General features: G+C 43.3%; 11 protein-coding genes and 1 long non-coding RNA gene across 21 annotated transcripts; 6 read left to right on the top strand and 6 right to left on the bottom strand.

Moving 5' to 3' along the window:
* Positions 1 to 26,943: 26,943 nt before the first annotated feature.
* On the bottom strand, positions 26,944 to 47,883 carry zdhhc21 (zinc finger DHHC-type palmitoyltransferase 21). Of its 4 annotated transcripts, none has more exons than XM_061252468.1 (9): positions 47,745 to 47,883; positions 46,841 to 46,873; positions 43,999 to 44,171; positions 43,349 to 43,447; positions 37,789 to 37,900; positions 36,312 to 36,450; positions 34,211 to 34,327; positions 32,991 to 33,034; positions 26,944 to 32,292 (listed from the first exon to the last, which is right to left on the bottom strand). In XM_061252468.1, exons 3-9 carry the CDS (start codon positions 44,150 to 44,152, stop codon positions 32,160 to 32,162), a joined length of 798 nt encoding a protein of 265 aa, XP_061108452.1. In that variant the 5' UTR covers positions 44,153 to 44,171; positions 46,841 to 46,873; positions 47,745 to 47,883; the 3' UTR covers positions 26,944 to 32,159. The 4 variants fall into 4 exon arrangements, with proteins under 4 accessions (XP_061108452.1, XP_061108450.1, XP_061108451.1 ...); XM_061252466.1 differs by having other exon boundaries at positions 46,812 to 46,873; XM_061252467.1 differs by lacking the exon at positions 47,745 to 47,883 and adding an exon at positions 47,610 to 47,651 and having other exon boundaries at positions 46,812 to 46,873.
* Positions 47,884 to 48,612: 729 nt separating this feature from the next.
* plaa (phospholipase A2-activating protein) lies at positions 48,613 to 60,523 on the top strand. The gene is made up of 14 exons (XM_061253269.1): positions 48,613 to 48,878; positions 49,370 to 49,563; positions 49,955 to 50,055; positions 50,187 to 50,307; positions 52,613 to 52,780; positions 53,313 to 53,448; positions 54,494 to 54,663; positions 56,425 to 56,576; positions 57,296 to 57,515; positions 58,125 to 58,190; positions 58,425 to 58,496; positions 58,595 to 58,702; positions 59,128 to 59,295; positions 59,826 to 60,523. Exons 1-14 carry the CDS (start codon positions 48,730 to 48,732, stop codon positions 60,392 to 60,394), a joined length of 2,394 nt encoding a protein of 797 aa, XP_061109253.1. The 5' UTR covers positions 48,613 to 48,729; the 3' UTR covers positions 60,395 to 60,523.
* Positions 60,524 to 61,497: 974 nt separating this feature from the next.
* Positions 61,498 to 79,368, bottom strand: LOC133135255 (tropomodulin-1-like). 2 transcript variants are annotated; one of them, XR_009709371.1, is made up of 12 exons: positions 79,208 to 79,368; positions 76,865 to 77,066; positions 76,165 to 76,321; positions 74,631 to 74,750; positions 71,161 to 71,250; positions 70,935 to 71,065; positions 69,911 to 70,018; positions 69,268 to 69,411; positions 67,850 to 67,994; positions 64,014 to 64,118; positions 63,079 to 63,256; positions 61,498 to 62,663 (listed from the first exon to the last, which is right to left on the bottom strand). XR_009709371.1 is itself a non-coding variant. In XM_061252126.1 (11 exons), the coding sequence occupies exons 2-10, from the start codon at positions 76,982 to 76,984 to the stop codon at positions 64,015 to 64,017; spliced, it is 1,119 nt and encodes a 372-aa protein (XP_061108110.1). In that variant the 5' UTR covers positions 76,985 to 77,066; positions 79,208 to 79,368; the 3' UTR covers positions 61,498 to 62,663; position 64,014. The 2 variants fall into 2 exon arrangements, 1 of the variants encoding a protein (XP_061108110.1); XM_061252126.1 differs by lacking the exon at positions 63,079 to 63,256.
* Positions 79,369 to 79,638: 270 nt separating this feature from the next.
* tdrd7b (tudor domain containing 7 b) lies at positions 79,639 to 105,144 on the bottom strand. 3 transcript variants are annotated; one of them, XM_061251743.1, is made up of 17 exons: positions 104,570 to 104,689; positions 102,806 to 103,013; positions 102,458 to 102,602; positions 95,665 to 95,875; positions 91,449 to 91,531; positions 90,877 to 91,103; positions 90,200 to 90,762; positions 89,324 to 89,513; positions 88,643 to 88,754; positions 87,845 to 88,047; positions 87,172 to 87,306; positions 86,094 to 86,177; positions 85,209 to 85,343; positions 84,732 to 84,842; positions 82,160 to 82,785; positions 81,400 to 81,560; positions 79,639 to 80,623 (listed from the first exon to the last, which is right to left on the bottom strand). In XM_061251743.1, the coding sequence occupies exons 2-17, from the start codon at positions 103,010 to 103,012 to the stop codon at positions 80,403 to 80,405; spliced, it is 3,414 nt and encodes a 1,137-aa protein (XP_061107727.1). In that variant the 5' UTR covers position 103,013; positions 104,570 to 104,689; the 3' UTR covers positions 79,639 to 80,402. The 3 variants fall into 3 exon arrangements, with proteins under 3 accessions (XP_061107727.1, XP_061107724.1, XP_061107726.1); XM_061251740.1 differs by lacking the exon at positions 104,570 to 104,689 and adding an exon at positions 105,007 to 105,144 and having other exon boundaries at positions 79,640 to 80,623; XM_061251742.1 differs by lacking the exon at positions 104,570 to 104,689 and adding an exon at positions 103,845 to 103,972 and having other exon boundaries at positions 79,640 to 80,623.
* Positions 105,145 to 105,519: 375 nt separating this feature from the next.
* LOC133135014 (stimulated by retinoic acid gene 6 protein-like) lies at positions 105,520 to 123,106 on the bottom strand. Of its 3 annotated transcripts, XM_061251744.1 has the most exons (19): positions 122,929 to 123,106; positions 122,681 to 122,821; positions 121,696 to 121,765; positions 121,469 to 121,569; positions 120,437 to 120,567; positions 119,747 to 119,867; positions 118,963 to 119,008; positions 118,501 to 118,629; positions 117,977 to 118,047; positions 117,175 to 117,286; positions 116,340 to 116,496; positions 115,819 to 115,894; positions 114,924 to 115,005; positions 114,471 to 114,519; positions 113,796 to 113,913; positions 113,063 to 113,194; positions 110,482 to 110,645; positions 107,310 to 107,456; positions 105,520 to 106,364 (listed from the first exon to the last, which is right to left on the bottom strand). In XM_061251744.1, the coding sequence occupies exons 2-19, from the start codon at positions 122,698 to 122,700 to the stop codon at positions 106,108 to 106,110; spliced, it is 1,983 nt and encodes a 660-aa protein (XP_061107728.1). In that variant the 5' UTR covers positions 122,701 to 122,821; positions 122,929 to 123,106; the 3' UTR covers positions 105,520 to 106,107. The 3 variants fall into 3 exon arrangements, with proteins under 3 accessions (XP_061107728.1, XP_061107729.1, XP_061107730.1); XM_061251745.1 differs by having other exon boundaries at positions 113,075 to 113,194; positions 122,681 to 123,106; XM_061251746.1 differs by lacking the exons at positions 122,681 to 122,821; positions 122,929 to 123,106 and having other exon boundaries at positions 120,437 to 121,359; positions 121,696 to 121,728.
* Positions 115,480 to 119,117, top strand: LOC133135015 (uncharacterized). The gene is made up of 3 exons (XR_009709360.1): positions 115,480 to 115,570; positions 118,033 to 118,150; positions 118,516 to 119,117. It is a non-coding gene; the product is annotated as an uncharacterized LOC133135015 (long non-coding RNA).
* A 315-nt stretch (positions 123,107 to 123,421) lies between the features above and the next one.
* LOC133134948 (cytochrome c oxidase assembly protein COX18, mitochondrial) lies at positions 123,422 to 129,763 on the top strand. Of its 2 annotated transcripts, XM_061251579.1 has the most exons (7): positions 123,422 to 123,593; positions 124,127 to 124,548; positions 126,120 to 126,220; positions 126,640 to 126,806; positions 127,862 to 127,977; positions 128,387 to 128,494; positions 128,879 to 129,763. In XM_061251579.1, exons 2-7 carry the CDS (start codon positions 124,138 to 124,140, stop codon positions 129,044 to 129,046), a joined length of 1,071 nt encoding a protein of 356 aa, XP_061107563.1. In that variant the 5' UTR covers positions 123,422 to 123,593; positions 124,127 to 124,137; the 3' UTR covers positions 129,047 to 129,763. The 2 variants fall into 2 exon arrangements, with proteins under 2 accessions (XP_061107563.1, XP_061107564.1); XM_061251580.1 differs by lacking the exon at positions 123,422 to 123,593 and having other exon boundaries at positions 124,419 to 124,548; positions 126,116 to 126,220.
* Positions 129,764 to 129,905: 142 nt separating this feature from the next.
* On the top strand, positions 129,906 to 141,030 carry igfbp7 (insulin-like growth factor binding protein 7). Its single transcript, XM_061251581.1, has 5 exons — positions 129,906 to 130,615; positions 135,468 to 135,577; positions 138,816 to 138,923; positions 139,129 to 139,255; positions 139,914 to 141,030. The coding sequence occupies exons 1-5, from the start codon at positions 130,183 to 130,185 to the stop codon at positions 139,940 to 139,942; spliced, it is 807 nt and encodes a 268-aa protein (XP_061107565.1). The 5' UTR covers positions 129,906 to 130,182; the 3' UTR covers positions 139,943 to 141,030.
* Positions 141,031 to 141,527: 497 nt separating this feature from the next.
* Positions 141,528 to 157,239, bottom strand: polr2b (RNA polymerase II subunit B). Its single transcript, XM_061253228.1, has 25 exons — positions 157,108 to 157,239; positions 156,553 to 156,625; positions 156,297 to 156,447; positions 155,727 to 155,839; positions 155,086 to 155,305; positions 154,840 to 154,998; positions 154,497 to 154,661; positions 153,960 to 154,156; positions 153,456 to 153,575; positions 152,661 to 152,847; positions 151,785 to 151,928; positions 151,145 to 151,284; positions 150,558 to 150,669; positions 150,149 to 150,303; positions 149,387 to 149,585; positions 148,667 to 148,835; positions 148,446 to 148,542; positions 148,192 to 148,286; positions 147,611 to 147,861; positions 145,972 to 146,061; positions 145,392 to 145,499; positions 144,562 to 144,675; positions 143,852 to 144,012; positions 143,125 to 143,320; positions 141,528 to 141,856 (listed from the first exon to the last, which is right to left on the bottom strand). The coding sequence occupies exons 1-25, from the start codon at positions 157,124 to 157,126 to the stop codon at positions 141,767 to 141,769; spliced, it is 3,525 nt and encodes a 1,174-aa protein (XP_061109212.1). The 5' UTR covers positions 157,127 to 157,239; the 3' UTR covers positions 141,528 to 141,766.
* Positions 157,240 to 157,450: 211 nt separating this feature from the next.
* noa1 (nitric oxide associated 1) lies at positions 157,451 to 163,970 on the top strand. The gene is made up of 7 exons (XM_061253229.1): positions 157,451 to 158,861; positions 159,129 to 159,293; positions 160,105 to 160,313; positions 161,673 to 161,804; positions 162,438 to 162,554; positions 163,023 to 163,140; positions 163,708 to 163,970. Exons 1-7 carry the CDS (start codon positions 157,595 to 157,597, stop codon positions 163,941 to 163,943), a joined length of 2,244 nt encoding a protein of 747 aa, XP_061109213.1. The 5' UTR covers positions 157,451 to 157,594; the 3' UTR covers positions 163,944 to 163,970.
* Positions 163,971 to 165,350: 1,380 nt separating this feature from the next.
* LOC133135891 (RE1-silencing transcription factor-like) lies at positions 165,351 to 176,384 on the bottom strand. The gene is made up of 4 exons (XM_061253227.1): positions 176,239 to 176,384; positions 171,428 to 172,414; positions 170,839 to 170,927; positions 165,351 to 170,287 (listed from the first exon to the last, which is right to left on the bottom strand). The coding sequence occupies exons 2-4, from the start codon at positions 172,401 to 172,403 to the stop codon at positions 167,570 to 167,572; spliced, it is 3,783 nt and encodes a 1,260-aa protein (XP_061109211.1). The 5' UTR covers positions 172,404 to 172,414; positions 176,239 to 176,384; the 3' UTR covers positions 165,351 to 167,569.
* A 6,172-nt stretch (positions 176,385 to 182,556) lies between these two features.
* On the top strand, positions 182,557 to 204,409 carry b4galt1l (DP-Gal:betaGlcNAc beta 1,4- galactosyltransferase, polypeptide 1, like). Its single transcript, XM_061252237.1, has 6 exons — positions 182,557 to 183,641; positions 184,784 to 185,019; positions 192,218 to 192,405; positions 196,759 to 196,881; positions 201,334 to 201,438; positions 201,963 to 204,409. The coding sequence occupies exons 1-6, from the start codon at positions 183,347 to 183,349 to the stop codon at positions 202,096 to 202,098; spliced, it is 1,083 nt and encodes a 360-aa protein (XP_061108221.1). The 5' UTR covers positions 182,557 to 183,346; the 3' UTR covers positions 202,099 to 204,409.
* The last annotated feature ends 31,125 nt before the right edge of the window (positions 204,410 to 235,534 follow it).

Below are 235,534 nucleotides of genomic sequence, written 5' to 3' on the forward strand. Positions count from 1 at the left end.
CAGACACACAATCAAAAGACTATCAAAAACCAACAATTAAGACTAGATACCGAAACCTCTTTATAGTTGCACTAAGGACACAATTTAACATAAAATGGAGGGCTATGCATATAATTTTCTGTAATGTCTACATGGTGAAACTAAAATATAGATAAAAATACCCTTTAACCCTTTCCACTTTGCCCCCCTAGAGGGCAATTTCCACCTATTTTACTAGTCCTATAAAAGTGTAAATATCTCAAAAAGATTTACTATGCATCAAAAACTATGCATGCGCAGGGTTAAATTAAAGAGGAGGCTTCTATTATTCAGGAATGCCAACAAATGTATGTTAGAGCATGTACATACAGTGCACGCACACTACAATACAAAATAATTACAAAACACCTTATGTTTTTATAGTTTCGCACTCGATATCTCAATTTGTAAGTCATGGACATACCCTGAACTACTTTATATTTGCGCACAAACTTGGTGTCAACTTGTGTACAAAATTTGGTAAAGATGTTGTCAGGCATTCAAATTAAGTTTTCCCAAAACTGCACCCAGATGTCCTCAATTGTCCCAAAATCTCTCCAAATACAAAACATCTGCATATCTTTCTGTCCAGACACATGAATGCTTATTATCTTTCTATTTAAAATGTAACTTTATTTCAAAATGAGATTACCTAGAGCCTTGTTAGCCCTGTCAGCCATTACAATTAATGTTACAGGTTTATCTATTGCTGTTTACACATATCTGTTTTATTCTGCTATGCGAACGCAGCAATATTCCTGAACTGTCCATTGCCTGAATACATTATACCTTGTTGGAAAGGATAGGAAAACTTGTTAAAGAAGCTTACCATGTTTTACATTGGTTTGGTACTGAATAGGCTGATAAGCATCTGAACTGCTGTTTTTGCTAGCCGAGAATCTTTTTAACAATCTGGCATTGCTGTTTTGTGGTTTTATTACATTAGTTTTTTGTATTCTATAAATATGAACGCAACGATAATTTGAGATGTCAATGACTCAACCACAAGGGGGCAAAGTGAATTTGCACTTGAAACACCTGAACTGTTTGATTACAAATCTAAAATTGTGGAGTGTGGAACCAGATTAAGAAAAAAAGATTGCCATAGCCCCAAACATTATAGAGCTCACTGTACGTATATAATTTGTGTGTGTGATAAACATTACAGTACATACTATGTAATTTCATTCTTTTTGTATCTGCATATTAGATAGCTGTACTATAAATGGACATCCCTAGATATTTGAGGTACTCATGAGGAAGAAATATGTCTGTTGAGAGCTTATGTCTGATGTTCACAAAACTCTGTTCTCAACTGCAGAAAGCACATAAAATTGTGGGCATGTCATTAGATGGAGTAGTACAGGATAAGAAGAGATATTTGGAGATGATTTTTGGTCTTGAGGGAAATGTGCTAATTCTGAAACCGAACAAGCACTTCAGTGGTAGCCTATTGCATGATATTGTGGGATAGTGTGGTGCATCACAATGTGGTCAGATCTAATGCTGAGTTTTTACACTGCCACTCTGTAATTTCATTATAACAGGGAAAAGGTTTACCTGCCTAATTTAATCAATTATTCTTCATTTTATGTTTTGAGATTGACTAATTTTCACATTTTATGCAGTTCAGGATCCACAGATTTCTTCAAATAAACATGAACCAAGAAGACCATTTAGCCAATAAAATACTCCACACAGTTTATGTGAATGCTTAAAGCTTTGACATGCAATAGCCTAACAGTGCAGTTCATAAACAACAAGGACCAATACCTTGAGGGTGTAATTAAAACACTACGGCAGTTTTGTACAATTTGTATAACAAAAACTAGTTCTAATAATTATTAACTGCTAATCAATATCATGTCACTGTCTGTGGGTTTTTTTCACGACTAATTGGAAGCTGGTTACCCTTGAGTGGAGATGTCACCATATTCCCAACTCCCCTCCCCCACCCCCCAAAAAAAAACTTGCACTCTAATCTTCCACAACTGTCATTCGTGCATATCATAAACACAGCTGGACCCCAATGTCTTCAATTTTTAAAAAAGGATTAATCCCTTCAATTACTGCCTTGCTTAATGCTAATGTTATTCACGATTAGTTTGCATTATGCTAATCTACGACCCAAATTTATTGAGATCTGGGCGGCACTGTCTAAGTAGCAGATTGCTGGGGGTTTCAGCGCAAACTGACATTACCTCCCTGGCTCTGTTCAGCGGCTGAGACGACGAAAAAACCCTGACAAAACAACAAAGGTTGCATTAGTTGTGTATCTTAATGAACAACTGTTGGCGGCAGGGATTAGAGACAAATGATGGTTTCCTGTCCGCGCCCGGGCAGCGCGGCATCTGCTGAGTAGGTTTCGGTTTCCCCCTCTGATACGGGTGGGACTGCTGGCCGCGCGAGCGGGAGGCTAATGTTTCAGCTAATTGAATACGTTCCCTCGGTTTCTTTAACCCTTTTGAGGGCTTTGGGGAGGTCAAGGTCAGATATCCAGACCAAAACAACCTCTCCTCGCGTGACCCCCACCGCTACAAACTAACAAGCTTCATATAATTTAGACTACCTCCACCCTGCGAAACAATGGGTCACTGTCATAACCGCCACCGGCTCCGTCAGCATTGTTTTTGGGTCGGACCGACATAACGCGTTAAAGACCACTCCAATGCGTTTTGCAAAGAGTTTTGCATTGCTGGATAGATAAATGAATTTACTAATTAATCGACAAATCGTGACTAGTCACGACAAACTGTTTACTAAGAATATTGAAGCTACTTTCTGAAGAACCACATTTATGAATCCTAGCATTTCATTATGCTAATAATAATAATAATAATAATAATAATAATAATAATAATGTTTAGTATTATTTTAATACTAGCAGAGTATATATGATCCCACAAAGAATTAAGAATAGGCTCATCGTAGTTGATCTAACACTAACCATTTTTCTGTGTTTGTGCTTTGTTACAGAAGCACACCCTTTAGTCTACTTCAAATACATGCATTTAAAACATTAGCGTGCATCTGTTTGATATGTGATATTGGCTGCGCTTTTTATGTTTTATACTTCCATGCAATGTTACCTAACCAAACTCCATTTTGATTGTAGCTCATTGATGCATTTAGATTCTGTCTAAATATTTGCTCAAAAAAAGACTGTATAATATAAATGACACCATTACTGAAATATATTGTCATTATTCACAAAGTCTTGTAATTTATTAATGATTCAATGGAATCAACGAAAATAACATATTTGCCAAAGTATACATTTATAAGAAGCACCTTAAGTACACATTTGGATTAGTACTTGCAGCCTGGAAGTTTGGAAACATTTGGAGGGATCTTAAACTAGTCTTCCACGTAGAACCTTGCAACATTCTTAATACTATCTTTTGGTCTGCCCTCTTCAATTCAGACCATAGCTTTTGGGGTATAGGGTGTAAATCTGGTGACTGATCAAAACATTGATTTTGTTTTCACAGAACCATTTCAGTTACTTTTTTCTTATGGTGATTGTCCTGTTGTCAAGACCGCGTTCAGCCAAGTCTCAGTTCCCTGACAGTGACAGACAGGTTTTTGAGACCACTGGCAGAAAAATACACTCACAGCAGCCTTCAATCAATGATCCACCACCACATTTGATTTTCTGATGGTGTGTGTTGCCAAAAGGTTTTGGCCTCATAAGATTTTTGTGGTATTTTAGTCATTCATTGCCCTTATCCCAGGCACATATCCATCAGGCTTACTGGACTTTTTTGCTTTATTTTCTGATATATTTTTATATGGTGCCTGATAATTTTTACATTTAATTACTATATTCTCAAGATTATGGTTGTGGTTGTTACCGACTACCTGAACCATATGAAATGTATAAACAGTTACTTTGCTATTTCTGTCTCCTAAGACCCAGTGGCACTATTTGTATGGGAACAATAAAATGAACTATGTTTTTTGTCTTGAATGACAATCTATGAAGTTGTAAATCATTAACAGTGGTTAATATAATAAAATAAAATAACAATAAATAAATAAACAAATAATTATTGGTGGAAAAATAAATTACATTTTTTGCTCTGATCTGAACTGGTGTCTACTGTACTACTCTGAACTGTGCTGCTCTCTGCTGCCATCTGCTGGACTGTTTCAAACTTCAGCAATGGCAAACATGCTCAAGAAAGATTTTTAGCCTTTGCATGGTTATATAAAAGTGATAAACCATTTTATATGTCATTATAGGTATAATATGACATTTCAGAGAAGAAGCTTTAAATGATCAATCTACATTATAAATATATGTTTTTACAATTTGCATATGTCACCCAAAATTAAGAGTATGGAGAGAAGATTTTGCAGGCCTTCAAACAATAGAGCATTTTTTTAATAAACTGAAATATCACATTTTTATTAAGATGCATTTCAGGTCAGATTGCCTTTGTAGTAAAACATGTTTGACAATCCTGTTTGATTTATTGTGTCATTAAATTATTAATTTTAGAAAACAATATTTGTGGTGGATTATTGATTATCTGTATAATAGCGTGAAAAATGTATTTCAAAGTTATTTGTCCTGTGTCAGATTAAACAAACGCATGTATGGAAGAAAATTCCAGACTTTTCTTCATAAATAATAATGAATAATGCGCACTAATATTTCAAAACCATTGGCTTGAAATCAAAAATTATTTCACAACATTTTGAGTATATTTTACGTGGGTGTATTTCCATAAAGCAGCATAAGTCTTTCTAATAACAACTTCCCTCCTTTGGGTCCTCAGTTTAAAAACAACCCAAACAAATCTTGATATCGTTACATAAGGTAATAGTGCAGATAATATGTATCAGATGCAAAGATTCACTTTTTAAAAAAAATTCTAATTTAAAATAAAATCTTCTTAAACACTTCTTAAAATTAAGATAGTTGATTGAATTGTTGACTAACATTAATTCAAATGGTAACCATCCTGTTGCCTGGTAACTGTGTTCAATATCTGAATTCAAATAACTTGCTCTTGGTGTTTGTGTGAAGCATCTTGTTCTTTTGATTTATACAACAAAAATACCCAAGGCAGAATCCAGGGGATCAATACTTTTCATTTCATGCACATCGGCATGCTTTGTTTCAGCCTGAAGATTAAGACGGAAACTAAGCTCTTCCGGCTACAAACTTGATCTTTTGACTTCAGTACTGCTGGACTCGCAATAATCTATTGTTTTCCAGGGATACACAAAAGGTCTTACAGTACATTTTTTTGGGGAAATACAATGCTCCCGGACCTCTGACTGAGTGTGGCATCTGGCATGCTAAAATTCCTCACACAGCTACAGTGACAAGCATCCCTGCGGCCCAGAGAAAATTTCTCACAACAAATTGAGGAGATAATCACATTAAAATGACCTAAACAATTATTATAAGTGTTTTCATACCATAACCATCCAAACAAACCCCTTCGGCGCATTTTATAGAAATGATTATAATGCTTAATTTTAGTCTCTTAAAGAATGCAGGGCAAATCATTTTAAAAGGTAAATAGTTGTTTCTTCAATATAAAAAAAAAGCATGGCAATCTCAAGTACAACAACAAAAGCAAAAAAAACTGAGAAACCTTTCATTATTGCACATGAAATGACAGGTGAAAAATAACTACAGAAATGCCTACCTGCACAAGATCCAAAATGCACATAACACAGAAAAAAACGAACACAAACACTTTATATTCAAGTACCACCTATGGAAATGCCTAAGAAGGCAAAACCTTCATTCAGAAAATGAAGACCACGGAATATATACCGAATATATAGGTATATGTTTTTATATCTTTGTGACAACACTTGACAAACATCGCTGGGGACCGTTCTCCCTCTCTCACAACACCAACAACGCATGGAGCAAAACCCAAACTGTAAAACTGTAACAGGATTCAGACATTAAGAAACATAAACACAGAAAAAAGCTGAGATGCATTCCTGTTACTCTGGCAAAAGTTCCTGTTGGTGAAGTAGCTTCTTCAGCGTCAAGTTGTGGAGGGTGTGTGTGTGTGTGTGCGTGTGTGTGTGTGTGTGTCAGTGGGGAGGGTAGAGGGGGGATGTCTGGAAAGACTTGAAACAAAGTTTTGTCATAAAACACAGCGCGGGGAGGCTGGCATGGGAGGCAAGCTTACAGCCCAGCCTGTCCGTACTCTCAGAATAAAGGAGCTATTGTCTAAAAACCTCATCTAAGCTCGCGGGGAGAAATCAGTCCTCCCCCCCCCACCACTCACCCCCCAGCAAGGAAACACAATGACCCAGACCACAGGACAGGAGACGGGGGCGCGAGGACAGCAGACCCCCCGCCGCTGAAGACAGAAGAAAGTCGGGATTCATAATTAGAAACGTCAGCCGACGGATGGACGGAGGGAGCCCTTGCTCTGCGTCAAGGCCGGACGCGAGGCGAGAGGCCGCGGCGGAACTCCGTCGCCGGGAGACAGACGTGTTTTTGCGCTTTTCTAGAGAGAGAGAGTGTTTCTGAGAGTTTCTCAGCTTCCTAGTCCTCTGAATGTGAGATGTTGGGGTGGGGTGGGGAATGGGGGGGGTTGAAGTATGCCCTGCAGTTCTGGCCTTTTTAAAAAACGCAGCGCTTGCCGTAAGCTTTTCATGGGGGGTTAAATGAGGGGGTTAAATGAAGGGGGTTCATGGGCAGCCCTGGGTGTTCGCTACACAAGGCAATGCAGTTGAATAATATTTTTACAAATAATTAACCGTTTTGTAGTCTTAACATTCTGTATAGTCCCCTTGTCCGAAGGGTAAAAAATGACCTGCCTTCACTAAACCCTGAAAATAAAGCAGCTTAATTGGATTTAAACCCCAAATCTATTTTGCATGAAGAAAGGACCTGTCACTCATCAAGTTGAATAAAGACCATTTAGGGGGTTAAGCATCTCTGCTGTTAAGCATAGTGGCGGGTCATTTTGGACCCTTAAGACAACACAAGGGTTAAGTACAGGACACTATCAGCTACTGCTTGACTTGCTGCACGAGCCCTACAGGGGGTGGGTTACGGAGGCGCTGAACTGAGGGGTTGAAGGGACAGGGGTGTGCTGATTAAGGAGCAACGACCCAACTGTCACAACACAGGAGCCTCCTCCTCACACTGGACCGGTCCGCTCCACGAAACCACCTCCTGCAGCCCCGATCGCAACCGGAGCTCCGCTACGGCAGAAGTGTTTCGGCTCAAACTCACAGACCATCAGCCAAAAAAGCAGAACGACTACAACCATCGCACCCCCCCCCCTCCAAACGGCGCTTCACTAATAAACTGCCCTCCCCCCCTCCCAAAAAATACACAAACCCTCTTACCCAGACCTATTCTCTTTAGCCACAGAGTGAAAAACCAGACTAATGCCAAGCCTTGGACAGGGGTGGGGTGGATTGGGGGAGAGGGAGAGGGAAGGGGGGGGGGCTGTAAAATTAGCATTTTGTTGATCAAAACGAAGTGGCACTGTACCCACAGTTCACAGCACCCAGGGTCTCTGTCCCATCGCCTCGGAAACAAAAGCCCATTCTGGTGCCAGATGAGGAAAACACAAAAAAGAACACAGAGGGAGTGAAGTTTCTCACAAAACAAGAATTCACACACGCACGCACACACACACACACACACACATTAGAGAAAAACAAAAAAAAACTAACCGCGCTCGTCGAAACTTTCTAACACGTGCGTTTCGGGGGGCAACGAAGGAGGAGTTGAGTTTGTGAAAAAAAAAGAAAGAGAAAAAAGCCTGACCAAAAAAAATGAAAGAGAGAAAGAGAGCGAAAAAGAAAAAAAAAAAACACGTCAACTTACCATCCACCACGTCCGGGCTGACATGTCATAACATAGCTGCCATTTTATGGAGCCGTCGGCTGTCGTCCCTGCCATTCCTCTGTCAGTGGCGCTCATCAGACGCAGCCCGACGGAAGATAAGACACCTAATCAGGGAGGCATCGGGCTCCGCCGCACGCTGAGCTACATGTAGGCCAATCCTTATCACGCTGCATCATGGGAAATAATCCCTCGCACTACCAATGACTCCAACCTCGCCGGTATAATGACAAGGATCAGCATCTGAACCCCCCCACCCCCCCCACCTCCCACTGCACACACACATACACACACACACACGCACACTACCCCCCCTTCATCCCACACAGACCCCCCTCTTTTGACCCAGCTTTATTTTTAAGGAACAGTTGAGAAACGCGGTGGCGAACGTGGCTGTATTGTGGAGCTGTGGAAAGTCTCCGGTGAGTGGGCGGGTTTGGACTGCCAGGGTGGAAGCAAGGCTGGCAAAAGTTTATTTGCATTCTTGTCTGTTGTATATTGTTCAACTCCCTAAAAAAACCCTCTTAACCCCCCCCCCCACACCCTTACCCCAAACGAAACTTCCATGCAGATGAGGAGAGGAATTAATATCTCCAAACAAAAGGCTTGCGGGTCTGATGGCTCTCGGTGGGCTCGGTTCAGATGTCACAGAGCGCGCACGCAGAGAGCGGAACACACAGGTAGCCGCGGCAACAGCCGGACCCCGCCACACAACCGTTGCCGGGGGCCACCTTCCAGCTCATATGGAATCAGTTTAGCCGGCCATCAGAAACGAGCTTTTAAAAACAAGAAATAATTACCAGAATAAATAAATAAATAAACAGAATAAATAAATGGGGAATTTTCTTGAAAATAAATATTCAGAACGACATCCACAGAGAAGCCAGAGGCGAGGAAGCGGGAGAGGTGAGGACCTGTGTTTACGTTTCAGAAGCGCAGTGGGGAACTTACAGTACAGCTCACGCGATGCTCTGTAAGACCTGAGTGCCGTGTGTTGCTGCTTAGTCATTGAAACGGCCGTGCTGAGAAACTTAAACTTGTATCAGTCCTCTGCCACTTTCTGCATTCTCAGGTAGGGATGTTTTTTGTTGTTGTTTTTCATTGTTTTCTAGGTTTATGGATTCATTTGTTTTTCAGTTGAATGCTCTGGTTTCTATCCATGAATGATATACAAAGGTCAACTTTTTGGATGTATAAGCCATTATTTATACAATTAAGGGTTGTACTTTTAAAAAAAAAGAAGCATTTTACAATAAAATTCTGTTAACTTTTTGTGGTCTCATTGAATTTGTTTGAATTGCAAAGTCTATGATACAATTTTACAAGTACATATGTAAAACATATTGGATGTTGATCAGAAAGATATGAAGCAATAATACTTTTGTTTACTCACAAATGAAATATGTCACATTCAAGAGGTATTTGTGAGTTTTGAAGTATTATGAAGGCTAGGTCTAGTTGCATACTGAACGATGATGTAGAAATGTGTAAGTTCCTTAAAGTTCCTGAGTACTTAAAATGGGCACGAGTGACAGCAATGAATATCATAATAAGATAAAAATAGGAGACACCTGTCTTTACCCAGAAATGGGTATGAATGCCTTCATGTAGGAATATTTTCATAGCTGATATGTTGCGCCTTATTTCAACCACAATGCACAATCTGGCCTTTAATTAAGTCCTAGCACAAGGACACTACCGGACCTTTATGCTGTGTTTGGTCCACACAGACAATGGCTGTTTTTGTTCAGTCTGTAGATGACTATGTGAAGACAAGCTAATGTGAGGAGGAGTAGCGAGTAGGGGGGAGGGGGGGGGGGGGGGGCAAGGAGGGGGGGTTTTAGACAGGGTGGCTTTCCTAAGGAGATAAAATCATAATAGAATTGATGTATATAGCATAATACATTGTGGTGTTTTCAAAAGCCTGTAACGTCTATGTTCACAAAGCAATACCTCTCCTATGTCAAGATGTCAGCACCTCAGTGTCCAAATGCATGCACGTTTATGTCATAACAGTGGGATGTATAACTTTTTTTACATCAGTTTTAGGTGAGTTTAAATAAATTGAGCAATGTATAGAGGTGTTTAAGACACCCGGTCACATTCGACACATGTTCGTTTTTTTGGCAGATGTGCTGTCCAGTGCTTTACGCCCCAGAGACATGATCCAAACACAGAGGACAGATTCCCATATTCTATAGACAGATCTACAAGCGTTCTTCACTCATCTACCATTCCCACTTACATTCTAGAGCCATTTAACAATTGTCAATAAAGAGTGTATGAGATGGTTTGTGAGAAAAAGTGCATGAAATGACATATAACATTCTGATATCCTAAGAACGCAGTCTTATTACTGTGAACAGGGAGATTCTAGTTCAATTTCCTTGAATAGTTTCATTACAGATTTCAATTTCAAAATAATGATAATAATAATAATATTATTATTATTATTATTGTTATTATTTACACATTAGCTTTAGACATCCTTGTTGCTAACTTTGTTTCTTATTTAAACAATGTATATTTCTGAATTGCATTAACCTAGGACACGTGTGAAATTGAAATTTTTTCATACCGTTTCGCTTGTACTTAAATTGGTCTGAGTCTGACAAATCTCTGTACAGAATAAGCGGTGTAGTGAAATATAATTTTGGAAATTGCCTGTGAAATAAGAAAGAAAATGCAGAATGTTTTTAATTTCTTTGCACATTCACATCATGAATTCAAATTCAAGTATTTTCCCATTTTTTAAAGGTGACAACATACTATTTCACAATATATGCTTTAAAGCTACAGTAAGTATTCAAAAGAGACTTTAGGCGAGCCAGAATGATAAAATATATACGGTATCCTGTTATATAAAATACAATACATTAAGCCAGGTGCAAGGACAAATACAAAGCAGCTGAAACTGGATCAAATAAACCAATACTCCCAGATGCACAATCAAGCATCCAAAACCTCAGCTTCAATATGCAATTCCAAAAGTGTTTGTTCCATTTAAATTATGACCTATAATAGCAATAAATTCAGAATATGTTGAAGAGTTAGTTTTAGAGACATGCACACACACACACACACACACACACACACATACACGCATACACACACAGCTTTAGTTTGAGTGATTTTAAGTATTTGCTGTTTGATAACATGCAGGTATAGGGGCATTCAGGGGTTTAGAATCTAGAAAATACACAAAGTCACTCAGAAGCATCTGGTAACATGAAATTATGTTTCCAGAGGCTGAACATATGATCATAACAATTGTATAAAATGTATTCACAATTATAAACATGAATATTGATTTCTGTATGTAATGCCAATACATATTTCCTTGAGTGCAGTGGTCTCTGGTTGCATACACCATAGGAAATGATTCCAATTAAAAATAATATTAATGTTGATCAAAAATATTATTATACTTTGCATACAGAATATAAATCTTCATACATATGTAAATCCACAGGAGGCATATAATTTCTGCACAAGCTGCATTTGAGCTTCTTGTAATATATTTTCTTGCCTTAAACCACAAACCCTCAAATGCCCTCTACCTGCCATTGTAAGGTCAGCAGGTCATCAGAAACTGGGAAAAAAAAATCCTTTCACACACAGACTGTCTGGGCCAGTCAAAAGCTTACAGTTAAACATAATATCAACAAAGCCCATGAAATGAACTTCAGTGCATAATGCATGCACAGCTGGTTGTCGAGTCTTTATAAATAAATAAACACGAATATGTTTACTGTTTAGATTATTTCACACTTCGAAGGATCTGTAAACAAAAGCTCGGATAAATCACAATTCGTCGCAGGGTAGGTGTTAATTATCACAAGGCATTTGTTTTTCTTTTCTATTTGAGTGAGTGCCACAGAGCAGCAGATTCAGCAGATGAACCTGGAGTGATATTTTAACGTTGGGACATGTGAAAGTACAGAATGTCCTTTTTTTGGCAGCCGTTCCACAGTCAGGTCTTTCTGGGAAACGGAGGGCTTCAGTCTCGCAGTCCTGAGGTGCCCAGGATCGCATTAACGGGCTATAACAGCAATTATAGCAATCTGGCAGAATCAGCTTTAAAATGTTCCACCAGCCATTTGAAGACAATAGTTTTTTAGGGCTGTGTTTTTGGATTGAGGTGAGAGGTTATTAAGGACTTTAATTGGCTAAAAGTGCTAAGGAAACAGCAAAACATTCCATCTTTATGAAGTTCACGTTAGACAGTTCTTGATGAAACTGTTTGCTCACAAGAGGCTAGCCAGTCTTGCTTTGCTACTGTATCTTTGGATCTTCAGACTTGAATTTTTTCCAGCCATGGGAAAAATGATTTCGATATTTTTTCTAATTCACATTACATGTGGAAATAGTTTAAAGGTTTTTTTTACATTTATTTTATTTCATGCCCATTGCAATGGATGTCAGGTCTGACTACCTTCCTATCCATCCACATGTCTATTAATTATTTAGATTATTTATATTCACAATAGATTGAATAGTGAAAATAAATAGATCATATGTATATTTGGTTCCACACATATGTTAAATGTTATCTCTCTTACTATATCTCTAACGTTTTACAATCAACAACTATCTTAATCCTGGCTGCCACGGGTGCACCTTCATCCTCATCTTCATCTGTACTATCCAACCTCAAGGACCTCTATTGCAGAATTATTTTTCTGACAAATATTAACTTTTTCTACTATGTCAATACAGTGTCATAACCAGTATAATGGACAACAATTACTTTTAGAAAAATCCTGTGTCTAAGCTATCAAACATATAATGTTTAAAATAATATTTTCAGTGTTCACATATTATGTTTAACACATCAAATGTAGAAATGAAGGTTTAAAAATATATACGTGTATAATGCTGTGATAAAAGTTCTTTGATTTGACAACTCTGAGGTAGTGCTGTCATGCTCCACTTTAGTATGAGGTAACCTTTTCAACTGTCAACCAGTTGGGCCATTCTTGCATCTGATTGATTAGTTAAGGTCTACTAAAAAGCTAAATCAGAAGACTTTGATATAAATCATACATTAACATAGGAAAAAAAACATCAAATTATGATGTTTCTTGCAGTGGACACAGGTCAGAATGAGTAGGAGCTGCCCCCAGTGGATGATGAGTTTTCTTCAGACTAACCATGCTCACATCACCTTAGTCACTATTCAGCAAAGAGTATTCACCCCCTAAGTGCCGACAAGACCATTTTCCAAAGGGACTTTTTTTACTAGGATAACCCCAAAACATTCTGCCTGTTCTGCACTCTACAATCATTAGACTCTCAATTAGATACCCTTGGAGTGTTGGAGACCAGGTGTGACACCATAGATATTCACCAAACCAAGGGTCTCCGGAGTGAGTGGTGTGACCTTCCCTGCCCTCAAATATCCACAAATTCACTTCAGCTCGGCACCGAGGGAGGTTGGAAATGAGACAGGGGGCAGTATTAGAGGACTGATAAACACACCACGCAAAACTGGGAAAGAGCGTGCCAGGCTAATACGGGTCTGCCATTGCTAGCAGAAGGTAGCGGCCATCCCCTCTGACACCTAAAATATTGAAACGATCACCCGGCATATGTCGGAGACCGAGCTCGCCTCCGCCAATGTCCAAATCTCCAGCGGACCTGGCCAGGAGAGGACGCCGCGGCAGGCGCTAGCGTAGCGCGCCAGCCTCTCGCTGGTCCGTGTGCACCGTAACGGCAGGCTGCTAAATCGCAGCGTCTTCCAAGCGTGAACCCTTTGTTCTGCCAACCGTAAGAGCGAAGTGCGATGTCTGGTGTCTCCATATGCATTCGTACAGTATGTGTAAGATTGGTACTGAGGAAGATAACAACCCGATTCATGCCTTTTCCACCAAAGACTGGATTCTTCTAATTTTGACTGTTGCAAAGCTGCAGAAATTTTATGTTGGACTGTAAATTCTAATTGAAAATGGGCCTCTTGGAAACTTTTTTTATTTTATTTCAAAAATAAAATATAATGTAGGGGATATCTTTAGTCTTTGATACTTGTACTATAGATTCAAAGGAAATAAGGAAATAAGGAATAAAGAAAGCATACCTCAATATCAAACATTCCAGTAGTAGCAGCCATATAGCATACACTCTGAATACAGTGCATGCTTTCTTTTTTGTTTTTCAGGAACAATAAAAGTCATGTTCTTGGCATTTACAAGTTTACAAATGAACCCGACTTCCTGACATGAATGTTGAAGCTGTGTAAGAAGGCAGCTTTGTCAATTGTTTTGCACATTCAGAACAAGTGGACACTTTTTTTACGCAACCTTTTATTTAAAAAAAGCAGAAAAGACCCCCTTTTCTACCATTCCACATTCCAGCCTTCCACCTCCTCAGATTACGTCCGTTTATGCAGCTGCACCCCGTCTCCCTCCCTCTCCCTCTCTCTCTTTCTCCCTCTCTCGTTCTCTCTCTTGTGAATTGTGGGATTGTGTGAGAACCCTTCTGCAGTAAATATGAAGAAGGCAGAGAGTCTGTGTGACTCGGGCCATTCAGCAGACATAGCAGAAGGTTCCAGAATAATGGCTGCAGTGTTTCCACCCCTTTGCCCTCACCCATTCATTTCCTCAATTCACTTCTCAACCATTTACACAAACTGTGTCATCTTAACTGAGCAAAGTGTGGATGACACGGTGACATGCGCCATAACACATTATTAACCCAAATTGTGCGGTTGCTTAACATTGTGCTTGTATTTCTTGCGGCTTGTCTCAGTCAGATCCTCTTTGGACATGTGACAGTATGATACAATATCATATTTTTACATTAAATATAATAATATCTTCAATGACAAAATATGTCGTAGTGAAAAACATATTATCCAAAATATGATACATTTTTAATAATATGATATGTATATACAGTGGGCTGCAGAATTATCGACACCCTTTAAAAATTTAGAAGAAAAGGCTGCATATGATAAACAACATGGAAAATGATCTATATTTTGTGCTCAAACATACAGAAAAACAACATAGTTTTATGTCAATCTATTTACTCTCATGTTTCAATGTTTTTTATTTCATAAAAAAATTCTGAAAACCACAGGTGACACTCCTAACAATTATTGTAAATAAAAAACAAAGAAAATGGCAATACAGTTTTACTTTCATTCTGTTCATCTCAGTCTAAAGGAACTATATTGTGTCATTCCATCACATCCTGTTTTACTAGAGTATAAAAAAGAGGTATCAAGCATGTAAGATCTCTTTGTCAACCGTCCTGTCCATTCGGAAGACACAGATTGTAATTGATCACAAGTCAGGTAATGGGTACAAAACGTACCGCTTAACACTGTAGGGGCAATAATAAGAAGCCATAAAACATATGGAATCATTGCAAACTTAGCAGGAATAGGACGCAAGTGCATATTATTCCCACAGATGGTAAGGAAGGGAAGGGAGGCTGTAAGTAACCCAATGATTGCAGTTTAAGAATTGCAGAGATTGGTTTTGTCTTGGGGTCACAACTAGTAAACTCTTTGGAAGGGTGGCACAAAGTCAGCCCTTTGTGAGCACAATGAACAATAAATACAAAGGATCTTATATTTGCCAAACGTCATTGGAATTATGACTGGAAAAGAGTGCTATGATCAGATTTTGAATGGTTTGTCCAAAATTGAATGTTTTGCCCATATGGAATGTATTCAAGAAGAAGCACTTAATACCGAATGGCAAAAATGGAGGCGGGTCATTAATGTTTTGCTGCCAGTGGTCCAGGGGCACTAATTAAGATAAATGGCACACAATGAATTCAACAAACTACCAGGAAATCTTGGTGGAAAATCTGGTTGCCTCTGCTAGGAAACTGAGACTTGGTCATAGGACAATGACTCCAAGCATGTTCCTGTCCACACATAAATTATTAGGTAAAAACAACAACCATGTTCTGCTATGGTCATCTTAGTTTTCAGATTTAAATCCCATGAAAAACCTGAACTGATGAGGGGATATCAATGATTCTGAAAAGTTCTATATGGAGAAATGGTCAAAAATCCCTCTGCATGTGTTCTCTCAGCTTATCACAAATTATAGGAAAGATAACAAACAAAGATAACATGGCTGTTATCTTTGCCAGGGGCATTTGCACAAAGTATTGATTCCATTGAATCTATAATAAAGCACACTGCTTTACACATGTTGGAAAATAAAACTTTTGTCAACAAATGTATTATTTAAATATAGCTTAAGTGTAGGTTTCAGCATGGTAGAACATGTGGTTTTTGAGATTCAGACCAGAGCCGCATATCCCCTACAGAGGACAAAAATGAATTGCCAGCTCTTAGGCAGATATTAGACAACATTAGATATTTGATGGATTTTTCAGTTCGGTCGAATCAGGAAATTGAATTCATGAACTGAAGTGAAAATCCTCCCAAGAACGTTATGTCATTTTGAATTGAATTGACAGAAGTAAAATTTGTTGACACCAACCCTGGTTGAAGTGGTGAAATATCTGCTCACTCTCCATGTTCCTTCTTTCCTTACTTTCTGGATGCTGTACCACTGATCTGAGGCCAGTGGAGGACCCCAGGGAGCCCCTTCCCATCTGTCTCTAGGAGCTTCGCAGGGCTCCTCACAAACCATACTGACTTTGAACCAAAAACCGGAAGTTTTTCATGAGAGGATTAGGATTAACTTTCCTCCCGTTTTAATTGGATTAATTTCTTTCCCTCCTTTGAGTTTCAGTGAGTGGTTGGGAACAATCAATGAGATGATCGATATTGGAAAGACCAGTAAGTTGGGTATCGAGTTGAACCCCGCAGACACCTGTCCTGGGAATGACATCAGGGGCAGATATACTAGAACACCTCTCTGCTTTAATCATCTGATGCTTCTTTATCATCATCATCACCACCACCACTATCTTCATCTGTACCTAAATACCTACTTCCGCAACCCCACTGGGCAAACCATTTAATGTTCACATGAATTCCTGTTGAAGGAATAAACACATTTGTTTCCATTATTTTAATATAATTTTGCTTCTGTGTTTTTTTCATGTAAAATGTATTTTATGAATATATGTATCTATGTAAATAAACTCAGTGACCACTTTATTAGGTAGATCTGTACACCAGCTTAATGCAAATATCTAATCAGCCAATCATGTGGCAGAAACTAAATGCATAAAAGCATGCAGATATGGTCAAGAGGTTCAGCTACTTTTCAGACCAAATGTTATTTTTGCATATAAATGCGAATAAATGCGTAAATGTCAATTGTCATATTGTTTCTCAGGAGATTTGGAGGGTTAATATTTTAGCATGTGCTGGAAATCTATTGTTGTTTCAGGTATTTTTTTAAATTAAAATAATATCATCTTCACTAATGCCTGCATTAACAGTAAAATTATCACATACATTTGCCATTTTAATATAATACAAATAGCATGATTAGATATTTCACCGGAAAGTCCTTCCCACAAAGCTGTTGGTTGCTTGCTTGGTTTGGTTATTGGTTTCACACATAACATGATACAACATTAAGAACATTTACATACCGTAGGCTTGGACCATATTAGACAACAAAGGAGAAAAATCAAAGCCCTTCCAACAAGAAAAAACCAAAAACATTCTCAATGTCATGATAAGCTATATGAGGTTTTTATTACCACACTAGGTGAGGTCTGAATTGGATTTGTATCCGATATAATACCCAGCATATAAAATCATAATTATAATAGGCATGCAGAACATGATTTAATTACTGATATTATGATCAGTTGTTTTTCTGCCAGTTCTTTCCCTCTCCCCTTTGTTTGGCCAGATGTCCCTTCAAATGGCAGGAAAACAGGTGGACATGTGTTAGTCTAATAATCTATTTTACAAAGCAAGACCGGGCATTTCTTTGTCATAAATGTAAATGTGTGACTAAGCTAATTGATCCTGAGTTGATTTATGGACACAGAGTATGGATGCATCTCTGCAGTGTTTGAAATGACATATGAGACCATTATACTGTACGAATGCAGCACATTCAGTTCAAACCTATTTTTATATTAATTCTGTGACGGGTTATGAAATCTATAGCCACAATCTGTACGATAGGCTAATTGAACTACAATTGATCACATGTCACTTTTTCGGCTAAAGACGAATATCTTTGTATGAACAATGGAGCAAATGAGAGGAAATTATACATTTCTGTGATATTTTACAGATCAGTTTTTTCAAAAAAATATTAGCATTACAGTATTTCATGCTTCATTAGATATAGAAATGCACTGTATTTTGAAATTTCAACATTTTATTTTCAGTACATGCACAACATTTGATGAATCGATGAACACAAATGATTGTCACTGTATTTGTTCAGCTTAAAAAACATTGATGGAATGCGATAATGCCATCGTAGATAATCTTGCTTCTTCAAAGTCGGTTTTATGATTTGTTTGAGATAGTAAAATCCTAGTAGCAGAAAGCAATGTCTTTCACATTCTTGAAATAAATTATAAGTAATGAACTCACAATACCACCTGGATTCAAGATAGTTTTTGTTTGGGACTCATTGCTCTCTTGGACAAAAACTAGGGACAGCAAATTCAGACAAATTACACTTGGTTGGGTCTAGCACCATGGCAACTGCACAAGTCTCATACAAAGAAGTGAACTTTCTGGTACGTATTTGTGCCAGATGCATGATTACAGTTCTTCAACAACTCACAGACTGACTCAGCTAAAAAGAGTCTTTTTTTGTGTGCCTTAATCAGCGAAATAAAGGACAGGGTCTTCTACACATTCTTGAGGCGGTCACTTAATATAGCGAGAGCTGTTTTCGTGTGAATCTGTATTTTCCAGCCGTTTACAGGAAAGGAAGCTGCGTGAAAGTAAATGAGTTAACGGTCCGCTTTGGCCTGTCTAAGAGAGGGTATGAAGTTCCTGTAACAAGACCTCCAGCAATGCTGAGGAAAACTGGGACCGAATCTTTGGAAAGTAATGGATGCAGGAATTCTGATGGGACCGAAGGGCAGCTTATTGGACCAGAGCCATGGAGCATGGTTACAGCTCATCTCGCTGTCACCATGACAACCACGGTCCCTCCATTCACACGCCCTTTGCTTCGTCCACCATTCTCGGCTTTCGCCTAACAGACATATTGTTTTGCGGCAAAACGGCAACACCTCAAATCAGAGAGTATCACATCAAATATAAGGCAGAATGCACACCCTTTTGTGATGGAAAACCAGAATCTAAAAAGCATTTGTTTTTATGTTTTTTTTGTGGGGTTGCACACAGTCATTGTGGTTGCATGCTCACATCCTAGATCAGGTACTGCTGCTATGCCCTTGAGCAAGGTACCTAATCCAAATGTAACACAAGCTGTAGTGCAGCTGAAGAAATGGATTGTGCAGTGTTTTAAAAACAAAACATTGTAAGCTGCTCCGGACAATTAAATCTTCTAAGCAAATAAGTGAATGCCATGTGCATTACATTACATAACATTACACTACATTACATGTGCTCTTATCCAGAGTGAGTGAATGTAAGACAAATATACGTAAGTGTATTCATCTGAATAATATGAGCAACAGAACCAATATAATAATGAGTCAATTAAGAGAAGATAGTTAGCATTGGGATTTGTCTAGGAGTTCGAATGTTAAGCCATGCCCTACTTGGGAGCGGAATGAGGGGGGAACATGCCAAAATGCCAAAAGGCATCCAACTGTCATGGAGAAGCTTTACTGGAATTAATGCAAGACCAAAACAGGTACTTAAGGATCACTGAATCCTATGCAAGGAGGAGTATATCAGTTGATTTTTTGGTTTTGCGATAATAATTTTTCTATTATATTTTGGATCGGGTTCACCTGTTTTATCACCATGGACAAAGATGTAAGACTAAATCAGTAAAGTGTCAAAAGTAGCGAACTATCCACGTTTAGCAGATGCTTGCAGACATCTTAAGAAGAGACCAAATAGATCCTCTGTTTTTTTGTGCATTATTTATTTTTCTGATGCACTGGTATGAAAGCTGGCTCACAGAAGGAACATCAGTCCACCGCCATCTGTCCAGCGTACAAGTACCGCATCCTTCGCTTCAAAAGGCACCTGTTTCAAAAAGCCAAAACCAGACATAGCGCCAGCTCCTGCACTAAGATCGCTGACCAAAAAAAAAAAAACCTGTTCAAAGCCCTGGCATCAGACTGCAGTCTTGATCCAGAGGTATATACCTTCTCCCAGACCCTGCCCGACAGGCTGAGTTTCAGCTTGTCGGCCACTCTCCGCTCTCCTTCCATAAACTGCTCTTTATCCCCCCCCACACCCCTCAATCCCCCCGCCATGGTCACAATGACATCTCCCAGCCACCATCATCGGAGCCTCAGTATCAGGCTCTCTAGCGAGGGCCGGGGCATAAGAGCCCTTTTGTTGCGTTGACTGGAGGGACATTGTGTAAAAGCAAAACACTGGGCTGCTCAGAGATGAAAGGCTAGCCTCTCCTCTCATCTAAGCTAAGTTTATCCTCCCTGAACTCTCTCTTTTATACTCCCCCTACAAAGGGATGGCTTTAAGATATAAATCGCAAACACTTATCAAAATGTCCATCACTGGAGAGGGATTTAGATTCTGTGATGTGAAAAGTCAGTTAACTCCCGAGATTCCGGAACGTTGGGGCGGTGTTCCCACACTTTCATCCCTGCTCTGAACCCCAAAAAACATTTTTAAAAGGTGAAAGGTGCGATAGGCATGGCAGACAGCTGGGGTAACCAGTACACCATTCTTTCTTTAAGGTCTCAGTGTGCGGTGGTCTCTAGCAGTTTTCTGGAATAGAAACTGTACTCTCCATTTCATAATTCTACTTCTCTCATCTCTCTCTCAATTTTTAGATATATATATATTTTTTTTTACCAAGAGTCGGCAGGTTCATTTCTGACAGGAACTTCCAGGGTGGCTTGAAATCCGATTCCGAACTGTCAAAAGCTATCGTGTGGTCTGTTCAGAACCCTGACTTCGGTGAAGGACCAATGGGATATCGAGCTGCTCAGGACTCAGGTAACACAGATGCAGGTGTAACAGGACAGCACAGGGACCGGTGAAGTGGAACTGCGGGTAGGAGGGTAGAAGTGCACCGGTGTTATGTGGAGGAACAGGTGAGTCTGACTGGTATACTAGTGTGCATACTGTACACACTGACCACACCAGGTGGTGGAGACTCAGAGGCCTTTCTCACCCTTTTGTCCGATAGGAAAGCAGCTGTCGAGGTGGAAAGTATCTGTCCTTGTGTGGAATTTAACACAGGTGAGTGCTGATTGGACCTTGGTCAAAAATGTACTCAAAATACGAAATTACTGCAGGTTTGCTGACAATCTTAAAATAAACCTTTGTATCATCGCATATTTTTGCCGGTTAAACATGTTCAGACTCCTCTCATGAATTTACCGTGGTGTTTTCAAACCAGCATCAAAAGAGCTACACTAATTTCAGAGTTGTATTTGACCCAGCTCTGGCAACAATGTGTGTGGACATAAAATGAGGCACTTACCACAATTAGGGTCAGGATCCTGCTGCCCAGACATAGGTAATACCTACAGGTTGAAACATAATTCTTCCAAATATTTCTTCCCAATTCCAATTGAACAGTTTAATTTTGCTTTGAAACAGTCAATGATAATAAAGATCTCAGTGGCTACAGTGTAACAACGGTTATCTGAGTAAAGAGTACAATGGGCGTAGTGGTTAAGGTAAATGACTGGGACAGGCAAGGTCGATGGTTCGAATCCCAGCGTAGCCACAATAAGATCCGCACAGCCGTTGGGCCCTTGAGCAAGGCCCTTAACCCTGCGTTGCTCCAGGGGAGGATTGTCTCCTGCTTAGTCTAATCAACTGTACGTCGCTCTGGATAAGAGCGTCTGCCAAATGCCAATACTGTAATGAAAATGTAATAATGAGTCTCTCTCCACCCTGCTACATATTCCATATGTACAGAGAAAGATCCCCCCAGTCATCAGACATGGATATGGGACCTACAGCACAATCGCTATCTCGCAAGGACCACATAAAATACGCACTAGCTCCTGGCTCACAACGAGTTGATGTCACACCTTCGTCAAGTATTCGGAAATATGTCTGCTTACTGAAGTGTTACGAGACCGATGTAGTCTGATAAAATAAATGAAATGCGGGAATCATTTATACCTAGTCCCCCATTTTAGGGGATCAAAATTTGGCGCACGGTAGAAGGCCGCAAAAAGAGGTGCTGACCACAATTGTTGGTGGAGCTTCCCAGGTAGAAGCTGCACATATACACTCACTGAGCACTTTATTAGGTAAACCTGGACACCAGCTTGTTCATGCAAATCATGTGCCAGGAACTAAATGCATAAAAGCATGCAAACATGGTCAAGAGGTTTTTCAGACCAAATATCAGAATGGGGAAGAAATGTGATCTAAGTGGTGCCAGACAGGGTGGTTGAATATCTCAGAAACTGCTCATCTCCTGGGATTTTCATGCACAACAGTCTCTAGAGTTTGCAGAGAATGTCCAGTGAGCTGCAGTTCTACGGGCAAAAATGAATTGTTAATGAGAGAGGTCAGAGGAGCCTGATCGAAGCTGACAGGAAGGTGGCACTAACGCAAATAACCACGCATTACAACAGTGGTATGCAGAAGAGCATTTCTGAACACACAACGTGTCAAACCTCTAAGTGGATAGGCTATAGCAGCAGACCAATAAGTCTCATTGAGTGTATAATAACATCAATCTACATACACAAAGTGGACCGTTGTCAGTTGAGGCTGTTCCAAACAAAGCACGTTTGTTTAAAAAATGTATTTTCACAAAGTAGACTATATAGTACTACATTGTCGGGCATGTGGGGGCATATAACTGTATAACCCATTAATGTTATTTAAGAAGGACATCAGAAGTGAAGAAATGGCAGGAGATCAGCGATGTCTTCGTGTCCCGGAGCAGCTGGCCGATGGAAACGCTCCCCTTTCCTCTTCTCTCTCCTGTTTACTCAGCTGGACGTCCGCGGGGCCCGACGTACTCCGTGCTGGCCCCAGCAGGCTCACGTAATTACTTTACCCTGAGATAACTGAACAGCCCGAAGCAATCTCCCGTCCGCGTAGACATCTTCCCCCTCTCGCCGCCCTTCTCCTCCTCTGCGCGAGAATAAAGTGTTGCGTGTTGCGCCACGGACACGTGAATCGACTTCCATTATCATTACGCACAACTAGACCGGTCGCGAGAATAAACGTCGAATGAAAACTCCACACAAGCTTATCTTTTCCTTGGATACTTAGCCACAGAAAACAAGGAATGGAAATGAAGTTGAGTTGTCATTATTAAACAGTAATTGCATTGTTCCCATCTTACTCCAAGGTACTGTGTATACGCATCGGAATTAAGAATGGTGTGGAATTATGCACGAATTGTGGACAGCAGATGTTTTTTAGGTTGGCAAAAATCTGAGTTTAACTGCAAGCGAAAGGAAAGTTACATAGACCTTTAATAAGCTGCAGCTGGTATTTATATTATACCACATATTCAGCATACTGCATGTTCTCCAGAGAAATTTGTGCTGCTTAAAAACACTTATGCACTCAGTAACCCTCAGTATCATAGCTGGTGGTTTGTTGTTTTAACCACCACAGTAAGTGAAGGAAAACACAGGTAAAATTGATGAAATATCATCAGAGCAGAACAAAGAACAGTGGAAAAAATCTAAATGTTGCACACATCCCTGCCAAGTTACCATTGTCTTAAATTACTTTGGAAATGTAGCTTTCTCTCATTTGTTTGCACCTTTTTCAAAGTATGGTTATCTTACTATAGAATTGGATGTGCGATGCCTCCACAATGTTGTACCACTTGGCAAAATGAAAGTGTCTATGTACGACTATGCCTTTGGCCAAATAGAAAAGGTGGCATGTGCTTTCATAAGGGTAAATGTCAAGGTTATGGCAAAGAGTAATGTTAGGCTTTCCAGCACTCCAGAGGCCATTTGTCCAATCTGTGTTCATCATGCGTGTCTTTTCCGTTGTGATTAAATAGACCTTTTGCATTCAGGGATGTTCTGTGAGCCCTGAAATCCAAGGCTGGCTGCATAGTCAGCAAGGCCACCATGGCCATCTTACCCTCATGGCAAACACACACGTGCGCGCACACACACAAACACACACACACACACATGCGCACACACACACACACATGCACAGAATGATCCCCATTGGTGTTGGCAGTGGAGAACTCGAGACACAGGTGCACAGCAAACATACCTGGGCACACAGAACACTACACCACCTTAGTATCCAGCACCAACCCTGAGCATAGGACTCAGGCCTGCCTGGCCTTCTCACTGTGGTACCACCATGCCAACTGGCACCCGCGACTAAAAACACACACACAAGTACCAATGTCAGAAGCAAACACCCCATACATACAGGCACAAACAAACACGCACACGTATGGACGTGCAGACACATACCAGTGTCGGGTACAAACACAACCCACACACACACACACACACACACATACATGCACACACACAGGGGTGAGACAAGTCAGCCTCGCCCATGGATGAAATGAGGTCTGGCAGGAGTTTGTGTCAATGACAGCCAGGGGATGGGCAGCACCGGAGGGGCTCTCCTTTGATCCAGACACACGCGCTCGGGGAGAGAGGTGTCAGCGTCGGAGGACAGCTAAACGCTTCCCAGCATGGCAAGGGAGCTGAAAAGATCAGATCTGGGGAAAGGGTTTTGGGGAAAGGGGGGTGGGGGTGCGAGATTTGGCCACCCGTGGGGCGGCGGGGGATGATGGTCGTGCCAGACTCCGTCTCTGAGGTCGCGGGTCGTTTCACACCCTTCTCTCGCCCTTTCCTCCGGTTACCCCACCCTGGGGAACCCGCACACCCCCTGCCCCCTCACCCCCAACCCCTCCCAGCACTCTGGAGGAATCCAGGCAGACAGTCCCCCGATCTGGACACCTGGTCACCTGGCCCCTCTGCTGGCGGCTACGCTCCCTTGTGCGACACCAGGCCCGGGGAGTTGGCCAGCTTTCGCCCCCCCCCCCCCTCCCCCCTCCCCCCTCCCACAGGTCCGGCTGCCCCCGGCCTGTCCGGTTCAGGCCCCTGCCCGGCCGGTCCCCCACAATGCCGAGCGGGAGATAGCGGGAAGCATTAGGAGCGAGCCGACCGTGAAGGACTAGCGGCTAGCTGGAGGGAGGGGGACAAGCGGAGCAGAACGGGCAGATGAGGCCTCGAAAGTTGCCGTGGAGATGGGAGGAGGCTTCCGGAGCTTTCCGCCAGGGTTCCCCTGTCCCTTCTTTAAGGGGATAAATGTGCGGCCCAGGGCGCATCTTCAGCACGCACATGGGCGCTGCGTGGGGCCCCCGCACGGCAAGGAGCACGCTTAATTAGCTTTGGGGGCAGGGGGGGTGGTAATTGGACCTTCACAGTCTGATTCACAGGCACTGTACTCACAGTGCCCTTCCCCCATCATAGAGGCCACAGAGACATGGAGGAACCCCACCAGGGACTGACGAAAGGATACTCAAACGGCTTGTTTGTTAGAAATGACAAAATACCCATGAAATAATGCATTTAGTTTTCAGTGTGACATCAACTCTTACAGTGTACATACAGTGGGCTCCAGAATTATTGGCACCCATGAAAAATACAGAAATAATTAAATAGAATACTGTAACCTAAAAAACAATGGTTATTGTCATAAACTTTACTTTCCAATGTATGAAGTGCATTTTATTAATGATTCAATGGAATCAACCAAGTCCCCAAAAAACAGGTTTCATGATTATTGGCACCCTAACCAATTTCACTTCATTATTTACAATAATTGTTTGGGGGCCAATTATATTGATGCCTATGGTTTTCCAATAAAATGAGAACACTTAATAAAAAACATTGTAAGATGAAATATGTATTGAATGTATGTATTGAAATAAAAGTATTGTTTCCCATGTTTGAAGAAAACATATAGATTATCTGTGTTGTTTATTATATGCAGCCTTTTGTCTTCATTCTGGAATTGAGTGTATAGCCACTGTTGGACTCTATTGTGCTCTGTTAGAGTTGAATTAACAGTGAACATTTTACTATGTATGAACCACAATGAAATTGGTGGAGATGTTGGCTGCAGCCCTAGGTCGAATACGTAATTGTTTTGGATTTAAATACTTTTCCATACTTTAGTGAGTTTGTCTGGTGTATTGAAACCTATGAAATACTCTCAATAAGTGTAAACTCTGCCTTCTGGTCCCCTTGGTTGGCTCAATTGCACCAGGCACGACCAAGTGAGGGAAGAAACGTATTTGAATCCAAAACAATTTCGCATTTGACCCAGGTCTGGTTGGTGGCTATGCAGGTGGCACAGAAGTATCAAACCAAAAAAAAAAGAAAAAAAATGAGGTGAGCAATTCTCAATGGTGGGGTCAGAAAGCAGAAGACCTGGAGGATGATTTGGGGTTGAATGGACTCTGAAAACTAAAAGAGGAGATGGGGCTTCCATACGAAATCAGATGACCATGGTGGGGGGAAAAAATAAACAAAGTGGAAAGAACGGCAACGGATTTGTTTGCGTAAGCTCTGTGCAAACACACCCTGGCGGAATGATTGACTGGTGCGGTTTCACCGCATGTGTAGACCATTAAGCCCAGCGAGGGAATCCATCCTTTATTAAAGAGAAATAAACCCTCTACCTTGGGGTCCTGGCTGGTTTTGGGAGCGTGTGACGCAGACGTGTGCTGAGACTCAGTTAGTGTGGAACAGGCTGAGAAAATGGCTGCCCCTCAAAAAGGCATTCTAGAAGCCTCCCCAGCTCAGCACGGAATTCTAGATTCCAGTCTCAATGACCAATCGCAAAGGACGGCACTGATCTCTTTAATAATCTCAATCTTTTATGATGGTTAAATAGTATAATAATCTGGACCCCATGAATCTAAATTATTGTTATTAATATGCCTATTATTACTTTTACACCCCACACATTGATGACATCATCTCAATCTTCTTCCTGCCCAGAAAAAAATAAAATAAAATAAAAAAATGAAGCTGAAGCAAGTCTAAAAGAAACACAAACAAATGGATGCTAACAAACTATTTATTTGAAAAATAAAAGAATAATAAATTAGTATTGGACATATAATCCCAGAATCACAATGTAAAGAAAACAATATAAACATAAATCCCTTGCAAACATAAATATAGAAAAAAGGCAAAACATCAAAATCTGTACAAAATGTGATTAAAACAGAATTTACACCTGGATAACAAACAGTTCTTCGTTTTGTGCACGGACAATGAATAACAACATGTAGTGGCATCTTCTATCATAGATAGTGAGTGAAAAGCAACCTGAAATCTTTCAAATCCAGACACCATCCATCAGAGTGAATGCCAGCTTATCCACAAATCCACTGCTTGCTCGTGAGAGCAATAGCAAATGTACCAAGAGCTCACTTTGGAAACCAAAACTGATTAATGGATTTGTTCTTTGGATATACTGAGAATATATTACTTGTCAAGTTAGGTTTCTGTACATTTCAGTTAAAGGTCCCATATTGTGCATTTAGGAGGGTCTTATTTAAAGTATTGATATCCGTAACAAGGTGTGGTTTTAAGTACCAAAAACTATCTCTATCAACTTTTAAATGTCCATTATCCATCACCTCGCATGAGCTTTGCAGTTTATTTTAGTGACTTTAAGGCTCATCGACATCAATGAGCCTCTTTTCTGATTGGCTCCAACTATTTGAACGCCATCGAAGCATATCGTTGTGATTCGCAGAATTCCAAACGGCTTGTTTAAATGCTCATTTTCTTCATACGGATTGTGTGGATTTATTTGGTGACTACGTTTGGACGCTTCCACAGTGTTTTTATAACACCGTCAACTCTGTTATAATCCACATTGCAAGGGACATGTAATTGTCCACAAGATGGGACCTTTAATCAGTAATTCATCCGTTTTTTTAAATGTATTTAAACCCAAAGACAAAATGCGCTTTGATGCACCTCGCCAGGCTGTATATATAAGCGACGCCAATATCCACCGTCTTTATTGCTTTACCGACACGCATGAGCGTAAACCCCTATGATATACCCTTACTGTTGTCTATAATCTTTTTTTAAGTGATAAACATCTGCCAATATATCTACAAAAGGTCCTACATTTTCTGAGGAAGAGGAACAGGCTATTCCTGCCCGTTTATCAGGCCAGCCGTTGACGTGTGCGACTGGCTAATTATTAGCAGCGATTATGACAATGATGAGCCCTGACCAGTGATGGTTCAGATGAGAACGTCAGTTCAAAAACAGAGAATTTCAACCCTATAGAGTTCAGTAAGCCTTCAAATCTCTTCACAATGATATAATCATATAGGCATTGTTACAGGTAAATCACTAACCAGGAAGAACACAGCAGTAAGAACACTACAAGTGTGTTTACTGTTATATCGATCATAAAAAAGCACTAAACAGTTCCAAGCAGGAACACAATCACAGGGTAAAGGACTTGAAAGGAAATGAGAGATTTACGCAAACACCGCTGATACATAATCTGTACATTTAATAAATGAGACAATGCTTCAATATATGTAGATGTAAACATTAAATAAAATCTGTGTCCTAATCATCCATATATTAATAAGAGCAGAAAGTGATTCATTTACAGTGCATTCTATACATATACCTGTCCCTACTAATTGCAAAATAGATGTTTACAGAATAAACGTTGCTGAAAGACTTTAAATGTCCTCCTTTCAAACAAATATCCAGCCCATATCCATCTCTCAAAATACATATAGCCTAGAAAAAAGAATCTAAATAAATCAAATTTATGTCTGTGGATAGCTTGCTTTGTGCAACCACACTGAAACTGCAAGTTTAATTTAGATGACACAATGGAAGCGATTTGTCATATTCCATAACCCTTTTAGCAAACTGCAGTGGGAAAATGGTGGGTTTGCTAGCATAAGCGATATTAAGTGTTTTAGCATTTTGGAAAATTCAAACACCTTATTCAGGAAAGATCTTAAAATTACAGCATAAAATCTCACAGGGTACAGTACTGCAGTGGCAATCCAATGCTCAGTGATCCCATGTACAAATGCATCCAGAAAGACACACCTGTACAATGTCCCCACAATGCTGCGCCGGTGTCATAGTGGTGTATAAATTACACACTGGCATTGTGGGGGCATTACCTAATACTTTTTCAAGGCATGTGAAAGCAGAATTAATGCAGAATCAGGTTAGGAATCGCACCTGCTGCAGTCCAATACACAGACTCTCCCGACGTAATGCAACGCGGTCTTTGGTTTGAGTGGCTGAAGGTTAGCTATGCTGCAACTACAGATTTCTGGAGGCACTTTATACTAATTTGTGATTATGATCATCTTTGAGCGACAATAAAGAACTAGGCAGGTAGGCATGAATATGAGATGATTTAGTTTCTTTCATGTTATGCTTTAGGGTTTGTCAGTAATATGCGTCCAATCAGGTGAAGTCGGGTTATCAGTAAGAACAAGGTCCGAAGCTTTTGAAGCAACCATGAAAGCACTTGGGTTTTAAAAGACTGCTCCGAACAGCTGCTCTATCTGAATCGCTTCATCTTTGCCTGTGAAAGAGGAAACGAGACCTATGAACAACACTGTCTCTTTCCCTCTCTATACGACAAAGTGGTCGGCTCCCCTAAAGCGATGGCAGTAAGTGCATTTCACCACTAGATGGCATTAATAAGGGGATCCACCAAATCAGCTGTCCCTGTTACAGAAGGACTTGTTAAATAAGAATGCCTAGACCAACAGGGGAAAAGATACTCATAAAAACAAGGAACAATGAAGGCAAATGTTTTGGAAAACCAACTGTTGCTGAACCCTGTCGTGACCCCGTTACCGGCGATATGCATGGCATTGAGGAGACTATGCACGTCAACCTTACAAGCTTTGAAGTAATACGCTTTAGCCTTTAAGCTCGATCATAATCTGTGATTTTCTACTGATCAAGGGCTGCTTTCTTCATTCACAACACAAATCCAACATCCCCATAACCACAAGGCAGGGCTGAAAAGACAGCAAAGTGCACCTGATTCTATATACAACATTCCACAGTAAACAGTAACATGATACAGGGATCAAGTTCTCAGACCATATCATGAATTCTATTGTAAACATATAAAACAATGATAAAAAAGATTAAATAAATCATTAAAAAACACATAATTCCATGGCCTGAATTGGCAAGTTTTTAAGGGCTATAAAGGTGAATTTGACACCCTGTTCGTGAACCTGAATTATACATAAAAGAATGTGTAGTATGCAACTTTTTACCAATCAAGTACTGTGACTTGGTAGGACTATTGTGGACTATGGCAAACCAGTCAGAAATGGGTAATGAGATTAGCTGGGGAAAAATTCAGCACGTCCTCTGAATTTACATTTTAAATTCAGCGATGCACTCGAAGCCTCTCGAATTGTGCAAGTGCTCTAATCAGTAATTCACAACGGATGACAGAACAATCCACCTGCTCCCATAGAACTACCCTGCCAGAACCGTGCAAAAGATAAGGAGGGAAGTTAGCCTAGGTACCTATCTAAATTATTTAGCTACCAACCAAGTTAGACATCCAAGGTAACCAGCTACCTAATTTAGTTACTTTGAAAATTTAGCGAGCCATGGTTACCTTATTTGGGTACTTGTAGCTGCAAACTTTACAAGCGAACATCAGGTCAGATAAACAATCTTTACACATGAGCTTTCCATTTCACTTCTTGAATAATAACTGACTGCAACTTCTCTGATTAAACTGAAACGTACACACATTGATATATGCGCAAACTTCTAAAACGTTTTTAAATAGCACGGTCCGTCTCACTTTCCTATTGTTGTATGAATGCAATAAATGCCTTATCTCAAGAGCAGAATTTTCATGGTTAGCAATGCTTACCATTGAAAGTCTAGACAACCGAAATAAATTATTTTGTTATAGGATTATATTAACTGTATTAACAGCTATTAGACTGTCACTTTGGTGATGCTATGTAGGAAATTGGAAGATTTCTTCTTTTTTTTATGAAAGATGATTTTAGTAAAGTGCTTAATATTGTGCTAGCATTGAAATGAGAAAATCCATCAGTTTCAATACCAAACCATGTTATTTACATCTCATGTATTGTCATGGAGATGGTCTGTTTTAACAGACTAGAAAGTCTAATGTTACCTGGATGGCAAAAAAATTATTTAACAGCAAAATAACTGATATATATATTTTCCAAATCTGCGGTCTACCGTCCCTTCTTTGTAACTTCAGGAAGATACAAGCGGTGAGTGTAACACAGTGTTCACACTGGATTTTGATGTTCACTTGAATGTTGAAGCAATTACCACCCATTGCCACTAGGGGGAGAACTTGCATACTGCACCTTTAAAATGCATAAGTGTGTAGTATGATGTCAGAGCCAAGGATTGGCGGGAAGTGCTGATGTCATACTGGAGAGAGGTGAGTGGGACATGCTTGAGAGAGCGAGGGAGGATGGGAGATGGAGGGGCAGAGGGATGGGGATGGAGGGGGGAGTTGGAAAGGCGCTGCATTTGGTGAAAGCTCCCTCTCCCCTGTGCTTGCCAAAGGTCACGGCCGAACTTCAGAGCCGTCAATCCGCTGCCTGGAGAGGCAGACAAAGAGTGCTGTCCGTGCTGACGGCCGCTGCTGCTGCCCCCGCCGCCCCCTTCAGGTCACATGGTACAACCTGGGGGGGGGGGGGGGGGGGGGGGGTGCCCTGCTGAGATCTAAACAAATGAGGGGTTACCCTGGAAACTCAGACACAAACACACAGAGCTCCCTTTGAATCCTTAAATGCTAAGACACTAGGGATGGCCGGGGAGGAGGGGCATTTAAAATGCGACACCATCAGAAATTGAGACTCTGTAATGGTGGTGGAGGCAGGAGGGGGGATCATTTAAAACGTGACACGCCATCACAACCAGTAAAACACTACGGAGAGAGGGCCGTTTAAAACGTGACACGCCGTCACAAGCGCTTGACCCGTACAGTGTGTACATCCATCCCATACCCTGTTAGCATGTCGTTGCTGGGGCGACCCACCTTCAGCGCGGTGGCACGCCCGCAGCGTTTAGCGTCCTGACGAGGGCGATGTTCTAAAAGCACAAGATGGTGGAGCGGACGAGGAAGGGGGACGCGGAGAGGGGGGGACGGGGTGCGGAGACGGGGCGCGGGCACGAGAGAAGCTCCCAAAAACACCGCAATGAAGGCGTCCTGCCCGTGCACGAGCGTCCATCTGTCCGTCTACACGCGGCTGGGGAGGAGATGGGAGCCGAGCAGGGCCTGCCTCCGCCTGAGAGGGAGGAACCACAGGATCTTCCAGCGCGTGCCAAAAACCTCCGCAAACGTCTGGTGCCACGGCTGCCTGGGCCGGTTTCTGAGACAGAAAGAGGGAGAGGAGGGAGCGAGATGACCGCACTGAGAGGCAACGACAAGAACTGTGCATTTACATACCTGCATGAACACTCACACCCCTAACACACATACACTCTCTCCCACACACACACACACACACACACTGTCTACCACACAAACACACACTGCCCCCCCCCACATACACACACTGTCTCCCACACACACACACACAAACTCTCTCTCTCTCCCACACACACTCTCTCCTACACACACACACACACACACACACACACACAAACAGACTCTCTCCCACACGCACGGATGCATGCACGCACACATACACACACAGACTCTCTCGCACACACACGTACACACAGCCCTCGTCAAAGCACACTTAGCATTAGCGCCACAGCAGGCCCGTCTAAGCACACTTAGCATGACAATGAGGCAGCCCTCTACCGCAACAATGCAGCAGTCCATAAAACAGCACATTTATACTCCTGCACATCAGCACATTATCACCTCCGACCGAGACCCCCGAGGCCAATAACGGAAGTGATTAAATGGCCTTTAATAGAGAGGCGGACGAAGGTGGGGACTCTCCGCCGCACATCAAAGCAGGGCACGCGAGAAGTGTCAGTCACACACACACGCACACGCAGCATGGCAGGCGCACACACACACACGCATTCACGTGAAAGGGAAGCAGGGGTAACTCACATTTCTTCCAGGAAGTGAGACATTTTCTCGATGGTGGTTGTGTCCTGTGTGGGAAAATATGGAGCAGAAAATATGTGTGAGAATAGCAAGAACACAGAGAGAGAGAGAGTGAGTGCACGCGTGTGTGTGAGAGCGTGTGTGCCTGTTTTTTGGATGTTTGTGTGAGCACATAAAGCTTTGTGAAAGAGGAAAATTGGAGATACACAGGAATAAACAGCTTAACAGCCACATTCTGCAAAGCTGTATGAGAATCTCTTTGAATGTTCCCACAATGTCCCGGTCCTCACAAGGGCCCATTTAAACAATGAGGAAACAGCAGCTGACACCAGAGACAATCCTGAACCCCCTTTACCGAGAGCCAGCTTGGCGCCCAGATAAGACAGCTGCTCGCGAACAATCGGATGCACGCTTAAGTGACGCAAATCCCTCCACACGTGAAATGAAGAAACCCAGGAGTCCGCTGCATGTAAATGACACAGGATTAGCCTGGTTGGAGAAATAACATGGAAGGTGCTAGAACGGAGCCGTGATTGATGCTGCGGCTGTTTTTACGGCTGTGGTGGTTGAGCATTGGACGAGGCTCAGCCAATGGTAGGCCGCGTTACGCCCACCTAAAATGACCTACACCCTAAATTTATTTAGCGAGAAATGCGTAGGCCAAGCCAGGGGCCATTCCTGATATCAGTGACTATCACCTGCTATGTGTGTGCCTGCAGCCCTCTATTCTGCATGTGATTTACTGTGCATGTTTGCGTACAACTGTGTGCGTGTTTATGTGCGTGTGGATGTGTTTGCTTATGACTGTGCGTGTCTGTGTGCGTGCCCGTGATTGAGTATACACTAGGTGAGCACTTTATTAGGTATTAATAACTTTTTTTTCTTCTTTTTTTTTTCCACTGCTGCAGCCTATCCAGTTAGAGTTATGATGCGTTGTGTGTTCAGAGATGCTCTAGTTGGTATTATTCGCGTTACTGTCAACTTCCTGTCTGCTTTGACCAGTCTGCCCATTCTCCTCTGACATCTCTCATTGTCATTATCTGCTATAATTGCGTGTGTACTTCTGCACACACTTAATGTGCATTTGTGTGTTCGTCCATGTCCTCGGCCACCTCAGCCAATCAGAGAAACGTACACAGTGCACAGATCGGATTGGACTGGGAAACAACTTCAGCAGTGAATCATGAGCTTTTCGGGAAAGGTATCAGATGATGTAAACTCACAGCGAGGATGCCGGTTATCTGAGTGTAGAACAGGCTGCCCATGCCCCCTAACATGAACAGGCCCATGAAAGTGGAGATACGCAGCAGGGCCAACTCATGGCGCCACAAAAACAGATCCTGAGAGAGGGAGGGAGAGAGGGTTGTCATGTCAATGGCAATGTAAGTACCCATGCCATGCCAATAAAGCTTATTTCAACTGAATTAAGAGACAGAGAGAGAGGGAGATGGGGAGAGATAGTGAGAGAGAGAAAGAGAGAGAGGGAGAGAGAGTGAGAGATAGAAGGAGATTCAGAGATAGAGATAGAGGAATAGAGAGTGAGAGAGAGGGAGATTGGGAGAGAGTGAGAGAGAGAAGGAGATTCAGAGAGATAGAGCTAGAGGGATAGAGAGAGAGAGACAGAGAAAGGGGTCAGTCTCAAACATGTCCGCCCCAGCTCCAGTGCCGGAGGGCTCAACAACATCACCGTTCACCGTTTCGCCATGGTGGCCCGCTCTGGTTCCAGCTCCCCCCCCCCACCCACCTCACCAGGGGCCTGTTTACGGGATATCACCACTCCACAGACTCCACCCCCCTTTCTTCTGCATCCAGGGCATTACACCCAGCTCCAGGAGCTAAGCCTTCCCCAGTGCGTACCACAGCCCGGAGATAACGCCATTATCTCCCGCAAACAGCCTTTCACACACGTCTTATTATTCCTACTTATTTACTTTAAATCACTCCCGTCCATATTCATTTCACAAATTAGGGAGAGAGGGGTATAAACAATACAACAGAGATTGTCAAAAAATAAGGAAGTATAGATTTTGTTGGTATTAGTACTGGGCATGGCATTGATGAAATCCTAAAATGAATCGATTTTCCGTTCATTTTTTTCAGGAACTGCTGAAATGTTTCTTTAATGGTGTTTATTGATAAGTGAGAACAAATAAATGGCTTATACATTACTCAGAAAGGCTATCGCGGATTATAGCAACACCGTTCTGAAGATTTGATCGGCTATGGATTAGTTCATGTTTACTGTATTCATTTTTTGCACCAGCTCAATTTTGTTCAGACTGTTTTGTTAGAGAACAGATATGGGAAATAATTATCTTGACAGATTAATGATAAGAAGCCTGGATTCAACATACTAGTTTTAACATTATGTTCCATTTGAAAAGTAGCTATGACAGCCAAGGTGACTAATAGGACATGTCACCCTATGGTAGAAAGACAAGAGAACTCGAATCACCTACAGTAAACAAATGTGGAGTGCAGTGCATCCTTGATCATTAGAGCCACACTGCACATGCTCAGTCCAGCTGCTATAAGAGTTGAGAGGAACCCTCTCCACCAACAGGGGGCAGTCGTATTTTTATTAGCCTGAAATGGCACTTCCTCTGCAGAATCAAGCAGCTCAATAAAGGAATTGACTTATATATGCTTTTTATAATTGAAAATCTACATAGCTTTTGTTTATGAAGTATCCAGTTCTATAGCTGGGTGTATACTAATGCAATTCATATTCAGACCTAGCACCGACTACTATTGTTTGTAGCAGGTTCTATATCTAGTGAAACAAGAGCATCCTACATTAGAATTGAATCTGCAACCTCTCGGTTTAAAGCCCAGTCTAAACCACGATACTAAACAGTACCTAAACAATTCCAAATACTATATATCGACAAGCGGAAAGCTGGAAAGCATTGGACAGGAAGAGAGACGGATCCTTTACAGACCTGGAAGATCATTTGTTTTGCAAATTCAAGTAACATTGAAAGACCATCACAAACAAATAGACAACCTATAACAACTACAGGGCTGCCCAACCCTGTTCCTGGAGATCTACCATCCAGTAGATTTTCACTCCAACCCTAACAAAGTACAGCGGCTATTTAGGAGAATTACGTGTGCCAAATCGGGGTGGAAATGAAAATCTACATGATGGTCGATCTCCCAGGAACAGCCAGGGTTGGGCAGCCCTGAACTAGAGTGTCTGCACAGTTGCACATATTTAATAGCAATATGTGGAGGACGTAGAAGTTACTGTAAAAGACGAGTGAAGGGGGCAAATGGGGGTAAATGAGGGAACGGAGGGGGAAGGGGGGGGTGCAGGCTCACCTGGTTGGTCTGGGTGAGGGCAGGGAAGTAGTAGTACTGACAGAAGTCCAGCGCCAGAGTGAAGAGGCTCAGCACCTGGGTGTAGAAGCACAACTGCAGGAAGAGCCAGTGGTTATCCTCCCCAACACAGTTATTGATCCTGTGGAGAGAGAAAGAGGAACTGCACACATACGCATATGTACAAATACACACGTACACACACACGCACCCACAGGCACATCTGCCCGTGCACGCGCACACACATACATACATACACAGGCACAAACCCACACAGGCATGCATGCAAGAACACACACGTGAAAACACACACACACACTCACACATGCATGCACGCATGCGTACATACGAGCACACACACACACACACACACACACACACACACACACACACACAGAAAGACAGACAGACAAACACACCCAAGATCACACATCATAAATACTGAATACTTGATGGAAATTGTAAAGGGCTGTTGTGTGTGGTTATAATGCAGAAGTGACTGTTTTCAGGTCTTCAATTCAGGCAGAACCCATACTGAGCACCACAGGTGAAAGCCTGGAGGCACACAGCTGTCAACTAACAACATCTTCATAACCAGCACATAGGTTATATACCCAGGTCAGCTGATAGAGTCACATAGGAAGTGTACAGAGAGAGAGAGAGAGAGAGATGAGAGGGACAGAGACAGAGCAACAGAAAGAGAGAGAGAGAGAGAGAGAGAGAGAGAGAGAGAGAGAGAGAGAGAGAGAGAGCGATAAAGAGAAAAAGATTGAGTTGTTATTTGTGCACAATGACTACACAGGACGCTACAATGTGCTGCAAAAGAACAAATCTGCACATCTGGGGTCAGAGGCAGGGAGGTACAGGCAGGGTCACGTTTCCCATAATTCCTTGCAGCTGGGGGTAGGGAGACACAGTCACAGGTCAGTGGATGCTATGTTCTCACTCTGTCCACCTCTCTGTCCAAACAAACTGAAGTCAGTCTGGAGCTCCTGTTGCAGGGGTTTATTTACACAGAGCTCACTTCCCTCCCATGTGGTCAGCCTGGATAGACCCTGCTCCAGAGAACACACATGCGCATGCAGAAAAATAAACTCACACACACATGAATGCACACAGAAACACATACACACACCAACGCAAATGCAGAAACACATGCACACACACATATACACACATCTCGCACACACGCATACACACATGCACACACGCACATACACACACACTGTCACACACATACCCACATACATACATACATACACACACTCATGCACACAGGCATGCACAAACACGTGAACAACCACACGCAGCAGAAACATAAGCAAAAATGATATACAGTATGAAAACACGGACATTTGCTGTCATAACATATTGCATTCACTTGTCCAGCCAATGTAACACATCAGTTGCTAGTGGTGCCCAAGTGGACCACCTATAAACAACACGTCTGCGTTACATAATCAGTGACCTTTGACCTCACCAGGGGCAGTGGTGATCCATCTTCCGTACACAGTGCCCACAGCGGCTGCAGTGGTGGGATCTCTTAGGCCTCATCAGGTTGCACTTATTGCAGAGCTCCCACTGCTCACGTTCTGAAACAGAGATCAGATCCATATCAACAGCAGATCACACTGCTCGCATTCTGAAACAGAGATCAGATCCATATCAACAGCAGATCCCACTGCTCGCATTCTGAAACAGAGATCAGATCACTATCAACAGCAGATCCCACTGCTCACGCTCTGAAACAGAGACCAGATCCCTATCAACAGCAGATCCCACTGCTCGCATTCTGAAACAGAGATCAGATCACTATCAACAGCAGATCCCACTGCTCACGCTCTGAAACAATGATCAGATGACTATCCACACAGATTCCACTGCTCGTGTTCTGAAATAGATCAGATCACTATCAACAGCAGATCCCACTGTTCACATTTAAAAAAAAAAGCTCAGATCACTATCAACAGCAGATCCCACTGCTCACATTCTGAAACAATGATCAGATTACTACCAGCAGCAGATCCCACTGCTCACGCTCTGAAACAGATCAGATCACTATCAACAGCAGATCCCAGAGTCTTTAATCCAGCAAATTTAAACGGGACCATCAGTAACTGTCAGTTAAGTTCACACGGTAGACTTTGATAATGAACAGCACTTACAGTAATGGATTTTGAAAGCGGGGAAAACTCATCTCAACCACCAGCAATACGAAGCACCCATGGCAGCCATTTTGTGTCAGAGTTTTCACCTCAGCTGAGGCAGAGAGGGAAGATGAAGAGTGCTATGCGTGGCTATACGCAGCCTGCAATGAGGAAGTATCTGCTTTTTCATATCCTCTCTTACACTAAAATGGCTGCATTCACCCTGCTTAAGTGCTTAATTATGTTATCCTATTCCTCCCGTTCACTTGGAAACTCAACCATTACCATCCTTAGTCCCTCAAATCCAGCACCCCCCCCCCCCCCCCCCCCCCCACCTCTGCGGCTAAACTAAGCTAAGAGATCAGTGTTGATTGTTTACCGATGTTAAAAGACGGTGGATCAGCACTAAGGGGCTTATGTTCAGCGCTGATGGTCACGATCGGATGTACATCCCCCAGGGTTAGCGCTGATCCACTTCTTTCCACATAGAAGGTGGCGGGGATTTACGATAATCCGGCTCGGAAAATCGCCTCTTCAGGCCGAAGAGCCGATTCCACGGCTCTGCTCTGGTTATCTGTCAGCAGAAAAGCCAGGTCCTCGGTCCTGGGGAGGTAAATGTGCGGGACTGGCCCCCTTTTCCCACCCTTACCCTCAGGCAGGACCCTCGGCCCCCAGCTCGGTGGCCCAGCACCATTTTGACAAGGGCCGTCGATGCTCCCGCAGCTCTGATACTAGCCGCCGGCCTGGTCAGCTGACAACTGGCTACTGACAACACATAAGGAGCGCCTTGGAGTGCGAGTGCTCTTTCAAAACTCAGAAAAGGAAGACCAGACCCTCTCAAGAAGCGTCACAGAGAATCATGGTAGACAGGAAGGTGAAAGCTCAACTTCCTGTCTGCATGTAGAGGGAAGTCCTCTAGACACATTAAGAGGGAGAATGCCTCTCTCTCTAATATACGGCACCATATACACCTAGGGTTCATGCAGTAAGATATATTTCAGAGTTGAACAGAATGGAATAGTCTTTATGAAACTACTAAGAACAACAGCCATAATTATTAAAGGCACACAATGGCAAATCTAGACGGTAGTCCGTTAGAAACTGTTTGACTAATTGCCCCGATTCATACATCAGTGATGAAGAGACATGGGAGAATCTCATTACCATATTTTATAAATAATAATGAGTCCCCCCATACAATTATATCTCCATCCCTACTTTGATTTACTGCATCATGTCATTACCCAGAAAGTACTGCTTTGTCTATAACCAAGCAAATACACCACTTCTCTGTTGCCGTCATAGCAGCCTAGCATACTAAATGACTGCTGTCTGTATGCAGGAAAGAGTGATGGACTTCTAAGTGTAAAAATGCTGAACCACAATGTGTCCCTCTCTGTATGCGTCCTTACACAACCCTCGAGTCAGAAAACTGTTCATCATACCAAACTCAGTTAAATAAATATGAGCTGTCATCTGTGCCCAAAAACCGGTGTTCACTCGTGTTAAATTATTAAACAGCCGCCTACAAGGAGGAGAGGTGCTGAATCATGGAGACCTGGAAGTCTAGTGAAACTAAATAATGCATGTTAATATGGCATTCTCTAGTGGCGGAAAACCGTACTGCATCTTATTGCAGCTCCTAGATTTTGAGGCAACAAACCTTCTCAAAAAATCACAGCAACATTAAAACAACATGACAGCTTTACTTCAGCACCACAGAACGGCAAGGGAGGGCACACCGTTGTTGTCACCTCCTATTCAATGCCATTAAATATTCTTTCTGTCGTTAGTGCAAACAGCGGCGTCTAAACCGACTCCAGAACATAATTTACGGCAAACAGTTGAGCAGCTGAGTGATGTCAGCAGTGCCAGAAAAGCACATGACCACATTAATTTTTTACGGACGGAAGCCCCGCTAGGATCCATTATTGCAGTTTTGTAGTGACATTCACAGCCCACAAATAATTCATTAGGTGACTTAAACACTGCAGGGGTGATATCAGTTCCTATCAGAACAGATTCAGAGAGACTAACAGGCACCACAACAATAGATGGCAGGACTGTGAAGAAAGCCTCCTGGATGATATAGGCCAAAAATAGAAGGCATTACATTTTTTATTTTTGGGAACAACAGCACTTGTTTTGTCCCACTTTTCTGCATAGCTTGCAGTTGAACTGCAGTATGTAAGTATTTGGACAGTGATACGTTTTTTGGTGTTTTTGGCTTTGTACACCTGCACATTGAATTTTGAATAAAATGATGACTATGAAGTCAAAGTGCAGAATTTCAGCCTTAGGAATTGTGTCCATTTTTATACACAGGCCCCCCCCCCCCCCCATTTTATGGGACCAAAAGTAACTGGCCAATTGGCTGTTCAAATGTTTCTTGAACAGGTGTTGGTTTCATCATTAGTTCATACATAAAAGAGCTAGCAAAAGGTCGAGTTGATTCTAGGAGTGCCAGCTGCCTTTGTAGTCTGTTGTTTTTGTCTCTCAACATGAGGACCAAATAACTATCAATCTGAATAAATCAATCAGAGACATAGGCAAAAAATTATGTCTGTCAAAATCAACATTGTTAAGAAGCAAGAACACACTGGTGAGCTCAGCAATGACAAACGACCTGGTAGACCACAGAAGACTAGTGTAGTGGATGACAGAAGAATCCTTTGAATAGTAAATAAAAATCCCTTTGTAAATGTTCCAACAGATCAAGTCTCCAGTATGTAGGCGTGTCAAAGGGGACCATCAAGAGAAGACTACACCAGCATAACCTCAGAGGTTTCACCACAAGATGCAAACCCCTGGCAAGGCTCAAGAATAGAATGGCCATGCTAGAGTTTGCAAAAAACGTACATAAAAAAATCAGTAGAGTTCTGGAACAAAGTGTTCTGGACAGATGAGACAAAGATCAACATGTACTAGAGTGATGAAGAAAGTTACGTGAGGAGAAATAAAGAAACAGCTCATGATGCAAAGCATGCTACCTCATGTGTCTCATGTGTTTTGGCTTGGGCATGTATGGCAGCGTGGGTTTCCTCCGGGTACTCCGGTTTCCTCCCACAGTCCAAAGACATGCAGGTCAGGCTGATTGGAGAGTCTAAATTGCCCATAGGTATGAATGTGCGAGTGATTGGTGTGTGTGCCCCGTGATGGACTGGTGACCTGTCCAGAGTGTATTTCTGCCTTTCGCCCAATGTATGCTGGAATAGGCTCCAGCCCCCCAGCGACCTTGTTCAGGATAAGCGGGTTAAGATAATTGATGGATGGATGGATGTATGGCAGCCACTGGAACTGGCTCACTTGTGTTCATTGCTGATTTCACTGCTGAAAGGCAGCAGCAGGATGAATTCCCAAATATACAGAAACATCTTTTCTGCTGAGATCCAAGCAAATGCCTAAAAACTGGATGACACTTCCTCATGTAGCAGGACAATGATGCAAAACATACAGCCAAAGCAACCAAGGAGATTTTTGTGGGCAAAAATGTTCTTGACTGGTCACATCAATGACCAAATCTCAATCCAATTGAGCATGCATTTCACAAAACCAGAACCAGAACAAGCAGGAGCTGAAGAGGGCTGCAGTAAAGACTTGGCAGAGCATGACCAGGCAAGATACCCAGCATCTGATGATGTCTACGGGTCGTAGAAGTCAGGCAGTTATTGACTGCAATCGTGTTGAGTGGGGGTCTGGGGGTGTGTGCGGGTCTTACCGGAGGGTGTGAGTGGGGGTCTTACCGGAGTGTGCGAGTGGGGGTCTTACCGGAGTGTGCGAGTGGGGGTCTTACCGGAGTGTGCGAGTGGGGGTCTTACCGGAGTGTGGGAGTGGGAGTCTTACCGGAGTGTGCGAGTGGGGGTCTTACCGGAGTGTGTGAGTGGGGGTCTAACCGGAGTGTGTGAGTGGGGGTCTTACCGGAGGGTGTGAGTGGGGGTCTTACCGGAGGGTGTGAGTGGGGGTCTTACCGGAGTGTGTGAGTGGGGGTCTTACCGGAGTGTGCGAGTGGGGGTCTTACCGGAGTGTGGGAGTGGGAGTCTTACCGGAGTGTGCGTTCTGGGGGTCTTACTGGAGGGTGTGAATGGGGGTCTTACCGGAGTGTGGGAGTGGGGGTCTTACCGGAGTGTGGGATGTGGGGGTCTTATCGGAGTGTGCGTTCTGGGGGTCTTACTGGAGGGTGTGAATGGGGGTCTTACCGGAGTGTGGGAGTGGGGGTCTTACCGGAGTGTGGGAGTGGGAGTCTTACCGGAGAGTGCGTTCTGGGGGTCTTACTGGAGGGTGTGAATGGGGGTCTTACCGGAGTGTGCGAGTGGGGGTCTTACCGGAGTGTGTGAGTGGGGGTCTAACCGGAGTGTGTGAGTGGGGGTCTTACCGGAGGGTGTGAGTGGGGGTCTTACCGGAGTGTGTGAGTGGGGGTCTTACCGGAGTGTGCGAGTGGGGGTCTTACCGGAGTGTGGGAGTGGGAGTCTTACCGGAGAGTGCGTTCTGGGGGTCTTACTGGAGGGTGTGAATGGGGGTCTTACCGGAGTGTGGGAGTGGGGGTCTTACCGGAGTGTGGGATGTGGGGGTCTTATCGGAGTGTGCGTTCTGGGGGTCTTACTGGAGGGTGTGAATGGGGGTCTTACCGGAGTGTGGGATGTGCGGGTCTTACCGGAGTGTGGGTCTTACCGGAGTGTGTGAGTGGGGGTCTTACCGGAGTGTGTGAGTGGGGGTCTAACCGGAGTGTGTGAGTGGGGGTCTAACCGGAGTGTGTGAGTGGGGGTCTAACCGGAGTGTGTGAGTGGGGGTCTAACCGGAGTGTGTGAGTGGGGGTCTAACCGGAGTGTGTGAGTGGGGGTCTTACCGGAGTGTGTGAGTGGGGGTCTTACTGGATTGTGTGAGTGGGGGTCTTACCGGAGTGTGGGATGTGGGGGTTCAGTGGAAGCCGGCCTGGGTCGGCGGTGGAAGCCCGGAACAGCGCTGTGATGCAGAGCAGCGAGGTCAGGTAGTACACTGAGGAGAAGGAAGAAGTGTACTGTAACCAGGAGCCAGTGAAGCCTGTTTAACCGTCACGCTGGGTGCAGCCTGCATGCCTGTCCTCCCTGTTACACAAGCCTTACTAGGCTGGGAGCTTGTTCTTCCACACAGACTGCATGTATAATAAATAGTACAGATACTGGGGAAAAGGTGGGAAGACTACATGCTAATGGTACACCTCATCAGACAACGCTGTAGGTTGCAATGGTGTGAATTCCGGAGCACTTTATGCCTGTGTGTTTGTGAGTGTTGGATTGGACAGCAGATTTAGTATTTCTGCAGCTGTGGCTTATAGCAGGTACTTGGCGCGGTGTTCAGGAGAACAGGTTTATTTTTGTTATTGTTATTTTGAATGGGTTGTAACTGAACAGCTTGTGTAAAGCGCATTGAGTGTAACTAAATGAGAGATATAAAAAAAATAAGTTTGATTGATTGAATTTCTGTGGTGTGATGCTTACTGCAGGTACTGGAGGAGGTTGTGTTTTTGTGTGCAAGTGTGTATGTGGGCGTCGGGATCAGGGTCTTACAGACAACCACAACCCCAGGGATGTGACCCTCCTGTAAGTGCGGCATCAGCACCAGCTGAGGAATGAAGAAGGAGTTGTATAGCCACACAAAGAGGACCATGCTGATGCAGAACCAGCCCATAGGGTCCACCACAAAGTGCAGCCGAAGGCCCATGGTGGCAGCAACACAGATCCTGCCGAGTGAAGGAGAAAAGCAGAATTAACGACACTTGCAACACAGCCTACTCAACACAAAAACAACCACTTCTGTAAAATGGCAAAAATACCATGAATAAATAGCTGATGTCTGCACTTTTGCCTCATATTCATATTTCATTCTCAAATCCAAATTTGTTACGTAGACGGCAAAAACGACAAATTTCACACAATGTTTACTTTATACTTTAGGATGGTACTGAAGCAATTCAGATTAAGTACACTGCACAACCGCAGTGTACAACCTGGGAATCGAAGTCGAGGTCCCTAACCATTATTCAACACTGCTGCCCACCCTTTGAAAGCTAGAGCTCTTACACCCACAGGAACCCATCTGAACAAACCCTCAGCTCCAGCCTCTTAGCCTCCATCAGTGCCCCCACGCTTATCTGCTTTCTGTCTCTCAGTAGAGTGACACTCCCATTAGCAATGACGCAAGGGAACATTCCAGACCTTTTTTCCCCTCTTGTTACACACTTCCTTTTGAGTAACAGTGGGCAGAGCCATCATAGCAGCCTCCATATTATCCTAATGCTAATCGGTTGCTATCATGAGCTCCCTGCAGTAGAGACAAAGAGCTGCACGGTTAGGTTAGTCTACATATGGAGGCGTACAGGCAAAAGATGCACACTTCCAGCTAATGCATATGCTCTTTAAACCGAGACTCCATCCAGTGTCAGGAGTCTCTCCATATTGTCTGGGTTTCACCTATATGGTCTTTCTTCCTCAACAAACCTGTATTTCTACAAAATCAACTGCAGCATTATCTTTACCTGTGCACTCATTCCAGACAAGCAGTCTGGTTGCCAGCAGATCTTATCAGTAGAAGATTAATACTGTAAGGTCTTTATCTGAGTAAAAGGCAACAATTATGGATTAAATTTAGCCGCCAGTGGCACTGAATTCACAGATCCGGTCAAGTGCAAGGTCGTGAGTGTCTAAGTGCAACGAAGACAACAGAATACAGCTCCATCCGCAAACCACAGGCTGAACGCGAAGTATCGGAAGGTTCCAGAAAAGCCCTGTGGTTTTAACACGGGAACATGCAAAAGAACAACGGCTTTAGAGCAGACAGAACAAGAGCAGTCAGAACATCAGCTCCTTTGGAAAAAAAAATAAAAATACAAAAAAACAAAGCGAGCGCCGCCAACACCTTGCGAACAATTCCCCCTCCCCTCTCGGAAACGTTCGGTCTCGGGGGGGGGGGGGGGCTTCAAAGGACCGGCTGAAACCGAACGCTTCGTGAGATCCTCCACCAAGGGGCTACATCGACCCGCGATGCAGTGAGACAAAGCCACTCTTGTTTACGCTGTATGCTTCCAAACAGGTGGTAGGTCAGGTGACTTTTTTTTTTTTTTAATGGGCTCTAACAACATCCCCTGGGTCTACAAACATAAAAACATCTATCTGTCCCCCGATAGTCCCCCCCAGTCCCCCCCCCCCCCCTCTGATTACAATAAGATATATTGTATACACATCATGCTGTTCCGCTTAAAGGCTTAAGAGAACTCAGTTCTCCAACAGTAAAAATAAGTCTGCACAGGTAGGTTTTGTTATGTACAGAATATTCATAACATGCTTTAATACCATGTAAAATTATTTGAAAGAAATGCTTTCAAAACTCACTCCAGTTTTATTTACTTGAACTTCAGTGATATTTATAATGCATTTTACAAGTAATGTGTCACCATATGCTTCAGTGTTCCCCACAAGCCAGAGGTGGCAGTGGCTGTTTGAGCTAGGAGATAACACCCCTTTATTTGGCAGCAGAGCCAAAAGAACACTGAATGCTAAAAGAAAATATGGCTTATGACATCCCTCAGTATTAGAAAATATTATATTCACACTGCAATCTCTTTTTTAACGGAGCAATGCTATGACAGCTTTGGGAGGTAAAAACTCTCTTTCACCCTTTCATGAACACCCAAGCCTTTGAGAAAACTCAGAAGTAATTTTTGATGGGAGTTTCCGATGCTCTAAATGTTAAGAGTAAATCAGCAATCAGTTCAGACATTGTGACCTTGACATGACTCTATACATTTGTGGGAACTGTGACTGGAGAGTATATTTGAATGCTAGACTGAAATGTAAATCCAGAAATGTGACACAGCTTTTCACTGCAACATGACACCTATATAAATCCATTTAGTGGTGGGCCAGGACCCAGTCACACAACATTATTGAGTGCAAGCCTGCTGCCTTCAAGTCTGCAGATTATGTAACTCCATTTGTGATGTCTGGCTCATTGTGACATGTCTTAAATTTAATAAATAACTGTTGCCATGAAAATACATGCATAATAAATAAATAAATATTTCCAGTGAAAAATGGACAATAAAGACCCAGTACTACACAAATACCATTTACTTTATAGTAACAGTTTCCACAATTTTTGGCACCCCTGGTTTAATACTTTGTGCAAACAGGCCTGCCAAAGATGAGTGTTTCCCTATAGTTTGTGCTAAGTTTAGAGAACACATTTGGAGGGATTTTTGACCATTCCTCCATGCAGAACTTGGATGTCCTTGGGATACCCCCCTCTTCAGTTCAGTCCACATGTTGGCATATAACTCAAGATGCCATCGGAGTAAAAAAGAGGGAGATACACCTTCCCATACCTCAAATTTCAAGGTGCGCAGTGACGTACCAGCATCTCAGCGACCTCTCTTGTCATCAACCCCTGCGGATTACAAACAGTAACCTAAATTACTCCTAAGGTTTTAACACTGTCCACCCACGGGAACATGCAAGAGAAGCACTGCTTTAGAGCAGACAGAACAAGAGCAACCTAAAAACGTCTCTAAACATTTCGAGTGCTGTTATTGTAGCTAACATACTTAGTTTCTGAATGTACCTGGGTCAGGTAGGGTGACTCCTGGATTATTAAGAAAAACTGTATTTAAAAAACAACAACAACGTAGCAATAAATTCATTTTATAGTCAATCAGGTGCAATGTGCTCTTTTATCAATCGGTCATTCAAACGTAGCTAATTAACACCAGCTAGAGTATGTAATTTAGCTAAGTCTATCGTCCAGCCTAACAAAAAACAACCTTCAATCAATTTTCAGCAACGAATTAGCCAATGTTAAAACTAGCTAGCTATATTAACTAAGTTAGTTATTCAGCAACAAAACATACGATGTTGGCAAGCAAGCTATAACGCATGACTTGTTCATTCAAATTTAGCTTGCTAGGAGCTGTCAGTCATTGTGTACATGCGAACTAGCTAGCAATGTAGCTAGCTAACGTCAAGTTATGCAACCTTATCACTAAACTAGCTGTGTTAGCCAGTGTCAATACCGATTACATTAAAACGACTGTCACAGTGAGTTTGCTAACTTGCTAGATCGACGAGGAATGCCTAACGTTAACGTTGTAGTTATCTAGCGTAAGATAGGTTAGCTACTGACTTGCCTGAAATGATAGACCACACCCTCGACCTTCTGTAGTTGAGCCATCCAACGTGCACTAGTTGGGTAATAACTGGCTATATAATTATCTCAGCTAGCAAGCTGACCTAAACGGGTCAAAATAATATTCACCGCTTACCTTACAAGGTTAGCCATTAATCAGAGTGGGGTACCCTTTATCTCGCTACATGCAGCTACACTAAACCTATGAAGCTGTATGAGTCAAAGCCACTCGCCTCTCGGTAGCGCTTCTGTTTGAGAAATGCTATAGAGCTGGCCATACGCTTTCTTCCGTGTTTGGAAAATTGTATCAACGGAAACGTGCTACGGACAAAACACTTGCGCATGATTTATGTTCAGGTGCTCAGCGCTCTACAAATCAGCCAAATTATAACCATATTTATGTTGTAAATTAATGATTTCTGGTGGGATAGTTAGTTGCCCACAGCGGCATGCTGGTACATTATATTTGTAGTTGGATAAATTAAACTGGGAATAAATTATCGTGACACCGGACAAACAAACTGGGAGACGAATAGTTTGTTGCCCTTAACGGAATGCATCTAGCTGACTACATTTTATTTGTAGTGGGATCAATTAAACTGGCGGTAAATTATAGGGACGCCGGACAAACACACGAGGAGACAGAACCTAAGACTCTAATATAAAATACAATACAGAATGTATATTTGATTGAGTAAGATCAAACTTGTTTTTATGGTACTATATTGAGGAGCAGTATTCAGTTACCAAAGAAAAATAATTCAAGTCATGTCATGAATTAGCTAACTCTTCGTGACGTAATGATACCATAGACTGTATATAAGGATGATACAGCATAATGAGTGGCGTCATCTGGCTGATCTAACGAAAACGTTCATTTGGTTAAAATAATTAATAAATATTTATCTATATAGTACTGTATATGTCATATGGAATTTGTTAATCAATTAAATTTTAGTTTTAATAATCATTATTTTCATTCGCTGTTTACCCATCATGCACCACACCGGTATCTCAGCCACTTCCTCCGCTGTGCTGTTGCTGTGTCAGTTCCTTGTTTGGTTGCTTTTGCTTTGAACATTTATTGTAAATTGAACCATTGTGCTGTTCGATTGAAAAGAATGGCTTCTCATAATACATATAGGTTAAGTTGCTCAATTCCTGGGCATGAAATGGATGTAAGAGGACTTGCAGCCGCCTTTTTCCCCGAAGGAGCCTTTGTGTCTGTATCTAGGGACAGAACGGGTAGGGTCTGGGTACCCAATTCAAGGTAAATTGACAGGTGATGACTGTCGATCCTAACGTTACTTAAAAAATCAACCACATCTAGCTATCTGTTTCTTCGTTTAACCTGTCATATAAGTAGCTATAATCATGAGTGCCAAAAGTTTGTTTGTGCCAACGCCGGTTAAATACTTGGCTGTATTTAGCTAGCTAGCTAACTCCAACTAGAGAACTTATCGAAATTAACTTGGCTTACAACATCCCATTGGTTAACGTCAGCAATTGCGCTATGTTATTTGGTTAGTTAGTCTCTATTATTTTTATTTTTGAATATCGTGATTAGAGCAATGGCCGTTTGTACTTCCGTTATTAAGTTTGTTGAATAATAGCGAGCTAGGTCATGAACAATGACTAATATCCACGAGGACAAAATTGGCGATAGATGTACTTCTATGTAACTTGTAATAGCTAGTTCATTTTATGTTCTTAATTGCTTATAACACAATTGTCTCAATCGGTGTATGTTTGTGTGTTCAGTCCAAATAGGGGGTTTACAGAAATGCACTGCATGAACGGCCACACAAACTTCGTGTCCTGCGTGTGCATCATAGCTCCAAATGACACATACCCACGGGGACTTGTAGCCACGGGTGGAAACGACAACAACATCTGTGTTTTTTCACTGGACAGACCTGACCCACTCTTCATTCTGAAGGGACACAAAAACACAGGTAGCTACTGCAGCCCATCGCGCTGGTTACACTGTGTAGCATCAGTTCATGTCCTGCCTTTCCTGTACGCGTTATGCCTGGGCTGGCAGTGTGGTTTTGTGGTGTGTATTCTGAGCCTGTCACATAAGATTCTGGGGGGTTTGATGCTCTGGTTATGACGAACTTAACCTGCAAGTTTGTCCAACAGTCGACCATTTTATTGAACAAACTTACGGTTAGCGATCTTTGCTTACCATGAAAAATGCACTTTTATATGTTCCTTTGGCTAAAAGCTTCTACCAAATTACTAAATTGTAATATATGGATGGTGAGCTCATTGAAAGGTTAGCGCCTCATAGCGTTCATACGGGTACTTCTGAAGTTGCTCACCTGACTTGTCACTTGTCTACAGTCTGTAGTCTCTCTTCTGGGAAATTTGGGACTCTACTGAGCGGCTCATGGGACACTACAGCGAAGGTTTGGCTCAGTGATAAGTGCATGATGACTCTACAGGTATGTATCTGCTCTTTTGTATAATATATTGCTATTATAAACACATTTCCTCGGTCAGATTTTCCTGTTTGCATAAACGCTGTTGTGTGAATTGGCCTTAACTCAAGTGATTTTTTCCCTCCGAACCACAGGGGCATACAGCTGCTGTTTGGGCGGTGGTCATCCTGCCAGAACAAGGCCTCATGCTGTCTGGTTCAGCCGATAAATCCATCAAGCTGTGGAAAGCAGGACGTTGCGAGAGGACTTTCACTGGTGAGTGCGTTGGTCCATGGTAACCCGACATGGTTTATTTCAAAACTGGCCACTAGGTGTCAGGTTTGCTCAACGCTTGGGTTAAATGGGCGAGAAAGTGACATTTCAGAATGTAAGAATCATGTGAGGGGAAAAAGCAAAGCAAAAACATTCATAATTTAATTTGATTCACCAGAGGGCAAAACAGAGGTCCCTATAAAAATAATTATAATAATGTTTTAGGTTTTTTAGAAAGTTGCAGGACCAAAGTACTTAAATAAATAAAGTGAAAAAAGGCACATGTTTCAGTCTATGGTACTTTCCTGAGTACACAGTTAAATAAACTGATTACAAATTCATTACAAAATAAAGTGGTGAGTAGATGGGATCATTTAGGCCTACTTATTTTTTGAGAGCTTTTGAAATGATATCTGATCTCCAGCAACAAACTATTATTTATTGTGGGAGATGGCTTAATTGTATGGGTAACAGTTAGCCTATGTTTGTTGAATTAAACTATTATTTTTAGTATATTGATGAGTTGCAAATTGTTGTATTTGGAGCATCTTTGAAAGAGACCTTCAAAGGTGTGTGTGCAGATGCCAGCGACATGCGAAGGAGAATAAACTGGAACATGACACCACTGTATTTTGAATACATTTTTGTATTGGTGGCATTAATTAATCCCACCAATATTCATTAACGTGCTACACCCCTGCTGTCTGCGTGTCTCTTAATGAGTGTGTTGGCCACCACACTTATCTATAAATTAATGAATGAATTAATTAATAAATTAATAATTATAAATTGATGACATGAAATGGCGATCAGAAGTCTATTGTAAATGCTAAACGCCTCAGCTTCCAGTGAGGGTTACATCCCTGCGAACATCCTCCATTTGTGTGCCTATCAATGTCAAAATCAAACCTATGCCATTGGACTCTCCCAAGAGACACCAATGCTCTGCTAAGCTTCTCTCAGAGACTGGGAACTGATGTGTCATTTCAGCCCCTGAAGTCTCATACGTGATCGACAGATTTCTGAGTGCACAAAATATCTTTAAAATGTATTAATTGATCTACGATATCTATATCTTACACTTAACGTTAGGTAAGTGATCTATAACGGTTTTCTTTACGAAGCACGTTATTGTCTGCTGTCGGGTTCCGGGATCTGCCTTCCTTTTTAGGAAGTCGGTGTCCACTGTTAGCCTGTGTGGGAAATTGTGAAATTGACCTTTTGTTGTAAATGGTGCCCGGTAGGCTATATTCTGATTGATATCAATGTTAATTAAGATCACATTACCCAAAGTCAGAAAACTGTTCAAGAATGTGTCAGAATAGCCCATTGTAAAGTTAGCTAGCCATTAAGCGATGAAATTGATTATGATATAGGATAGTAGGCCGACTAACGAACTTTAGGGATTGTGTAATAATATGGTTTACTTTATTCTAAAGTTACAACTATTTTACTGTTGAGGGTAGTTTGCTAACCGGGTAAACACTGATAGAACTTAATGTGTTAACATTAACATTAGCTAGCTAATATGTGAACTGGCCAAAATACAACAAATTCAAAGCTGATTGTGATTATGTGACTAAATTACATCGCGTTCGCAGAGAAAATGACGTGCTGTCAGCGCTGAGAGCATCAGTAGGCGCTGGGAGCCGCGGTGGCACAACAGGCTGAGATGCAGCGGACTTGCGGTTGCAGTTCGTTACAGTTGCACACCGAGGACTGCGGTTCGATTAGATTGTGGGCGGTGTATCGAACACTAACTGTAATTGGATTAGATGGGGTAGAATTGGCTACCAAATTGGGAGAAAAAGGGAAAAATCTGGAAAAAAAGAAGTTTAATTGACACATGAAGCTAGCACGTGTGACAATGCAGTTGAATTATTAGGCTACTGATTTTATAATTACGATACCATTGTATATATTTAAGGAATTATGTTTTATAGAGTAGCCGGCTAGCTACACGTGAGCCATTTAGCCGGCAGTCGGCGCTTGGGGAACACTGGGCCTGTTGAAAAGTTGTAGCAAAATTACTCTTTTGTACTGATAAAAAGACAGCATATTGAAAAAGGTAAAAGTTAGCTTACATGATAGCTTTCTAAAATTTCTAAAATGTGTAGACTTGACAGCTCCTTATCAAACTTGTAGTTAAGGACTTGTGAAATCAGAACAGTCATTTACTTGTATTAAAGAGTTACAGTCTAACAAGCATTCTAACTATGAGAATGTGTATAAAGGAGGCAAATACTTGTTTGGATATATACATTTTCCTGAGGAGGAGAATCTGTCTGACACGCCATTGCATTCACAGGTCACGAGGACTGCGTCAGGGGCCTGGCGGTAATCAACGACACCGAGTTCTTCTCCTGCAGCAATGACGCTAGCATCAGGCGGTGGCTTGTGAGTGGGGAGTGCACGCAGGTATACAACGGCCACACCAACTACATCTACAGCCTGGCTCTGTGTCCTAATGGCCAAGGTATGGATCATTATCAGGGTGCTTTTTATTTCAAAACATTGCACTCACTTATCGAGAGTGACTTATGAAAATGTGCATGAGTGTATAGAGGTAAAAGGTGTAAGAGCAAAGGGCACCAATACTCTTACAGGAACAGTGTAACAAGGAATGTCACCAATCTTGTTCTCTCCCATTGTAAGATTGCTTGTGAATTTTTGAGAATAGTGAAATCTCTGAGTGCCTGTGTTCAACATTTCCCTTTGTGCTTTAGTCCCTCATACACAAGTGTATCTGGGAGACAAGGTGATTCAATTCAATTACATTTTATTTGTGTAGCCCTTTTTACGATGCAAGATTGTCACAAAGCAGCTTTACAAAGAGCCCACACATGAGACCCCCTCAGAACAAGCCTAGGGAACGGCAAACTCCCTGACTAACAGGAAGAAACCTTGAGTAGAACCAAGCTCAGAGGGGGAGCCTGTCCGCTTTGGGCCAGCAATGGGCAAACAGTGAGTGAGGTGTCACGACTGTGACTGTTTTCGTGGCGATACAGATTTCATCAGCACGGGAGAGGACCGGACCCTGCGGATATGGAAGGGAGGGGAGTGCGCCCAGACCATTCGCCTTCCTGCCCAATCGGTGTGGTGCTGCTGTGTGCTGCCCAATGGGGATATAGTCGTCGGGGCGAGGTATGCCCCACCTCATTTGAACCCTTTCTAAGATTTAAATAAAGTTAAAGCTTTTTCAAACGGTGCCGTACAAGACTGGAGACTGCGCCCTGGAAAATCATGGTGCTCAAATTGTGTCTGCGTGTGTTTACAATGCGAGCGTACAATGTGTGCAGGCGTGTGTTCTTGTGTGTGTGCGTGCGTTCATACGTGTGTATGTGTGTGTGTGCTTGCATGTATGTATGTGAGCGTGTGTTTATATACATATACATATATACGTGTCTGTGTATGTGTGTGTGCGCGCATGTATGTTTGTGTGCGTGTACAAGCACAGCTCTTCTGTTGTCCAGTGATGGGATAATAAGGGTGTTCACTGAGGCAGACGAGCGTGTGGCAAGCTCTGTGTGTTTGTGTCTCTCTTGTGTGTGTGTGTGTGTGTGTGTGTGTGTGTGTGTGTGTGTGTGTGTGTGTCTAAACAGCGCTCCTCTGTGTTGTGCAGTGATGGGATAATCATGGTGTTCACCGAGGCAGACGAGCGTTTGTCCTGCTCTGTGTGTTTGTGTCTCTCTGTGTGTGTGTGTGTGTGTGTGTGTGTGTGTGTGTGTGTGTGTGTGTGTGAGTGTGTGTCTAAACAGCGCTCCTCTGTGTTGTGCAGTGATGGGATAATCATGGTGTTCACCGAGGCAGACGAGCGTTTGTCCTGCTCTGTGTGTTTGTGTCTCTCTTTGTGTGTGTGTGTGTGTGTGTGTGTGTGTGTGTGTGAGAGTGTGTGTCTAAACAGCGCTCCTCTGTGTTGTGCAGTGATGGGATAATCAGGGTGTTCACCGAGGCAGACGAGCGTTTGTCCTGCTCTGTGTGTTTGTGTCTCTCTTTTGTGTGTGTGTGTGTGTGTGTGTGAGTGTGTGTCTAAACAGCGCTCCTCTGTGTTGTGCAGTGATGGGATAATCATGGTGTTCACCGAGGCAGACGAGCGTTTGTCCTGCTCTGTGTGTTTGTGTCTCTCTGTGTGTGTGTGTGTGTGTGTGTGTGAGTGTGTGTCTAAACAGCGCTCCTCTGTGTTGTGCAGTGATGGGATAATCAGGGTGTTCACCGAGGCAGACGAGCGTGTGGCCAGTGCTGAGGATCTGCAGGCCTTTGAGGAGGAGCTCTCTAAAGCCACCATCGACCCCAAGACCGGGGACCTGGGCGACATCAAGGTGGAGGACCTCCCGGGAAGGGAACACCTGGACGAGCCAGGTACTGTTCCACCCCCACCCTCCCATGTCCACTGTGTACCTCCTAATCCAGACAGGTAATGTCCCCTGGCCCCAACTCTCCCATGTCCACTGTGTAACTCCTAATCCAGACAGGTAATGTCCCCTGGCCCCAACCCTCCCATGTCCACTGTGTACCTCCTAATTCAGACAGGTAATGTCCCCTGGCCCCAACCCTCCCATGTCCACTGTGTACCTCCTAATCCAGACAGGTAATGTCCCCTGGCCCCAACCCTCCCATGTCCACTGTGTACCTCCTAATCCAGACGGGTAATGTCCCCTGGCCCCAACCCTCCCATCCCCTCTGTAACACCTAAACCAGACAGGTAGAGTCCCACTGGACCATTCAACTGTGTTCTACCTGTTGAGAGTTTGTTTAAGGACACTGGTGCGACAGTACTGCATACTGGTGCTTTCATAGTGTTTATAAAGTGAGCAGTGTGGGGCTTTAGTAGTGTTTATAAAGTGAGCAGTGTGGGGCATTAATAGTGTTTATAAAGTGAGCCGTGTGGGGCTTCAGTAGTGTTTATAAAGTGAGCCGTGTGGGGCTTCAGTAGTGTTTATAAAGTGAGCAGTGTGGGGCTTCAGTAGTGTTTATAAAGTGAGCAGTGTGGGGCTTCAGTAGTGTTTATAAAGTGAGCCGTGTGGGGCTTCAGTAGTCTTTATAAAGTGAGCAGTGTGGGGCATTAATAGTGTTTATAAAGTGAGCCGTGTGGGGCTTCAGTAGTGTTTATAAAGTGAGCCGTGTGGGGCTTCAGTAGTGTTTATAAAGTGAGCAGTGTGGGGCTTCAGTAGTGTTTATAAAGTGAGCAGTGTGGGGCTCTAGTATTGTTTATAAAGTGAGCAGTGTGGGGCTTCAGTAGTGTTTATAAAGTGAGCCGTGTGGGGCTTCAGTAGTGTTTATAAAGTGAGCAGTGTGGGGCTTCAGTAGTGTTTATAAAGTGAGCAGTGTGGGGCTTCAGTAGTGTTTATAAAGTGAGCAGTGTGGGGCTTCAGTAGTGTTTATAAAGTGAGCAGTGTGGGGCTTCAGTAGTGTTTATAAAGTGAGCCGTGTGGGGCTTCAGTAGTGTTTATAAAGTGAGCAGTGTGGGGCTTCAGTAGTGTTTATAAAGTGAGCAGTGTGGGGCTTCAGTAGTGTTTATAAAGTGAGCCGTGTGGGGCTTCAGTAGTGTTTATAAAGTGAGCCGTGTGGGGCATTAATAGTGTTTATAAAGTGAGCAGTGTGGGGCTTCAGTAGTGTTTATAAAGTGAGCAGTGTGGGGCTTCAGTAGTGTTTATAAAGTGAGCCGTGTGGGGCATTAATAGTGTTTATAAAGTGAGCCGTGTGGGGCTTCAGTAGTGTTTATAAAGTGAGCCGTGTGGGGCTTCAGTAGTGTTTATAAAGTGAGCCGTGTGGGGCTTCAGTAGTGTTTATAAAGTGAGCCGTGTGGGGCATTAATAGTGTTTATAAAGTGAGCAGTGTGGGGCTTCAGTAGTGTTTATAAAGTGAGCAGTGTGGGGCTTCAGTATTGTTTATGAAGTGAGCCGTGTGGGGCTTCAGTAGTGTTTATAAAGTGAGCCGTGTGGGGCTTCAGTAGTGTTTATAAAGTGAGCAGTGTGGGGCTCTAGTATTGTTTATAAAGTGAGCAGTGTGGGGCTCTAGTATTGTTTATAAAGTGAGCAGTGTGGGGCTCTAGTATTGTTTATAAAGTGAGCAGGCGGGGGCTCTGGTGCGATTGACGCGGGGGTATTTGCGTGGGCACAGGGACGCGGGACGGGCAGACACGGCTGATCAAAGAAGGGCAGAAGGTGGAGGCCTACCAGTGGAGCGTGAGCGAGGGGCGCTGGATGAAGATTGGGGACGTGGTGGGGGGGTCGTCCCAGGCCTCCTCCAGCAAGACCACGTATGAGGGAAAGGTGAGGAACGTGACCAGGACAGCACCAAACACGCCATGCCCCACAAGCAGCGCGTGCCTATACCACACAACAGCACACGCGCCTCCATTTGCATTACTTCATTACACGTACAATTACAGTGGGGAGTCCACCTGTGAAAATGCTTCAGTTTTGTGTTCTTTTCTAATTTAATATTGACTTTTTAATTACAAAATACGTCATCAGGATAATAATTTGAGTGAAAAGTTGAATCTTTGCGAAATTTACATGGATTTCAGAATTTCTTAGGGTCGGTATGTCCCCCTTTTGTTTTAATGGCAGCGTGCTCTCGAGCTGGCATGCAGAAATTTGTGCAAAACCCGATGATCAATGTTGTTCCAGCATTATTTGACAATATTCCAAAGAGTATTTTGTGATGTTACCGAATGCTTAGCTTTTGTCAGTCCTCAAGTGTCCCCATAAATATTCAATGGGGTTGAGGTGCAACACTCTTATTTGGTCTTCAAGTAGTTCTTGCAAAGCTTTGAAGTAACTTTAATTTGTTTAACATTTTTCAAAACCCTAAAACCTTTATTTTCATGATTACATGACAAAATTAAAGACCTATGGCTTGGATGTATGTTCCATTCTCAGCATAGGCAGAAAGGGTTGTTCCTCATTATGTGTGTGTTTGTGTGTTTCTGTTTGTGTGTGTGTGTGTGTGTGTGTGTGTGTGTGTGCGCGCGTGTGCGCGCTCACAGGAATACGACTTTGTCTTCACCATCGACATGAACGAGGGGGGACCCTCCATGAAGCTGCCTTACAACGTGACGGACGACCCCTGGCTGGTCGCGCACAACTTCCTGCAGAAGAACGACCTGAGCCCCATGTTCCTGGACCAGGTGGCCAACTTCATCATCGAGAACACCAAAGGCCACACCCTGGGCCCGGCCCCGCCCAGTGCAGCCGACCCCTTCACTGGTAGGAGGAGTGCGTCCTCACAATGATGATGTCATCGTGTGTTCATTACTGCATACAGCAACATGATTGAATGGTTCAGTCATAACAATGTACTTGATGTAATGTAATGTCATTGAATTGACATTAAGGAAATGGATGCATTTGATTTAATGTAATTACATTTGCATGAGAAAAAACATTTAAATAGCATTTAAATTTAATAGAAAAGAGGAATGTGCTGGTAGGTTAAGAGAAACAATTGGGCTTCTTGTGAACAATACCCACTGCATTCTCTGTGGGAAACATGCACACTAAATACATTGGCAGAGGCTCTTATCCAGAGCGACGTACAGTTGATTAGACTAAGCAGGAGACAATCCTCCCTTGGCGCAATGCAGGGTTAAAGGTCTTGCTCAAGGGCCCAACGGCTGCGCAGATCTTATTGTGGCTACACCGGGATTCGAACCGCTGACCTTGCGGGTCCAAATACTCAGTATGTTTAAATAATACAGGAGCCTTTGCCTGGTTTATATGCCAGCAGTCTGCCCTGTATTAGCACCTGCAGAGGGAGAGTGCTGAGGGCTGCTTTGTGTGCTGTGCTCCTGTCCTAAAGCTGTCCCCTCTCCCCAGGGTCAGGGCGCTATATTCCTGGCTCCTCTGACGGTAGAACAGGTTTTGGTGCCGATCCGTTTACAGGTATGTCTTATTATTATTTCTTTTTTAACACTACATTACATAGTCTATATATGACATCATACCGGATGTCATACTGTGTTAAACCACTTAAGACATAAAAGCAAGCCTGTTCGATATATATATATATATATATATATATATATATATATATATGTGTGTTTGTGTGTTTGTGTGTTTGTGTGTGTGTGTGTGTGTGTGTGTGTTTGTGTGTGTCTGTGTGTGTGTGTTTCCCAGGCTCTGGGCGCTATATTCCCGGATCAGACCCGACTCCCACGGGCCCCACAGGAGTAGCAGACCCTTTCACAGGTGAGACCCCCCACCCCCCAATTGCTGCTTAGAAACCAGGAGAAACACAGAGCGAGGCGTTTATACACAGACCCCTCTCTTTCGTCTCTCTCCCCCAGGTGGAAGCGCCTACTCCTCTGCTGCCTCTCGTCCGACCCCCACCAACATCTACTTCCCAAAAACAGACGCCGTCACCTTCGAGCAGGCCAACGCCACACAGATATTTGGTAAAAAGCCTTTGCCATACGCTGGTCTTCCAAGGGCAATCTGAACCCATTCCTGTTCTGCAGTGACACAAACTATAAACACAAGTCACCTGTGGAAACTCGGATAGGAAATCTACAGTGCCATGTGCAGCTAGCAAGAGTTCGCGATATATTAACAGTTTGTGCATGGATTGAGAGTTAGCTTAATGCTACTTGTTGTGTGCACATAGTGTTAGCTTAATGCTAAGGCCAGTTTGTGCATGGATTGAGAGTTAGCTTGATGCTACTGGTTGTGTGCACATAGTGTTAGCTTAATGCTAAGGCCAGTTTGTGCCTGGATTCAGTGTTAGCTGAATGCTAAAGCCGGTTTGTGCATGGATTCAAGTTGCAAGACTTATGCCCGTTGATTGCTATCTGTGACAATGTCACCCTCTCGCCCTGGGCAGCCAAGCTTAAGGAGCTGAACGGTGGGGCGCCGGAGGATAAGAAGCTTCCGGAAGACATTATGGCGAAGCTGGAGAAGCTCCTTATGAACGTCTGCGACCTCAAGTCCTCAGAGACGCCCACCCAGGAGGAGATTGGAGTCCTGTGGAAGACCTCCCACTGGCCTGAAGGTCAGGGCAGTTCCCAATGTCAACCCAGCCTGACCGTTTATTTACTTTATTATCCCTGCTGGTGTTTAGCTTTTATTTACTTATTACATTATACCTGCTGATATTTAGCTTTAAGCCGTATATAAAGAGCCATCTCCCTATTTATTCAGGTACACTCTCAGTTTGTCCTAGTTACTGACAGACCTGGGTCAAAAATGTAACTGTTTTGGATTCAAAAACTGTGCTCGATTGATCTTGCCTGATGCAATTGAGCCAACCAAGAAGACCAGAAGGCGGGGGCTGCCCCTTTTTGATAGTACTTTACAGGTTCCCGTACATCAGATTAGCTCAGTAAAGGATAGGAAAGTATTTGAATCCAAAACAATTACGCAACTGACCCTGGTCTGGTTTTTGGTCGCCTCTAGCAACAAACCCGTCAGTAGACTACGTCTGTAACAATGTCACAGATGTACGCTGACCCTAGAATAGGCCAGTCGCCACAGGCAAACGTTGCAGCTGGCCGCTCACTCTCCTCCGGTGTGGTGTTCCAGATATAGTCTTCCCCGTGCTGGACATCCTGCGGCTGGCGGTGCGCCACCCGGTGGTCAACGCGAGCCTGTGCGGAGAGACGGAGGGCGTCCAGTTCTGCAACCACCTGCTGAGCCTGCTGGGCCCGCAGGGCCGGCCGGCCAATCAGATGCTGGCTCTCCGGACTCTGTGCAACTGCTTCTCGGGCCCGTCGGGGCGGAGCTTGCTGATGACGCAGAGGGAGGCGGTGATGTCGCGGGTCACCGAGCTGAAGGGCGTGTGCAACAAGAACATCCACATCGCCCTGGCGACGCTGGTGCTCAACTACGCCGGCGGGCTGCACGGCCAGGCTGACCTTGAGGGGAAGGCCCAGTGCCTGTCCATGGCCAGCTCAGTCCTGGAGGGGGCGCTAGACAAGGAGGCGGTGTTCCGCCTGCTGGTGGCCCTGGGGACCACTGTCTCCGGGGACCCTACCGCCAAGGACCTGGCCCAGTCGCTGGGGGTCAAGTCCCAGATCGCCAGGTACACGTCTGTGTCAGAGCCCGCCAAGGTGGGGGAGTGCTGTAGGCTAGTGCTGAACGAACTGCAGTGATTCATCCAACCCCCATCCCTGACCCTCCAAACACACACCTTCTATTTGTATATTTATCTGAATAAACTGACGGTTGTCGACGACTGTTTCACGCATGTGCTGCAATAAAACCGAACAACGAAAACTGAAGCATTATCCCAGCCGGGTCCTGTTTTCCTTCTCTCGCCCCTTCAATCTGCAGTAAAATTGCGGGTTATTTTAGGTATTATTTATTGGCTTTGGCCTCCTCTGCATTTGCTCAGAATGTTGTTTTTAGGCTGTAACTACAGCGGTTATCTCCAGTTTAGATCGTTAGGGAGTTGTGTTTTTGGCTGGACTCTTGAGGTTTTAGGAGTGTTGATAAGGCAGGTCCTGACAAACACCATACTCCGCACATGCAACCAGACCTGGGTCAAATACGTAATTGTTTTGGATTCAAATACCGTTCAACGCTTTCCTGAGCCTGTCTGCTTCATTGGAACCTATGAATTACTCTCTTCGTTGGCTCGATTGCACAAGGCAAGATTTTATAAAAAAAAAATTTTTTTGATATTTTTTCGGCCTTTTTCAGACATGCAGTTAGGCTGATTGGAGAGTCTAAATTGCCCATAGGTATGAGTGTGTGAGTGAATGGTGTGTGTGCCCTGCGATGGACTGGCGACCTGTCCAGGGTGTATTCCTGCCTTTCGCCCAATGTCTGCTGGAATAGGCTCCAGCCCCCCGGCGACCCTGTGCAGGATAAGCGGGTTCAGATAATGGATGGATGTTTATTTACCTCCATTTAATTTAGCTTTATTGTATTTCAGTTCTTTTATGAATTAGGAAGTAAATTTAAAGTGATTGAGTTTAATTATTCTTAATTATTTCTATTTACAGTGGCTATGGTAGGCAGTCTGAATAGCCCAGGGTCTATATGCTGAGTGGTTTCCTCTAATAGCATTTACTGATTTCATTCATCAGAGTTGTGCTGTTTTGCATCCTGCACCTTGCTTAAAAATCACTCTTTCTAAGCTGGTCTCGACTCCCATTCAAATGAGATCAGCAAAAACTGGATTTATTTTAATAAACAAAAATACAAACTGGATCAAAACAAATCTGGTTTGCATTCATAAAGATGTGTGGAAAACATATTTCAATGCATGCTTTATAATGACAGTGTTGCTCTGTTCTGCTTAAAAGTTAACATGACTAACATGCAGGTTAAGCTATTGAACTGAGTGGTGATTCCTATGGATAAGTAAATCAAGCCATGTGATGTCTTGAACTGGTATTGGCAGATGTGGTTTGGCCCCTCCCACACAGTTAAAAGCCAGCCTTCTATTTCAATTTCCTAGCAGGAGTGGAACTGCTTCACACCATAGTGTCGTTTCTGGACTGTGCACATTCCTCAAGTCCAGTACACAACATACTGAAGTTAGAGATACTTTACTGCTTAGTTACTGCTTCATGATGGCAGTTTCCTGTGTCTGTGTTGTCGCTGTTGAACATGAACCAGCAAGCCACATGATCATTTTATTTCAACAGCTGATGGACGACTAAAAACTTGCCCAAATGATGGTGTCAGTACTAGCAGTATGACTGAATTTCAATAGATCAGACCCAGTAGTAAATTACACAGCAAACCAGTGCATGCATTTATATGGCAGTGGGTAAAATGCTTAGTGGTGATGTCAGGTTCAGTGCTAATCAGGTAGAGGAGGCTCAAGATAAAAAAAAAAAAAGCTAAAATATATATCGTAAAAAATGCTCTTCTATATAAATTAGATCAAAGAAGAACAGTCATCGTTACAAGATTTCTGATCCTTTCTGTGCCATATACAGGTATTCACAATATTCTGTGCACAAAATTACACACCTTAAAATTCCAGCCCCATCCTTTGACTGAATCAAGTGAGTCCAGTTTGCAGTGGTGATTGGATGACATGGTCCATATTGTATTAAACCCGATTCAAAGGGTCAGAAATGGATAAAAACACACACAGTGTTTGAAATAATCTGCGCACACAGTTCAAGTGCATACTGAGATTCTGTTGGATTGGCTCCTCCCTCTTCCTGGTTTATTGTCATTGGCTGTGGCCAGGTTCCCACTGTAGGAACACTTCAGGAATTTGACAGGGCAGGGTGGGGTCAGGTTGAGGCAGAATGGGTACTCTCCACAGAAGAATGACTTCAGTCGTAGGGAGAAAGATGGGGAGTTTTTTTGGGTGTGTCCCGAAGAAAATGGGTGGGGACTCCATGCCCACCCGGCGCTTGGGGAGGACGGACGTCCCATCATGCTTTGTCCTTTGCGCTGTGGTCACAAAGCAGGAAACACACAGCTTAGTCCCATATCAGAAAGAGCCTGAAGTTCTCAAGCATCAGCACATTGTAAAAAATGCCCACACAATGTGCTGATGTTCATACACACAATATGTTCATCATATCACTGTTTGTGAGCACATGATTGGCTGGAGATTGTTTGCAAATGTACTACATTTTTTTACAAATTATTCATGGCCATCTACCATTTTCACCAAATATGGCAACATAACATTATACTGTACATTACATTACTCTGTGCACTGAACAGAATATAAACAAAGGAAGGGGTTCCATAAGGTAAAAAAAATGAATAAATACAATTTCGCAACTCTCTGAAGGACTTTTCTCCACTGTATCAAGACTTTTTTATTTCCCCAAATCGCCGGTCACCCTGGCAACCTCACCTGAGAACTGGAGAAGGATTACTAAATTAGCTGGGTAACTGCACTTAAGGTTTTTACTACAGTCCATGTTCCAGATTTGGGAGGGTTCTGGGTTTTACTCATACAGTTATCCAGCTGACTTGGTAATCCTGCTTTGTGAAACAGGGCCATGGTGTGTATCAGCCAGTGTTGAAGGAGGCTGTGAAAGTTCAAAAAAGTGGAGAAATCAATAAGAAGAACAATCGAGAAGCAGGCAGAATCCCCAGAGGAAAGAGTGAGTCACCCTGGCTGAACACAGTAGCGCTGCTAGCCTCTGGCATATACAATACACTCAGTGACCATTTCATTAGGTATTTGTTAGACTTTATTAGATTTTTTACTATTGCTGCTGTAGCTGCTCCACTGCAAGGTTCAATATGTTGTATGTTCAGAGTTACTCTTCTAAATACTACTGCTGTAACTTTGTACTTTGTATATAACTTTTGGTTATTTGAGTTACTTTCGCCTTGCTGTCAGCTTGAACCAGTCTGGCCACCTCTCTCAATAACAAAGCTTTTTCACCAACAGAGCTGATGCTCGCTGGATGTTTATTTGTTTGTCGCACTATTCTCTGTATACTCTAGAGATTGTTGTGTGCGAAAATCCCATGAGATCAGCAGTTTCTGATGTTCGGTCTGAACAACAACTGAACCCCTTGACCATGTTTGCATGCTTTTATGCATTGAGCTGCTGCCATATGACTAGCTGATTAGAGATTTGCAAGCTGGTGTACAGGTCTAAAGTGTAAAGTGTAAACTTCATTAGATACCACCAAACAGCATGAGGAACAGAATCAGAAGAAAAGCAGGGGCTGCAGGGAAGGAGGTGGACTGAGTCAGAGGGCCAGTTTTAGGACTATAGAGGATGGGCCACAGTGATAAGCAAGCAAGAATCAAAAGGAGGGAAAAATTACTCACTTTACTTGGATCTGAACTTGAACTTCTTTTTAAAGGCCTTCTCCAGTTCGGGCACAGACAAGGTGAGCGTGACAGAACCGTCTCTATTTGAACGAACCATCCGAGCTGCAAGACAACATGGGCAGAACACACACACACACACACACATTCAGGATTTCTGTCCACATCTCTGGATACATAACCAAAAACACTGGTTATGTATCCAGGATATGTTCTCTGAGGTCACAGGTCATGTTCACCAAGGCTTGACCCCCATGTTTAATGCCAGATATCAATATTTTAACTTGAAAAGCAGTCACTTGTGCTATCATTCCTCGAGGGACACCTTTGGATTTCACCATAAATCATTCAACCTCAGAAACATGAATGAACCTGCCCTTAAACATTGTGAAAAAGAACATAATTCAATATGTTACAGTTGACCAGGGGTTCCCAAATGAATGCTCAGAAACTTACATGACCTCAACACCCTACCCACACACATCTTGTGCCTAACAACACCCTTTAGCCACGACATATTGGAAATCTCCTGCTTCAGTGCTTTATTATAGTTGGGTTGTTGTAATGTTAAACATGAAGTGGCCTACATTCACATATTTTAAAGAGACAAAAATGACATTTTATCTCTTTAAAGGTTTTCAGGCGACCCCATCCTGAAATCGAGCGACCCAACATGCGACCCCAACCCACAGTTTTTGGAACCCCTGCAGTAGACCTATATACAGTACATATGCGCTATCTAGCCCTCGTGACCACTGGCAGTGATACCCCAAAATGAAAGGTCAGAGCTGAGGGGTCCCCGCTGGATCAGGGTGTGTCTTACAGCCCGTGAGCGGGGGGAGGTTAAGCCGAAACGCCCCCAGAGGCCTGGCAGCACCTGCTGCAGCTATTTCCACCGTGTTATATGTGTAATGTTATGTGAAAGCCTGGAAGTCCCCACGGGCGTTACCCTCATGCTGTGGATGCTTTCATTAGTAGTGGGCTTTATCATTGTGTCACATACACTCGCAAACACGTACATACGTATGTATAGACACACACACGCACGTACGTACACAAAGGCACACGCACACGCATGCATGCACGTACATACACACAGGCGCACACACACACATTAATTCTTTATCTAGGTCCACATTTACAAAATATATTATATTTCAGCTGTATTCTGATGAGTCACTTGAGTAACTGAAAGTATACCAGTAGGATCTATCAAACAATGCAGAATAGACATTGGCATCTTGATTGCTCCAGCAAGAAACATGGGTACATGCACCCACACACATACATTTTATGAATACAGACAAAGACACACACACAAAGACACACACATATGCATGCACACACACACACACACACACACACACAGGCACAGACACGTACATATGCACACACGCACACATACACAACAACATCCCAGTGAGCCTCTGCCACCACTTCACAATGATGCATAACTCCAGACTTCACGACGCCAGCAGGACTTGACAATGTACACAAAACTCTCAAACTCCTGTCCTGGAGGGTCACAGTGACTTCTGGGTTTTATTTTGCTTCATGCAAGTCATCCAATTGGCTAAAGAACCCAAGCACTCTTCTAAAGGCCTATCTTAGCTGTTGCTTGAAAGAAAGCTACAAAAGCCAACAAAAGAAAACAAGCACAAACAAAATATTTCTTAACCACTGTAAGTCCACCCTTTCTTATGCATGATGCTCATATCTCGTGTTAGAACAGAAAACATATTATCCTGTTTAAAAAGTGTCATAGCCTGGCATCATTACTGCTACATCTGTGGAAACATTCAGTTTGCCAGGGATGCATAGATCCATTCCTGGTTGGCTGCAGCATATCTCAGTTCTTGTTCCAACCAATTATTGATGGCTTTGCTTTCTAAACTGCTGGACTTGACAAAACTAGTTTCACCCCAATGTGGGCCCTTAGTAAAACAGTTTGTGAGCACATGATGACCATTTTTGTGAAGAAGAATGTGTGTGCAGTGTGCACTGATAGCTCATGGCTCAAGCCAGGTCAAATAAATGATTGGGGCTAATTAAGTAATGAAGAGCTGAATTTGGCATCAAGTCCCAAAATGAGTCAGCTCTTTGGCTCTTCTGGCACAGCTCTGTGGAATTCGCAAGCAGTGTCCATATCCACATTTTTACTCTTATTTCTTTTTTAATATCGACAGAGGACCGATGCCCTTTTATGGCAATCTAAACTGTTTACAGCAACGGCTCATTGCAGCGCAGTGTCGTGTGTCTCGGAAAATGGCACCAGCCATTTCCTGCCAGCACATTAATCATTTGACCACTGCGAAACAGGCCCGTGAGCGGAGGCCTAGTAGGGAGCAGCTCAGCTCCGAGGCCTGACAGACCAAACATCAAATTCAGGGAGCAGCTGAGCTTGAAATTGGGCTAACCTTTTCCTCCAGCGAACAAATGACCCGCCAGCTACAGGCTGTGATGTCGTCTTTTCAATAAAACGTACAGGGCATTTCCACTCACCACAGTCCATCACTAAGACACTTAGCTCCACGGTTGGGGAGACTTTTATGTGTCTGGGCTGGAGGAGTACTTTATTGAGGGGAACTTGAAATGAAAGGCCCACTGTGGAAGGTTTTCAAAGATTTATGGAGGTTTTTGAAGCTAAAGTGGCACTGAAAATGGTGGAAAAGCTGTTATTCGTTAAGCACAGGCAGGTGTACTTGCAGGCAGGTATATTTACAGCCAGTTTGAAACTCAATGCATGTTTCTATACTGCGCACTAGTCTGGGGAAACAAAATGGAGGCCAAGAGTGAAATGGTGCTTTGTAAGAGATGGAAGGCAGGTGGAAAGGTAGAACGGACACAATAATTATCATGATTACTGACATTTTTTAAATTAACTCCCAATGCGTGGTTTGTCACCACTCGACCGTCACAAAAAGAGATCTGTCATTTAATGTGTTCTTTTAATTTAAATGTCTTGACCTATGATGTTATCAAGTTCAAATAAAGTATATAATAATAATAATAATAATAATAATAATAATAATAATAATAATAATAATAATAATCAGTGGCTACAGTGTAACAACGGTTATCTGAGTAAAGAGTACAATGGGCGGCCTGTGGCGTAGTGGTTAAGGTAAATGACTGGGACACGCAAGGTCGGTAGTTCTAATCCCCGGTGTAGCCACAATAAGATCCGCACAGCCGTTGGGCCCGTGAGCAAGGCCCTTAACCCTGCATTGCTCCAGGGGAGGATTGTCTCCTGCTTAGTCTAATCAACTGTACGTCGCTCTGGATAAGAGCGTCTGCTAAATGCCAGTAATGTAATGTAATGTAATAATAATCATCATCATCATAATAATAATAATATAATATTAATAATAATATTATCATAATAAGGTTCTGTCAAGAGAAACATGTGGAAAAGCACCCTGGTGTAAAATCCAGCTATGACCAGCTTGAAATACCAGCTAGCAGCTGTTTCAAAACTTTGAGCTGGTCAAACCATGTTGAGTATAAATGGAAAATGGTTGGCATTTATATAGCGCATTTATATAGCGCTTTTATTCGAAGCGCTGTACAATTGATGTTTCTCATTCACACATTCATACACACACTCACACACCAATGGCAATTGGCTGCCATGCAAGGCACCAACCAAAGTATAGAGCTAGTCTAACTGATTGCCAACTACCAGTTTAAAAACAGCAGGGCAGTATTTATGAAGGGCAGAAAACAACTGGATATTAGTTGAGCAAATTGATATCTGTAAGAACAATCTGGTCCCAGTTAGAGTACAGTATGTAAATAAAAATCTGTTGACTACTCCAGCCCCAGGTAAGACTCACCCAAATCATTGTTGTTCATTACAGCGTTGGAGCAGCGCATTCTCGGGCCCTGCTGGGTGAAGTTGTAGCCAAACCTCAGCAGGGTGGAGTTCTGCTCCAGCATATAGGCCATCTGCATCTCCACCCTGTTCCCCAAGGCCTGGCTCTGCAGGGAAAGAGAAAGATAGAGAGAAAGAAATAGGTTCTCTCACCCCTGACATCCTCTGCATATAGCAGTGAGACCAATATTACCCTGTACATTGTGCATAGTATGGATGGTATGTACCTTGTGCACTGTGTATAGTCAGAACAGTATGTACTCTGTGTACGAGACCTTCCACACCAGTGTACCCTGTACACTATATATACTCAGTAAGCACATTATTAGGTATTTATTAGACTTATTTTTGCTGCTGCTGTAGTCTATCCACTTAGAGGTTTTGACACATTGTGATGCATACCACTTTTGCATGGTTATTTGCGTTACTACAGCTTCAACCAGTCTGCCTCTTCTCCTCTGACCTCTCTCATTAACAATGTGTTTTTTCCCACAGAACTGCCGCTCACTGGATGTTTTTTGTTTTTCGCACCATTCTCTGCAAACTCTAGAGACTGTTGTGCATGAAAATCACAGGAGCAATTTCTAAGATACTCAACCCACCCTGTCTGGCACCAACAATCATTCCAAAGTCACTTCGATCACATTTCTGTGAGCAGCTGAAAAACAATTCTATAACCTTAGATCTGTGTGGGAGTTGTGTACCTCTATGTGATATTCTAGTTTTCTGTGTGCTCGGTAACCAGTTGTGCGTGTACGCGTGTTGTGTAAGAGCCATGTTCCTGGCTGTGTGAGTCTGGTTTTATGTGGAAGCTGTGTACCTGTTTGTGTGATCTTAACCCTGAGTGTTATGTGTGTGCCTGCTTTGTGTGAGCCTAACCCAATGTGTGGTTTTACCTGCTGAAAAAAACAGCTTGAGCTAGGCTTTGAAACAGTTGACCAGTTCAGACCAACTCCATACTCAGCATGGTTTGATCAGCTCAAGCTATGTTTTGAAACAGCTGATAGCTGGTCATTTCAAATTTCCAGGGCTGATTGGCTGATTTAGATTTTCAGTGTTGGCTTCTGTACCTGTTTTTGTAAACCTAACCCAGTGTGTGGTTTGTGTACGTGTTTGTGTAAGCTTAACCCAGTGTTTAGTCTGTGTACCTGTTTTTGTAAGCCTAACCCAGCATGTGGTTTGTGTACCTGTTTTTGTAAACCAAACCCAGTGTGTGGTCTGTGTACCTGTTTTTGTAAGCCTAACCCAGTGTGTGGTTTGTGTACGTGTTCGTATAAACCTAACCCAGTGGGTGGTTTGTGTATCTGTTTGTGTAAGCCTAATCCAGTGTGTGCTTTGTGCCTGGTTGTGTAAGCCTAGCCCTGTGTACGCTCTGTGTACCTGGTTGTCGATCTTGAGTTCCAGCAGGGTCTTGTTAAACTGCAGTGACTCCATGAGCGCAAGTATCCCAGCCCCTGTGATGAAGTTGGACTCCACATTCAGGCTCTTCAACGTGCTGTTCACCCTCAGCATGTCTGCCAGCGTCTGAGGTCAAAGGTCACAGAAACAGAGCTTCAGTAACTCTGGAGCACACCAGTCTCCAGAGTTAAACGGTAAGGTTAAGCGGCACTAGAGCTGAGGCTGATGCACTCACCTGAAAACCCTTGACTATTTTATCCCCTACAGTCCAAAAAGCACTATAGCAGAGAGGAGAGGTACAGTATATCTCTCACTAATGAATGCTTGTAGCATATGTGAATCATTGGAAGTCTCGGAAGTCTCTATTGGCATTATAACCAAGAAGTTATTGGATGAGGCAAACAGTGTCCCATTGCTTCCCAGTCAGTTGACGATATATAGTTGAGGATGTGGCTCGAACCTCAGCCTGGGGTAAGCACCTCTACTGATAGAGCTGGTCAAGAGCTCCCTACCGTAAATAGCAGTTTCTGAAGAGGTTAGTAAACAGTCAGCACAGCTGCGGCATGACTGTATTATGAGTATAGCTAGGATAGGCTATGACATCACATGCTGTGACCTCACTCACAAAAGCCACAAGGTCGGTGCTCCTGGTTCCCACAATGCTCAGCAGTTGCACCGTGGTGTTGTGTTTCAGGGCCTCTGCGTACTCTCTGAGGGTATGCACAGGAATGTTCTGGAATAGAGGAGACACCAGGGATATGGGCTACATCCTTCTCCTGATCGTTATTTGTCTAAAGAGTTTTAGTGGCCCTAAACAACAATGCTTTTGTTTACACCCACCACTTAAGCCTCAGTTTGATGGTCCAGGGATGGTTGTGGCCCTAAATGACTGCATAGAGCAGGGGTGCACAACAAGGGCCTTTCTGTTTCAGGATTTCGTGCCAACTTCTGCTCTTATTTAATGAGACATATGTATAAGCACCAGCTACAGCTGCAGACTGCAAGTAAAGATTTGTCATAAAGATTTTACTGTGCTCAAAGTACAGGAGCATAGTTTATCAGCTGTCAGAAAAGTAAAACGAAGGTAGTTGGCAGGAACGAAAACCAGCAGGCAGACTATCCCACCAGGACCTGAGTTGTACACCCCTTACATTGAGTGTTTATGCCAGCAACCAGCTCTCTTTGTCTGTGTTCTTATCGTATATATGAACATATTTAGCTTATTTTTAAAAGCTCACTTGAAATTAAGCTAAAAACATTGATGTTTTGTGCCATATATACTTTACAGACTGTTTTACCTGTTCTTTTTCCTCTAACTTAAGATTGTTTTTAATTTTAATTTACTTTAAAAACACTTTTATGGAATGTCTTTCTACATCTTATGTAAAGCGTTTTTAGTTGCCTATGTGCGATAGAAATAAACTTGACTTGACATCCCTATTTTCTTTCCCCCTGCATATTTCAGCTAACCATTGGGAAGGCATAAGTCAGATGTCCACATCTTCCACAACAAAACTTAAAGCCAAAATTAAACTTAATTCTGAACCACAGAAGTAACAGGTGAATAAGTGAACACACAGACCCGTAAAATGTCTCTGTGTGTGTCTTGTTTTTGTGGGGGTAGAGGAGAATGGACAGGACTTTGTCACCTGGATGTTGTTGAGATTGACCTCCAGCAGGTCAGGGTCGTTCCTCCTGATTCTCTGCAGAGTGTTCTCTATGTCTGTGGAGTTCGGCTGCTCGTCAGGAACTGGCTTATATTGAGCGCACTGAATAACACCTGGGACACGGGCGTAATGTTAGACCCTACACAATATTTACAGTACATGTGTGGCACTGTGCAATAACAAATGTAAAGGTGACGGGGGAACTCACTGTTCAAACCCTGCTTGCTGACGATGGTGCTGCTGGATAAGGCGTCATAGTACTGCTGTGAACTCATCAGTGTATGCATGCCCAGAATGGCTGGAAGGATAGAGAGAGGGAGAGAAGAGAGAAAGAGAGAGGGGAGAGGGACAGAGAGCCAGTCAAGCCTGCATTCTTTTCATGCTACATGTTGATATGATATGATATCACACGTTAACTGGATAATAATTCCCCACTGGATATTACAATGAGGAGTAGTGAAGATTTAATCTGCACTGCTGAAAGCTATGACATTGAACAAACTAGCAAAACAGAGCAAAGATTAGTATGTGTTTGTCTCACTGGGACACTGTGTGCAGTTTCCTGACAGGCTAAAACGAATATTGCACTCAGTCCAGGTTTAAAAAATGGCTTGGTGGAAACCCAGGAGTTATAACTTCACTCCTCCAGAACATTCCACAGGACAGCCATCCTCTGCCCTGCTAAACTTTATCCCTGCTGGAGAATACAGCAATGTGTACACAGATCTTGCAGTGAGACACAGCCAAACTAAATGCGTACAGGACAGGGAGATCCAGCCTCACTCCATTACTGCATGCTCATTAGACTTTCACCTGCTTCTGTTATTCAGCCTAATGTCAGAAATATGCTTCATCAATGGACACACAAATATACAGTACAAATGTGCACACAAATATGCTCCAGAAATATGTGGCCTGCTCCACCAAAATCAGTTGTATTGACCCCAAAATGTATTTTGACTTTTAGAAACTAAACTGTACTGTAAGCTTTCTAATGATACTAAAGATATCTCTCTACTAAGGGAGTTGTCCTGTTTCATTTTGAGTGCTACCAAACAATGTTTTTGGAGCAAAACTGATTTAAAAGTTTTGTCGCAAGAGTTAAGTGAGGCTGTGAGACTACCGACACTGGGCTAACAAAACTCTGGGGCTATAACTTGTCATCATATGTTTATACATACCCTTTAAAACTATATACAGACCATGAAAGCAAATACATTTACATGTAGTAATGAACGCAGCTGATGTGGTTGTTTGTGAGTGGTGAACAGTGACAAGCTGGCTTGCCTCCAAACAATGCACAACTCCAGTGTTACTTTCACCTTGACATCTTGCGTTTAAAAGCTTAAAGACTAAATTTTTACTCTGAATTTGGCATTCAATTATGAAAGCCAAGATATTGTTTGACAAAATTAAGATGAAAGCTTAAAACAGCCACAAATTAAAATCTTTACGCAAACATCGATTTATGTCAAATTGGCTGTTAGGACTATTATGATAGAATGAGTCACATGTTCCATAAATATGAACAGGAATATGCACAAAAATGTGTTCCAGGAATATGGACACAAATATATACCATAAATGCAAACACAAATATGTTCCATAAATATGAACATAAATATGTTCCATAAATATGAACATAAATATGCTCCACAAATAGGTTCCATAAATATGAACATAAATATGCTCCACAAATAGGTTCCATAAATATGAAGACAAATACGAACACAAATATTCTCCAGAGGAGGGTTAAAGTTTGTCAGGACTCCTCAAGTCACTGCTGTATCACCGTGGTGCACTAATCAACAAAACAAGGCACGCACAATGGCTATGCTGCATGCTCTGCTAAATGCAGAAATGCAGTGTCATGTAATGGACCCCGGCGATCGTGTTCAGCTTTTATTTTTAATCTTGCGCTGTTCAGTACAGGCATTCTAATAATGCAAACTGACCTTCAAGCGCAGCGACCGGCTTGTCTCAATAATAACAATTATGCTTTCTCGCATTTCGTCCTTCAATATGTTTTAATTACTTCCTCCCAACAGTATCCCTGGTTCCCACAGGCTATAAGCTGTTATAAATTATAAGAATGATAGCCATGTAGCGGCACAGTGGTGCAGTTGGCTCACAGTCCTCACAGCAAGAAGGTCCTGGATTCTAATCCCGTTCTGTGTGGTTTGAATGTTTAGCAGGGTTGCTGGTTCGATCCCGCCCTGGGTGTGTCAAAGTGTCCCTGAGCAAGACACCTAACACCCAATTGCTCCCGATGAGCCAATCGTCATTGGTATGTGTGTGTGAATGGGTGAATGAGAAGCATCAATTGTACAGCACTTTGGATAAAGGCGCTATATAAATGCAGACATGTACCATTTACTTGTGGGTGGGAATATTAATACAGTGTTGCTGTACATGAATGTGTGTGCTCTGTCAACCTATCCTAGATTAATAAAGGCAAATTTAATTAAAATAAGAGAATTAACAATCTGTGCTAACTTTCCCCTGTAGCACAGTGTGGCCTGTAGGGTGTTCCAAACAAAAAGGAAAAACAGTCCCTACCTGATAAAAGGGTGTAAATCAGGGGTGACCAATCTTATCTGAAACGGCCTGGCATGGGTGCAGAATTTAGTTTTAGCCCACCACTAACACACCTGATTCTACTAGATTAACCATGATGAATTAATTAGTTGAATCAGGTGCCTTAGTGCTTCGTGGCCTTTCCGGATTGGACACCCCTGATGCAAATGTTGTTTTTTTTGGAAAAGGGAAAACTGTAGAAAGTGGATAAGACATAAATGTCAGAATTCAAGACAGAGTGTCCAGTTTTGTTTGGTTTAAGGACCATGAAGTGACACAAAGTGACATTCCGCAGACCTCAGCAGAACATAAGAGTGTAGTCAGGCTCTCTGCTGCCAGTTATTGTAGCAGCTGGAGAAACGCTGCCAAATTCAGTCATGGGTTGTGAACTGGTTGTGAGCACTGAGAGGGGGGAAAAGCAGTGTCATCCAACAAATCCAGCGATCCCAATTTAAACAAGTCTAATAAACAAGTTGTCCTAATGAATGGACTTGTATGGAGCGTGCATGCAGCGCTTCTTTTTGACGAGAGTATTGTAGAAAAGGTGCTCCTGTGACTTCCGTAAAGAAATGAGAAACCTCCCCAGAATCTTCCCAACAACACACACACACCACGAGTACTTACTTTGTTTGCACTAAGCAAGACCACTGGCCAACACTGCGAGGAATGGCTGGTGACAATGTGTGTGTGCAAGTGTGAATAGGCGTAAAAGTGACAGGGCATGTGCATGTGTGAAGGTGAGATAGTGGCAGTGTATGTGTGTGTGTGTGCGTGTGTATAGGTGTGATAGTGGCAGTTCATGTGTGTATGTGTGTGTAGAGGTGTGGTAGTGGCAGTGTGGTGTGTTTAGTGGCGGTGCGTGTGTGTGTGTGTGTGTGTGTGTGTGTAGTGGCAGTGCATGTGTGTGTATGTGTGGTAGCGGCAATGTGGTGTGTTTAGTGGCAGTGCGTGTGTGTGTGTGTGTGTGTGTGTGGTAGTGGCAGTGTGGTGTGTTTAGTGGCAGTGCGTGTGTGTGTGTGTGTAGCGGCTGTACATTTCTGTGTGTGCGTGTGTGTGGTAGCGGCAGTACATTTGTGTGTGTGCATATTCTCCTCTTCTCACCAGCGAAGTCACACAGCTCAGCATCATTAGCCACGGCCAGCGCCTCCTCCAACTCAGGCTCCAGGGTCACCTTCTCCCTGACCGAGGTCACCATCGTCTGCTGGGGCACCCAGGCCTTCCCTGGAGAGACAGGAGCCCCTGTGTCACACACACACACACACACACACACACACATGCACGCACACACTCCCTCTCACAGTACTGTGCCCCACCACAGACACCAAGGACACCAGGCGTCATAGCACTTTATTAGATCAACATACAGCCCTACACTGAGGGATCATGGGACACATCCATTCATCACACAAGTGTTCTGCTAATTCTCTGGAACTGCAGAGAGTTCAAACTGCTATTAGGAAGGAAATAAAACTGAAAAGCAGAAAATGTTTGCCAGAGTTGCTAGGCAACACAAAAACAGACGCCTCGTTTCTTGAGGGCTCTTCCGTGACATGCGGGAGAAGAAAAGCTCTGCGATGTAAACCAGATTCCGGCTCTTTCTGTACAGTACGTCCCGGCAAACGCGACGGTGGTGAACAGGAGGAGTTCAGCGAGAGGAGAGGGAGAAAGAGAGACAGGTAGAAGGCAGGGCGGGGCCAGTCCATTGTAACAGCGTGTCTTTGAAAGCAGCAGGTGGGGGGAAGGGGGGCTCAAAGTTGCAGAGGGGGGTCCTTCGGCACAGGTGCGGAGAGTGTAACCGTCCGTTAATCTTTGACGGTATCTGCAGCGGTGAAAAGAAGGCATGGTGCTGTCAGCGTGCGCAAAGAGGCTTCAGCAAAAGTGACAAGCAGAGAGGGTGGATGGCTAGTGCTATTATGTGTGAAATGGGAAGGCAAAATCAGTTACAGGGGGTCAGTAACATTACCAATGACCTTCAACCTCGTCATCCCACTTTTATGAATGTTCTTAGTGCTGAACATTTGCCTGTGTAGCAGGGGTGTTGAAAGAATGCTGAAGAGGTGTGACGAGTGTTATTTTAAAGGTTAAATCGAGGACCATCACCAGGCAGGATAGATTACACTGGCATGGCAATGGTCATGTGACTGATTATAGGATCAGAACAAAAGTTATATTCACCCATGACACAGAGACCCACCCCAACCACTTACAACTTGCTAAGTTGTCAACTTATTCAATGAAAAACTTTGAAAGCTCAGCTTTGATCAATATCTGAATAAATATTATGTAAATTCATACACACACACACACACACACTCTCTCACATACGTGCACACACAGGCATACGCACACACAGAAACACACATACACATGTGCACACACAGACATACATATACACAACCATGCACACACACACACATGCACACACACACACATACACACCAAAATGCACACAGACATACACACACAGGCATGCACACACAGAAACATACACATACATGTGCACACACAGACACACACAAGCACACACCCACATACATGTGCACACATGCATACACACACACACAGGCAGTCCTCACTGCCCTGTGTTATATCCATGGACCCTCTCTGGAGCCCCCTGCCCGTCCCTTCTCCCCACCTTTCTTCTGACCAGTGTAGGGCACTGGGTCTGGCTTGTCCGGGTCCTCCTTGGCCTGCTTCTCCAGGTGTGCCAGCAGGGTGTCCCTCTGGAAGGTTCCGGTGGGTGGCTTCTTCGTCTGGTCCTTCTGCCTCAGCCCTGCTGGCAGGTGAGGGTCCTGACCACAGGGGAAAACAGTCGTCACAGCACTACCTTTGCACATGGTCAATTTGGAGTGAATTAGGTCATAGGATAATAAGCAAAGACAACGGTTATTCTCACACAAAGCTCGATGGCAGTGCTGTCAGACTCTACTCCTTGAGGGCAGTGGTGTCTGCTGCTTTTTGGTGTGTTTCTGGTCTGGAGCACTTAATTAAAGTCACTGATTGGCTAAAGGTCACCCACCTCGTTTCCAAGGCCTAAACTGTCGGCTGACTGAAATGAAAGCACAGAAACCTGCAGGCAATTTGCCCCTTTCTGGGACTGGAGTTTGAGAACCCCGCTCTAGAGACAGACTAATGCTCAAAAAAAGATTCTGGCTGTAACTTTCCAAGGAGGAAGAGCATTACTGAGACTAAGAGACAAAGCCTTTAGACTACTAAAGTCTGCTTGTTTGACTAATAAACAGCCACTTTACGACAGAGACTCTCATTTTAGCAGGAGGCAGTATGGTTTCGGCTACTCGCTTGACCTCAGCATAATGAAGCATGGCAGGACTCACATCCTGATCCAGCTCATCCAGTTCATCCTCCAGTTTCCTCAGCTCTTCGTCCGAGAGCTGTTTCAAAAGCTCGTCTTCGTCCACGTCCCGGTACTTCTCGAGATGCTCTTTAAAGGACATGACAGGATGGGGGGGGGGGTGGGGGAAGGATGGATGGAAAACAACAGAAAGCTATGCTCCGCAGAGTCTTCCAGAAGAACACCTGAAGAATCAAAAACAGATGATAGAACGGGCAAAAACAACCATGCAGTTCTTCCAGCAGTATCTCCAATACACAGTACAATTCTCACTACAAAAGCAACTTTTTTTTAGCATATTTTACACTGATAGAGTACCAACTGTGTATTGCTTATACTGTGTAAAACTCAGTCCAGGGCCCCCCTGTGTATGCTGGTTTTTATTCCAACCACAATTGCAATCACAGAACTTTAACTTTAACTAAGCTGTTACTTTTTCTTATCATGTTCAGAGGGATTATTTACCGTCTTATGCCCAATTTTCTCAGACATAACAATGCATTCCACAAAGAATAAAACCCCCATGCTTTTATTGTGCTATATTGCAAACAATTACATAAATTGAAGTCAAATTATATGATCAAATGTTAATCGATGGGCTACTTAGGTTGCTGAACACGTGTTTAATTTCTTAAATAAATGTACCCACACAATGCAGGTTTGACTCATAATGATTTGCTTTGCTTCTGATTTTTAAAAATCTTCCATGTGGTTTTAGTGGCCAGGTGTCCACAATTTCAACAGTTAGGAGCTTATTGATTGACCTCAGTCTGTAGTTTGATCAGTTAAAAATAAGATGCCTTTTTTGTGTAAAAGCTTGCAATATAGCACAATAAGGACAATACATATGAACATGGAAACTGTATTATACATTTATCATTCAAAGATATAACCTGGTTTAAGAGGGTAAATAATCCCCTGAAACATCAATAGCATATACTTAAGGAAAATTAACAGCTTATTAAAGTTTTGTGATTGCAATTGTGGTTGGAACAAAAACCAGCATACACAGGGGTCCCTCAGGACCAGGCTTTGGAAACACTGGTGTATACTGTGCTTCTACCAATTTTGTATCACTTATACTGTGATACGCAATTGGCTGATACACAGTATAATTCTCACTGCAGAAATAAACTATTATTGAGCACATTGTACACTGATAGAGTACCTTTAATCCAGTGTGGACTCACAACATAAACTCTCAGTTGAATTAACACTGAATATTTTCCTGGTATAAAACTGATCAATGTACTGTGAATATAACATAGGAATTTGGCATATGATTTTATTCAGAGTATCTTACATAGAGTACATTATTTTCATTTACACAGCTGTATTTTTTTTTTCTGCAACATTTCAGGTTAAGCACCCTGACCAAGGGAACAATGGCAGTGCACTACCTGTTAACCCAACCTACTGTTTAACTCATGCAATGCCAATTCCCCACTCAACACGCTGGATTCTGTGCTTTAAGGTTTGTAGATAATTTATTTTGTACTATCGTCCCACTAAAGTGCCCCCACATGACCTTTCTATCATTGCAATAAATGCAGCCTATACTCATGTTGTGTTTTTGAATTAACTGTCCAGAAATATTCTTGTCCACTTCATTTAAGTTGATCTGAATTTTAGTCCCATGAGAAAACAATATTTTTTATCATCGATAAATGATAATGTATCTATTTGATGTAAAAGAGGAAGATTTCAAATTTCTATAAATCTTCAAGTCAGGTTCTGCGTGGTGAAAATAGCATTTGTGGGTTCGGATTTGCAAGATGCTCTTTAAGTTTCGATTTGGCTAAATAGATACCCAATGTCATAACTCTGAATGTAAAAAGGAATGCAATCCATTTCTAAAATGTTCAAAAATCATAGTGAATTGCAACAATTCAACTGAAATAGCATAACTCAATCGAACTAGGCAACTCAAATGTGCACAAAACATTTTTAAAAATCTACTGTAGGCTTCACTACAAGGACTGCCTATCCAAAGTCCGAGCAATGGGTTAAAACCATGTATAGTTCTGTCTAGTCTGGTTTCACCCATAGTTGCTCATAGACCTTCGTGTGATTTAAACAATTCATTTAAGAAATTATGCACGCTTTTTCCATCGGCCAACCACAACAATTTGAGACTGGTACTCGAAATCAGGAATTCCACCTTTCCTGCGGTAGCGCTCCCTCAAGAGAAATACACTCTATTTATAGAGAGCAGGTCCGGCTTTGTGACATCCAGCGAAATAGTTTGACCAGATATGGTTTCTTTTCGCCACACACGGTAATCTTGCGCAGATGTAACAGAACAACGCTATCAGAATGTACTTACCTCAAAGTTGGATATTAGCTACCAGTCACCGTAAAGATAAAATCTCTAAACAGTTACTTCCATGGAAATTAGGTGTCAAATTCCAACGAAACTCTTGTTTTCTCCCGCACTGTCAAGGAGGTTCAGAAAACAGATGTAGCTTCCAAATTACTCCTCCTCACCGGAGCGCCAGTCAAGTGATGTCATCTTCGCTGGTGTTTAAAATGCGGACCAGCACGAAAAACCACGGGACTTCGCACTTCAGTACCACGCGTCATTCTTAACTTTCTAAAGTTGTAGAATTGAGAGAATTTTACCAAGATAGAAACATGGGCGTTTAAACCTTACGAAAATGTAACATAGCGCAAATATTTAACAGTGATGTCCTTTAAAAATATATTCCTGTAGGCTCTCTTAAATTGGAAATAATATTTGTCAAACATATTGTTTCAATAATCTATTTTATTCCAAAATATTGCAGGAGGTTATATGCCATTTCAATAAATGAATGAAACACAAGCCAGCAGCATATCAATAAAACGCACATTTGTTTCCAACTTTATTTCAATAACATTATTTATAGTGTATGCAGTAGCCCTAAAGTAAACCATACATTTAAATAACATTATGTGATTCTGTCAAATGTACATCCAGATCGAGAGTAAATCCTTCAAATACAACTCAGTTATTCTGTCTCAACGCTGCTAAGAAACTAATTTGAGGTAAAAACGCCATCATTAAACAAACCATTTATTTCTCTAGAGGAATTCCAAATATATCCAGGTGGTGGTGATTCTGCAGAAAGTCAAGTAGTAGGACACTAACACAAATAAATGAAAATCAACCAATAATAATTTAGAAAGGCGAATGGCTTCATTGTATTAAGCAAAGAAAGGATGTTTAGCTAGTTTTATAGATATACGTGTAAATCTTATTTAAACAAGCAAGAACATCTGTAAACTACGTTTATTGCCGCTGCCGTTTTTCCAGACAGCTGCTTTAGTTGAGACCTTTTTTTGAGGGCACCGTGTGCCTATTATGACATTGTGAAGTTCTGTATTCATCATTAAACGCCTGAACCCTCCTGTGCAAAAGTCGTTCGAAGTTTAGATTGTGCAGATTATTATTGTGTTACTGCGTCAACACTAGGGGGCGGGGCCACCACGACACACGCAAGCCACTGTTTTTATCTTTGTTTGGGAAGTAAGCGGTTCTGCTATGCAGCTTTGGTTAACTCCTCGGTGAACTCGGACATGATATCGTGCACCCAGATGTCCTTCTCTTCCTGCGAAGTGTCCACCAGGTACACTACCACCTTCCTGTCCCAGGTGTGTGGACCCTCCTGCACTGACTCCACCTGCGCAACCAGCGGCTTCTTCTCCACGTGGTTCCGGAAAACGATGGAAGCCTCCTCCGACCACTGCCTGGGCTTCACCCCTGCAAGGAGGGAGTAAGGGAGGTGGGAGGATGTCAGAGGAAGGGTTCAACACTACCATTTTTTCAACAAGTTATCGATCCCAAATATGTGCTCCTAAATAATTTTTCCAGTTAACACACATCGGTTTTCAGTAGCAAATGCTTATAAAAGGAAGCATGGTAGAACCGCTCTTTCAAATATAACTCAGAAAGAGACAGAGTCACCATGTTTGTGTGTCAAGGGACACTCCTAATGCACTTGAGTTCCAGCCATTCCAGGTTTTACTCGATACACAGCAAACATTTTGAGAAGAGAGCTCCCTGCTGGTGGAATATTCATTTGACTACAGCTGTTTTGAATAAGACCCAGTAATGACTCTTAGTGCGGTGCATTTTGTAATACTTGACTTGAATATGAATGAATCTGTGAAATTAATGAATCAATTAACAACCCATTTGAGAGTCACAAATATATTTACAGTGGGCTTAGGGAAGATTTTTTGCTAATATATTGCAGTAACTTTGGCTGAAAGAGAACCTTGGTTAAGCAAAAACTATTTTACCACAAATCCTCCACAAGAGGGCTCACATACAGAATTCATGGAAGTCTGTAAAAGGTTTTCATTGAGACTGTTGATCATCCAACACAGTCTATTCAACAATTGACCTGAACTATACTATAAATACTATACAGATTTTTCACTCTACTACTGACCATGCCAGCGAGTCTATCTTTCTGACCAGTCACATGACACACAGGTGAGCAGCAGTACAGAGCTGACCAATAAGGAGCTTACCGGCAAGCTGTGCAGTGATGCCCTGGAATGGAAATTGCCGGAAATCTTGGATGAGGGGCCGCAGCTGGGTGACGCTGACCAGCTCGTGCTTCCCATAGTCCAACTCGTACACAGACACTAACCCGTTATTCAGCACACCCTTAACCAACACCCGGTGCCAGCTGAGAGGGAGGTAGAGAGGGAAGAAGTGAGACAGAGAGGGAGGGAGGGAGGAAGGGAGACAGAGAAAGAATGGGGGGAGGGAGGGGGAAGGATAGGACATTAGCACTGTACATACCAGGGGCCATTGGTTCCCAAACTGTGGGTCCCTGGGAGGGCTTGAGGTGGATCATGAAATTACATGGGGGGGGGGGAAATCCCTGCATATAGGCCTAATATAACTTCCACTGACAATAACACATAGACCATTTACTATATGTGCTGTAGTGTACATGCAAATTACACATTTCAATATAGGCTAAATTCAAATCAGGTTTTGGTCACAGAAGTGGGTCATGGAAAACTCAGAAGGGTCACTTGACACCGATTATGTTTGAGAGAAACACTACGCCCGGTAAACTGTGTGTACAACAAACTTAGTGACTAATTTGTTGTACAAAGTTTATTTGGAGACTTCTTTCCAGAATGATCAGCGATGAGGGTCATGCCGGGGTCTACCAATCATGGTTATGACTTATACGACAACAACATTACGTAATTCTGGGATTCTGAGGTCAGGTGTGGAGTACGGGAGTGGTCACGGCCTCCCCTCCGCACTCACTCGTTCTCCACCTTGGCGGCGTAGATCTGGTTCTTCTCCACCCGGGCGGGCTTCTCCTCCATCTTGTTGTAGTAGAGGATCATCTCCCCCATGAGCACCGCCAGCTTGTAAAGGTCCTGCCAGGGCTGCAGGACAAAGTGCCCAGGGTGGCAGGCCACAGACACGAACACGTCCATGTTCTGACCAGGAGGGGGCAGCACCGGAGGAGGGGGCAGCTGGAGGGAGGTGGTGGGGCTCTGGGGTGGGGTTTCCCCCATTTGTGGGGGAGGGGAAAGGGGCTTTTTGAGAGACGGTCTCCTGATGCAGTTTCTGGAATTGGAGTTGGTGTTGGGGTTGGGGTTGGAGACTGTATTGGAGTTTGGGTTGGTGTTGGAGTTGGGGGCGGGTTTGGTGGTGTTGGAGTTGATGTTGGACTTGGAGGCGGGTTTGGGGTTGGAGGTGGTGTTGGAGTTGGGGTCAACCTTGGTCTTGGCAGGACTCCGGTTACTAAGGAAGACGTCTTTCTGGTGCTTCCACAGGTCCGAGTCGGCCAGCTGGTGGTTGACGCTGTGGTCCACGTCGTGGAAGTTCTTGGATGAGAACAGGTACACATGGGCCAGCTTTTTAGCCTCCTCCAGCTTAGCTACCTGGAGGGGGAGAATCAGCAGAACAAATCAAACGTCAGCTTTGAGGTGTTATCGCTCCAACAGAAACACTCGCTGTGACTGCACTTTGAAGTGTGAAAGGGAGTTACACTCTACATGACACGCATTCTCAACATGCCACAAACCGCAACTAATTAACCAAAGCTTGTGAAAAAAGTTACTGTACAATCTTCATTATCACTTGCGGAAAAGGCACAGTTATTATTATTATTTTATTATATTGGGAGATGTGTCTGCCTTTCTAGATGATCACACATTCTTGACGTTCCACAACCCGCAACTACCAAAGCGAGCCAATGCTGGAGAAGACAGAGTAAATGTCACAATACTACTGAAATGCAGAACATACACGCGCAGCTCTAGGGCAGAGTCACTGTCTTTTTAACATCTATATTTTCCATTTTCCATTCTGTTGCTTTTAATAGTCAAACTCCCAACAAAGTAGGGCTACTTTGTAAATGTAACCACACAAGAATATATTTTTAAAACACGCAACGATGCACTTGCAAATACCCTTGGTGTATGAATACCATTTAACTATGGCTATTGAACGAGGGCTTCATTTACTACCCAATGAGCTCGCCATGTAAATGAAAGGACTGAGGAATGTGATTGAGCTGGTCCAGGCCTCATGTTCCCATAAGTCACTCTCCTTTGTGTTATCTCTCACATCTAGGAATGTTTGCCCTCTCTCTCTCTCAGATTAACCCCTGGCGTGTACATAACCCTAAGCACATCTGTTTATCTCCTCTCACAGACAGGAAAACATTCTTGCAATAACAGCATCTATGATCTGCACCCCTGCCTCCTGTGTCCAGGACATTCAGGTGCCGATTGTAGGACCACTATAGAGACATGCTAAGGCTGGAATTACACCAGAAGGGCAGCATTAGTTTAGCAAAAGTCGAGTATCTTACATATAAGATCTATAAGCAGTCTTACTTAAGAGCGCACGTAATGTGCACGTAATGTGACCTACATCGGTATTGCAAGCCTGTTTGTTTGTTTTAGCGCAGGTAATGAGACCTGCATAAGTATTGCAACACTATCTGCATTTTCAAGCACAGCTAATGTGACCAGCGCAGGTATTACGATCCTGTCTATGTTTGAGCACAGGTATTGTGACCCTGTCTGTATGTTTGAGTGCAGGTAATGCGCCCTAAACAGGTATTGCGATCCTGTCTGTTTGAGCACAGGTAATGCAACCTGCACATCACGTGACCCTGTCTGCATGTTTGAGCACAGGCAGTGCGACTCTGTCTGTATGTTTGAGAGCAGGTAATGTGACCTGTACACATCACGTGACCCTGTCTGTATGTTTGAGAGCAGGTAATGTGACCTGCACACATCATGTGACCCTGTCTGTATGTTTGAATACAGGTAATGTGACCTGTACACATCAGGTGACCCTGTCTGTATGTTTGAACACAGGTAATCTGACCTGTACACATCACGTGACCCTGTCTGTATGTTTGAGAGCAGGTAATGTGACCTTTACACATCACGTGACCCTGTCTGTATGTTTGAGAGCAGGTAATGTGACCTGTACACATCACGTGACCCTGTCTGTATGTTTGAACACAGGTAATGTGACCTGTACACATCACGTGACCCTGTCTGTATGTTTGAGAGCAGGTAATCTGACCTGTACACATCACGGGACCCTGTCTGTATGTTTGAACACAGGTAATGTGACCTGTACACATCACGGGACCCTGTCTGTATGTTTGAGCACAGGTAATGTGACCTGCACACATCACGTGACCCTGTCTGTATGTTTGAACACAGGTAATGTGACCTGTACACATCACGGGACCCTGTCTGTATGTTTGAGCACAGGTAATGTGACCTGTACACATCGTGTCACCCTGTCTGTATGTTTGAGAGCAGGCAGTGCGACTCTGCCCCTGTGTCAGCGCAGTACTGGCCTTCATGCTGCACTCGGTGGAGCTGAGCACGGCGTCTCTCAGCCGCTGCACTGCGTCTGCCGTCCAGGAGCCCACGTCCACGGGAACATCTGCCAGACAGCACTTCACCGCCTGCGGAGCGAAGAGAGGGGGACGAGAGGCTGAGAAAAGAGCCCTGTCAGCACCACTGCTAACCGCCTTCAGCAGGAAACCAGAAATAACACACGACTGACGGCTATTGATTATTCAGGGCTGACTCAACAATCACAGATTATCAGATTCACCATCATAGAGTGCAGCACATTCTAGACGCTTCTTGAAACTTTTACTTCACTACAACCAGGAGAGGGAGCGATTCACAGGGAGAGAGAAAGAGGAAGACAGAGGGGGTGTCTTCAGTGCTGAGGGACACTTATATACACATACACATACACACACACATACATACACCAAACCAAACATTCAATATTCACACACTATGTTAACTGATAGGCTAACCTGGGGTGGTATGGAGATGAGGTCACGCAGGAAAGGGGGCGGGACCTCCCTCAGCTCGATGACCTCCACAGAGGCAGGGACACCCAGGTCCAGAAACTGGATATCAAGCACCCGGCTACCGTGCAGGTTAGTGATCTAAGACAGGGGATTGGAGCAGGGTAAAGTATCCAGGACTGTATTACCCTAAAGTTCCCTTTTATATCACAGCCTGGTCTCCATCAGAAGCCAACAAATCATTACATCTATAGTCAAAGAAATAGACTTAAACCATGGTCCAGTATATGAAATAAGACAAAACATGTATCGACTGTACTTGCAAATCTACATGCTTAATGCAGTGATACAGGCTGTATGCTGTGTAATGTAAGCTGTATGCCACATGCTGTATAATATATGCATGTATGCCGTATAATCTAACAACAAGCATCTATCTATGCTTTGTAATATATGCTGGATACTGTATTCTTTATAATGTATAATGTATGCTGGATGCTGTATAATGTACACTGAATACTGTACACTGCATAATGTATAATGTATAGTGGATACTGTATAATGTACAATGTATAATGTAGAATGTATGCTGTATGCTGTATGCTGGAGGCTAGGCTGTATGCTAGGCTCAGGAGGTAAGAGCAGTTGTCTGGCAGTTGAAGGGTTGCCGGTTCGATCCCTGCCTTGCATGGCAGCCAGTTGCCATTGGTGTATGTGAGTGTCTGTGTGAATGGGTGAATGAGAAGCATCAATTGTACAGCACTTCCGATAAAGGCGTTATATACAAGCCGCATAATGTATAATGTATGCTGGATGCTGTATTATGTATGTGGGATGCTGTATCATGTATAATGGATGTCATATGCTGTAGGCAGACATCCGTGTACTCACTTCCACTCGAGCCCATTTGCCTTTGCACCGGGCCAGACAGCACTTCCCACAGAAGGGCTTGGAGACCAGGAACTCTGAGGTAACCTGCCAAACAGGAAATGACATCACTGATCTCTAGCCTTCCATACTAATAATGGCACAGTGCAGGATATTCTATAGAATAACAGCTAGATGTCAGACTTTAGTGCAAAAGGTGGACCATATTTCAAATAATATTTTACTGCAGTTATAAACATTATCTATCTCGTCCATTTTTACATCCTTTGAGTAGCATCAAATAACATCACTTTCAAAAACAATTTCCCAAATGTATTCATTAAAAGTAAAATTTAATAATTCTTGTATAACTATTACATTTTTATTCTTTCAGTTATTATGACTACTGTGATTATGAATGTTCTTGAACTGTACTAAGGGTTGAAGACCTGAGATTCACCGCGACCTGTCCGTGACCTAACTGCATGTTTAGAACCTGGCTCATCTGCGATAATCCATATGGGATTAACAGAGGTGTGTCCTAACCCCCGATTACCCAAATTAATCCCCATCTGGCCATCCAGAGAATGGACACACAGAGGATCCCAACAACACAGCACATACTGACATCAATCATAGCGCAAGAACTGACTCTCATAATACATCAATCACAGCACAATCACTAACTCACCCCATGAATCACCATGCACTGATCGACTGACAAACCCCATCAATCACTGAACAATGACAGAATGACAAACCTCATCAATCACCATGCAATCATCAACCGACATACCCCATCGAACACTATGCACTGATCAACTGACATACCCAATCAATTACCACACGCTGAACGACTGACATACCCCATCAATCACCACGCACTGATTGACTGACATACCCCATCAATCACCACGCACTGATCAACTGACAAAGCCCATCAATCACTGAACAATGACAGAATGACATACCCCATCAATCAATGCAAACTGACACACTCCACAATCGTCAAAACTGACAATTCCAGAGACAAATTACTGCCAAGCCCGGAGCAAATAACTCCACCCGGTCCCTCAGATTGGCGGGAATAACTGGAAGTCACCTGCGAGTGGAAGTAGGCGTCGATCTTCTCCAGCATCTCGTTAAGCTTGGCCTGGCCTCGCGACGGCAGCTGACAGTAGATGGTCCCGTCTGAGCAGACGTTAGTCACACAGACTCTGGCGTAGGCACTGTTAACCTGAGAGAGGGAGACCCAACAAAACACTCTGAAAACAGTAACATGGAACATTCCAGAAACCAGAAACTTCTCGCTGAAACAGCAAAAGCCCAAAAAAATACAAATTAAACAATTTAGTTAAGGTATTTCACTAACGCTCTTATCCTTAGTGCAGTCCGTAAGTATTTGGACAGTAGTACAATTTCGGTTCTTTTGGGTCTGTGCTCCAGCACACTGGGTTTCAAATTAAACAATGAAAATGAAGTGCAAGGAATTTCAGGAAGTTTATATCCATATCTGGTGAACCATAAAGGAAGTACATCCCTTTTCATTATATAGTCCATCCATTTTAGGGGACTAAAAGTAATTGGACAGTTGGCTTAACCATACAAAAATATTGGCAACAAGGGACCCTCCTCAGGAGACGGTATGGTGTCCAGAGGATGCAGAGGTCCGGCAGGGGCGTAACAGATGGATTTGGAACAACACAGAGGAATCACAAAACAAACTATGGCATCCTAAAGCTGAGACAGTAGCTTTAGGATGACACAAATGCTACCTGCAAGGGAGTCTCCAGAGACGGGTCCTGCAGGGCCTTCATACAGGCGGCGTTGATGTTGACGTCATCATCCTGCGACGTGTCGTACAGCACCATCAGGGGAGCCTGGTCTCGCTCTAGGATCTCAGCCAATAGGATCTTCCCGCAGGCCAGGGACTCAAACTTCTTCAGCACCGCTGGCTCCTGGGAGAAGGGCTCCAGGCCTAAAAACAGGTTCTTGTTGAGCAGGAGGAAGGGCCATCAGGTTTCCAGCACTGGCCTAGTTCAAACACGAAGCCGCATCACGTGTGTGGGGGGTATTAACTCAGTGAGTGTCAGGGGCACTTAAAGGTGCCCTAACTAACAACATTCTAGATTGTGTTCTAGAATTCCATGGCACTGAGTGAGTTAATAAACTTGATGGTCACATTTTACAAAAAGGCTACATGAATTGGCATAGCATACATACAGTAACCGAAATATGGTTGGTTATTAAGCACCCGCAAGAGTGTCGTCTTGCTCCAACTTCGTTTTCTAGGGTATCTCGCAGTAATTCATCAACAACAGGCAAAATCGGCAGGACACAGAGAAATAAGGACACAGGACATCCTGCACAGGACAAACCAGTTTCGGCTGAAAATACAGGACATCCCAGTTAATACTCCGCTGTTGCAAACCCTAGAGACAAGACTAAATCCGGAGCCTCTTTGTTCAGAATGTGTCAGATTTGAGCGGACACACCGGACCAGATCATGTCAACTTCCTGTCTGTGAAAACTTGAGGATCTGCACAATGTAAGGGGGACCTGGAGGAACGCACCAGCTAGTCTGCACTTTGTGGCCTGGAAGGGCAGATTGTAGAACGACTCATGCAGGACCAGAAGCTTCCCATTGCTGATCAGCTCAGAAAAGCCGTGGTCCACATAGTAAACCTGGAGAAACACAAGAACCGTGAAACATCGCTCATCAACATGGCGGCCAAGAAAGGAAGAGGATAAGGTAGGGATGAGAGTGAAGCTTCATGATTCCAGAAATGAGCGGGGCTACCGTAAGCAAGAGGTGAATTCAGGAGCACCAAATGTTTCAAAACGTAGCCACCATTCAGAGTGAACTACCTGCTCAGCCAGGATTGTAAGCACAGTGAAACATTCAACCTGCTCAGAGTGACTGATTTGAACCAATACCTGTGACTTGCTCTGGGAAGCAGAGTCATGTAATGAGTCATGTAATGAGTAGCCCCACCCATTACAAGGTTCACAAACCTTCACCGTGCCCTCACAACCTGCGGGGACTTGCACGTTGAGGAGAAACATGTTTGAACCTTGGCTTAATCAGCCATAACTGCACGGATTCACAAGTATGGAAAGAAACACGTTTGTACCATGACCTTACTGGTCATGACTGCATGGATTTGCACTTATGGCCAGAAACACGTTTGTACCTTGTCCCTACCGCCCATAACTGCAGGGATTCGCCAGTACGGCAAGAAACACATTCATACCTTGGCCTTATCGGCTGTGACCTCGCACACTTGGGCCCGGAGAAATTCCTCCTCTTCCTCGGTCTTCACAGCAGCCAGCTGGCCAGTGGCTGGAGAGGGCAGGGCTTTGGATGCTCTGTTCTGGCCATAAAACTCCCGCATTTTGTCTTCCAGAGCCTCCTGGGCCTGAGAGTAACCCTCTCCTATGTACCTGTAGGGGGCGCAACGGTCCAGGTGAGTCCCAGGTAAAGCCAGCACTGCGCCTCTGGAACCTACTCTGGCAATGGGAGCCCAATATGGGGCAATTAAAAACTGGCTGTATAAGAAACACAACATCACCTGCAGCCCCAGGTCAACGAATACACTGTTATGAGGTAATTCACTGGGGTAATTAGCAGCTAATTTTTAGATTTTCAGACCCTGAATGTCTCAGGGGTCACTAGTATTTCGGCTTTGTTCCTGCAGTCTGCGTCCCAAAGTGCCACTGCCTCTGGGTGATTTACGGTCTGGACGGGGATCAGCACTTCCTGAATAATCTTGAAAAACGTGTACAATGCTAACTGGACCGAGACCTGGGTCAAATACATAATTGTTTTGGATTCAAATACTTTGTTATGCTTTGCTGAGCTGTCAGGTGTATTGGAGCTTATGAAATACTCTCAAAAAGTGCAAACCCCATCTACTGGTCTGCATGGTTGACTAAATTGCACCAGGCAAGATCAATTGAGCACAGAAAATAATTTGAGGCCAAAACAATTACGCATTTGACTCAGGTCTGACTGGACCGTATTCACCTGCCACTCAGAAAGGGGGCTTATGGTGGGAGTACTCCCCAAAGACTTGGAGGGGAGGGGGGGGAGGTGGGGGGTAGCAGGTTGGGGCCGTTTCAGGGCTTACCTGAGTATGACGCTACTGGTACTCGATGCCTCCACCACCAGCACGGATGGGTACTCCTCCTTGGGGATTAGCAGGGGAGGCACGGATTGGGCGCTGGGCCGACGCCCCATCCCCGGATCCGCCCGGTTGTGGTTGTGGTCCTCCATGGCCCGTGCGTACAGGATGGCCTTTTTGGGATTGTTGGGCATGGTGTAGTCGATGGTGCAGATGTCGCCCAACAAGGTCAGGTCCCGGAGGGCGTTTTCGGGGAGCTTGGCCTTGTAGGTGTCCAGGAAGAGTTTGGGCAGGGCGTGGGCCCACACGCCGTTACTGTGCTTCTGCAGGAGCTCCTCCAGTTTGGCCTTGGTGTCGGCGGACAGAGGCTGGGGGGGCAGAGGGCTGGGGGAAGGGCAGGGAGAGGAGGGGGAGGAGGAGGAAGGGGAGGAGGAGGAAGAGGAGGAGCAGGCCGGCAGGGGCGGGGTTGGGGTGCGGGACTTTTGGCTGGCGGCGGAGGAAGGGCGGGATGGGTCTTTAGAGGGGTACAGCAGGAGCTCGGAGGGGTTACTGCTGCACGGCTTCTCCACCTGTGATGAAACAGGACGGTTCAGTCACACACAGATGACACAGGCAGCTAACAGACAAGCAGACACAGAAACACAGACAGACAGACAGAATGCAATATTAGCCTTAATGCTCACAGTGCAGATGTGGGACCAGTGCTCCAGGTCTCTCAGAGCTTCTGTGGGAAGTTCCTCTTTGTACAGCTCCCGGTACAGTTGGGGCAGCTTGGATACCCACAATCCATTGCTGTGCTTGCTGAGAACCTCTCTGATGCGGCTCTGGACTGCCTGTGGATGGTATCCGCCACTGGGCTGTGGGCCTCTGGCCTTGGAGGGCGGGGTGTTCTCATTCAGGTTTGCAGGACCTGGGAGAGACAGAGCAATGAGATGCCTCGTCAGGAAAGGTCATGAGAATACAGGGGTTTGTTTCAAAGAGAGCATTATTATTATTATTATTGTTATTATTATTCAATTGATGACGCAAAGCTTCACAGAAAAACCATGTCCTCATGCTCATGGAGTACTTGTTATATCTCAGCACATCTCTCCTCTCTCTCACTTTCTACACATCTCTCCTCTCTCTCACTTTCTACATATTTCTCATTTCTCTCTACCACGGTCATCCACACCTCTGTATCCCTACCCTCTCACACCACCATCATCTCTCTCTCCTTCCATCTCTCTCTCTGGGTCTTGTTGAATGGACTTACCGGCCGTCTGCTGTGGGTTCCTGGACAGGTGAGCCTGCACTTCCCTCTGAAACCTGGAGGGCAGAGTCATCCTCTTCTCTGGCCTGGAAAACAACAAGAGCAGCGGATCAGTCAGAGCTGATCTGGGATCAAAATCCTCTTTTCTGTCCTGGAAAATAACAAGGGCAGTCGCTCGGTTAGGGCTGATCAGGGACGAGCATCCTCTTTCCTGGCCTGGAAAACAACAAGAGCAGCAGCTCAGTCAGAGCTGATCTGGGATCAGCATCCTCTTTTCTAACCTGGAAAACAACAAGAGCAGCAGCTCAGTCAGAGCTGATCAGACAGCTGGGATCATCTTATATTAACTCCCCCTGAATCATCAATCAAACCATTGACACTTACACACTTGAACATGCCAATGAAAGTCACCTTACAAAACCCACAATGCAACTCTCACATTACAGTGGAAAAGCAGTTCCTGCCCCAATTACAACTGACCTAACCTAAGAAAGACAAAGAAACAAGGTATGAAAAAAATGCTGAAAATGAATTTCAATGTTATCCAGTATCCAGAGCAGTAAGACTGCTACCATTGGCCAAAAAAACATATCTGTATGTCATAAAGAGCTTTGAAAACATGAGGGCACACACAACAGGAAGTAACATTTCAAGCAACATTAAACTTTACCCTTCTAATCTGCCTCTCATTTGTTTTGGTTTCAGTTTTTCTGGCGGACCCATGAATAAAAAAGGGTCCCAGGAAAGCCTATTACTGAAGTTCGGAGATCTGAAGCGTCTTTAATCAGAGCTCAGTCTGCTTGGCCTCTGTGCTTAGTGTTCGCAATTTACCTCAGTGTGAAATGCAGAAAAACAGGATCGCCCCCTTTCTCATTGCACTGGCAAGGGAGGATTCCTTCTCTCTAATACGTTTGAGATTAATGTATCACAATGCAGATGAACAGCTAATAACACACAATACACAAACAGTACAAATGGACTCTGCAATTACACACACCTGGACACAAAAATACATGAACAGAAGCACTCACGTATAAAAACAAACAACACACACACACATACACAAAAACTAAAGGCGTCAATTGCAGTGTGCTTAGCTGGAGTTTAAACCGCAGGTTTTCTTTCTCAAAGGAAAGATTGGAAGTTCCTAACTTTCAACTTCAAGCTCCTAGAAGAAACATTTAAAGGGTTGGAACGTCCTTAAAGATGGCTGACGTCGATTCATTCCCGGGTCAGGAGCAAGTAGAAGATAAAAGAGGAGAAAATAAGGGATTTGAATGAGCCCTAGGTACACACATCTGCACCGCCTACCACTTCTGCACATTCTCATTATACAGAATCAAACCTCTATGGTGGGTAGGGAGCTGGGCTGCAGCCTTGATTCTTATGTGTGGGCACTCTGTTGATCCTGTGAGCAAGGCACTTAACCTGATTTGCTTCTGTAAATATTCAGATGAAACCATGGGTTGTATTTAAAGAAAGTAAGCTGTGTAAGATAAGAAAATGTTTTAAATGCCTAAATGTAGACATGCTGGAGGCAATTTCAGGCAGATAACAGACCAAGTCTTAGATGAGGTTTCTCAACTGCACAGTGTAACACAGAATTAAACATTAAACTCCTATGGTAAGCTCATCAGTCACGAGACAGTCCTGTGCTTATGTTCACTCACAGAATCACACCCATGCGCATGCTTTATCTCTCAATATTCCACAAATATTTTACAGGATAGATGGATGATGGACAGTTCCCAACAACCAATAAACAGCCTTCCCCCCACCCGCCTCACTGGGGCAGTCCTACGCCCCTTCCGAGAGTACCACAGACTACAGACTAGACCCTTTATTTTACAGACGGTATCAGGCACCGGCACCTTTCTAAAAATTTTATTTTTAGCATTTGCAAAATCTAAACAATACCGATCCCTACTATGGACCAGCGTAATATGAGATGGTTCATTTTCCCCAAAGTTAATCTTAAGCAATTATAAAAGTTTGACATCAGTGTAATGAAGTGAGTTTTCACCCATCACTGCTAACTGTAATGAGACTGGAGCCTGAAATGCCAGCAGTGAGGAGCTTCATCACACCAGCAATACACCTTAGCTTTGAAATTAGCCATGCACTGCAATACTAGCAGATACACATATTCCTATTAAGAATCATTAATATTGGCAAAAGGTAAATGGTCTGCATTTATAAAAAGCTCTGTACAATTGATGCTTCTCTATCACCCATTTGCAGGCACACCAATGCAAGGCACCAACCAGCTCGTCAGGAGCATTTGGGAGTTAGGTGTCTTTCTCAGGGACACTTCGACACACCCAGGGTGGGATCGAACCGACAACCCTCCCAACTGCCAGACAACTGCTCTTACCTCCTGAGAGGTAACACATTAGCACATTGGCACATTTTTCCTTTCAAGGAGGGGTCACATTCAAGTCATGAACAGCCTTAATCAAAAAAAGAGATTGTCTGAAACAACAACCTGAACAAGCACTGAGAACAGAAGTGCGCCTGTTGTCAGACCCCCAAAAGAAACCAGACTGTTTACAGTGCACAGGGTCAGCAAAGCTTGATAAAGAGACAGAGCTCGCCAAATATAGCACTCCTCCCCCCCATCATTCTGCTGCCTCTGCGGATTGCCACCAGTTAGCATTTGATGTGTTGGAATGCTGATATCATGAGGAATAAGATGGTGTTGTGATGGGCAGCACAACAAAGGTTAACCGAGATTGTTGAAATACAGAGATAACAGAGAAAATACAGAGATAACATCATTCACATTACTGACATTACTGTCTTTATTTGACAATTTGGGTGTTTTGCTGTGGACCTCCTGCACGGCATTCGCATATAGCCATTTCACCAATTACATTCTGCAGCATTGTATACTGCCATCATTGAACATTCTGTTCAATAAATTACATTCACTTTAACCTGAATCCTCTCTGACTCTCCCTACTGCACATCTGCCAGTTTTAAAGTCCTAACAAACGCACATAATTTAGGATATCTGCACCCAGTAGTCACTCGCCTATACACTAGCGTCGTCTCAAGGTACACAATTGTATCATTGTATGCTATGCCTAAAATATATTTTCTGACTTACCCAGACTTAGACAAGATGTTCGATTTCATTTTCATTTTTGTGCATTGTGCACTGGCTCAGTTTCCATGTTAGCATAATGTGTTAGGTTAATATAAAGACTTGAAGCCTATAGGAGTCAGTAGCCTATCTCCTTCAAAGTGATGAAATACACCTTACAGCAACTCCAAAATGGTCTTATTTACACAAGGTATCAAGTGTATGTGAAGTACATGTACAGGAAAAAAAAAAAAAAAACTATAACCACTGAACACGTAACCTTTCATCTTCCGCTGGTTTAGCGCAGTAAAGAAGGTAGTAGCTCTATTTTCAGAAGGTGTGCGGATCACATAATGCCTTGTGTAAATAAGACAGCTTTGAAGTTGCTGTAAGGTATATTTCTTCACTTTGAAGGAGGTAGGGTACGGACTGACGAGGCTTCAAGTATTTATGCTAAGCTAACATGTTATGCTAACATGGAAACCGAGCCAATGAATGCACAAAAATGAAATCTAACATCTCGTGGCTAAGTCAGAAAAAAGGTATATTTCCCAAAATGTTGGTGTATTCCTTTAAAACATGGAGTACCAATCAGACATGGCATTAACTAAGCTCCGCCCTGTTACAGCTCCTCCCAATCAGGAAGAATCTGTGCTGCACACCTGCTCAGCTGTGTACCATGTCCAGCATCACATTCAGCCAGGACAGTGAGCGCTGCCTTCCCTCCGAGTGAAAGACCACCCTGCACAGTAAGCACTGAGCACTATGCCTTCAACGGTCGACGGGGGTGTCACATTGCCCGAAAGCTCGGCTAACTGTGGCCAAAGTGCTGATTCACTCTGTTGAATAAAGGAGGGATTAAAAAGTAGGGCTTCACTTATTCTGGGACAGGGTAGGGCTGGGTTTACCCATTGTGTTCCCCCCTCCCCCCTTCCTGGGTGGGGGGGGGGGGGGGGGGGGGGGTGTCTGGATAATACAGAAAGCAGGCTGGTGATGTCAGCTGTTTTTTCTGGCTGGAGTTGGGGGGGAATCAACTGGCAGCCCCGGTGCTGGCATGGCATGCTGACTAAGCACCACGCACACACACAGACTTTAATATATGGTAGCACTAAACTGCCATTGGTCAGCACTCACCTGTCGCTGGGCGCAGGGGGTTTCCTGGTCTGTGTCCCAGGGGCTCGGTTCTGAGGAGGTGCAGGTATCCTCCCGTTAGGCTGGCTGTCCCTCCCGCCGGCCTGCCGGTGGTCCCATGCTCCCGCAGAGCGCCCCCCTGTGGGAATATGTGCCCCGCCTCGGCTGGACCGGCCTATGTGGTCTGGCTGTCTCAGGGATGTCCTGGGTTTGGCTGTGGGTTCAAGGTGGAGGTGGGGAGGCACAAAAGATGAACACATATACTTACTGGATACCTGGGAGTAAGCTTGTGATGGATAATGAAACAATGAGCCGAAGAGACAGCCTGACATTTTTGGGTAGAGTATGCCCTGCTGTTGGTCAGAGTATGCCCTGTTGTTGGGTAAAGTGTGCCCTGCTGTTGGTCAGAGTATGCCCTGTTGTTGGGTAAAGTATGCCCTGCTGTTGGGTAGAGTATGCCCTGCTGTTGGGTAGAGTATCAAATGTCACTGATATGAAACTATCAAACCAATTGATATTACTGATATCAAACCAAAGGAAATCACATATCAAACTATCCCACCCATTGAAATCACTGCTATTGGGCTGAACCATCAGACCAACAGATATCACAAATATCAAACACTTCACTTAGAAAACCAACACAGGGCAATACAGAAAATAAAACAAAATTATTTTCCTTTGCCGGAAGAAGTAACAGGGACATTTTCCAAGAGGAACCATCTTAGTTTAAGGACTGTATAGCCAATAAAAAACAAACATTTCAGAGGACAGCAGTGTGAGAGTCAGGTGATTAATGGGGTGCTGTGCATCATGAGGGCCCACAGGCTGCATTTCTAATTAACTGACCTAGGCATTTCTTACCACCATTTAAATAAACGCTTCCATTGTTTTCTCCTCTAAACACATTCATCCACTGTTTTCTCCTTTAAACACATTCATCCACTGTTTTCTCTTTTAAACACAACATTCATCACATCCCATACCACTACTTTACCCCTGCTGAACCGTTACCCAAAGTGCTAATGAGCCAAAGCCAAAATAAGAGCATGTGAGGGAGCTCATCGACGATGCTGTCACCACATGCAGAAGGTACTTTCCTTCCCTCAATGAAGCCTAGAAGGCAGCCACTTTTAGAACTATGAAATAAATAGCAACATATTACCAAACTATCTTGCTAAGCTTTGATAAAAAATACATGAAAGAAACATTATCTGTGGTTGGCCAACATGCTGTTTGCAGTCTTGGAGGCAGCAGCTGCCTTCCAGGCATCACTGAGGGAAGGAAAGTACCATGAGCACACTACACCTCCTCCGGGAGGGGTGTGAACATGGTAACTGCCACTGGAGAGGGAGGGGGATAAAGAAATCACAGGCCTGCTTGGCTACTAGGTTATTTGCCTCTCCTGGATATTTTGGTGGCCTTTGTGATAAGTAGCCATGAGAAGGAGCTGAGTGCAGATGGCGATGCGATGAGGACAGGTAGGTACACCTAACTGTTTCACCTAGCATTAGCACCCATTTTGTACACTTAATAAATCAATCGTCAATATCTTATGCACTGGTAGACAGTCTTAGGCCCCATCCACACCCAGAACTATAACGATAGCTATAAGAATAACGACGTGAGCATCCACACTCATGAATGAAAACGTTTAGTAAATCGTCTCTGGGGCATCTCATCTGCCATTTTTAATGTGACACCACGTAAATTTGGATGGATTTTGATTGGCTGGCAGTGGTTTATCGTTCACGCAGCTGGAAAAAATCACTCTGAAAATGATCCCAACGATATCGCTTGTCACAATTATTGTTGTTATACAGTTCCCTCCAAAAGTATTGGAACAGCAAAGTCAATTATTTTGTTTTTGCTATACACTGAAGAGAATTGAGTTTGAGGTCAAAATATGTACATGAGATGACAGATCCAAATTTCAGCTTTTATTACCTGGTACGTTTATGTAGATTTGTTAAATAACATATCACCTTTTGTATCAGACCACCCATTTTTTAGGTGAGCAAAAGTATTGGAACATGTGACTGACAGGTTTTTGTGTTGCCCAAATGTGTCCTGCTAGATTAATTGGTGAAACAATAAATAATTCTGAATGTCTACTTCAGGTTTTCCCTGTGAAGACTGCATTTGTGTTAGAAAAGATAAACCAGCATGAAGATCAGAGATGCATTGCCCAAGTATTGGGGATAGCTTGTACAACAACTTGGAATGTCCTGAAAAAGAAAGAAAAGTACTTGGCAACAGACATCGAACAGGTCGACCAAGGAAAACAACAGCAGTTGATGACAGAAACATCGTAAGAGCTGTGAAGAAAAACCCCAAAACATCAATCAGTGACATCACAAACAATACCTTCACCCCTCTACAGGGCAGGGGTGAAGGTATCTCAACCAACCATTCGAAGAAGACTTAGAGAGCAGCAATATAGAGGCTATACCACAAGATGCAAACCACTCATCAGTTGAGTGAGCCGCAAAAGTTCTGGACTGATGAGGCCAAGATTAACCTCTACCTCTAAATGATGGAAAGGCCAAAGTGTGGAGAAAGAAGGGATATGCTCATGATCCAAAGCATACAAGCTCATCTGTGAAGCACGGTGGAGGAAATGTCAAGGCTTGAATGGGCTCACTAATCTTTATTGATGATGTAACTCATGATGGTAGCAACAGGATGAATTCTGAAGTCTACAAAAACATTCTATCTGCCAACTTACGGGGAAATGCGTTCAAACTAATTGTGAGGAACTTGCAGCAAGACAATGACCCAAAACACACTGCCAACACAACAAAGGACTTCATTAAGGAGAAAAAGTGTAAGGTTTTAGACTGGCCATGTCAATCACCAACACAATTGAGCATGCATTTCACCTCCTGAAGAGGAGATTGAAGGGAAAAAAAACCCCAAAACAAAAAACAACTGAAAGAGGCTGCAGTAAAAGCCTGGAAAAGCATCACAAAAGAAGAAGGCAACAGTTTGGTGATGTCAGTGGGTCGCAGGCCTGATGTAGTTATTGCAAGCAAGGGATATACTACTAAATATTAAGTGTTATTTACTTTCATTTACTTAAATACTCTCTGTTCCAATACTTTTGAAGGGGACTGTAGTTGTGGTGTGGACTCCACCATCCACTTGAGATGTTTAAAACAACCTATTTATAGCTATTATAGTTCTTGGTGTGGATGGGCCTTTATCCAGGGCAACTGACAAATACATTACAGTTTAGGATATCAGGCTATTTATAGGCTAACCCCACAGTGCATTCTTGTACAGGATATTTTTTTACTAGCTCGCAAAAATGATAAGATATGTCGCAGTTTCAGAGACACAGATTAAGCCTAGTACTAGAGTAAAGGCAGTTTTGAAAGGAGATTCTCCATACAAAACTGAATTTAGTCCAGAAATAAGCTTAAGCCGTGGCTGTGAAGCCAGCCAAATATCAATTATTAGCTTTTTTTTCGACACCCAAGTGTCTGTTTACAGGTCACTTACATAACATCTTATCTTCACTCAATCACTTACATCCTGCCTTCACTCAATCACTTACATGACATTATAACTTCATTCAATCACTTACATGACATTATAACTTCATTCAATCACTTACATGACATTATAACTTCACTCAATCACTTACATGACATTATAACTTCATTCAATCACTTACATGACATTATAACTTCATTCAATCACTTACATGACATTATAACTTCATTCAATCACTTGCATGACATCATACCTTCACTTAAATCACTTACATGACATCATACCTTCCAGCCCATGCATCACAACTGCCCTGAGGACCGGAACAGCCAAACTCTGCCTATGTAAGCTTCGGTAGCCCTGAGCTCTGAAGTCCCCCTGTCTGAGATACCGTAGCGTCCTGCTGTCTCGAGCCCTGAGCACTGAGTGAGTTCCTCGTGTCCGAGCCAGGGAGCGCAGACCTGCTTCTCCTGCTGCAACGTTAATGAACGCAGTGTACCTGCCAGCCAGCAGTGGCTCTCATCCTGGCAGACTACAGACGGGGGGGGGGGTGCAGGAGAGACGAAGGCTGGTTGAGCCACTGTCTCACTCAAATGCAATCAATACACTTCGGATGAGAGAGGTGGAGAGTGAGAGAGAGAGAGAGGAGAGAGAGAGAGTGTGAGAGAGAGAGAGGGAGAGAGAAAGAAAGAGCGAGATTTGGAGAGGGATGGGAGAGAGACAGAGGAAGAGAGCTGAGGAGACACTGATGTGTAATCACGTCTCTCTCACACAGTCGATGGCCAATACAGGTCTGCACATTTTTTATGCATCATAATGAAGTAATAAAGGAAATATGCTGCCCCTCCACCCCAAGGCTGGGTGACTCCTGCTAACATCAGCTGTACAGAGCTTTGATACAGACCATCTGTTCTTATACTGGGCCTTTATGAGCTGAATGTCCATTGTCTAATTCTTCAGAGACACAGAAATAGGCCAAGTTATCTACCTGCTCTAGACGCACGCGCGCACACACACACACACACTCACAGCTTTACATAGTACAGGAGGTTCATTTTGGTATACTGTGTTAAAATGGTTTCTTGAATAGTGACTGTGCATGTGACCTTTGACCTGAACACAGAAGAGGACCAGTCAGACTTGAAGAAACAGCAGCAGATGTTCAGCAGAAGTGTGAAGGCATTGTAATAACACCGGAAACTCCTCATATCCCCTTCACTAGTGGGTTCTGTGCTCATCCACATTCAGTCCAGAATGTGTCATTCAAAGGCTGTCATTCTAATTAAGAAAATTAAAAAAAACTCACTCTTGGTAGGTAGATAGATAGATAGACATCTTTATCAAAGGAAAATCATATATTTTATGGAAGCGCTTAACTAAAATTATTGTGATCTACACCCCCACCGATTTGAATCTACATGCTAAAAAGAAGAGTGCAAATCACTCAGATTTTATCTACATTTTACAATCCGAAAACACTATTAGCTGACATTAAACACGATCACCACAGAGTTCAATGTTCAGATCACATTAAGAAGCTGCTGAAATGGGCAGCCATTTAATCAGAGCACTCAGGGCCTTATCGTTAACTATAATTAGCATGAAGAGACAATTAGATCAGGGGGCAAAAGCCAGGACTGTCACAGTGTTAGCATGGCTGATTGTATTAAAAAAGCACAGCCTATTACTGCTAAATAGCCCACACGCAGAGCATCAAGCCTGGCTGAACAAATCAGCGAGAGCCTACTGTAAAATTCTTGCTATGGCAAGGGAAGAAAATGCATTTAACTCAATTGAACATCATCTGTAACCGAATCAATTCCCTAATCGCCACTATACTGTATATACAAACAGAGCGCAAACACATGGTGGGATTCCATTCCCACACTGCATAATTCCAGGGAAATTATCAGGCCATAATTGTGTAATCCATACAGTACTGATTTTGTGTATGGGGCGACATAGCTCAGGCAGTAAGAGCAGTTGTCTGGCAGTCGGAGGGTTGCTGGTTCGATCCCCTGCCCGGGCTGTGTCAAAGTGTCCCTGAGCAAGACACCTAACCCCCAAAATGCTCCTGACCAGCTGGTCGGTGCCTTGCATGGCAGCCAATCGCTGTTGGTGTGTGAGTGTGTGTATGAATGGGTGAATGAGAAGCATCAATTGTACAGCGCTTTGGATAAAGGCGCTATATAAATGCCAACCATTTTTGTGTTGCAACAAAACTCTGTGGGACACCTAAACCAGGTAAAGGTGCAGGGAAAGCCAGGTCAAAGCTTGATTCTAAGCAGGGAGCCCCAAGCGAATACAGTAAGTCTGCTGAAAGAGATTGACTGCTCACCCTAAAAATCCAATCAGGTCCTACTCACATCTCACACCATCCAATCATATTCCCCCTGCATTCCAAATTATCCAATCATGTTCCACCGGCATTCCCCACCCTCCAATCACATCATACCAGCATCCCGCAATATGAATAGCTAAAAAGATGAGACTAAGGATAATGTTGTCATATAGGAATCTAACCCCGTAGAAAACTGACAGGTGGGTCTCTTACTTTATCTATATACAAAAGTGAACCCTTATGGAGAAATGACCCATATATTGTAATCTATGTTTTTGGGATTTGGTTCAATTTTCCTTAGCACTGAAAATTTTTTTTTTGTAACTGGCGTTACTTTTCATGCACATTTATCCCCTTCCTTTTTTTACTTCAGAACCCTTCCTTATGTTGATGTTAAATAAAGTGAAAAGTCAAAGTGGGGGGCACATCCAATTCAACAATCCAAACACTGGTAATCCAAGATACCCCTAACAATGCATGACTGTTTCAGCCTAATAAATACCTTGTTAATGGGGATTTTTATGAACCATAATAAATCTGCGGTGACCCGATGTGGGTGGCTTTTGCAAGATCCTCTAACGTTACCTGGCACATTTACAATATTTAAATATGCTCCAGTTTTTTTTTTAACATCTAGTAACTGAAATTGATTTATTTTCATTCCTCAATTATATTACTCAGTTAACCACATTAAAAATATGCTAACCAATGTTTCTTCTTTTGCTTTTCTTTTCAAAATCATCATTTATTTCATACATCAACGTATTGTAACCTACATTTTTTGGACAGGGGTCAATATTCCATTGCATAGATTGCCATTACTTTCCATTGGATACAAACCATTGTAGATTAAGAAATTGAATAAATCAGTGGGGCCACCTTTCCATAGGGGTTACTTTTATCAGACACCATCTTTGATGCTAGCACACAAGGGCATGGAGCTTCCCTCCTCAGACCTACCGTTCAGCATGGAAGGAGTGGCTGGCTTAAACCTCATTTGGCAGTTGACCAGCTGGGGACGGCCAGTCTTCTTGGAAGAGCGCTGCCGGGCCACGAGCTGGGCAATGTGTGCCGTCTCCTTGCAGACTGTGGCAAAACAGATCACCTGGAACAGAGGGGGGGTTGGAAATAGGCTCCATTATGGCTCAAATCAACAAATCAAAGTAACCACACCACTAAACACATCTACTGTTGTGGAGTTAAGCCTACCACTACAGCCTGAATACAGGCATCCAGTGTTGATGGGGAATGCTAATTGTTGCTTAGCCCAAATGCCCAGTGAGGGGGTGGGCGGCATGACCTCCTCACCTCTCCCCTTGCAGTGCGCTCCATCTTGACCACAGAGGACAGGCTGTGCAGGAAGGCATCCAGGGAAGTATAGCCCATTTGTTTGTAGGGGATGAAGTCTCCAGTTAGGTCCTTGAAGTCTGCCTGCAGCTGGGCCAGAGACACGCCATTCTTGTTGGACTGCAGGACGGCCCTCAGCATCTTCTTCACAAGCTCCACATCCGACATCCTGCCGAACCAGAGAGGGGGCCGTCAGGAGGAGCGGTCAGCAGGCAGCACGATTCAGGCACAGGGTATATACACACGTAGGTGCATGCGTGCAAACACCTCGGAGCAGCCCGATTAATAATGTGATTTACCATTTTGGTATGATTGCCAGGAAAACGCGAAGTCATTTTGAAGTTGAATCAGTTTGAAAATGTAGCTATTTAGGCTATTCCCTTCTTTTTCTGACGATAGAACCCTAAATAAAATCAAAAGTCAAAGTAAAGTCAAAACAAGACCTAATTAATTTTCCAATTCCCAAATGCAGTTATTTTCTAATGCGAATTACCGTCTCGTCATCGGCAGTTGGGGGGGGGGGGCGTGAAACAATCCTATCACTGATAAGCCTGGATACTCCCAACGATGCCTGGTGGTTTCAGCCTAATAAATTCTTCGGCAAAAATTGTGATTTGTTTATAAACCCTGAAGAAGTCATGGTGACCCGAAGTGGGTCGCCTCCAACTTTTGCAAGCTAAGCTTAATTGGCACGTTCATCGTTTCATCTTATTCCCTTCGAAGCACATACGTGTAATGCGTGTAATGCTTTGTGTAGAAGAGTTGGCTTTGAATTGTTTATTTTCTTTTTGGTATTTTTCGCCTTTTTCTATGCTCCAGGTCTCTTTTAAACAACCAGAAACCGAAATTGTTTCCTTTTAATTTCTCAATTAGCCACATTAAAATATGCTTGCCTCTTTCTAAAAAAAATGTCAACGGAATTGTTATTTGCCCATTTCGTTGACCTACACCAATGTGATTTTCAATAGGAGAGAATTAGGTGGAAGTAGAAAAACCCTACCTTGCATGTAAATCAGCTGTATTTTTCGAGTTTAGCCGGACGTTTTCCAACACCTGATACTCGGGATTTTTACCAACTAGGTAAGGTAGCGTCGAGTTCCTCGAATTGGGAGCGTTTTTAGTTTCGATTACAATACCTTCCTTCAGTTATAAACATTGTCTTTTTTTCTTTCTTTTTTTTTGTCTATTCGAGTGTATCAACATGGGATATATCGTCGATTGCCTTGTAACCTAATTGTAGAATTAACGTTTGCTTGCTAAATTAACAATACGTTGTTTGTATAAGCTGTTGGGTTTTGCATGAGTGTCATTTAACTTTCGTTTCAAAGTTATAGGCGCAGTCATCACGCACACACACACACACCCTTTCCATTGAACGAAACATAACATTGACAGGCTATAGTTAGCTACCCAGACAGCAAGCGACTCGGGGCCGGATCTTCCGCGATTCCGGCCCGAAGTCAGTCGGTACCGGCTGAGGATCACTTGCTATCTGGGTAGCACGCTACCCCGTTCTCACTGGTTCTCAGCACGTAACTACTTTCGGTAAGGTGGTGATGTAATGCGATGTTACCAAGCTAGCTAAGTTAGCTCGATTGCCTCAATAGCGCCCAAATCTGCCTAACAAGCCAGTAAGTGACGATAACTGCTAATTTATTCGTCCCACTAATATAATAATGAAAAAAGGCAACAATGATGCGCCTTTCAAAGCGAGATGCTCTTAACCTGCAAGAAAAAACACCGACATTATTCGAGCAGCATAGCGCTCGCTCAGTCCGCTCATGATCCGCTCAGTGCCATCGGGTCACACCCGACATATATTCAGGATCATTCTGGAAGTTAAGCTGGAAACAGTCATTGCGGAGATAGCTCATTCATTTAAAATGCATTGAAGTGCTTAATGCAAAACATGAGGAATGTTTTTTTGTAGCCAACTGTCAACGACATCGACGTTACCAAAACAGTAAGTAAGCGACATAGCTCACGAGTGCTGGACTCGCTGCTGTGGCTTCCCGATTACAGCGACATTTGTCTGTGAACTCGTAAAGACAAATACTCTTGCAACGTAGTAACTCATCTAGCAAAATAATATTAGCCTCGCTTCTAACCATTAGCTTTGTACAACGATCATACTCGATTTTTTATTAATTGAGCATTCTTACCTGTCTGGGATGTGGGATGGCAAACCTGATCAACTTATTATTTGCTTGTGATATTGTACTGGGCTCCTGTTGCCTGTCGGCGTATCTCACTCATCCGGCGCGTCCCTGACACTCTCCCAAAGCTGCTGCTCGCCTGTGTTACTGGCGCTGCGATTGGTCAGACCGCGTCGAGCCTTCTTAATTAGCGAACCAGGAAAGGGCGCAGGCGCCACGACAGACTAGCCACTGCGGCACTTAACATTTGGTACTTAGCGATAGCTGTTGCTCATCGTGTCACCCAAAAGGTTTGAGAGGACAATACTATCACCCAATGTTCTACGTTAGCTCTATGACAAGAACCGTTGCACATAATGGGTTCCGATGCATAGGATACTTGCACTGCCCCAGCAGACCTCTAGTTACTACATTTGGCTGTGAGGACCTCTAGCCTACATGCAAGACCTTTTTCATGAATTTGTCTGTAAAGCCTTTAAAATGATGCAGTGGAGAGAAACCAAGGCGAGGCATTGCAAATGCTGAGTTGTTACAAACATTTATGTTAAGACCAAATTAATGAAATATATCAATAACAAAATATAAATACATACTTAAATACAGGTTTAATCTGTTGCAAAAAAGGGGCTTTTGTTTAAGTTGACTGCTTGATCAGCGGATGCCCGTATCCAGGGCAACTGATACATCTCACGGTTTTCCACATTATCCATGTATACAGCTGGTTATGTATAGAGGAAATTCCCCTACATAGGCAGTTCCTCCATTTGGGTGTGAATTTCTCATCTGAGCTACAAGCCGAGTCCCCTCTGAATTATACTCTACTACCACCAGCATAGCCAAGTCAAATGTTGTCTCATTTCCGAGGAAGCAACATAAATGAATTTAAAAGCAGAATGTTAATGAGGGGACTTATGTCCTTATCACGCACCTAAAGCAATGTTGCTGTGTAACTGAAGCTTTATCTCTTGTTCGGGTAGAGTATTCAACAGCTTCTGTGACCTTTCAGTTTGACTGCAGGTTCCTCGTAAATTTTCTCAGCCTGAGGGTTTGTGGGGGAAATGTGGCGTTCAGTTGGGTGTTTTGGGGCAGGGGGGTTGCCAAAAGGCATCAGTCAGCCGTTGGACGTGCGTCTGTGTCTGGCCCCCCCTTTATGGGGGCGGGCGTGTCTGCCTCCCCCTGAACCCTGCTCCTCTGCAGGGCTAGAACGCAAGCCAGGGCGATGGTTTCCAGTGGGGCGCGGCCCGAAGAGTCGTCGTGGGCGGAGGTGGAGGCCAGGCGTTTCCTCTGCAGGATCAGCTGAGGGTTCTTCAGCAGGGTGTACAGCAGTAGCCATCGACGTGTTGCCCTGCTGCCTTCCACTGATACTGGGGTGGAGGGGAGAGAGAGAGGGAGATAGAGAGAGGAGGGAGAGGGGGTAGGGACAGAGAGAGAGGAGGGGATATAGGCAGAGGGAGAGATGGGGAGAGTAAGAGGGAGGGAATGGGGAGAGCAGGAAGTGGTAGGGAGAGAGAGGGGGGATAGGGAGAGAGAGAGAGAGAGGAAAGGTAAGACAGAGGAAGGGAGAGGGGGAGAGAGAGGAAGAACGTAAACGAGAAAGAATACAAACATATAAAGTAGATGTAAATGGAGAGAGTCACCATCAGGTATGGCTGTGGTGTTCAATCTTGCTCTGCCTGTATTTATAAATTAAATCTATAAAAAAATAAAAAAGAATAATAACACTTAATAACCTTAAATATCAGAACTTGGCCATAACACTTGCACTTTCAAAGTCACACCTTCACTTCAAATCTTACAGCTGCTGTAAAGTGTAACATTCTCACTTTGTGGCTTGTATACACTCACAACCACTTTATTAGGAACAACACTTTAATAATTACTTTATTACACCTACTTATTCATGCGATTATCTAATCAGCCAATTGTGTGGCAGTAGTGCAATGCATACAAACATGTAGATATGGGCCAGGAGCTTCAGTTCACATTATTACATTACATAACAGTAATGGCATTTGACATTGACCGTGGAATGATTGTTGGTAGCAGGCAGGGTGGTTTGAGTGATCTCCTGGGATTTTCACACACACTAGTCTCTATAGTTTGCAAATAATGGTGCAAAAAAACAAAAGAAATCCAGTGAGCAGCAGTTCTGCAGACAGAAATGCCTTGTTAATGACAGAAGTCAGAGGAGAATGGCCAGACTGGTCAGAGCTGACAGGAAGGTGACAGTAACGCAAATAAACAACAGTGGTATGCAGAAGAGCATCTCTGAACACACAACGCAGGGCCCGAACGCTGGTGCTACTAACCGGCTGCTGAGCTGTTTGAAGGTGAATACGTGATGGCTGCTCTCTCCTTCTGCAGCCGTTCTTCCAACAGGAGGTTGCAGAAGCATATCAGGACAGGGTTGCTGTGGTAATGGTCGGCGAAGATCATTCCTATCCAGGTGCTGTAGCCTGAAAAGTCAGAGCGAGGTCAAAAGTTAATCCTCTGGCCTTACCAGTAACAGGGACAGTTTATAGCGTTTTATATTACCTCACATTCGTGTGGCAGACCCTCTTACCCGGAGCAACTTACAATGACAGTGAACATAAGTGCAGAGTTATGACCTGGTTAACAGCACTCCCAGACCAGTGAGTGGAAGTAGAACATCAATAAAGCACTAAATGCAAGTTAATTTATGCCAACCTACAACCATAATACAAATCAAGTTCATACAGCTAACAACCATATGACCATAAAGCGTGCTATTAGAATCCCAAAGTAATTGCATAACAAATGAGTGGTTGTGAGTGGGAATTAGAAGGGAGCCAAGATGGAGGCGGATGAGATGGAAAGACAAAGGGATTACTGTCATGAAACTGCAGTCCAGCTTTTGTGCTGGGGTTCCAGCTTTGCAGTGGAGCTGAGGCTTCACCATGCCTCCGGTAGTGTCCATTAACCCTGTCAGCACTCCTCAGAGGAGCATCCCAGACTTTGACTCCAGCAATCACAAATCTCCTCACAACACATACATAGGTATATAAAGAGAACTTCCTTTATATAACATACAATTCAGCACTATACAGAAACAGGTACAAAAGACAGTTACACGTTTAGACAGACATCATGACACAACCCTACATTCAGCTGGAAATAAATCCACTACCTGGATACAGTTCCTGTGGGTAATCTGAAGGTGTGATTGGAAGTGCTTCCTGGTTTACCTCCGAGATAAACGGCTGCTTCTCCCTTTGGTCAATCACTCCTACTTGGCCATGGTGAAAATGGCAAGTGGGAGGTATTCCACTTCCCACGTCCTCCTCCAGGGCTTTTCCCTCTCTAGTACTAAACTGTTGGGGCCCCTAAGACAATGCTCTGTTTGTCCTGGACATTGGGATCACACAGTCCTCCATTTTGTCCAGAGCTCAGGCTGTGCAGGAACATATTAAAGGTGCATTTCCTGCCAGGTGGGGTTGGCACTAGGAGACTGTGTTTCTGGGATCCAGGTTTTGGGTGCACAGTCCACGGGGGAGGGGATGATGGGCTCCCTCTCTCGTTAGCATGTGCAGAGGTATGAAGCTTCAGTGCACTTTAGCCAAGCCACCCCTTTGCATCGGTGTCTGGCCTTCAGGGTGAAACGCTGCAGTCCCTCAGCCAGGTGTCTCCCCTTTAGTGAGTGTGGGAGTGCTGAGGGGAGCCCAGAGTTTTGCCCTGGATTCTCTCCATGCTGCGGGGATACAGCAGGAGGGCTTTTACAACTTGTAGATGTGTCTGTGGCATCTTGTCCTTCTCCTGGCTGGGTTGAGTGGCCTGAGGGTGTTGGCTCCCCCTCATGGAGAGCGCAGTTCTCTGCAGGGGCAGATAAGCCAACACCCATAGAGCTGTCCTCGGTGGGGGGTAGTGCGATGTCATCTCAGGCAGACAATCCCCCTAAGCTGCTTCCATTGGGGGGTGGGGGGGTGCTGTTGACTCCACCACAGGGCTCTCCTTGCTGGGCTTTGTCCCCCAGGAGATGCAGCTAGAACCTGGCTCTAGCTGGTTCACTGGCTTCCATCTCCACCAGTATGTCCATGGCGGAATTCCATGGAAGGAAAAGGGGGCTGTCCCAGTCTCTCCACTCCTGGGCTTGCATGCAGAGGAGTCCATGGCGTCAGAGGTGGTTGCGGAGGTAATTTTCCAGCGAGACTGCAGCAAAGTACCTCAACATTATGTTACCAAACATATAGTCGTGGAGTGGCCTGTAGCGTAGTGGTTAAGGTACATGACTGGGACTTGCAAGACCAGTGGTTCGATCCCCGGTGTAGCCACAATAAGATCCGCACAGCCGTTGGGCCCTTAACCCTGCATTGCTCCTGCTTAGTCTAATCAACTGTACATCGCTCTGGATAAGAACGTCTGCCACATGCCATTAATCTAATGTAATGTTAATGCAATGATGGTGAAGAACAAGGGAGCATCTTCTGTTGAGGTCATTTATTGACAGCATAGGCTGATTCATCATGCATTTTCTTCCTTTGTGACTGGTACATCTTTATGACTAAATTTTATTTCATTTCTAATTATAACTCATTTCACCAGCGATTGTACAATAGATGTAGTTTACCACAGTTTGCTCAAAATCCTATCTCGGTGGAACCTCCAATATGTCGGGGAAGTGAGGATTAATTATAATCCATTTAAAACAGGAATTCCTAAATCCGTCAACACCCTCACAGTGACAAAGGGAATTGATGGAAGACTATACCAAACCCCAGCTTGTTTCCTCCCAAAATGCTGGAGACCTGAAGACAGCAAAAATTCCCAAGAGCAGTGTTGAAAAAGTAGAACGCCAGACCAAGTGCAGTTCTTAGGTGTTAACTTCCAAATCTAGCCAAAAAGTACACACTAAGGCACACACACAGACATACATGCACACACCAGAAACAGATACACACATGGCAGACCCTCCCAGTTCTCTCTCTCTGTTTCTTATATCTAGACCAGGCCTGGTCTTTTGAAGTTCCCTATGGCCCAATGGTGAATTAGGAATGAGTTCCCTGACAGTATCAATATCATACGTTTTTTAAATCCTATTATCAAAATGAATGAATTAAATCCAAACTTAATTGCAACAGATAGCAATATTGGAGTGTGGCCATCGCAGCAATGAAATAAAATAGCACATAAATAGAAATAGCTTGAAACAGAGAATACAGAATTGTATTGCCTATTGTATGCTCCCATCTACAGAACACTAATATGAAGAGTTTTATTCATTAATTTGCTATTTATTGAATTAATGAATTAATTAATTAAGTCTGGAGTTCCCGGTGAAGACATATCTCAGATCAAAACAGTCCATTCCTTTATAACATTTACCACATTGGAGGAATATCCTTGCAGAAATTCATTATACCGCAATATAGTGAGTATGTGGGTCATAACAGTAACTGTACCAGCATCTCATTACTGTCATTCTCATTTGACCCATCAAGTTTGTGTGGAGATCAGCGGTCCCACCTGGGTCCAGGGACTCATAGCCCCTCTGCATGATGGTGCGGTCGATGCGTGAGATCAGCCAGGTGCCCAGCACACAGCTGGTCAGCAGCCTCAGAATGCAGTTGCTCAGACCCATGATCACATTGTAGAAGAAGAAGAAGTAGTTGAAGTTGTGGAAGGCCCTCCTGCAGGGGACACAAAGTGAAATGCTCAGCCAATTACAATAATGAGTAAAATATACTCAGTGAGCAATATATTATTATGTACACCAGCTTATTAATGCAAATATTTCATCAGCCAATCATGTGGCAGCAACTGAAAGCAGAAACGCTTGCAGATGTAGTCAAGAAGTTCAGCTGTTGTTCAGACCAAATGTTAGAATGGGGAAGAAATGTGATCTAAGCGACTTTGACCATGGAATGATTGTTGGTGCCAGACTGGGTGGTTTCAGTATCTCAGCAACTGCTGATATCCTGTGATTTTCATGTACAACAGTTTCTAGAGTTTGCTGAGAATTGTGCAAAAAACATCCAGTGAATAGCAGTTACAAAACATGCTATAAATGAGAGAGGTCAGAGGACATATTGAGCTTCAAAGATACCGAAGTTGTATCCAAGCAGATACAACCTTTTACATTTAGCATTTTGGCAGTATATTTAAAGCCCTATAAAGAGAATAATTATGACACCAACTCATTTTTGTCAAAAATGTCAGTTAGAAGCTTATAATTCTAAGGTCTTAAAATGCTGCCAATGTTAGTTTTACTGTGGTATATACAAAATGGCCACTAACCACAGTGTAATAAAGCAATGTTAAAAAGAAAGTTGAATATTGTTTATCTTTTTCCCACATTAAAATAAACTACCTGCCGCAATAAACATCTTTTTTTGTATGGTTAATGGTTTCCTGGTTAAATAATGTTGAAATAAAAAAACTAAAAAGTTTAAAAAGGGCAAGTGCCCTGTGGTGAGAAAACAGCAATAAAACTGCATTGTTAGCCCTGCCAATCCACAGGGTAAATCACGAGTGAGGGAGATCAAAGTGAACGGGAGGAAACAAATGGAATTTTCGACTCTGACTGTGGGGCCTGCCGTTAGCGCTTTGATTCACGCCCTCAGAGCAATCTGCTTTAACGCGAGCCAATAAACTTGTCAAAACAAACCTCTCTAGAACAGTGACACTCTGCATAGGCTTGCATCAGTGCACTGAGCTAAACCCCAGGACCCGTAACGAGCTTTGTTCCACTCCCGGTCACCACTGCCCAGCAGTTTAGCGTTAGGGGCCTGGCCCCTCAAGACTTGCTTGAGGTGCCCCCTTGCAGAGAACTACTACAACCCACAACGCATGGTCTGTGAATGATAAGGTAGAAGGACTTTTTCGATCAAACATAGATTTTTATGCGTTTAATTTGTATAGACCTGTTGATAACCCCCCCCCCCCCCACACACACACACACACACACACACACACATTACAATCAGCGGATGTTCCCATCCGGAAGCAAAGAATACATTTTAGACTGCATTTACATTTTTAAATATACAACCTGTTTATACAGCTGGGTATTTGGTGAAACTATTCAGGTTAAGTACCTTGCTCAGGGGTGCAGTGGCAATGCCCCAGCTGGAATCAACCCGATTCCCCCTCGGAGCCACAAGTTATATAACATACATATAAAATAGTAGTATAATATTTAGTATATAATAGAATATTAAAATGTATGCAATGCATAAAGACTGTAGATGGAAGTATGATATATTTATTTGCTCACCATACAATGTTATACAGTGACTTCAGGGCTGCCCAACCCTGTTCCTGGAGATCTACTGTTCTGTAGATTTTAATTTCAACCCTAGCACACCACATTTAACAGGTAGTGATCTTGTTGTGCTGCTATTCAACAGAATCAGGTGTGGCAAAATAAAGTTGAAATGAAAACCTACAGGTTGTGCAGCCCAACTTCGGACTAAACGTATTGACAAGGTGTGAGATGAAACCCTCTTGTGGCCACATTTTGTAATACAACTCATGGTTAAAAAGCATCAAACGCTCCACATTACACACCATACATGTATACTATCATTTGGCATGCATAAGGCGGTTTTAGTATACGAGCAAAAAGTACTATACTATGTCGTCATAGGACGCAGACACATTATATTGATTGATTTTAATAGCGTTCTGCTAAGAAAAGTTAAAGTTAATACTGACGTTTCAATTGTTCAACTCTTTCACCATTTTGGTTTGAACACCACCCTTCTGTTTGCTAGGGTCATGCCCTTGCGCAATGCATTATGGGATATGTGTACTAGAATAGCGTCCAGTGTTCGCACACCTTGATATTTCACCGAATGTAGTGTTTCACCCGGGTAGCTTTAGCACACTCTTTTACACACCTATGGTTTCGGACAAACAAATTCTATTTTGATATCCTAAATATTAAGATAGTATGCAATTTAGGATGCTCTCAGTTCTGAAGTTTAACTATGGCAGAATCAGACATCTCTACTAAAATCTCTAATGAAATAAAAACAGCTATCTGTGTGTATCCTTCTGTTGAGGAATGGGGAGAATGAAATAAAAGAAAGTGTCAGCTGCACACCTGAACTCATACCTGTTATTAAGAGCCAAGGGCTTCTGTTTATCAGTGGGGGAAATCTTGTCTTGAAGAAAGAACTTCTGAACAAGAACCAGCTGGAGGGCGACCATACCCATAACCACACCGACCGTCAGGCTAGAGAGAATGGAAACACAGCAGTTCTGGGCTGGCTGAATAACCCACATTAGTCATTTAACACATTCTCTGGTGTAAAAATGTTGTTTGTTAACCCACATTACATTCTAGGCATCTAGAAGATTATCCACTCAAAAATAGTGACTTGCACATGAAAAATACAATCTATTCATACAGCCACATATTTACTGAAGCAATTCAGGTTCAGCACCAAGCAGCAACTGATAATAACTGACTGATGATGTAATCCTTTCTCAAGTTATTACATTATTGTTTGATTTTACATTATATTTACATTACATTATTTTGCTGAAGCTTTTATCCAAAGCGACTTACAGTTAATTTAGACTAAGCAACGGCTGTGTGGATCTTATAGTGGCTACATTGATTTTGCGGGTCCCAGTCATGTGCCTAAACCACTCCAGGCCGATTTATGACATTATTGAGCTTAAATACAGTTAGAAGAAAAACTTGTGTGGATGAGTCCCTGTAAGTCTTTATGGATAAGAGATTATTTATGCTAAATGACGGTAATGTAAAGTGGGGACAGTCGCTGAGCGTTTTAGCTTTGAGACCAGCGCTACTTTCCTTCCTCACTCACATGATGAAGCCCAGGTTAGACAGCATGGCCAGACCATTGCCGTGTTGAAGAGGAACGACCACCAGGTAAGCTATGAGCAGTGCGAAGAGGAACTGAACAAAATGTATGATCAAGAAGCCTGTACAGTCGGGGCAGAGAGAGAGGAGACAATGTAATATACTGGAAATACGCAAGCGACCACTAGATTAGGTACACCTGTACACCAGTTATTAATGCAAATATGCAATGAGTCAGTCATGGGATAGTAAGCAACTTAATGCATAAAAACATGCATGCTTGGTCAAGAGATTCAGTAGTTGTTCAGACAAAACATAATGGGGAAGAAATGTGATCTGCTGTAAGTGACTTTGACCATAGAATGATTGTTGTTGCCAGACAGGGTGGATGTAGTATCTCAGAAACTGCTGATGTCCTGGGATTTTCACGCATAACAAGGAATGGTGCGGAAGCGAGCAGCAGTTCTGTGAGCAAAAGCACCTTTTTAATGAGAGAGGTCAGAGGAGAATGGGCAAGTTCTGGTTCAAGATAACAGGAAGGCCAGGTAACTCAAATGTGAAAATCAAGTGTCGCACTAACGACTTTACTGCACTTGTAAATGGCCGCAGTGCTTTGCTCCTTACATTAGATGATTTGCTAGAATCAATGACAGGGATTCATGGAGAGTGTTGTACTTACCCCACATCATAAAAGCAATCTGCCAGCCTGAGTACTTTGCAATGGCTGCCTAAGGAGCACAGGGAACAGAATATATTTATTAATGGGAAACATCTTTTGTGATATTGTGGCAGTAATGATGATGGTGGTGAAGATAATGAAAACAATGACAAACTTCCTTAAGAGGTAAGAGGCTGTCTTGGAGGGCTGCCGGTTTGATCCCGCCGTGGGTGGGTCAAAGTGTCCCTGAGCAAGACACCTAACCCCCAATTGCTCCTGACGAGCTGCTTGGTGCCTTGCATGGCAGCCAATCGCCGTTGGTGTGTGAGTGTGAGTGTGTATGTGAATGGGTGAATGAGAAGCATCAATTGTACAGCGCTTTGGATAAAGGAGTTGTATAAATTTACCATTTATGTCTGTTATTTACTGTGCATCAAGACACCGTTTCTGGTTGGCTGATGGGTTGTCACTCACCACACTGACGGCGGGGCTAGGGTGGTGGAACTTCTCTGGCAGGAAGTGCTTCTGTCCCGCCCATAATCTCTTCAGGTGCTTTCTGGGATAGGAGATATGTCTGAATCAGCACACTTGCCTACTATTGAGTATACAATACATTTATGCAACTTGTATACTCAATAGGAGGCATGTGCACTGATTTGGATATTGCCAATAAGTTATAGGACAGAGGAGGTAACAGGAGTCAGAAAGTGACAGGAGACAAGGGTGGCGTCTCAAACAGAAAGCAGCTGCCTTAGAAGGTATTATCAGTATTTTGCAGACTTGTCCGTCGTAAACATGTCTTAAACTGAAGTAATCAAAATAAAGTGCCTTATTTTGTTTAAATCTGAGGGCAGTGTCTGATGTTGTCAGGTTTCATGTTTTTCATTGTCTAGGTTTTGTCGTTTCCGTGTATTGTTACCCTCTGTGCTTTCCGTAGTCTGTCTGTCTCCCCATTTGTTTAACCCGTTTTCACTTCCTTGTTATCCTGCACACCTGATTGTGATTTCCCCGCATTATCCCTCTATATAAACCTGTCTGTTTTGTTAGTTCTCTGCCAGATTGTTATGATACTCGCTCTTGGGTCCAGTGTTCTGATGCCTGACAGATGTATCCTTCACCAGGTAGGATATTGCATAGATCTTGGTGATTATCTTGGCTTTCTTACTTCCATTAAAATAACGATGGTTGAAAACAGCGAAGTGGTAGTTACGGAGACAGAAGTTCTGGATTCTATGTCCAAGAATGAGTAGGACTTCCCAACATGCCATTTCATCTTTACGGATCCACTCCACAAGGTGGCAAAGACAAACAGCTGAGTTTTCACAAACCACTAATTTGACCACAATCTTTAAACCACAGATGAACATACCTGTAACATGCTAACACGTGAAATGTGTACGACACAGAGGTCAGGCTGGCAAAAATAGTTGTGGCGAGCCAGGCACCTATCAAGATAAAATATTAAATACCCAGGAGGTTATTTGCTGAGCAGCTCTTTGGAATTCAACACATTCAATAATATACAACAATCAATCCCTATGATTGACCTATATTACATATTAATTTGCTAAAAAAAAACATTCATGCCACTATTATGTAGTAGCATATAGTATAGTATAGCCCACTTGAAAATTTGAAGCATGCTATCTTAATATATCTTGCCAAAGCTTATCCTATATCAAAGTCACTTAGATAAAAAAATTTCCTCATTCTGATCGTTGATGTAAACATTAACTGAAGCTCCTGACCCATATCTACATGATTGCATGCATTGCACTGCTGCCACACAATTGGCTGATTAGTTGGCATGAATAAGTAGGTGTAATAAAGTTCCTAATAAAGTGCTCGGTGAGTATACTATAAGCCCCTGGCAATATTGGGGTTCGGTACCTCGGGCTACTCGAGTGAACTCCTTCAGCTGGGGGACCAAGGCAGCGATGGAGTGATCTGTGAGGTTACAGGAGATGACCAGATCCTCCAGCGAGTCCTTCAGCACGTCCAGGCTGTCAAAGGCGTAGTCGCTCAGACTGTAATCTGCCACCGTCATCTGCAGACACACAGCACACGGATATCATCACCAGACCTGGGTCAAATGCGTAATTGTTTTAGATTTAAATATTTTGTGACCTTGGAATTATAAGCTTCTATCTGTGTTCTTAGTGGTTTTGAGATATTGAGCTTCAAAGATAACAAAGTCAATGGGCTCCAGGCAGACACAACCTTTTGCATCTTGCATTTTTGCATTTTCTTAACATTACGTTTGTGTAAAACATTACACATACATTTAATGCTCTATGAACAACTATTATTTTCAGCAAATTGAGTTGGCTTCACCTTATGATTTTAAGGTCTCAATTTGTCTATGCTTTACTGAGCTTGTCTGGTGCATTGGAACCAATGAAATGCTCTCAAAAAGTGCAAACCCCACCTTCTGGTCCTTGATTGGCTCAATTGCACCAGACAATCATGCACAGAAAAGTATTTGAATCCAAAACCATTACGCATTTGACCCAGGTCTGGTCATCACTGTGACACACTAAAAACACAGAGAGCAAAAATGGCTGGATGGGAGGCCTGGTGGGATTAACAGACAAACGTCAGCAATGCCACGGTCAGGATGTGATCCCAGACTGTGTGGCCGATCGGTGCACTAGAGCAGTGCCTTAGCAGGATGAGCCCCACAGCGGTCTTCCAGAAGACACAAGGAGTATTAAATGTTACCCACGATATACAGGCCAATGAGAGAAATGATGGAAGTGCCAATCATCCTGTTGGGAAACTTGAAGTGCGGGTCCCAGGTGTAAACCTTCCTCTGAAACCAGTTCAGCTCCATCCTCCTGTAATGTGATGTTATATGGAAATATGTGGAAAAAAGGACAGAGCTGGGAATGACTGTATTGTTGGTGACAAAAATTATGGAATAAAAAGAGTACAGAGTTAGGAGCTGCTCTTCTGAGGAGATTTATCAGGTGTGCTACCTGAGTGATGTGTGTGTGTGTGTGTGTGTGTGTGTGTATGTGTGCCTGTGCATGTGTGCATCTGTATGTGTACAATAAGAAGAAATGTGTCATTCTTTCTACACATATGCTGTGTCAAGGGTGCTTTGACACAGGCTGTGTTCATTCTGAACACTTTTCACACACAATCCACAGGAATATTCCAGAATCAGTTGACACGTTTACGTGTCGTCCATTCAAAATCCTTTAAAAAGATATATATATTTATACAAGTAATTCTTCTGCATTTGCATTTAATGTGTAGTTTGAGTGGATGAAAAATAAATTTTTCAATTAAAATAAAAAAGATTAAAAAACAACAGACTTTTGTGTTGCCCAATCACTGTCCTTGAGCCCAATCAAATGAATGGCTTACACATTAATGTGTCTCTTCTTAGATTGTATGTGCATGTGTATGTACGAGTGTGTGTATGCACACGTGTGTGCGTGTGTGACCATGCATGTGTGTGCGCACGTGTGCGTGTGTGTGTATATGAGTATGTGTGTGTGTGGTTAAAGGCACGCACATACCGTTGGGAAGGGCGGCTCAGTAAAGTCTGAATGTATTGAGCCTGATGACTCTGCAGCAATTGCTCCTGACCCTGTGAAGAGTGTGTGAAGGGAGAACAAGAGGAAGTTCAATATGGGAAGTGAAAAAACACACTGAACAGTACAGCAGAAAGAACAAGAAGGGTCAGTCTGCGGGTGAGTTCATGTATTTGTTGCTAACAAATGAACTACTCTGGAGAGCAGATACAGCACTGGTCTCCAACCCTGGTCCTGGAGAGCTACTGGGTCTGCTTGTTTTTGTTTTCACCTTAAAATCAGCACCCTGTTGAGACCCAGGTAACCAGCTTAGATGAGTCAACTGTGTAATCTACTGCTCTAAGTGATTAATTAAGTGCAGAGTAACAACGAAAACCAGGAGACCCTGTAGCTCTCCAGGACCAGGGTTGGAGACCAGTGTACAGAGTGTACAGACTTGTCCTTCTTATTTGGAACCTTGTAAAGGAATAAGGCCTTCTCCACTCCCTTCTGGTCCTGTCTGCCCCTACCTCTGCCCTCTCCAGCCCCAGGTGGATGCGGACGGCCTTCACCAGCATGTGGACGAATCGGCCCAGCAGGAAGACCAGACACAGGATACACGGCCACTGCAGCACTGGCTTCTGGAACCTTCCGAGGATCTGCCCGCACATGGAGACAGAGCCAAAATGTTTATAGCATTTGGAGGCCCCAAAATTAAGGAATCTGGTGTCAATGAATCTGGTATTGTTATTTGGTGCTAGGCAGCCTGGAGTGCACAACAAGAGATACAATGAACATGGTGAACTACGGACCAGGGACCCCGCTGAAAGAACGGGGCCATGCTAGCAGATGCTGACATGCTATCTGACATATCTGTACTGTCGTACAATTCTCATACAAACCTACACACATACAGTAGACACAAACACACATACATATTCACATACAAATCTATGCCATACAGTTAGTAAGTAGATGAAGTGTTGACCTACATTGCCAGCAGGGCAGGTGACAGTGTCCCACAGTGTTACTAAAACCCTGTAAATAAAGTGGCAATCAAATAAATAAGTAAACACGAATGACATGCCCAAAGAGAAGATGAAATTACACTTTGGTATTAAATGTGCCAATGTAATAAAAAATAATCCGTTTAATCTTGACTTTGAATTACTGGTTTAAGGTCCTCAAAGGATACTAAAAGCAGTGAGTCACACAAGAAGTAAAGAATCCAGCCAGCAACCATATATCAGCTCACTGGGGGTCCAATGTCAGTTCTGCAGCAGTTGAGGCAAAGCAGTTGACGGTCAGCTCTTAAAATAATGTGAAGCAGCCGGCCCTGCCACTATCAGACTGCAATACTCTGCTGTAAGATCCAGCTATGCTAGTATGACCATCTTGAAAATTGAGCTGGTCAAGCTGGTTATAAGTTGGTCTAGCTGGGCACGAGCTTGTCCACCAGCACTGCCAAGCTAGTCATGAAGCTGGTCTAGCTGGGTATGAGCTGGCTAGCCAGCCAGTGCTGGCAGCTTTTCTGAGGTGGTAGCTTGAGCTGGTTAAAATCGTGTGGAACTGGGAGCTGGTCTGAACTGGTCAACTAGATACCAGTTGATTCAAAACCTAGCTTGAGTTGTTGTTAACCTGTTGATTTGTAAACCTCTGTTGGCCCAACACCTGGCACCGCCTATTTTCTAATAGGTGTTTGCTGGCTGGGAATAAAATATTTAATGATGCTACCACAGGCAGGTCCTTACTAGGTCCTCATTCGTGCTTACTAACCATACTAGAGTGTAGAGGAATCCCAGCACTGCTCCAGCTGCTCTAAAGGGGGTCGACAGACAGGCAAAGAAGGGGAAGTACGCCAAGCCCACCTCCAGAGCTCCAACCAGGTACACGATGGCTGCCAGAAACAAGGAATTCCTAACTTTAGTCATCTTTCTTTTTCCACCACCAGAACTGAGTCGGCCCTATTTCAGGAAAAACTCAGCATACTCCTAAATGCTCCCATTATTGAACTATATACACATGCTACCCTCTACCCACTCATCTTCATCAGGCTGGAAGTAGCATATGGGGTTTATCTTCTTTTACATTTGAACTCCAGCACTTATGAAAAGATTGGGATTTTTTTTCCCCACTTCAGTCCTATTTCACTATATTCATTTATTTGAAAAACCATTACCATAATGGACATTTAAGGACATTTTCCAATTAATTAATTTTCTGAGTAAACTGAACTGTGATTAAATTTATCCAGACACACCACATACCAAAATACAGCTGCCCATTCAGAACAATCTCAGAAATACATTTATCTTTCAATCGTTACAGAACCGACTATAGAACCCCAGGAACTGTACACTCTGCACTCAGGGTCAGGACCAAATCCTGACGAACCAACAGCACCACAAAATCAGATTTACGTTTCATTTTAAAAAAAGACGAAAGAGGTAAAGAGGTATGTGGTACCTATAGCCCAGGCCGGGACTTGGAAAGGCAGATAGCTCTCAGAAAAGAGTAGCATGACGCTGGACGACACCGCGCCGAAGGCGAAGCCGTAAGACCACCTGTTACTGAGGCTGGTGATCAGGTCCAGTGGCCTGAAAAGCATTACACACAGCCATTACACACAGCGGCTCTGACCTCCTCAAACATGACTCTCAACAGAATTTAGGTACAATTCTAAAACATCCCTGAAAAAGTATATGGTCATATGAAAGAATTTTCTCCAAAATATTTAACCTGGTGGTTTTAAAGAATTTCAAATAATTATGTGCCCTAAGTCTGCAACAGATCTGATGACAACACAATCCAGCTTCTACCCTATGTGTAGTAATTTCAGAGTTACTGGATAACTTTAAAAGCAAACAATACATAACCTTCAATAATGCTTCACAATATTTATGATGCTGTATTGTATTCATTGTGCCAGTGTTACAAGAAAGCATTATGAGAAATGTGCCATGTTGCTGACTGACACTGTAGCCTCTTTCTGGTCCAGGACAGACCTAAAAACTGAGATAAACAGAGACTAAAAACAAAGGTTTGGTGATATTTCAGTCTGCTGGTCAGGTCTTGGCGGCACGGATGGTGCAGTGGTTAGCACTGCCGCCTCACAGCAAGGAGGTCCTGGGTTCGAATCCCCATCGGCCGGGGCCTCTCTGTGCGGAGTTTGCATGTTCTCCCCGTGTCTGTGTGGGTTTCCTCCGGGTACTCCGGTTTCCGTCCGAAGACATGCAGGTTAGGCTGATTGGAGAGTCTAAATTGCCCGTAGGTATGAGTGTGTGAGTGAATGGTGTGTGTGCCCTGCGATGGACTGGCGACCTGTCCAGGGTGTATTCCTGCCTTTCGCCCAATGTATGCTGGGATAGGCTCCAGCCCCCTCTGCGACCCTGTTCAGGATAAGCGGGTTCAGATAATGGATGGTCAGGTCTGGCCAAGTTTAGAGTGGAGTCAGTAACTACTGAATTCCTAATGGTCAGAGAAAAAAACAGCACTTACACAACTATGCCAAAGTGGCCGCTAAGAGCAGGAATCTTGCTGTCGAGGGCCGTCTGTCTAACCCTCCTCTGGAGGTACGACAACACAGCCATGATGAAGAGCTAAATGAGAGAGGGAGCCAACCAGTCAATCAATCAGCCAATGAAATACTGAGTCATTCCAACAATCAGTCAATAAAGTCTTTGTTTTTGTAATTACACTTGTACTTGGTAAAAACAGGTACTCACAGCAGGCACAAGGGAAAGATGCAGGAAAAGATCCATGGAAATGCCATTTTCACACGTCTGATTGGCAGCACTACACGACAACCAGAGAGAACACAGATGAGTACACAACCCCTAAAAACAACTGAACATGTGACATAAACACTTGTAGTTAAAACTGTATGTGTTGGCATATATTAAACGCTGTAGAAGAGAACGAAGCAAAAATTATTTATATGATGCAAAAGAACAGATGCAGTTCAACTACAAAATGACAAAAGAATAATATGTCAGTGCAACAATGTGTGGTTATCTCTTATGTTTATATTAACTACTGAGCACACATCATTAAGGAAGTAGCCTGTATAATTCCACTGGGTGGTAATGTTGCCTCTTTGGACATGACCGGATAAGCTAACTGTATGAATAAACATTTGCAGGAGAGGGTTCAGTGAACTATGCCAATGACCCCTCTGCTGAAGGAGAAAAATGATCTGACAGCAGAAACTTTGCAATGTATAAAAATCGTCTGCATTTGTCAAATACAGCTTACAGTTCCAAGTTCTTGTTTGTGGCTTATCTTCATTGGCACAGACAGAAAAGTACATCAACAATTTGGTTTTATATGGATGTGAGATGCATACATCTAGAATTTGTATCATGGGTCTAGGCTGGCATATGTAAATTAACTTACATTTTGTACTTTAATGACTACACTCACTGGTCCTGAACAGATGGACACTCACATAACTTAAGCAGATGGTCTCTTACATTGTAAGTTGCTCTGGATATTGTCTGCTAAATCAATGTCATGTAATACATTATTGTAGTGTTCTTAGTTGATCTCCATTCATGCTGCCTCTGTAGCATTACAAATTAATTATGAAATAACAACAAAGGTTGGACATTTAGTTTAATTGTTTATCAAAAAACTAAACAATCCAAACCAGAAGAACTCTACAGAACTGATACAACAAGAGACGGTAAACGTAAACTTTTCACCACTCACCTGGCATCTTCAACTATCATCTTAAATCAGTGGCTGGAGAGAAACACTTGATGTGTCACCACTACTGCTGGCTTGATAACAGATGTCTTCTTATGCGTTACTTCCCCGCTGTATCTCACTGGCGAGCCGTCATTCCCGGAGCTACCTTTGACCACACGCATTGTCGTAGTGAGAGTGGAACAGGGAAGTACAGTAACCGATATCGACTCAGTCGCAAGTTACTGAGTAAGGAGAGAGCAAACACAAACCGTATATTTGAGCACATGTTAGTCTTTTGATTGTTCTTAGGTGGATGTTGATTTGTTCGCGTGTTCCACTATGCTGCTGACCATGGATTTAAATATTTTATTACGTTTCCAAGGGTTATTTCCTTCCATTCTGTTTTCAACCGAAAATCAGTAGTAACCCAAATGAACTTGTTACGTTGCCTTAATCTGCTGCAATTATATACATCGCCGGAAGATGTCGCTAGATGTCGCTATTCATTGACATCTGCCAATCACATCCGCACGCAACACATGCTGAAGAATGTACAGTTTTTAAATTGAAAAATTGACTAAGAAAAAAACATACCCGTAATATCATACACAATTTAATTCATAATACATAATCATATAAATTATCTATGTCCAGTAGAAGTTTCATCAGAGGACCGGGAGTCAAAAACACAAAACTGTTCTGTGGTCAAAATAAATACTTGAGAAGACAGTGGCGCAGGATATATACGTCATATGCGGTCGACTCAAGGAATTCGTTTGGAGAAATGTGTGCATGCAATTGTTCATGTTCTGCAGTTTACGTTGTTAGTTATTATGTTAATGCGTTCTCGATACGTGGGTTAGAATTTGCTGACCAACTGAAAAACAAACAATAAAATAATCGGAAACGTTAAGCTTTTGCATTCCGTCCGCAGGTGAGCATTTTTATTGTTTCCTGTTTATAAGTTGCACGTTTCACCTATAACCAGTCCCTTCAATTTTCGTGTCGTCTAACTGATGTTGTCTAACGTTGAGTATTAACTTAGATCTGTCTTTTTGAAGTAGAACAATACATTGTAATTCTGAGCACTGTTTCCTGGGATGCATGTTTTTGATGTTCTGGTACCTGTGACCTTCACGCGGGATACCGAGTATTTTTCATAGCATTGTGCAGCTGTCAGGTGACTCGCAGTATGTGCAGTGAAAAAAAATCACAATCATTTTTGAGATTGAAGAGACTTGACAGCTTTGATTTTTGTTTTTTACACTGGTAGCTAAAATATTTTGCTGTTTTGGGAGCAGGATATTTATAAATGGGATGCATATGCAAAATTGTTTTATGTTGTGTCTTTTCACCCGTGATTTCCAAAAGGTTGTTATTCCTTAACGTTTCTTAAGCTGAATGCCATGCGTTCGTTTTTCAGTTTTGAAATAAGGCCTGGATAACGGCGTGTACTCTGTCCTGCAGGTATTTGCAGGATGCTGCGGCAGTCAGTAACTAGGCACCTGGCGACAGCGTGTCGGCATACCTGCCAAGGGGGCCGACCGATCCTGAAGCCGCGGGTCTTGAGCATCGCCCACGCTCCTTTCTCCAGTGAACGCAACACTCTGCTAAAACCCGTGTCACCGGCGACCCACAGCCACTTTCCCCGTACGTCGCGTCTCGGGAGCCTCGCGCTGCCGCCGCGGAGGGCGCTAAGCTCAGACAGACCTGGGTGGTATGAAAGCATGGCGGACTCCGCGCCGGTACATCTGACCGAGGAGTTCCTAGTGACCATGCAGCAGAGCACGGGGCTGCCGTGGTGGGCCAGCATCGTCTGCACCACCTTGGCGCTGCGGACCGTCATCACTCTCCCACTGGGGGCCTACCAGATGGTCATAATTGGAAAGGTCTGTGTTTTATTGAGGCTCTGAAACCGTGTTCCATCTGTAACTGACGTGTCTATTTATGCTGATATTACTGAATTTTCATGCTGGTAACTACATAAATATAAGAATAAAGCTTTGCTACCTGACTATGTAGACCTCAGGTGCTGGAGACATGCAAAAGCCATAAGTAAAACCGTAAACTTCATAACACTGTCTCTTGCTGTGCTTGCAGCTTTTATTGACTCAAGCACAGAGAGAGAGACAGTGTGGCAGAGTTTACAGTATTATTTTTAGCGACATCGTCAAACGTCCAGTGGTAATTCCACTGCAATGTGTTCAGTAAAGACCATCTACAATGAAAGAGTTAATTTACCACTGAGCAAAAAGGCTATTTTTTCACTGTGAAAGAATCTCTTGTGGTCTATTTGGAAAACTTCTGTTTGCATTCTGAGTAGTGTAGAAAGTTTGACCTTTTGATTTGAGGAATGTACCCAGTTTTACTGGGAATGGGGATTTTTGCCAACTGCTTTTGGGAAAACACATCTAATTTGAGTGCTGTTTTTTTTTTTTTGGGTTCTTTTTTAAAATACAAAGCAAATCAATTTAACATACACTCCAGTTGGGAGTTCACTAAGAAATGAGGGGGAAAAATCCCAAGAAGAGCATCTTCTAAGAACTTGACTCAGAAGTAGTGAGGTCCCTTACAGTAGCTTTTGTGCACCACCCCAAAGAGATGTGTTTAGACACCGTGTACAGAGTTTTGAGTGTGAATGGCATTTAAGGCATACACATTTCTCTGTCTAAGCATTGCTCTTATCTTAGTTTATGAAGTGCACTTCACCTCCCAGCTGTGGGGTGTGTTCTGCTTGCCCCCTGCTCTGGTGCTGTCCAATCGGCATGAGAAGGTCACATTCAACAGGTCACAGTGTCCAATCGGCTCTGTGCTCCATTACCATCCGCCCTGTCTCACATCTGCAAACCACATATGTATATACTGTGTTTTTTGTTGCATTCCATTTAAGCCAGTGGTTGCTTCCACTGTACAAGGGTGGACATCCAATCAGTGATTTCTAATGATCACTAACCTTGAAGTTGCCTCCTCTACACAATTTGGCTCAGTGCTAAAGTTATGACTGGCGAAAATGCGCTACAGTGTAGTGCAGTCATAATAATTAGGAACTGCCCAGATTGCAGATGGTTAAATCTCATATTGTGCCCCTTGTGTTTTCAGTGGTCTGCCTTGGACTTCTTGGAATGTGAGTGGGTTGCACCAGTAACGTCAAAAGATGTTTACCCCTGACCCTGGGAAAGCAGATTTATCTTTATTTGGCAATGCCCAGCTCAGGAGGACGTTGAGAATGTTTATAAACTGCAGTCTTGTGTTTTTTTCTTTTATTAAGGAAAACAGATGTTCTTTCTATTAGGAAAAAAAAAGAAGAAAAATGATACTTGATTGAACTCTAAGGCCAGTTCTTTTAAAGCAATGTCCACTATTTTTGTGTATTTATATAGGCCATGTTTTTTAATATTGGAAGGGCTTAAAGTAAGGTTTGCCAAATAAAATGGCCCCCTGTGGTCTTTCTTTCAGCTAGGTCGAGGCTCTGCAGATGGAGATTGCACAGTTGGCCAAACGCCTGCGCTATGAGGTCTCTGTGCGGGCCAAGGAGCAGGGCTGGTCAGAAAAAGTCTGCCGGTAAGAGCCGACCTTTGACCTCCTGTAAGCAGATGTGGATCAGTTATTCTAGCTGGTCAGTAGCAAACACAATTCATTTCTCACCAGGGTCTTTACTGAAAAAGAGATTTATCTCAAAGGATGGATAAAGGATGCCAAAGTATAAAGAATAAAAATATCTTTAGGTATTGCTCCTCCATTAATAGAGGTTTGTTATGGGTTTGTTGTGTGTGTCAGTGGGTAAAGGCTGTGTCTGTACCATGTATGAGTGTGTGTGTTTGAGCGGTAAGCAGCTGTGTCTGTCCTGTGTGTGTATGTATGTATGTATGTGTGTGTGTGTGTCAGTAGTAAGCTTTGTCTGTACTGCATGTCTGTCTTGTCTTAAACATGTCTGTCCTTTTGAGCACTCTTCTCTTTCTCTCTTTAACACCCATGGGCAGGCACCAGTTCAAAAAGAACCTGAGGCGGATCATTTCGGAGCTGTATGTGCGGGATAACTGCCACCCCTTCAAGGCCAGCCTGCTGGTGTGGGTGCAGCTGCCCATGTGGGTGTGTCTCTCCCTGGCTCTGCGAAATCTCAGCCTAGGCCTGGCAGACTCCGCACGGGGTAACCGCTCACACTTAATCTGTACTCATTCATTCAGTATGCCCTGTAACTCTAACATTCATCATCATTCATACAGCACACACTGTAACACTAACATTCAACATCATTCATTCAGCATGCCCTGTAACTCTAACATTCAACATCATTCTTTCAGCACAGACAGTACCAATAACATTCTACATCATACAGCACACACTGTAACACTAACATTCAACATCATTCATTCAGTATGCCCTGTAACTCTAACATTCTACATTGTTCATTCAGCACACGCCATAACACTAACATTCAGCATTCAACATATCATTCAGCATACAATGTAGTGCTGACATTCTATATCATTCATTCAGAAAAGCCCTAAAACACTAAGTCTGCATCCTTCATTCAGCACACACTGCATCATTAACATTCTACATCAATCATTCTTTCAGCATGCTCTGTAACCCTAACATTTTACACCATTTATTCAGCATGCACAGTACGTATAATATTCCACATCATTCATTCTTTCAGCACTCACTGTAACCGTATAGTTTTACGTTATTCATTCAGCACGCATTTGATGCTTTGCAAATTTGCATGCACATCTTCAGATCCTTGAGAATCATTCAGCAAAGAAAGAAGATTTTTTTTCTGAATATTGGTTGAAGATATTTCTTTTGAAATGTAGAAACCTGCCACAAGTTTGGTGTATTTCAGGTTTCAGAATAATTCTGCTCACATTGTACTGTTAAATGTAACTTCAACATGTAACTTATGGAGTACCTGCTTATACAAGTACCTCACTCAAGGGTTCAGTAGCGGTGTCCCACGAGGGATTTGAACCTAAATGATTTAGATATAAGCCCTGTTCCACAACCATTGTGTGATCCTAAGTGGCCCTCCCTGCATTAGAGTGAGAGTTCTGTTAGTCAGAATTCAAATATGTTCACCTTTTGTGTTCAGCACTTTGAATCATGTTAGGAAAAATACTTTAAGTAAAACATTCTTATTCCAGTTTTTATTGTTATTATTTACCACACTGTGAACCTATTCCTGCATGCTGTGTCCCTCAGCTCTACAGGTGGAGCTGGCAGTTGGTGGCGCTCTATGGTTCCCTGACCTCACTTTGCCAGACAGCACCTGGATTCTGCCTGTGTGCCTGGGGCTGGCGAACCTGCTCATCGTGGAGGTGAGTCTCCTGACTCACATCTCAGCGAAGAACACGTGTCCACCGGCGTCCTCTAGAGTGTTCTACAGAGGGCTTAAGCCGTGGCTTTAGTGTTAAATGAGCCATCAGCCCCACCCATGAGGAAACTTTTTTCCCCAAACTCATCAGTCTCATTTCAACCCTACTTTAGCACACCAGATTCTACTATTTAACAGCCCAAAGAGATCTCTTGCTGTTGAAGGAGGTGTGCTTTGTTAGTGCTGGAGTGAACCTACAGCCCTGATTTACATAATTTACGGTGACAGGGAATGAGCTCTTATTAGTGTTTTCTTTTTATCGCTTATAAAGGTACATTGGGGGGAATCATTTCTGGTGACTGCACGCTTTCTAACCCCAATCTCCCCTTGACCCCCGACCCTGTGGCTGTTAGATATTTGCTCTGCGGCGACTAGAAGCCTCGAAGTTTCAGAAGTACGTGACAAACTTCATTCGTGGAATTTCCCTGGTGATGATACCTTTAGCTGCAACTGTTCCTTCAGTAAGTCATATGGTGTTACTGGTCTTTCAGACACACACAAACTGTAACTGCACTTGTACACTTGAACAGGAGGTGTGTTATCCCCTAATGTCCTTAATTACTGGAAACAGTCTGTCTGCATCTGATTTTCTCATGCATTCCCCACTTTGAATCCCCAGGTTGTGACTGCAAATAACATGCCATTAACATGCCTGGTTACATAAAGGTTAAAAAACACACACACACACAGCCACACGTATGACGACGTACTGCGTGTCTGAGAATACGATGTGGAAGTTTCTCTACCTGACTCACACAAACATGTAGAGGCACTGTGTGTTTATAAGGGCAAAAGAGCTCTGACCTTTGACCACTGGCCTTATCCCCACTCTCCTGTTCCTCCAGTCCATGGCACTGTACTGGCTGAGCTCCAGCTGTGTGGGGCTGGGCCACAACCTGCTGCTACGCTCCCCGCGATTCCGCCGGCTCTGCCGAATCCCGGCAACCCGGGCCGACTCTGACACGCCCTACCGCGACATCGCCACCGCCTTCACCGCCAAGTACCTGAAGTAGAGCCAGGGGGACGGGCTTGGGATGCTACGCCAAGCGGGGTTGCGGGTTTGAACCCAACACTTTTGCTGTGTCCTTGAGTAGAGGGCCTAAGATGCAGTTCCACCTCCCAGCCAGCAGGGGTCCCCAGCACTCCTACAAACCCACAGAGAAACAGTCATCAGACATCAGTTATTGCACTACTTGATTCTTCATGAGATGTGAATGGTGTACAGCCACCACCTGTTAGCCACTTTTGGTCAATGGTCACACTGTCCAAAAACTTGCCAGCCCAGGGGCCAGGCAGCACCCTCCTGACACATTGAAGACTCGGCCAATGGGACATCAAGGGAGCTGGGACATAATTGCAGGTCTAATGTGGACCTCTCTGCCCACCTGCCTTTTCTCTTCTCGGAGTAGACCAGCGTTATTTATTTATGAAGCCCCCACAGTTTGTGTTTTATCGCTGTTGTATAAAAGTGGCTGCTAACTTATGCTGGTATTTCCCTTCATCATTTTAATTGTTTGCTATTGTCCACTCAGGCAACTATTTAAAAAGATAGGAAAAAATGCCTTCCTGCAAGAATGTTAGCTTATCCTTATTTTATAAGAATCCTTTCATTTGCATCTCAATTTAAGAAGATAAGGTATAAGCCTAATGTTTGTGTGTGTGTGTGTGTGTGTATACAAACTGCAAAAAATAACCCTGTCCATATTAACGACATTAAAAAAGCAACTATTTGTCTTCCGCTATGAAATTATGCAACTATTAACAATTAATTTAATGTGTTTAAAATTATATTCCTGACTTCCAATGGGTCTACTTGAATTATAAAGGGTATGAAGAGGAGAAAAGTTGCTGTTAAAATGGAATACTGTGTTGTTTTGTGTGGAACCCAATTGTAAAACTCAAGTGTGTACAATATCCGAGTAGAGGCTACATTTAAACGTGTTGTTAATTCAAGTCATTCGGAAGGCACAACAACCATCACAATTTTCTCTGTGGTTTCTCTCTTGTTTATAAAAGTATGAAAAAATGGGAAAGGCTGTATCTCCTGGGCGGGGTCAGCATCTAATAAAACTACTGTAAACCGACGCGCTACTCTATTAGCCGTTGCAGAACTGAGCTGTCAAAACAGGATCGCACCTAGAACGACAAGATGCTGGTGTTTTTTGCTCTTGTGGCGTCCGCGTCGTTTATGACCGCGGCTTCGGACCGCGTTCCCCGCGGCTGCGGCACTTGCGATACCTCTGCCTGCGACCCTCTCCCAGCTGACGGCTGCGAGTTCGGCACGGTCCAGGATTCCTGCGGCTGCTGTTCACTGTGCGCGGCCGGTCAGGGAGAGCCTTGCGGTGGGCGGGGGTCCTCAGCAAAGCGATGCGCTGCTGGAATGGAGTGCGTCAAGAGCAACAAAGCGGACAAAGCTAAAAAAAGCAAACTCGGAGTTTGCGTCTGCAAGAGCGACTATGAAGTTTGCGGCAGCGATGGATTGACTTACAAAACCGGGTGTGATTTGAAAGTGGCCAGTCTGAAAGCCGTCAACCAAAAAAAGCCAGAGATTAAAGTCCAGAATAAAGGAAAATGTCCACAAGGTGATTATACATTATTGTTGTTGTTATTATTATTATTATTATTATTATTATTATTATTATTAGTAGTAGTAGTAGTAGTAGTAGTATTGTTATTATTATTATAATAGTTACTGTCATTTAAGTTATCACCCTATAATTATATATCCTCGTCCCTATTCCAGAAGTCGACCGAAATATACTTTTTTTTAGCACGTGCTTAAGAAGGCTGCAGTAACCTTCAACTACTGATGAGTTCGTGGCTTTTGACCACCTACCCACCATTCTCATTGTCGCAGCTTCACGACGAATATTTATTTCAAACCATTATTTTCAATGGAACAGGGCTTTTAAACCTTTTCTAACCAAGAGGGCTGCATCATAAGTTAATATAAACGGTTGGTAACACTTTACAATAAGGTTACATGAATTGCCATGCACTAATGTAGTTGTTAACGTTTCAGTAGTTAGATAATTAAGCTGTTCAGCTTTGTTTATGTATTTGTACATCATGAATCCATGCTGACAACTACATTAGTTCATACCAGTTCATATTGGAATGAGAAAGCCAGTTAATGTATCTGTTTACACTTAACTAATTGTACGTTTGTCTTGTGGTTTCCTAATGTATAAACATTCATGTATCTGATACATTTAGGAGTTAGGAGTTAAGAAATACATTAACTAATGAAAAGTGAATTTCTTGCTTAATTAATGCATTTGCAAATCATTAATTCATGTTAACAACTACATTAGTTAATGCCAATTCATGTGATCTTATTGTAAAGTGTTACCAAAGGGTTATACCTGTACTATAAAAATGTTTCACATTTCATAAAAACTTGCCTAAGTTTATATTCATTGCACATTAAGTCTGGCCAGGGACCCCCGACAATACCCTCAAGGACCCCCAGGAGTGTGCGGACGCCCTGTTGAAAACACCGGCGCTAGAGGATAGCCGCTAGCAGTACGCAATGATCTGTGCCACTTAAGCGTAGGTGTTGAAAACATTTTGAACTATTGCTGCAAACTAAAAATAGTACATTCACTTAATATGGGAGTGTGTATATGGCAAAATAAATTGACGTCACGTCAAGTAATGGAATCCAAAAATGAAGCTGTCTTTCCATTTGTTTTGCAGAAGCTTCTACGATGAAAGAATTGCCAGTAGCAATTATTTAATCATATTTTTTGTGTGATTCCATGCCATGCAGAGTGATTTTCACCTTTAGCAATGGAGCAGAATTGGGAGCTGTCATAAGCATAGATGTTGCCCACTCATAGAATGAAAGTGCATATCTTCGATGAGGACCCAAATTGTGGGCGGGGTCCCATCGGTGGGGGTCGTGAGAATGGCTGGGGTTGGATGCAAGAGGCATGTTAAAAATAGCCTGCACATCAAACACTCTCCACAGTACCTTTGTACACAGAATTGTTTGGGCATACCATAGAATGCAGTTCACATTTTATATTTGACCTTGATGTTTGTATCGAGATTGTTGACTCAAGGGGAACCTCAAATTAATCAAAAGCCCTGAAACTGGATCTGGATGTGCCTAGGATACACAGGACATGGCATACCTCTGCCAGTGGGGTCCTGGGGTGGGAATTCACCCCTGTGATGATGGATTCAGGGGCCCTGGGTCTGCATTACTGCCAACCCCTTCCCCCAAAGCACTGTCCGTGTGTGGGAGAAAAACATGGGGACATCATGCCATCAGCCGACCAATCGGCTTCTTCTATTCACAGTGAACGCGTCGTGTCATGCTCAGTTATGCTGTCAGTATGATTTGCTGGAAGATTGCACAGCTGGCACGAAAAGACCGTAATATTTCATATCGCAAATTAATGCTTCATTTCATGTGCTGATGACTGACTAAGTACACAGCTTATGCTACCTGTTTTTACATGCACACCATTTACTCATATGGATGTTTACTGAATCAGCTCAGGTAAAGTACCTTTGCTTAAGGACATGATGGCATTGCCCTAGATAGGAATTGAACAGGAAAACTCTGTGTAACAAGCCCATTTGGGCGGCATGGTGGTCAACACTGTTGCCATGCAAGGAGAAGGTTCTGGGTTTGAGTCCCAGCCGGATTCCTCTCCGTGTGGAGTTTGCATGCTCGTCCTGTGCTTACATGGGTACTTTTCCTCCGCGTACTCCGGTTTCCTCCTGCAGTCCAAAGACATGCCGGCTGTAGAATAGCATCTGTTTGGCTCACTTGCAAGAGACGCCACTCTCAGTTTGACTAATTTGACCTTGTTAAATAAAGGTTAAATAAGAAAAGATACGTCTTTAACATTGTACTACCCCAGTAGCCGACTCCTGTGTTCATTATGAAGCTCAGTGAGCCCTGGCTGACCTTGTAAACCCGGCTATGGCCGCACAATCATAGCAGAACACGAAAACACACCCAAACAGAGCAGTCACAGACTGTTAATAATGCGGAGATGACTAATTGGTGTTTCATTCGGGGGGAGGCAGACGGGGTGTCTGAAATTCCAGCCGATGGCGGATTTCGGGCCGTGAAAGAACGTGAGCATTGCTCAAACAACAGCGTGGCGCTTATGGACACACAGTCCGTGCTGTTGATACAGGGCAAAGCCCGTCTCTTTAGCTCAGCGAACCCTGGCATGATTAATTCTCCCTGTGTGCCAGCACGGGATTGACCAGTCAATAGGTTGTATTTATAATAAAGAAAATATGCCTGTTAGCAGAGCCTGCTGCATTCCACAGACTTACTCTGGTCTAATTTGCCATTATCCAGTAGCGCCAACCCAGATTCTTACTTCAGCTAGCCCAAGCAGGCCCCAGTTTGTTTTTGAAAAGCAGAATACCTTGCTGCCATTATACGTCCTGACAATTGAAAAGCCGTAATTTTATTAATTTAGATTGGCATTGTTTTTTTTTGTGTGTTTTTTATGGGAACTGACTTTGAAATTCATGTGGCTTGAACAAGTGAACAATCTGCTATTCGAACAAATTACTGACACATTTAAGAGAAACAATGGAAAAATGTACTATGTTTGCACAGATTTGGTTACACGGATCATTGAGAAGTATCTGCAGGTGCATATTCCAAACTTTACCAGAATTTAAGGAATGAAAGTTTTTCTACATTTTCTACAAGCATACTTGCTGTCTCAGATGTGGCTGTTATGAAAAGAAGATTGAAAAGAAGATTAAAAAGTAGACTCAGCTTCAGTTAAAAATGTATAAAAGGCCCCTTTGGAGTATTAAGGATAATTGATGAATTTGAACATGACGTGCAAAATGACAAGATCCTATCCTATGACAAAACTATAACTCAAAACTTTATTTATGGTGGATGTCTCTAAGGAGACCCCTGTGAAATGACTGTCGGGAGAGACGGGGTCAGAGTTCAAATATATTTACGGTCCCGCACGTACTTGCTTCTGCTCCTGTTTGTGTAGCGTTGCACAGGAAATGAAGAGCAAACATTCAAGGGAAAGGAATCCATATGAGATGACAGTTTATTTAGTTTACGTATTTGTCTGGTTTACAAATGAAATTGAAACAACTCTCAGATCATGATACTGGGACTGGCCTCTGAAGTGCTTTCCATGTTTATGTGACAATTCCAGAATTTTATTTGGAATGTAGTTTGGTCCGGTTTCCTCCAGCTTGAGCAACTTGGAAATAGAGCTGAAGCTGGTCTAGCTGGGTTTGAGCTGGTCAAACAGCTAGTGCTGGTAGCCTGGCTGAACTGGTAGCTGGTCAACATAGCTTGAACTGGTCTGAACTGTTCAACCAGCTAAACCATGTCGAGCTGGGAGCTGGTCTGTACTGGCCAACCAGCTAACAGCTTTCAAAACCTAGCCTGAGATGTTGAGTGTCACATCTGTTAAGTAGCATCAGTAAAATTGCCAAAGCGATTTTGACCACAGCATATGGGAACACCTGCAAGTTCAGGTTCCATGGTTTCTAAATCTATCACAGCAACTTCAGTAGGGAAGGAAAATGTAATATACTATATATCAGAGTAAAAATTTCAGACAGTGAAGCAGAACGTTAAAAGACATAGCCTAAAGGAATAATGGAGCATTGCTCCAAAACAGGGTTGGTTGTTCACCAGATAAGGCAAGACAGGTTTTTATGTTCTTTCATATAATTAATAGGCAGCTGCTGATGAAGAAACAGGCACACACATGCATGCACACACACAAGAAGCAGAATGGATGGGGAACGAGATATTCAGAAAGGTTGTCATGTAACCACAGTCTAAAGAACAGAGGTGGAACAGAGGTGAAAAGTCCAGGGGTCACAAAGTAAAGGTCCTGCCATCTGTTTCTTCCACCCATTAACTCAGCCAGCTCATTTAATTAATTAGCTCTACCTTCTGGTTGAAGAATTGTGCTAATTAGCAAAGCCAGGTGATTAGAAGAAAATACTGGGGTGGACTTTCACTTTCTGAACCTGGATTTTCCACCAGAGTATCCTGCTCTAAACCTGAGATTAAACCTGAGATTAAACACCCCCCAAGGGACTCTGCTACATGTCCTATCAAGCTCTTCCATACTTTTAAATACTTGAAACCTTCTTGCATTTGTGTCTGTTCATCCTCACAGTGAGTCCTCTGCTCTGCCTCACCGAAATGACCCACCACCCCACCCAGCACTGGTTCTGGGTGCCCATCTTGAGTATCACAGTGACAGAGCATGGCTACATATACCCCCCCGGCTCTTCTTATTCTCTGTGCCAAAGCAGAGAACATAATATATCAAGTTAATGTGTGCAGTATGAGCAACCCACTCACTTGAAAATTCCTGCCTGGAAGGAGTGTTGATTGACGAGCAGATATTGATGTAAGATATGAAGCTGTCCGCATTGCCTCTCTCCCCCCTCCCCCAGCTCCTACCATCGTCACGGCGCCAGGAGAGGTATGGAACGTTACAGGCTCTCAGGTGTACCTGAGCTGCGAGGCCAGTGGAATCCCCACCCCCGTGCTCACCTGGAAGAAGGTACAGAATGTGACTGAGTTTGATAGGGGGGAGGCTAAGCCTTACTTACGAAAGGCTGCTGGCTGTTCATTTAAAGTTTTGTGCCTGGGACTGTAGCCTGCACAGTGTGTTCTCTTATATGCCTCTTCTGCAAGCAAAGATAGCTTTTTGTTCTTTAATAATTTCAGGTGGGTAAACAAATTATTAACACTGAGGATAGTAAGGTTGAAAAAGCAAATGCTGTTTTCTGTACATTGCATTTTTGTACATTAAGTTCCTCAGGCTCAAAGCTCAAAATTGGTGGGGCCCAAAACTTTCCTTGAAATAAATCATTGATCTCAACCTGTTTTCATTAATTTCTCTTGATTAACAAACCTGCCTACACATATTTAAAAAGGATACACCACTCTGCTATCTACCATGTTAGCTTTCAGAATAACCAGCAATAACAAAACCTGTGCTTCAAGTTTACAATCTACGCATTGCATATCTTTTCCACCCCAGTCTATTTTCCAAGTGTGAGTGCAGAGAGAGAAGTCTACATGTGTCCACAAATAATGTTGATGAATGTGCAAGATTTCGGAATGCAAATACAAATAAATGCATAAGACATAGGCTACGAAATGGGGAGAACTGGCTATATCTGATGGTACTGAGTATTTTGTGAATTAATAATTTTAACAGGATGTGAAGAAGCTGCAGGTTCATTTCCGATTGATTTTTCAAACAAAAAAGTTTCATGTGTCATTAATTGTAATAAGTAATAACTGTATTTGCTCAGTTCATTTATCTGCTGTTGATTCCTAAGTACGGCTCTGTTAAAACATAGGATGTGTAAAAAGGATCAACACCATTAATAAGCTGCCACATACACAATAGCAGAGGAAACAGGAAGGAGTATGGGAAAAGGAAATAGCAATTCCATCACATGGACACAAACAGATATTACAGTCACATTTTTACAGAAATGCACCAATATTTCAATTTCAATTTATATTCATTTTTCACATTTGAGATAGTATATACTGTATATTTTTGGAATGTATACATTGAAATATTGAGTTAACCAGGTTCCAGAAGAAAGGCTGGTGAAAAATATTGGGGAGGCGGGGGGTGATGTGTTTGAGAGATGGAAGCACACTCTTGTTCTCACAGTGGGGAATCCACAGACCATGGTAATAACAGAATATGTTTTTCTCATTTCTCATTGTTGTCTTATTTCTTTCTCAGGAAGTCATTCAAATGAGTATGCTCTTCATGATACTCTGTGTCTGAATGATACTCAGTTCTTACAGCGGCAAAACCTAAAGAAACAAATTGACAGAAACAAGATGTCTGTGTGGCAAATGAGACACAGACAGATGGAATTTAGCATCCCTTAAGATGATATTCACATTATTTGAGGTGATGTTTTCTTATTAGTTTTAGAAATTTTGCCCATTAGATTTAATTAACGTAATGAGTTATTTGAAAGACATTGCAGGTGACATTGCATGGTCTCTTAGAAATACAGAAGAAAACAGATCTCTTCATTTTTTCTCTCTGTTCTCTGGGTGTGACATCAAAGGAAGTTGATGAGGTCACTACTGGAATCCGTAGCTGTGTCCTCTGCTTCCTTAAACTGACCCCCAGACAAAGGCATCATTTATGCCGGAGATTAGGGACAATAGCCTCCAGACAATGGCATGATCTATGCCAATATTACAAACAAACCAAATAACCCCCCCAATATTGTAGCATGATGATTAAAATAATTTGAGATAATAAAGATGGGGATTTCATGTTGTGAATGAGATATACTGACCAGTAATCTGAAGTATTCTGCCCATAGAATTAGCAAGAAATTATCATTTTACAGCTGTTCCTTTAAAAATGGATGCCCCCAGACTCCCCCCCCAGAGGGTTGCAGTTCTTGGGATGCATTTCAACCCCATATTTGGACTAAATATTTCACCCCTGCCTCTAAAGCATAGACAGATGAAAGCAATGTTTCAGACATCACACTGAGTTAATCATTCGTCATTTCAGATTAGTGAAATAACCATGGAGGCAAGGAAGGGGGAGAGAGCACACTACCTCAGAGCATTTGGATTGGGCTATTTAGTTGACTAGTAGTGCAGTATGTGAGGAATTCTGGGTAAGACAGTCCATGAAATAAGATAACCTCATTGGACAGCACAGCATTGATCTGCCTTACCCAGCAGCCGATGGCAAAAGTAGAGAGCCAGGGATGTGTATCTCAAGGAACGTAAGCCACGGTCTGTGCTGAAATCTGACAGGCCATTTGTTTTCACAGTGAAGACAGCCAGGAGCAGAATTTAAGGAAAGTTGAAAAAATATACAACTACACTGAAGTGATAATCATTCACTGATGTCTGAATGTTGAATACAGAGCGATTGGCTTGGCACAATGCTTGCCAAAATGATAGCATTCCCTTTATTTTGCTCTTTGTTACATGGTTGTCTTGCATGACCGTGTTTGCCACTACATCAAGTGACGTTAACATAACAGACCACTGGGAACCTCAACTCTGATCCTAGAGGGCCATACCCAAAAACAGCAACCAGTTCAGTTAACTGTGCCAGTCAGCCACTCAGCCGCTTGAATTTATGAAACGCATACTGAATTCCAACAAAATAGAGCAGATGCCAGGGTTGAGAATTTGTGACACAGTCCTTCCAAGCGATTGCGGGAATTATGGGAAGATCAAAGCTACTTTGGCAGTGCGTGGCTAAATGCAGCAGCTCTTCGTGACTTCAGCATAACTCGGTCCGTAGCTTGAATGTGAACCTTGACCTTAAATTCGCATTCCTTTACCCTGTGCCTTTACTGCAAACAATGTGTACATTGTGTGAGCAGAGTACATTATCAGAGGATGGGATCTTTCTCACCAGCAACATACTCCACAGTCACAGTTTTAAAAGTCTGTGAACATGGGGATACAACTTCTCTGAATGTCCATTATCCAGTCTTTCGCAAACAGAAGACAAATGGCTTAAAAAAAACAGTAAAACAGTGCTAAAAAAGAATGAGCTATTAATACATGCTCAGATACTTGAAGTAAAAGTACTACAAAATATTTCATTCTGGATGGAGTGCTTTTTATTGTTTTTGTTTGTGATATTTCATGACAAGTTTAATATGGGTCAAAGATAAGGAAGGTGTGAGGGTTTTGCCATTTTCTTGACAGGAAAGCTCTGGCTCTTTTTAAACTATAAAGTAGCAGAAAAATATATTTTATTGTATCATCTACTCCAGATCCTCAGCAACAAGGGAAAGACTGACCTGCTCCCTGGTGATAAAGATAACCTGGCTATCCAGACCCGCGGTGGACCAGAGAAACATGAGGTTACAGGCTGGGTTCTGGTGAGCACTGCCCTCAGACACACACACACACACACACATGAACACATGCAAGGAAGAACATACACACACCTGAAAAAAAATTAACTGACAAACAGAACACAGAAAAGACAGCACATCCCAGTGAAGTTGCCCCATTCTCACAGTCCCACTAAAACCATAGACATTTGGAGTGACGGTGATGATCGTATGTCTGTGTGGTTGGTAGATTTCCCCTCTCACCGAGGATGAGGATGGTTCCTACGAGTGTCATGCCACCAACTCCAAGGGCGAGGCTTCAGCTGTGGGCATCATCCATGTGGTGAAATCCCTTGACGACATTCCCAAGAAAGAAGGTGAGTGCCATGGGCTGGATCTCTCCTTCTTACCTGCCCTGGAAAACCTCAACCTGCAGGCCTATAACAGTATGCCATATCTTACAGAACCACATTAGAATAAGGGTTCCGGCAAAGAGTGGAAATCACTGGTTTTGAGTGCAGGGGGTTGTGGGGGTCCTGGGGTTTGCAGGTGAAGATTTTAGGGGTGTAGAGGTGTAGGAATTGGCATTTGTCCCTTCGATGCACTGGATCTTGCTGGGACATGTAGCAGGAGTGTGCCCAGGCTGTCTGTCAGCGGGGTGAGAGCTGCCTGAGGCCTGTGTTATGGGGAGCTGTACCTGCACGCTCCAACACACACAGACACACACACATAACCGCACAGCCCATTAAACGCTGCTGTAGGCGAAAACACGGGCATGCTGAGAACAAGCATTACGTCAACTTTTATGGAATTTTATGGACCAACACACCTAATTCCTTTACATTCCAGACTATTGTTACATTATTACCATTACATGTGAACGTGCATCATATTCGATCTTCTTTTGTACGTTTTTTTCCCCCCCATGTGAAAAAAATAAAAATAAATGATCTATTTCCTGTACCTTATTTACTTGGATCAAAATGTACTTAGAGCCACTAAAATGAGTGACCACTCTCGGTCTTGTTTTCTTAGTTCCTGCCGGCAAGGAGGAGGAGCTGTGAGGTGTGCAACAGTGCACCCCCTGGTGGTAGCTTCTGGAGCGATCGGGAGTGGTGACGGAGATCTGCAGTTGGAACCCTCCCCCTCCCCCCATTACACACATATGTACCTCTGACCACCCCCCAAACCCCCAATTCCTTTCATCTTCAGTGTATGAGAGAGATTTTCTTTTCTTCTCTTTTTAAATATTTTTTTATTAAAATGTGTACAACTGTCTGTGGGAGGGGTGTGAAAAAACACAGTTTGAAAGTGGCACAACTGGCCAGAGGGAGAAGCTGGGTACAGCACACTGGAGCTCAGGCTGTGTGCTATCGGTCACACACTTCAAAAATTTCACACAGAAAAAAGAACCTCAATAAACAAGCATATCCTAAATTCCTTTCTATATAAGGTCTCGGGACAGCAGAACATGGAGGTTTAACCCACCAGTTTCCAGGTTTAAGTGCATATTCACTGAAATTACTTCTTTAACCCAATGGCCAGATTGAGAATAGACAAGCCACTGCCAGACAGAGCTGAGAAATTCCAATGGTTTGTAATCCCTCAGTGTATATTTCTTTGGATTGCATAAAGAAATGTATAGCAGACAGGAAAAGGCATGCAGCAATTTAGGACTGCGAGACTGTTTTTAAGGTCTCGGAAAGTCGGATATCGGATGGTTTGCGGTAATTTAGGGAATAGGATGAGGGCAAGCACTTCAGTATTGTTTTTTTCAATAGCCAGGGATATTTGCTTTTTATACGTTTCTCATTATAGGCATTTATTTAATCTAGTTTTAGACCAACTTTTCCCCCGCCGAAGATGTTCACTTTGCGTGTACAATGTAGCACAAGAAAACCCAAAAGAAACTAATGTGCCCATTACTCATGTATTGAGAGTTTTGAGATTAAACTACTGGTGCTTTTGTTGTTTAACTGTTTTAGCTGTTCTATGTTCCCTTGTTCTAACTCAACCTGGGGGATTTAGGCATTACTTCAAAGTGACAGAAAGAACTGAATCTGTAAGCAGTGAAGAAAGAGACTACTAATTTTTTTTATGATGTAATGCACATTGTACTTTTCTTTCACTAATAAATATACATTTACATCTATACTTGGTCTTAAATGTAAATTACTGAATTTATATAGCACCTTTGGCCAAAGCGCTGTACAATTGATGCCACACACACACACACACACACACACACACACACACACACACACACACAAATGGCAATTTGGTGTCATGCAAGGCACCAACCATCAAGCCAGGACCAACTGGGGGTTAGGTGCCTTGCACTTGGACGCACCCAGGGCAGGATTGAACTGGCAAACCTCCAACTGCCAGACGACTACTTTTACCTCCTGAGCCAATGTTGTTTGGTCTTACTGGAGTATTGACTAGGCACAGACATTTCGGTGTGAGTCTAAAGGGCATTAACGCATATTCAGATTCACCTCAAAGTTGTTCAGACTCCTGTACCTACATGGACAGGATTACCTGACACACGGGTAAGTCAGGAAAGCATGTCACCATACAGACCACCCCCCATAATGCAAAGGGACATCAGTCAAAATATTTTCTTCAAAGAAATGGAAACTGCCAACGTACTAGAAATCAGACTTTATTTCCCACATATTACAAAAACAAAAAACCCAACGCACTTTTGCGTTGCTTCTCAGTCTCATCCCTACAGAAATGATACTTTTGTCACCAAAAGTAAACCAACTCAGTGGCTAACTGCGAGAACACATTAAATATCACGGATTCTGTTCCTAAAAACCGCGCCTCCCAGGTCGTCCTCATCACACTCTGATGTAGGGACGTCCCGTCGACCGGCCCGAACTCTAGCTGGTCATCATCCGGGGGGCGATGCACATAGACATGAGCTCCTGGAAGAGGAGCTTACAGGCGTAGGGCATCCGCACCAGAGAGATCTGAAACACAAACGCAGGGACAAAACGGGCCTGGTTAGTGCGCTCTCCCTTTTCATCTGCCCCTAACTGTGTGTGTGTGTGTCTGTGTGTGTGTCTGTGTGTGTGTCCGTGTGTGTGTCCGTGTGTGTGTCCGTGTGTGTGTCCGTGTGTGTGTCCGTGTGTGTGTCCGTGTGTGTGTCCGTGTGTGTGTCTGTGTGCACATTTTTAACCAACTGTTTTTCCTCATTCGATTTTTCATTTTATTGAAATGACCAATCATATTAAATCTGCCTGCCTCATCTTCATGTTACCTTTAAAATATAAACTTAAAAAATGCGCAAAATGTTTTGTTTCATTGGACCATGAGGAGACACTGGTTAGGAGACAACCTCTGCCTTAAAGTGGATTAGCTATCCAGGGAGCAGCAGTAGTGGCAGAGCAGTCACGCTCTACACGGAGCATTAGTACTAATCGGGCAATAGTTCTACCCTACAGGGGCAGTTGTAAGAAGGCATAGTGGCATAGCAGTTCAGCCCTTCAGGGGGCAGTATTTGTACTCTACCGGGGCAGTAGTTCTACCCAGCTATAATGAGCCATTTTATGCCATAGGTTATAATATCACTTATGTAAAATTATTTAAGTATTCAGGGTATGCTAGTTTTAAAATTGGTGTACTCTTCAAGGGTTCAAGTATCTATGTGATCATTCTAGGACTTGGAACTGTACTTTCCTCTAGGGTCTTCAACACACTTGTCCCTGGTTTTGATTTGCACTTTATTATACGTTGCTCTGGATAAGAGCATCTGCTAAATGACTATAATGTAATGTACGCACCAGTAGCAGGCGTAAGAATGCAGAGCGGCATAGCAGTTCCGCCCTCCAGGGGGCGGCAGTGAGCATGCGTACCTGGGTCTTGTTGCGAGCGCGCGTACCTGGGTCTTGTTGCGTACCTGGGTCTTGTTGCGAGCGTGCGTTCCTTGGGTCTTGTTGCGAGCGTGCGTACCTGGGTCTTGTTGCGAGCGTGCGTACCTGTGTCTTGTTGCGAGCGTGCGTACCTGTGTCTTGTTGCGAGCGTGCGTACCTGTGTCTTGTTGCGAGCGTGCGTACCTGGGTCTTGTTGCGAGCGTGCGTACCTGGGTCTTGTTGCGAGCGTGCGTACCTGGGTCTTGTTGCGAGCGTGCGTACCTGGGTCTTGTTGCGAGCGTGCGTACCTGTGTCTTGTTGTGAGCGTGCGTATCTGGGTCTTGTTGTGAGCGTGCGTACCTGGGTCTTGTTGCGAGCGTGCGTACCTGTGTCTTGTTGCGGCAGCCTCGGCACTCGTAGGTGTGCGTGCGGGTGTTGGCGATGGCCATCAGGCCGCACAGGTTGCACACGTGCACCTGGTAGGGGTCCGACGCCTCGAACAAGCGCTCTCTCAGGAACTGCGCTGCCCCGTGGGCGATCTGACAATCACGCTCCATCTCCCCGAAACGCAGGCCCCCGTCCCTGAGTGCCAGAGAAATCACAATCATTCTCACAATCTCTCACACACACACACACACACACACACACACACACACACACACACACACACACACACACACACACACACACACACACACACACACACACACACACACACACGGGGGGGGGGGGCATACAGGCCGAATTCTTCTGAAGTCACATACGGAAATGAAGTGAAAAGCCCTCAAAACATACCCACGACTGACATTTCAAATTCTAGCCCGTAAGGGCTGTAGTGTAGGCTAGTTTTTAGCGTCTCTCAGAACACTAAAGCCACATTTTGATTAAAGAAACCAGCAGACAATAGGGGCAACCAGGACTGGAGATTGACAGACCGATACTCAGGGGAACTTACCAATTAATGAACCAAACTGAAATTAAATGGCAGTTCACTGCAACCCAGCCCCGAACCCTCAGTGTAGCAAGCTGGGTTTACAGAGAATCCTTACAAACCCGCATTAAACAGGCCCACCCATCTGTCCCACCACACCAGCACACACGGGGGGTTCTCACCGGGATCGACCCTCCATGGGTTGCCGGTTGAGGATCTGCACTGGCCCGCGGGCCCTGGAGTGGATCTTGTCGTCCACCATGTGCTTCAGGCGCTGGTAATAGGTGGGTCCGATGAAGATCTGGGAGGTGAGCTTACGGCCGGTGAAACCGTTATACAGCACCTGCGTCACACAGCCAAAGGAGGGGTCAGAGGGCACACAGCAGGCCCCTGGGGTTCACAGCAGGCCCCTGGGGTTCCTGGAGTTGGGCAGCCTGTAGCCTAGTGGCTAATACGGCTGTGTGATATAGCTATCGCAGTACATCAAGTAGTTTCTTTAGCATAATAAGACCTATCTTTGGCCGGCGGCAGTAGGTTTCGTTCCTTCTTTTCATCTTTAATCATACTTGACATGGTAACACAACTCCAAACTTCAGTGAAATGCTTCTGGGGGAGAAAAAATATCACTTGTATCTATTCAATGTTGGTTAAAAGTTGCATATTAGTTTTGAAAAATGCATCGCTTATGTGTTTGCTCTTTATCTTGTAGTCATGTTTTTATCTACAACATGGAAACAGCATGGCCCTGTTGCTGTCATATCAACATTGAAAAGATACAAATGATGTAGTCCCACTGCTTAGTCTAATCAACTAAGTCGCTTCGGAGAAAATTATCAGCTAAATAACAAACTATTTATTTATAATGAAGAATACAGGGTAAAAGCGAGCTCACCTCGTTGCCTCTCAGGTGATAGCCGTATTCTGACAGCAGGTTGGACACTTTCTGCACGTTCACGGCGTCGTTGAACGGCGTGGCATCGCCGATCTCGCCTTTGTTTGCTGATACCTGGGGGAAAAGCAGAGAAGGGTGAACTCTGACATCGTTCCAGCACGTTTGGGCGTTCAGCCGTCGCTCTTGCCCAGAGCAACTTTACAAAAGAGCACAAACTAAAGGCAAAGAACATGGCACAATGACCATGCAGTTATCAGTGTGACAGCCATTGTAATTTTGGTAACACTGCAATTAGGTCACATGAATTGGCATTAACAAATGTAGTTGTTAACATGAATGAATGATTTACAAATGCATTAATTAAGCATGAAATTCACTTTTCATTAGTTAATGCATTTCTTAACTCCCAACTAATGTATTAGTTAGATGAATATTTATACATTAGTAAACCTTAGGATAAATATACAATTACTTAAGCATTAACAGATGTATTAACTGGCTTTCTCATTCCAATATGGTCACCCATATGAATTGGCATGAACTAATGTAGTTGTATTCATGAAACATCTTTTCATGATGCACAAATACATAAACAAAGCTGAACAGCTCAACGTTTCAGTCGCTACAAAGTTAACTACATTAGTTCATGCCAATTCATGCAACCTTATTGTAAAGTGAGACAGTAATTTCATTTCATACCAAGCAAAGCAACTGAGACCAACAGGGTGAGAGAGAAGATGAGGAGTTAAGAGGAAAAGAGTGGAGAGGACTTTAGGAAGAGAATAGGAAAGAGGACTTTAGAAAAGAGTGAACTTTAGGAGGCGCTGTACCTTCCCCTGCAAACATTCGATCAAATGGCCGACTGTCATTCGAGAGGGGATGGCGTGGGGGTTGATGATGATGTCAGGTGTGATGCCCTCACACGTGAAAGGCATGTCCTGAGGAAGAATAAAATATGAATACAGACCTGTTCATACATATGCACCCACACTAATCTAGACTTCCGTCGTGTAGAACCGGTCCTACAGTCGTGTAGGACTAGTCCTGCGGTCTTGTATGTGTTCTGTTGGATACGCTGGATAACTGTGGATGGTGTTGCCTCAGAGGCACAGGAATTCCGTGTTTAAAGAAAGGATTTCCTGTTTTCAGAAGTTAAGAAATGCAGATTTAACACACTTCAGTTTAGACAAGAAACACTCCCATATCAAATTCAAGGTTCCAGTTCATGTCAGTATAAAGAAATGGTGACTGTTGTCCTTAAATTTAAGTTAAAAGAAGTGCGTATTCTTTTTTTGACACTTTGAAAAATAGTAACGCAGGCATTTACATGTAAATGAAAGTTAAGGGGAAATGCTTTTTGAATACAGGGCGGTGTCTTCACAGCGAAAACAGGGATTAGCGGCTCTTTACCTCCTGCCTGTACTGGATACCGCAGGTTCCTTTCTGTCCGTGTCGACTGGCAAACTTGTCTCCGATCTGAGGGATCCGCACGGACCGAACCTGCGGGAGGCGAAGGAGAGGGAGGAGGGTTCAAGTCCGGGCGGAGGGGAAACTGCCCTGGCTCGTCCTGGCGTGAGCGAGTCGACGCCTCCGAGCTCAGAAACGCCACGCTGTCTTGCGCGTGTAGCAATGCACGCTTCACAGCTTTATAGACATGCAAGGGTCTGGCAGCCTCTCTAAACTTTTGATACAAGTAACGCCTGGCTGCTTTACAGCTCTGAGAGATTTACTTAAAAAAATAAAAAAATAAAAACACCTCTGAACTGAGGTGACCTCTCCACACTTAAGGTCTTAAAGAGGATTACACGTTTCCAGTCGGCTTTAATCACAAAGGCATTTTTCATCAGCACATGCAAAACTGATTGCATGTACACCAAACATGCTAGCATGTTTCAAATTCATGTTTCTACATCACTATCTACATACGTTTCATTAGCATGTGTGTACAGTCAGCCGTATTCAGACTCACAAACACAGTCCAGAAGCACAAACTAGCACACCGCACCTCATGAGCATGTGTGCGTCTAGCTGTGTTTACAATTAAGCGCTAGTATGTTACATGAACACGCCCTGTGTTTACTCCCACACCTCTACATCAGTGGTGGTTCCTGAGCTCAAAATCCAGCAGGCAGAAAATATCCCCTTGAACTAAATATTAGTCTCGACCCGTTTTCAATCGTTTACCTTGTTAATCAAATTTATCACTGATGGGAATCAATAGGCAGGTAAACACAGCTTCTTTCTTCGCGCCATATTAGAGAGATTAATCAATTCAATTTCAGACACTTTGCATTACAAACTCTAGAGTCTGCAGAATGTAATTCAATTCACAGGGACGATGTTGTATTTACAGCATGCACAAAAAAATCTAGGCCACTGCGTTGCAATAAAGGCTAACCTGAGCTCAATTGTTGAAATGACTACATTTGCACTACATGTAGGCTATCAACAAATTTGAATAATGTCAATTGAAATGTGCTCAAATAAAGAGTTTCTGTTCTAACTAATTGAGTGAAGTGTACGTGATAGCACCAACACTTTGTGACTTAATCACATTGTTAATCAAGAAAAAGACTAAAAACAGGTCAAGACCAATAATTCGTTTAAAGGGATGTTTTCTGCCTGTTTGATTTTGAGCTCAGGAGCCTCCACTGCTGTGCATCATGACGGTTTGTGTGCAGCTGAAAGTGTTCAGACGCACGCTGGCACGTTTCTAGCACAAGTGCGCGCAGCTGTGGATGGAAACAGCCCCTGGCCACAAGGCCGCTGAGTCAAGCTGTATACGGGGCCTAATCCTGACAGCTGGGGGTTTACTGAATTGTGATCCCGTCTGTATCTGTAACCCTCTGTGCCTTCCCCGTATGAATACAGTGAATAAGTCCACAAGGAGGGTGGACTGGCCACTTTCTTTATAGGAAAGATAAGAAAAAGAGCAACACATTGCTGTCGAGTAATTCAGAACTGGGTCAATTACGTAATTGTTTTGGACCCAAACGTATTTGAATCCGTAACAGTGAAGTATTTGACCCAGGTCGTTCGGGCGACTCACCCGGATCTTGCAGAACTTGTAGCCCTCCTGGTTGAGGGTGACCATGACCTGGTCTACGATGCCGGTCTCGCTGGTGCGGAGGAAGGTGCTGCAGTCGCGTTTGGTGTAGCGGCGGTTGGTGCTGTCCAGCTCGTCGTCGTTCTCGGGCAGAGTCACCGTCTTGCCGATGATCACGTCCTCCCCGGACACGCGCACCCCCGGCGCGATCAGCCCGTCGTCGTCCAGCTTGTCGTAGATGGCGTGCCGCATGCCTACAGAGGGGACACGGTGAACTTCTAGAAACTTCTCTGCCGTTAACCCTTTGGGTCCCCAAGCCCAATATGGCACCACCAAAATGCTTTTTTTTGGCTTCGGTTGAGAAAGTTGAGAATTAGTGGATGTAGGGTTTTAATAGGGGCTCAAAACAATAGCATAGCAGACATTTTGATTGGTTGAAAAGGTGTAAAGTTGAGAGTGACATACGTCGACTGAAAGGGTTAATGTACTGCACAACCATATAACCTCAAATGGTTTCCACAAGAGACGCACACAGACAAATTGTCTAAAAAGACACTATGATATGAAGAATTCTACTGACTCACCTTGACAAGTTTCACGTGTGGGTTTCTCAAAAATCTCCTCTTGGTCAAAGCCCTTCTTGGACTCCTGTTCCTTATACGAACGGTAGAACACAGACCTGGAACGACAGAGCATTTGATTGTACAAAAGTGCTGACCATCTGGTTAGTTTATACCAAATCTCTAATATTCCCATGTCAAACTTATCTTCATATCACATCAAAATGCAGCAGTGCTATGCAAACTACAGATGCTGGAGATTGGACACCTGCCCTTACCTGAAGAAACCACGGTCAACAGCAGAACGGTTCATGATGACGGAGTCTTCCTGATTGTACCCGGTGTAAGAAGCAATGGCTACTATAGAGTTGATGCCTGCAGAGATATTTTAAAAACAGTATTACAACCATACAAACACTGGTTTCCCTCATTAAAAGCAAATGTAGTCTGCAGTGGTAAGAGAAATGGGACTCCAGTTTGACGTGGGAAGCAGCCCCACCTGCTGGCAGCTCCCTGAAGCGCAGATACTCCATGGAACGGGTGGTCACCAGGGGCTTCTGTGGGTAGTACAGCACATGGGCCAGGGTGTCCATGCGCACATGGAAGTTGGTGATGTACACGCCCATGGCTTGTTTACCCATAGCGGACTGATACGTGTTCCTGGGCGACTGTATGAGGAAGAGCGGAAAGGATTAACATTGATTTAGACCAATTAACATCAGGTAACAGCGCAAATACAAGGCACATTGCAGTGCGTACGGCAAGATAATATTTTACAGTAGTGGAAAAACACATTAATCAAAGCTAATACTTCCCCAAATATGAACCTAGTTGAAGGACCAGTACCGCATGTTGCATACACTATCAAATTCACTCAACATCGAACGTATCTATCAGCTATTTTGTAGCAGAGGTAGAACTCACAAAATAAAATCAAGAAAACAGGTATAACATATTCAAACACATAATTTAAAAAAGAATACATGCCAATGCATGGAATACTTTAATGGATCTCTAGACTACAAATTAAGCACAGTACAATGAATGGAATGGGAAAACTGTGAAAAGAATAATAAAATGCATAAAGACAAGAACTGAAATCGTTGAGCAGCTATTGTGAGGTATAGGAGTCCAACTACTTCCGGTGCTTGATAAAGTTTTAAGCAACAGACTTTGCCCCGATTGGCTGGGGGAAGGACGGGAGGGGCTAAGGCCTTACCTGGTTGTGATCAGGGAAGGGGATGATGGAGGCGCATACACCCAGGATCATGGAAGGGTGGATCTCGCAGTGGGTGTAGGTGGAGCAGTAGGCCACGCCCTTCTCCTGCAGGTCATCGGGGGTCATGGCCAGCATCACGGTCTCCTCCTCCAGAGTGTCGATGTACTCCACCACCCCGCTGGCCACCAGGTCCTGCCAGCTGCAGCCAATCGCAGAGCAACCACAGAACAAGCTCAGCCACCTCCACCAATTACAGGGCACACGCAAATCTCCCTTACCAGCTTCCACCAATCAGAAAGAAAACATGGAACACAGTTGGCTGCCTCCACCAATCACAGGGCTCATGATGCTAAATCTGTTGCTTTCAATACATCACAGCTTTTGATCAGTACCCGCTGAAGTTCCATTTGCTTCCTTAGCTGTTTGTCTTTTAGGCATGCGATTGTGAGCATCAACTGTATATTTTACTATATGTTTTCCTGTTGCTTTTATGTTGTTTGCCACACTGTATTGCTATCTGGGTCAGGACTCCCTAGAAAAAGAGATCTTGTAATCACAATGGGACTCACCTGGTTAAATAAAGTTTGAATACATTTCTGAAAAAGGAGAGAGAGAGAGAGAGAGAGAGAGAGAGAGAGAGAGAGAGAGAGAGAGAGAGAGAGAGAGAGAGAGAGAGAGAGAGAGAGAGAGAGAGAGAGAGAGAGAGAGAGAGAGAGAGAGAGAGAGAGAGAGAGAGAGAGAGAGAGAGAGAGAGAAGCTCACCTGTAGTTGTTGTACTCTCTCTCCTTAAGCTGGTCAATGTGCCTCCTCTTCAGCAGAAGCTTTTGTTTCTCCACGATCAGCAGGGGGCGACAAATCCTCCCTGCGTCTGTGTAAATACGGATTTCCCTCTCCCGAATGTCCCTGATCATCGACACCTAGAGAGAGAGGGGGACAAGAGAGGAGGGAGGGACAGAGAAAGAGAGAAAAAAAACAACTTAAAGCCTCATTGCAGACACCAGCTGCTAGACTACTCCCCCCACACAGACTAACAAGCCCATAACAATGGCCATTTAACTTATGGGCAAACCAATGAGAAAATGAATATAGAATCAATCTGAAATTATGCCATAATTGACTCATCTTCTCTTAACCACTATGTTTGAAGGGAGAAGGCCAGTTTTCGGAGTACCTCAGACACGATGATATCCATCTGTCTCCGGAGCTTCCTCAGGGTATTCATCAGCTGCTCTGGATCCTTATGGATTCCTACCCAGCAACCGTTCACAAAGATCTTCGTGGCACTGTAAGGAGCAGGACACAACCGGCCTAGAACCAAAACTCCAGCAGCAAATCATTTGAGATTTGGCAAGACCTGGTGTGCATCTCTTTTCATTACACTACTATGAAGGTACTCTTTGGAAACTGGTAATGAAATAAGAGAAGATATACTTTATTGAACCCCATGGGGAATTTTGTCCATTTGACCCATCCTAATTACTTAGCAGCAGTGGGCAACCACAGAGCAGCACCCAGGGATCAACTCCAGTCCAGAGGTTATTGCCTTGGTCAAGGGCAATGGCAGAAATGTACCTAACCTGACATAAGTAGCAAAGTACTAAACTCCAGAGCACTGTTCTACATTCAAATACCTTTAATGTAATGGTATATGGAGTAAACATTACCCATTGTTACTTGTCCTTGCATATTTTTTTCTTTAAAAAAGTGAAAAGGTGATTGTGTGGTTGCTACCCCCTGCTGGTTGGGAGCAGGACTCACTCAGCGATGGCGGCCGGGGAGATCTCCTCCAGGTTCTCCATGCTCCACTCCTCCAAGAACTCCAGGATGGGGGAGGGCTGGGAGCCCACAGAGATGTAGGCCATGAGCGCCAAGTTCTTCACCAGCCCCACAGCGTGGCCCTGTGGGAAATCACGCAAATTACCTCACCATTCAAGAACAAATTCACCTGTACTCAAATTAATCATTCTAACTCTCTGATATGATGGTATCAAATCAACTCAAAGGATTCCATAACAACTCCAGGAGGTTGCACCACAGCACCTGTTGGATTTCTCTTTTTCGGTGTGTTGGTAGGCAATTATGAGATATAAAATTCCAGAAAACTTGAGCTTCTTACACATACACGAAATGTGATGTTTAGAGGCCCACACCTTTGTAAAGGAAAGCCGTAAATCTTTGAAAATTTGTATGTAGGGATAATTTTGTTTGTGGATTTCATATCTCACCTCAGAAAACATGGATCTACTTTAGTTTGCTTGCTGAGGTAGCCACCAAAGTCTCCTCAATAAAGGCACAATTTTATTCAGTAGAGGGCGACGTGACCAGTCACGTCGCAGACACTCAGGTACTCAACGTGTTACCAAGTGCGCCTGGAACAGAGCTGGATTTCCCATCGTACCTCTGGGGTTTCGGCAGGGCACACCATGCCCCACAGAGTGTTGTGGAGCTGCCGGGGTTTGGCCAGCTTGCCGTCCCGTCCGATGGGGGAGTTCACGCGCCGGAGGTGGGACAGGGTCGAGGCAAAGGTGAGCCGGTTCAACACCTGCAGAGGAGACGAGAGCGCAGCACTTTCAGCATTCACTCACTGATTCACAGGGTCTTAATCTAGAGCCAGTCTCAAGCACAGGGTCTAAAACCCAGACTTCATCGAGAGCACTGGTAACCAATGCGGTTGCTGGAGATTGCTACTATCCTGCAAGTTTTCACTCCAACCCGAACAAAGCACACCTTGTTCAACAGCTAGAAATCTTGTTGAGTTGCTAATTAGTAAAATCAGGTGTGGCAAATTATGGTTGAAATGAAAATTTAACGGATGGCAGACCTCCAGATACAGGGTTGGGGGAGGTCAATGTTGAGTTGCACAGGGCGAGTTCCACCACTTTCATTAGCTGGTCTGATGCTAAGAAGTCTTACCTGGGACACCCTCACTCTAACCCCCGCTCCTCCACACTCTTACCTGGGACACCCTCACTCTATCCCCCTCCTCCTCCTCCACACTCTTACCTGGGACACCCTCACTCATTACATTACAATACTGGCATTTTGGCAGATGCCCTTATCCAGAGCGACGTACAGTTGATTAGACTAAGCAGGAGACAATCCTCCCCTGGAGCAATGCAGGGTTAAGGGCCTTGCTCAAGGGCCCAACGGCTGTGCGGATCTTATTGCGGCTACACCGGGATTCGAACCGCCGACCTTGCGGGTCCCAGTCATGTGCCTTAACCACTACGCTACAGGCCCGCTACACTCTACCCCCCCTCCTCCAAACTCTTACCTGGGACACCCCAGCTCTGGCCTGATGGGCCTTCTTCACGTCGCCCCAGTTCCCGGTGGCCAGGGAGTACTTGAGCCCGTCGGAGATGATACGGGTTTTGATGGCCAGCTCCAGATTAAAATCCTTCCCTCTGTCGATGAACTTCTGCGCGTATATCCTGATCTCCTTCAGCAAGTTTTTAAACATCCTGAAACGATCAATAGAAACAGGTTAAAAAAAGAAAACTCATTAACAACATTATCTTGTGCAAACGCAAGGACAAGTTAACCTTTACAGCCACAAGGACTCCCTGGCATTAGCATGCATCTTGTGTTCAGACTGTATTGAGATATGATTTAGCCAGATTACATTTACACCAGTCATTTATATGCATTGCCAGTGACAGCATTGAGATCCGATCACAATCCGATCTCACTTCCCGCTCAAACAACCACTCGCCACGCCCTCCTCTCACTTGAAAGATAAATTCACTTCTAGGCAAACATTACGATGAAGAAAATGTGCTTGTCCATGAAGCTACACGAACACATATAACGGATTACAGAGTTGTTATATGTGGATTGAAAACACATTTGAATTTACACTTGCGTACGGTTGTGGTCACAGTGCCTCCCAGACCACCTCCAATCCACCAATAATTTACTTTTATTTAATTTACATTCCCACAAAACTACTTCTGCTTTAAGATCCTGCAAAAAATGTAAATGTTGTGAAACATATTTATCGCTATATGGTCCAAAATGTACACGCATTTACAATATATAGCAGTAAAGTGCCTGAAGTTTGGGCTCTTACCCGCGGAATAGGAAGGCCAGCAGCGGACCGGCCAGATCCAGCCTTTTGTTGCCATAGTGATCCCTGTCATCCAGCTCTCTTCTGCCCAGAGCAGCCAGCAACAGCCTGTGCACCATGTACCTGCAACCCGAAAGATCAGCTATAACACTGAACAGCTATAACAGAGAGAGCAGCTAAAACACTGAACAGCTATAAGAGAGAGCAGCTAAAACACTGAACAGCTATAACAGAGAGAGCAGCTAAAACACTGAACAGCTATAACAGACAGCAGCTATAACACTGAACATTTAGAACACAGAGAGCAGCTATAACACTGAACAACTAGAACACAGAGAGCAGCTATAACACTGAGCAGCTATAATAGAGAGAGCAGCTACAACAGAAAGAGCAGCTAAAGAAACATAATTGAGAGAAAGTGAGAGGAGGGAGGGACAGAGAGAAAAGGAATGAAGAGGAAAATCTCTGGAAAGTTTTCCTTAACTCTAAGGGCATCAGTCCCCTCACCCTAAGAAGTAGGCCTTCTTGGTCTCACAGAAGTCACTGACTCCCACATGGGGCAGCACCTCCTTCTGCAGAACCTCCTTGGCGTACTTGATCCTCTTCTCCTTGGTGACACCGGGCTTGGCACCACGAGAGCCAATGAAATTCAGCGCTACATTCTGCTCCTGGATTACAAACGCCTCATCCAGGGACGGCTTCACCTGTGTGTGTGTGTGTGTGTGTGTGTGTGTGTGTGTGAGGGAGGGAGGGAGGGGCGAGGGGGTTAACACATTTAACAAATCATGCCCAAGTGTTAGTCCACTGTTAACTGTGACTCAATGCCAAACATAAACTTAGAATCCATTCAAAAGATCAGTCTTACAGTAAATCTAAAATGTACAACAGAGAGAAACTACAGGGGCTTGGCTGTTTTGAATGCATATTGAATGTAAAGAACCAACATTGAACTAGCAATAGAAACCATTCTCCAATCCATTACATGAGGCCGGCTACCCCACAGAGCTTGAGCGGTGTATTTGAGCACAAAGAGGATTAATTCACCATTTCCATCATCTCGGGGTCATCAAAGTCATAGATGATGTGCTCCAAGATGTCTCTGTCAGACACAAAGCCCAGGGCGCGGAACACGATGATGATGGGCACTTCCTGTCTGATGTAGGGCAGCGTGGAGACTATCCTCTGACCAATGGCACTCTTCTTTACACCCTGTGGGACAAAAGCCAAAATAGAGGAAATTAATTTGGTCCTGGGGCGAGGCAGTGTCTGCAGGTTTTTACGTGGGTTTTGGTACTTTGGAGCTTCACAAGTCACCTATTGATGGACTGGGTCATAGTAATTAAAATCTCTAAGCCCCCCCCAGCAGGTGCCATGCCCCCAGACTCACCTGGCCCCCTCTGGCCATCATGCTGACCCAGATTGAGCTGGTGGGGCGGGACGAGTTCTCCAGGCAGGACCTGCACTCCCCCGTGTAGGCGTACTTTGAGTCCTTCTTGGCAAAGACGTACACCGTGTTAGTGGCCATCTTCTCTTGGGCAATCAGGACCTATATAAAAACATAGAAAGGGTCTGTAAGACACAGCCCTCTCCAGTGTGTTTTAACCTCTCTGACACCCCACGGTGGGCCCTTCACCTTCTCGGAGCCGTTGATGATGAAGTAACCCCCGGGGTCCAGTGGGCACTCGTTCAGCTCGCACAGATCACGGTCCGTCAGGCCGCTGAGCAAGCAGTACGTGGAGCGGAGCATGATGGGAATTTTGCCGATGAAGGTCTTCTGGTGCTGAGTTTGGAGCTGCTCCTCCCCCTCTTTAATGATGGTCTTGGTGATGTCGACGTACAAGGGTGCCGAGTACCTGTGGGCAGACAGTCCATGTTAATAACCGATCGGGTTTGAACAACCGACTGCTTAATGACAATAAAAGCAAGCAAACACTGACCAGGCTCCAAATTCAGGAAACGTGACTTCACTTCAAATTAAAACCAAAAGCTTGACTTGAATGTATAACTACTAACTTCATGCAGAGGATTAAAAAATAATAATAATAAAAGAAAACAAAAAACTTGTCTTACACATCACTCGTCTCTGCAATCAACTTTGATTTGTCTACGGTACTCAATTGTCTGGTTTGAGGACAGTTGAATGCACTTACTTGTGAGCCACTTTTGATAAAATCAGCCCTTAAAGGTCTACACTGAAGTGTAAATGTGACCATCAGCCTCCACAGAGTTGTGGGGTTTCAGAGATCAGGGTGGCTGGCAGACGGGTGGCCTTACGTGAGGTTGCGGAGTCTGGCTTCATTAGGCATCATAGGCGAAGGCGCTCCATCTCTTTCCCAGTGAGTGGGTTTGGACAGGTAAATCTGTTCAAACTTCAGCAGGTACCGCGGCTAAGAGAGGGAGGAGTTTAAAAAAAGAAAAGGTCATGAGTACTTTACCAGGACAAACAAGGAATGCAAGTTTAACAAATTTAACTCGGCTATACTGAACATGATTCTTCCCCTGCTTAGTGAAATTAACTAAGTAGCTTTGGATAAAAGTGTCAGCTAAAAAACTAATTATTAATATTATTACTATTATTATTATTATTATTATTATTATTATTATTATTATAGAAAGGCACAAAGCAAATGAATAACATGTGGGCATACAACTTGATCTTGTTAGCCAGGTCTAACACCATTTCTCATTTCACCCTGGTGCGTGCAACATTGTGCTACATTGCAACTATGGATACGCGTTTATGTTTCCCCTGCAAAACGTAATGTAATGAATGGTGGTAACACTGTTATATACTTCCTTTGTGCATCCTTTATTCCCTTCCCTCTGGAAACTGTGGAAACTCACCGGTTCCTCCACCTCCCCTGATGTGTGCTGAGCCTCGGCCTGCAGGTCAATGGGCGGGGCGTCCTCCACAATCCTCTGGACCGACATCTGGATGAACTCGTCAAAGGAATCCAGCTGCTGCCGCACCAGGCCCTTCTCATCAAAGTAGGAGCTGAGAGACCAATGTAGTCAGAGTTCATGCTTGTGCATTATGATTGGGAGCAAGACCAAAAAGAAACCTTTTGGATTTTTTTTATTTATTGGAGGTCCATATTACCTGATGACAATCCAGCAAGCTTCCTGCCACAAATCAGGGGTGATTTCATCATCATCTTCATCGTATTGGATATCTACAGTGGAAAACAATATCACTCAATACTATGCTGTTGTGAATGTAATACTCAACACTAACTTACTTTTGCAGTACTGACGCCTAAATGTGGCCAAATGAAACACATTTTATTAGCTACTAATTATTTAATTTCACGGTACAATAACGTTAGGTTTTATCCATTTAGAAAGTAAATTACAAGACTGCTCCTGTTTGTGCAATACACTCAATTGTGCATTGTGAAAATGTCTAAGGCTATCTAACCTTCTAAATACTTACTGAAACATATCAGCAAGTTTTAAGCGTTATATGTCAGCGTGTTTTCATGCATAACCTTACAATAGGAGATTAAATCATTTTAATTAAAGTGAGCAAGCTAGCTACGTTATGATGGCGATGGCGCCATATTAGGTAACGCTAGCTAGCTCAGATTTGATTCAATTTCTGAATCAAGCTGACTCTCTTATCACAAACCAAACGAGCAAAAACGAGCATACTCACCCTCATCTTGATCGTACATGGTTTCTGATAAGTGCCAACCTAATCAATACTCAGTTAAAGGGGTATCGATGTGTGTGTGTTCGTCCTAAACACTGGTGCCCGCTACCTACTTTCCAATGTGTAGGCCTACGCACTGAATAAAGAAACTATCAACTCTATGGTCACTGCGTCATTTCCCGTATGCCCACTGTAAATATTGTTTATTTGGTTGCGACACAACCAATTGAGAACTTATCACACATTTACTTTAATTTATTTCTTAAACAAACTGAAAAAAAACGTATTGCAATTATATTTAAACTAGAGCCATCCTAATTAAAATATTCTGGAAAACATCATTTCCTGTGACGTAGCAGAGTAAAACATGCCGGCTGAGTGAGTTGAATGCACGTGTGTTTGTATTTTTTATATTCAAGGTTATAGCTTACTGAACGAGGCAGTATGTAGCACTACATTTCATACACGAGTATTTACACTGTCGGCAACAATGCAGAGATTTTTGCAAGTTTCGTTAAAGCAATTTGCTGCTGTTAATTGCTCGCGTCACATGTCTGTTTCTCTCGGACAACTGCATAGTGGAATAAAAGGCGATGAGTCGTTTAAATTGTTTATTTCCAACTTGACTGCGTTCAGAAGGAAAACGGGAGGATCTGTGGCATCGCTTATCGGACGAATATCAGCGTCTAGATTGTACACCACTGAACACATTACAGGTGAAGCGACATTTGGCCGGAGGAAAAATCGAACCTCATCCCATTACGCATCGGTGGAGCCAGAAAAAGAAGAACATTTTGTTTTTATCGACTACACAACACCGGACGATTCCAACGAAAATCTGATTCTAAACCATAACGTGCTCCAGCCCGAGGATGTCACGAGGACCAAAGAGAAGATCCAGAGGAAGACAAGTGATGCGGTGAATCACCGGGCCTTGGAATTGCAGCTCAAGTCTTTAGAAGGCGCGGTAGCAGCTGAGGGCGACCCAGATTCCTGCATTGAGTTTCAGGACACAGGGTTCCCAGAAATTCCGACGAAGACAAGGACTAGTAAGAAACGCAAAAAGAGCCAAAAAGTGTATGGCACTCCGGACCCCGATGTTCCTGTCAGTGATTCTTGTTGCACGGGGTGTGGTGCGGTAATGCACTGTACTGTTCCAGATTTGCCCGGCTATCTACCAAGTGAGAAATACAAAATATTAACAGAAAATAACCAATTGAACAAGGCCATATGCCAACGTTGCCACTTGCTCACACACCATCAAAAGGCACTAAACGTCCAGATGTCCAAAGAGGAGTACAGACATATAGTCAGCAATATACGAAAGGAGAAAGCTTTGGTGTTACTGATTTTGGACCTCTTGGACATCCCCGACTCCATCATCCCAGACTTGTTAGACCTGGTAGGGAAAAATAAGCACATCGTGGTGCTTGGCAACAAAATTGACTTGTTGCCAGGAGACTCTGTTGGCTATTTAAAACGGATCAAGGAGCGGATTCTACAGTATTGCACTGAAGTGGGGATTCTGGTTGATGACAATATTAAAGGTGTCCACCTCATAAGTGCCAAAACAGGCTATGGGATTGAAAAACTAATTTCGAGTCTGCAGAGCTCCTGGAAATACAAAGGGGATGTATACCTGGTGGGAACTACGAATGCTGGGAAATCTACGCTGTTTAACACTTTTCTGGAGTCAGACTATTGCAAATCCAAAGCCTCCGACTTAATCCGCAAAGCTACCATTTCCCCATTTCCAGGTATGTATCACCTGTGAGCAGGGCTTCCTTGCACGCCCACAATGCAAGGTCTTGTGAGGTTCTCATGTATGTCTAAAAAGGATGTCATTTTGTATTGTAATAGCGTTCAATAGCTGTAAATGTGTATATACGGCTGTTTTGAATGGCGGAATTCATCATTATTTCTCATTTGATGCAATTGGTTGGAGGGATTGTAAAAAATGTTATGTTTCAACTGCAGTGGAAATATTGTAGTGCCTGACCAATGCTTAATATCACTCCCTGCAGGTACAACGCTGAACCTCCTGAAGTTCCCCATCATAAATCCTACTCCATACCGTATATACAAGAGGTTGGAGCGGTTGAAGAGTGACTCGGCTCAGACAGAGGCAGACCTAAGCCCACAGGAGCAGCAAACACTGCTGCAGCTGAGCAAGCAGGGTTATTTAGTCGGTGAGAACATGCCTTCAGCAGCGAGAATGAACGTGATGGCAATGAGGGCTAAGGACAGTGGTTCAGGCAGATGTGCAGCTCATGCTGACTCCTACTTTATCTTTGATGAATTTATTATAACTAGTCTGGCCCCCAAACTGTAATTGTTTTGAGTGAAATTCAAAATGAATTGAATTTGAGTATAATTTGAGGTAATAACTTAACTTGAATTTTGTTATAACTTCCTCCCTAGACCCAAGATGTTTGCACTAAGATTATAGTAACCGAAGTGGTCTGGGGGCCTGTATCACAAAGCAGGATTACTTAGTTAGCTGGATAACTGCACTGAGTAAAACCTGGAACAGCTTTTACTTTTACTTGTCAATTCCGTCTTGCAAAGACGTGTGTACAAAAGAAACCAAAACAAGGGCACCGCTAATCCCCAGGATCCAAAACAAAGAAAAAGATGGACTCACTCCAGCCGTAAGGATCTCTTTCCGCTAGCCCAGTCTTCTAGACTGCCAAGAGATGGTTGCTACTTGTCTTATCTCCATTTGTTTTGTAGTAGTTTATTTTTTGGTTGACCTTAATCCATTACAGTCAGACTTTTTACAGACTTTTTTTTCCCCCAATTGAATTTGAACAAATGGAGGGAATCACTGTCAGTCAAGATTTATAACAGTTCACAGTGATGATGTATTGAAATGTATTGAACCATGGAATTGAACCCCCTATCCACAGTCTTTGCTTGATAAGCTTATTTCAGATTGGACTGTCACATGTTGCATGTTGAACATGCCACAGCCTCTCTTTAACACGTCTCGTGTTCCAGGTCGCATCGGGAGAACATTCCGGTCAAACACTCAGGCGCTGAGAGTCCGTCGCACGGTGGAGTTTGACCATGAGAGCCTCAGCATTGGAGAGGAAGATAAAGAACAAAGCTTTCCCAGTGAGGCTTCTGTCCCAGAGGAGTTCACTCACAATGAGCTGAAAGACGCCCGCTGGCTGCATGACACACCAGGCATCATGAAAGAGCAGGACGTGAGTCTCGTCAGTTTTCATGCTTCCGACATCACTCTTCACCTGAAAAGCACCCCACAATTTTCAATAGACTGGGTCTTTAAGTACAAGCCTTTTTAGTGAAGGTGCTGATAACCTTCTGTTAAAGCCTGGTGATCATATGAATAAGCCGTGATGTGGAACATGGTGAATTTGAGTGCATAGTTTGTTGTGTGATTTTTGCACCTCTGGACAACACAAGGCATGTCTATGCATGCAGGAGTGAAATGTTGTTTACTGTCCTCAACAGCTCACATTAATTAAGGGCATTCAAATAATTTTCCATCCTCATCACCACTTCTGCGGTACGTGAATGTGAAGAATTTCTCCCAAATGCAAATGTCTCTGAGGCTCCAACGGAGATTCAATGTGAACATTACAGTATTCATTTTAATAGCAGAGGCTCTTGACCACAGCAGCTGGTGTATTCTTGTTTATGCAGAGTATTTTGGCTGTGCAGTTGGGGAGTAATCACCTTGTTCAAGGTTAACCTGGGAACTGAAACGGAAATCTCTTTTACCACTTCATTCTGCCAATTCTCCTGTTTAACACAATATTTTTCATACACAATTTTTTCATACATTGGCTAAGGTCAATAGTGGTAAACAGCTTGGTTATTGCGAGATATGATCCCTTTAACCGTGGTGCAAGATATGACTACATGAAAAGTATCACTCTGATTTTACAACTATTTAGTTCAATAAAATGTCTTAAAACACTGCACAGCCTCTTGCTTCTACGATGTGACCTGGCGTATATATACACTGAATGAGCACTGTGAATTTATTAGGTTGTTTTTATTTATTTTTATTTTAGACTTAGACTTATTTTAGATTGGTCTTCTGCTGCCTATCCACTTTGGGTCTGGCACTTTGTGTATTCAGATATGCTCTTCTTCATACCACTGTTGTAATGTGTGGTTATTTGTGTTACTGTCACCTTCCTGTCAGCTTCGACCAGTCTGGCGCACCATTCTCTGAAAACTCAAGAGTCTTTTGTGCGTGCAAATCCCGGGAGATCAGCAGTTTCTGAAAAACTCAAACCGCCCTGTCTGGTACCAATAATCACTCCATGGTGATTCATTAGAATTCCCTTGGATCACTTGGATTTCTTCCCCATTCTGACATTTGGTCTGAAAAACGGCTGAACCTTTTAAGAATGCTTTTATGCATTTAGTTGCTGCCACATGATTGGCTGATTAAATAGTTGCATTAATAAGCTGGTGTGCAGATCAAACCTAATAAAGTGGTTAGAGTGTATATTCTATGCATTAGTGACTGTGATGTAAACAGGGCTTCATTCCCATCTTTCTGTGTGTTTTTTCCCCCTCCTGGCCTGCAGGTCCTCAGTCTGCTGACTGAACAGGAGCTGAAGATGGTGGTGCCTACCCATGCCATCATACCCAGGACTTTTGTGGTGAAACCTGGGGGGGTGATGTTCTTGGGGGCTCTGGCACGAATCGACTACTTGGAGGTAATTCCACAGTGGTGTGCACTTCATCATTGAAGTGTATGGCTAAGTAGGGGTTGCAGCTAATTCAATAAATGAGAGGAAGTTTGTAGTTTGAAGCCAGCTTGAAGCTCGAAGTCCAGAAACACACAGCCCTCCTTCCTTCCTCTGCTCCAATCTGGGAGCAGCGGACACATTATTCATTTTAATGCTGATATAAGTAGAGAATATAAGCCTTTTATTTTTATAATGTCTTGTGTTTTAGGCCTTTAGGTTGTATCAGGGCTTAAAGTTCTCAGGCAAGGTGCTGGATTTTGACATTTGGCCGTTTTTTTCACAAAATAATATTCTCGCAAAATAAATAAATAAAAGAGTAAACACAACAACCATTCCCCAGCCAAGTTTATTTGGAGAATTTAACGACGAATAAGCAGACTAGCGACTCCTGCACCCCCTAATCCCCCCTCCCTGGTCAGCTACTACCTTAACAGAAGAATTTCTTTTTTTTAAAATCCTGAACAATGCATTTCAGGCACATCATTTTTTCATGCTTCAAGCCCTGCTGTATTTTTGTCCTCAAATGCTGGGAATTGAGGCTTCCTGCTCATTGGTTGTAACAGCTTCCGGTTTCTTCCCTGTCATTTTCATTGCTTTCAGGGGGAGAACTCCTGCTGGTTCTCGGTTATTGCTTCCAATCTGCTCCCAGTTCACATGACCAGTTTGGAAAAAGCTGATGCCATCTATCAGAAGCATGCTGGGAAAACTCTGCTTGGGGTGAGTGGGCATTCCCAGGACTGCAGGATCAACATGTGGAAAGGAAGGCAGAGAAAGGATTTTTTGGGATAGGGGAATATAGGGGAGATGGAGGGGAAAGTGAATCAGGATGGAGAACATGGAGAGGTATTTCCTCTGGATCTTCAGGTCATGACAGCAGTTCAGGGATTGTCCTCACTGAGGTGGGCAGGTTGTCCCACCATTAGGGAGCCTGTAGTAGTCAAGGCCAGGAAGAGGTCTGGATCCAAACCTTGCACATGATGAGCTACAAGGCAGAACTGATCCTATTCAGGTACTATCACCTTAGAGAAGGACAGCCTAGGATCTGGGATCAGATTTCCCCTGTTCTTGTTCTGAACCTCATTTATATTAAGAAAGCAAACTGGTCCATGATCAGCAGTCGCTGTGTACCAAAACTCTGGTCCCTGAAGGAGTTTGTTAAAGAGCTGTTCTATGTTCCCCGAACAGGTACCCACAGGAGGAGAGGAGCGAATGAGAGGTTTCCCACCTCTTGTTCCCCAGGATTTGGAGCTGAAGGGCCAGGGCTACCCTCAGGCTACGGCCGACATCAAGCTCTTCTCTGTGGGTAAGTCCCTGCAGAGCAAGCTAGAGGCAACTGTGCCTAAGAAATTCCCCCTGGAAGAAACCATTATCCTATTGCATGCTGTGAACCATGTTCACATATAGGACCACCTGTTCTACCTAGAGATTGTATGTTCTAGGTATGTGACTTTTGTAGCTTTTCATATTTGACCTTAGTGGCTCCAGGGGACTGTAGTGCCTGTTGTGGTGTGTGGTTATTTGCTTTCACACAGGTGCATACCAGGTAAATATAGTGTTGCATATGTCTGTCATACATTGCAATGTGAATATTAGGCCATTCGTTGTCAGATAGCTGTCTCATCTGTAGAAAAGCAGGGTCATTTGCCTGGAAAAGATGTATATTTTTTCAATAGTCCCCCTGACAGAAGTTTGAGCAGTTGCACAATAATTTCATGGTTAATCTATTAATCTACTCTGGGGGGGGGGGGGAACTCCAAAATATAGAGAATGGTAAAATAGGATGATGAAATGAGATAAATCCATTCAAGGTCACAGTTGAGGTGACAGTGTGGGACACACACTCAATCTCTCTCTCACTCTTCACCCCCAGGTTGGGTGACAGTGACAGGTCACCTTGGAGACCGGTTCCTCCTCAGGGCACATGTTCCTGAGGGGGTGGGAATCCGTGTGCGGGACCCCCCACTGCTCCCGTACATTGTCAACCTGAAGGGGGAGCGCTTGGGCAAGAGTCCTGCCTACAGGACCAAAAAGCCTCTGGGTCTGCTGGAACGTAGCCTGTCTGCGAAAGGGGCGCAGAAACTGAAAGTGAAGAAGAAGGTGTCATGACCACCGAATAAATAATGAAAAAGTGCATATCATGCATATCATTGCAGTCGTATAACCCAGTTGAGGGACCGGGGGATTCATTCAAAATTTTTACCAAAAAGAAGACAATACGTCAAGCAATATACACTGAGCTCCATAACATTTGGGTCAAAGACATGTTTTTTTGTTTTTTTTAACTCTATATCCTTTTAGATTTGTAATCAAGCAATTCACATGTAATCAAGAAAGTGCACATTCTCAGCTTTTATTAAAGGGCATGACTATACATTTTGGCTTCACGGTGTAAAAATTTGCTGCACTTTTTATACATCCCCCTACTTTAGGGGACCATAATATTTGGGACAAACATGTTTAACATCTAATCTTGATTCTAGGCTTTTGAATGCATTTGGAGTCTGATATTGCTGTTTGTCAACATGAGGAGCAGAGTTGTGCCAATGAAAGTCAAGGAAGCCATTATGAGAGGGTGAGAAATAAGAACAAAAACATTGGCCAAACTTTAGGCTTACCTTGCCCTACTGTTTGGAAGATTGGAATCGTTGGTGAGCCCAGTTATTGCAATGGGCCAGGTAGGCCAAGGAAGATATCTACAGGTGATGATCAAAGAATTCTCACTATCATGAAAACTCCCCAAACACCTTTCCCACGCATCAGAAACCCTCCCCGGGAGGAAGGCTTGGATATGTCAGTGAATACTGTCCACAGGTTACTTAACAAATGGAGCTACAGAGGCTACACTGCAAGATACAAACCAATAGTGGCCCACAGAAACAGGATGGCCAGGTTACTGTTCGCTAAGATTCACTTTATCTGAGTTATGGCAAGAGCAGAGTGTGGGGGCCAAAAGGAACTGCCCAAGATCCATTTAATGTGACAAATATGCAATAATAAATCAGGGGAAATCAATGGGGCAAATACTTTATTCTTGGTGCTGTATATATAGGAAGCATTGAATTGCATTTGATTCTTTTTACTATTTGAGTATTTGGAGCATTTCATTTTCTATTTTTAAATGCTGTTTTAAAGGTTTGACTCCAGCTTAAAAGCCTCCAATACATCATTGGTATGCATTTGAAAAGTTGTTCTTTTAACAATTTGAAAAGTACTCAGATATTTGAATGCAATCCAATACAAATAATTACAATTACAGTGCTGTATTTGCAAATATAAAAAAACAAGGTTTTTGACCTACAGTACATCTGGTTGCAATGTGCAGGTAACAGTAGTAAGTTCTCCAACTCGTAAAAGATGACTTGTGTGAATGATTACACGGTCTCCAGACAAAAGCACAGTATGATCTGTACAACAGTGAGTGTCAAACCTCTGCCCTGTCCATTCTAGACGGTGTAACAGTGCATGTATGGACTCACCTATTACAAAGAGAAATACCACAGGTGACTCCAAAAGGTGAGGCAGGATAAACAATCCCATAGTTTATTTTATACATCAAGCAGCGACAGGTAGCTGTGAACATGGTGCAACAAACCATATACTAAGCACAGAAGCAATTCCCACACAAATGCTGTTCAAAGCACACGACGCAACAGCAAATGTCCACACATTGTATAGGCTAAACACATTTTTTTTTATGTGACAGATGGGGAAAAAAAAAAAAAAAAAAAAAAATCATGATTGTCAAAAAGCAAATAAAAAATGGTGTACCATGTGTCTTCACATTCTGCACTGTCAATAAAAAAAAAACATAAAAACGAGGCAATCTTTGGACTTTCTTTCCCCCCTTAATAAAAAAAAGAAAAAGAAAAAAAAGGCTACTCCTGAAGAGTACAGACACTAGGAGATCAGTTTTGAAAGCATAAACTAGGTAAACACTGAATATACATTTTGGAAGGCAAAAAGCAATGAGAAAAAAATAAAGGGGACAGGGGGGATTCATTCCACTTAGGTTCTCTAGTTCTGCCAAAAATGTTTAACTCCTGATGGAATCGGGTGGTTTCACCATGGCTATATACAATGTTTAGACAGTTATTTAACAAAAATAAGAATCCAAACAAGAGTGATGGGGGGAGGGGGGGAAATCACAGTTGCGAAAGTGCTCATTGTAAATGAAGAGAAGACGATGCTACACATAGTAAAACAAATAATAATAATAATAAAAGTATCCCCCCCCACCTGAATCAGTCTGTTAAACTCGGCCTGACTGATCCATGCACTGCTACCACCAGTCTCGAAGCAGTATCAGATGGCGTCTCTCCAGTGGAGCACACTGACAAATAAAAAAAAGAGCCAAGAACTCCAATTCTTCTCTTAGCTACTGGCAAAGGACCACCTGGGTCCGTCGAATTTAGCCTCCCCGCTGGAGCGGAGGGTCTGTCTTTGGTTCTTCATTTAGAAGTGTTATGCTTTCCTTTCATAATGGAATCGCTTTTGTTACTCTCAGACAGGGCAGTGAATGAGGAGGGAGAGAGACAAAACGAAAAACAACCCATGAACTGTAGAGAAAGGAGTCAATACTGGTTGGGGGCATTCCACAGTAAAAAAGCAAAAGGTTTCCATACCACGAATGCCATGGTGTCATGATTCTGTACCAGTGAGCAGTCACTTTCAATCAAAGAAAGATTTCATGGGATTTTACCAGTTTTCTTGTTGATTTGATAGTTTAAATCATGGATCTCAATTTCCAGTCCAGGACAGCTCTAATGTTTGCAGTTTTTGGGCTTCCTTTTAATGCCTTAATTGACTTTGAAAGGTTAGTGGACTGTCATCAGTAAATTACTTAAATGAAGCACTCAAGTGCTGAAGCACAGCAAAAGTAAATAGGCACAGCACCCCCCTCATAAAGATCATAGTACCCCTTGTGTAGATCATTAACCACTCTCCCAATGCATGCCTTTGCCCTCTTGAGTTTTAATTCTTTCAACCAAACAGATAGACTGTCACTCAGTTCAGCGCCGATGAGCAATTGTGTCCTGTAGAGAACTCTGGTCATGTGGTCTCATTCCTTTCTTATAGGCCCGGGATTCCCCAACGTTGTCATGATTTAAATATTCTGAAAGAAACCCGTGAACATCGGAGCCAAAGAAAGCTCAAAAAGCTGCCATTGTCCCAACAATGTTGAGAAGACTGTAGATTAAATTCTTATTCTTTCTAAGTCAAACCGGTTAATCGGTACTGAAATGAGATCCACTGACTGCCCACATAAACCTGCTTATGGCAGTGCTTTTCCAGAGCCACAATAAACCTTAACAGTACACACACACACAAAAAAAAAAAACCTCCCGTGTTTCAGGGTAGCTGTTCTGTTTTAAAGTGTACATTTACAAAACGATAAAAGCTGAACGCAATTTTTCTTCTACAAGGAGACCAAGATAAACAACACATCTTTCAGAACAGTGGAATACAAATAAGAATTTATATATAATATATATTTAGAAAAGGTCAATAGTAAAGCAAAGATTCACCAGTGATGCCTGATATCTGAGATATGGAGGTACAGTAAGAAATACAGAGATACCAAACACCAGAAACCAGTTTCAGGCGAGCTACCTGTGTAGTCACCTGTTCTAATTCATCAGTTAAGTGCTGAGTGACTGAACACCAGCCAAACCTGTGGCTCTCTGAGACCAGGGTTGGGGGCCCCTGGTGAAGGGCCTTCTGTTGTTTTAGCTTCACTGGTCCCCCTTGGCGGCACTCTCCAGGTAATATACGTTCACCAGGTGACGGTTGAGATGGAGTCGGTACTCCACCTCCGCCTTAAAGGTGCGGTCACAGAAAATGCACGTGTGGCTGCCAGATTTGGTGACAGCAGGGGCGTTGGGAGGTCCCTCTGTGGGAGTGGACACTGGTGTGGTCGCTGGCGTGGTCGCTGGCGTGGTCGTGGTCGTGCTCGGCCCAGCAGATTTCACGCCAGCAATGACCAAGGCGATACCGTGGAGGCCCGAGTCATCGCTACCCTCGGAGACACTGTCGCTGATGTCGCTGCCATCGTGACTGTGGATGCCCTCATCCTCCTCCATGTCGGTAGCCTTGCCCCGCCTCCTTGCCGAGAGCTCCAGCCGGTGGAGGGGGGCGGGTATGGTCCCACGTGCCACTTCAGGGCCCCGCCCTAGGGCCGTACCTTCATTGACCCTGCTGCACCCCTCAGGGGCCTCCTCCTCCTCCCCAGTTCTCTCTCCTCCCACAGGCTTCTGGTGAATAGATGTCCCAACCTCCTTAAACTCCTTCCTCAAGTTGTCCTCCTGAGCACTGGGACCCCATTTCCCCCGAATGGGTGGCCTGTGGAGTTTGGTCTCTGCTGGGCCCAGTTTGGCCTCCATGGGGCCTGGTTTGGCCATGGTCTTTTTGGTTCTCTTAATCACGCTGACTCCTAGGGGTCGGTCAATCCTCTTGCTCAGCCTGGTGCTGCATTCGGGCCCCTGGATGCGCTTCGGTGCCTCATGCCTCCCCCGGAGCACAGTGGAACTCTGCGGCCGTCTCTCCTCGGCTGCCAGCTTCCTGCTTGGCCCACAGAGGGCCTCATTCTGGTGTGGGGGATGCTCACATGTGGCTGCTTTCCGTTTCCTGGAGGTGACCTTGGCTTCTTCATCCTGTGTCTTTTCTGCAGGTTTCTGGCTCTGCCCTCTGCTTGCTTTGACCACAGCTCGGACAGCTCTCGCCGGTCTACCAGATCCGCTCTTGATGGGGTCATCTGCGTCTTCACTCTTCCTCTCCTTCTCTACACTCTCCCTTTCTGCTCTCTCCTTCTCCATTCTCTCCTTCTCAACTCTCTCTCTTTCTGCTCTCTCTTTCTCCATCCGCTCCTTCTTTCTTTCAGCTCTCTCCTTCTCCATTCTCTCATTTTCTTCTCTCTCTCTTTCAGCTCTCTCATTCTCCATTCTCTCATTTTCTGCTCTCTCCATTTCCATCCTCTCCTTCTCTTCTCTTTCTTTCTCCAATCGCTCCTTCTCTGCCCTCTCTCTTTCCAATCTCTCCTTCTCTGCTCTTTCTCTCTCCACTCTTTCCTTCTCCATCCTCTCCTTCTCTACTCGCTCTCTTTCTGCTCTCTCCTTCTCTATCCTCTCCTTCTCTAATCTCTCTCTTTCTTGTCTCTTCATTTCCACCCTTTCCTTTGCTGCTCTCTCCATTTCTAGCCTATCTTTCTCTGCCCGCTCTCTCTCCAGTCTCCCCTTCTCTACCCTTTCTCTCTCCACCCTCTCATTCTCCATCCTCTCTCTCTCCTCCCTCTCTGCTCTCTCCTTTGCCGCTCTCTCTTCCTCTGCTCTCTCAGCATCACCGGCATTCTGCTCCCTCTCTTCCTTCTCCTCTTTGGCATTGGCCATTTTCCTGACCTTGCTCTCTCTCCTGGGCTGGGTCTCTGCAGAGACACCTGCAATTTTGTTGGCCTTTGCCTTTCTCGTCACCTTCCCGCCTACCCTCTCCTTTCTCTCTCCTGGCTTTACCCCTCTCCTTTCCTCTGCTACCACCGACTTCTGAGTCTTCCTCACAGTTTCCCTCTTGGGGGTCTCCCTCTCCTCCACCCTTTTTGAGGTCTCCCTCTCCTCCCTCCTCTTAGAGGTGTCTCTCTCCTCCACCCTTTTGGAGCTCTCCCTCTCCTCCACCCTTTTGGAGGTCTCCCTCTCCTCCACCCTTTTGGAGGTCTCCCTCTCCACCCTCCTCTTGGGGGTCTCCCTCTCCACCCTCCTCTTGGGGGTCTCTCTCTCCTCCCTCCTCTTGGAGGTCTCCCTCTCCACCCTCCTCTTGGGGGTCTCCCTCTCCACCCTCCTCTTGGAGGCCTCTCTCTCCTCCCTCCTCTTGGAGGTCTCCCTCTCTTCACTCCTCTTGTGGGTCTTGTCTCGCTGTTCCTTTTTGGCAGCAGTTGAAAGAGGGTTAGCTTTAGATGGCTTTTTGGTTGATAGGTTGATGGGGTCCGGCGTAGGCTGGCTGTCTACTGCCACCCCTTCTCCTTCTCCTCCTCCTCCTCCTCCACCCGTCGCTCCCTCTCTCCTGCCGGACTTTCTCTCAACCTTACCCTCCTTGATCCCTGTCAGGACGTACCGGGCCTCCTTGCCCACGCTGTAATAGGTGGGGGAACCGGACTCCGGCTTCTTGATGCGGAGTTTGACTTTTGACACGTCCAAAGTGATATCGGAGCAGTCTGGGTGACGGGATTTGACGTGGTACTGCAGGTTGCACTTCTTGGACGCAGCATAGGTGCAGACAGGGCAGAGGAACTGCCTGGGGTTGACGTGGAGCTCCACATGCTTCTTGTAGTTGCTGCGGTCGGCTGTCTTGTACTGGCAGTGAGGGCAGCTCAGGGGCTTGGGCCCATTGTGGACCTGTCGGGCGTGGCGCGTCACCTCGTGCTGATTGGCCGCCAGGTAACTGCAGCTGTCACACTTGAAGGGTCTCTCACCTACAGCCAAGACAGGTGTAGATATCCATCATCAATATAATGCATGTAGTCATATGCATGCGCGCACACACACACACACACATATGCATTTTAATACAACCAGCGATAAGATTAAAAGGATTCACAAGGCATAGTAAATACTATTTCAACAAGGTAAGAAAACAAACACACACGTCAACATTCAATTTGCATACAATACATACCGGTCTACCAGATATCCCAAACCAACCAATCCATCGATTGCAGAGAACGCAACAAGAAAAATGTGGGGTTAACACGGTGAAGGGAAATTCAGAATACAGACAACAGTACATGCATTTGAACACAAAACCCACGCTTAAGAGAATCACCTTCCGTCTTGTCCCTTTCCTGAAGCTCCTCCATCATTCAAAGCTCATTACATCACACACACACACACACACACACACAATGAAACAAAGCAGAATCACAAGCACAATCGGCCTTTTCTTTTCTGTCCATGAGCTTTACTTAAGTAGTTATGCAAGGTCTTCTTTGCGACCGTTCAACCATTCCCCTGAACAGAACCTCACCTGAGTGTGTTCTCATATGTCTGGTCAGGTGGGTCTTCTGTGAGCTTGAATACTTGCAGTAAGAACATCGAAATGGCCGCTCGCCTGAGAATAAAATGGAGAACACGTTAAGGCTTCACAAATGTATTAACACTGCGGGTGTCTAGCTACACAACTACAGTCACGTCTAAAATTCTCTTCAGGAATGGGTTTTGGAAATGCAGGATGGACTTTGTATGAGTTGACTAAGCAGGTAATTTTTGTGCCGTTATTCCCATCATTAATGGTTGATCTCATGCTGTTTTCTCTATTTTAGGGGATGAAGTAGTACATGTGTGTGTGTGGCGCTTACCTGTGTGGTTGTAATGCTTACCTGAGTGGTTGTGGTTTGTATCTGTGTTGGTGTTGTGCTTACCTGAGTGGGTGTGGTGCTTATCTGAGTAGGTTTGATATGCATCTGTGTGAGTGTGGTGCTTACCTGAGTGGGTATGGTATGCATCTGTGTGGGTGTGGTGCTTACCTGAGTGGGTGTGGTATGTATCTGAGTGGGTGTGGCACTTACCTGAGTGGGTGTGGTTATGTATCTGTGTGGGAGTGGCGCTTACCTGTATGAGTGCGGATGTGCTGCACGTAGTTGTTCTTGCGGTCGGAGAAGTAGCAGCACTGTCCGCAGGTGTACAGCTTGCTGGGGAAGTGGTTCCTCAGGTGCTTCTTCCAGTGGTATTGGCTGATGGTGGTGTAGGTGCAGATGGTGCACTTGTAGACGCGCTGGCTGTCCCCTTCCTTGCTGTGGTGCTTGAGGTGCGCCATGTAATGGTCATAGCGGTTGGTGTTGTAGCCGCAACGCTCACAGCGAATCACGCCCTTGGTGTAGACTGCCCCTTCTCCGCCCCCTTCGGGGACGGGTTCCGCCCCATTGGCTAGCTCATCCTCTTCCTCCTGGGCCTGTTCTGCCACAAGCAGCTTCTTGGCACTGTGGACGCGGATGTGGTCGACAAACTCCTCCTCGCACTCGGCCTCGTACTGGCAAGGCTTGCAGTGAAAAGGCTTCTTCTTACTCCGGCAGTTCTCCATTAGTTGGCGGACAATCCTCTTACGCTTACACCCCACTGTTGGACTAGATGGAGACCCCTCTCCCTTCCCCTCCCCTTCTGTTTCTTGGTCCTCCTCCTCCTTCTCTTCCTCCTCCTCCTCCTCCTGCTCCTGCTCCTTCCGCCCTTTGTACGAGTGGGAGCTGACAGCCTGTGGGGTTTCAGGGTAGATGTCAAACGAGGCATCGGCATGGTGGCTGTCGGCAGTGCCATCGGCGTAGCCGCAATGCACCAGGCCCTCGTCCTCACTGTCGGAGTAGCAGCTGCTGCCCACGGTCTTCAGCTCCACCATCTGCTTCTCCTCCGGAGAGTAGTCTCCGCTGCCTCCTCCCTCCGACGTCAGCGCGACGTTGGCCAGCATGACCAGCTGAGGTGCGGCCAGGTCCGTCCGGGGGATCTCCGTCACCCCGGTCTCCTCTCCACCCATGGCCACACCCACCAGCGGGGTGAACATGACCACCCCCACAGGGTAGACTGTCTGGGCAGCCATGTTGGGATGGACTGTGTGGGGGGTGGGGTTGGGGGGAGGAACAGCAGAGAAGACCAGGTCATGATTTCAGACTTCACACTGCATGCTGCATACACCAAAAAAGTGCAATGCTCTCATTTTTGTAACCCTTGTACTTAAATTAATTCACTGGCTAACATTTTCTGCCACCCTGACAATTGCACCGATCTGATTAAGAACTCTCCATGAATCTCTAGCTCTAGCGGTGGTTTGCTTAGCATATTAAATGTACTTTTTGAATCCCTTCTCCTAAATGAATCAGCTTGAACTGAACTGCAGACAAGCTCCAACACAAGTTCCTCACACTTTTTCAACTCACTACACAGCTTTGAGAATCTGAAAGATTTCCACTCAATTAAAGACATTTCTTTAAGAATGTATTTCTCCAGCCCTGATCCTGGTGACCCAAATAGTGTTCCAGTTTTCATTGTTTTTACACAATTAAATCATCCCTTGTAGACGTGAACTCACCTCACCTGGTTTCTTGCGTCTAAACCAGTTGCTGATTTTAATATAGAAGCTGACACCACATACGCATTTTTTTTTTAAAGCGTGTTGTGCACAAAAATAGTGTTGTGCTGTCATAACACCGGGCTTGTAGGGGTTAAGGGCAGTTGATCTCTGATGGTGCTGAAGGGTCAGTAACACCTTAGGAGAATCCAAATCAGTCTTTTGAACCACCCCTGCCCACCCACCGCAACCCCCTAGGGGGACATGTTAGGGTCCACCCTACTCATGAATAAGAATGCAGCGTTAAGATGTCATAAACAGGTCACCAGTGTTTGCTAAAAAAATTCAGGCTGTGAACTATACCCATCTTTAAAAAAGGCTTACTGGCTGCCTAATAGGCTGTTATGATTACCCTTGTAGGGTGCAGTTCTCCATTTCCAATCAGATTTCCATGCAGCTGGAGAGGGCGGGGACTCAAAGATGCAAGGAAATCTGCATGGGTTCATGGCAACTATTCCTCCATGGATCCTTGCTGATATAGGCTACCCATGGTATTCTGAAGAGGCTACCGGGGGGGGGGGGAAGGGAATCTTTCGACAAACTGTATATTGTGAACTTATGAATGGAACTGTACACAAAGAGGTTTGGTGATGGAGAAATAAGACCCCCCCCCCCCCCCCCCCAGTCAACTGAATTGAATGTGCTTTATGCAGTAGAGCTCACAAAATGCCAACTGAAATAGTATTGTCGTTGTATTAGTAATACAAACTAAATAATAATACTAATTATGTTTTTAAGATTCAAGCAGGATGCTTAATACTACAGTTTTCCAACAAGAACTTAACTGAGAAGGTTGATGTGAAACCTCAAACTAAACTGAATTCAATCTTTATTTAAATTTCATTGTTTTAAGTGAGTAACAGAGGGATTAAAAGGGCCCTCAGCTTCTCTGAAGCAACACTTGAACACATGGTAAGGCCTGTGCTATAAATTAACCTCTCTGATCAAATGGGCCTCTTCACTCAAGCTAAATTTTAAAAGCCTGCAAGTTCTGGCACTATGTCTTGTCTGCAACGCCTGTTAATATGCATCTTTTGTCTGCAGCGATTGGACAACGTTTGACCTAACCTTGTTTATTTACGCAGAACTACAGGGAGACTGGGGTCAGAGTCAGGAAATGAGCTTCCTAGTGCCCTAGCTTGTCTTGTGCTGTCAAGAATGGTAATTAGTACCAAAGAAATGCTCATCCTGGCTCACTGAATGCCGTCTAGGAGGTGTGTAAAAGGACTTAAGCACACTTCACTATGGCAATTGTGTCATGTCTACAACTCACTGGACAAAGGGCATAAAAGGGGGGAAATAAGTGGTGCTGAATACTATTGTGAGCTAACAAAAGCAAAAAAAAAAATCTAAAAATCTAACAGGGCTCAGAGAACAGTTTGTCAGTTTCTGTCACAATTATGTGACCTCCGCCCCATCCCATCCCCCACAAGTGTTCAACAGCTGACATAATCAGTGCCACTGAAACTGAAAAACAGACCTTTAACTGAAACCTTGTTTGAGAGCTGAAAAAAAGCCATGTATGGAGAGGGGCCGCGTCACTGAAGCTCTAACGCAGACTAATGCCTAGGTCTTCAAGACAATTAACAATGCGTAATTTTCACTTGGATTAACATTACAAACAACTCGGCACACAGAGAGACCAAGTATAACATATCCGAGTCAACATAAGCTTAAACATTGTCAAGTTTCAGAATAGCTGCACTCTTCTTCCTGTGTCGAATGTTTCTTGTGGTTTCTTTTAAACACAGGAAGACATATGCAGACGGCAGACATTCAGTAACGAATGTGAACAAAGTGAGGCCCTCTCAACGGCCGAACAGAGGAAGGCAGAGCCATAACATTTCGCCAATTTACTCAAGCATTTCCCCATTTAGTCTGAAGTGTTTGTGCCATTTTTAAAATAAGTTTGTCTTTACACAAAAGTAATTGGTAATAACGTTTCAAAGCCTGTTAATCAACAGCGTCACTTATTTCCTTTATATGCAAGTTTGGCAGACATCTAAGGCTACAACCTGAATATAATTTACAATAGAATGTTGTTAGGCTATATAGTTTGGAATAAAAGTTCTAACGGCAGGTTAAAAAAAAAACAGTCCAGTAGCACATAGCATTCCAGCACTGTAACATACAGCGATAACACCAGAGTCAAAAACGAACACCACAAACATAAAAGGTTTCCGTTTAAACGGTAACAATTTCCGTATTAGTGAGAAAACAGTCAACAAAATAAACTTGGGCCTTGGCGTCTGCGTGCTTGCAAACTTGTGTTCGGCCATTTTACAAGCGCTCCACCAACTTGCGTACTGTATTTAGCTGGCTGGCTACACAAACAGCAATGTGTGGACACTAACGTTACCCCAAGAAAGAGATCGGCTAACCCAGGAAGCAAATTTACCTACCCCGCAATATCCTACTTTAGAAAACGCAATATGCCTTTTTTATACTCTCGGTATTTACATATGAGCAATGAGCAAATCAACAATGTCTAGTTGTATAATTATATAGGCTATATTACAAATACCGCAAGGTAAATTGCACCAGGGAATTTCGAAGTGCAAAACAGCAGCAGTCGCAAATGAAATGTTGAGTAAAGTGAAACTTACGTTTTTAACCACTGTGAAACTAGGGGAAGCACAAACTAATTCAATTTTACTCGTTCCTGCTCGTGGTATTACAATTACTACTTTGACCAAGCGTTTCCTGCATGTGTAAGCTTTCTAGCTCACCAATAAATTATGACAGCTAAGTTTAAAGTTTTAACAAACTAGCTAGTTCTACTCGCTAATGTTCAGCTAGTCACATACTGACGGAAGAGACACATGTAGCTAACTGGCAAATGAAATAGCTACATCGCTATGAAATTTTAACAACTTGACAATAAAAATAACGTTATTGAACACAGAAAACCAAACACGAGTTTCAGCCTAACGTAACTTCATGGAAGCAACTTGTACTGGATCAAACACAATATTTATCAATGGTTGGTGTGCAAAGATTAGTTGCTTGCTCTCGTAATTTCGGCATGTAGGCTAGTTTAGGCTATATTTCTACTTCTGAGAGCGTTTCTGTTAAATAACTAGCTAACAAAATGTGTGTTAGCCGTGGTCCTGATCTTCATGCTGAAATCCGAGCTTTGCGCTCTGTCGAATCAGCCCTGGACAGCGCCTCTCCCTTTTCAGAAAGAAACTCCCTCCATATTTGATAGCTACAGTTCTACAAACTTTGCAGTTTCACAGTTAGCTACCTTTTAATTAGAAAACAACCCGAACGATTGATTTGTCAGTCCCCCTCGCTTTCGACTTACCGTTCAATTATATCCTATCTTGAGGCACTTTTAATAAAGATTTCAGAACTTATTGGATGGACAGTTTTGTTCCGGGAGTTGTAAGTCCCGCACGCATTCCAGCACAGCGCTCTGTTCGCAAGGACGGCTGACGTCAGCGCCAGCTCGTGTTCCTACACGGGGATCGGGCTGATCTAATTCCTGCGTTTATAACCTGATTTGCAGCGCCTTGAACTGTCCGTACAAATGCGCCGCCGTGACTCAATTTTATAAATTAATTCATTTTATTGTTTCACCACAACTGTAGGCCTTTAGCTACAAAATTTCAACAAACTGACATGCAAATGATCATGATCATAATGATTACAGCAACGCCCCTGATTCGTAAGGAAATTGTGCTGTGTGACGTTATGCTGTTTGCACAAAGTTGACTTCAGCTATTGTACGACGGGGCTCTTGAGTATTTCACATTTAAGTGGTATCACAGGAACATGAGCGGAGATGTAAGAAAACAGATCAACTTTGTAAAAACAGAAAAGTAGGCTAAATAGAACACTGTATATCTCAGCGGATTTAAAACACTTGTAGACGTCTGTTCAGATCGATACTGATAAAACACCAAAATACTAAAAGGGAAACACATATGTTATGATTTACTGTGGTCTGTCCGACATAACTAGCATAATTTAGATTTTACTAGCATAGTTTAAAAAAAAAACCAAAACAATAAACACTTGCCTTTAAGCCAAACCATAGAAATAAGTGGAAGATGGTAGCCTTTATTGCTAATGTGACCGTATTTTAGTAGGCTATAAATTATTTAGTAGCTATATTTTTGGATTTTTGTGTGGAACCAGGCTACCCAGGTAAAGATGTCCGTCAACAAAGTAAATGCTCATACGATTGTACTATGAAGTTTCTTGGACTTCAGAGAAATAGACTACTATATGCAAAGCGAAAAGTTCACAAAGTATGAGTGAATGTATGATGTTTATTTATTTATTTATTTATTTAGCCTATTTTGTTATTTTTTTATTTGTTTGTTTGTTTGTCCAGTTGCGTGCTCACGTGGTCAGGGACATCTGACCGGAGCTGCACGTCATGGCCGCGTGTCAAAGGAGTGGCGCTGATCGTTGTTGGACAGCTCCTCAACTGTTATCGTCCATCTCTGTGCTCGTCAGATCAAGCCGAGGGTTGTGCCACTCAGGATACACGCCGCGGACTGTTTTTCTGCATGCAAACATTTTCGCATATCCCGAAATTTCCCCTAGAAACAAGTCCTAGTCAGTGTTACATAATTCACAATGGCTCCATGACCACACTCAGATGAATCCTTAACCCTTCAAATTACATTTCCTACATAATTAAGTAATTATTCCCAAACTCTTAAAAGATGTGTTAGAAACCATTGGTTCTGAATTAATCTCCATGGTAAACAGCTCACACAAGATGGGGTATGAAACATACGGCATGTTCCTACTTATTTTAAAAGTGCTCAATCCTAAATATCCTTAAATCTGGACACTTTAGTTCTTAATAAAATTCAACTTGCTTCAGATCTCATCATAGTAGTGAGACAGCACTTCTAATGGTAATTCATGATCTACTTCAAAAACTTGATTATGATGAGTTACAGTAAGTGTACCATTTGATATGATTGATCATTCAATTTTTAATCAACAGACCCAAATCTGGGTTGGTTTCTCTGGGAACAAATTGAACTTGTTTTCTTCTTATCTGTTGAAAAACAATATTCTGTTTCTTGTGCTACTTATTGTCAACATCAGCAAGGATACATTGTGGTGTTCCTCTGGGTATATTAGCCAAACCTAAACAATAAAACATTTTGCATAACTGCTTGACTGATGTTTGGAAAAAAAATCATACATGCTTTTGTATCACTGTAATTTTGGATTACTGTAATTCCTTATATGCCTGCTTAAGGCATCAAGCTATAGCCTGGCACCAAGTTGTACAAAAGTCACCAGCTAGGATGCTAACAAGGACACATGAGAATTCACAATTACCCCAATTTTAGCTTCCTTGCACTGGTTACCAATTGTATTCCACTTAATATACAATTTTTATTACTTACAAAGTGTTGCATGGTTTGGCACCTCATAATTGAGGTACATAACCTCAGTACAGAGCGGCCTGTAGTGTAGTGGCTAAGGTAAATGACTGGGACAGGCAAGGTTGGAAGTTCAAATCCCGGTGTAGCCACAATAAGACCCAAACAGCCGTTGGGCCCTTGAGCAAGGCCCTTAACCCTGCATTGCTCCAAGGCAGGATTGTCTCCTGCTTAGTCTAATCAACTGTACGTGGCTCTGGATAAGAGTGTCTGCCAAATGCCAATAATGTAATGTATTTGATTGAGCTTTTGTCTCCTTACCAAACCTTCTTAAGCCATCAGTTTTGGTTGTTCCAGATTCTTGGTTGAACACCAAGGGGGTTCAAGCTTTTTCAGTTACAGACCCTAGAGGCTCTGGAACAATCTGCCTCTGGAGATTATGAGCAGCTGAGTCAGTGTCATCTTTGAACTCTATCAACTTTGCCCCCTTGAATTATAAACATTATTGTTGCGTTCATATTTCTATCATACAAAAATAAAACTGACATGATAAACCTGCAAATGACGATGCCAGATTGTTGTACTCTCTGCTAGTAAGAACAGCAGTTTAGATGGGGCGACATAGCTCAGGCAGTAAGAGCAGTTGTCTAGCAGTCGGAGGGTTGCCGGTTTGATCCCCTGCCTGGGCTGTGTCGAAGTGTCCCTGAGCAAGACACCTAACCCCCAAATGCTCCTGACAAGCTGGTTGGCGCCTTGCATGGCAGCCATTTGCCGTTGGTGTGTGAGTGTGTGTATGAATGGGTGAATGAGAAGCATCAATTGTACAGCGCTTTGGATAAAGGTGCTATATAAATGCCAACCATTTACCATTTAGATGCTTATCAGCCTCTTATTTGCAAAGTAGGGCGATAAAACCAGCCTCCCCCTCCCCACGCTCACAGTTTACAACCCTCAGCTCGCCACAGACTCAGACAATATAAAGCATATTCTAACAATCCTTGATATAATTTCTCTACGTCAAAAAATCATTTTCCAATATAAGAACAAAAATATATAATTCAAAATTTGCATGAATAAACACATTGTTTTGTTTTTTATTGCAGGTCCAGCTGAAATATTTCCGGTTTGGGAGAAATATAAGTTTATTTTGCAAATTATTCGATACAGACATATTTATGGAGCCAAATGTCCCACCTGGTTAACAGACTACAACTGTTTTCTGACTAACATTGAAGTTTATTTAATAATCCATTAAGCCATATTTTGAGAAAACTATCTATTTGCTGGGACTATACCAATAGCATCATTTTGAAGTTATTCTTATTGTTGTGTAAATGCATTGCTAGGCCTTGGTAAGCTTCTTGTACTGGGTTTCCTACCCTTTCCAGTTAGGTATAATGTGTCATATTCCAGTTACAGACAGTTTTTGCATAGCAGAATGAATATACAGACATGCGTAATTACAGGGTTTTCACTTGCTATAGATAAACCTGCATTGTACCGGCCAACTGGGCTAATGGGGCTCTGATTAACCTAATTTTGAAATAATGGTCCATTATAAATGTGATGCAGTTTGATTAGAAAGCGTTACGGTGAGTAATCCTTTTTGGAGAGCTTTTTGGACTTTTTTTGTGTAACTTTGGTGTACACTGTAGGAACATGCTCTGACATAAATTTGTTCTGTCTCAAATTTCTGAATGGTACAAGCCTCTTCTTTAGTTTAAGTCTTCAACCATGTGTATGCAGTAAATTGTTTTTGAGACATTGACACATTTCTAGAACTTTTGACACTATTTGTATATTGTAATTGCTTTTATTATCTGTACACTGCCTCAGCTTGTTTTATTTTGATTTTACTGATTGCTAGTTAAGTATATAGGTTATTATGTATATACAACCTATGTAACAACTAATATAGTTCAGATATTACACAATTGACTTAAGATTGAAATAGTTCAGATATGGTAACCCAAGATCTGTAACCCCATCCAGTTTTGGAGAGCTATGGTACATGCAGATTTTCATACCTTGAGGTAAAATGTATGTGCTCCTTTCCTGATTTCCTCTGTTATTGCATATCTTTTACATTACATCTTATTTGGCTTATGCTTTTATCCAAAGCGACTTGATAATAAGATAAGAGTTGATAATACTAAGCAGAACACTATCCCTCCTGGAGCAATGTGGGGTTAAAGGCCTTGCTCAAGGGCCCAACAGCTATGCAGATCTTGTGGTGGCTACACCGGGGTCAAACCACCAACCTTGTGGATCACACTCATGTACATTATCCACCAGACTACAGGCTTCCCCTTTGTTTATTAAAAAAAAAAGTCTCAGTCAATATTTTTCCTTAGACCCCCAATATAACCTTACTCTGTTGTTAACTGTTCACTATTTTATTTACTGTGTGTAACCACTAAGCTACAGGCTGATTCCCATATTTGTCACACTGAATGGCTTCTCATCTATAGACAAAAGGGACAATAGGGAACTGGAGTAAACAGAATTTAAAAAAAATTTTTTTATTTAATAACACTGTTTGGTAGTACGCTACATGTGTAGCCTAAATGTTAAATATAAATTATATTCTGCTCCATTTCACTGTATTTTCAGATTAGAAAGTTGTGTGGAAGATCTGTTCATATTCTTTAACATTGCATGGTTTCACCCACAGGAGAATCAACAAACCTAACAGCTGTTAGTTGTGTGACAGAAAGTGGCTTCTCAGAATCACAGGGATAACTCCTCAATAAGCCAATAATGAATTTATTGTATCTTTCAAGAAAAGAAGCTTTAATGAAAAAACTTATCAAACACCCATATCACCCCTGTGAAGAAGTAATTGTCCCTTAATAACTGGTTGCACCACCTTTATCAGCAATAAATGCAACCAAAAGCTTTCTATAATTTAATATCAGTCTTTCACATTGCTGTAGAGAATTTTAGCCCCCTCTGCCTTGCAGAATTACTTCATACAAATTGTTTTGATTCATTCATTCATTTTTGAGCCATTTCATGGCGAACACATGGGTGAATCTTCCCAGGAGTGGCTGGCCTACCATCGTTTCTCCAAGGGTGCAACAACAACTCATCCAGAAAGTCACAAATGATTCCAGAAGAACAATGATCAAGGTTAATCAGGTCAGCAATCATGATTCCACAATAACAAAGTCTGTGAGCTGAAGCTGAAGTACAATCAGGCTACGCAGCAAGACAATGATCCAAAACAAAAAAGCAAGTCCGCATCTGATTAAACAAAATTGAAGTCTTGAGTAGCCTTTTCAAAGTCCTGACTTGCACCTCAAACAAATATTTAATGCTCAAAAACCAAGCAACATAAAAGCAGCTCTGCATAGAAAAGTCCTCCACATAGATGTGAATATCAAATTATAGGTAGCATTTGGTTGCAGTTGTTGGTGCTAAAGGTGGTGAAACCAGTTATTAAGTTTATAGGGTTGATATGGGTGTTTGATTTATTTTTCATTCAATGAATGAAATAATAATGTTCAGAATGTGTTTTGTATTTAATCAGGTTCCCATTTTGCCTCAAGCCGGCTAACTTTATTCTCGTACCACAATTACAATTATTCTGGTAAAACTACATTATGTCAGATATAACATGTATTATTAATGACACCTTTATGGCATAGGTATAGCCTACTTGTCATGAAGAATACATGTCCCATTTGCATCCGAGGACTTGGCAGATCAAATTATTCATTTTCTGTAATGTCATAAAGCCTAGCCTGTCAAACGATTGATTTGACCTGTGACACCTGGCCCCTAGCACCTAACCACGTGTGGAAAATTACGAGTTTAAAGAGAAAAAACTAGCCAAACTGAATTGTGTTAAAGTTCAAAGACTTCAACAAAGGGTTTCAATAAAATGAATTACTATTACTAGGTTTACTATAACAACTTGCATACACCGTGGGTCGACAAGCAGCCTATTATTTCGTCTACCACTTGAGTGTGCTGTCGGCTGGCCTTGCTTTACATGTAGCCATTCCGTTATCACCTAAAGGACAGGCTATTTAATACAATAGGGAAAAGCAGCATGCTATAATTTTTCACATTTTGTGAACTAATGTAACATTACACTAAATAAATCGTTTTTCCGTTTTTTAACTGCGTAGCATAGCGTGGGCTATCTTTGATATGCCCCTGCCTTCTCCATGCTTCTACTACTGGAACAATCAAAGTTCTGCACACTCCTCCTCCCCCTTTCAAGTGTTTCACTCACACCCTGATACCCGGAAGGCGCTGGACTGCAAATCGAAGCCTGCTGGAAACATGGGATCTGGCAGTGTCGCCTCAAGAGGACAGAAGGGAACTTCAAATTTGCTGCTGTAACAAGTCTGCGTTTGATTGAAGTTTGCTTGCTAATTCTCAAGGTTAAGGCTAATTGGGCAACGTTTCCATCTGCAGTTCAACTTTGTAAAAACGGACGAGGCTCATGAAATCGTAGCCTATGATTTACTTCAAAGCTAGCAAGCGAATTGAAATATCATCGGGCAGTAATGAGCCAAGTTGGTAGATAGCTAGCTTTGGAACCAATTCATAGCCACAACGTTCTGCAGTAATATGTTTTCGAAAGAAACGTTCGTTGTTTTCTTAAACCAGCTAACTGTGAACTAGGGGATTGGATAGTGAGATGCTTGAATAGCCTAAGTTAGTTGTATTGGTGGTTTCTTAACTTTGTCAGTCAACTATTGCTGCTAGCTCCCAGCGTAAAGCTTTTTCAGTTGCTTTTAATGTTGAAATTTTTAGAAAACCGAGGAAATGCCCGTTTTGTTGTACAAAAGAACGATTAGCTAGCTGGATGTGTATAGGGCGAGCGAGGTTGATGGTAAAATTTCTTAGCATTTAAATTGGTTACCTAGTGTTAATTAAATTTGCGCATTGTTCGCTGACGGCGAAGTATGATTTGGGTCATTAATAGCACATAATTTGCTTGTTTACCGCATATCTAGTAACATAGGCGCATAGGCACTCAGGTGAGTGGGTGAAGACTCCTACTGGTTGTTCAATTGACCGCTGTAACTGTTATAGGCTATAATGCGCGATTCAGCGTTGAATTTTAGCGTCCTTCATAAAATATGCACACTGATTGTGCTTCTGTGTTTTATTCACATTTCTATTACGATATTTTATTATGTAAAATCTCTCGATGTACGTGCTACATTTGCCCAGAATCAGCAATCGCGCTCACTAAAACAAAGTCAACTTATGTTGAATACCGTATTTAGGGAAGCGAAAGTTGACCCTCCCGAAACAAAAGCCGTTTCTCTCTCAAATGATGCCAAGACCATCAAAGAACTTAAAAAATGCCCCGACCCATCGCCACATTTGTGTAAGTAGCCTACCGAAAGTTTTCATTATTTTACAAATCTAGCTTGTTATAAAATAACATTTTATCTCATTTTGTCTTATTTCACAGTTTTGAGTGCCCAGTCTGTTCTCTATTAATGTCTTACAGTAATGACATCACCACTGATGTTAGAACCATTTCATTTTATATCTTCTCTTTTGTTCTGTATCCTTGCTAATCTAACGGCTGTAGTATACAAGTATTTGTAAATGAATGCTGTCAACAATGTAGTAGACAGAACAAGAACTAGACTACAAGCAATTATGTTTTTTTAAATGTTAGCTTATCCCACTGATATTGTATATGTACATTGTCCTTTAATGAGTGGAATTGAAAAATGCTTCCTGCTTTGCTTCCTTTATCTTTTTTAGTATTTTTATTGCTATTATCCAAAGCAACAAACAGTTGATTAGACTAAGCAGGGGACAATCCTTCCTGGAGAAATGCGTGGTTACGAGTCTTGCTTAAGATTCTTATAGTGGTTACACCGGTGCTTCAACCACCAACCTTTTTGGGGCCCAGTCATTGACCTTAGCCACTAGCTACAGGCTGCACTCACCTTTCTTTTTTTTCACTAATTGGAGACTCCCCGCGGTTAGAACTAAATAGGAGAATGCGGTCCAGAACCATGTCTTTAGATCATAGTGTGTTAAAGGCAATTAGTGTTATCACAAAAGGAAGAAGGGGATCACTCTCATCTCAGTTTCGGGATAACACTTCACAGGAGCAAAGAACAGTGCTGTGTGTTTTTCCGCTCTGCCTTGTGAAAGCATATGTATCTACCGAACGGAAGTGTTTTACCTGCTTTATCCGAAAAGGATTGAGAAATGTGGACTTTGCACTTTTTCTTTTTTTGGGTGATGGAGGGGGGTGGGTGTAGTGGTGGACAAGGCTAGGGTTGGTTCCTAAATTTAAAGGAAGAAAATATGAAACCAAAACTAAGAATTTAACCAGTTTAGGGAACCTCCAGTTCTGTTGTATATGCTAGTTTTAGTGATTGCCTAAAAAGTGCGCAAGGCCAAGGCAGACTGCTGATTGAAGGGAAATTGCGAAAGCAAAGCAAGGTTTGTGGGCTCCTGCTGGAGCTGGAGTGAAGAGCCCAATTTGCTTCACCTCCCCCACAGTGGGCCCGCTGAGGATCGAGTTCTCCACCCCGGTCAGCTTAGACCTGGTGAGATCCGAAAATCCGGCCCTACAAGATGGGGGCAGGTATCGGCCCAGCGACTGCACGGCCCTGCGGAAGGTAGCCATCATCATCCCCTTCCGAAACCGCGACGAACACCTCAAGTACTGGCTCTACTACCTACATCCCATCCTGCGCCGCCAACAGCTCGACTACGGCGTCTACATCATCAACCAGGTGAGCCTCGCCCCGCCCTTGCCTGGCCGCTGGCCAATCGGGCGCCGGAACGTGTTTTTGATTGCACAGTTGAATTTAATTTCCCGTGGGACAGCTACTTCTGCTCCCTTGGGCTTCACAGCTGAGCGCCTTTGTGACCACGACTGTGATTGTTGCTTCTGTCACGAACAATGAATCCCATATCTTTGTTCTGGAGAATAAAAACCTCCTAGACATTGCAAGCGGAGGTAACTTTAAGAAGGAGGCATTGCAAGTAATCGTCTTGGCTTTTGTGTTCCCAGACTCATAAAATGTGGGATGTTGTCCTAGTTCTTGTGCAGATGATCCACCGTTTGTTCTGAGGGGTTCCACCCAGGATCAAAGTATCACTGGAGTCATTTTCATAGGTTAATTATGCAATCATGTTATAAAGGCTGTTACTTTATGGTGTCTTTTAAGCAAAGCATAAAATCAGTCAATTATGCTGTTATTTAAAGACCTGTATGGAACAATTTGTGGACTGGAACCTCCCCCCCCAATGCCCTGGGATGATTTGGGTACAGACAAAAGCATAAGCCGACGGGTTAATACAGGTTCACATGCTGACCAAGCTGTCGCCAGGGACAACCTGGCTTCTGCTTGTTTTACAGCTAAGGTGAGATGTTGCCGAGGATGTTGTCAGGCTGGCTATCAGATAATGTTTTTGAGGTATTTGGGTATTATTTTTCTAGAGGTACCATTTGTCGTTTGTTATCATTGTTTTCATCAATGCCGGATCTGATGCTTGGAAAAACCCTTTTGAGTCTTACCTTTAAACCTGTCATGGATCAGCAACCTCTAATCCCAGTCATCTTTGATTAACAACCAAGTGGTTAATTCTCTGAATAATCACTAACGATGAATAATCACTTGTGTTTTATTGCGAAGTGGCCTTGTTTTTCTTTGCGTCACAGAAGTGGGTGTATTTGCACATAGCTGCTGTTTGTTTGATCTTGTAGACAAATGGACTCTTTGATCTGTGTGACTGCGTGCAGTTGTATTTCAGTCGCTTGTGAAATGAGGCTGATTTTCTCCACTAGCCTCTTGTTCCAGGCACTTAAAACCAATGATATGGTTACTAGTGATACAATTGAGTGTATCCATTTCACAGATTTACTGAATTGAATGGCCCCTCATTAAAATTATCTTACCTGATGTGCAGAACAGTAATGCTTCATAATAATAATAATAATATATCAAGTTTATGAAGCTCTTTTCATTGAATGAACAAACTTAGAGTTAAAAGCCACAAGAAATAACCAAGACAAATCTTTTGGATGGCTCACCAATGGGTTATTCAGAAAATCAAATTTTCTTGTTATTATTATTTTTATATTTGCGCTATGCTGTAGGAAAAACTTTCTTTCGGATGAATCACTAAAGGCCCTGACTCACTGTGGTCATTAAAGATCGCAAGACACTCCTCACAAAGGTTAAGGGGTTCCCCAGTGTCCTGGCTAAATTCCCAACCTGCCACTTAATCATCCTCCGGTTTAATTGGCTAAAAAATGTTCTGCCAAAAGTCGTTGAGCGTCATCCAGGTGGGTGCTACACATTGTTGGTTGAGGCGAGTTTTCCTCTCATTACTGTAAAGTGCTTTGAGTGTCTAGAAAAGCGCAATATACATGCAATTATCCATCTATCTCTCTTTAATATTCCTAAGAATTCCTCCTAAAAATACGAATAAAACCATTCCTCAGAATCTGAGGCCTATAGCATGGCTCATTTCTTATGGATTGCCGATGGTTCTCATCATGGAGAAGGTAACCTGTGCTGTTTGGTGTTGCTGATAAGTGTTTTTTGGGACTGCTAATCCTACCAGTTCTTGCCAGCCTCAGCTGTGATTTTGGAAACAGTGTTGTGATACACTTACCTACATGGCATGTTCCCATACAACAATGTAATCATGATGTTCCTTAGTCTGGGAAAAGCATTCCGCAGAGCCTGGAGATGCAACTGGACAAGCTAGCACTCGTAGCGGTTTTTACTGAATGGTGTGTGTGCGCAAAGCGCGGGCACATGCATGCGTGCCAAGGGCTGTTGATACCTTCTACCAGGTAGTTTTTATCCATAACAACTGCACTGAACAGGCCCTAAGATCCTGATTTTTGTTTCCATGCTACATGCATCATTGCATTGTTGTCCTAATAAACCGATTCATGTTTTCCACTTGCATGATACGCTGACCTTGCAGCTTTTTGTGCCATTTCAGGGTTGTAAAAAAAAAATCATGGATATTAAAAATGCTGAAAATTAAAATAAAAAAAAAAGTTAATAATAATAATAATAATTGTCTTAATGTAATTATTATGAAAACATCAAATACATTATTGCTCTTAAGATATTGCAGTGTATGTAGTAGTGTAATAGTCTAATATTCATACAGTGTTGTATTATTAGCCTATATTTAAAAGAAATATGCATATATGCATGTGTCTATTGCCTTACCATTTTTGTAAGGGTTAACTTTTCAGGGCCAATTCCCCTTTGAATCAGAGTACCTTACCTTTTTCAATGAGAAATCTTGTCTTGAGGTGAGAAGATATTTATAGGGATTAGCTAGTGACACTAAGACGTTGTGTTGACGTCGCACGTCTCTGATGTTGGTAACAGTAGGTGTGTAATGGTGTGAAAGGGGTTTGGGATCTTGTTTTTGGATTTTTTCATATTGGAATCTTGGAACTGAATGAATATTATATATTTTTTCAATTTAATCCATTTGCTTCCTTGCAGAACAAGACTTAATTCAATTCAGTGCTAAATCAGATTTTTGAGAGAAAGCGCATTTTGAAATAGGATGACGTTTCTTGAGTTAATTCAATGTTTAATTCCATGTTTATATGTATACTCACAAATGCAGAAAGACCTCAAAAATTCACTTTTTAGAATAACTAATTACTGTATTGACGTAATGCAAACTGTTGCAATGTGTTTGTACTTAATATTTAGGTTCTCACTGTAAGCACTTAATACTACATGTCCTCCAAAATTGAATTTATGATGGTAGTTCACTTCTTTCCAGGCAACAGTGAAGCCCAAAACAACAAGGAATAATATTTTTAAGTCAACAAAATGATGCCAATGGTTAACAAGGCTTGACAGTGGTGAACAAGGCCGCACTGGCTATTGGTTGCCCTGATATGCTGAAGACATGAATGAAACGCAGCATCGCTGAAACATCTGGAAGAGGTTTCCTAGCTAGACTATTTCAGTGACTAGGGCAGAGTCAGGGAAATGAAAAACATGCCCATGCAAGCTGCATATTCTTATACTGCCCAGTTAATGCATCCACATCCCAAGCTAGACTGTCTGTCTGTGTGTGTGTCTCGTGTGTGTGTGTCTGTGTGTGTGTCTGTGTCTGTGTCTGTGTCTGTGTCTGTGTGTGTGTGTGTGTGTGTGTGTGTGTGTGTGTGTGTGTGTGTGTGTGTGTGTGTGTGTGTGTGTGTGTGTAACAGGGAGTTCTTCCACTTTTACCTTCTGAACATTGTTCACATTTTGTGTGGCACCTCGGGGGACTGTTCTTTTCCGTAAGTTGTACGACGGGATGTTTTGCTTATAAAAAAAAACAAAGAAGTACAGCCCCTTTGTGCCACAGCTGGTGAGATTCATGCAACTAAAACATCAGCATCAACTTAAGGGGAATTCATAATAATGTTATTATTATTATTATTATTATTATTATCATTATTATTATTAATAATAATAATTATAATAATTAATTAATTCATAATACTAATAATAATAATACTACTAATAATAATAATGGGTTGCATTTACATAGCCCTTTGCATGATCTTCAAGCAGTTCTTAGGTGATGCAGGGCAGCCATTTTGTTAACCACACATTAGCTGGTCACACTTTACAACACGGCTACCTAACTAATGCATTAGTTACATTAATTTTTATATATTAGCAAACCAAACAATAAACTTGTCATTACTTAACCTTTAACAAATACATTAACATTCCAATATGAATTGGCATTAAATAATCCATCCATCCATCCATTATCTGAACCCACTTATCCTGATCAGGGTCGCAGGGGGGCTGGAGCCTATCCCAGCATACATTGGGCGAAAGGCAGGAATACACCCTGGACAGGTCGCCAGTCCATCGCAGGGCACACACACCATTCACTCACACACTCATACCTACGGGCAATTTAGACTCTCCAATCAGCCTAACGTGCATGTCTTTGGACTGTGGGAGGAAACCGGAGAACCCGGAGGAAACCCACGCAGACACGGGGAGAACATGCAAACTCCGCACAGAGAGGTCCCGGCCGACGGGGATTCGAACCCAGGACCTCCTTGCTGTGAGGCGGCAGTGCTACCCACTGCACCATCCGTGCCGCCCGCATTAAATAATGAATTTATGAATTCATAATGTATGAATACATAGACAAAGCTGTACAGATTGACTTCTCAGTAGTTTAACAACTACATTTGTTAATGCCAAGTCATGTAACCTTATTGTAAAGTGTTACTCATTAGCTTAAGTAGAGGAGGGAATCGCTCACATTTGGTGCATCAGTCATTGAAGGTGCACTGCTGCCACGATCTGGGACAGTTGCACGAGTGATCTCTGGGTGGTCCTCCGAATCACACTGCTTAGTAACACATCCTATCTCATTCAGAAACACTTCCCTCGTTACATAACTGTGACTTTCTATGTAAACTGCAGTGCATTTCCTTGTGTTGTTTTGAAATCGCGATGTGCTTTTGGATCTCCTTTGAGATTAACCTTCTGCTGTTTGGGGGGGAAATGGCAGGCAGGGGGAGTGGCTGTCCTAGTTTCCACAAGTAACTTCTGCGAAGCACCCCTCGCCCCTCTGGCCTCTGGAATCTGAGCTCAGCTCTTTCGTGACTCCATTTATTGCTCTACTCAGCCTGTTTCTTTTCTCTCCTCTCCTCTACCCTTACCTCTGCCCTTAATTTTTCTCCCTCCCCTCTCTCTTTCTTTTTTCCCCTTCTTCTACCTGGTGCAGAACCCACCCCTCCCCCTTTTGTCAGGCTTGACTTTATCCAATGACTGAGCTGAAGCAGCAGCAGGAAGTGGTGAGAGAGGTGCCGGTTTTCTCTGGTAAGCCGCGTGGACCCCCCCTCCCCTCGTACCAACCCCTCCTCCCCCCCTCTCCCGGGACTGCAGGGCTCTCCTGGTAATGCACAGTCCTTCTTCTCTGGCCTCTTAAGAGGACGTGCTGAAGACTTTTATTATTATTTTTTTTTCTTCTTTGCTTAGGCTAACAACAGGTGATAACATTTCCTTTTCCTGCTCACTATATCATGCACGTTTTCAGCATGAGCTTACGTAACAGACTGCGCACTGCGCTAAAATGTATTCAAATGCATCAACCATAAGGGACTTCAAGATAACATCGGTATGATAAACGTGCAACAACTATTATAGTGTGCTTTCAGGCCATCGTTTATCATGCGAGACTACGCTACACATTCCGTAGGATTGTTTTTTCTCAACAGTGAGACTAGCAGGCTCTCTTATCTGGTTACAGTTCTTCTGTGTTTGGCATCACTGTATCCGTCTCTTCTGTACGATTGGTATAAAAATTTAATTTTACGTGCAGGGCATGTAAACTTGTACACATTTCCCCTTGTGTACCTTGGACACAATTAACTGTGTTTCTGTCTCTGTTTTATTCCATCTCTGCCTTAAATGGGCTTTGAGCCTAGACATATTTTCCATTTAGTATTATGAGACTGAATTTCATTTTCCATATACTATGTCTAGTTATGGACTTTCTCCCCCATATTTTCAGAGAGCATTCACATGGCCATAATCACGGGACAATTCATGACTGATGAAAATCAGTCAAAACATAACATGATAATAAAACCTTTGATATTGTAGTAAGCTTGATTGATAAGACCTACACGCATATTAAATAAGGCTCCTAGTACTTGAATCAGCCAATGGTCAATCACCAACGTCATGTAAATGGTAAAATGCCTATAGTACAGGGCAGAATTATGTATTTTTTTGTGTTCGGTGTTTTCTAATTGCTAGTTGTGGGCTATGTATTCTGTTGTACAAAGCCATGGTCACATGACTCGGGTATTATGTCACCTCTTAGGCTAAATGAGAACAGGAAACCAGAGTGTTGGCTGAAGCTCAACTGAAAAGCTGTCAAAAAGCGAAGGGGAGTTTTTTTCTTTTCTTTTTTTTCCCCCCTTCCTTCCCGAGTTGAGCCATCACCTCCTGTTACAGGAGAGATTGTAAAAAAAACGCTGAGCCTGGGACAGCTATTTTCATAGTCTTACCCGTTCCGCAAGAAAGAAAAATAAGAATGTAAAGGAATGCTTCTGTTTGGTCTCTCTGGACAGACATGTATGTATACATATATTGTGCTCTGTGAAGGCCTTGAGCATACCAGACTAGTCTGGATCATTTCCTGAAGAATTCTTTACAGGAATGGAATCTACTGGAAAATATTGTGAAATCGGCTAATATGCAAATTATTTCTGCTTTTTCTTTCCTTTTTTTCTTTTTCTTTGCTGTACAGTTGACCTATTACCAAAAACGTCCACATAAATTGCAGTATATTCCATTAATGTAATCAAGGCCTCCAGGTCAAAAAATGTGGCTGCTGAACAAACAAGAAAGAATTGCCAGTAAATAAACCGTGTCATTTATTTTTGTTTGTTTTTGTTCTTTCTTACTATGGTGCGGTTTCATGTGACCTTCGCCAGTGCCGTGGAGGCCACGCAGCTTGCGCCCATAAATCTTTATTACTATTGGTGTTCTGAAGGGCAGAGCTTTTTTAGAGTTCCAGATGAAGCCAATATGGAGCCTGAAGGTACCTGAAGCAGTTTTGAGAGAGAGAGAGAGAGAGAGAGAGATATGCCACATGCCACCAGGGACTGGGCTCTATTATCCTTCACTCCCCAGCCCCTGCACGTGTGCGCAAATTCACACTCTCTCGCACACACATGCACACACAAAGTATGTTGTCCACTTGCGAGGTCAGATTTGGCCCTTGAGAGTATTTATTTGGCCCTGCAGGCCTGGAGTTGACCCTTGCTAGGAAGGATTTGGTCCTGCAAGTCTGGATTCGGCCCTAGAGAGTCTGAATTCGGCCCTTGTGAGACTGGATTTTGGCACCTTTGAGGTTGGATTTGTGAGTCTGCAGGGTGTGAAGTTTCCCCTTTCTTTCCTCCTGCAGAACGGGGATGAGGTGTTCAACCGTGCCAAACTGCTTAACGTGGGCTACATGGAGGCGCTCAAGGACTACAACTACGACTGCTTTGTATTCAGCGACGTTGACCTCATTCCCATGGATGACCGCAACATCTACTCCTGTTTCAGCCAGCCCAGGCATCTGTCAGTTTCCATGGACAAGTTTGGCTTCAGGTACCTGCTCCGTGTTTCGCCCCTGTTCCAAGGTTTGGCCCCTGTAATTTACTGAATTCCAAAAATTGTAAAAACATTTCCTCAAGTGCTTTTGAGGTAGTTTGAATTCAGGTTGTAGTTTTCCAAACCTCTCTGACAACTTTTACAGACATGTCTTCGACCCATCTTAGTTTTGTATTGCAAGTGCATTGATAACTTATCTGCAACAACTGATGGCTATGACTGGCTACACAATGGCATGTGTTCCATACCACATAATGTCACATTCTGTAGCAAGGTTGACCTACCTGTTTAAATAAAAGTAAATTGTAGCATATTATCCACTCTGTTAACTAATCTGCTTCTAGTCCGAGATGATAAAATAGGAATGCTCTTACTTTACTCGTAGAAATAACTGGAGAGGGCTCCACCAGTCAGAGTCATTAAAAAACAATTTACTGTCGAGTTACAGTGCAGTCTGTAAGTGTTTGGATAGTGGTACAATTTTTGTTCCTTCGTACTCTGGCACATTGCATGTGGAATTAAATGATGAATATGAGTTTAAAGTTCAGATATAACAGAATATGTAGGAATTGCATCCCTTAATATTGTCCCCCCATATTGACAAATAGTTCAACAATGCCAATAAAAGACTCCAAAGGCAATCAAAAGCCTATAATCAAGACTAGATACTGAAAGCTGTCTTATACCGGACTAATCAGAAACACAGAAACAACTGAGAAGCCAGCTGTCCAATTACTTTTGGTCCCCCAAATTGGGGGGGGGGGCTGTGTATAAAAAGGGATGTAATTCCTGCATGGATCACCCGATATGAAATTAAAACCCTCAAATGAAAGGTCACTGTCTGCACTTTATCCAGCTAACAAAGAACCGCTGTAGGTCGTTAAGCCTTAAAAAGAATCTTAATCCATACAAATACCGTAATGACATGAATTTGTATAAAAGGTGGGAGTACTCGGGTGTTGGGATGAGAGGGCATGGCTCTTCAGTCTTCAGTGTCTAATCCTCTTTGGCTGAAGAGAGGGAGGTAATGACAAAAGATCAGGGGCCTCATTTATAAAACTGTGCTTAGGATTCACGTCAAAAGGTTGCGTAAGCATGAAACCTAGGACGTGCGTACGCAAAAAAATATTCTGATTTATAAAACAGTGCATACGCACGTCCCACGCCAGTTTTCCTTTATAAATCACAATCAACTCTGAATGTCGCGCAACTTTGCCAGCTTCATGTCCCGCCCACAGTTGCCTATAAATAGGCAGTGAAACACCCCTAATGAATATGCATTTCACAAAGACGACAATGGCAAACGCTGAAAAGAAGGCCAAGAAAAGGGATTCAGCCATTTGATTGCCTCTGAAAACCTACAGGTGTGGGAATTATCCTGATTGATTGTAAATGACGAACAGTTCTGCACAACGAATGTGATGATGACGATGATGATAATAATAATAATAATACACGTTATTTGTCTAGCACCATTGAAAACACAGTTACAAAATGAAGAGATAAAACGAACAAAAATTTATAACAATAAACACATTATAAAACATAATATATGAATATGATAACAATATATGAAACTATGCTCGTATCTGCCCGACTGACACATTATAAACGGCATCAGTGCAGCGCAATTTGTCCGACTGTTCACCATATTATTTATGAGAATACATTTAATAACATGAAGTATTGTTTAACAATTCGTCTACATATTTGAGGGATTATTTTACAACAACATCTCCGTTCATATTTATCATCCTAAATCATATTTTTTGGGCACTCCAGGGAGCATCAATCAAACAGCTGTTTGTTTATTCGTTGTAAGAGAGGCTTTTATCCGTTTTTGCTAATTAACTCTTCGTATATGATACGTGAGAGGTAATATTTCATGACATTACATTACATTACATTACATTGCATGGCATTTAGCAGACGCTCTTATCCAGAGCGACGTACAACAAAGTGCAAATTAAACACAAGAACAAGTGCAAATAGGACCTGAGAGGACAGTATAGTTCCGAGTCCGAGTGTAAACATGCAGAAAATCAGAACCCTTTAAGAGTACAATCAACAACAATCAATTTCGATTTATTTTACACAGTGGTATCTGTTGTATATCATTTTCGACTTCTCTCGTCGCCAAATGTTGTGTTGCACTTAGGAAGGGAGAGAACCCGTATAGCGAGATTCAACAACACAACACTTTAATAAGTATAACAGGGACGAAGCACGTCCTTACAGCAGCCATACCCAGCCACAACTCCCGGCAAATCTTTATACCTTTTTAAATCCTGTTTCACTTCCTGTTTTCCTGGTCTTACGTCACGAGCATTAAAGGCACAGTTTCTCATTTCTCCAGTTAATGTGCGTACGCATGGGTCAGAGTTTCCGTGGAGGACCGCACATTTTCCCGTCAAGTTCGTTTTTTATAAATGCCAAAGTTTGCTTAGAAAGTGGCGTACGCATTATTTTGTGCCTACGCAACGTTTATAAATGAGGCCCCAGATCTGGGTCAAATACGTAATTGTTTTTGAATCAAATACTTTTCTGTGCTCGATTAGTCTTGCTTTGTGCAATTCAGCCAACCAAGAGTACCAAAGGGCGGGATTTGAACTTTTAGAGAATATTTAATAGGTTCCAATACACCAGATAAGCTCAGTAAAGCTTTGAAAAGTATTTGAATCCTAAACAATTACGTACTGCATTTAACTAAGGTCTGGTATAGGTTCTAGTGGTGGACAGGCTAGGTGGACAGGCTAGTTTCTTTATTGGTAGACAAATTGCTTCCCTTAGGTGAACTTTGTGCTTTCTGGCACTGTTCCTATTGTTCTACATACACTGGTTGGTTTCCGGCAGTGCTGAGTTGGCTTTTCTGTGTTAGGTGAGAAGTTACTTCACTGTAGGGTCTCGGTTGTATGATCATGAAAATTACCTGACCGTGACATTTCTGTGATGGAGTTCAATGATAAGTTGTGCAAGGTGTGCGGTTACTGCGTCACGTCTGGGGTGGAGGAGGCAGTGCAAACAGGAACTGTTCCAGTGCCATAATGTGTGTGAACGGGAAGTATGTGTACATTGTGTCCACTGTTTTAGGTGTGAGTCATGTTTAAATGGGACGAATTATGTCATTACTCACTCTTTAAGAGCTCCAGGATCTCCCTGGGAACACCGGAGAGCTGGAGACCATCCGTCCAAGCATGTGTATAGAAGGTTGGATTTCTGTGGGGGCGCATCTGCAGCTCCAATCCAGCAGGGAGATTTGGGGACAGGGTTAGTTTCTTCACAGGGAATCTGCTTCAAGCACCGATGTCACCCGCCTCTGTTTAAAGTGGCACAGTACAGAGACATGGTCATAAAATTGTAAATCACTTGCAGGAAGCACTAAACGGACACTTAATTACAGAGACTGAACAAGGCCTGAAGTAATCAGCTGGAGAGCAATCCCAGGTCAGCCGTGGGTCAGTGTTTGGTCTCTAAAATGGAGGATGTGTCAGTTTCACTGCTGTACACAGACGGGAAGGAAGTGAGCCCCTGTTCGTCTCGCATAGATTTCCTGTCACACCACTTTGGCGAGCCAGCCCTGATCAAATGACCAAGCAAAGCAGGATGTGGCCGGTGGCAGGCAGACTAGATAATAGATAATACAAGTAATTATAAATGTAAATTTAGGTGGTGCTTCTGTCAATTCATCTTACACTTCACTTCTTTCGTCATCTGTTTCTCAATGACCGGTGGTTCTGGTTGGTAATGGCTCTAGGGTGCCGTTTTACAGTGCCGTGCCCCTGAATGGATTTTGAGAAGATGCAGCAAATTAGAATGCTTTGGTATGGAGGCAGGATTTAAGTATAGCTTCAGGTGCTCCTAAATCAGAGGTGTCCAGTCTTCTCCAAAGAGTGTGGAGTGGGTGTGGGTTTTTGTGTGGGCCCAGCACCCAATTTTGATTGATGAGGTCTTGAGTGCAAACCATGATTATTTGGCCTAATTAGGTGAATCAGGTCTCATAGTGCTAGGCTAAAATAATGAGGATAAAATTGGGGCACCCCTGGTGTAAAGAATCTGTGGTGAGAATCTTGTGGAGTTTGGCTCTGGTGTAACAGGACTTCCCTGGTGCCCACTCCTTCGTGCTTATTCTGACAGCCACCAGGAAATGGCCGGCCTAATGAAAATGTAGAAGCTTCCTGTTTCCTGTTTTTCGGGGGGCCCGATTCTTTCACCAGCTCAGAAATGGACCCCTGTGCCTTGTGTGAATCATGTTACGAGATGGAGACTTTACACACAAATTTGTACGGTGACACTGACACATGCATCCTTTCACTGAGTCCAGCCCTGTTCTGTTTTCCTCCCCTCTTCCAGACTGCCGTATAACCAGTACTTCGGTGGGGTGTCGTCCATGAGCAAGCAACAGTTCCTTAGAATCAACGGTTTCCCCAACAACTATTGGGGCTGGGGTGGGGAGGACGACGACATTTACAACAGGTAATGTAAACCCAACCGTAGATGCACGCTCCAAAAAGCATATATACACACACTTGCGCAGATATATACAGTACACTCTTGTGGACAAACACCAATGATTCATCTGGGGAAAAATGAGGAAAATCACATCCTCAGATAAGTCAAAGGTTTATATTGTCTGCAATGCTGGATGACCAGGTGCACCTGATGTCAAAGTGAAATTAGCAAATTTGCATTCAGATGTGCTTTACATACCCAAATTTAGTGTAATTCAACAATAACAACAGTATCAATAACAGTACAGCAGTCATTTAAAGGCGTCATGATTAAGGGCCAGATGTACTAAGCCTTTTGCAACGATTTTCTGGCGCTCATATGACGCATTCTGCCCAGGAATGTATCGATCAAACTGACACACGGGGCTAGAACCGCAGTATGTGCAGTATGCGTGTGATCTATGCGAGTCATCGCAAGATGTGCTTCTGTCCTCAATGCATATGCATTTAAGGGTGGATCGTCCAAATGAAGGGCGAAGATATAAGTGTGGCTGGTTACGTATTCTGTTGAATTTACTGAAGTACATGCAATTAACGAGGGTCGAATTGTGAGTTTGTGAGTTTGCGAATTTCTCCGCCTCTAAAGAGCAGGCATACACCGAGGCGCAAATCAGGTGCTGTGGTCCTTGAAGCATTGGGAATTGGGTTTATACTGTGCAGTCCGAATGTAATTGGAAAGTAAATGCATTTGTTACTATTTCTGTTCTTTTAGCTCTGTAGTCCAGCACATTGGATTCAAAATTAAACAGTAAATGTGAGGTTAAAGTGCAGACTGCACCTTTAATGTAGGAATCACATCCCCTTTTATACATAGCTCCCCCCCATTTTTGGGGGTAAAGGTGATTGGACGGTTAGCCTCTCAGCTTCCATATAACCACCAGAAAAATCCATTCTCTCCAGGCACAAATTAAATACATTTTTTTGGGAAAGAGTTCCCAGGAAAACATCCCTGCTGGGAATTTCTGGATGTCTGGGTGACAAGGAAATGCTAGATTTAAGAGCATGTTCTCTGGGATTAATGTAGCCCCCCTCTATGGAAAGTGTGGGCATTTGTGTGAAGGCCTGGCTCAAATATGTCATTGTTCAGGATTCAAATACTTTTCTACACTTACTGAGTTTGTCTGGTGTATTGGAACCTATGTAATCATCTCAAAAAGTGCAAACCTGCCTTTGGGTCCTCTTAGTTGGCCCAGTTGAATCAGGCAAGATCAGTTGAGCACAGAAAGTATTTGTATCCTAAACAATTATGTATGTGACCCAGGTCTGCCTATGTTACTGCCACTCAGGCCTGCTCCAGTTTGTAGTTGAGTCTACACTCAGTTTCTCTAATGGTCAAATGTTTCTGTAATTCAGTCTTTAAGGGCAATTTTCTTGCCGTGGGAAATTAATTTGTTTGTAACCACTTCCTGAGTGCTGACCCCAGTTTGGGAAGGAAGGAACTTGAAATGGCGCTGTCCTCTTTGCTGTTTACTGAAACCGGCATCCTAAAAACAGACCCCAAACCCTGTGGGGCCTTAAGGTTATGTTCCACTGAAAACGCATCTTTGGTCTTCCAGATAATTTTAGAGGTAGATACTTCAGTTATCATGAGGTATGGACTTATGTATGTAAGTGAGCTCAAATAATCTAAAATCTCATCATATAGTTCTATAATCTGAACCAAGTAAGATATCATTATAATTCTTCCAGATTCTAAATAAGACATGTTTGACAATTTTTTTAAGCCATTTTGTTATCACCAGTACTCAATAGTCATTTTTATAGAAATTTCAGATTTTTCATGAAGACTATTTATGAAATTTCAGAATCTTAACAGTGAGATTTGTGATGCTGTACCAGCCCCTATAGTTTATAACAAGAAAGAAAAATAGTTCAGAGTCCTGTAGTATCGTCCAAAATCAGGTTTTGAGAGAATCGACTCCTAAGTTGGGTTTGACTTTGACACTGAAATCGATTCTGACTAATTTCACCGTCCACTCATACAATCATACAAAGGTGGTATTATCCTGAAAGTTGAATAGTTGTTGGATGATTTGCTGCAAAAAAAAGGAACATTTGACTGAAAAAGCGTTTTTTTTCCCCAGTGGAACAGAACCTTAACAGGATGAGCCCACTAGCAGTTGCCCCAACATGACACAACCTGCTAAACTAAACTTGTGGCCAGGAAGGGCTAATGCATGAGATGCTGGAATTGGTTTGTGGATTTTTCCCATAAACCCCCCTTTTGTTGGTCTGAGGATATACGGTTTTGCCTTAACGTTCATAATTTTGTTTTCCTTCCTAAATAATCTCAATCTCCTGGGCTACTGTCATACTTTATCTGCGTAGAGAAGTTGCAATCATAGTTTAAGTTTGCTGCTTGTGCATTACATAAGTGGCACTGACTTTATTGATTAAAATTTTTCCCGTCTCTAGCTCCAGTGATCTTTTGCTTTCTGTGTTTAATGCACGTTTTGTGTGTTGCTGAATGGCAAACTCCTCCTCTCCTGCATGGGCTACATTAAAGCGATGTGAAGGTGAACGTGGACATGCCAGCTTGTGTCAAGACATTACAGTCTAAATGCCAGGGCAGGCATCTCCAATGGGATCCAGAAAGTCTGGTTACAGTACATTACGGGCAGTTAATGTGTTAATGCGTGCTGCAGGACTGTGTGTGTATGTGTGTGAGAGGGAGGGAATGAGGGACAGAATGAGGGGCAGAGAGGGATGACACTATAAGCACAATGAGTCATGTGCTTGCATGTGTGCTTGTGTGTTTGGATTCACGAGAGAGCTGCTTCTGTAAGTTAGTGATATTCATGCATGCAGATTTGTATGTGCAGTGCATAAGAGAAAATGTAGGTTTCTATAGGTTAGGGTATTGTGTGTGTGCATGCGTGTGTGTGCGGGCAGTGCATGTGAGAAAGGGGGAGAGGCTTCTGTAAGTCAGGGTAGTGTGCTTGCACGTGCGTGTGCGTGCGCGTGTGCGTGCCGTGCATGTGAGAAAGGGGGTGGCTTCTGTAAGTCAGGGTAGTGTGCTTGCACGTGCGTGTGTGTGCACGTGCGTGCGCGTGTGCGTGCACGTGCGTGCGTGTGTGCGTGCCGTGCATGTGAGAAAGGGGGAGGCTTCTGTAAGTCAGGGTAGTGTGCTTGCATGTGTGTGTGTGTGTGTGCGTGCGTGTGTGCGTGCCGTGCATGTGAGAAAGGGGGAGAGGCTTCTGTAAGTCAGGGTAGTGTGCACGCGTGCTCGTGTGTGCGTGCAGGCACGTTGTTACTGTAAGTTTTGGTGCCGTTGACCTTGGAATCATTACTGTGGGTAATTTTGTAGGCACCAAGGAGGGAACATGAGGAAGTAATGAGGGTAAATACAACACCCTTTCCCTTTGAAAACAGTCTTTGTTATTATGGTCTGTCAGCCACAGGGTGTGCTGGACTCTTTTTTTGTCTGTCACCCTCTTGCTCGAGCTGAAATACTATCCTGAAAGCTGATCCTGGAAAGAGAATCAATTTTTTTTTTTTTGGGGGGGGGGGGGGGGGGCGGGCTGCTGTTTTTTGTTTTTGTCCTGCTACTGGGCACTGGGACCTCCTGAACTTGAGGTTCTCCAGACTAGAGATGCGTCAGGCATGTATGGGGAGCGTGGTATGCATTCAGCCCATGTACTGGAGGAAAAATATTGACCAAGTGTCTATGACGTCCCCCACTGGGCTGTGAGAGATATTTGGGTGCCAATGTTGCCCACTGAGTGCGATTCATCCACTAAGCCAGTGACTTAGATTAGTGCAAACTGTCTCTGATTCGTCCACAAAGTATTAATATATTGTCCTAATAACACAATAGCATAACTTAAATCAGCGCATGGGGAGACCTTAGATGAAGAAAAACCTGTGGGAGTCTTACCATTGACTTGAATTGAAAGGGGTGGCTGAATCATCTACTCTGGAGCCAACTCCACTGGCACCAGTAAGCAGTCTTTCAAGACCAGGAAATGAGCTTCAAAAACAAAGCTAATGTGGTTCAGCCACATACTTTCTGCGCTTTCCAGATAATCAGCTCCTGCATTCCTCCCAGTCTTCCCTGGTCCCAACTATAAGGGTTTCTGATGCCATTTTAGTACCCAGCTTCCATTGCTGCATTTCACTTGGTTCAGGAAAGGAGCTTAATTGGTGGATTCAGTTGTTTATGAAGTTCATTTCCTGAATTCAGCTGGACTTGACCCCAGCTCTGATTGCTGCAGTGTCGACCCTGGTCATACCTCTGAATGATGTGTCAATGTTTGGGTCTCAGTGGACAGGAACACTCAACCTTTGCTCTCAAGAATGCAGAGCAGAGTATCTGGTTTGTCTGCGGGTAACTGTGGTGGAGGACTACCACGTGGCCAAAGGTCCTCTTTGTGTTCAGGCCTAACGCTCCTGTGTGTGTGTGTGTGTCTGTTCACAGATTAAGTTCCAAGGGGATGTCCATCTCGCGCCCCAGTGGTGCCATCGGAAAGTGCCGGATGATCCGTCACGATCGGGACAAGCAGAACGAGCCCAACCCTCAGAGGTAGGTTGGGGGTCCCGGGTGTGTTTGGGCCCCGTGGGGTTATGCAGCCCTGGGGGGCCCGATACTGAGGCCCACGGCTGCTATCAATTAGGAGACCCCGTCATTAGTGTGAGGGGCCCCGCACTGCCCCGCGTAAACGCTTAACTTTTCAACCCTGACGTCTGGGGCTTTCCGCTCAGTGCTGTCGAAATAGCTCTCTTTTAAACAATCTCTCTCGCGCTCTCCCCCTCTGCTTTTCTGCTCTTTCCCTCTGCCCCTCTCTCTTTACTTTTCTATCTCACCCCTCTTTTCTTTCCATCTTTCTTCCCCTCCCCCCTTTTATCCTTCTCCCTCTCCCCCCGTCTTTCCTTCTCTCTGGCTCGCTCCCTCTCTTCCTCCCTCTCCGTCTCTCTCCCTCCCCCCTTATCTTTTTCTCTCTCTCTCTCTCTCTCTCTCTCTGCGCCCCCTCCCCCGTCTCTCTGGTTTTTAACAGTTTTATGTACATTTAAACAAAAATAATAACTCAGCGTCTATGTCTGTTGCAGGTTCGACAGAATCGCTCACACCAGAGAGACGATGAACCGGGACGGCATCAACTCCCTGACCTATAAAGTGATCCGAGTTGAGAGGGACAAGCTGTACACCAAAATCACAGTGGACGTGGGCAAGCCCTCCGCGTGACCCCCCTACCCCATCCCCCCCCCCCCCCCCTATCAGGACAGACCGCCGCATGTGCCGTGGACGCGGTAACCCGACGTGCCTTCACACGTGATGCACGCGTCAGAAAAGGAGGAACCGCCAGCAGGCAAGCCAATTAAAAGAAACCTCACCCCGTCTCATTTCCTTGTTTGCACGGCCGACAGCGAATTGTACTGTGTTTTAAGGCGCTTTGTTCTTTCCCTTCTGTCGGGGGAAGCAGCGCGGAGTTTTGTTTCACCACGAGCCCAGGGACCTTCCCGACAGACCTGGTCATGCGGTTTACCCGCAACCAAACGTTCACTTGCCAACGTGCCGTTATTCTGAAGAGGATTTCCCCTTGTGTGATTTCCGTTTGACTTCCTCCGGCTTTGTAGAACGTTCTCTAGCCAGGTGCCCCCCCCTCCCCCCGGAAAAGACATTCCTTATCTCAGCGGGGCGTCCCGCTAAAATAACGGCAAACCAAAATAATTCAGAAGCTGAAAGAATGTTTGTGTTGATTGACGATCAGCATGTACGCGTGTCTCTCTGTTGCGCTGCTCGATAACTGTGACGATCTTCAGGTGGTTTGCGTAAGAGGAGTTGAGTGTTTTTTAGAGTGCTTCTTCTGAGGAATGTGTGGGAGAGGAAGGAGGATAAGGTGGAGGAAAAAAAATGTTTTGAATACATAGCGCTGGAGTGGTTTGAATTATCATGTGAGGGGGACAGCACTGTTTTGCACAAAAATACCAGCAGAATCGAAGCACTGCAGACAACCGATTCTCAACCTGAGAATGGGCAGTCTTTGGGATTTCATTTGTCAGTTTTAATCGTGTGTAGTGTGTGTATGTGTGGTTTCTGAAGCTGGCACATTCAGCCCTGTTGCACACGGCATCTCGGCTGAGACCGCAGCACAAACCCGTCGATCGTGTCTCAACCCTGCTCCGTCGGGTCTGTGAACCCAATAACACAACAAGCCAGTTTTGACCTTTGACCTTTGACCTTTGACCAGTGTAGCGATTTCAGAATGTGCAGGATCTTAGGGAGGGCTTCCAGACCGAAGGACGAGAACACAAATAAATCTAACTTTGCTTAGCTGATTTTTGACCTGGTTATTATTATTTTTTCTTGTAGTAGTAGAGTTGTTCAGATTTTTATCAGGTTTGAAAATGTAAAACATGGGCTAAGCTGAAGCACCGTTTTTAAAAATGATTTTTATATTTGTTTTTCTCCTCCTCTTCCTCCTCCAACATCCTCCCATACAGTTTTGGAGACAAGCAGCTTGATCTGGTAAAGGGTTAGAAAATAAGCCATTGCTGTCTCTGTTGCCAAAGTTCTGCTGGTCTATTATAGACCGTTCAGTTTCCCTCTTGGTTTGAAGAAACTTTGGCCTTTGTTTTTTTTCTTTTTTTCACTGCTTGAAAGTGCTTAAAAGAAAGAAAAATATACATTTCCTCACCCAAATACTCAGGAACTTTGATTTTTGTGCATGCTAATTCATGCATATAAAGTATGTGAGCATATCCACTAGTGTGCCAAAAGCAGTTTGAAGGTTGATGGTGAAAGGAAAGCCAGCTCTGAGTCCTCCTGGGTGGTTTGTCAACATGGCCGCCAAGCGGTGTGCAAAGGCGAAAGTACTGTACATAACCTTTTAGGGAAAAGTCCCAAGGACTTCTTTCCACCCAAAAATAATTTGCTGGCGCTTTGACTGAGCTGTCCTTCCATGAGTTGGTCCTTCTCCCCTAGGGTGTTCGAACCGGTCCTCGTGAAGGTTGTTCGGAAGATAGTGGCCTTCAGAAAGAATGTTGGGAAAAGAGCAGTTTGTGCATCCCTGAATACGCAGCAATGATGTTTATTTGCCCCCCCCCCCCCCCCCTCCAACCCCTTCTGCTTTTAATGTTTTCAATATGTTTAGACAAGAGCTTCAGTTTGAAGCCTGCATATAGTTCAAGTTTAGGTAAATGGGGAGTTGGCCTGAAAATGGACTAATACAAAAGGACTGATATTTTGATCTTGAATGGGAGAAGGCCAGTTCTTGCTACAGTATCTTAATGCTCAGGAGGATTTTGAGGGCTGGTTTTTCTTTTATAAGAAGCCAGTTATTCTCATTTGTGTGTCTGTTCTTTCTTCATCTTTGTGCTGTGCCAGGTTGTGTAACAACAGCATGGCATCATATTTCTGTTGGATTTCATTACAAATGACATGTCCTGGGTTTGTATTTTATCTTTTTTTTTTTTTTTTTTTACCATTGTCAAGGTGTACGTTTTAATTCCAATGTTTGCTGTATTGTTTAATAAAGGATCTAATTGCTTTAAAATGTTTTTTATTATTTTATTTTATTTTATTTTTTTATCAAGTCATAGGGACTAAGCAAGCCTCTTTCGCCTGATACTTAGCAGTCCCTCTTCTGTGTAGCTTCTGAGACTCACAAAGTAATCAAAGTAAAAAAAACAGAAATGAGATATGATAGCACCGCTGTGCTAAAGGGCCAATTTACAGAAATGGTAAATTTATATTTACATTTATATAGCAAAAAGCGCTTTGCAATTTATGCCTCACATTCACCCATTCACACACCAATGCCATTAGGCTGCCATGCAAGACACCTGATACAAGTACCTTTTTTTTGGAACCCTACAGTCTGTCCTAACCCCCTACATGGTTAATGTTTAACATGTCTTCTAAAAGCTGTCACCTTCAGACCGCAGGCTGTTTGCAGAGGCCAGAGTGTATCCAGGGGCAACCGAACAGGACAAAGGAAGTTGGGAGTGAGAGCAGCAAGCCAAACCTTTACTGATCAACTGAGAACAACTGTCTACTTTATCTTGTGCTGTGTGTGTTTAAAGCAGAGAGAGAGAGGGGGCTCACACCACTGCTGACCAGGTGAGGGAAGGCACCTTCATTCTTGGGTGAAGTTTCATGGTTGGAACATACCTGGTTCCACCTTCGTTTCAGGTAGTGTCTATTAGTGTGCGACTCTTGCACATAAACTGTTCAGCTTGGTCTTTATCTGAATATCTGGTCTTCAGCCAATTAAAATTAGTCTGAACCTTAATCTCAGAATCTTGTGCCAAAAAGTGCAGGCGTGGGACTGCTAGCTAAGCTCACAAGATAAATAACCTTCTGTCCTCAACCTGACCAGTTTCTCCATATTGCAGTATGTTTGCAGGATGTGGGCCTTAATGCGATCTATATATTTTAGATGGTTCTGGTGCACTTCCTGTTAATGTCACGTTAACTGTGCTGCTGCTCGGATACACAGTGTAAAACATTAATGAAGTTTATACGACAGCACTGAAAAACACCCGACCACCAAATGCGGCGTTCTGATTGGTCGATATGTGTCTTGTGGATGTGTGTTATTTTCGGATAACCTTGCTAATGAGAAGAGATCTAATTATTTTCACAGCTAAAATAACAAATATCAATGGGTTCAACATACACTAATATACAATGATTTCATGCAAGTAGTCTGGTTATAGCTGACCCGGTGACAAAAATCTTACTGTGAGGAAAGAATGATAAAATTGCTGTCTGTAATTCACTCCCTGAAACAATAAAGTGCAGCAAGCATAGGGCAATGTAGGCCTACTTAGACACAGAATGCAGAGATGCTAAAATATACTCAGTACGCTGATAATCTCCGGAAACTTTGGCAAGTTAATGTAATGTCATGTAAAAGTTAGCCATGTTATAAGTGGGATATACCCTATGAACGAGTCAGTTATGAGGAAATAATTGCCCTTCAAGGTGGTAAACGGCCCTCCGCTTTGCATCTGGTCATAGCACCATCCGGTTGGGCACCTCTTTTTCTCAAAACTCATTAATAAGGTATTATCCCTTACGTGCGTTTCTATTCATTTTTGTTTTAGTCCAGCACTAAGACACCTGATTCTACTTAACAAGGTCTTGAATGAAGTAAGCTGTGCTAAAACAAAAATCCTGCACTCGAAGCGGCCCTTTTCGGATTTGACACCTTTGCTCAAAGTTCACCAGATGTTCACCTCCTGTATTAAACTAAAAAGGCTTCCCTTTTTCTTAACCACGGCAGGTTCTGATTGGTAATGGGGGTTTCCACTGCTGTATTACAGGGCAGAATGCCCTTGTGTGGATACTTCCCCTTAGTGACTTTGCGAAAGATGCAACAAATTTGAAGGTTTCAGCTTCAAATGAAGGGAGACTGTAACAATGTTATTTACCCTTCAAATGATAAGATCACAGGTAATGTGAGCTAGAATGCTACTCTTCAAATAGTTACTGCAGAGTGCCTGGGGGGTCTACAGAACCAGTGACTTATTGCAGAGTTATTGCATTTTAACCATATTTTCCACCAGGAATGTCCAGTAAAGATCCAGCGAAGCAGTGAGTTAAATGCACCTTTGTGTGTATTGATGATAATCTGGGTTTGCAGTAGTGCACATTCCACATTCCGTAGTTGTACCCCTTTATCTGGAAGTCAATCTGAACTATGTGACCATAAAATGGCTGTTTTGAGTGTTAAGTATCCATTACATTACATTATTGGCATTTGGCAGACGCTCTTATCCAGAGCGCCGTACAACAAAGTGCATACCCATAACCGGGGATAAGTTCGCTGAAAGACCCTAGAGGGAAGTACAATTTCAACTGCTACCTGTACAACAAAGATGAGGACGAGGGACAATTTTTATTTATTTATTTTTGAACAAAGAAACAAACAGAGCAAAAGTGACCAAAGTTCACTATCCAAACACTGCTTACCTAGCTAACTAAAAATACCGATACACAAAGCAAGTCACAGAAACAACAATTAAGGTTCACAGGGAGGTAGGGAGGGATGGGGAGAGGTGCTGCTTGAAGAGGTGTGTCTTCAGCTTGCGCTTGAAGGTGGGGAGAGATTCTTCAGTTCTGACCTCAACGGGGAGTTTGTTCCAGAACCGTGGAGTCAGAACAGACTGCAGTCGTGAGCGTGAGGAGGAGGTTCAGAGAGGGGGAGGTGCCAAGCGGCCTGTGGAGGCTGAACGAAGAGGTCTGGCAGGGGTGTAGGGTCTGATGATTGTTTGTAGATAAGCTGGGGAAGACCCCTTAACTGCTTGGAAGGCTAGCACCAATGTTTTGAATTATCCACACGGACTGGGAGGTACAAATATACCTGTGGCTACATAATGTAACATTGCAACATTTTCACCATATTGCTCTGTTATCTTGAGTGGTAAAGGGAATGGAGGGGGGCGTGGGGTGAGATTTACCTGTCCCCATCTGTGGGCAGTGAGCCATAAGAAAAAGACGCTTATCCCATCCCAGGCGCAAATGTGCTCCAGCTGGCTGGCTTTGGGAAATGCTCACGACCAGCATCTCCGAGCTGTGAGTCTAGCCCCGCAAGAATTGTATCCTTAGTGATGGCAGAGCAAGATATGGGGCATGTTCAAGTGCACCAATGCATTACACTAAAACCGCAAAGGTGCCTCTGTTTGCAGGAAGTTTGCTGGCATCGCTTCTGAGAGACTGTTAGTGACCTTCATGCTGTGGCCAATATGTTACATGACTAGCCTAGTGGAACCAACATTCCTGACTCCTCAAAATGTCTCCCAAGGAGTGTTTCAGATCAAACCTTTCACATGGATCTTCCTGTTCAGTTGAAGGAATGTTCAAAATAAAACACAGTTGTCATATAATGTTCTGCCCATTGATAGGCCCATCTGAAATTCGATAATGAATAGAGCTTGGGTAACCTTTTAACATTTTTCTTTTATTGTATTTTTTATTTATTTATTTTCAGCAAAAGATTTTCTTCTCCAAAAAGTAAAAGAACTAAATTAGAGAGTCACTGATGGCATTCAATGGCTCCACCCATTTAGGGTTTCATGAACCATCATTCTTCCAACAATAGTGATTACCCCCACCCCACCCCACCCCACCCCCAGTTGCTCTGTTGTTCTTTGAACTGTTGCAGTGTTAAAAACACCCTTTTGGGGGTGTAATTTATTGAAATGCTTCTATAACAGGGTGATGAGCTTGGACTGGGACGTGGGGCATGGGAGGAGGTCCCATCCGCTTGGCCTGGCCAGAGGGGGCACAGTTTGGGGCCTGCTGGATTCGGAGAGGAGACGTCGGGGCCTGGAGCTCAGCTTGGCCAAAGCCAACAGGGCCCTGCAGGAACAGAACCTTCGGATCCTGCGACAGTGCACTCTACACCCCAGTCCAGAAGACCGGATCCCCCAGCGCCCGGTCAGAGATGAAAATGGAGTAAAACCACAGAAACTAATGGTTTTATTATTAGAATTATTACAGTTTATTAAACAATTAGCACATTTTTTAATATGCAGGCAAATCCCCCCCCATTGCGTCATAGCTTCATCAGCTGGTCCATTTCTGCTGTCCATTTCCCAGACAAAATGAATCGCTGCTGAAGCATGAATTATTGCTCTGTCGTCTACAGATATGGGCACTGAAACTTGGAGAGTTCAAAGGCTCCAAGAGCAGCGGTTTTCCATCAGACGGCTTTAAAGCCGCACTGAACGGCGACCTGTATGAAAGGTGAGGGAAGCGCTTTATTCTCCGCAGATAGAATTCCAAGCTGTCTGCGCTGTTATCTGCATTGGCCTTGACCTCGCTTGGGCAGGAGGGGGGGGGGGGGGGGACTTCTTGTTTGGTAATGCTTTGCACATGGTAGAGTCAAATTTCACTGCCAGTGAAAAACCAATGAAAAATGGCAATGTAACTGTACAAGACTGCCTTTTCCAGTTCTGTCCATATTACTGTGATACTTATTGTGATGATGATGATTAGTATGGCTATTATCGTTGGTAATTAAATGCCACTGTATTCACTTTACTCCTTAAAAATCAAGTACAAATTTGGCTTCCAATTGATTCAAAAGATGCTCTTTGATTGGTCTACCTAATGGACTCTATAACAGGCCGCTACTTTGTTACGCATTTAAAATGAGCAGATACAGAAAAGCATAGCTATTTACATAGCAGAGTTACACTGGAATCCATGCTAACAGAGTGGCTATGTTGATGCGCCACAGGCCAGATTTCCATTTGTCTGATTTAAGATAAACCACAGTGTGATAAGTTGCCTGCTGCTTTTTGGAGTGTAAACCTCAAACCACTAGAGCACAGATCTGCATTAGGACCTGAACTGCTACATCTATTCTGAAGACTAGGAGGAGTGGGTGTTCCAGTTCTGGTGCAGTTTGGTGGGCCAGTGGATAACACTGTTAATACAATGTAAGTGACCTGGTGAGTCTGTAAAATACCATTTCAGGATTGGGCGACTACAGTCAGACCTGGACCTCCTCAGTCAGAAAGTAGACCAGGTGTGCAAGACCGTTGGTTGGCCTGTCCTGGACCAGTCACTTCCTGTTCCGGAGCATCCGCATCCTGTAGGCCACCCTGGACATAAGCTTCCTGCTGCTCAGCTCACCGCTCTGGCCATGGACCATAGCCAGATTCAGAGAGTACACTCCATCCTCCCTTTGTTTTACATCCATTAAGCAGAACTGCTTAGATTCGATCGAACCAGTGACCCTGCGGGTCCCAGTCGTGTACTTTAACCACTATGCTACGGACCTGGGTGAAATAATTGTCTAACTCTAAAACAGATAAATGGAAAAAGTATTGAAGCTGAACTTGTGTCCGGAGGATAAAAACTAGGAGAAGGACAGGTAACGTGCCTACCCTCATTTTATGTGTCTGCAGGAAGGAGGTCACCTGGAACGTCTGGTCCAGGACGCATGGGCACGTCTGGGGGTGCTGGAGAGGGACAGGGAGGTTCTGGGCTCCCAGGTGATGGGGCTCCACTCCGAGTTGTTCCAGACCCGTTCCCGGCAGCAGGAGCTCCAAAGGGACGGGGTTTCCGCCAGGGCTGAGCTCACGGGCAGCAGGCAGGTAGGACTACACCTGCTGGAGAACCTACTGGTCATGAGACCTTCATGTTCCTTTAATGTTCTGTGAACATTCTCCATCAGGCCTTGTTGCTGGCCTCCTCCTCCCCAGTTCAACACAGTCTGAAATTCTGGCTCCTTTACAAACTTTTATAAATGTTAAAGTTGACTGTTGATAGGCCCTGTATTTGAGCCTAAGCAGGTCGGTCATAAGCTTATTTTTAAAACGCTGCTCCATGCACTGAGTTATAAAAAAATAATATTTAATCAATCACACCACCATTTGTTGTCATTCCAATTTCTGTCCATATACTGGCTTTATCAAAAACAATACTGAACAGATAAAATTGGATTCAGTCAAAACTAACCCATTCCCTTTGCCCTAACCCACCCCAGCTGAATGACAGCTTGCTGCAGGAGGTGGCGGTGCTGAGGCAGAGGCTGGGGTCCTCCGAGCAGCGGGTGGCGCTAATGGAGAGCGAGAGGCGTGTCCTGGAGGCCCGGCTCGTCGCCTTGGAGATGGAGCGGGAGCAGCTGCTTTCCCAGAAGGCCCTCCTGGTGCGGAGGCTGTGGCCTGGGTAAGACCTTTTCTCCCAGGCAGATGGAGACAAGCAGGCGGAATCTTTCTGGCGCTGGTAACAGCGGCCCTGTTTGGTGGCTTCTAATGGGTTCTAGGTTCCTCTCTCGAGCCCCAGTGTCTTCCCCATGGGAGCCAAGAACACAGTGAAAACAGCATCATAAATGTTTTATTGGGGCAGGCTGGGGAAGGGAGCGTTTTGTCACCCATGACCATCACATCTGTTTGTGCTTTAGGGGAGACCTAAAAACTGATGTGGGAGGTGGTGGTAGGGAGGAGGTGGAGGAAGAGGTGGGGCAGGAGGTGATGAAGACCCAGATACTGCATTCACACCACCCTAGCAGCCAGGAAATCCCAGAATCCCTTTTACCTGTCCCAGTGCGGCCACTCCACACAAATGTGGAACCTGGAGACCAGGTGACCCTCTTCCTGACCCTGGGCAGTTGCCGTGGAAAGGCAAAGCTTCTTTGCACAATCGTGGTAAAGGTCCCTGGACCAACATTTTAGGGCTTGGGTCTGCAGGTCAGGCTCCTTTCCTGTGCACTGTCAATCACCCCTAACAAATCTCCTTATGTTAGGATGACCATCTGCAAAACAAGCTAATTCTTCATACCATTAGCTAATGTACGATAAGCACATTTTCAAGGGGTGTTTGTGCCTGAACAGGTGCTGTAAAATAGTTGGTAAATGTTCATAACATTAATAAACATCAATGACATTCGATTGTTAACTCATGAAATAACTGGTACATACTGAGAATGCTAATAGAGAGTAATGTTTTTATTTAATTAATAATTATTTCATAACACTACAATTTATTGTGTTGTTAATAGTACATTTTTGCAAAGAGTTCAGCATGCTAATAAAGAGTAATAATTTTGAATAAACAATCAGTTCATGTTAGTAACAGTGGTAAAAGTTCATGTTTTGCTAATGGTTAATTCATGGGATTTGAAATTGTCGTGTCAGACGGAGGACATGTTGAAAATCTCTGAAGAACCTGATAACGGTCTAGAGGACCCAGACTGTCAGCAGCTGAACCTCAAAGTGTATGTATGATCTCACACCTCCCACCCCACCCAAGAGATTATGCTAACAGTAAACATAAGAATAAATGATGACAGAGACTGCTTGGAGGCTCATCCTGGTAAGACACTGCTCCAGTGCGTAGAAGAGCCTCAATGCCTAGTGTCACTTCCAGAACATTCTCTTGCTAACTCCAGCTGGCAGATGTGCAGCCTGCTACAGAATTGGCTGCTATGTTGCCCAGTGAGGGATTGAAAAAAAAAAAGAAAAAGAAAAATAATGGAACACAAGACCAGACCGCTCAGCAGGTCTAGGATTGTCAGTGATTAAGAACCTGCATACATACAGTTACCCAGATTCTATTACCTAGCTAGCTGTAAACACTAACACCGGTTCAATTGTATATAAGACCACCATGAAACATTTGATATACAGATTTTCAACTGTAATTTATGAACTTATCAAACTGGAGCTGAAGCATCAGATTACATAAATATTGGTCTGCTTAAATAATCAAGCAGAATTTGGCATAGAAGAACGCCATTCTGCAGTGCTGACCCTGAGAGTGTGCAGAACTGGGTTCATACAGTGTTCTGGCCTCAAAGGCCTGGACCTCTGCAACACGACTACATGCATATGCCGTCAGATGTGATTCATACACAATGAAGTTGTGTTCTTTATGAGAGGTAGGTGTGTTATCCAAGGTGCAAATTTGCATGCTTTTTGAATCCAGAAAGAAGGGTCTGTAGTGTGATAACTAACATACATGCCTCTCTATGCAGTGTAATAACTAACTGTGCAGTGTGATAACTAACATGCATGCTTTTCTAAGCAGTATAATAACTGCATTGTGATAACTAGCATGCATGCCTTTCTATGCAGTATAATAACTGTGCAGTGTGATAACTAGCATGCATGCCTTTCTAAGCAGTATAATAACTGCATTGTGATAACTAGCATGCATGCCTTTCTATGCAGTATAATAACTGTGCATTGTGATAACTAGCATGCATGCCTTTCTATGCAGTGTAATAACTAACTGTGTAGTGTGATAACTAACATGCATGCCTTTCTATGCTGTGTAATAACTAAATGTGCATTGTGATAACTAACATGCAAGGCTTTCTATGCAGTAATAACTCACTGTCCAGTGTGATAACTAACATGCATGCCTCTCTATGTAGTGTAATAACTAACTGTCCAGTGTGATAACTAACATGCATGCCTCTCTATGTAGTGTAATAACTAACTGTCCAGTGTGATAACTAAGATGCCTGTCTTTCTATCCAGTGTATGCTTTACATGCCTTTCAGTGTGGTGTGATATCTGTCATACATGCCTATTTGTTGCCCCTGCTGAAGTGCAAATCAATGTTTTTTTTGTTAAAATCTGCCTCTGTGCCAGTTGATGGATGGTGTAAAGCTGACGTTCCCCGTATAGCAAACAGTATGGTATTATCTCAGTTCATTATGCAGATTGAAAAGCCAGTGTACATGGGAATGTTGTGACATAAACCATTGATTACTCCCTTAAGCTTCAGTCAAACGGAGGGAGAGAATTTTTGAAGCGTAGTTTGGCGAATTCCTCCATTTTTTCTTCCCCTGTAGCCTGCAGGGGTCGTTTACGTCTCGGTTAAGGCCAGGGCGCTGATGGTAATTCCCTTCTCAAAATATTTTCTTTGGCACGAGTGCTCACGGACCATGATGCATTGCTTTTTATTGGTCAGGTCCCCGGAGGTACATGGGCACAGGTCTGTAGAATATACCGGCTGGAGGGAAATGGCCGGCACTCTGAGGATCCAGAAAGACTTTCTTTCAGAAATGGTAAGAGTGGGGTGGGGGGTGGTGGAAAATTAGTTACTGAGAATGGACCATTCACATGAAATAGCCATTCTGTCATATGTGAAGGGGGAGGTGGGGCTGGTAAAGGGTCCTTGTTTTAGATTTAAAAAAACATAAGTGTTCTCATGTCACTGACAAATGTTCTGTAAACTTGCCCCTCTGTTGATTTTCATTTTCTGGTTGTGTAACACTGGTTATACAACACAGCCCGTGGTTCTTCGATGTCCTGATTGAGCAACCCCTTCTCCACGTGGTAAAGCTTGAGGGGCTATGCTTAGAAAACTCTGACTCCTCCTGGTGCCTGGTTGTAATAACTTTCAGAGTGTTGCAAACTGCTGCGAACTAAATAAAGAAGAAGAATGCCTCCCCGAAAGCTTCGCCTCCGACCTGTTCGGGCAATATTTCTCCCGCTTTGATGGCGGCTGTTTTTCACAGCCTAGCATAGCGCCCTCAGCAGTTAGCATTTATACTTATTTTCTTGATTTCTTTCTTTCCCCCCCTCTCTATTCTTCTTTTTCTTCTCCCGCTGCTCTCCCTCCTTCTTTCTTCATTCTCCATCCCTTTTTCTTTCTGTCTCCCTTTTTTTTGCTCTCTTTCTTCTCCCTCCCTCTCCCTTCCGTCCTCTGTCCCTGCCTCAATCAGTTACTTCTACTCCCATCACTACATATCATTTCCTCTCTCTCTGTCCCTCTTTCCCTGATACTGGCCTTGATGATAAACAATTTAAACCAAAATTTAAACCAAAAATAACGTCCCAGTGTGTAAATGAACTCAATAACCCCCCCTTTCTCTCTACTCTTTCTTCTATCCCTCCCTTGCCCTCTCTCTCACTTTTTTAATAGATGTCCTGGCAGCCAGACAAACAGCCGCTAGATATAGGGGGGAAGTGGAAATCAGATATAATTATGAGAAAGCCTGCAAACATCCTCTCCATTATGTCTCCATACTGTGATAGTAATGGAAGGCAGACTGCCTGGGTGGTGATGAGGGGGGAATTTATAGCCTGTTTTGATCATGCGTGAGGGGAGCCCGGCCGTGGATCCTGAAGCGGGTGGTGGAAATGGCACGGTGTGAGAGTCGTGTGCTTTTTCCCCGTTCTCTATCAGGAACATGTGCAGAAGGGTGAAGCCATCAGGCCTGATACACATCTCTCAGGGTGAGTTTCGGCGCAAACAAAACCAGCCGTGTAAAGTGAACTGAGGAGGAGGTGTCTTTACACATGAGAGAAATACTCCCCCTATCCCCCTAACTCCCCAAAATGAACATGAGCTCACCTCCTCGAAAGCACTCTGCAGGGAGTCTCACCATCTCGCAGAACATAAACCATAGACCTGGTCCTGGAAGGCTGCATGGTCTGCTGCCCTACATTGTTACCGAGTATAACTTGAATGAATGCAGTTAATTGCACAGTTAAATCACCTCGCCTGCTTTCTTTCTGGCTGCTGATTTGAAGGTGAGAACAAACAAAATAAAACACAGCAAGCCCTGCAGACAATTAACTGGCAACCCCTACCCCAGAGTATTAACGTGTATTCTAGTGCTTGCACTATTTTGGCTGGATGGCTTTACTAAGAGCTTGCCAGCAGAACATTCTGTCCCTGCAATGGATTTGGTTTGGTGATGTGGTGATGTCACTGCATTGTTGCGTGTAAGAGCAGGAGTCGGTTGCCATGTCTGGCATGCAGGGTTCATTTCCTCTTTATACACACAGTGCTGCCAGTTGGTATTCATTGGGCTCCAGAATGATTAAATTCATAAAAAAGGCTGCATATAATAAAAATGGATAATAATATATATGTTATGTTCAAGCATATGGGAAAACTATATACTTTTATTCCAGTATGTTTACTCTCACGTTTCCATGTTTTTTTATTAAGTAATCATGCTTTTTCAGCACCCCTAACAATTACTGGTAATAAAATCAAGCAAAGTGAACTTGAATTTAGTTCATCTCAGTCTGTAGGAAATATGTTGTGTCACTCCATCACTTCCGGGTTCACTAGAGTATACAAATTAGGTAACAAGCATGCACAATCCCTTTGGTATCCAACAGCATGGGAAAAGCCAAAGAACTGTCAACTCAGAAGAGACAGATGCTAATTGACCATCACAAGTCAATAATCGGTAAAAAAAAATAAAAATAAAAATATATAAACAGTTAAACATACCACTTTGCGCTGTAAGGGCAATAATACAAAAGTTTCCAGACTTAAATCCCATGAAAGCCTGTGGTCTGAACTGAAGAGGGGGGATTCTGAAGTGCAAATCCAATGATAGCAATGATTCTGAAAAGTTCTGCGTAGAGGAATGGCCAAACATGCCTTCAAATGTTTTTCTCTAATCTTATCACAAATTACAGGAAAAGACTCATGTCTCTCATATTTGCCTGGGGTGTTTGCACAAAGTAACCAGGGGTGCCAATTATTGTGAAACCTGTTTTTAGGTTAAATATGTATATATATATAATTTTTTCATTTTCTTTTTTATTATGATTTTGGTTGATTCCATTGAGTCATTAATAAAGCACACTACTTGACACATAAGAAAATAAGAAAAATAAAGCTTATGTCAGTAACTATACGTTTTTCATGATGGTTACTAATGCAACTCGGGTGCTTTTACTAGTTTACCACCGCATTGCTGCTATTTACAGCCACACCACATGACCACCCCATGTGATCGCAGCTAATTGTGTCTCTTTCAGGGAGTCCCGAGATGACCGCGATGTCCCAGAGGGGCAGAGCAGCCGGCTCTGTACGGTAAAGAGCTATGGGAGGGGAGTGGGAGAGAGGAATCAGAGGGGAGGGATGGGAGTTATAGCGCCTCCTTGTCTTTGTTTCCGTGCCTTCGGCCCAGACCTTTGCTGCGGCTAAACATAATTCAGTTCATATGTGTGCTGTGCAGGGTGGCCTGTAGTGTAGTGGTTAATGTACATGACTGGGACCCGCAAGGCCGGTGGTCCGATCCCCGGTGTAGTCACGATTAGATCTGAACAGCCATTGCGCCCTTGAGCAAGGCCCTTAACCCTCCATTGCTCCAAGGGAGAATTTTCACCTGCTTAGTCTAATCAACTGTACGTCGCTCTGGATAAGAGTGTCTGCCAAATGCCATTAATGTAGTGCTTCCCCTTTTACATAAAGGTACGATAGATCATTTCAGACTTCTAACAGTCAAGAGAGGAATTGCAGCAAGAAACACCCTCAAACCACAACAACGTTTATCCCTCCCCCTTCTCTGTGAGCACTCACTCACATGCACACATAGAGGCACACACACACCACTGTCCACCTCTAACTATTTACCTGCCTTAGTTCTGCTTAAAAGGGAGTGAAATGAGAATAAAATTATTGTGCTTTTTAAAGGGTTGTCTGGGTCTTCATCAGTCACTGTGTACTGTGAGGTGAGGGTGATTTAGTTCCACTTGAGATTGGGAAAAGTCCAAATGCATGCATTTTAAATATCTTTTTGCATTCATGTATTTCATATGTAGTATGGGTTGCTCATTTTATATGATTGCTCTATGCCATCTGCAAAGTAACTTAGGCCTTCACTTTTGACAAACAGTCAAAAGATTTTTGGATGGAATTTTGTAGTGATTTATTTGTGTTTTGTATCTATCACCTCTTCTAGTGGCGAGTCAGATTTGATATGACTGAAACAAATCACATTTACATTGCATTTATGAAACAGGACATTTATGTTTTTAAGATGATTTTATTTGTATGCGTTTCTTTCTTTGTTTGGGGACGTTTGAGAATGGCCCATAGAGAAGCATGTTTCTCACGCTTGTCTCCTGTTTCAATGTCTTTACAGGGTGAGGTGGAGACAGCTTCCAAAAAGTGCCATCGATGGCAACCATGGAAAGATGACCCCCTCTCAGCCAATCAAGTGAGCTTGCTGTCACTCCCATGCAAACCTTCGACAATAAACAAGTCCACAGCCTTCTTGTTTGTGTTCTACTGTTAGTTCTGCCCCTCCACCCAACATTCTGCAGACAGGCATTAATACATTCCATTATGTTACTTTTGGCTGACGCTTTTATCCAAAGCAGGAGATTAGACTAAGCAGGAGACAATCCTCCCCTGGAGCAATGCAGGGTTAAGGGCCTTGCTCAAGGTCCCAACGGCTGTGCGGATCTTATTGTGGCTACACTGGGGATCGAACCACTGACCTTGTGGGTCCCAGTAATGTACCTTAACCACTATTATCAATCGCTGAGGCAATGACAAATCTGTCTGCAGTGTTGACAAAGCTCAGGGTCAACAATTGTGGTGGAAACTTGCAGGTCCCTGACAGAGAAAATCCTAATTTCCCTGGATTTAGAATTTAGAATTATTACATCGCATTTTTAAAAAAATCACATTCTATAAAGCAAAGTAGCATTCCACTTAAAAAAACAGCTGCTACAAATGAGGTGTAAAAGACAGAAGCATATTTAAGTTAAGCTTGGTACTTTCCCTTTTTTCTTGCTGACAATACCCAGATACAATTTCCTCCCATTCTTCTAGGGCATGTGTTAAATGGTTCTCCTTGGATGAATGTCATTAGGAGAACAGAAGAGAAATGTACACTATGTGACAGTTACAAAACTCACTGCCGGCAATTATCTTTACTGGGACGGTTGTTTCTGAAATGCCACAGGGGTGGAATATCATTTTGGTTCATGTTGAGTTCAGCAAGAGGTACAAAAGATGATGACCTCTCCCTCTTAAAAGTGTGGTGACGTGGGCACTGTGGAAACAAGAAGCGTTTAGCTCACCAGTCAAGTCTGCACATGTGAGGTAAGACTTTGACTAAGTTTTGACCCACCCTGGGATCTTCCTAAGGTTGAAAGGGTCCGAAAGTCTGTAGGATTCACCTCTGGAACACTGAGAGTCCTGTGTGTGAATTCCCCCCCCCCTCCCATGTTCCGCACCTACAACCTGAGGAACATGAGACAAATTATTTGTTGTCCTGAATTGACGGCATTCATTGTTTCCCGCATGTGTTTTCACCACCTTTAGGAGAGAGTATGGGATGCGTCATGCAAAAACAGAATATTTTCCGGTTGGGATTGTTTGTCTTGGTCATAAACTAAAAGCAGCTCCTAACAGTTCCGCACCGCTCCCACTCTCATAAAAAGGTCACCGTTATCAACACTACAGTAAAAAAGGAAGGAATGTGGAGATAAGGTCTCCTGTTATTTTCACGCCCCTTTTGAGCCTGACAAAATGTTTTCTTTTCACTGCATGCATCTAAGTGTTTGACTATGCTTCTGGAACAATGGCTCACAAGCCCAGGAACTGGAAGGGCTGGATTTAATAGAGTTAATGGCCAAAAGGCTGTTACAGGGAGAGCTGGGAATGGGCTTTGCTGTCATTCAGAAAGGAAAAGATCAGAAATGGAGTCCAGTAGTCTCCTGGGAGTCCTCCGCATTCAATGGAAAAAAATGTCAAATGTTTGTTTGTATTCCGTATTTCACTTTTATACTCATATTACACACATATCAATCTTTTGCCAAATGCATGTGTGTGATGAATCCATGGTAGTATATGCGTCTTCAGATATGCATCTCTAATTTGTTTTATTTAGGTCACTGCAATGCGGCCTGTTGGCAGATTATTTTTGATTGGCGGGGGTCCCCAGTCACAGCGTGGTCATGTAAGGGGCATTGTGAGACTTGGGAACCCCCCTGTTGTAAACTATGTGGCCTTTGACCTTCTTCCTCAGATCACTGCACTAGTCATTGAATTGCAGAAATTGAGGAGGGTCAGTAGGGCATCATGGGAGGTCCCAGACCCTGCTGACCTTGGAGACCAGCAGGCCAGAGAATGGCTGGAGAGGGCCAAGCTGCTGAAGGTGAGGTTTAGAGATGCCTGGGCAACCTTGAGTAAAATTTTATTTTTTGTACTACAAATATAAAAAAATAAAAGTTGATACAAATAAAACAAATATAAAAATAAATAAAATCATCAAATTGTATATCCCATAAACATAATTGCTGTTCCCATCCACTGCACTCCAGAATGTTCCATGACACCCATTCTCAATCACAGTGAAGGAATCAAATTTTTTGGCACAGACTGCGCCAATGTTTGCGCAAAGGAAAAATCAAACAACATAAAATCTGCTTTTTCCTGATTGGTACACAAGTGGTGGATGATTATTTGTCAATGTTTTCACAGCGCCGGGTTTAAGTTAAGGAACAATGCGCTTGTTTGTAAATATCTGGCCCTGGAGTTCAGAACTACTGCTTGTTTTCTTTCTTCCCCTCAAATCAGGACCCGATTTACACCTCGGTCACAAAGTGGAAATCTCTGGTCGATCATTGCCTTAATATGTCTATGTGGAGGGGTTGCGTGGTTAGGGCACCATCTCCAGGCGAAGAGGGAGAAGTTCAGCTGTGCGTGCAAGCTAAACTTCTCCCACTCCACCTGCAGATGGCGCCATAACCACGCCATCCGTCCACAGTTTAATATCCATAGTTTCTCTCCAGTCATTTATCACTGCTTTGTTTTATTCATGCGTATATTGCTGTGTAAAGCGGGTGTTCTTTTTGGATTGGATTGCTTTTTGTTTTTGACATTATTTTCTTAGTGTAATGATAGACATATATTGGTAATTAACCTTTGGCTCTAAACACTGCACTTTTAACATTGTAAAATGCTTTTTGTCATACCCCTAACAAAAAATAAAATAATTGAAAATGTAAATACAAATAATAATAACTATGATCTGGGAAAGAAAATTGGCAGTACGCTGATCATGGAAAAAACATTTTAGAATCAGAGAACACTCCCTGTAGGGGTGTGTGAGACAAATTAGATCAGTGTGTAATGTTCCCTATAGGGGTGTGTGTGTGTAACAGATGAGTGCAGTGTGTAATGTTCCCTGTAGGGGTGTGTGTGTGTAACAGATGAGTGCAGTGTGTAATGTTCCCTGTAGGGGTGTGTGTGATGTTCCCTATAGGAGTGTGTGTAACAGATGAGAGCAGTGTGTAATGTTCCCTATAGGAGTGTGTGTAACAGATGAGAGCAGTGTGTAATGTTCCCTGTAGGGGTGTGTGTAATGTTCCCTATAGGAGTGTGTGTAACAGATGAGAGCAGTGTGTAATGTTCCCTATAGGAGTGTGTGTAACAGATGAGAGCAGTGTGTAATGTTCCCTATAGGAGTGTGTGAGACAGATGAGAGCAGTGTGTAATGTTCCCTATAGGAGTATGTGTAACAGATGAGAGCAGTGTGTAATGTTCCTTGTAGGACTGTGTGAGACGGATGGAAATGAACGAGGAGAGGCTGGGGACCTTTTGCCATGATCACACGGAAGAGTGGCACAAAGAGGCCTCACCTCTACGGGCCACCGTGAGAGAGGAGCACCATTCACAAAAAGCACAAATGGGTCTGTGAGGCCCATCATCATCTCTAACAAAGTGCATCACTGTCAAAGCGCATAGCACATAGACACACGGGCCTGGATCCAATCAACATTTCTTCTTTAATCTGACTCACAATGAAATGTATTCAGCCAAAGCAGTGTGTGTCCTTGACTAAACAATGTGATAATGTGATGTAATTGTGTGCTGCGCATTGCAATACAAAGCAGAGCTTTGTAGTGCAAAAGCACACACCTTAATATTCTCAGCCATACTTCATAATTTTATTTATTTAATTTTCTTCCTTGAAAAGTTGCTACTCCTCCCACAGCTTTGAGAAATCCCAGGCAAGATATATATCAAAACGACCAGAATAGATGGGAATCGATGGGAAAGACTTTTCTCAATTCTGCGACATCTCGTTTTCTTACGAAATGCGAAAAACCGACCGATTTTTGCCCATAGGAATGAATGAGAATTCGTTAAAAAAAATCTCACAAATTGATCAAACCCACCTCTATTTGGAGCCACACCACTTCGTCATACTTTGTCGCAGACACGTGATTAAAGGTTTAAACGGGTCACAAGACTTTGAACTGTGTTGGTCTAAAGACACTTTTTGATATCTTCTACGGTTTTTACAAAATCAGTTTATGTTTTATGAAATTTTTGAGATTTTCAGATTTTATAATGGGGGTGTATTGCATGGCTTTAGAGTGCGGTGACATCACCCACTCTAGCATTCAGCCCTTCTAAATTTTATCAAAAATATTCAAGACATTCTCATCTTACTCCCACAGCTTCTACTCTACAACAACAATTTATACATCAAAATGTAGAGAAACTTGTCCTCTCTCATTCAATGTTACTTCCATTGAGGACTCACGGTTTTTTAATAAATCGCCCAAAAGTGCAGAGAGTGCGGATCCAGCTCTCATTGGGTCTCATTCATGAAACGTGAGCTGAACGAATTTGTGTGTAAAATGCGAGTAGAGGGAAATTTACGGGTTTTTGGCATTCATCAATATTTTAGTAGCTCCGATCTTTTCGTAGCTACTAACAAAATCTACACCTGCTGCTGACCACGCGTAGTGCTTGTGTAAATTCAAGAATGCACATAAATAATGCTTGTCACTATTGGAAATTTATGTTTTTATTCATATTGCGCTCCGTTATGTAAACAATACGCAGATGCCTTTGAAACACGTGATATGAACATGACAATTAAAAATATAATACATTTAGTTAAATTAGTTGGCAATTAGCAGGTTTAAGATTCATGATTGTGAATTATCTATGAAAATCAACTCAATAGATTACACATTCTTTGTGATGCATTTGCTTACATAAACCGGAAAAACTTTCATTCCGTTAATGTGCAACTGATCTGTGAGGCACACGCTGCTACTCAGGCCGTTGTGGAGCGCACAAACGGGTTCTTGAAGGCAAGATGGATCTGCCTGGACAATAAAGGTGGTACCCTTCTTTATGCACCCGTGAAGGTGTGCAAAATAATATTAGCCTGCTGTGTCCTGCACAATGTGGCCATTAAACAGGGCCTTCCCCTGCCTGAAGTCCCCAATGCAGAGGAACGACTGCCTCCGGAACCAGCTCTTGGGCCTTGAAATGCGGCTGCTATACAGACACGCCAGCGACTTGTAGAGCAATTTTAAGGTAAGTGTTGCTAAGACTGAATAAGCTGTGCACATTTTAGGCCGACAAGCTTTGCAAAAAGTTAGTTTCATTTGTATTTTGTTTTATATTTATATACAACATCCTGTTTCAGTAGGCTACCTCAGTTCATTTTCAGGTCATGCTCTTTAAAATGTATACAAATAGGCTATATTTAATTATCAGAGTAAAAGAGAGTAGCTTGATTATCTTGTAGTAAATAAGTGTTTTCCCAGGATAAACACAGACATCACACAATACTGACAACATAACACTTTATTGTTGAGGACGCAAAAGTCCTTGCAGATTTCCTTCAAGCTGGTGTTAATTTCTTGGAGGGACGTGTTGATTTGGTTGACTGCTGTAAGTAGACTTTCTTGATTCCTCAGGACCTCATCTGTAAGGACAGCCGGATCACCTCTTCGGCCTCGGTACCTGGGTGCAGCAGGAGCAGCAGCGGTGGCAGCAGGTGGTGGAGCCAAATCATGGGAGGAGCACTCGCCAGCTAGAAATATGACACAACGTTTGTTTTTTTTCGTTTTATGTGTGGCTCTTTTTTCATTTGAAAGAAACATTAAATAAATCTTATTTGAAAAAGGTTTAATTTATGTTGGCTGCAGACTGACTTATTTCTACATTACATACATTACATTGCATTGCGTGGCATTTAGCAGACGCTCTTATCCAGAGCGACGTACAACAAAGTGCAAAACAAACACAAGAACACGTGCAAAAGTGTACCTGAGAGGACAGTACAGTTCCGAGTCCTAGTGTAAACATACAGAAATTCAGAACCCTTGAAGAGTTGTTTGGAGCTGTACAGTATAAAACAGAGCTTTAGGCTATTAAGATTCAAATAATTTGAAGACGATGCATACAAAACTGCAGTGGGCTATACGCTATCCATATCCTTTCTTGAAATGAATGTTAAATAGCTCTATATTCTGACACTGATATCCATTACGCACCATATCGCACAATATAACATTACTGGTTTCCCGTTTCCACTTCATTCAATCCGAAGAGAAACCCCCACAAATGTTCTGTTTGTTTGGTGGGACTGTACGACCTAGGTTAAACTACACTAACCACTAAGCTATCAGTGATGGTTTTCAGAATGTATTATGATACAACAATTATCACCTTACCATCTGGGATTGATGTTGTCTCCAGCATGTCGGTGGCATGTCGGTGTCTCCGTCAGGTATAATTCCTAACAGAGAGGTCTCCCCAATAATGCCAGAGATGCGCTCGTCAGCAGGTGACATTTGTGCCTGTGAGCCTCCTCCTCCTGTGGCTGATGCATGTTTTTTTTGTGCGCTTATGCGTTTCTTTGCCTCCAGTTTCATGTCAAACCATTTACGTTTAACCTCGGATATGGTTCTATTGTCTACAGAGGCAACATTAACAGCATCTGTCACCTCCTTCCAGGCCTTCGCTTTGCCTGTCCCTGTCACAACACCACTACTGATAGAAGAAAATGAAATATTTTTTACCCAATAAAATATATTTCACCCAAGATGATTTCGATCTCCGCTTCGGAAAAGGATTTTTATAAATATATATTTTTTTCTCTCTTTCCTTGTTTGCGCCATGATGACTGACAGGTCGACTGAGTGCGTCTACACCTCCTTATATGGCAATCATTGTCTATTCATGGGCGGGGATTTATGCTAATTGCTGATTACCGGGAGCGCGCTTTCACTTTACGATGGATTGGCATTCATGATCATACACATGTGTTTACGATCAGATCTGGGTTTCCCGCGGCGTTCATGATTCCGGAGTAGGTATTTAGTAGCGTGGACGTTTATGTGCAAATCTGCACATAGACTTACTAACGTTTCATGAATGAGACCCATTGACTCCAATGTTATCTGAAGCGTCAACTGCCGCGTAAAGTAGGCACAATATGATGATTTATAAACTGTCACCGCTCCTGCATTTTAAATCCTACAGACACATCTCATAGATCGGAATCGCCATTGAAGTCTTGGGTCGCTCAAAATACAAAAATAACTTAGATCTGACTTATACTTTTGAAGATACATGGATTTGTTCGGCACCAGCGCCAGTTAGCTTCACCACTAGCATTCAGGCCGTAAGCAGTTAAACATTTACACAAAGTTGTACGCAGTTAAACATTTACACAAAGTTGTACACACAAACTGCCGCTACTCCTTCAATTTTCACAGTACCTTGACATATTATATATCAAACAGTTCATATTTTCACCCTGTCACTCACATTCAAATATCTAATATGACGTATAGTTTTGGAAAGAGAAGCGTTTAAACCCGAGGATGTCAGAAAAAAAAGTTAGTTCCTAGATCTCTAACAGACGGAGACTCTCACACACACAGAACATGCACGAGCCCCTGCTTGGCAACCAGCACACTCAGCTCACTCAATCGCCCATCTAGCTGACTGGCTAACTAATTAGCTGACTGGCTAACTAACTAACTAGCTAGTTAGCTGACTGACTAACTAACTAGTTAGCTGACTGGCTAACTAACTAACTAGTTAGCTGACTGGCTGACTAACTAACTAGCTAGCTGACTGGCTAACTAACTAACTAGTTAGCTGACTTACTGACTGACTAACTAGCTAGCTAGCTGACTGGCTAACTAGTTAGCTGACTGACTAACTAACTAGCTGACTGGCTAACTAGTTAGCTGACTGGCTAACTAACTAGCTAGTTATTTGACTGACTAACTAACTAGCTAGCTGACTGACTCCATCCTGTCCACATTATATGAAAATACCGAGGTTTTTAACTGTTTTATTTCTATGTCCATGTCTTAATGGTTGTGCTAACTGTAACAGGAGGGTGGGTGTGGTTGAGCAACCCATACTTAGCCAGACAACGCCACCTTGGGAATTGTACCCTTATACTGCCCAGACCACCCTAGCAACCACCCAGAACACCCTAGCAACCGCCCAGAACACCTTAGCAACCGCCCAGAACACCCTAGCAACTGCCCAGAACATGTGTATAGATGAGGATGTCTATTTCTGTGAGGACCCAATTTTGTTTTAGATCTGTGTGTGTGTGTGTGTGTGTGGCCTATGAACTTATCATAAGGGCAAATACACACACACACACACACACACACACAAATGTATAGATGAGGTTCTCCATTTTTGCGAGGACCAAATTGTGGGTTACATCTGTGTTTGTGTGAGGGATGGGCACCAGCAGCAGCACACTTAAAATTTCCCTGGAATTTTTTCTAGTTATTATTATGATTATAAATTAGTAAGATAATTTATTCATGAAAACACATGCCTCAGGTGCACACAAACTAGATTAACTTAAAATTCACAAAGCACCCTGAAAGGAACCCAGACAATTATATTGACCTGATGATCGCATGAATGACAGCCAGGGCTATTCACTGCACCATCCATGCCACCAGAGGTACACCAGCAAAACTATAATCATTTCAAATAAACTATGAATAATGTATATTCAATGAAAAGGAAAAAATCTATTTCCTCTCGTGCTTCAGATCTGAAGAAATGCACAGGTGTTTCTGTCCATTTTCACGCTGTGAAAAGGCAACTAAATCATACAGGTTAAAGGTGATGTCTGGCAGACAAAAAGCCACTACGTAGAAGAGGATATGAACAGCAAAAAAGAAAATTTGCACTGGTACACGAAAACAGGATATCTGAGGTGTGGAATAAGGTTGTATGGACCGATGAATGTAAATATGCGATCACTGAATTGCTGCTGTTTACAAAGGACCTGGAAATTTACAGTATCGATAATCCAAATATATCAGTATTTGCTGGGAGAGGAAATGGCTTCCATAGGTGAATGAAGCACACTCCAGAGAAAGGCTCCTGACAATTGTTTTCACCAGAGGAGTGTATGAATGAATGCCTGGATTGGGTGGCGTTCACCTCAAACATACATCAAGCTCCATGTAACCCAAAACTCCAGTCCGACGAGGATGGGATTCAAACCCACGCTTGCTCACCACAATGGTTTAGCAGCCCATCAGCTTAACCACTCGGCCACCTCGTCCTAAACCACAGTCGTTCACTGGAGTATGAAAGATTATTGCAAGATTCAAAGAAACTGGGACTTGAAGTAACCAATGAAGAACAGGTAGACCAGCAAAACTATCATCATTTCAAATAAACTATGAATAATGTATGTTCAATGAAAAGGAAAAAATCTAGTTCCTCTCGTGCTTCAGATCTGAAGAAATGCACAGGTGTTTCTGTCCATCTTTGCACTGTGAAAAGGCAACTAAATTATACAGGTCTAAGGTGATGTCTGGCAGACAAAAAGCCACGACGTAGAAGAGGATATAAACAGCTAAAAAGAAAACTTGCACTGGTACACGTAAACAGGCTATCTGAGGTGTGGAATAAGGTTGTATGGACCGATGAGTGTAAATATGCGATCACTGAATTGCTGCTGTTTACAAAGGACCTGGAAATTCACAGTATCGATAATCCAAATATATCAGTATTTGCTGGGAGAGGAAATGGCTTCCATAGGTGAACGAAGCACACTCCAGAGAAAGGCTCCTGACAATTGTTTTCACCAGATGAGTGTACGAATGAAAGCCTGGATTGGGTGGCGTTCACTTCATACATACATAAAGCTCCATGGAACCCAAAAACTCCAGTTCGACGAGGATGGGATTCGAACCCAAGCATGCAGAGCACAATGGATTAGCAGTGCATTGCCTTAACCCAGGGGTCGGCAACCCTGGTCCTGGAGAGCCGCAGGGTGTACTGGCTTTCGTCTCCACCATAAAATAAGCAACCGATTCAGACCCAAGAAACCAGGTGAGGTGAGTTAACTGTGTCATCAACGGCTTTCATTGATCAATTAATGCCAAGTAACAACAAAAGCCAGGACACCCTGTGGCTCTCCAGGACCAGGATTGCCGACCCCTGCCTTAACCACTCGGCCACCTCGCCCTAAACCGCTGAAGTTCACTGGAGTATTAAAGATTATTGCATGATTCAAAGAAACTGGGATTCGAAGCAAACAATGAAGTACAGGTAGACCAGCAAAACTATCATCATTTCAAATAAACTATGAATAATGTATGTTCAATGAAAAGGAAAAAATCTAGTTCCTCTCGTGCTTCAGATCTGAAGAAATACACAGGTGTTTCTGTCTATCTTTGTGCTGTGAAAAGGTAACTCAATCATATAGGTCTAAGGTGATGTCTGGCAGACAAAAAGCCAGTACGTAGAAGAGGATATGAAAAGCCCAAATATATCAGTATTTGCTGGGAGAGGAAATGGCTTCCATAGGTGAATGAAGCACACTCCAGAGAAAGGCTCCTGACAATTGTTTTCACCAGATGAGGGTACGAATGAAAGCCTGGATTGGGTGGCGTTCACCTCAAACATACATCAAGGTCCATGGAACCCAAAAGCTCCAGTTCGACAAGGATGGGATTCGAACACACACGTGCAGAGCACAATGGATTAGCAGTCCATCGCCTTAACCACTTGGCCACCTCGTCCGAAACCGCTGAAACTCACTGGAGTATGAAAGATTATTACAAATTCAAAGAAACTGGGACTCAAACAACCAATGAAGAACAGGTAGACCAGCAAAACTATCATCCTTTCAAATAAACTATGAATAATGTATGTTCAATGAAAAGGAAAAAATCTAGTTCCTCTCGTGCTTCAGATCTGAAGAAATGCACAGGTGTTTCTGTCTATCTTTGCGCTGTGAAAAGGCAACTCAATCATGTAGGTCTAAGGTGATGTCTGGCAGACAAAAAGCCACTACGTAGAAGAGGATATGAACAGCTAAAAAGAAAACTTGCACTGGTACACGAAAACAGGATATCTGAGGTGTGGAATAAGGTTGTATGGACCGATGAGTGTAAATATGAGATCACTGAATTGCTGCTGTTTACAAAGGACCTGGAAATTCACAGTATCGATAACCCAAATATATCAGTATTTGCTGGGAGAGGAAATGGCTTCCATAGGTGAATGAAGAACACTCCAGAGAAAGGCTCCTGACAATTGTTTTCACCAGATGAGGGTACGAATGAAAGCCTGGATTGGGTGGCGTTCACCTCAAACATACATCAAGCTCCATAGAACCCAAACGCTCCAATTCGACGAGGATGGGATTCGAACCGACGCGTGCAGAGCATAATGGATTAGCAGTCCGTCGTCTTAACCACTCAGCCACCTCGTCCGAAACCACTGAAACTCACTGGAGTATGAAAGATTATTACAAGATTCAAAGAAACTGGGACTCAAAGCAACCAATGAAGAACAGGTAGACCAACTAAACAATCATCATTTCAAATAAACTATGAATAATGTATGTTCAATGAAAAGGAAAAAATCTAGTTCTTCTCGTGCTTCAGATCTGAAGAAATGCACAGGTGTTTCTGTCTGTCTTTGCGCTGTGAAAAGGCAACTCAATCATGTAGGTCTAAGGTGATGTCTGGCAGACAAAAAGCCACTACGTAGAAGAGGATATGAACAGCTAAAAAGAAAACTTGCACTGGTACACGAAAACAGGATATCTGAGGTGTTGAATAAGGTTGTATGGACCGAAGCACTGATCACTGATCACTGAACGAAGCACACTCCAGAGAAAGGCTCCTGACAATTGTTTTCACCAGATGAGTGTACGAATGAAAGCCTGGATTGGGTGGCGTTCACTTCATACATACATAAAGCTCCATGGAACCCAAAAACTCCAGTTCGACGAGGATGCTTCTCGTGCTTCAGATCTGAAGAAATACACAGGTGTTTCTGTCTATCTTTGTGCTGTGAAAAGGTAACTCAATCATATAGGTCTAAGGTGATGTCTGGCAGACAAAAAGCCAGTACGTAGAAGAGGATATGAAAAGCCCAAATATATCAGTATTTGCTGGGAGAGGAAATGGCTTCCATAGGTGAATGAAGCACACTCCAGAGAAAGGCTCCTGACAATTGTTTTCACCAGATGAGGGTACGAATGAAAGCCTGGATTGGGTGGCGTTCACCTCAAACATACATCAAGGTCCATGGAACCCAAAAGCTCCAGTTCGACAAGGATGGGATTCGAACACACACGTGCAGAGCACAATGGATTAGCAGTCCATCGCCTTAACCACTTGGCCACCTCGTCCGAAACCGTTGAAACTCACTGGAGTATGAAAGATTATTACAAATTCAAAGAAACTGGGACTCAAAGCAACCAATGAAGAACAGGTAGACCAGCAAAACTATCATCCTTTCAAATAAACTATGAATAATGTATGTTCAATGAAAAGGAAAAAATCTAGTTCCTCTCGTGCTTCAGATCTGAAGAAATGCACAGGTGTTTCTGTCTATCTTTGCGCTGTGAAAAGGCAACTCAATCATGTAGGTCTAAGGTGATGTCTGGCAGACAAAAAGCCACTACGTGGAAGAGGATATGAACAGCTAAAAAGAAAACTTGCACTGGTACACGAAAACAGGATATCTGAGGTGTGGAATAAGGTTGTATGGACCGATGAGTGTAAATATGAGATCACTGAATTGCTGCTGTTTACAAAGGACCTGGAAATTCACAGTATCGATAACCCAAATATATCAGTATTTGCTGGGAGAGGAAATGGCTTCCATAGGTGAATGAAGAACACTCCAGAGAAAGGCTCCTGACAATTGTTTTCACCAGATGAGGGTACGAATGAAAGCCTGGATTGGGTGGCGTTCACCTCAAACATACATCAAGCTCCATGGAACCCAAAAGCTCAAGGTAGACGAGGATAGGATTCGAACACACGCGTGCAGTGTACAGTGGATTAGCAGTCCATCGCCTTAACCACTCGGCCACCTCGTCCGAAACCACAGAAATTCACTGGAGTATGAAAGATTATTACAAGATTCAAAGAAACTGGGACTCAAAGCAACCAATGAAGAACAGGTAGACCAGCAAAACTATCATCATTTCAAATAAACTATGAATAATGTATGTTCAATGAAGAGGAAAAAATCTAGTTCTTCTCGTGCTTCAGATCTGAAGAAATGCACAGGTGTTTCTGTCTGTCTTTGCGCCTTGAAAAGGCAACTCAATCATGTAGGTCTAAGGTGATGTCTGGCAGACAAAAAGCCACTACGTAGAAGAGGATATGAACAGCTAAAAAGAAAACTTGCACTGGTACACGAAAACAGGATATCTGAGGTGTGGAATGAGGTTGTATGGACCGATGAGTGTAAATATGAGATCACTGAATTGCTGCTGTTTACAAAGGACCTGGAAATTCACAGTATCGATAACTCAAATATATCAGTATTTGCTGGGAGAGGAAATGGCTTCCATAGGTGAATGAAGAACACTCCAGAGAAAGGCTCCTGACAATTGTTTTCACCAGATGAGGGTACGAATGAAAGCCTGGATTGGGTGGCGTTCACCTCAAACATACATCAAGCTCCATGGAACCAAAAAGCTCAAGGTAGACGAGGATAGGATTCGAACACACGCGTGCAGTGCACAATGGATTAGCAGTCCATCGCCTTAACCACTCGGCCACCTCGCCCTAAACCGCTGAAGTTCACTGGAGTATTAAAGATTATTGCATGATTCAAAGAAACTGGGATTCGAAGCAAACAATGAAGTACAGGTAGACCAGCAAAACTATCATCATTTCAAATAAACTATGAATAATGTATGTTCAATGAAGAGGAAAAAATCTAGTTCTTCTCGTGCTTCAGATCTGAAGAAATGCACAGGTGTTTCTGTCTGTCTTTGCGCTGTGAAAAGGCAACTCAATCATGTAGGTCTAAGGTGATGTCTGGCAGACAAAAAGCCACTACGTAGAAGAGGATATGAACAGCTAAAAAGAAAACTTGCACTGGTACACGAAAACAGGATATCTGAGGTGTGGAATGAGGTTGTATGGACCGATGAGTGTAAATATGAGATCACTGAATTGCTGCTGTTTACAAAGGACCTGGAAATTCACAGTATCGATAACTCAAATATATCAGTATTTGCTGGGAGAGGAAATGGCTTCCATAGGTGAATGAAGAACACTCCAGAGAAAGGCTCCTGACAATTGTTTTCACCAGATGAGGGTACGAATGAAAGCCTGGATTGGGTGGCGTTCACCTCAAACATACATCAAGCTCCATGGAACCCAAATGCTGCAGTTCGACGAGGATGGGATCCGAACCCACGCGTGCAGAGCACAATGGATTAGCAGTCCGTCGCCTTAACCACTCGTCCACCTCGTCCTAAACTGCGGAAATTCCCAGGAGTATGAAAGATTATTGCAAGATTCAAAGAAACTTGGACTCAAAGCAACCAATGAAGAACAGGTAGACCAAAAAAACTATCATCATTTCAAATAAACTATGAATAATGTATGTTCAATGAAAAGGAAAAAATCTAGTTCTTCTCGTGCTTCAGATCTGAAGAAATGCACAGGTGTTTCTGTCTGTCTTTGCGCTGTGAAAAGGCAACTCAATCATGTAGGTCTAAGGTGATGTCTGGCAGACAAGAAGCCACAACGTAGAAGAGGATATGAACAGCTAAAAAGAAAACTTGCACTGGTACACGAAAACAGGATATCTGAGGTGTGGAATAAGGTTGTATGGACCGATGAGTGTAAAAATGAGATCACTGAATTGCTGCTGTTTACAAAGGACCTGGAAATTCACAGTATCGATAACCCAAATATATCAGTATTTGCTGGGAGAGGAAATGGCTTCCATAGGTGAATGAAGAACACTCCAGAGAAAGGCTCCTGACAATTGTTTTCACCAGATGAGGGTACGAATGAAAGCCTGGATTGGGTGGCGTTCACCTCAAACATACATCAAGCTCCATAGAACCCAAACGCTCCAATTCGACGAGGATGGGATTCGAACCGACGCGTGCAGAGCATAATGGATTAGCAGTTCGTCGTCTTAACCACTCAGCCACCTCGTCCGAAACCGCTGAAACTCACTGGAGTATGAAAGATTATTACAAGATTCAAAGAAACTGGGACTCAAAGCAACCAATGAAGAACAGGTAGACCAACTAAACAATCATCATTTCAAATAAACTATGAATAATGTATGTTCAATGAAAAGGAAAAAATCTAGTTCTTCTCGTGCTTCAGATCTGAAGAAATGCACAGGTGTTTCTGTCTGTCTTTGCGCTGTGAAAAGGCAACTCAATCATGTAGGTCTAAGGTGATGTCTGGCAGACAAAAAGCCACTACGTAGAAGAGGATATGAACAGCTAAAAAGAAAACTTGCACTGGTACACGAAAACAGGATATCTGAGGTGTGGAATAAGGTTGTATGGACCGAAGCACTGATCACTGATCACTGAAGGAAGCACACTCCAGAGAAAGGCTCCTGACAATTGTTTTCACCAGATGAGTGTACGAATGAAAGCCTGGATTGGGTGGCGTTCACTTCATACATACATAAAGCTCCATGGAACCCAAAAACTCCAGTTCGACGAGGATGCTTCTCGTGCTTCAGATCTGAAGAAATACACAGGTGTTTCTGTCTATCTTTGTGCTGTGAAAAGGTAACTCAATCATATAGGTCTAAGGTGATGTCTGGCAGACAAAAAGCCAGTACGTAGAAGAGGATATGAAAAGCTCAAATATATCAGTATTTGCTGGGAGAGGAAATGGCTTCCATAGGTGAATGAAGCATACTCCAGAGAAAGGCTCCTGACAATTGTTTTCACCAGATGAGGGTACGAATGAAAGCCTGGATTGGGTGGCGTTCACCTCAAACATACATCCAGGTCCATGGAACCCAAAAGCTCCAGTTCGACAAGGATGGGATTCGAACACACACGTGCAGAGCACAATGGATTAGCAGTCCATCGCCTTAACCACTTGGCCACCTCGTCCGAAACCACTAAAACTCACTGGAGTATGAAAGATTATTACAAATTCAAAGAAACTGGGACTCAAAGCAACCAATGAAGAACAGGTAGACCAGCAAAACTATAATCCTTTCAAATAAACTATGAATAATGTATGTTCAATGAAAAGGAAAAAATCTAGTTCCTCTCGTGCTTCAGATCTGAAGAAATGCACAGGTGTTTCTGTCTATCTTTGCGCTGTGAAAAGGCAACTCAATCATGTAGGTCTAAGGTGATGTCTGGCAGACAAAAAGCCACTACGTAGAAGAGGATATGAACAGCTAAAAAGAAAACTTGCACTGGTACACGAAAACAGGATATCTGAGGTGTGGAATAAGGTTGTATGGACCGATGAGTGTAAATATGAGATCACTGAATTGCTGCTGTTTACAAAGGACCTGGAAATTCACAGTATCGATAACCCAAATATATCAGTATTTGCTGGGAGAGGAAATGGCTTCCATAGGTGAATGAAGAACACTCCAGAGAAAGGCTCCTGACAATTGTTTTCACCAGATGAGGGTACGAATGAAAGCCTGGATTGGGTGGCGTTCACCTCAAACATACATCAAGCTCCATGGAACCCAAAAGCTCAAGGTAGACGAGGATAGGATTCGAACACACGCGTGCAGTGCACAATGGATTAGCAGTCCATCGCCTTAACCACTCGGCCACCTCGTCCGAAACCACTGAAATTCACTGGAGTATGAAAGATTATTACAAGATTCAAAGAAACTGGGACTCAAAGCAACCAATGAAGAACAGGTAGACCAGCAAAACTATCATCATTTCAAATAAACTATGAATAATGTATGTTCAATGAAGAGGAAAAAATCTAGTTCTTCTCGTGCTTCAGATCTGAAGAAATGCACAGGTGTTTCTGTCTGTCTTTGCGCTGTGAAAAGGCAACTCAATCATGTAGGTCTAAGGTGATGTCTGGCAGACAAAAAGCCACTACGTAGAAGAGGATATGAACAGCTAAAAAGAAAACTTGCACTGGTACACGAAAACAGGATATCTGAGGTGTGGAATGAGGTTGTATGGACCGATGAGTGTAAATATGAGATCACTGAATTGCTGCTGTTTACAAAGGACCTGGAAATTCACAGTATCGATAACTCAAATATATCAGTATTTGCTGGGAGAGGAAATGGCTTCCATAGGTGAATGAAGAACACTCCAGAGAAAGGCTCCTGACAATTGTTTTCACCAGATGAGGGTACGAATGAAAGCCTGGATTGGGTGGCGTTCACCTCAAACATACATCAAGCTCCATGGAACCCAAATGCTGCAGTTCGACGAGGATGGGATCCGAACCCACGCGTGCAGAGCACAATGGATTAGCAGTCCGTCGCCTTAACCACTCGGCAACCTCGTCCTAAACCGCGGAAATTCCCAGGAGTATGAAAGATTATTGCAAGATTCAAAGAAACTTGGACTCAAAGCAACCAATGAAGAACAGGTAGACCAACTAAACAATCATCATTTCAAATAAACTATGAATAATGTATGTTCAATGAAAAGGAAAAAATCTAGTTCTTCTCGTGCTTCAGATCTGAAGAAATGCACAGGTGTTTCTGTCTGTCTTTGCGCTGTGAAAAGGCAACTCAATCATGTAGGTCTAAGCTGATGTCTGGCAGACAAAAAGCCACTACGTAGAAGAGGATATGAACAGCTAAAAAGAAAACTTGCACTGGTACACGAAAACAGGATATCTGAGGTGTGGAATAAGGTTGTATGGACCGATGAGTGTAAATATGAGATCACTGAATTGCTGCTGTTTACAAAGGACCTGGAAATTCACAGTATCGATAACTCAAATATATCAGTATTTGCTGGGAGAGGAAATGGCTTCCATAGGTGAATGAAGAACACTCCAGACAATTGTTTTCACCAGATGAGGGTACGAATGAAAGCCTGGATTGGGTGGCGTTCACCTCAAACATACATCAAGGTCCATGGAACCCAAAAGCTCCAGTTCGACAAGGATGGGATTCGAACACACGCGTGCAGAGCACAATGGATTAGCAGTCCATCGCCTTAACCACTCGGCCACCTCGTCCGAAACCGCTGAAACTCACTGGAGTATGAAAGATTATTACAAATTCAAAGAAACTGGGACTCAAAGCAACCAATGAAGAACAGGTAGACCAGCAAAACTATCATCCTTTCAAATAAACTATGAATAATGTATGTTCAATGAAAAGGAAAAAATCTAGTTCCTCTCGTGCTTCAGATCTGAAGAAATGCACAGGT

This window comes from Conger conger, chromosome 8 (assembly GCF_963514075.1).
Source record: "Conger conger chromosome 8, fConCon1.1, whole genome shotgun sequence".
Lineage (NCBI taxonomy): Eukaryota > Metazoa > Chordata > Actinopteri > Anguilliformes > Congridae > Conger > Conger conger.

What these genes read in the sequence shown, in the direction of transcription:
- zdhhc21 (XM_061252468.1), bottom strand. Translation starts at nt 44,152, where the DNA reads ATGGGCCTTCGGCTGCACTTTGTGGTGGACCCTATGGGCTGGTTCTGC. An exon ending in ATGGATCACCACTGCCCCTG is followed by an intron (nt 36,451 to 37,788) that starts GTGAGGTCAAAG and finishes CTCTCTCCACAG; the next exon opens with GATCAATAACTGTGTTGGGG. An exon ending in TCTCACTTCCTGGAAGAAAT is followed by an intron (nt 32,293 to 32,990) that starts GTGAGTTACCCC and finishes TTTCTGTCTCAG; the next exon opens with AAACCGGCCCAGGCAGCCGT.
- plaa (XM_061253269.1), top strand. Translation starts at nt 48,730, where the DNA reads ATGGCTTCTCATAATACATATAGGTTAAGTTGCTCAATTCCTGGGCAT. An exon ending in GTCTGGGTACCCAATTCAAG is followed by an intron (nt 48,879 to 49,369) that starts GTAAATTGACAG and finishes TTGTGTGTTCAG; the next exon opens with TCCAAATAGGGGGTTTACAG. An exon ending in AGTAGCAGACCCTTTCACAG is followed by an intron (nt 58,497 to 58,594) that starts GTGAGACCCCCC and finishes TCTCTCCCCCAG; the next exon opens with GTGGAAGCGCCTACTCCTCT.
- LOC133135255 (XM_061252126.1), bottom strand. Translation starts at nt 76,984, where the DNA reads ATGTCCTTTAAAGAGCATCTCGAGAAGTACCGGGACGTGGACGAAGAC. An exon ending in TGGATGAGCTGGATCAGGAT is followed by an intron (nt 76,322 to 76,864) that starts GTGAGTCCTGCC and finishes CCCTGTGGTCAG; the next exon opens with GACCCTCACCTGCCAGCAGG. An exon ending in AATGAACAACAATGATTTGG is followed by an intron (nt 64,119 to 67,849) that starts GTGAGTCTTACC and finishes GTTGTCTTGCAG; the next exon opens with CTCGGATGGTTCGTTCAAAT.
- tdrd7b (XM_061251743.1), bottom strand. Translation starts at nt 103,012, where the DNA reads ATGTCGGATGTGGAGCTTGTGAAGAAGATGCTGAGGGCCGTCCTGCAG. An exon ending in CCCCCTGCGCCCAGCGACAG is followed by an intron (nt 91,532 to 95,664) that starts GTGAGTGCTGAC and finishes GTTGTTTTCCAG; the next exon opens with GCCAGAGAAGAGGATGACTC. An exon ending in GCAAATGGGCTCGAGTGGAA is followed by an intron (nt 85,344 to 86,093) that starts GTGAGTACACGG and finishes CCCCTGTCTTAG; the next exon opens with ATCACTAACCTGCACGGTAG.
- LOC133135014 (XM_061251744.1), bottom strand. Translation starts at nt 122,700, where the DNA reads ATGATAGTTGAAGATGCCAG. An exon ending in TGGGGCTGGAGAGGGCAGAG is followed by an intron (nt 118,048 to 118,500) that starts GTAGGGGCAGAC and finishes CACTCTTCACAG; the next exon opens with GGTCAGGAGCAATTGCTGCA. An exon ending in TCTAACCTGGGCTTCATCAT is followed by an intron (nt 113,195 to 113,795) that starts GTGAGTGAGGAA and finishes CATTCTCTCTAG; the next exon opens with CCTGACGGTCGGTGTGGTTA.
- LOC133134948 (XM_061251579.1), top strand. Translation starts at nt 124,138, where the DNA reads ATGCTGCGGCAGTCAGTAACTAGGCACCTGGCGACAGCGTGTCGGCAT. An exon ending in CCTGGCAGACTCCGCACGGG is followed by an intron (nt 126,807 to 127,861) that starts GTAACCGCTCAC and finishes TGTGTCCCTCAG; the next exon opens with CTCTACAGGTGGAGCTGGCA. An exon ending in TAGCTGCAACTGTTCCTTCA is followed by an intron (nt 128,495 to 128,878) that starts GTAAGTCATATG and finishes CTGTTCCTCCAG; the next exon opens with TCCATGGCACTGTACTGGCT.
- igfbp7 (XM_061251581.1), top strand. Translation starts at nt 130,183, where the DNA reads ATGCTGGTGTTTTTTGCTCTTGTGGCGTCCGCGTCGTTTATGACCGCG. An exon ending in TAAAGGAAAATGTCCACAAG is followed by an intron (nt 130,616 to 135,467) that starts GTGATTATACAT and finishes CCCCTCCCCCAG; the next exon opens with CTCCTACCATCGTCACGGCG. An exon ending in CGACATTCCCAAGAAAGAAG is followed by an intron (nt 139,256 to 139,913) that starts GTGAGTGCCATG and finishes TTGTTTTCTTAG; the next exon opens with TTCCTGCCGGCAAGGAGGAG.
- polr2b (XM_061253228.1), bottom strand. An exon ending in CACACGTGAAACTTGTCAAG is followed by an intron (nt 147,862 to 148,191) that starts GTGAGTCAGTAG and finishes TCCCCTCTGTAG; the next exon opens with GCATGCGGCACGCCATCTAC. An exon ending in CCCATGGAGGGTCGATCCCG is followed by an intron (nt 143,321 to 143,851) that starts GTGAGAACCCCC and finishes TCTGGCACTCAG; the next exon opens with GGACGGGGGCCTGCGTTTCG.
- noa1 (XM_061253229.1), top strand. Translation starts at nt 157,595, where the DNA reads ATGCAGAGATTTTTGCAAGTTTCGTTAAAGCAATTTGCTGCTGTTAAT. An exon ending in CTGGGAAAACTCTGCTTGGG is followed by an intron (nt 162,555 to 163,022) that starts GTGAGTGGGCAT and finishes TTCCCCGAACAG; the next exon opens with GTACCCACAGGAGGAGAGGA. An exon ending in CATCAAGCTCTTCTCTGTGG is followed by an intron (nt 163,141 to 163,707) that starts GTAAGTCCCTGC and finishes CTTCACCCCCAG; the next exon opens with GTTGGGTGACAGTGACAGGT.
- LOC133135891 (XM_061253227.1), bottom strand. Translation starts at nt 172,403, where the DNA reads ATGGCTGCCCAGACAGTCTACCCTGTGGGGGTGGTCATGTTCACCCCG. An exon ending in GCACATCCGCACTCATACAG is followed by an intron (nt 170,928 to 171,427) that starts GTAAGCGCCACT and finishes TTTTATTCTCAG; the next exon opens with GCGAGCGGCCATTTCGATGT. An exon ending in TGAGAACACACTCAGGTGAG is followed by an intron (nt 170,288 to 170,838) that starts GTTCTGTTCAGG and finishes GCTGTAGGTGAG; the next exon opens with AGACCCTTCAAGTGTGACAG.
- b4galt1l (XM_061252237.1), top strand. Translation starts at nt 183,347, where the DNA reads ATGCGCGATTCAGCGTTGAATTTTAGCGTCCTTCATAAAATATGCACA. An exon ending in CGACCCATCGCCACATTTGT is followed by an intron (nt 183,642 to 184,783) that starts GTAAGTAGCCTA and finishes CCTCCCCCACAG; the next exon opens with TGGGCCCGCTGAGGATCGAG. An exon ending in GCGTCTACATCATCAACCAG is followed by an intron (nt 185,020 to 192,217) that starts GTGAGCCTCGCC and finishes TTCCTCCTGCAG; the next exon opens with AACGGGGATGAGGTGTTCAA.